This window comes from Lithobates pipiens, unplaced genomic scaffold (assembly GCF_037356315.1).
Source record: "Lithobates pipiens isolate NorthernLeopardFrog02 unplaced genomic scaffold, aLitPip1_a1.2 Scaffold_64, whole genome shotgun sequence".
In the NCBI taxonomy this organism is placed as follows: domain Eukaryota; kingdom Metazoa; phylum Chordata; class Amphibia; order Anura; family Ranidae; genus Lithobates; species Lithobates pipiens.
Window position 1 is genome coordinate 949194 of NW_027507886.1, and position 254090 is coordinate 1203283.

The 254090-nt window shown below is 44.3% G+C and overlaps 1 protein-coding gene across 1 annotated transcript; it reads right to left on the bottom strand.

The window, feature by feature from the left end:
- Positions 1-87821: 87821 nt before the first annotated feature.
- LOC143958910 (scavenger receptor cysteine-rich domain-containing group B protein-like) lies at positions 87822-194865 on the bottom strand. Its single transcript, XM_077467893.1, has 10 exons — positions 194699-194865; positions 159930-159962; positions 151862-152167; positions 131389-131460; positions 121952-122266; positions 120438-120518; positions 120273-120347; positions 115246-115557; positions 101406-101483; positions 87822-92719 (listed from the first exon to the last, which is right to left on the bottom strand). The coding sequence occupies exons 1-10, from the start codon at positions 194847-194849 to the stop codon at positions 92403-92405; spliced, it is 1740 nt and encodes a 579-aa protein (XP_077324019.1). The 5' UTR covers positions 194850-194865; the 3' UTR covers positions 87822-92402.
- Between the last annotated feature and the right edge of the window lie 59225 nt (positions 194866-254090).

The following is a 254090-nucleotide window of genomic DNA, read 5'->3' on the forward strand; positions in this document are numbered from 1 at the left end:
CTAAACCAGACTGTTATCCAAACTCCCCCATCATCTGTATCACATTATTTAAGGTGGAGTTTATGTCCCCGATAAAAAACAGGACATCATCCGTGAACAAGGCAATTTTATCTTCCCCCGACCTGTGCCGGAATCCCTGGATATCTGAACGCGATCTCATCAGGATCGCCAGGGGTTCCATTGCCAAGACAAACAAGAGGGGAGACAGGGGACAACCCTGTCTCGTCCCTCTCTCTAGCTGGAATGTCTCGGAAAATACAGTACCCATTTTGATTTTTGCCCTGGGCTCGTTGTAGAGTAATTTTACCCATCTAATAAACAAAGGGCCAAAGCCGAATCGCTCCAGCACTCCCCATAGATAATCCCATTCCAAACAATCAAAGGCTGTAATGGCATCCAAGGCTAATATGGCGCTGGGGCCATCATTGTCCATTGGAATTTGGATATTTAGGAAGACTCTTCTAATGTTAGTGCTGGTTGTTCTGCCTGGGATACAGCCAGACTGGTCTGGGTGTATTAGTTTATGTATGTATTTATTTAAGTGGGTTGCCAGGACTTAAGCCAAGATTTTAACATCAGAGCATAACAAGGAGATTGGACGATATGAGGAAACCTCCTGTTGGTGTTTAAGGATTAGGGTGATGTTAGCTTCCAACATCGAGGTGGGAAGTTTGCCCACGTCCAATGCCCACTTCAATGTTTGTAGGAGCTTTGGCAAAAGCACTTCGCCATAGAGCTTATAGATTTCTATTGGCAGCCCATCCGGGCCTGGGGATTTTTGGTTGTTCATTCCGGCTACTGCACTTTTTAACTCTTCTAATGTCAATGGTGCCTCAAGATCTATTTTGTCTTGTTCTGACAGAGTTGGAATTATCGTTTGATGTAGGAAATCAGTCGTTATTCTTTCGCGGCCCCTTGTGGTCCATTTATATAAGGTTTCATAATAGTTACGGAGTACCTTCATAGTCTCTGGCGGGCTAGAGACAAGGTCCCCATTCGGCGCTTTGATCACCTGGATCACTGCAGGGGAATTATTAGTTTGGATCAAAAGGGAGAGGGCGCGACCCACCCTCTCCCCTTCGCCAAAGTAACGTTGGCGTTGGAATATTGGCCTATTCTCAGCCCTCTTCATAAGTGTCATTTTGTATACTTGTTGGCTATTTAACCATTCCTTCTGTTTATCAGGAGTCAGATCTTCTATATACGCTCTCTCGGCTTGAGCAACTCCATTTCTTATTTCCCTTTCCTTTGCCCTCGACTTTCTCCTAATTAATACCACTTGTTGTATTAATATACCTCTAAGGTAGGCTTTTAGGGAGTCCCAACGCACTCCAGGTGCTGCTGAACCCCCATTAATTTGGAGAAATTCCCTTATCCTATCAATCAAAACACTTGGGCTGGCAATCAATTCCAACCAGCTAGGTCTAATCCTCCACTCCCCAGGATCGGTTCTGTCCCCTGCACAGTGCACTTACAGTAATGGTCAGGGGGAATGATCTGAAACCCCTCTTAAACCATATTCTATGTCCTGCACCAACAGCGATGCCTCCCCATTCCCCAAAACCATATCTATCCTCGAGAGAGTGTGGTAGGTACTTGAGAAACAAGAGTACTGCCTCTCCTGTGGGTGTCGCATTTGCCATAAATCTCTTAATCCTATTTCCGACAGGAATCACTGCAATCGACTCTCCCCCACAGCACTAATCCCGTCAGGCATAGGGAATCTGTCCAGGCTCCTATCTAGTATTTCATTAAAATCACCTAATACTAATATTGGGACTCCTGGTTTGTCCAGGCTAAATGCAAACAATTTATACATGACCTCCAATTTGAAGGGGGGAGATATATATATATATTTGCCAAGATATAAGATTGTTTACCAATCAAGCAATACAAAAATACATACCTCCCCTCCTCATCAATAGAGGACTCCCTACAAGAGAAGTCCGTTCCCCTCTTTACCAAGACACTCACTCCCCTTGAGTACGAGGAGTGAAAAGTAGTAGGCCTGAAACTTCTGAATGGTTAACTGTGGGGCTGTATTTTAAGTTAGATGTGTCTCCTGTAAAAGCAAAAGGCCAGGTCCCCTCCCCTCTAGTTCTGACAGAACCACTGCTCTTTTGTTCGAATCGCCCAAGCCCCTAACATTCCAGGAAGTGATGCTTACTCTACTTGCATAAATAATGTTTAAATCAAGGCAAATACCCTGTTGCGTCCCAAACTCTCTGTTTTTGAAGAGTACGCTTGATGGGACCGAACTCTGCCCTCAGCTTCTGTAAGTCTAGTGAAAAATCTGGGTAGAACGACACTCTTGCCCCCCTATAGAAAATGTCCCCCAGTTCTCTCGCCTTTCGTAATAGAATCATCCGATCGTTGTAGTTCACAAATTTCAATAGAAATGGTCTAGTGCGTTCCTCAGGTGACCGAAACCTAAAGGGGACTCTATGAGTCCTTTCTATAGCAAATAATGGCGTAAAATTGGTGTCCCCTAATAGCTCTTTGAGTCATGTTTCCAGAAAGGCTATGGGTTCAGAGCCCTCGCTCCCTTCTGGCAAGCCTAACAGACGCACGTTATTTCTGCGACTTCTGTTGTCCATCTCGTTGATTTTTGAAGCCTGCATAGCGAGTTGTTTCTGTAGTCCTGTTATTATTTGTTGTAGTGGGAAAAGCTTGTCCTTAACCGTGCTTAATCTTCCCTCAAGCACTGTGGTTCTTTCCACAGTATTGCTCAGCACTTGGCTCATTGAGTATAATTCATTTTTAATACTGTTCAGCTGACTGTCCTATACTAGGTCACATACCTCAACATATGGAGGATAATGTCCCAGGGTGCAGGGGGTCCACGCCAAATATCACCTTGTCTCCATGTTTATGAGAACAAGGGCCTCTTCCCTACAACCCTGGCCTGGTGGTTATGGGGGGTCATCCATCATGTCATCCAACAATGCAAATTTCCATCAATCACAATGAATTATGAAAAGAAAAGACACAACAACCAGGTCTGCACCTGTCCCTATTCCTTACTGAATGACAGATTCCAGTGCTGACAACTAGGTGGCTCATATCATTAACCAAATAAGGCCATGACCATTTTTGTTTAGTGTCAATAGCAAAATATGGTCATGGCCATATTTGGTTAATGTTGTCTGCCAGTGCCACCATGCCTGTTTTTTTGTTTGCATTCAGCTGTCAGCTGGGAATCGCTAGCTGATAGGTGAATGGGCTGGGCAGGAATATTTCCATTGGTTGCTAAGAAGCTGGTAGTCTCTGGGTTTCTGGCAGCCAACCTGAGTGGGAAGCTGTTATGTTTAGCAGTGGTAGCAATACTATCAGAGGTTTGGCTCGGTGGGTGGACAAACACTTCATTCGTTTGCCCATTTGCCGATTGTAGAACAGGAAAAGTTCTGAATGAATTCTACTTTGGCCTGGACCCGAAGCTCATCCCTGGTCCCACAATCCAGCAGTTCTTCCAGGGGTAGCGCTATATAAAGAATGTGGTAAATATCAGAAAAGTGTAAATTCCAGTAAGGGCTCCTTCACATGTGTGTCAATACCCTGTGTTTATACACCATTCTGCATTTTAAAGGATCATAGCCGCTCGTCAAAACCTGCCATGAATATTACAATGGTGCCACACAATGCTGTTCACACAAGAGTGGTAGCGTTATTTTGTGTCATGTCGTATTAAAGATTATGGAAAAAAAGAAAAAGAATGGTGCATTCACCACATGTAATAATGGTGCAGTCACAACATGTAATAACTGGTAAACTGTAAAATATTACATTTTTACTGCCGCCCACTTCAGCTGCACATACTCACCTTAATTCCAATCTCCTGCCACTCCATTAAAGCCCAAATCAGCCTTTAGTTTAAATAAGTTAAATACAGTACTGTATGTTCTAAGTGCAACATGACAATGTACTCAGGGGCGTCTTTAATATTGATTGGACCCTGGGCAAAAAATTTCTTGGCCCCCCCACCCCCCTCCACCTGCTCTGAGACATACAATAAATAGCAGATAGACTTAAAATCAGTTTACTGTATCAGATCAGACAGCAATTGCGATTGGTTGTCAGCTGTTACAGCATATCATTACTGCTTACTGACTGGTTGCTAGAGGTTACAGCACACATTACGGCTCACTGACTAGTTGCTAGAGGTTACAGCAAATGATTTCTGCTTGCAATTGGTTGATAGAGATTACTGTACAGTACTGATTGGTTGCTAGAGGTTATAGCACATTATCACTTCACTGCAGGGGGGCATGATATACATATGAATGCCGCTTTTATTTACATATCAATGCCACTGGCCACAGCTGTTTACTTACGAATTCCACCACTATTTACATATGAATGATGGTTATTTACATGTAAACACAGGGCCTGCAAGTGAGTCATCTGTACACAACAATAGGGCAGAGCTGGGCAGCATTAGTACCAGCACTTCACATGTTCACGTGGATAGTTGGCAAGTATGAGACAGCTGCTTTGGGCCTCACAACAATGACAGGGCCCAGGGCAGCTGCCCCTTTTGCCCTGCCTTAAAGACAGCCCTGAACGTACTGCAGTTTAAAAAATAGTCACAGCCTGCCTGCAGCTGCAGGGCTGGGCCCTTGCTCTCTGTGTGGAAGTAATGATCTCTCTGCAAAGGTCTGACACGCTCCTTGCTGAGTCTGACCTATAGCAATGCAAAAAATAAAGCTTGTGCTCCCTGCTGATTGGAGAGCTCTAGCTCTGACCTTTCAGGGAGCAAGTTGGACCTCTGCAGAGAAACTGCTGCTTGTCCATAGAAAGCAATTGACCTTCCCTGCATGCATTTCTGCTCAGGCCATGGCTGATTTTAAAAGATAACAACATGTCTGGATTTACCCTTTGTTTTTATGCATCTGGTTTGTATTGAGCTGATTACAAATAAAAATTCAGTTGGCCTTTAAAGCATAAGTTCACCTTTTGGGAAGATGTTACATGTTCCACCCGCTTTTAGGTTGGAACATGTAACAGGTTCCCAATGCTGCAGCCACTGTCCAAACTCCCCCCCCCCCCCCCCTCTTTGTGACAGCAGTACAGGGAGAAGATCCCTATACTGTCAGTTTTTTAAATCAGCATGACTGTCCAGGGCTCTGCCCACACGGCCACGTCATTCATACACAGAGCTCTGTGGATGTCGGCTTGTAGTTTTCAATGAACTACCACGGAGCTGCGGAGCACCGTGGTAGTTAATTTATTCTTCCTGTCAGTGTATCTGCTTGCCTGAATGGGATGTACTGGCTCACAGATACACTGACAGGTCTACAGGAGACCTACATGACACCAGCGATTTGCTGAACGCTGGTGCAGTGCTTTATAAGCTCCAAAAAATAAAACATAAATTCAAATTTGTTTTACCTTCAAAAAAAAATTGCCTTTATGTATTTAATTGTAAGTGAACTACATTACCCGTATCCTCTTTGTTTTATAATAACTAAAGTACTGTGTGTGTGTTTATTTTATTTTATTAGAAAGCTAATGTCAGAACCCCTAATAGTTATATTTTCATCATTTCAATGTTGGAAATGTGCATCTTTAGGACAAAATGAGCCCCCCAGAGATAAAGGGTCAACTTAAAGGAGATATAATGGCAGAAGATTTTTTTTTATCTTAATGCATTCTATAAAAAACCTTTTGTGAGTGGTCTGTGAGTACACGTAGTTCTGCGAGTGCTCGTAGTTCTGTGAGTGGTCTGTGAGTGCACATAGTTCTGCGAGTGCACTTAGTTTTGCTAGTGCACATAGTTCTGGAACGTGGAAGCGTGGAACATATTCCACAGGGTAGAATTGGGGGTGTTAGTGGTAGGTTGAAAAAGCACATAAACCCAAGGTAAGTATAGTAGCAAGTCCTGGTTGCATTCTTGTAAAACACCCAATAAGAGGATAACATGCGACTGGTCTCAACTACGTGGCATGTTCACCAATGCCAGGAGCCTGGCGGACAAGATGGGTGAACTAGAGATACTATTGTAGAAGGAGGATTTGGATTCTGTGGGAATTTCAGAGACCTGGTTCAAAAGCTCTCATGATTGGCTGGCAAACATTCAAGGGTATACCCTTTATTGCAAGGATAAAAAGGGTAAAAAAGGGGGAGGGGTATGCCTATGTATCAAGAATAATGTACAAGTGAATGTGAGAGATGACATCACTAAGGGAGCTAGGGAGGAGGTGCAATCCTTATGGGTAGAGCTCCAAAGGGATGAAGCTAAGGGCAAAATAATACTGGGAGTATGCTATAGGCCCCCTAACCTGAGGGAGGAAGGGGAGACAGATCTCCTATCTAGGGATGGCGGAACGGTTCGCCCGGCGTGTCGTTTCGCTGCGAATTTCGGCTGTTCGCCGTCCGCCCGATCGGCAGACTATTGCGCCGTTCGCCCGGCGAACTTCCGTGTTTACTGTGTAAAAGGACTTTGACCTATGATGACATCCATCATGGGTACAGGACAGCCAATTGAGACATTACAGCACATGGACACTTGGACATTCCCCCTAACTTATAAATAGACCCGATCCGGCGGCCATTTTACATTCTTTCTTCTGTCACTATAGGGAGAGGTTGCTGTGTGGAGCAGGGTGAGACTTCTGTGACCCAAATCGCTATTTATTAGGTCCACAAAAGTTCTTTTAAGGACTGGTATCATGGTATAGGTGTTAGGTGTAGTTCAGGATATAGGTTTGAGGCAGTGCTGTGCTAGTGATTGTTGCAGCAGCCTGAGTGTCTTTTGTCAGTGTAGAGAAAGGGACAGGACGCTGTGTTCTGCAGGGACAGTCAGTGTAACCATTAGCTGTTACTATTAGGTCCACAAAAGTGAAATACAATTTATTGTTCCAGCAGCCTCTGTTTTGTCAGTTTATATAGGGACAGGCAGGAAGCTGTGTGTGAGGCAGTGAGGGACAGTCAGTTTAATCAGTAGCTGTTACTATTAGGTCCACAAAGGTTCTTTTCAGGACTGGTATGGTAATAGGCTTGTACACGTATAATATTCTTTCTTCCAAATATAGAAAGAATATTATACTTGACTGCTGCCCTTCTGCTGCAGTCTGCTAATCATTCACAACCTACTTGTTCCACAAAGGTCCTTATAAGGACTGGTAAGGTCTAGGGTGCTACAGTACATAGGGTTGAGTGAGGTACAGTCTGATATTCCATAAGGACTGGTATAGGTCCACAATACATAGGGTCGAGGTGCACTACTGCTGACCGCTGCCCTATACTGCAGCAGTCCTTCATCAGTATAGGGACTGACGTACAGTCTGCTAATCATTCACAACCTACTTGTTCCACAAAGGTACTTATAAGGACTGGTAAGGTCTAGGGTGCTACAGTACATAGGGTTGAGTGAGGTACAGTCTACTATTCCATAAGGACTGGTATAGGCCCACAATACATAGGGTTGAGGTGCACTACTGGTGACCGCTGCCCTATACTGCAGCAGTCCTTCATCAGTATAGGGACTGAGAGTTTTGTCACAGCGTCATTTAAAAAATGACAGGCAGAGGAAGAGGCAGGCCCTTTCCGCAGGGGTGGTAGGTGTAGGGCAGGAGCAACAGGCTTGAGCCAAAGTGGGAAGTTGCAGAAGGTGCGTTCAATTCATTTAAAGGACGCACCAGACTAGGTTGAGTGGCCCACTCAGCCTTACTCTTCTGCACCCTCCTCATCCTCTCGATCTGCACCCTCTTCTTCACTCTCTGCTATGTGCACCCCCAAAGACACTACCACCTACAACACCACCACCACCACATACCTTCCGCTTGAGTCACAGGAATAATTTTCTGATCCATATCAAGACATTTCTGATGCGCAGCCACTCTTGGTATTGGATCAGGAAGAGGAGGTAGCAACAACCGCTACTCAGCAGTCTGACGACAGTACCCATATCAGCCCAAGGAGGAGGTTGGTCCCCGGTGTTGCTGCCTACTCTGAGATCTCTACTTATATCGGTGGGGAAGGTGACGTTGATGATGACGTGTCTAGTGATGTCACATGGGTGCCCACAAGAGAGGAAGAGGAGGGGAGTTCAGAGGGAGATATGGACCAGCAGATAGGGAGGAGAAGCAGGAATAACTTACATTGCACAGGAGGGATAAAGCAGACTGCAAATGTATCAGGAGCGAGTCATCGACCATGTACGGTCACATCTGGCGCTCTCAGGACACCGGCACATGGATCCGCAGTGTGGGCTTTTTTTAACGTGTCCGCTGCTGACAATAGCGTTGCCATCTGCAATCTTTGCAGCCAACGCATTAGTCGCGGTAAGCCCAACACTCACCTAGGGACGACCGCCTTAAAAGGCACATGAGCAGCCATCACCGAGCCCATTGGGAGCAACGGAACACACAAAGCCACACTCCAGGCTCTCACTGTCCAACCTCGTCTTCTACTTCTCCTTCTCCTCTCTCCTCACAATTGTCCTCCACTCCACCTTCCATCACGCCAAGCTCACGTTTTTCTGCAAAAAGGCAGGCTTCCGTGGGCCTAATGTTCGAGCGTAAAAAAACAATTTGACAGTTGGTAAAGTGGTGTGTGACAACGGTGCCAATCTGCTTAGCGCATTGAAACAGGGCAAAATCACGCACGTGCCATGCATGTCACACGTCTTAAACTTGGTCGTGCAGCGATTCGTTGTCAAATACCCTGGGGTCAAGGACATCTTGCGGCAGGCAAGGAAAATCTCGGCCCATTTCAGAAGATCTTACACGGCCATGGCTCGCCTTGCTGACATTCAGCGGCGACACAATCTGCCGGTCAGACGTCTTATTTGCGATTGCCTGACGCGATGGAACTCAACCTTCTATATGCTTGATAGGCTGCTCCAGCAGAAACGTGCAGTTAATGTCTACCTGTATGAACTCTGCGGCAGAACAGGTTCTGGGGAGCTGGGGTTTTTTTCACTGCACCAGTGGCTGCTCATGCGCGATGCATGCAGACTTCTGCGGCCATTTGAAGAGATCACCAAACTGGTCAGTCGCAGCCATGGCGCCATCAGTGACATTGTACCTTATGCCTTCTTTATGGAGCGTGCATTGCGTCCTGTCATTGATCAAGCTGTGGAGGAGCAGGAGCGGGAAGATGAGGAAGTCGCAATGCTGGATGAATTCCCAGGGGGGGGGGCTACTCTATCTGAGACAAGTCAACAACAGGAGTCTGAAGAGGAGTCAGAGGAGGATGGTGCCGGGGCGGATGAGGAGGAGCAAGAAGAGCATGCTTTAAACCTTTCTGGGATCCCTGTTGTTGTGCGTGGATGGGGAGAGGAGAATGAAGAGGACGACATTATCCTGGATGATGAGCAGGAGCCAGGCCACCACACCGCTTCCAGTTTAGTGCAAATGGGGGCCTTCATGCTCCAGTGTTTTAATAGGGACCCCCGTATAAAAAGCATAAGGGTCAAGGACCAGTACTAGGTGGCAACGTACTTAGACTCCCGGTACAAACACAAAATGGCGGAAATGTTACCGCCGTCACAGAGGGCTGTCAGAATGGAGCACTTCCAGGCCTTGCTTCGAGAAATGCTGCATTCTGCTTTTGCGTGCGCTGGCAGAGGAGCAATTCCCACTCCCAGAGAAGGAGTTGCGGGTACCAATCCAACAGCGCCTGCAAGAAGAGGCTGGTTTGAAGATGTGTTGGTGACTTCGGATATGAGGTCATTCTTTCAGCCGACCCATCGACAGGTGTCATCCGGATCCAGCATCAGGGAACGCCTAGACCGTCAGGTGTCCGACTACATTGGGTTAACTGCCGATGTGGACGCTCTGAGGAGTGATGAACCCCTGGACTACTGGGTGGGCAGGCTTGACCTCTGGCCAGAGCTTGCCCAATTTGCAATCGAACTGTTGGCTTGCCCCTAGTCCAGTGTCCTGTCCGAAAGGACGTTCAGCGCAGCAGGGGGGATCGTGACCGATAAGCGTACTCGCCTAGCTCACGACAGTGTTAACTACCTCACATTTCTAAAAATGAATGAGGCATGGATCTCGGAGGAATTCAACACATGTGACCAGTAGACCATGTATATGTCTATAAACAATTTTTTTTAATCGAGCACACAGACCTTCTTTCTTCATTTGGCTCACTTCCTTGTCCAAAAAAAGCACACCGTACTATATGCCCGTACCCTCCTCTTTGAAGAGGTTGAGCGGTGTCATATTTCTACTGGGGCTGCTTATTATGAGGGGCTACCACCATCCCTGTGCTGTGCTGACTTCCTCCTGGGGCTGTACCTCTGCTATGCATATTATGAGGGGCTCCCACCATCCCTGTGCTATGCTTATTATGAGGGGCTCCCACCCTCCCTGTGCTTTGCTCATTATGAGGGGCTCCCACCATCCCTGTGCTATGCTGACTTCCTCCTGGGGCTTCTTACGGTGCAGGTGTCAGTGCTGTATATCACGGTGCTGGTGTCAGTGCTGTATATCACGGTGCTGGTGTGAGTGCTTTATGTCACGCTGCTGATGTCAGTGCTCTCTATCACGGTGCTGCTGTCAGTGCTGTATGCCACGGTGCTGGTGTTAGTGCTTTATGTCACGCTGCTGATGTCAGTGCTCTCTATCACGGTGCTGTTGTCAGATCACTCTATCATGGTGCAGGTGTCATTGCTGTATGTCACGCTGCTGATGTCAGTGCTCTCTATCACGGTGCTGCTGTCAGTGCTGTATATCACGGTGCTGGTGTTAGTGCTTTATGTCACGCTGCTGATGTCAGTGCTCTCTATCACGGTGCTGTTGTCAGATCACTCTATCATGGTGCAGGTGTCATTGCTGTATGTCACGCTGCTGATGTCAGTGCTCTCTATCACGGTGCTGCTGTCAGTGCTGTATATCACGGTGCTGGTGTTAGTGCTTTATGTCACGCTGCTGATGTCAGTGTTCTCTATCACGGTGCTGGTGTCAGATGACTCTATCACGGTGCAGGTGTCATTGCTGTATGTCACGCTGCTGGTGATCATCTCCTGCACCCTCTTCTTTGCCTACCCTGACCTTCCCTCTCTTCCATTGCCTTCATGCGCTCCACAGTCCTGAATTGTCACAACAATTTCACATATAAAAAAAGAATGCTTGTAGTTGTTGATCCCAGATTCACCTCATACATGTGTTATGTCATTGGCCATGTGGTGGGACTTTGTATGCACAGCTATTAATTATTTTGTGGCTGCAAATTTGACCTGTAGGTTTGCAAAGTTCGCCTCCCATTGAAGTCAATGGGGCCCGCCGCGAACTTTACGGTTTGCGAACTATCGGCTGCGTTCGCGGTCCTCGTTCGCGAAATGCCCCGTCGGAAGTTCGTCCATCACTACTCCTATCACAATTTGGATTAGCAGTAAGGATGGGAAGTGTTATCATAATGGGGGATTTTAATTATCCAAACATAGACTAGGCGGAAGGGAATCGTGCATTCATCTAAGGCTTGCCAGTTCCTAAATGTCTTGCAGTACAATTTTATGGGTCAGATGGTAGACGCACCAACTAGAAATAAAGCGTTACTGGATTTACTGATTACCAACAATACAGACCTGATCACAGATGTGGAAATACGAGGCAATTTAGGGAACAGCGATCAAAGGTCAATTGGCTTCTGTATAAATCACACAAATAGGAAACATAAGGGGAATACAAAGACACTGAATTTCAAAAGAGCCAACTTCCCTAAACTACGAACCTTACTAGAAGGCATAAATTGGGATAAAATCTTAGGAACAAACTACGCGGAGGATAGATGGGTTTGCTTTAAGAGCATATTAAATAAGGGCATTAGCCAATGCATCCCATTGGGTAATACATTTAAAAGAGGGAACAAAAGTCCTGGATGGCTTAACTCCAATGTAAAAATGCATATAAAAACAAATAAGAAGGCCTTCAAAAAAATACAAGGTTGAGGGATCAGCTCTCAGACTTTATAAAGAATGCAACAAGAAATGCAAGCGTGCAATAAGGACGGCTAAGATAGAACATGAAAGACACATAGCGGAGGAGAGCAAAAAAAGTCCCAAGAAATTCTTTAAGTATGTAAACAGTAAAAAAGGGAGGACAGACCATATTGGCCCCATAAAGAATGAGAAAGGACATCTGGTTACAAAGGATGGGGAGATGGTGAAGGTATTGAATTTATTATTTGCCTCAGTCTTCACGAGGGAATCAGGGGGCTTCAGTAACCAAAACTGCAGTGTTTATCCTCATGACACATCACAGGAAGCACCTCCATGGTTAACAGAAGACAGGGTTAAAATTAGAATTGGGAAACTTAACATTAATAAATCACCGGGACCAGATGGCTTGCACCCGAGGCTACTTAGGTAACTCAGTCAAGTAATTGCCAGACCATTGTTCCTAATTTTTACTGACAGTCTACTGACTGGAATGGTACCAGCTGATTGGAGAAAAGCCAATGTAGCACCAATATTTAAAAAGAGGCCAAAATACATCCCTGGGAATTACAGACCAGCCTAACATAAATAGTATGTAAACTCTTGGAGGGGATGATAAGGGACTATATACAAGATTTTAGTAATAAGAACGGTATCATTAGCAATAATAAGCATGGATTCATGAAGTATTGTTCTTGCCAAACCAATCTACTAATATTCTATGAGGAGGAGAGTTGCCAGCTAGATAAAGGAAGGCCCATAGACGTGGTGTATCTGGATTTTGCAAATGCATTTGACACAGTTCCCCATAAACGTTTACTGTACAAAATAAGGTCCGTTGTCATGGACCATAGGGTGAGTACATGGATTGAAAACTGGCTACAAAGGCAAGTTCAGAGGGTGGTGATAAATGAGGGTGGGGAGTACTCAGAATGGTCAGGGGTGGTTAGTGGGGTCCCCCAGGGTTCTGTGCTGGGACCAATCCTATTTAATTTGGAGGATGGGGTAAACGGTTCAATCTCTGTATTTGTGGACGATACTAAGTTAAGCAGGGAAATAACTTCCCTGCAGGATGTGGAAACTTTGCAAAAAGATCTGAACAAATTAATGGTGTGGGCAACTACATAGCACATGAAGTTCAATGTAGAAAAATCTAAAATAATGCATTTGGTTGGCAAAAATATGAATGCAATCTATACACTGGGGGGGAGAACCTCTGGGGGAATCTAGGATGAAAAAAGGACCTGGGGGTCCTAGTAGATGATAGGCTCAGCAATGGCATGCAATGCCAAGTTGTGGCTAACAAAGCAAACAGAATATTGGCATGCATTAAAAAGGGGATCAACTCCAGAGGTAAAACGATAATTCTCCCGGTCTACAAGACTCTGGTCCGGCCACACCTGGAGTATGCTGTCCAGTTCTGGGCACCAGTCCTCAGGAAGGATGTACTAGAAATGCAGCGAGTACAAAGAAGGGCAACAAAACGAATAAAGGGTCTGGAAGATATTAGTTATGAGGAAAGGTTGCGAGCACTGAACTTATTCTCTCTGGAGAAGAGACGCTTGAGTGGGGATATGATTGGGGAGTGGGGATATACACCATTATATCCACCTATATAGCTAGCTATCTTGCTCTTTTTAAATAGAGCTTGCAGTCAGTTGTAGGAGATTGTGTGCATGCTGTCTGCGTGCCCTGACCGCAGTATACACCGTTATATCCACCTACATAGCTCTTCTCTAATTGAGCCATCTGCCATCTGCAGGAGTTAGTGGGTGTTGTGTGTGCCTCCAGCACAATATACACTTCCCAATTGCTGGTTTTCACATCTCCCTTCAGGCCATTACCATGTCTGGAAGGCCAACAAGGAGAGGCAGACAGGCACGTGCCGATAAAAGAGGGCAAGCAGGCTCTCTGTCTAGAGACAACAGTGCTGGTCGTGGACACGGTGCATCGTCGTCATCAGCGCGTGGCCATGGAACACGCTTGTCCTTATTTTTGGCAGCTGGACATGTTGAGCCGCAACATGCCAAAGACTTGGTAGAGTGGATGACCAAGCCCTCTTCATCCTCCTCATCCTCTCTCACCCAGGCTCAGGGTACTAGCAAAGCAGCTACCAACACATCGTCTTCCCTCCTCTCAATGTCATCAGTGACTCCTTCCCTAGACCCACCACGTCCTCCTGAGGAGTCTCCTGAACTCTTTGAGCACAGTGTTGGGTACATGCTCCAGGAGGATGCCCAGTGTTTTGTAGGCTCTGATGATGATACTCAGCTAGAGGAAGGCAGTAGCGTGAGCGCAGAGAGAGGGGATGCTCAAGGAGGACAGCAATCTGGCAGTCATGTTCCACAAGCTGCAGCATACTGCCAGGTTTGCTCCAGCGATGAAGAGGGAGGGGATGATGAGGGCACTGACTCCACGTGGGTGCCTGGTAGGAGAGAGGAGGAGGAGGCACATGTCCAACAAGGCAGGATACCCTCCGGGGGCCAGCTTAGGGGCAGGACACCGACTGAATCACACTGCAGAGCTCCGCCTGTGCAGGGCGCTGCCTCTGCGTATTATTCTACAAGTTTTTTGGTGTGGGCCTTTTTTGGTGTGGCCTTTTTTGAGACGAGTGCATCAGATTGCACCGCTGTTATTTGCAACATATGTCTCAAGCGTAAAACATCAGCCGCTTGGGCACCACATGCTTGACCAGACATATGTTGACCTGCCATGCAGCTCGTTGGCAAGCGTACCTCAAAGACCCACACCAAAGAACAAAGCGGACCTCTCCTTGCTCCTCATCAGCTGGGATCTCCAACCCCACTAGACTTTCAGTCCTCTCTGAAACCTGCTCTGAGAGGAATGAAGGTGTAGAATTAGGTGTGTCACAGCCAAGTGCTTCCGGGCACTCTGCTAGCAGTACACCCACGTCCGATTATAGCAGGCAAATGTCCCTGCCCCAGCTGCTGGACCGTCGAAAGAAGTTCACTCCCAGCCATCCACATGCCCAGCGGTTGAATGCCAGCTTGGCTAAATTGCTAGCACTTCAACTGCTGCCTTTTCAGTTGGTAGACTCTGCCCCCTTCCGTGAGTTTGTACAATGTGCGGTTCCTCAGTGGCAGGTCCCCAAACGCCACTTTTTCTCACGGAAGGCGATTCCGGCTCTCTACCGGCATGTGGAAGGCAATGTCCTTGCCTCGCTGGACAGGGTGGTCAGCGGTAAGGTGCATATTACCGCTGACTCATGGTCCAGCAGGCATGGACAGGGACGTTACCTGTCTTTCACGGCCCATTGGGTCACTCTTCTGGCAGCTGGGAAGGATGCAGGACAAGGTGCAGTAGTGTTGGAGGTTGTTCTGCCACCACGCCTCCAAAATGCTACTATTGGTTGTGACACACCTCTCTCCTCCACCCCCTCCTCTTCTTCTTCCTCCATGGCCTCTTCCAGTGCTCTGTCCTCAGAACCAGCGGTGCTCCGTAGGCGTTCCAGGGGCTAAGCAAGTACGCAGGCAAAATTATGCCATGCCGTGCTTGCGCTGGTTTGTTTGGGGGACAGGAGCCACACTGGGGCAGATGTTTTGTCAGTTCTGCAGGGGCAGGCCGAGAGGTGGTTGACGCCACACCAGCTTAAGCCAGGAATGGTGGTTTGCGACAATGGCACCAACCTCCTCTCCGCCCTCCGACAGGGACAACTGACCCATGTGCCCTGTGTGGCTCACGTCCTTAACCTGGTGGTGCAGCGGTTCTTGGGCAGGTACCCGGGCTTACAGGATGTCCTGAAGTAGGCCAGGAAAGTCTGTGTGCATTTCCGCCGATCATTTAATGCCTGTGCTCGGCTGGCTGAGCACCAAAAGGATTTGAACCTGCCCAAGAACCGCCTTATATGTGACATGCCCACCAGGTGGAACTCAACATTGGCCATGCTGCAGCGGCTGCACACGCAGCAGAGGGCCATCAATGAGTACCTGTGTGACTACGGCACCAGGACAGATTTAGGGGAGCTCGGTTTTTTCTCAATACGCCAGTGGGGCATGATCGGGGATGCATGCACTGTCCTGTCACCGTTTGAGGAGGCCACAAGGATGGTGAGCAGTGACAGTGCATGCATCAGTGACACTGTACCTCTTGTCCACCTGTTGGAGCATACACTGCGTGGAATAATGGACAGGGCACTTGAGGCAGAACAGAGGCAGGAAGAGGAGGACTTCCTTGCCTCTCAAGGCCCCCTTTATCCAGACAGTGTTCCTGCTGTGCCACCCATCACACAGGAAGAGGATGAGGAGGAGGATGATTGTGTCAGCATGGAGGTGGAGGCTGGCATTCAGCATTAGCAGCAGCAGCAGCAGCAGTCTTGTAGGGATGATTTACAGTCCCAAGAAACCCGTGGACTTGTACGTGGCTGGGAGGAGGTAGCTGCGGATCATGTTGTCCTTAGTGACCCAGAGGACTCCGGATCGAATGCCTCAGCTAACCTACGCTGCATGGCCTCCCTGATCCTGCAAAGCCCACAGAAGGATCCTCGTATTCTTCGGATCAAGGAAAGGGACCATTACTGGCTGGCCACTCTCCTTGATCCACGGTACAAGGGTAAGGTTGCCAACCTTATCTTGCCGTCACAGAGGGAGCAGAGGATGAGACATCTCCAGGAGGCCTTGTAGAAAGGTCTGTGCAACGCGTTCCCAGAGACTGGGAGGTTACAAACTCCTGGTCCTGGACAACGTTTTTTTGGTGAGGCATCGGTCAGAAGGAGCGGTGGAGAAGGTGGCCGTCTGACTGATGCGTTCAGACAATTTTTTAGTCCGCAGCCCCAGGGTATGATCGGTTCCAGCAACCATCGCCAGCGTCTGATTTACATGGTGCAGGAATACCTAGGGGCAAGGTCAGACTTGGACACCTTTCCCACCGAAAATCCTCTGGCTTACTGGGTCTTGAGGATGGATCACTGGCCAGAGCTTGCACAGTATGCAATTGAGCTACTGGCCTGTCCTGCATCCAGCGTTCTTTCGGAACGCACCTTCAGTGCTGCGGGTGGCTTTGTTACCGATCACAGGGTGCGCCTGTCCACCGACTCAGTTGATCGGCTGACCCTTATGAAGATGAATCAGTCTTGGATCACCCACAGCTACCAAGCACCTGAAGCTGATGTAACCAAATAATTTTTTTTGAAATATCAGATCCCTTCAAGACTGCCTATGCTGATGCTGAGTGACTGTCCTGTTTTGTTGATTGTCTATCCTCTTCCTCCTCCGCTGATATGTTGGAAGAACATTTTTGGTTCTGGGTGATGCCACCAGCCCAATTTTTCTGCCCCTGTTTAACAGGGGCGTTAAATTACAATTTTTGATGCAATGCTTTGCAGCAGGGCTCATTCGTGCACCACAACTAGAGTATATGGGAGAGGTTGCAGTGCCGTGGCACCAGCACCAGTGCCTAAGGCCCAATTTTTCTGCCTCTGTTTAACAGGGGAGTTTAATTACAATTTTTGATGCAATGCTTTGCAGCAGGGCTCATTCCTGCACTACAACTAGAGTATATGGGAGAGGTTGCAGTGTCGTGGCACCAGCACCAGTGCCTAAGGCCCAATTTTTCAGCCCCTGTTTAACAGGGGCATGTAATTACAATTCTTGATATAATAGTTCACAGGAGGGCCCGTTCCTGTGCCCACCCAGAGTAACTGTGAGGACTTATAGTGTTGTGGCACCAGCACCACAACCACCAAAGGTACATTTTTCTACCACTGTTCAACAATGGCATGTAAATACAATTCTTGATATAATCGTTCACAGCAGGGCGCTCCAGCGCCCACCAAGAGTCACTTTGAGGGCTTACAATGTTGTGCCAACACCAACACCTTGTTCCGCCATTTCTGCAGAGCATATAGGGCAGGCCCCTACTTTCAAACATCCAACTTACAAATGTCTCCTACTTGCAAACGGAAGGAGACAACAGGAAGTGAGATGAAAAAAGACGGACGGCAAAACAAATTATACAGGGGTGATAACCCTTCCCTGTTTTCCAAAAAGCTTAAAAATAGATTGTTTGACTGGAGATACACTTTAAAAATGTACCAGTTGAAAATTACAAACAGATTCTACTTAACACAACAAACCTACACAGTCCCTGTCTTGTTTGCACCGCCTGTATACTGCTGTTCTGAGTATATAGGGCCTGGGGGCCACACGTATTTCCTTTTTTTAATATGGGTACGGGGCTCCCCTTAATATCCGTACAAGACCCAAAGGGGCTGGTAATGGGCAGGGGGGCTACCCATGCCATTTTTCTCAATGATTTTCATCCATATTGCTGGAACCAGATATAACATTAAAACCGCAAACAGTTTTAAATGACTTTTTTTCCGTTAAATGCCATTTTGTGCAGGGACTGTTCTAAACACGGGAAACACGTTGCACTTCACAGGCATACTATAGACACCCCCCGGCACGATATTTAAAGGAATATTTCACTTCTTTTTTTTTTCACTTTAATCGTCATTAAAATCCGTGCTCCTGCCAAAACGGTCATTTTTAAAAACATTTTAGGCATTGACCCATGTCCCCTGGGGCAGGAGCCAGGTCCCCAAACCTTTTTAGGACAGTATCTTGTATATTAGCCATTAAAATTAGCACTTTTTATTTCAAACGCTCGAGTCCCATAGACTTCAATGGGGTTCTAACGTTCGTACGAATTTGCGGTCCGTTTGAAAGTTCTGATGCGAACCGAACCGGGGGGGTGTTCGGCTCATCCCTAGAGGCTAGATCTTGAAGTTGGGAAATCCCACTTTTTTTGAGATAGTGTTGCATAAGCAGAGAGAGTTTGGGGGATGGGGGATTGTGGGGGATATTCGGCCTATTATAGAGATCTTTAGAACTATAGGATTTTTAATTTGGTGGGGTGTAGTTGCATGGGTGCTGTTCTAAAGCTTCCTGGCCAGGAGGGGGTGCACCTTGTTGCCCTTATCATAGTAAACTTGTTTTAGCTTAATTAAAGCTTTCTCCACTCGTCCTATAGCCACGAGTCACTGAGGGTAGCACAAAGGGAGATTTTCTTAAGGAGGGTCAGGGATGGGGAGCTCTGCAGGCGATGTTCTAGGGCCTTAAGTTCCTTTTCTGTTTTTCGTTTTAGGGCTTGTGCATTTCTCTTCTTGGCGGAAGACAGAGCCATGCATTTATCCCTCATTACCACCTTGTCAGCCTCCCATAAGGTGGAAGCAGTCATATCAGAGGTGTCGTTTTCTGCAAAGTAAATTTTTTAAGTAGTGTCTAATTCCATTTTGGAGGGAAGGTGTTGGAGAAGGAACATATTTAGATGCCAGTTATAGGGTCTGCGATAAGGGGTGCCTAAGTCCAGTGGTAGCAGTATAGGGGTGGGGTCTGACCATGATATTGGTAGTATTTGCGCTGTGAGGTTCCGCCTTAGGACTGGGTGGTTGACAAAAAAGTAGTCTATATGGGTATGTGTGCGCTGTACTGTCGGTCACACGGATGGAGGACCTGGCAGGCATCAAAGTGGGCATAACGTCTAGTTAGCTGTCGGAACAGCCTTGAATCTCTGATAGTCCACCACATGGCGAACCGAGGTTTCTGAGTGGGTCAGGTTCCCCCCATTATCACCATGCTATGGTCCTGTTTAAAGAGATAGGCACACACCTTGGTCAAGAACCTGTTCTGTTGGGCGTTTGGAGTGTAAATCGCACAGAAGGAGACTTCCTGTGACTGCCAACTACCCCTAAGGATAATAAAATGGCCCTGAGGATCACTGTAATGGCCAGAGCAAGTAAGGGGGGGACCCCTGCTTTATAAGTATAGCAACCCCTGTATTCTTATGAGACCCCGAGGAGATGTAGATCTTGGAGCAATATTTGTAAGCAAATGCAAAGGAGCCCCCTTTGTCAAAATGAGTTTCCTGGACCATAATAACATATGAGGAGTAGCTGGATCTAGGTTGGCAGATAGAGGTGGTTAGCTGGACATCGGGTGGGCTCGCCCCCTGGAGGGCTGCGGGGCTCTAGGTCCTCCGTTGGCGTGTCTAGCCGGTTTTACAGATCCGCACGGTGCTTGAGACCTCTTGGCTGGTGGGACCCTCTGCCAAACTCTTCCAGAATGTTGCAGAAAGTGGTCAAGTCCTCCAGGTATCATAGAACGGCCATTTTGCCTTGATGTTTAGCTGTGAGGCTAAACGGGAAGCCCCAGCAGTATTGAATATTCTCTTCTTGCAGTGTGCGCAGTAGTAGTTGAAGAAGCCTAGTTTTCTACAGTGTGATCCAGGAAAGATCAGGATAGAGTTGCACGTGTGCATCGTCCAAAGTCACTTTGCGTGCCAGGCAGGCTTGTTTCATGATTTCCTCCTTCAGGGGATATGAACTTAGGGATGCATGTGCTCTGTCTCTGTCAGGGCTGGCTTAGCCCTTCCTTCTCTGGGCTGGCTGCTCAGCTGTCGGCTAATTGCCAGCTCTCATCTCTCTCCACAGTCACCTAGTTGTTCCTGATCTTGCTCGTCCGACCTGCCTACTTAAAGCTGTCCAGCTCACTTCATCTCTGCCTTCGCCTTGGTCACATTACAAGAAAGCATCTCCTGCGGTTTTGTTTAAAGACTGGCTTGCTGACATCTCTTCTGGCTACTTATCCTGCTTGCTGTTGCTCCACTTGGACCCCTGACTTCTGGCCTGGCTGATTACCCGATCTGGTTATTGAACTCTGGACTGGCTGACTACTCGATCCGGTTACTGGACTCTGGCTATGCTTTGACTACGCTTACTCTATTTACCTTTTATTTTTGTTAATAAACAAATGTGATTTAATTGTACTTCTGTCTCGGTCTGGTTCATGGGTTCTGACAGTAGGCGAAGGCCATGAATTCAGAAGATACAGTCAATCCACTTGTTGGTAACATTTTTTCCAGATTTGCCATGGTGTTACAAATGCTCCTGAGTCACACGGCTCCCCTGGAATCCCCCACTGTGGCTGCTCTGGTGCAACCTGAGTCGTAGGCTGTCCCTGCTGCTGCGCCAGTCTCTGTGCAGGCACCCGCCTCAAGTATTACCTCTATAAGGGGTATGTCTGGTTCTGCTCAGCTTCCCCAGCGATTTGGGGGCAATCCAGTTCAATGCAGAGGGTTTCTCAACCAGGTTGAGATTTACTTTGAAATGCTGCCCCAGGCGTTTCCCACAGACAGAAGCAAAGTAGGTTTCATGATATCTTTGCTTTCTGAAAGAGCCTTGGCCTTGGCAAACCCTCTATGGGTTGATGCAAAAACCTGTTGTCTTGAGTTACCCTGACTTTGTGGCCTCCTTTAAAAGGGTATTTGACATTCCTGCACGCTCCGCTTCTGCTGCCAAGTGCCTCATGTCCATCAAACAGAGTGCGCGAACTGTTGCTGACTACGCCATTGAATTCCGTACTCTGGCAGCAGAGGTTGCTTAGAACAATGAGGCCCTCATGACTGCTTTTTCTCATGGTCTCTCAGATTCCATCAAGGATGAGATAGTAGCCTGAGATATACCCACTGAGCTGGAGAGCTGGATCTCGTTTGCCTTACTCATTGACTCCAGACTCAGAGAAAGATCTTCTTTGAAAGGGTGCTTGTGGAGGCCTCCTGAACGTTTGCCTCCGAGCTTTGCAGTCCCACCCATGCCTCCCTCACCTCCCATGCCTCCTGGTACCGAGTCACTTTTTGAAGTCTTGTCCTACCCGTCTAGGGAACGCCCGAACCTTGAGGTCCTGTCATGGACAGACCTTAGGTGGCGTTGTTTCGTCCCCAGTTATTCAGAAGGATAAGCCCCTGTTTTCGGTCACCCTTTCTTGGGCTGAGTTGTCCATCGAGATACAGGCTCTATTCGACTCTGGGGCTGTAGGCCTGTTCATTGATGCTGCATTTGTTTCACAGCACTCGATTCCACTGCAGCTGTGTGACACTCCACTTGCCATTGAGGCTCTTGACGGGAGACCTTTACAGCCTGCCCATGTGACTCATGAGACGGTTCCATTGTCCATGGCCGTAGGGGCTCTTCACCATGAGATAATCCAATTCCAAGTTATTTCCTCACCCAGGTTTCTGCTGGTTATTGGTTATCCTTGGTTACAGAGGCACAACTCCTCTTTTTTGATTGGCTCCGTGCTGAGGTTCTCTCCTGGTCACCACAATGCAGTGAGACATGCTTCCTGAAGGTATCCAAGGTCCTGTGCACCTCTTTACTCTCCTCCCTGCCGGAGGAGTACCGCGATTTCAGCGATGTCTTTGACATAGGTCAAGCCAGTAGTTTGCTTCCACACCAGTCTTATGATTGTGCAATTGACCTTCAGCCTGGTGCCATACCTCCTCTTGGCCGGGTTTACCCTTTGTCGGTCTTGGAGGATAAGGCCATGGAGGAGTATGTTGCAGATGCACTTTCTCGAGGTTTCATTCGCAAATCCTCATCTCCTGCTGGTGCTGGTTTCTTCTTTGTGAAGAAGAAGAGCGGTGAACTGAGACCTTGTATAGATTATAGGGATCTCAATCGTGTCACCTATCCGATTCCGTTGATTACAGAGTTATTTGACCGCCTCAAGGGAGCAACGGTTTTCACAAAGCTTGACTTGAGAGGGGCATACAATCTCATGCGCATTAAGGAGGGCGACGAGTGAAAAACTGCTTTTAATACCAGAAAAGGTCATTATGAGTACCTGGTAATGCCTTTTGGCCTTTGTAATGCCCCGGCAGTTTTCCAGGAATTTAATAACGATGTCCTCCGAAATTAGTTGCAGTTAAGTGTGGGGGTTTATCTTGATGATATCCTCATATTTTCCTAGTCCCTGGAGAGCCACCACACAGATGTCTGTTGTGTGCTTCGGAAACTAAGAGAGAACAATCTCTATTGTAAACTGGAGAAGTGCGAGTTCCATCGTGAAGAGGTTACATTCCTGGGCTATGTCATTTCCACTGCTGGTTTTTCGACAGACCCAGAGAAACTTTCGTCAGTCCTACAGTGGCCTCGACCCATAGGTTTACGTCCTCTGCAGCGTTTCCATGGCTTTGCCAACTACTATAGGAAGTTTATTCGTAACTTCTCGTCTCTGGTCAAGCCCCTGACTGATATGACCAGAAAGGACGGTAACCCACAGAGTTGGTCTCCGGAGTCCATTAAGGCCTTTGAGACTCTCAAGGCTGCCTTTGTTTCTGCTCCTGTGTTGGCACATCCTGATCCTACTTTGCCTTTTATCCTAGAAGTTGATGCTTCTGAGACTGGAGTTGGCGCCCTTCTGTCTCAACGTCCTAACTCTGAGAGAGCTATGCATCCATGTGGCTACTTTTCCAAGAAACTGTCACCTGCTGAGTGCAATTATGAGATTGGTGACAGAGAGCTGTTGGCAATCATTTTAGCTCTGAAAAAATGGAGACGTCTCTTTGAAGGTACCACTGAGCTGGTTCTTATTCTTACTGACCATAAGAATCTTACATTCTTGTCTGAGGCTAAGCGCCTCTCTCCCAGAAAGGCGCGATGGGCTCTTTTCTTGTCGAGTTTTAATTACATTGTCTCATTCTTACCCGGTACTAAGAATGTAAGGGCTGATGCCTTGTCACGATAATTTTCCTCCACTTCCAAGTCGGAGTCTGTACCGGTTTCTGTGATTCCTCCTGATCGTATCTTGGCTACGGTTCGCACCAGTCTTACTTCTCCTTTGGGTGACAAAATTCTTGCTGCTCAGGTCCATGCTCCTCCTGAGAAACCTTGTGACCGCTGCTTTGTCCCAGAGAGTCTCCATACTGCCGTGCTCCAGACTTACCATTCTCCCAAGGCAGCTGGTCATCCTGGGACTCATTTGGGCCATTTCCCAACAGTTCTGGTGGCCTAGTCTACGAGCTGATGTTACTGCCTTCGTAGTTGCCTGTCCTGTGTGTGCTCAGAGTAACACATTCCAGTGGGCCTCCTACAACCCATACCCAATGGAGAGAGGCCCTGGACCCACCTGTCAATGGATTTTATTGTGGAGTTGCCCAACTCCCAAGGCAACACAGTTATCCTTATGGTGGTTGACCGGTTTTCAAAGATGTGTCATTGTATTCCACTTAAGAAGTTGCCTACTTCTAAGTAACTGGCTTGCATTTTTGCTTGGGAGATCTTTCACTTATATGGGTTGCCCAAGGTGATTGTCTCGGACGGGGGAAGTCAGTTTATCTCCCGGTTCTGGCGAGCCTTTTGTGCACAGTTGGGAATCCAGCTAGCTTTCTCTTCTGCGTATCACCCACAGTGTAATGGGGCCACAGAGCGAGCCAATCAGTCCTTGGAGCAATTCCTATGTTGCTATATTTCTGACCACCATAACAACTGGTCAGACCTATTACCATGGGCAGAGTTTGCTCACAACAGTGCCTTGAATTCTGCCTCCCGATTGTCTCCTTTTTATGGTTTCCAACCTTCCGTGTTGCCTGACTCATTTGTTCCGCAGAGTATTCCTGTGTTAGAGGAGCATAGTACAAGTCCAGGAGGCTTTGCGTCATGCTAATGATAGGTACAGACTCCATGTTGACCGCAGATGCCTGCCTGTGCCTTCCTACCAGGTTGGGGACAGGGTCTGGCTGTCATCTTGCAACCTCCGACTTCGTGTTCCCTCACTGATGTTTGCACCTCGGTTTATTGAGCCTTTCCGTATCCTTCGCAGGATTAACCCAGTGGCTTACGCGTTGGACCTTCCTCCTGGTATGCGCATCTCTAATGTGTTTCATGTCTCCTTATTGAAACCATTGTTCTGCAACCGATTAACAACCTTGGTGCCACATCCTCACCCTATTCAGGTTGGGAACCATGAGGAGTATGAGGTACAATCCATTGTTGACTCCCGTAGGTTCCGTGGGCGCATACAGTACCTGGTGCATTGGAAGGGGTACGGTCCGGAGGAACGCTCCTGGGTTTCATCCTCTGACATACATGCCCCTGTCCTCCTCCGCAAGTTCCATTGATGTTTTCCCCTCCAGCCCGGTGGCCCCCTGAGGGAGAAGGGTCATCGAGGAGGGGGTACTGTCAGGGCTGGCTTAGCCCTTCCTTCTCTGGTCTGGCTGCTCAGCTGTCGGCTAATTGCCAGCTCTCATCTCTCTCCACAGTCACCCAGCTGTTCCTGATCTTGCTTGTCAGACCTGCCTACTTAAATCTGTCCAGCTCCCGTCATCTCTGCCTTCGCCTTGGTCATATCACAAGAAACCATCTCCTGCGGTTCTGTTTAAAGACTGGCTTGCTGACATCCCTTTTGGCTCCTTATACTGCTTGCTGTTGCTCCACTTGGATCCCTGACTTCTGGCCTGGCTGATTACACAATCTGGTTATTGAACTCTGGACTGGCTGACTACTCGATCTGGTTACTGGACTCTGGCTATGCTTTAACTACGCTTACTCTATTTACTTTTTATTTTTTATTAACCACTTCAGCCCCGGACCCTTTTGCTGCCCAAAGACCAGACCACTTTTTGCAAATTCGGCACTGCGCCGCTTTAACTGACAATTGTGCGGTCATGCGACATGGCTCCCAAACAAAATTGATGTACTTTTTTCCCCACAAATAGAGCTTTCTTTTGGTGGTATTTGATCATCCCTGCGGTTTTTATTTTTTGCGCTATAAACAAAAATAGAGCAACAATTTTGAAAAAAACGCATTATTTTTTACTTTTTGTTATAATAAATATCCCCCAACAATATATAAAAAAAAACATTTTTTTTCCTCAGTTTAGGCCAATACGTATTCTTCTACACATTTTTGGTAAAAAAAATCTCAATAAGTGATTATTGATTGGTTTGCGCAAAAGTTATAGCGTTTACAAAATAGGGGATAGTTTTATGGCATTTTTATTCATATTTATTTTTTTACTAGTAATGGCAGCGATCAGCGTTTTTTATTGTGACTGCGACATTATGGCAGACACATCGGACATTTTTGACAAATTTATACAGCATTCACTGCTATACAAATGCAGTGACTCCTGTGTAAATGACACTGGCAGTGAAGGGGTTAACCAGTGGGTGGCAGTGTAGGGGTTAAGTGTCCCTAGGGGTGTGTTACTAACTGTTGGGGGCTGGGCTTTCATTTAGTGAACACTGATCTCTGCTCCAATCACATGGGATCAGCGTCACTTGTTGCTAGGTAGAATGGGGAGATGCTGTTTACAACAGCATCTCTCCGTTCAGCCACCCCGTGAGACGGACGCGGGTATGCCCACGGTGATCGAGTCCACGGGACCCGCGACCGGACTCACTGGGGTCCCGACCGCCACGCGAGCGCGCCGCCGGCGGGGCACGCGAGCGATGGCAGGGCGGCATTAAAGATTGGACGTACCTGTAAACCAGTATGCCTGCCCATGCCGTTCTGCCGATGTACATCGGTGTGCGCTGGTCGGGAACTGTTTAATAAACAAGTGTTATTTAATTGTACTTCTGTCTCGGTCTGGTTCATGGTTTCTGACAGTTTCTTTAGGACGCATTTGCTCTGTCCATATCAATAGGCTTAGCAGGGGGTTCGCCGATCAGGTTGTTAAACAGGGTCTGTAATGTGGAATGCACATCCTCTGGGCCTTCCTTTCCGGGACTCCCTGTGCCCTGATATTGTTCCTGCGTCCCCTGTTGTCCAAGTCCTCGAGATAACGCTGCATGTCCCTGAGTAAGGAGCGATGGTCTGCACCTTTAAGTTGGGTCCTGTGAACAGGCCAGTTTGGTTTCCAGTATCTCCTCCTCCGCCATCTCTGCTCTGTCTGCTAGGTGTTTAGGTCCCGATTGAAGGGTTTGAATCTCTGAGCGGCATGGTGGATTTCACATCTACTATAAGCTGTCTGAAATCATCTTTGGTGGGTATTACTTGCAGGTAGGAGTGTCATTGGGGAGGCAAAGGTTGGAAATGTGCTGCCCCTGACTGTTGTTGTGGGTGCGGGGAGAGAGGAGATGACCTCGAGTATGGCTGTTGAGGGGTGCGCAGGCCTGATTGGTGGGGTGGCTGGTCCCATGGGTCAGACCAGACAGGGTCTCGAGCAAGTGGGGGGGCCCTCTTTAAATGCTGCACGGGTGGTGGTGGAGCTGGGGTGCCGGTCATTTGAGCATAGGTGGCTGGAGAGTCAGCCTGGTAGTTGAGGTGATGGAGGTCTCTGGATCGAGACAGGCGCTGCACTTTGGGAGATGGTGGTGCTGCTGGGGAGACCCCCAGTGCGGCCTGGGGTTCCATCCGCCCATATGCACAGTGCGGGAGTAATGGTGTGGGTGGTCGGGCTCTGTGAGAGCTGGGAGGTCCTCAGAATTGCCCGAGGGTGTAGGAGAGCCCAGATCCACCACCTGGAGTCCAGGATCAGAAGCCGCCCAGAGCAGCCGTTTGAATGCTGGCGGCCATTGGACCTAGCAGTGAGGCCTCGGGTGGGGGAGTTTGCGGATTTGGTGGACTCACCACTCCCGGTGGAATGTAGGCTTCCCCCTCTGTGTTCGCCGGTGACTGCTGGCTTGCGGTGGTCCGGGTCTGTGATTGTGCGGAGGGGATGTGCTGCTCCTCGGCTCTCGTGCTGAGACCGGCGCTGTCTGGCGCCATCTTGGCTGTGGAGCCGGTAGCATGTCGGGCAGGGTAAAGTAGGTGCAGAGGTCTGTAGAAGCTCCTGGTGGGGGTTGGGATGGACCCCCTGGCTGCGGTGGAGTGGGTCGTACGGTTTTTGCCAATTTTAAGGTATGGGAAGGTCCCATAAATCACCTGGATCTTGCGGGCTGAGAGAGAGCCCAGGCTTCAAGCTGCCATGTAAGACGAGCTCCGGACACGCCCCCCTGTCCATAATTTTTAAGGGGCGCCTTGACTGAAAAAAGGTTCAGAAACACTGGTTTAGAGCATGTAACATTCTAATCTGTAGGCTTGTTCTGAACCAGTGACTGAAAGTTTTAAAACCAAAGATGTCCAAGCAACTAGTATTCCCAGAAGAAATTCTTGAATAACTGGGCACATCCCAAGATACCAGCACCAACATAAAAAAAATACTTTGACTTTAGCCATAGCAATAAAGACTCACCAGCTTTTATGCTAGGCATGGCCATACATGGGCTGAGTATAGGTCATAATATGCTGTTTTAACCTCCTCCTACCCAGCCACTGCATATAAATGGCAGGGTGGGCTTTTTATGCTTCTGAGTGGACGTTCCTGAATGTCCCTCAAAAGGAGCGGGATCATGTGGCCACATACCCATGCAGCCGCATGATCCCGATGCGCTCATGTCCCCTGGACACAATGCATCTCAGATCATCAAGAGGGCTCTGTGATTGGCCTTCCTGATCACAGCCATCATGTAATGTAAACAGAGAGCCATTGCCAGGCAATCGGCTCTCCTCCTCACATGGAGCCTGTGAGTGAGGAGAAGGAGAGAAGATCTGTGCTGCAAGCCGGGGATCAGTGTGTACAAGCGTGTGTGTTTTTTACAGCTTTTTACACACTGATCACCCAGCTAGTGTCCCCACTAGGGATGAGCTTCGTGTTCGAGTCGAACGCATGTTCGACTCGAACATCGGTCGTTCGTGCGTTCGCCGAATTCCGAACGTTTGGGCCGTTCGCGGCAAAATTCGTGTGGCCCACAATGCACTGCGATGGCGCAATGCATTGCTGTCTCACGATTGGCCAAGCATGCACTGTGACCCCGCATGCTTGGCCAATCGCAGCGCCAGCAGCGAGGAGAGCCATGGTTGGCCACAGGCATCCTGCCTGTGGCCAATCATAGCTCAGGCTGTGTAGTGCACGCCCCACACTATATAAGGCCGCCATTAAGGCAGCCTCGTGCAGTGTGTTGGCGTCTGAAGCAGTGGGTGTTCTGTGTACCTTCAACACAGTTACACACCAATCGTTTTTGGCTGATTTACTATCTTGCTCTTGTGTAGTGGTTACTGTCTGTGCCCTGACCGCAGTATACACCACTATATTCACCTCACCTATATAGCTAGTGATCTAGCTTTAATAATAGAGCTTGCAGTCAGTAGTGTTAGTGCGTGCTGTCTGCGTGCTCTGTACCCAGTACATACCACTATATACACCTACATAGCTGTTCTCTATTTGAGCCCGATTGTCATCTGCAGGAGTTATTGGAAGTTGTGTGTGCTTCCAGCACAGCACAGTATACATCTGTATATACCCCTTTAACTCTGCTGTTTTCTGGTTATTGTCTGCGTGCCCTGACCGCAGTATACACCGTGATATTCACCTCACCTATATAGCTAGTGGTCCATCTTTAACAATAGAGCTTGCAGTCAGTAGTGTCACTCAGGAGATAGTGCGTGCTGTGTGCGTGCTCTGTACCCAGTACATACCGCTATAATCCACCTACATAGCTGTTCTCTATTTGGGCCCGATTGTCATCTGCAGGAGTTATTGGAAGTTGTGTGTGCTTCCAGCACAGCACAGTATACATCTGTATATACCCCTTTAACTCTGCTGTTCTATAAAAAAGGCATCTGCAGGAGTTAGTGGGTGTTGTGTGCCTCCAGCACAATATAAACTACCCAACTCCCTTCAGGCCATTACCATGTCTGGAAGGCCAGCAAGGAGAGGCAGACAGGCGCGAGCCGATAAAAGAGGGCAAGCAGGCTCTGTGTCTAGAGACAACAGTGCTGGTCGTGGACGCGGTGCATTGTCATCAGCACGTGGCCATGGGACATGCTTGTCCTTCTTTTCTGCAGCTGGACATGTTGAACCGCAACATGCCAACGACTTGGTAGAGTGGATGACCAAGCCCTCTTCATCCTCCTCATCCTCTCTCACCCAGTCTCAGGGTAGTAGAAAAGCAGCTGCCAACACATCGTCGTCCCTCCTCTCAATGTCATCATCAGTGACTCCTTCCCTAGACCCACCACGTCCTCCTGAGGAGTCTCCTGAACTCTTTGAGCACAGTGTTGGGTACATGCTCCAGGAGGATGCCCAGTGTTTGGTGGGCTCTGATGATGACACTCAGCTAGAGGAAGGCAGTAGCGTGAGCGCAGAGAGAGAGGATGCTCAAGAAGCACAGCAATCTGGCAGTCATGTTCCACAAGCTGCAGCATACTGCCAGGTTTGCTACAGCGATGAAGAGGGAGGGGATGATGAGGGCACTGACTCCACGTGGGTGCCTGGAAGGAGGGAGGAGGAGGAGCAGGAGGAGGCACATGTCCAACGAGGCAGGATGCCCTCCGGGGGCCAGCTTAGGGGCAGCACACCGACTGAATCACACCGCAGAGCTCCGCCTGCGGAGAGAGCTTCCTCTGCGCGTTATTCTAAAAGTTCTTTGGTGTGGGCCTTTTTTGAGACGAGTGCATCAGATCGCACCGCTGCTATTTGCAACATATGTCTCAAGCGTATCTCACGTGGCCAAAACATCAGCCGCTTGGGCACCACATGCTTGACCAGACATATGTTGACCTGCCATGCAGCTCGTTGGCAAGCATACCTCAAAGACCCACACCAAAGAACAAAGCGGACCTCTCCTTGCTCCTCATCAGCTGGCATCTCCAACCCCACTAGACCTTCAGTCCTCTCTGAAACCTGCTCTGAGAGGAATGAAGGTGTAGAATTAGGTGTGTCACAGCCAAGTGCTTCCGGGAACTCTGCTAGTGGTACATCCACGTCCGATTATAGCAGGCAAATGTCCCTGCCCCAGCTGCTGGACCGGCGGAAGAAATTTACTCCCAGCCATCCACATGCCCAGCGGTTGAATGCTAGCTTGGCTAAATTGCTAGCACTTCAACTGCTGCCTTTTCAGTTGGTAGACTCGGCCCCCTTCCGTGAGTTTGTACAATGTGCGGTTCCTCAGTGGCAGGTCCCCAAACGCCACTTTTTCTCACGGAAGGCGATTCCGGCTCTCTACCGGCATGTGGAAGGCAATGTCCTTGCCTCGCTGGACAGGGCGGTCAGCGGTAAGGTGCATATTACCGCTGACTCATGGTCCAGCAGGCATGGACAGGGACGTTACCTGTCTTTCACGGCCCATTGGGTCACTCTTCTGGCTGCTGGGAAGGATGCAGGACAAGGTGCAGTAGTGTTGGAGGTTGTTCCGCCACCACGCCTCCAAAATGCTACTATTGGTTGTGACACACCTCTCTCCTCCACCCCCTCCTCTTCTTCTTCCTCCATGGCCTCTTCCAGTGCTCTGTCCTCAGAACCAGCGGTGCTCCGTAGGCGTTGCAGGGGCTACGCAAGTACGCAGGCAAAACGATGCCATGCCGTGCTTGCGCTGGTTTGTTTGGGGGACAGGAGCCACACTGGGGCGGATGTTTTGTCAGCTCTGCAGGGGCAGGCCGAGAGGTGGTTGACGCCACGCCAGCTTAAGCCAGGAATGGTGGTTTGCGACAATGGCACCAACCTCCTCTCCGCCCTCCGACAGGGACAACTGACCCATGTGCCCTGTGTAGCTCACGTCCTTAACCTGGTGGTGCAGCGGTTCTTGGGCAGGTACCCCGGCTTACAGGATGTCCTGAAACAGGCCAGGAGAGTCTGTGTGCATTTCCGCTGATCATTTAATGCCTGTGCTCGGCTGGCTGAGCTCCAAAAGGAGTTGAACCTGCCCAAGAACCGCCTTATATGTGACATGCCCACCAGATGGAACTCAACATTGGCCATGCTGCAGCGGCTGCACACGCAGCAGAGGGCCATCAATGAGTACCTGTGCGACTACGGCACCAGGACAGGGTCAGGGGAGCTTGGTTTTTTCTCACCACGCCAGTGGGGCATGATCAGGGATGCATGCACTGTCCTGTCACCGTTTGAGGAGGCCACAAGGATGGTGAGCAGTGACAGTGCATGCATCAGTGACACTGTACCTCTTGTCCACCTCTTGGAGCATACGCTGCGTGGAATAATGGACAGGGCACTTGAGGCAGAACAGAGGCAGGAAGAGGAGGACTTCCTTGCCTCTCAAGGCCCCCTTTATCCAGACAGTGTTCCTGCTGTGCCACCCATCACACAGGAAGAGGGTGAGGAGGAGGAAGAGGAGGAGGAGGATGATTGTGTCAGCATGGAGGTGGAGGCTGGCACTCAGCATCAGCAGCAGCAGCAGCAGTCTTATAGGGATGATTTACAGTCCCAAGAAACACGTGGACTTGTACGTGGCTGGGAGGAGGTAGCTGCGGATCATGTTGTCCTTAGTGACCCAGAGGACTCCGGACCGAATGCCTCAGCTAACCTACGCTGCATGGCCTCCCTGATCCTGCAAAGCCTGCGGAAGGATCCTCGTATTCTTCGGATCAAGGAGAGGGGCCATTACTGGCTGGCCACTCTCCTTGATCCACGGTACAAGGGTAAGGTTGCCGACCTTATCTTGCCATCGCAGAGGGAGCAGAGGATGAGACATCTCCGGGAGGCCTTGCAGAAAGCTCTGTGCAACGCGTTCCCAGAGACTGGGAGGTCACAAACTCCTGGTCCTGGACAACGTGTTGCTGAGGCATCAGTCAGAAGGAGCAGTGGAGAAGGTGGCCGTCTGACTGATGCTTTCAGACAATTTTTTAGTCTGCAGCCCCAAGGTATGATTGGTTCCAGCACCCATCGCCAGCGTCTAATTTACATGGTGCAGGAATACCTAGGGGCAAGGTCAGACTTGGACACCTTTCCCACTGAAAATCCTCTGGCTTACTGGGTCTTGAGGATGGATCACTGGCCAGAGCTTGCACAGTATGCAATTGAGCTACTGGCCTGTCCTGCATCCAGCGTTCTTTCGGAACGCACCTTCAGTGCTGCTGGTGGCTTCGTTACCGATCACAGGGTGCGCCTGTCCACCGAATCAGTTGATTGACTGACCTTCATCAAGCTGAATCAGTCTTGGATCACCCACAGCTACAAAGCACCTGAAGCTGATGTAACCGAATAATTTTTTTTGAAATACCACATCCCTTCAAGACTGCCTATGCTGATGCTGAGTGACTGTCCTGTTATGTTGATTGTCTATCCTCTTCCTCCTCCGCTGATATGTTGGAAGAACATTTTTGGTTCTGGGTGATGCCAGCAGCCCAATTTTTCTGCCCCTGTTTAACAGGGGCGTTTAAGTACAATTTTTGATGCAATGCTTTGCAGCAGGGCTAATTCCTGCAATAAAACTAGAGTATATGGCAGAGGTTGCAGTGTGATGGCACCAGTGCCTAAGGCCCAATTTTTCTGCCCCTGTTTAACAGGGACATGTAATTACAATTCTTGATATAATATTTCACAGGAGGGCCCCTTCCTGTGCCCACCCAGAGTAACGGTGAGGACTTATAGTGTTGTGGCACCAGCACCACAACCACCAAAGGTCAATTTTTCTACCACTGTTCAACAATGGCATGTAATTACAATTCTTGATATAATCGTTCACAGCAGGGCGCTCCAGCGCCCACCAAGAGTCACTTTGAGGGCTTACAATGTTGTGGCAAAACCAACACCTTGTTCCGCCATTTCTGCAGAGCATATAGGGCAGGCCCCTACTTTCAAACATCCAATTTACAAACATCTCCTACTTGCAAACGGAAGGAGACAACAGCAAGTGAGATGAAAAAAGATGGACGACAAAACAAATTATACAGGGGTGATAACCCTTCCCTATGTTTTCCAAAAAGCTTAAAAATAGTTTTTTTGACTGGAGCTACACTTTAAAAATGTACCAGTTGAAAATTACAAACAGATTCAACTTAACACAACAAACCTACACAGTCCCTGTCTTGTTTGCACCACCTGTATACTGCTGTTCTGAGTATATAGGGCCTGGGGGCCACACACATTTCCTTTTTTTAATATGGGTACGGGGTTACCCTTAATATGCGTACAAGACCCAAATAGGCTGGTAATGGGCAGGGAGGGCTACCCATGCCATTTTTCTGAATGATTTTCAACCATATTGCAGGAACCAGATATAACATTAAAACCGCAAGCAGTTTTAAATGGTGTTATTTCCGTTTAATGTCATTTTGTGCAGGGACTGTTCTAAACACGGGAAACACGTGGCACTTCACAGGCATACTACAGACACCCCCCAGGCACCATATTTAAAGGAATATTTCATTTTTTTTTTCACTTTAATCGTCATTAAAATCAGTGTTCCCGCCAAAACGGCCGCTTTTAAAACTTTTTATTGCATTGACCCATGTCCCCTGAGGCAGGAGTCAGGTCCCCAAACCCTTTTTAGGACAGTATCTTGCATATCAGCCGTTAAAATTGGCACTTTCCATTTCGAACGTTCGAGTCCCATAGACTTCAATGGGGTTCTAACGTTCGTTACGAACGCGGGGTCCGTTCGAAAGTTCTGGTGCGAACCGAACCGGGGGGTGTTCGGCTCATCCCTAGTCCCCACACAGTAGAAAACACTTGTCACACATCTGTCCATCTGTCCCAATAAAATCATCTATCCCAGTGATCATCTGCCACATGTATCCGTGATCATCTGCCACATCTGTCCATGATCATCTGTGCACATCTGGTACACATCTGTCCATGATTATCTGTCACATCTGTCCGTGATCATCTTCACACATCTGTCTATGATTATCTGCGCACATCTGCCACATCTGTCCGTGATCATCTGCCTTATCTGTCTCAGTGAACATCTGCCACATCTGTCCCCAGTAAACATCTGTGCGCATCTGTCCTTGATCATCTGCCACATCTGTCTGTGATAATCTGTCACAACTGTCCCAGTGCACATCTGTTCATTATCATCTACCACGTCTGTTCCAGTGCACATCGGCACACATCTGTCTATTGACATCTGCCACATTTTTCCCATTGCACATCTGCACACATCTGTCTATGATCATCTGCGACATCTGTCCAATTGATCAACATCTGTCACACATCTGATACATTTGCTCACATCTGTCCCAGTAAACATCTGCACATCTGTCCGTGATCATCTGCCACATCTGTATGTGATCATCTTCCACATCTGTCCCAGTGCACATCTGTCCATAATCATCTGCCACATCTGTCCCAGTGCTCATCAGCACACATCTTTTCATGATCATCTGCCACATCTGTCCCAGTGCACATCAACATCTGTCACACATCTGTCCCATATGTCCCAGTAATCTGTTAACATGGCTAAAAAATTATTCAGCAGAGAGGGGGCTTTCCATATACTCCAGAGTATGTCAGATGAGAGGAGTGGGGAACTCTCTCTGTCAGATGATTATGAGCCAGTAGAAAGCAATGGCTTTGAAATGGAAACTGAGGAGGACAGAATCCTAATAAAGAGGCTCAAGGAGCCTTCAAATATTTGATAGGTAGTCAGGAAATGAAATTTTTAATTTATGCCTTTAGAAGGCCTTGTAGTCCTACTTGAATGTTGGGCCTCTATATTGGCCAGGCTGTGGAAAAGTCTCACACATGTGGTATTGCCATACTCACAAGGATTAGCAGAATGTATTTTGTGCCATAATTTTTGCTATGCACATGCTATGTGTCAGAAATATCTTAAAAGTTGATAAAAAGACTCATCATGCATTATAGAATATACATTGGGGTGTTTGCTTTCCAAAATGGGGTCATTTTGTGGGTAATTCCACTGTCCTGGTGCTCCGGGGCCTTCAAAAATGTGATATGTAGTCAGGAAACGAAATATGTAATTTTTGCTTATAGAACCCCTGATGGTGCTCCCTGCACGTTGGGCCTCTGTATGTGGCCAGGAATAAGGCTTACCTATAGGTACTGTAAATATGTGCTGATGGGCACTGATAGGCGGCACTGATGGGCACTGATAGGCACTGATATGGCAGCACTAATGGGCACTGATAGGTGGCACTGATGAGCACTAATGAGGCAGCACTAATAGGTGGTACTGATGGTTGCCACCAGTGGCTCTGGTGCTTAAAATTTTTTGGGAGGCACAAAAAAACTGAAAAAAACATCAATTGCAGCCTCACTGTGCTCAAACGCAGTCACTCTGCCCATCAAACGCAGCCACTGTGCCTATCAATTGCAGCCCCTGTGCCCATCAAACACAGCAAATGTGCCATCAAACGCAGCCACTGTGTTCATTAAACACAGCCACCATGCCCATTAATGGCAGTCACTGTGCCCATCAAACGCAGTTACTGTGCCCATCAATGGCAGCCACTGTGCCATCAAACGCAGCCACTGTACCCATCAATGGCAGCCACTGTGCCATCCAACGCAGCAACTGTGCCATCCAACGGAGCCACTGTGCCCATCCAACGCAGTCACTGTGCCCATCAAATGATGCCATTGTGCTCCATCAAATGCTGCCACTGTGCCAATAAAATGCCGCCACTGTGCCCATAAAATGCCGCCAATGTGCCCATCAAATGCTGCCACTGTGCCCATCAAATAGTGCCACTGTGCCCATCAAATACTGCCACTGTGCCCATCAATTAGTGCCATTGTACCCTATCAAATGCTTCCACTGTGAAGCCCGCCCACTCGCTGTCTGGCCGGCACTTACCCTGTCTTGGTGGCGGGTCAGGCATGCGGGTGACAGCCCCGAGCGGTGAGACCTTACAGCAGGTCAGACAGCAGGACCTGTGTCCTCCATGCATCTCCAACCCTCTTCCTGATAGGCTTCCAATCCTGTCCTTTCAGCGAATCAGGTAACGGATAACATACCCACGCACCTGATTGACGGAAAGGCAGTTCAATGCTAGGAAAGCGAATATTAATTTGCTTTTCTAACACACCTGGGTGGGCTCGTAACGCAATGCTTTGCGCGATGAGTCCACCTTTTTTGAATCAGGCGATTCAAAGACACCCCCCGCCACTGTATATTAGGTGTCCGGCATCCAAGGAGCCAGACGCCTGAATAGGAGGTGGCAGTGGCGGCCATGGATAGATTCATGCAATGCCTGAATCTATCCATTAGTCATAGAGAGGGGTGGCTGGAGAGAGGGGTAGCACCTGTGCTCCCTTAATGGATGCACCGCCACTGGTTGGCACTGATGAGCACTGATGGTTGGCACTGGGTGGCACTGATAGGTGGCACTAATAAGCGGCACTGATAGGTGGCACTGATGATCACTGATGGGGACTGGTAGGCACTGGTAGGTAGCACTGATAATCAGCATTGTTCTGTGGCACTGATTATAAGACTCGGATGGGTATTGATTAACAGCACTAGTGGGCATTGTTGAGTGGCACTGTGGGCACTGGTAGGTGGCACTGTGGACACTGGTGGGTGCTGATAGGTGGCGCTGGCAGGTGGCACAGTGGGCACTGGCAGCTGATACTGGTGGGCACAGAAAATGCAGCGGCTTTCTGTGTGAGGGATCGATGTCCCTCTGACAGAATCCGGTGATCGGCAGCTGACAGCATGAGAGAAGAAAATACAGATTACTGATTTTTGTTTACATCACGTGATCAGCCATCATTGCCTGACAGCTGATCACATGGTAATGGGCCGGGATCGACCCCTTACGCTGATCTGTGATCAGCCTGATGAAAGAGCATGCATGCCCTGAAGCGCCGCTTTGTCCAGCCTGTCTCCTGAGGACACCGACTCCTTGAACATCGGACCAAGGTCACCACAGCTACCAGCACTACCCCGATTACTCTGACCATTCCAAGGAAATACATGGAATAGACCAAAACACCAACCATCGGTCAAAAAGTCAGATGCTGGAAACCCTGCCTTACAGCCCTGCGAGTCGTCCCCATGGACATATGGATGAAACATTACATCTCTGATGTGCCTTTACACCACTAATTTAATGTGAGTGCTTTTTAACCATTTTTAATAAATTTGAGTAACTTCACTGCTGCACTTAGAGGGCGCCGTCTCTTTCTCTATTCCATTGTTTCCTAGAGCTACTTCTTGCTTTAAGACTGGCAGCCCTTTAAGGTACAGCCTGTACTGCTGATCCCCCTCACGGACCACTTTGACGATCTACATAGACCCTGAACTTCTCATCGTGGATACTGGTGTGTGGATATACCCAAAACCCACACAAAAATCGATATACTTTGGCTATATAAATACGATCAATTTTTTATACTAACATTCTGTGATCATACTACAATATTTTTGGGATCCCCAGCGAGCGCCATATTACCCTCCTCTGCTGTGCTACATATATATAAGTCTGTACCAAGGCAACTGACCTCCGGATGCAGAGGAGAAAATATTTTTTTTGAGGAGGAATTACATTATGTTGCCTCATGATGCCGGCTCGAAAAATTACAAAGCCTTTGAGGTTTGCCACCCCAAATGACTATGGCACTGGTAGATGCTGAGAGCAACTTGATCAGGCTTGTTCACCTGGGAGGTCTTCAGAAATGTTGCCTGGAACTTTGGATCTGGACAGCCAACACTAACAAAAGCACCCCAAGACAATTGGTCTTGCCTTTCTAAAGGATAGGCAGCACCAGAAGTCCCATGAATACAGTGCTATTTTACTTCCGTCAGAACTTTTGCCTAGCAACTGCAAACACTGTTCATCACAGTAAGAAGAGATAAAACTAAGGAAATAAATATCTCTTTATATTCCCAGTATGACTAGCTATCATTATTAAAGGAAACATATAATGGGTTTCTGTGTATGCAGTAGTTGCAGAAATGCTCTGCATATAATATCCTCTGTGGTTTAAATGGTTGATCTGGCAACCCTGCAGTAAAAATTGATTTTTACTAAAGTGAACAGCTATATTAGAACTACCAGTGACTACTGAATTTTTACTAAATGAATACCAAAAATAAAAGGCGACATCTAGACTGATTATGTAAACCAGTTGCAGCTAGAGGCGAGAACACGGAAGGCCAGAGAAAACACAAGATTCTTATTCTCTGAAAAAACGAGATGTGGCTGTAAAGCAATTCCTTTAATAATTAAGCAGGCTAGCCAAGGCCAGATGTCAGATCTTATATAAAAAGCCTGCGCAAAGACTGCATATGCAGCACTTAAAACAAAAATGCTCTCATATCAAAACATTGGATTTCTAAAATCATAAAATCTTTATCATAGTTATGAAAAAGCACATTTTAAAACAATAAAGAATTAGACCCATCTTCATACAGTAATAAAACAAAGATTTCTGTGCCACGTGTCAGTTATTGTGTTTATTTTACCCTGTTATAAGTCACTAAGGTCAAGGAGTCACATACCAGAGTCACCCTGTGACACAGGGCAACATTTACTGAATTTAAATTAGTTATTTTCATTTTTCCCCTGCCCTTTCCTGTAAATATAGACAAGGGCAGAGTGAGGACAGAATGGATAGTGTACTAAGGTGAGTAGGGTGTCCACATACTGTGCTCAAAAATTTGGACCGCAGCAAGTACTGGACAAAAGGCACTGCTGCCATCTAAAAATTTGTGTACATGTCTTCGGCTGGATGTAGTACCCAGTGTACCGTTCTGACTCCTCCAACAATTAATTATCTATGGCTGCTCCAGCACCTTGATATATTGTATGCACAGGATATAACTGATAATTTAAATTTGAGCTCATTTGACAGCTTTAAACTACCCCATTTTGTTTGTCTGTTTGCTTATGTTGTAGGTTCAATTGGCATTAGGAGTAGCAATGCTCACGCCCATGCAAAATTTATTGATGGGAAAATTGAGAAAAGGCAGTGAACATTTCATGCCATAGCTTCTGTTATTTTCTTGAATAAAAATGATGTACAGTTGACAGGACTGCTGTGGTGATTATAAAGAAGGAGGAGGATTAAAGAAGTATAGCCATACTACTTGACTGCGTGAGGTTGAAGTCGGACCCCAGCGCAACTTCAACAGGACTTGCATGCAAATTCTTTAACAGAAGTCAGAGTCGGACCAAAAGTAGTGCAGGAACCTTTTTTCTAAGTCAGAGTGACTCAAGTCTCACTGATTAGAATAGTTCCATCACACAAAAATGGGGTCCGACAAGTTCTCAAGGCTGATTAAGGTGGTAATTAAACTCACTGCCTTATCTCATTAAATTAGCCTCAGAGCCTGTTTAATTCATATGTGTTCAGATTTAAAGGGATGAGGTGCCAACCCTAGGTGGAATGGTTCTACCAGTAAGCAGAGTGGGAAGGCCCATCTGATCAAACCAATCTCTGAGAAGAGTGTGCAGAGGTATTGCCTTAGAAGGTTGTAAATCTTCACCTCTCTAAGCTGTTTACTTCCCTGGGCCTTGCCCCAGACATTGGTTTGTGTCAGAGGCTCAGGGATTTTTATCTACCCTTTATCTACCCTGCTGGAGGGTGTCTTCCTGGGGAGCTAAACAGGGAGATGGCTGCCTGAATGGAGCTTTTTTTTAAAGAATCTTCAGTACTGAGGAGTGTCTCAGGAGGACTGTGTGGAAGCTGCTACTGGACACTGCAAGCAGGATTCTCTTCCAGTTGAGGTACTTGTGGCTGCAATTAAGCGGTCACATTGATTAGTACTGCTACGTATGCAATTTATTTATTTTTTTAATAAGGATTTTATCTTTTTTTTTATTGTTGGCCACAGATAACATTCCTCCACTATTTTATTGCAAACTTACTTTTATTACTAGTCACATTCAGGAAGTTTATAATTCCAGTTTTTTCACACAGGACACAGTGCGTCTTAAAGCAATAATAAACCCTCCGAAAAAAGTGCAACATAGTCCGCCGAATGTTAATATTATTGTTAAAAAAAATTGATGAAAAAAAAAAATCTATTTCAAACCTTTATTCTCATTACCTTGAACTGGCAGATCTTAGCACATCACACATTTTATGACCATCCGAGCCCAGGGGGTGGGGAACTGAGCTTTTCAATATTTTCATTCACGTCCTGCCTCTCTGGGCTACCTGTACATGTCGGTGCACAGTGTGGCATGATACAACATTGTGGTCCTGGGTGGTAGGGTGAGGAAATACACTGAGGTTGCTCAGTAAGTCATACTGTAGATACCTGGCTAGTAACAGGAGCCACTGCAAATATGGAAGTCAACTGTAAAGAAAACAACAGCATCTTGACTTGAGGAAATAGAGTGGGCACATAATGGATATGGACACAGTGGACTCTCTATTGACAATTGAACTGCATTTCACAGAGGGAGATTGCCAGGAGGAGGGAAAGAACTTAATTTTCGCAGGCTGTAAAGGACACGGCTTCCTCTTGCCATGAGGAAGCACAGAGAGTGCACATAGTGGTCCAGCGTGCACCACAACTGCTGCATATTAGCAGCCTGAGCAGGATCCAAAGTACTGAGTTCAGATGTGCTGACAGCCAGAGTCACCTGGGTGCAGAGCAGAGGTTGGCTAATCGCTGTGTGTTGTTGGTGAGCTACAATATCGCTGGTACTGGTTAGCTGCTGCTGTGAGGATTTACTATCTGCTGCTAGAGAGACTGAGCACTTTAGGAACTGAGCATACAGCCATCTAGTAGCGCTATTGCTGCCTGCAGGCTTTATTGGGACTATTCTCATGTGCCTCAACACTAGCCGGCTGAAGAGTTAGAATGTACCTTTACAGCTGCTACACAAAGATCTTCACTTATTGCTTATGCAAAGAGTTACCTCTCAGGGGACATTTCACCAGATCCTAGCTTTTCTCCTAGAGGGCACTCTAGATTATGTATAGTATTTTTATTCACATTGCATTCATGAGGTAATCCCAGTCTAATGGTATAGAACTCTATTCTAAGTTACCTTGGCATATTGATTATACTGTCTAGCAAGCTGTATCTGAATCTACTTTCTGTGTGTTCATTTATGCTCAAACCAACATTTATTCTAACCCGTACCAGTATACTGAGTTAATTTACCCCTAAAAGGTCTTGTGTATATTTCCTAGTGCTAATTCACACCTGGGTTAAAGGTATCTATACTCATGTTCTTATATGTGCTTGCAGTAACATTCATTCAACCAGGTGTTCAGAGGGGCTGAGGGTTTTCTTGGAGTTGAGGCGCCAAACAGAGAATCCAAATTGCCAAGTGGATCCTGCAGGGGCAGCACTACATTACCAACTTTTTTTAAATTGGGTTCAATAACACTTGAAGCTTCTATCTGAAACATATTTTCTAACATACCACATGAGAATAGACAAGATGGTGTTGAAAATGAGGATTGAACAATGCAAACTGCTGCACTTCATCTGGCAATGAAGTAGGCCATAGTTGCCAGCCTCCATGCTGTATCGCTAAAGACTACAAGGAGGTTTGGTGGTGCCCACCTTAAACACTATTTTACTGCGGTGTAGATTGCCCCCCCTTATCTCATGCCAACTCCAAAATGCCAATCTGGGTTCCTGTTGGAATCTCTGACTGCTCCCCTTTCCAAGTCTACAACCTATTATGGAACCCTCCCTGTCACAGACCCAAGATTATTGATCTCTCATTGTCACATGCTTTGCGCATATGAGATTCCGTGAAATATTCCGGTACACTAATTACTTCCCACTTGCCACTCTCTGGCATCCTAAATACTTCCCAGTTTGCACCTACATACAACAATCTATTGGCGTATGGTTGGTTGCACAGAAGAGGAGTTAGGTACTTTTATTAGTAGACCTGTGCAGAACGGAAAAATGTGTTTAGTTTAGTTTTGTTACGTTATGAATTTCATTTTGTTGATTAATTTTGGAATTCATTTAGTTAAGTTTAGTTTAGTTTTGATTGTTAATTTTCTAACGAATTCTAAATTTTCAGAATGATTCGAATATGGATCAGTCGAAAAACGAGAGACCGGTAGGAATTCTGTGTGAAGAAAAGCTGGTTGTTAAGGAACGTGCTGCCTTCTTAACAACCACTGACTCATCAGCTGTTAGCGGGCTTCCCTGCTGACAGCTGAATGTAAACATTAAAGCAAAAAAAATTATTCACAGCGCAGTATTTTTTACAGATTTATTAGCTGAATGTAAACAGAATGGCTGGAATTTTTTTTTTTAGAAAAAAACAGCTTGAGGTCCCCTCCAATCCATATCAGGCCCTTATACGAGCATACAGCACGACATGCCAGGAAAGGGGGGGACAAGTGAGCACCACCCACTCCTGAACCATACCAAGCTACATGCCCTTAACATGGGGGGCACTTTGGGGCAGGGGAGCTCTTCCCCCCAAAGTACCTTGTCCCTATGTTGATGGGGGACAAGGGCCTCTTCCCCACAACCCTGGACCGGTGGTTGTGGGTGTGACTTATCTGAATCTGGAAGCCCCCTTTAACAAGGGAGCCTCCAGATCCTGGCCCTTCATGTGAATACATAGTAGCCCTACTCATTCACCAAAAAAAAGTCAAAGTTATTAAAAACATAAAAAAGTTGGCCCGAACAAGACACAGGGATGCAGCCAAATGACAGGTAAACATAGGGGTGGGGATTACCTGGTGACATAACCAGATGACCCCACCCCTATGCTTACCTCTCATTGGGCAAGTGTCGGGATCACTGGGTAACCCCGCCCCCATGTTTATCTGTCTTTCAGGAAAAACCCTTGCCCAATGAGAGGCAGATGTGGGGGCAGGGTCACCCAGTTACATCACTGGGTAACCACAACCCTATATTCACCTGTCATTTGGCTGTGTCCCTGGATCAGGGCAGTGGTGTTTGGAGGGGGGCATTTTTTTTTCCGTTCGTATTGGCGTTTGTATATTTTTTTAAATAGAGGACTTGGCAAAAACTGGTGGTGTGTTTTTATTAACCTTTTGAGCAATTTTTGGTTAATATAAATAGAGGTGCTCATTCACATGGGAGGGGGGCAGGATCTGGGGGGCCCCTTGTTAAAGGTGCTTTCAGATTTTGATAAGCCCTCCGCCCACAGACCCCCACAACCACCGGGCCAGGGTTGTAGGGTTAAGACCCTTATTCCCATCAATATGGGAACAAGGTGCTTTGGGGGAGGGAAGCACCTATGCCCCAAAACATTCTCCCATGTTTAGGGCATGTGGTTCAGTATGGTTGGGGGGGTGTATGCTTGGACAAGGGACTGATATAGATTTTGGGGGACCCCATGACATTTTTTTTAATCCATACCAGAGCCGAAGAGCCTGGTATGTATAGGGGAAAGACCCCTATGCTGTTTTATTTTTCTGAATTTTTATTTGCCAGCAAATCTGTTTACATTCAGCTCTTCGCGGGGAAGCCCTGTGACAGCTAAGTCACTGATTGTTAAGGACATGGCAGCCAGCTTCCCTGCCCTTTCCTTACCAACCAGCTATTCTTCACACAGAATTCTAATCAGTCGGTCATTTTTTGACCGATACAAATTAGAATTGTTCTAAATATTTGGAATTTGTTAGAAAACAAATAAACAAAATGAAACAAAATGAATTTCCATGAAATTCATTACTATTGTCATTCAAAGATTCGGATGCATCCGAATCTCTGAATAACCAAAAATATGTCCAAATTTAAATTTGGACCAAATTGAATTGCACATGTCTATTTATGAGCTTCTCTCTTTTGACAGGGTAAAGTCCTTCCATTTTTTTCAAGAACACTGCCATTTTCTGGCTTCCAAATTCTTTCAATACATCCAAGTTCATTATTATGTCTGTAGCTTACTTCGATGCCATGAGGGGCCACCCAAACGTTTAACCTAATTTGAGAACTGCTGCCGCCATTTGAAGGGCTTGGTTTCAGACCTGTGCGCTTCCTTAACTGATTTGATAGGCTCTGGTCTTCTCGACTATACTGCAAATGGGGCAGCTGATTTAAAGGGGTTGTAAACCCTCATGGTTTTACACCTTAATGCATCCAATGCATTAAGGTAAAAAACCTTTGGTGATGCTGCAGCCCCCCCGAGTCCCCGTTTTACTTACCTGACCCCGATCCTTCTCTGGCCGGGAATAAGCACACCAGCTCTACTTGGTGTCTCGTGTCCTGATTGGATAGATTGATAGCAGCACAGCCATTGGCTCCCACTGCTGTCAAATAAATGCAATGACACGGTGCTGGGGGGGGGCCGAGTCCTGCATTCTGTGTGAATGGACACAGATGCGGGACTCGGGAGCGCACCCACATGGGTGTCCACCAAGGACAGCGCTTCTCCAAGGTGGACACTTGATGCAGGGAGGAGCCACCAGCACCGCTGAGAGACCCCAGAGGAGGATGATTGGGGCCACTCTGTGCAAAACTAACTGCAGAGTGGAGGTAAGTATGACATGTTTGTTTTTTTCAAAAACAAGAATTTACATCCCCTTTAAGTAGAACCCCAGGCCACACCACCTGGGCCAAGATTTGGTTGGCTTCTTCAAAATGTCCCCTCAATATCCTTGCCCAAGAAAACGCCCTATAAACTTCTCTAAGGGTGGTATATGGCCCCTGACCGTGTATCTAAGTTCAATCCCTCTGTATCCCCCATGTGTTTCTGCATTTGCAGGGAATACGATACCATATTCCATGTATGGTGGACCTGCCCTAAGGCTGCCTGGTTCTGGACATGGGTTTTTGCCATGCTCGGGTCTATTCTTAATGTTCCTTTACCACATAACTCCTGGGAAGCCCTTCAACACGAACCAATACTAATTCTCAATAAGAACCAAAGAAAGCTAGCGGGGTTAGTGTTTCTGGCTGCATGGCATACTTTGGCTAGAGCATGGAGGCAACCAGTTATTAATTTCATGGTAGTAAAACATCAGCTAATGAGCATGATGGTGCACGAGAAGCTCGCTTCCATTTTGAACGATACCCACGCTATGTTTTTTAAGGGTTTGGGATCCCTTGATCACAACACCTAGAAGAATATCGATCTAACCCTACTCTTCATATAATGCTATCATGTAGCCTATGTACACCACAGCCGGACCGCACCACCAGGGAAACCTCCGCCCTTTTTCCCTCTCCTCTTCCCTTGCTCTCAGGCAAGTCTTCCATCCTTCTCCTCTCCTTCTGCTCTCCTTACACTCCCCTGTTCCTCTTTTTCTCCACTCCCATCTCTTTCCTTTCTTTTCTTGCTTCAACGCCCCTTGCAAAGGCCATTGGATTCTTCTTCCTCCTTTTTTGCCTTGTTTTTTCTTATTAACCAGTGCACTATGCTAGAATTTTTTGTTATGAGTAGTTTGGTTACCATTGGATGGTACTGGAATGTCTGTCTCTACTGATGCACCAATCAGTGAGTTTTCCAACCCTGTATGTTCCAGCTCATTGTACTAAACACACTCTTTTATCATGCCTCATTTTTCGTATACTGCTATTTGATATACTTTGTTAAAAATCCAATAAAACTTTTTGTAAAACTAAAAGGATACCAGAAGGATTATGGAAAACAAGATTAAAAGTGGCATTATCTACTAATTCTGAGCACGCTATAGAAATTTTGCTGTGACCAATCTTTAGTTAACTATTCAACAAAAGGCAGTGTGCACCTTTAGGAATCGCCAGGTGTCAGCATTAAAACCTCTTTTGACAATCGTGGGGTTATATTAAAGTGGATGTAAACCCACTCTCATCCTTTCTAAACTACTGCCATAGTTGTTTTCTGTAAGGATATACATGCCTCTTGCATGCATCCTTACCTGTGAAATGTCTCCCCTCTGTCTATTATGAGACCCGAAAACCTGCAGATTCTGTGGGTGGGTCTGTTGTCCGGAGCTCGTGGGTGGAGTCGTGATGTCAGTAGACTCTTCGCTCACCTCTACACTCGCCTTCTCAACATGAATTTTGTCCTATGTATTTCTTACAATGAACTTCTGCTATGCTCACTAACATCCAGTAAAAACCCTAAAAAGTCACCACATGACTTCAGCATGCCCAATCATGCTGAGATGTGGAGCAGCCAATCATGGGAGAGCTGGCAAAGAAAGGAGGAGGGGATCTGAAGTACACAGAATGTCTCTCTCAGGCTCCTTCATGAGATATGTAAATCACCTGTCACTCACAGCGAGGAGGAATAACTGACTCCTATTTCTCTGTGTGTCAGTTTTTATCTCACTGAAAAAAGATAAGATGACTTCTAAGAGCTGGATTAACGCTTTGTGGGAAGACTGGGCACAGATGACATGAAATCCTATACTGCACAAGGTGCAAGCCTTAATTAAAAATATTTTTATTTTTTTGGGTTTACATCTACCTTAAAGGGGTTGTAAAGGTTCATGTTTTTTTCACCTTAATGCATCATATGCATTAAGGTGAAAAAACACCTGTCAGTGACCGGCCCCCAACTCCCCCCGTTTTACTTACCTGATCCCTCGAACCACCACCTGCATGTTTTCTCCTTTCTGAGTTCCTCTTTCTCAACTACTGATGTTGGGAGGTATGTTTGGAGGGTCTGTTTAGCAAAAACATGTACCGTATCTAAGCAACATCACTTTAGGTAAACTAGGAACTTTATTATTTCTTTTTATAATTTCATATAAAAGAAAAAGGCAATCTGTGGAATAAAGTAAAACCTTTCTTATGCCCAGGAGCTAGGTTGTATACAAGGCTCATCAAGCCTATGTATTATTCATCATAGCATGAGTTAGCGCTTCTGCAGTGTGCTGCACACATCTTTTTCCAGTTAATAAGTAGATGTAAATCATTCATAATTACAGATATTGGTTGTATTATGTGCTTTAAAGTGGGTCACGGATTCTTACAGCGCTCAGTTTTCTGATCAGGTAGATGTTTTTTGTGCCTTTGTTGTGTAGTTATCTTGTTCAGTGGAATAACAAGATGTGAACCTGGCTGTGTACAATGGAGGAGACTGCTTGGAAAACAACCTCACATGCCGAGGTGTACGTTTCCTCCAGTACATTACAATTCCCTGCAGGTTTCTCCGGCACTGAATAGGTTAAGGTAATTGCTGCAGGCATGGTTAGTTCAATAAACGGAAAGCATCTCTAGGGGAGGCTGTCATAACCCAGTGAAGCACAGCATACAAATTGTTCAAGGCAGCCAATCACAAGCACATTGGATAAGGCTGGAGTCTATCCCAGCACTCTGCCAACCATAAAGCAGACATGACATCAACCAGCGCTGGTTGTTTTGGCTGGTTGGTAAACACTTGCTAAGGATACATACTGCCATGCACCTGTTTCACTAATATCCTGTTTCTCCAAAACTTACGGTTCATAGTAAACCTTTTGAAGTAAATGTATAGCTGGCAATACATGACCTGCAAAAATGCAGTATGACAGATCCAGATATCAATTGTAGTGATCAGCCTTTATTGAGGTTAGCTAGAGCAAGATAGTTGGAGATAATTCTCCATGACTGATAGCTGATAAGCGAGAAAAGGGAGTGAACCTTTAACTGGATGTGTGCTGAACTGGGAGAAAAGATTGCAGTGAATGCCTTGTTTCAACTACAGATGGCATCTATAACCAACCTCAAAAGAAGATGTAATCTCAATGACATTTAATTTGCAAAAACAGAGTGGATTGTAAACAACTGCTATTTTATTCAGAATAAATACTTGCTTTCACCTTTGTCATCCTTCGTTAGAGCTTAATGCTGCTGATTTCCTGCAGCCTGTTTGAAGCCACTTCTTGTCAATATGTATGCACTTCAGCGATGGCTGCATGTCATTTCTCAGGGCAGGTTTCCTCATGATGATAACAATGTACAAGCCCTGTGAAATGTGTGTTAAAATCGTCTTTGCAGAATGACAACACAGTAGCACAACTGGGAGACAAGTAGAGCATATTGTCACCCTATAATAGGAAGTTTTTGAACATGTGTGTCAATTTCACAGTACATGTAGCTACAGAGGTCAGTGAGGGCTTGTTTTAAAGAATATGTAAACCCAACATTTCATATTCCTGATATGTCTGGTGTACCATGTACTTGTAATAAAAAGTATCCTGTTTTCTTTGTATTACTTTGTATTACTTCCTTTGTGTGAAATCCCTGGTGTTCCTGCCAGTACCTCTGCCTTCCTATTAAAAACTTGCCACACTAAGCACACCATGGTCAGTTCTCTGTTTATGCTGGGAACTCCTCCAATTATAAGATTTTTCCTGATGACCCCCAACCTGCACAGCCATTCAGCCACACACAGGGCTGTATTTAATACTGATTAGACCCTGGGCAGACATTTTCTTGTGATTTTTTTGACAGAGGTTACAGCTTATCATTACAGCTCACTGATTAGTTGCTAGAGGTTACAGCACATAATTTCTGCTTGCTGGTTGGTTACCATCAGAGCCACTCAGAACTGCAGCTCTGTGTGCTCTCTCTAGGCTGCTTTACAGGGCATCACAGATACTTTATGCAAGAGCCGCAGTGCTAAGTGATCTGACACTATTACGAATGAAGAATCCCTACTGCCTGTTCTTCCATATTAGTAAGAGATCACTCAGAGCTGTGGCTTTGTGTGATCTATTTGGAGCTGCATTTACACATACAGGACACCACAGATCCTTTACACACAGCCGCCAGCTCTGAGTGATTTTCTTACTAATATGAGTAAACAGCACTGATCATTCATAATACTGGCTGATCACTCAGCTCAGGGAGGGGATGGGGGCTCTGTAGGGTTGCCACCTTTTCTTCAAGCCTAACCCAATCACTTTACTGGCACACAGCATTTTTTTTAGTATACACATCGCATTTTCATTATTATTCGTTTTTGTGGTCATTGCACAGTGTACATTAGTTTATATACGTAAGTATTTCAATGTTTTCAGTGCTGCACATAATTTCACTTTTTAGTATACACTACCGAGACAATAGGATAGTAAAAGACCTTGGAGCGGGAGTGGACGGGGGGATAGTGAGATGTACACCAACAGACTTTGAGGGATGGGAAGGATGGGAAGGCCTGTTTGCTTTTGTCAGTGAGCTACGTTTTTCAATTTTTTTTTACAAAAATTCTTGATGGTATTTCACTATTGTGAATTCCGGTTCTCCTTGAAGTGCTTACCGTATTTTTCTCTCCATAAGACGTACCTGACCATAAGATGCACCTAGGTTTTAGAGGAGGAAAACAAGGAAAAAATATTCTGAACCAAATGGTGTACTACGGTATTTTACAGTGCCCATGAAATGCAGCCTGACCAGTGCCAAAAAAATGCAGCCTGACCGGTGCTAAAGAAATGCAGCCTGACCGGTGCCAAAGAAATGCAGCCTGATCAGTGCCATAAATGCAGACTGACCATTGCCAATAATGCAGAGTGACCATTGTCAATAATGCAGAGTGACCATTAATGCAGACTGACCAATTGTCCATTGGCACAAACACAGCCTTACCTGATGCTATCCCATCCTGTCTCAGGAGCAGTGTCAGGCCGGCCCAGCCAGGAGATTGCTTGGCACCCACAGGGGGTTTGGATGTCTGCCCCCTGCTCTCCTGTCTCTTCCGAGGAGATAGTATTCGAGGGGGATTTTTTGTTGATGAATTCCAGTGTTCAGATCTGGTTTAAGAGGGATTCTGTGATGTAGGAGTGGTTTTTCTTTGCTTGGGACCCAAGTTTAATGAAAAGACCTTGTAGGCAAGCCTTATGAGCATTCCATAATATGGAGTGATCAGTTACAGAGTTTACATTTTGTTGAAAATAAGTCTCACTTGAGACTGAGACTGTATTTGGGTCTCAAAATCGGGAGCGTTGAGGAGAGTGGTGTTTAATCTCCAGATCGTATGTCTAGGAGTTTGGGATAAGGGGGTTAGCTTGATTGTGACTGGAGCGTGGTCAGACCAGGATATTGTACCTATGTGGGAGGCCGTAATAGATTGGAGTAGATGTTTGTGATGAATTGATCGATCCGAGAGTAAGACTGATGTGGTCGGGAGAAAAAGGTGTAGCCTCTCTCCGAATCATGCATACACCTCCATGAGTCATATAGGTCTTTGCATTTAAGGAGGGAGGATAGTGCTGAGGGCCTACTTCTTGAAGCATTAGAGGTGTCTAGTGTGTGGTCAATCACTTCGTTAAAGTCTCTGCAAATTATCAGAGGTGAGGATCTATAAGGAGTCAGCTTGGAGAAGAGGGTGGCATAGAATTTTTTTTGGCCTGTGTTAGGGGCATAGATATTGACTAAGGTGAGGGGATGTTGTCAAATGTGGCTGACAGGATTAGAAATCTGCCATCCTCATCATATTCACAATGGTGCAGTATGAAGATTATAGTTGTGTTTATGGCAATCATTACACCTCTCTTCTTTTTTGGGGCATTTGCGAAGAAGCAGTGAGGGTATTTTTTGTGACTGCATTGGGGTTGTTTAATTTTAGAGAAGTGAGTCTCCTGTACACGGAGAATATCTGCATGCTGATTTAATGCTTCCTTCCAAAGGAGGTTGTGTTAGAAAGGCAAATTCAGGCATTTGACATTGAGGGAGGTGATCGTAAGGGTCATGGCGGAGAGGTGGGTATGGAGGCGCGAGCAGAGGGAGAGAGACCACACCTACTATTGATACTTGAAAAAAAAATATATGAAACAAAACGATTACCGTATATCAAAGTTGAGTTTACAGCAGGTAATGGTAAGAAAACTTTACAGCTATTACTACTCAAAACACTACAATTATGAAAAAGCAATAAAACGGTGTTTAAACAATTTGTATTGATGACAAGTGTCACAGAAACCTGTGCCTAGTAGGGATGGCGGAACGATTCGCCCGGCGGTCGTTTCGCGGCAAATTTCGGCGGTTCGCCCGGCGGACTTCCGTGTTTACTGTGTAAAAGAACTTTGACCTATGATGACACATCCATCATGGGGTACAGGACAGCCAATTGAAACATTACAGCACATGGACAATTGGACATTCCCCCTAACTTATAAATAGACCCGATCCGGTGGCCATTTTACATTCTTTCGTATGTCACTATAGGGAGAGGTTGCGGTGTGGAGCAGGGAGAGACTGCAGTGACCCAAATCGCTAGCTATTAGGTCTACAAAAGTTCTTTTAAGGACTGGTATCATGGTATACGTGTTAGGTGTAGTTCAGGATATAGGTTTGAGGCACTGCTGTGCTAGTGATTGTTGCAGCAGCCTGTCTTTTGTCAGTGTAGAGAGAGGGACAGGACGCTGTGTGCAGCAGGGACAGTCAGTTCAATCATTAGCTGTTACTATTAGGTCCACAAAAGTCCTTTTCAGGACTGGTATGGTAAAGTAGTACAGGATATAGTTTTGAGTGCTATTCAAGTTATTGTTCCAGCAACCTGTGTTTTGTCAGTTTAAATAGGGACAGGCAGGAAGCTGTGTGTGGCAGTGAGGGACAGTCAGTTTAATCAGTAGCTGTTACTATTAGGTCCACAAAGGTTCTTTTCAGGACTGGTATGGTAATAGGCTTGTACACGTATAATATTCTTTCTTCCAAATATAGAAAGAATATTATACTTGACTGCTGCCCTTCTGCTGCAGTAGTCCTTTATGAGTATAGGGACTGAGGTACAGTCTGCTAATCACAACCTACTAGTTGCACAAAGGTCCTTCTAAGGACTGGTAAGGTCTAGGGTACTACAGTACATAGGGTTGAGTGAGGTACAGTCTGCTATTCCTTAAGGACTGGTATAGGTCCACAATATATAGGGTTGAGGTGCATTACTGCTGACTGCTGCCCTATACTGCAGCAGTCCTTTATGAGTATAGGGACTGAGGTACAGTCTGCTAATCATTCACAAACTACTAGTTCCACAAAGGTCCTTATAAGGACTGGTAAGGTATAGGGTACTACAGTACATAGGTTTGAGTCAGGTACAGTCTGCTATTCCTTAAGGACTGGTATAGGTCCACAATATATAGGGTTGAGGTGCATTACTGCTGACTGCTGCCCTATACTGCAGCAGTCCTTTATGAGTATAGGGACTGAGGTACAGTCTGCTAATCATTCACAACCTACTAGTTCCACAAAGGTCCTTATAAGGACTGGTAAGGTATAGGGTACTACAGTACATAGGGTTGAGTGAGGTACAGTCTGCTATTCCTTAAGGACTGGTATAGGTCCACAATATATAGGGTTGAAGTGCACTACTGCTGACTGCTGCCCTATACTGCAGCAGTCCTTTATCAGTATAGGGACTGAGAGATTTGTCACAGGGTCATTTAAAAAATGACAGCAGAGGAAGAGGCAGGCCCTTCCGCAGGGGTGGTAGGGGTAGGGCAGGAGCAACAGGCTTGAGCCAAAGTGGGAAGTTGCAGAAGGTGCGTTCAATTACTTTAAAGGACGCACCAGACTTGGTTGAGTGGCTCACTCAGCCTTACTCTTCTGCACCCTCCTCATCCTCTCCATCTGCACCCTCTTATTCACTCTCTGCTATGTGCACCCCCAAAGACACTACCACCAACAACACCACCACCACCACTACCACATACCTTCCGCTTGAGTCACAGGAATTATTTTCCGGTCCATATCAAGACATTTCTGATGCGCAGCCACTCTTGGCATTGGATCAGGAAGAGGAGGTAGCAAGAACCGCCACTCAGCAGTCTGACGACAGTACCCAGATCAGCCCAAGGAGGAGGTTGGTCTCCGGTGTTGCTGCCTACTCCGAGATCTCTACTTATAGCGATGGGGAAGGTGACGTTGATTATGACGTGTCTAGTGATGTCACGTGGGTGCCCACAAGAGAGGAAGAGGAGGGGTGTTCAGAGGGAGATATGGACCAGCAGATAGGGAGGAGAAGCAGGAATAACTTACATTGCACAAGAGGGACAAAGCAGACTGCTAATGTATCAGGAGCGAGTCATCGACCATGTACAGTCACATCTGGCGCTCCCAGGACGCCGGCACATGGCTCCGCAGTGTGGGCTTTTTTTTTTAACGTGTCCGCTGCTGACAATAGCATTGCCATCTGCAATCTTTGCAGTCAATGCATTAGTCGCGGTAAGCCCAACACTCACCTAGGGACAACCGCCTTAAGAAGGCACATGAGTAGCCATCACCGAGCCCAGTGGGAGAAACGGAACACACAAAGCCACACTCCAGGCTCTCAGCGTCCAGCCTCGTCTTCTACTTCTCCTTCTCCTCTCTCCTCACAATTGTCCTCCACTCCACCTTCCATCACGCCAAGCTCACGTTTTTCTGCAAAAAGGCAGGCTTCCGTGGGCCTAATGTTCGAGTTTGACGGCTGGCTTGTCAGAACTGATAGCCGCCAACTACTGCCATATAAACTGGTGGACTCGGGGGCCTTTTGAAAATTTGTGGCCATTGGAACACCACCATGGAAGGTCCCAGGAAGGAATTATTTCTCAGAGAAGGGCATCCCAGAGCTATATGGCCATGTTCAACGGCAAGTGAATGCATCTCTGGCACACAGTGTCGGTGCAAAGATACATCTGACCACAGACACGTGGTCTAGCAAACACGGGCAGGGAAGGTATATCACTTTTACTGCCCACTGGGTGAACCTTCTGACGGCCGTCAAGCATGTAACCCGTGGCACCCATGTAGATTTGGTTTTACCGCCACGGATTGCATGCAGGCCTGACTCTTCTTCTCCTCCTCCTCCTACTCCATCCTCCTCCCTCTCCTCCTCGGCTGACTCCTCCTTTTCCGCTGCTAGCGTCTCTTCCGCTGCGCCGCCCAAGCTCCCCTGAACCTATTCGACATGCCAGGTGAGACGTTGCCATGCCGTGCTGCGTCTGTTGTGCCTGGAAGCCAAGAGCCACACTGGCCCGGCACTTCTTTCAGCTTTGCGTTCACAGGCAGATCAGTGGCTAACACCGCTCAATTTGACAGTTGGTAAAGTGGTGTGTGACAACGGTGCCAATCTTCTTAGCGCATTGAAACAGGGCAAAATCACGCACGTGCCATGCATGGCACACGTCTTAAACTTAGTCGTGCAGCAATTCGTTGTCAAATACCCTGGGGTCCAGGACATCCTGCGTCAGGCAAGGAAAATCTCGGCCCATTTCAGAAGATCTTACACGGCCATGGCTCGCCTTGCTGACATTCAGCGGCGACACAATCTGCCGGTCAGACGTCTTATTTGCGATTGCACGACGCGATGGAACTCAATCTTCTATATGCTTGATAGGCTGCTCCAGCAGAAACGTGCAGTTAACGTCTACCTGTATGAACTCTGCGGCAGAACAGGTTCTGGGGAGCTGGGGTTTTTTTCACCGCACCAGTGGCTGCTCATGCGAGACACATGCAGACTTCTGCGGCCATTTGAGGAGATCACCAAACTGGTCAGTCGCAGCCATGGCGCCATCAGTGACATGGTACCTTATGCCTTCTTTATGGAGCGTGCATTGGGTTGTGTCATTGATCAAGCTGTGGAGGAGCAGGAGCGGGAAGATGAGGAAGTCGCAATGCTGGATGAATTCCCAGGGGGGCTACTCTATCTGAGACAAGTGAACAACAGGAGTCTGAAGAGGAGTCAGAGGAGGATGGTGCCGGGCGGATGAGGAGGAGCAAGAAGAGCATGTTTTAAACCTTTCTGGGATCCCTGTTGTTGTGCGTGGATGGGGAGAGGAGAATGAAGAGGACGACATTATCCTGGATGATGAGCAGGAGCCAGGCCACCACACCGCTTCCACTTTAGTGCAAATGGGGGCCTTCATGCTCCAGTGTTTTAATAGGGACCCCCGTATAAAAAGCATAAGGGTCAAGGACCAGTACTGGGTGGCAACGTACTTAGACCCCCGGGAACAAACACAAAGTGGCGGAAATGTTACCGCCGTCACAGAGGGCTGTCAGAATGGAGCACTTCCAGGCCTTGCTTGCGTTCTGCTTTTGCGTGCGCTGGCAGAGGAGCAATTCCCACTCCCAGAGAAGGAGTTGCGGGTACCAATCCAACAGCGCCTGCAAGAAGAGGCCGGTTTGAAGATGTGTCGGTGACTTTGGATATGAGGTCATTCTTTCAGCCGACCCATCGACAGGTGTCATCCGGATCCAGCATCAGGGAACGCCTAGACCGTCAGGTGTCCGACTACATCGGGTTAACGGCCAATGTGGATGCTCTGAGGAGTGATGAACCCCTGGACTACTGGGTGGGCAGGCTTGACCTCTGGCCAGAGCTTGCCCAATTTCCAATCGAACTGTTGGCTTGCCCCTCATCCAGTGTCCTGTCCGAAAGGACGTTCAGCGCAGCAGGGGGGATCGTGACCGATAAGCGTACTCGCCTAGCTCACGACAGTGTTAACTACCTCACATTTCTAAAAATGAATGAGGCATGGATCTCGGAGGAATTCAACACATGTGACCAGTAGACCATGTATATGTCTATAAACAATTTTTTTATTCGAGCACACAGACCTTCTTTCTTCATTTGGCTCACTTCCTTGTCCAAAAAAAGCACACCGTACTATATGCCCGTACCCTCCTCTTTGAAGAGGTTGAGCGGTGTCATATTTCTACTGGGGGCTGCTTATTATGAGGGGCTCCCACCATCCCTGTGCTGTGCTGACTTCCTCCTGGGGCTGCTTATTATGAGGGGCTCCCACCATCCCTGTGCTGTGCTGACTTCTTCCTGGGGATGTACCTCTGCTGTGCATATTATGAGGGGCTCCCACCATCCCTGTGCTATGCTCATTATGAGGGGCTCCCACCATCCCTGTGCTATGCTCATTATGAGGGGCTCCCACTATCCCTGTGCTATGCTGACTTCCTCCTGGGGCTGCTTACGGTGCTGGTGTCAGTGCTGTATATCACGGTGCTGGTGTCAGTGCTGTATATCACGGTGCTGGTGTGAGTGCTTTATTTCACGCTGCTGATGTCAGTGCTCTCTATCACGGTGCTGGTGTCAGATCACTCTATCAGGGTGCAGGTGTCATTGCTGTATGTCACGCTGCTGATTTCAGTGCTCTCTATCACGGTGCTGCTGTCAGTGCTGTATATCACGGTGCTGGTGTCAGTGCTGTATATCATGGTGCTGGTGTCAGTGCTTTATGTCACGCTGCTGATGTCAGTGCTCTCTATCACGGAGCTGGTGTCAGATCACTCTATCACGGTGCAGGTGTCATTGCTGTATGTCACACTGCTGATGTCAGTGCTGTATATCACGGTGCTGGTGTCAGTGCTGTATATCACGGTGCTGGTGTGAGTGCTTTATGTCATGCTGCTGATGTCAGTGCTCTCTATCACGGTGCTGGTGTCAGATCACTCTATCACGGTGCTGGTGTCATTGCTGTATGGCACACTGCTGATGTCAGTGCTGTATATCATGGTGCTGGTGTCAGTGGCATTAGGTGTTGATGGGGGAATCTCTCCCACAGTTCTATTGTGCTCTTCCAGCCGGGAGTACAGGGAGCCTTCCCTACCAGCAGAACACAATGATTAGTGTTGCTGACTAGAGCTGACTGCACTAATCATTCGGAAATAAGCCAACAGGCTGTATGTACAGAAGTCGATTGATAGAATGAATTCTGTAGAACCAAAGTGCCCATAGTAGCTGAATTTTGTTAAATGTAGGGCTGGCTTAATACTAGCAGGAGGAACAAAACAATATAATTCATATTGGAAGTCTGAAATGGTTGCAGAGTATGGGTGTGGACACCTTTTGTAAATACAAATAATATTATCATCTGTGATTGCATGCATTATCATTGTTTTTCTAGTAATAATAACACAGCTCATATGTGTAAAATATGATGAAGAGACCATGAATTATTACACCATTCTTTCTGTTCATAATAATCCGTGGGTATTCTTTGAAATTGTTTGTTTCACACTAATTATGCATTAGGATTAAGGAACTGCAGGGGCATTGCAAAAAAAAAATGGATTTTGTGCATTAGCCAGGCTTGAGCTTGCTAAAAATTCTAGAAACACTTCAATGTATCCCTTAGGAGTGTTCTGCAGAGACTGCAGAGAAGAAGCAAGCCATGTGATGTGCTAGTGCAACTGTAATGAGCAGCAAGCCTCTAAACTCACATCACACCACATTTTATTCTAGCAGATCTGAGCTGGTTACTTCACATCTGACAGAACAATGCCCTACTAAATGACTGCAGTAAAATGTGCAGTATAGACAGCAGGGTCCATTGTACATTGTGAGCTATATGGACGGCCCCTGATGATATAGCAGCACACAATCATTTGTCATTCTTGTGATTTGGCTGCTGATGAGATTGCAGTGTAATGTAGATATTGCTGTCTTGGATAACGTTTAATATTTGCAATTTGGAAGTGACATTAAAGACTGCCTTTTTGTTCTTAAAGCTGAACTTCAGGCAGACAGTATATACATTTTGAAAAAAAACATGCCTAAACTGTTTTATCTGCCAAAGGATTTGTAATTCTGTCCAGAATTATTTGTAATTCTGTTACTGTTTTGATTTTTACACCTCGGTCAGACATTACAGCCTTGAGGGTGACATAGGGTTGTCACCTGTCCAGGATTCACCCGGACAGTTCAGGTTTTGAATCATGTGTCTGGGTTTCAGACCACCTGAAACCCGGACACATTATTCAGACCAGACTCTGGCTTCCCAGGAGGGTTGCTGTCTGTAGTTGTCTAAGCCAAGCATGTAATGTGTTCTCAGTGTTCCCCCTTAAAGAGGAAGTAAACCCTGATGAGTTTACTTCCTCTTTCATTCCCTGCAAAGGTAAAGTATAATGGACTACTATGCATCGCATAGTAGTCCATTATGTGTCGCTTACCTGACACAGGAACCAGCGATGTCACCGCTGTCCCCTGTAGTCCGGCGCATCTTCTCGGTGGGTCTCGCTGCTCCGCCGCTGTCATTTGGCGAAGCCGCGATGACGTCACTCCCGCGCATGCGCACGGGAGCCGCCATGCGCAGCATATTCGTCGTTGACTGTGCCGCGCTCAGTGCGCCTGTGTGCCGCTGTCTACGGTGCATGCGCCGTAGACAGCGGTGCCTGTCTTTCGGCAAATATCTCCTAAACCGTGTAGGTTTAGGAGATATATTTTCTTGGACCTACAGGTAAACCTTAATCTAGGCTTACCTGTAGGTCAAAGTGTGTTGTAAGGGTTTACAAACACTTTAAATCAGAGTTCCCAGAGCATCCATTAGGTCGGAGTCCCCAGAGTTCTCCCTTACTTCAGTCTGCAGAGTTCCCCCTTACAGTGTAAGGAAACTCTGCAGGTTCAGATGTTAAAGAGGAACGTTGTGGATTCAGGCTTAAAAGGGGAACTCTGTGTAAGATGTAAGATGGCACTCTTGTGATTAACTTCATATGAATATAAATGTTATTTAATCACAAAATATATATACTGCATAGTATATGCTGTAAAAAAAAAAAATAATAATAATAAATTGCTGTGCGCAGCTAAAGTGTCCGGGTTTGACTTGAAGAAAAGGTGGCAACCCTAGGGTGATACCAATTACTGTATTCGAGTTTATGCATACAGAGGTGTCACCTCTCCATCTGCAGCCTACTGATGGGACAATGAAAGGACAGCAACACACTGAAAATTCATCATTTCCGTGTACTCTATTTTCATCTCCTGTCAGCATGTTGCCTGTCAGTACACATGTAAATGAGCCCTATTGGTTACTAGTGCGGCCCATCCCTTTCACACCGTGATTGTTGCTGTGCAAGGGACGGTAGGATGCTGAAATTAGGAGTGATGTAGGTGTTTTTGCTAGTTTGATGTAAAAATACATGAACATTTCATTATTTTTGAAGGAATGCATAAGTGAGTTAAATCATGCATAGGATAAAGCAGCCTTAATCGCTTCCGGGCTGCCACACACCGATATACGTCCTTAGTTTGAAGAGGAATATCGTTGTTATGGCAGCAGCTAGCTGCCATAACCCCAGTATTCTGTTGTTTAGCTGGCGGTCCGGTTTCCGATAAGGGTGGCCTCTGTGGTGGATTCGCTGTGCGATTGCTTTTATTGGAGGCGGGAGAGGGCCCCCCCACAACGCTCTGGTGCCCTCCGCCGATCACTGGAGCTGTCGACAGCGGCGAAGGCAATCGGATCTTCAACCTTGCTGGGCATGGAGACAAGTGAGGGGAAGATGTCCTCCACCCATCTCCATATCATTGCAGGACATTACTTCCGCCCATACATCTTAAAGGGCCATTTAAAAAAAAATGTATATTGCAATTTTTCTTTTTTATTGCATTTTAATGTAAACATGAAATCTGAGGTCTTTTTGACCCCAGAACCCATATAGGTCCTATCATGCTTTTTTTTGCCTTTTTTTACAAGGGATGTTTACATTTCTTGTAATAAGAATAAAAGTGACACATTTTTTTTTTTTAAAACAGTGTAAAAATAAAAGGTAAAATAAATAAGAGAACTTTTTTTTTTTAAACGCGTCCTGTCCCGCCGAGCATGCATGCAGAAGCAAACACATACGTGAGTAGCACACACATATATAAACGGTGTTCAAACCACACATTTGATGCATCACCGCGATCGTTAGAGCCAGAGCAATAATTCTAGCCCTAGATCTCCTCTGTAACTTAAAACATGTGACCAGTAGACTTTTTTAAACATCGTGTATGGAGATTTTTAAGGGTAAAAGTTTGTCGCCATTCCATGAGCGGGCACAATGTATTTTTTTAAATTAGTCATTCAGAGTTGGGAATTTAACTGGAATTGCACTGGAATTTCCATAGGGGATGCAGTGTGGTTGGAGATATGTGATATTTTGCCTACATTTTTGTATTGATACTGACCAGGTAGAATAGTTGCCTATCCAAAGAATATGGTAAATTAAACCATTTGAGAGTTTCTCTAGCTGACAAATGGCACTGCTGTATACAATGCTAAATATGCGTAGACCTCTTTTGGAGAGATTATAACCAGTGACCCTCCCCAGAATCAGGACCTTTGCTAGGTGGAAGAGTGGGTTTCGTAATAAAGTTGACATTGCCTTTATTAAAGGTTTGTTTCCTAGGAAATAAACAAGTAATCGAATCAAAATAATTAACCACTTCTCGCCCGTCATATAGCAAAATGTAGGCCCGGAAAGTGGTTCTGTTATCCTGACTGGGTGTCATGTGGCATCCAGCAGGATAAGCCGCGATTGCGTGCCCACGGTGGAGCGCAGCATGGTGATAGTGATGTGGTGTGTCAGTCTGACACACTGCATCTCTGATTGAGGTAAAGAGCCTATGACGTAGGCTCTTTACCATGTAATCAGCTGTGCCCAATCACAGTTGATCACAGTGTAAACAGGAAAAGCCATGTATAGGGTTTTCCTCTACTCGTACTGACAGGTGCGGGTAGAGGAAAGCCGATTGGCTGCTCTCCTGACAGGGGGGGTTCTGCGCTGATTAATTATTAGTTCAGCCCCCCTCCAGGATGCCCACCCGTGCCCACCAGGGATGCCCATCCATGGCCACCAGGGATGCCCACTCATGACCACCAGGTAAGCAGACTAGAGTGCACCAGGGATGCCAATAAGTGCCCATTAGGGATGGCACGCTGTGCCCATCAGTGATGCCTGCCAGTGCGTCCTGATCAGTGCCGCTCATCAGTGCCCTCCAGTGCCTTCTATAAGTGCCCTCCAGTGCCACCTATCGGTGCCACATATGAGTGTCCATCAGTGTCACCTATCTATGCCCATCAGTGCCACCTATGAGTGCCCATCAGTGCAACCTATGAGTGCCCATCATTGCTGTATATCAGTGCCGCCTATTAGTGCCTATCAATGCTGCATATAAGCGCCTCATCATCACTGCCAATCAGTACTGCCCATCGGTGCCCATCAGTAAAGGAGAAAAATTACTTATTTACAAAGTTTTGCAACAGAAACGAAGAAAACCTTTTTTTTTTCAAAATGTTTAGTTTTTTATTTGTAACGCAAAAAATAAAAACCCCAGTGGTGATCAAATACCACTAAAAGAAAGCTCAGTTTGTGTGGAAAAAAATGATAAAAATGTTGTTTAGGTACAGTGTCGCATTAGCGCGCAATTGACATTTAAAATGTGAGCCCTGAAAGCTGAAAAAAAATGTATAAGTGACATGTATTGAAGTGGTTAAGAGAAGAGGAACTACAGCAGCCAGTATATAACATTAACATTAGTATATGGATGCACACCAGTATAGAAGCAATACACATTTTATATAGAAAACTATTATCAATAGTGCATACATTCAGGCCCCTTTCACACTGGTGCTTCTGCAGCAATTTACCATTGTTTTTGCTGGGGTTTTCGGCCACTAGCGGGGCTCTTTTCATCATTTTCATTTCAATGGGCAGGAGCAGTGAAGGAGCAGTGTATACACAACACCTTCACCGCTCCAAAGATGCTGCTTGCCAGCGCATCACCTCAGTGTGAAAGCCCTCCGGCTTTCACATCGAGACTACAGGGGAGCTTCTTTATATTTACATTTTTTGCCCAAAAGCGCCTGAAAAACCCCTGAGTGTGAAAGGTGTCTTAATGTAAAAACAGGCATTATAAGCAAAGGGTCCACCAAGAATCCTGGTGAAATAATGCACATATACCTGGGTATATACAGTGTAGTTTTTAAGAGACACCTCTAGATGAATGTTGCCCCAAAGTCAAGTTGCAGGGGCCCATTTGGATGATTGTGATGCAGGATTGGTCTTGGTGTCAGAGACATGAAGACAAGATCTAATGTAATGGGGAGACCCTCTTGGAATGCAGTTTCTTGCATGACAGAAACATTGTTGCAGCACTGGAACTTAGAGTCAGACTACCTACTCTGCTCTAAAGTCCCTAGTAATTTCTAATCTGCCATGCAATCATACCTCTAACTACTAAACGTGGCCATTGGATGCCAAACGCTGTTCTAGCCTAAGTTTTTTTTTTTAGGCCTAAGTTAAAACTTGCTATAGTAACCCAGACCAGGGGAGGGGGCAGGGCTAACTAAAATAAGAGGAACTGCATATAAACTCTATTGTAAAAAACAGATCCACCTATACTAAAATACTTGAAGGTGACCACTACACAAATACGATAGCAGACCTAGCTATCTGGCATTGTGTATGTCAGATAATAATAAAAGCACAGTGATAAATCTGTCACAATGATTGGTATACACATTCAAAAAGCTATGGGCAGCTGAAAGTAAACTATTAGAATATATGAACATATGTTATATAAACGTTAGAACATAGAACTTCCCTAATAGTCTCTGCTTCTGGTGTGATTCAAAATACAGCAGTAGTAGCATCCCCTGTGTGTATAAAGTCATGCGGCTAACTTCTCTGTCTATCTCTCTCTCTCTACTTCCTCCTTCTGGGGTTTGTGACCCAGGCACACAGAGACAGGAGGTGATGCACATAAATAATTTGTGAGAACATTAAGCAGCAGAGCCACTTACAAACAATAGAAGGCAATAGATTCCTACATATGTTTTATTATAGAGATATCAAAATGAAAAATGATGCATAGGGAAAAGAATATCTGTACTGAGAAAGTATTATATTTCCTAGTCTTTAAATAGTGAGATGTAGATACCATGATTTAAATAAAACATGTTTAAATCAAAATAAAGACACCCTATAAGAAAATTAATTTATTCAGGAAATACAACGTATATACAAAGGATATATGATAGCAAATTTTGTCTCTTGAACTCATTGCTGAAAAATATTGTCCTGAACAAGGTCATATCTTGACTGACTAGAGTCAGTACAGTCTCTGACACATTGCCCCTGATTCAGAGTCGATGTATTTCAGCTGAATAATCCTGTTAAATAATGAAATAAGCTTTTAGAGACTCACGGAATCTAAAATTCATGATCAGAATATGTATTTATGCCCCTTTGTTAGCATCAATGTTGTGGTAAAGGCAATCAATTAAAGAAAGCATGTCTCATGCTGGAAAATTAAAGTGGTGTTCCCACTATAAAAAAATAAAATAAAAGTCAGCAGCTACAAATACTGCAGCTGCTGACTTTTAATTATTGGACACTTACCTGTCCCAGGGCCCAGCGATGCGGGGGATCGAAAGCCCCCCGCTCGTCTAACTCTCCGTTCGGTGGCGGCAGCATTTTAACTGTGAGCGCCTGACCCACTGCGCATGCGCGAGCCGCACCACGTGCCGTGACTTGCCGCGCAATCATCTGGGACCTGTCACGTGTCCCAGATGATTGACAGAGGGAGGAGAAAAAGGTGATCTCCCTTCCTGCGCCGAGAGGAAGTGACGTCAGGAGCCCAGGTACTGGAGGAGGCAGATTTTGAGGGACCACATAGCAAAAGGGAAAAAAGGTAAGTAAAAAAAATGTTTTTACAAATGTTTTTTTTTCAAGTACATTAATTACATTTTTTTTTTGGAGGGTGTAACACCACTTTAAAGTGTTTCTAAAGGCTCAAATTTTTTTTTTTTTTTTTACCTTAATAAATACTATGCATTAAAGTAAAAAAAACTTTTCTGCTGCAGGATCCCCCCAGCCTCCCCCTTTTTCTTACCTGAGTCCAATTTGATCCAGTGACATGCATAAGAGCTGCGGCTCTCGCCATGGTCTCCCTTTTCATTGGGCAGATTGATAGCATTGGGTGCCTTTGGCTCTCACTGGGAAGCGGCTTCCTGTGGGGGCACTGAAGAGATAGGAGGAGCCAGGAGCGCCGGCAGGGTAGAGGTGTGTACTAGGCAATGACTCCCACTGCTGTCAATCAAATCCAGTGACACAAGAGCAGGGGGCGGGGTGAATGGACCCAGCAGCGAGACTAGGGAGCGTGCCCGCATGGGTCCCCAATGGAAAGCTACTCTCCAGGGGGGGGCATCCGATTAAGGGTATGAGCCAGGAGCACCAGTGGGTCATGTTTATTCAAACACATTAACCCCTTGCCTACACTTTCACACCCTTTCTGCCCAGGTAAATTTTCAGTTTTCATCACTGTCACACTTTGAATGACAATTGCGCCGTCATGCAACACTGTAACCATATAAAATGTATATCTTTTTTTCACACAAATAGAGCTTTATTTTGGTGTTATTTAGTCACCACTGGGTCTTAAATTTTTTGCTAAACAAATGAAAAAAACCCCAAACATTTTGAAATAAAACAAAACGTTATTTTAGTTTCTGTTATAAAATGTTTGAAATAAGTAATTTTTCTTCTTCATGGTGTACGCTGATGAGGTTGCACCGATGAGGCGGCACTAATGAGGAGGCATTAATGAGGCAGTACTGATATGTGGCAATGATTGGTGGCACTGATGGGGCTGCACCGATAATCAGGGCACTGATGTTCACAGCCCTGATTATCTGTGTACATGTCCCCGTAACACTGGTTGGTTACCGATAGTGATGGACGAACTTCCGACGGGACGTTTCACGAACACGGACCGCGAACGCGCCCGATAGTTCGCGAACCGGAACGTTCGCGGCGGGCCCCATTGACTTCAATGGGAGGCGAACTTTGCAAACCTACAGGTCAAATTTGCAGCCACAAAATAATTAATAGCTGTGCAAACATAGTCCCACCACATTCACCACAATGACATAACACATGTATGAGGTGAATCTGGGATCGACAACTACAAGCATTCTTTTTTTATATGGGAAATTGTTGTGACAATTCAGGACTGTGGAGCACATGAAGGCAATGGAGGAGAGGGAAGGTCAGGGACCAGGGTAGGCAAAGAAGAGGGTGCAGGAGAGGATCACCAGCAGCGTGACATACAGCAATGACATCTGCACCGTGATAGAGTCATCTGACAACAGCACCGTGATATACAGCACTGACAGCAGCACCGTGATAGAGAGCACTGATATCAGCAGCATGACATACAGCAATGACACCTGCACCCGTGATAGAGTCATCTGACAACAGCACCGTGATAGAGAGCACTGACATCAGCAGCGTGACATAAAGCACTAACACCAGCACCGTGAAATGCAGCACTGACAGCAGCACTGTGATAGAGAGCACTGACATCAGCAGCGTGACATACAGCAATGACACCTGCACCGTGATAGAGTCATCTGACAACAGCACCGTGATAGAGAGCGCTGACATCAGCAGCGTGACATAAAGCACTAACACCAGCACCGTGATATACAGCACTGACACCAGCACCGTGATAAAGAGTACTGACATCAGCACCGTGATTTACAGCACTGACACCTGCACCGTAAGCAGCCCCAGGAGGAAGTCAGCATAGCACAGGGATGGTGGGAGCCCCTCATAATGAGCATAGCACAGGGATGGTGGGAGCCCCTCATAATGAGCATAGCACAGGGATGGTGGGAGCCCCTCATAATGAGCATAGCACGGGGATGGTGGGAGCCCCTCATAATAAGCAGCCCCAGGAGGATGTCAGCATAGCACAGGGATGGTGGGAGCCCCTCATAATAAGCAGCCCCAGTAGAAATATGACACCGCTCAACCTCTTCAAAGAGGAGGGTACGGGCATATAGTACGGTGTGCTGTTTTTGGACAAGGAAGTGAGCCAAATGAAGAAAGAAGGTCTCTGTGCTCGATTAAAAAAATTGTTTATAGACATATACATGGTCTACTGGTCACATGTGTTGAATTCCTCCGAGATCCATGCCTCATTCATTTTTAGAAATGTGAGGTAGTTAACACTGTCGTGAGCTAGGCGAGTACGCTTATCGGTCACGATCCCCCCTGCTGCGCTGAACGTCCTTTCGGACAGGACACTGGATGAGGGGCAAGCCAACAGTTCGATTGCAAATTGGGCAAGCTCTGGCCAGAGGTCAAGTCTGCCCACCCAGTAGTCCAGGGGTTCATCACTCCTCAGAGCGTCCACATCGGCCGTTAACCCGATGTAGTCGGACACCTGACGGTCTAGGCGTTCCCTGATGCTGGATCCGGATGACACCTGTCGATGGGTCGGCTGAAAGAATGACCTCATATCCAAAGTCACCGACACATCTTCAAACCGGCCTCTTCTTGCAGGCGCTGTTGGATTGGTACCCGCAACTCCTTCTCTGGGAGTGGGAATTGCTTCTCTGCCAGCGCACGCAAAAGCAGAATGCAAGCAAGGCCTGGAAGTGCTCCATTCTGCCAGCCCTCTGTGACGGCGGTAACATTTCCGCCATTTTGTGTTTGTACTGGGGGTCTAAGTACGTTGCCACCCAGTACTGGTCCTTGACCCTTATGCTTTTTATACGGGGTGTCCCTATTAAAACACTGGAGCATGAAGGCCCCCATTTGCACTAAAGTGGAAGCGGTGTGGTGGCCTGGCTCCTGCTCATCATCCAGGATAATGTCGTCCTCTTCATTCTCCTCTCCCCATCCACGCACAACAGGGATCCCAGAAAGGTTTAAAGCATGCTCTTCTTGCTCCTCCTCATCCGCCCCGGCACCATCTTCCTCTGACTCCTCTTCAGACTCCTGTTGTTGACTTGTCTCAGATAGAGAAGCCCCCCCTGGGAATTCATCCAGCATTGCGACTTCCTCATCTTCCCGCTCCTGCTCCTCCACAGCTTGATCAATGACACAACGCAATGCACGCTCCATAAAGAAGGCATAAGGTACCATGTCACTGATGGCGCCATGGCTGCGACTGACCAGTTTGGTGATCTCCTCAAATGGCCGCAGAAGTCTGCATGTGTCTCGCATGAGCAGCCACTGGCGCGGTGAAAAAAAAAACAGCTCCCCAGAACCGGTTCTGCCACAGAGTTCATACAGGTAGACGTTAACTGCATGTTTCTGCTGGAGCAGCCTATCAAGCATATAGAAGGTTGAGTTCCATCGCGTCGGGCAATCGCAAATAAGACGTCTGACCGGCAGATTGTGTCGCCGCTGAATGTCAGCAAGGCGAGCCATGGCCGTGTAAGATCTTCTGAAATGGGCCGAGATTTTCCTTGCCTGCCGCAAGATGTCCTTGACCCCAGGGTATTTGACAAGGAATCGCTGCACGACCAAGTTTAAGACATGTGCCATGCATGGCACGTGCGTGATTTTGCCCTGTTTCAATGCGCTAAGCAGATTTGTCACACACCACTCTACCAACTGTCAAATTGAGTGGTGTTAGCCACTGATCTGCCTGTGAACGCAAAGCTGAAAGGAGTGCCGGGCCAGTGTGGCTCTTGGCTTCCAGGCACAACAGACGCAGCACGGCATGGCAACGTCTCACCTGGCATGTCGAATAGGTTCTAGGGAGCTTAGGCGGCGCAGCGGAAGAGACACTAGCAGCGGAAAAGGAGGAGTCAGCCGAGGAGGAGAGGGAGGAGGATGGAGTAGGAGGAGGAGGAGAAGAAGAGTCAGGCCTGCATGCAATCCGTGGCGGTAAAACCAAATCTACACGGGTGCCACGGGTTACATGCTTGATGGCCGTCAGAAGGTTCACCCAGTGGGCAGTAAAAGTGATATACCTTCCCTGCCCATGTTTGCTAGACCACGTGTCTGTGGTCAGATGTATCTTGGCACCGACTTTGTGTGCCAGAGATACATTCACTTGCCGCTGAACATGGCCATATAGCTCTGGGATGCCCTTCTCTGAGAAATACTTCCTTCCTGGGACCTTCCATTGTGGTGTTCCAATGGCCACAAATTTGAGAAAGGCCTAGGAGTCCACCAGTTTATATGGCAGTAGTTGGCGGGCTATCAGTTCTGACAAGCCAGCCGTCAACCGTTGGGCAAGAGGGTTATCCGGCGTCATTATTTTTTTTACGCTCGAACATTAGGCCCACGGAAGCCTGCCTTTTTGCAGAAAAACGTGAGCTTGGCGTGATGGAAGGTGGAGTGGAGGACAATTGTGAGGAGAGAGGAGAAGGAGAAGTAGAAGACGAGGCTGGACGGTGAGAGCCTGGAATGTGGCTTTGTGTGTTTCGTTGCTCCCAATGGGCTCGGTGATGGCTGCTCATGTGCCTTCTTAAGGCGGTCGTCCCTAGGTGATTGTTGGGCTTACCGCGACTAATGCGTTGACTGCAAAGATTGCAGATGGCAACGCTATTGTCAGCAGCGGACACGTTAAAAAAAGCCCACACTGCGGAGCCATGTGCCGGTGTCCGGGGAGCGCCAGATGTGACCGTACATGGTCGATGACTCGCTCCTGATACATTTGCAGTCTGCTTTGTCCCTCCTGTGCAATGTAAGTTATTCCTGCTTCTCCTCCCTATCTGCTGGTCCATATCTCCCTCTGAACTCCCCTCCTCTTCCTCTCTTGTGGGCACCCACGTGACATCACTAGACACGTCATCATCAACGTCACCTTCCCCACCGCTATAAGTAGAGATCTCGGAGTAGGCAGCAACACCGGGGACCAACCTCCTCCTTGGGCTGATCTGGGTACTGTCGTCAGACTGCTGAGTAGCGGTTGTTGCTACCTCCTCTTCCTGATCTAATGCCAAGAGTGGCTGCACATCAGAAATGTCCTCTTGATATGGATCGGAAAATAATTCCTGTGACTCAAGCGGAAGGTATGTGGTGGTGGTGGTGGTGTTGTTTGTGGTAGTATCTTTGGGGGTGCACATAGCAGAGAGTGAAGAAGAGGGTGCAGATCTAGAGGATGAGGAGGGTGCAGAAGAGTGAGGCTGAGCGAGCCACTCAACCAAGTCTGGTGCATCCTTTAAAGTAATTGAACGCACCTCCTGCAACTTCCCCCTTTGGGTCAAGCCCGTTGCTCCTGCCCTACCCCTACCACCCCTGCGGAAGGGCATGCCTCTTCCTCTGCCTGTCATTTTTTAAATGACCCTGTGACAAAACTCTCAGTCCCTATACCGATGAAGGACTGCTGCAGTATAGGGCAGCGGTCAGTCAGCAGTAGTGCACCTCAATCTATGTATTGTGGACCTATACCAGTCCTTATAGAATGGCAGACTGTACCTCACTCAACCCTATGTACTGTAGTACCCTATACCTTACCAATCCTTGTAAGAACCTTTGTGGAACAAGTAGGTTGTGTGTGAGTGATTAGCAGACTGTACGTCAGTCCCTATACAGATGAAGGACTGCTGCAGTATAGGGCAGCGGTCAGCAGTAGTGCACCTCAACCAGTGGCGGAACTACCGCCATAGCAACACATGCGGGCGCTATGGGGCCCGCAGTCAAGTGGGGCCCGGTGAGGACAGGCGCCACGGCTCCGCGGGAGATAGCCGGCGGCTCCGCGGGAGGTCCGCGGGTAGTCCGCGGCTCCGCGGGTGGTCCGCGGGCGGCTCCACGGGTAGTCCGCGGCTCCGCGGGTGGTCCGCGGCTCCGCGGGTGGTCCGCGGGTAGTCCGCGGCTCCGCGGGTGGTCCGCGGGTAGTCCGCGGCTCCGCGGGTGGTCCACAGGCGGCTCAGTGAGTGAGAGCGGGCGGTGAGAGGATCCGTGGGAGGCGGATGAGAGTGGCCAGTTCGCTGGTGAGAGAGTGGGCTGGCCAATCAGGGAGCTGACAGGCGGGGAGCATAGAGATGACATCATCTCTGGCCGCCCTGCATCCCTGCAGTGCAGTTCCCCCCTGACTGGGCAGGCAGCCAGGAAGCAGAGAGCTGACATTATCTCTCTGCTGTCTGACTGATAATCTGCTGCCTGACTCAGTGACACAGCAGGAAAGTGGCAGAGCAAGTGACAATCCATAATGTGTGGCAGGCGACGTGGCAAGTGACAATACGTAACGTGTGGCAGGTGACGTGGCAAGTGAAAATCCATGACGTGGCAAGTGACAATCCATAATGTGTGGCAGGCGACGTGGCAAGTGACAACCCGGGACGTGGCAAGTGACAATCCATAACGTGTGGCAGGTGACATGGCAAGTGACAACCTGGATGTGGCAAGTGACAATCCATAACATGTGGCAGGTGACGTGGCAAGTGAAAATCCGTGACGTGACAAGTGTCAATCCGTAATGTGTGGCAGGTGACGTGGCAAGTGACAACCCGGGACGTGCAAGTGACAATCCATAATGTATGGCAAGTGACAATCTAGGATGTGGCAAGTGACAATCTGTAATGACGTGGCAAGTGACAATCCGTAATGTGTGGCAGGTGACGTGGCAAGTGACAACCTGGATGTGGCAAGTGACAATCCGTAACATGTGGCAGGGGACGTAGCAAGTGAAAATCCGTGACGTGGCAAGTGACATTCCGTAATGTGTGGCAGGTGATGTGGCAAGTGACAATCCGTAATGTGTGGCAGGTGACGTGGCAAGTGACAACCCGAGACGTGGCAAGTGACAATCTAGGACGTGGCAAGTGACAATCCGTAATGTGTGGCAGGTAACGTGGCAAGTGACAATCCGGGATGTGGCAAGTGGACAATCCACAACATGTGGCAGGTGACATTCTGCAACGTGTGACAAGTGACAATCTGCATCTGGTGGCAGGCGATGTGGCAAGTGGACAATCCGCAACATGTAGCAGGTGATGTGACAATCCTTAATGTGTGGCAAGTGACAATCCAGGACGTGGCAAGTGACAATCCATAATGTGTGGCAAGTGATGTGGCAAGTGACAATCCAGGACGTGGCAAGTGACAATCCATAATGTGTGGCAAGTGATGTGGCAAGTGACAATCCAGGACGTGGCAAGTGACAATCCATAATGTGTGGCAAGTGACGTGGCAAGTGACAATCCAGGACGTGGCAAGTGACAATCCATAATGTGTGGCAAGTGATGTGGCAAGTGACAATCCAGGACGTGGCAAGTGACAATCCATAATGTTTAGCAAGTGACGTGGCAAGTGACAATCCAGGACGTGGCAAGTGACAATCCATAATGTGTGGCATAATGTGTGACTTATCTATCTTGGCAAGTGACAATCTGGGATGTGGCAAGTGGACAATCTGCAACATGTGGTAGGTGACATTCCGCAACCTGTGACAAGTTACAATCTGCATCTGGTGGCAGGCGATGATGGCAAGTGACACGCTCAGGGATCCCACTGATTTTGCATTATGGTGAGTTGAACTATTTCATTTTATATAACAGAACAGAAATTGGTTAGAAGGCCTGGAGGTCTGCAATGTGTTCCCTTCAGGGGCTGCATACAGTATAGTGCATACTTTGTTGTTCAAAATTAATATAAGCTGTTGCCTGGGTACTGTGCCACATGGGTGTGGTAGTCTGTTGTTCAATGGCATTAGTTCATTTTTTTTTTTTTTTGATTGGGGGGGGGGGGGGGGGGGCCCATACAACATTTTGCTATGGGGCCCTGTGATTTCTAGTTACGCCCCTGACCTCAACCCTATGTATTGTGGACCTATACCAGTCCTTATAGAATAGCAGACTGTACCTCACTCAACCCTAAGTACTGTAGTACCCTATACCTTAACAGTCCTTATAAGGACCTTTGTGGAACAAGTAGGTTGTGTGTGAGTGATTAGCAGACTGTACGTCAGTCCCTATACCGATGAAGGACTGCTGCAGTATAGGGCAGCGGTCAGCAGTGGTGCACCTTAACCCTATGTATTGTGGACCTATACCAGTCCTTATAGAATAGCAGACTGTACCTCACTCAACCCCATGTACTGTAGCACGCTACACCAGGTTACCAGTCCTTATAAGGACCTTTGTGGAACAAGTAGGTTGTGTGTGACTGATTAGCAGACTGTACGTCAGTCCCTATACCGATGAAGGACTGCTGCAGTATAGAGCAGCGGTCAGCAGCAGTGCACCTCAACCCTATGTATTGTGGACCTATACCAGTCCTTATAGAATATCAGACTGTACCTCACTCAACCCTATGTACTATAGCACCCTACACCAGGTTATTACCAGTCCTTATAAAGGACCTTTGTGGAACAAGTAAGTTGTGCATGATTAGCAGACTGCAGCAGAAGGGCAGCAGTCAAGTATATTATTCTTTCTATATTTGGAAGAAATAATATTATACGTGTACAAGCCTATTACCATACCACTGCTACCAGTCCTGAAAATAACCTTTGTGGACCTAATATAGTAACAGCTACTGATTAAACTGACCCTCACTGCCTCACACACTTCTTCCTGCCTGTCCCTATATAAACTGACAAAACATAGGCTGCTGGAACAATAACTGGTTACTGGAATAGCACTTTTGTGGACCTGATAGTAACAGCTAATGATTAAACTGACTCTCCCTGCAGCACGCACCGTCCTGTCCCTTTCTCTAAAATGACAAAAGACACTCAGGCCGCTGCAACAATCAGTAGCACAGCAAACCTATATACACCTAACACCTATACCAGTCCTGAAAATAACTTTTGTGTACCAAATATCTAGCGATTTGGGTCACTGCAATCTCTCCCTGTTCCACACAGCAACCTCTCCCTATAGTGACAGAAGAAAGAATGTAAAATGGCCGCCGGATCGGGTGTATTTATAAATTAGGGGGAATGTCCAAGTGTCCATGTGCTGTAATGTCTCAATTGGCTGTCCTGTACCCCATGATGGATGTGTCATCATAGGTCAAAGTTCTTTTTCACAGAAAACACAGAAGTCCGCCGGGCAAACGGCGGCAATAGTCCGCCGATTGGGCGAATCGCGAACAGCCGAAATTCGCCGCGAAACGACCGCCGGGCGAACCGTTCTGCCATCACTAGTTACCGACTCTGCTTTCCTCATGCTGTGACAGCGTGTGAGGAAAGTACTGCTGATAACTGGCAAGTCAGTTTCCATTGTGATCAGCTGTGATTGGACACAGCTGATCACATGGTAAAAGGCGGCTTTATCCTGATCTGTAGTCCTCTGTTTCAGAAGGACACAGCGATCACAGAGCACGTTGGATGTGTGCCACTAGGGGTGCTGTGGGGGGGGGGACGTGGTTCTGGAAGGACCCCCTTCATGAACAACAGAGCCCCACTGTAGCCGCCTTTCAGCTATAGCAGCCATGAAGTGGTTAAACAGACAGTTTATAGTGACACTTATGCCGCGGAGAATCCACCCGTCTGTGTGCTAGTCCGCCGGACTTTTGAAATTAACGGGCTTGCCCACACACAGAGTAAAGTCTGTTCATTTTGAATGTGACTCCAGGTAGATGGGACTAGCGAAGGAAGTCAATGTCGCTGCCTCCATTGGCGAGATTAACACCTCGTGAGCTCCGTCGCCTGGTATGGATTTAAAGGGGAACCCCTATGCCGAAAAAACGGCGTGGGGTCCCCCCAAAGTCCATACCAGACCCTTATCCGAGCACGCAGCCCAGCCGGTCAGGAAAGGGGGTGGGGATGAGCGAGCGCCCCCCCAAACCATACTAGGCCACGTGCCCTCAACATGCGCCCCCCCCCAAAGCACCTTGTCCCCATGTTGATGAAGACAAGGGCCTCTTCCCAACAACCCTGTGGTCCTCTGTTTCAGAAGGACACAGCGATCACAGAGCATGCTGGATGTGTGCCCCTAGGGGTTCTGTGGGGGGGGACGTGGTTCTGGGAGGACCCCCTTCATGAACAACAGAGCCCCACTGTAGCCGCCTTTCAGCTATAGCACAGTCATGAAGTGGTTAAACAGACAGTTTATAGTTACACTTATGCAATCCGCCCGTTTGTGTGCTAATCTGCCGGACTTTTGAAATGAATGGACTTGCCCACACAACGTGACTCCAGGTAGACGGGACTAGTGAAGGAAGTCAATGTCACCGCCTTCATCGGCGAGATTGACACCTTGTGAGCCCTGTCGCCTGGTATGGATTTAAAGGGGAACCCCTACGCCGAAAAAACGGCATGGGGGTCCCCCCAAAGTCCATACCAGACCCTTATCTGAGCACGCATCCCAGCCGGTCATGTGGTGGCGTGCGTGGGCAAGTCCGCTCGTTCGGAAAGTCTGGCGGTGCTCCACTGCAAAGGCCGGCGGATTGTCCGCCGGATAGTGTGATCGTGTGTACGCGGCATTAGAGCTACTAATTTAGGCAGATAGTGCCTTGACCAGATTTTAAAGCAGAATCTTAGGACTAGAACGGAGTAAAACTACATGACGTATAAGGTAGTGGAAGAAACAAAAGCACGCAGAAGGGGTAGAAGCTATTTGACCTCAGGCAGAAAATCTACAGTGGCTGAGGAGAAGCAAAGTGCTGGAGAAAACATGGGTGGCCTGAAAGATGATGACAGGGTCACTGTAACATTCATGTGAGACCTTAAAAAAGAACTCCAGTTTTTTCTCCCCAAAACAGCAGATGCATTGTTAATGTAAATGAATCACAAACCCTGTGGTCAGTTTGTGTGTAACTTACCTCCTTTAGCTGTATACAGCAGGTTTCTGTGTTTGTGATGTCTACCCCTGACTGAATTTCAAATTTCCTTGACTTCCTGTTTCCTTCCTTTTCCAGTCCTGATACTACATGTCCAATGATCTTTTGAGCCTCTGTAGTTTCAGGGAGGGCTGTGGGAATCACTTGTACCAGGTCTGGGAGTTGATGTGGGTGGGTTTTAGGATTACTGTAGGCTTTTCTGGGCCTTCATGTGGGTGGTGAAAGGTGTAAATGTGTCATATCTCCTGTGTTATTCTTGTCTGCAGCATGCCAAAGAATGGCTTACTGCAAGACTACAGAGGAAGGGCTATGGGAGGGTATTGTAAAGGTGTTTCCTTCATACTATATGTAAATAAATCACTTCACAGAGAGCAGGGCTATGGGAGGGCCGGATCTGAGGGGTGGTACTCTCCCTGTTCACACTGGTTGGTATCTTTAGCTGGTATCTTTAGCTGGGCAGGATTAAATTCTAATTGTGATCCATTCAATCCTGCCCAGCAGCAGCACAGCTGGCTTTCAGAACAGGCTGTGTATGAAGGGATTTTCTTCTTGAAAAAAGCTGTAATTTGTGAGGTGGGACTTGGGAGGTTTTGACTCTTCCTGTAGGTGTGACTGGGCAGGACTGAATGCTAATTAGGTTGCATTTAATCCCACCCACCATCAAATCTGTGAAGGAATTTACATCGTTTGCAGACTACAGACTGCAGTTTGAGTTCAGCTTAAATGAGGAGGGTGCAGATGTGCTGGATGTAAAGATGGCCAAAAAGTTAGAGGGGTTTTTAAACTAGGCAACAGGGGAAGGGTCCAGAGGTAGGGATAGTCAGCGCAGAACATAGTCCAGAGGGTAGTATTGGGGGAATTTCAGAGACTTGGTTCAACAGCTCTCTTGATTGGCTGGCAACCATTCAAGGGTATACCCTTTATCACAGAGATAGAGAGGGTAAAAAAGGGGAGGGGTATACCTGGATATCAAGAATAATGTACAAGTGAATGTGAGAGATGACATCACTAAGGGAGCTAGGGAGGAGGTGGAATCCTTATGGGTAGAGCTTCAAAAGGATGAAGCTAAGGATAAAATAATACTGGGAGTATGCTATAGGCCCCCTAACCTGAGGGAGGAAGGGGAGACAGATCTCCTATCACAATTTGGATTAGCAGCAAGGATGGGAAGTGTTATCATAATGGGGGATTTTAATTATCCAGACATAGACTGGGCGGACAGAACCGTGCATTCATCTAAGGTTCGCCAGTTCCTAAATGTCTTGCAGAACAATTTCATGGGTCAGATGGTAGACGTCCAAATAGAAATAAAGCGTTACTAGACCTACTGATTACCAACAATACAGACCTGATTACGAATGTGGAAATACGGAGCAATTTAGGAAACGGCAATCCCAGGTCAATTGGCTTCAGTATAAATCACACAAATAGGAAACATAAGGGAAATACAAAGACACTGAATTTCAAAACAGCCAACTTTCCTAAACTACGAACCTTGCTAGAAGATATAAATTGGAATAAAATCTTAGGAACACAGAAAACGGAGGAGAGATGGGTTCAATTTAAGAGCATATTAGCTAGTCCATCTTATTGGGTAATACATTTAAAAGAGCAAACAAAAGTCATGGATGGCTTAATGACAACGCCAATGTAAAAATGCATATAAAAGTAAAAGAGAAGGCCTTCAAAAAATACAAGGTTGGGGGATCAACATCAGCATTCAAAATTCATAAAGAATGCAACAAGAAAAGTAAGGGTGCAATTAGGGCGGCTACGATAGAACATGAAAGATACATAGCGGAGGAGAGCAAAAAAAATCCCAAGAAATTCTTTAAGTATGTAAACAGTAAAAAAGGGAGGACAGACCATATTGGCCCCATAAAGAATGAGGAAAGACATCTGGTTATAAAGGATGGGGAGATGGTGAAGGTAATGAATTTATTCTTCTCCTCAGTCTTCACAAGGGATTCGGGGGGCTTCAGTAACAAAAACTGCAGTGTTTATCTTCGTGACACATCACAGGAAGCACCCTCATGGCTAACAGGGGACAGAGTTAGACTTGGGAAACTTAACATTAATAAATCACGGGACCGGATGGCTTGCACCCGAGGGTACTTAGGGAACTCAGTCAGGTAATTGCCAGACCAATTGTCCTAATTTTTAATGACAGTCTACTGACTGGAATGGTACTAGTGGTTGGAGAAAAGTCAATGTAGCACCAATATTTAAAAAGGGCCCAAAATACATCATTGGGAATTACAGACCAGTTAGCCTAACATCACTAGTATGCAAGCTCTTGGAGGGGATGATAAGGGACTATATACAAGATTTTAGTAATGAAAATGGTATCCTTAGCAGTAATCAGCATGGATTCATGAAGAATCATTCTTGCCAAACCAATCTATTAACCTTCTATGAGGAGGTAAGTTGCCATCTAGATAAAGGAAGGCCCGTAGACATGGTATATCTGGATTTTGCAAAAGCATTTGGCACGGTTCCCATAAATGTTTACTGTACAAAATAAGGTCCGTTAACATGGACCATAGGGTGAATACATTTGGCTTAAAAACTGACTACAAGGGCAAGTTCAGAGGGTGGTGATAAATGGGGAATACTTCGGAATGGTCAGGGGTGGGTACTGGGGTCCCACAAGGTTCTGTGCTGGGACCAATCCTATTTAATTTGTTCATAAACGACCTGGAGGATGGGTAAACAGTTAAATCTCTGTATTTGCGGACGATACTAAGCTAAGCAGGGCAATAACTTCTCCGCAGGATGTGGAAAACTTGCAAGAAGATCTGAACAAATGAATGGGGTGGGCAACTACATGGCAAAGAAAAATGTAAAATAATACATTTGGGTGGCAAAAATATGAATGCAAGCTATTCACTAGGGTGAGAATCTCTGCAATGCCAATCTGCTGCTACCAAAGCAAACAGAATATTGGCATGCATTAAAAAGGGATTAACTCCAGGGATAAAGCAATAATTCTCCCGCTCCTCAAGACTTTGGTCCGGCCACATCTGGAGTATTCTGTCCAGTTCTGGGCACCAGTCCTCAGGAAGTATGTAGTGGAAATGGAGCGAGTACAAAGATGGGCAACAGAGCTAATAAGGGTCTGGAAGACATTAGTTATGAAGAAAGGTTGCAAGCACTGAACTTATTCTCTCTGGAGAAGAGACGCTTGAGAGGGGATATGATTTAAATTTATAAATACCATACTGGTGACCCCACAATAGGTATAAACCTTTTTCACGGAAGGGAGTTTAACAAGACAGGTGGCCACGCATTAAAATTAGAAGAAAAGAAGTTTACCTTTAAACTACATAGAGCTTTCTTTACTGTAAGAGCGGCAAGGATGTGGAATTCCCTTCCACAGGCGGTGGTCTCATGGACGAGCATTGATAGTTTCAAAACACTATTAGATAAGCACCTGAACGACCACAACATACAGGAATATACAATGTAATACTGACATCTAATCACACACATAGATTGGACTTGATGGACTTGTGCCTTTTTTCAATCTCACCTACTATGTAACTATGTAAATAGCTTTAGACGCCAAATAATGCAGGTATAAATCCATTAGAATCGTTAAATGTATTTCCATTAGAAGTTGAAATTAATACATTGATTTGAATAGATTTGTCAGCCTATTGTAGGCCCACCTATAATAAACTTGTAGGGGTCAAAAATAGAAGCCAATCAGGTGTGCTGAAGTGCTATTGTGCTGTAGCGAAATATGCTGGCAGTAGAAATGAAGAAATGAAAAGAGGGATGAGCTCATCACTTTGCTACTTTTCCTTCATTGTCCAAGTAGAGAGATGGCTTAGCTTTATGACCTAGCTGCAGTAGAGGAAAGGCTATGCAAATGTTAGAAATACATGGAGAGAAATACAAATATTTGTATATTTTATAGTGTTCTTGGCTGATGTTCTGGAGTTCTGTGACACTTGAATACTTTTTTTGCTTTGCTTTTAATTTTTTTTTATAAACCTTACATGGTTCATGGAATTCAACATTTCCATTCCATTTACATCCACTTCTGTCTGGTGGTTCCCCTCCACCACTGTGTCATGCCCCTGCTGATACTGCATGCACTGGATACAAGAAAGGGGGAACTGTATAACCAATACATTGGGACTTTAAATGAGGTGCATAAGGAAAGATGCACTCCCATCCCTAATCTGGATAGAAAATAAATGGTTTGGGACTTTAAATGAGGCAGTTAATAACACAATTGTAAAAGTAATTGACACATTTATTAACACGAGCAATGAAGACCCATAACAACAAGTGTGTACATGCAGAATGTAAATTAGCAAGATGAAATATAAATACATATAAAGCAGGTCCATATAAGACAGTATATACCATGTCAAAAACCACACATGCAATATAGGCAGGTATGGTAGGGTAACCATAGTAGATGGAAATAAAATATGGTAGTGAAATGTATAAGGTGGAGACTGCATGCTGTAAAACTTGGCGTGTTTCGTCGATAAATCCAACTCATCAGGAGTGGATGCTGCATAGTCTATTAAGAATATATATATATATATATAAGATGAAAGTAAAAAAGGTATCTGTAATGGTCTAGGTCAGGGGTGGCCAACCAGACAAAGACCAAGAGCCAGATTTTTTACCAAGTTACCGCAAAGATCCACATCATACGCATGGGCACACATGAACATCACCCCATCCCTTCCTCATACACAAATACTTTTGCTCAGCTGGATTTATTGTAAATGTCACACACTGTTTTAACACTACAAAGACCACAGGCCAGTCATTTTCAACAATGAACACTGTGTGCACTCTCACACAGACAAACTCTGTTTAACCAAATCCATAAACAATAATAGAACAATTTACAATACATACATGAAAAACTGCCCACATGCGCATTTGACAAAAATACTGTAGCGACCCTGCAGTAATGTTGAGTGTTACAATGTTTATGTTAGAGTTGTGTGCTTTCCCATGGTCTGTGACTGCGTCTGCCTGGATGTGAGAGCGAGGGGGCGGGGGAGCAGGTGAGAGAGAGCGCGCCTGGGTGAGAGAGTGTGAGAGGAGCACGGTGAATGAGTGAGTTGATGTATAGACCGAGTTTGCCCTGTTTTTGTTTTGGCGTGGTTACGGCCGACAGTAACCAACTTCTGCAAGACGTTCGGCAATAAAAGGAAGTTTATTGAAGAACGCCTCATTATTCATAACATGTCCGGTCGGATGCTACAATACCGTATTGAACTCAAGCGAAGCGAAACTTGGATATTATAGCGACCCTACAGTATGTGCTGAATGTTACTGAATGTTACGCTGTTTAGAGACTTAAATTAGAGTGTTATGATTTTCCATTGTCTGCGAATGCATCAGGATAGATGAGAGAGCAAGGGGGCGGGGGATTGAGAGTGAGGGGTGAGCGGAGGTGTGTGTGAGAGCGGATGGCGAACGACTGGAAAAGAGTAAGGAAGAGAAACGAAGATTGTTTTTTGTTTGTGTTGTTTTGGCGTGGTTACGGCCAACAGTAATGGAGTTCTGCTGTTGTCAATAAATGACAGTTCATTCGACTACTTCTCGTCATTCTTGCACGTCTGGCAGAACGCTACAATATGAACGTAAGAGCCGCATGGAACCGGGCAAAGAGCCGCATGCGGTTCGGGAGCCGCGGGTTGGCCACCCCTGGTCTAGGTGGAAAAACATGTTGTAAAAAATATAGAAAAAATAATAGTCTACTTCAAAAGACTTGCATCACATTAAAGATTCAACCTGATCGGTACTGGTGTGGGAGGGTCAACATATGTGCATCTTCTGGGAGCTGAGGTTTTTGGATCTGCAGGAACAGCGGGCCACACATGAGCATCCCCAGTAAACAGTAAAGGTCATTGTGATATAATAAAAATTGTGTCAATAATTGGCTACAACAGGGTCTGTGAAGTAAGTAGAAACATTATTATTATGTGTGGGCAATCAGTTGACACTGCTAATAGAGTTGTATGCAAACCAATATCCAATGGGGGTACATGGAAGCCCAGAGAGTAAGTGTCAGGGCTGGGCTCAGCCCTTCCTTCTCTGAGCTGGCTGCTCAGCTGTCGGCTAATTGCTAGCTCCCATCTCTCTCCACAGTTACTCAGCTGTTGATGATCCAATCAGTCCAGAGGAGCTGTGCCTTCGTCTTGGTCGCATCACAAGAAACTATCTCCTGCATTCCTGTTTAAAGACTGGCTTTGGTGACATCCCTTCTGGCTCCAGATTCTGTTTGCTGTTGCACTACTTTTATCCCTGATTTCTGGCTTGGCTGACTATCCGTTCCGGTTACTGAACTTTGGCTATGTTTTGACTATGTTTGTTCTTTTTATGTTTATTATTAAACAAGTGTGATTTAACTGTACTTCTGTCTCGGCCTGATTTCATGGTTTATGTCAGTAGGCGCATTACTGGGTAAGAATGAGACAATGTAATTGAAACTTGACAAGAAAAAAGGCTATCGCGCCCTTCTGGGAGAGAGGCATTTAGCCTCAGACAAGAATGTAAGGGCTGACGCCTTGTCACAACAATTTTCCTCCACTTCCAAGTTGGAGTGGAACATGTGCATTGAAGACATGCAAGGTGATGACAGTGAGAACCTAAACATTTGGAATGGAAGGGTAGGGTGCAATGTGACCAAGTTGTGTGACCTGATGGCCTAGATGTTTTAAATGGGAATGCCTGGATGGGCCCGCTAATATACCAACAGATCCCCACCAACACACGCTGATGTCATGGGGAGTGGGAGGCACCTGCTGACCAAGGTTGGCGCCAAAACGTCCCCGCCACAATCATTAGACAAGATGTAAAGGCCGCAACCCAATGAGGACATCACATGTGAGGTAAGGGCATGGCGTTGATGCATAGGAGGCTATCCTCCCATCCAATCCCCCATGCCCACAGATTGGATGCCTGGAGGCATGGGGGGGTGGTGCCTGGTGCGCATCGAAGCTCCCGGAGGATGAACAAAGGGGGATGCACTGAAGCTGATGGTGGGGGCCATATACAGATAGTTTGCTGGAATAAAAGGTATTTGTCTCAGCTGCCACTTTATGCACTCACATACCGCCATAGATTCTGCTCTGTCCAGATAGTATAGCCACTTGCTGAATCGGCAGAATCCACAGATAGCTTGACTCTCCAATAAGACACAAGTTAAATCTAAATTTTACTTCACAAAGTAAATTATAGAGAATATCTTTCCAGTCCTTTGAAGTGAATAAAGACACTGACCTTCCTAAGCCCTGTGTCTGTGAGTTACAGTAGCTATACACCACTATATGAACAACACAATAAAAAACCTTGGTTTAACACATAGTTATGTGGGGAACAAAAAATGTCCTGTCATCATGCTGCCCTCATACCTCCTGACAGACTCTGTCTAGAGCTGTTTGGGCTACATTAGAAAAAAAAAAAAAACATTTTTTGCAGCAAACTATCTGCAGCAGCAGAAGACAATGGAAAACTTTGACAGGAGCTGCAACCACTACCACATATGAGACAACTCGTGTCTAATGCCACGTACACGCGATCAGAAATTCGGCCCACAAAAGACCGATGAGAGTTTTTCGTCGGAAAATGCAATGTGTGTATGCTCCATCGGTCTTTTGCTGGCGGAATTCCAGCCAGCAAAAGATTGAGAGCATGCTCGTCTGTGGCAATTCCGACATGCAAAATTCCTACGCATGCTCGGAAACAATTTGACGCATGCTCGGAAGCACTGACCTTAATCTTCTCGGCTCGTCGTAGTGTTGTACGTCACTGCGTTCTTGATGGTCGTAATTTCAGCAAACTTTTGCGTGACCGTGTGTATGCAAGGCAAACTTGAGCGGAATCCTGTTGGAAAAGACGTCATATCTTTTTCCGACAAGAAATGCGATCGTGTGTACATGGCATAACTGAAGCTGTGTGCTCTTACTTGTACTCCAGTTCTGCATTGGTCTGAAAGCTTCTACATACATTTGTGAATATTGTTACTAACTTCTTTCAACATGAATGCTTGTGTTTCCAGTTAATCACACTTCTAGCAAAAATAGTTTTGAAAAATGTCTTTTATTTTGCATTGAGAATGTCAGAATCTGTGTGTAATATGTTTCTAAGATGCAGAGAATACTATTGTTATTGTGTTTGATATGTACTGTTTGTCATTTTCACAGTGAAGTATTCAAGGAAAATAATGTCAGTGTTCATATGACATTTAGCTTTCTGTCCCATTAAGCACTTGTATTAGATGTAAATGGTACATTTGTTCTGAAAAGGTATATTATGAATTTGAGGAGGTGTCACAAAAGTAACATGAATAGAGACATAAATGAGTGGCTGTAGGAGGTTAAGTATACTGCTACAAAGTCACATTACATGGCGCCTTTTACATCAATTTGCTTCAAATTGTGTATTTTTCTCTCTCTTTAAAAAATCAAATAATTAAATGTGCACAGTTATTCAGATGTTGAAATGTCTTTAGTTGGTAATGTTACCAACCAATCATATTTATCCTGGTCATCTCTTAACAAAATTGCATTTTACGTTAAGGTGTATGTAAACCCTAACAATATATTTTTCTTCTTTTGCTGTATTTTGGTCTGTTAAATATATTATTAAAAGTGTTTTGTTATATTGAAATGGTGCAAAAAAATATTTGTTAATCATGTCAAAAATTCTGCCCTATCCTGTGCAGATTTACTTTTTTGGGGGGAACATGCCCAGGTAGTACCCTGAAAAATGTACTTTTGGTCTGGAACTCCTCTGAGAAATAGTAGTGCACTTCCTGGTGTGTGATGGTGCCTAGGCACTACTATGACTACAGCATCATAGTTGTACATCTGTAGTGTAAGATCCAAAGGACTGCTGTCATTGACTGCTAGTCTCACACACAGGCATATCACCCACAAGAAGACCTGGACACGTGCCTAGGGCATGGTGGGTGGCTAAGGGCTCAGGTTTTAGACCTCAGTGACTAGCTAAATGTTTACGTCACTATGAGTATGCATTTCTGGGACAGGGAACAATAGTTGTTGGAGGAGGAATAAGGAAGTCAGGTTCAACTCTTTCTCCAATGATCACATATACAGTGCGAAGTTTGCTGGTACACAGCCAGAGAAGGGAAAGGAGTGGAAGTTGGGCAGCTTAGTAAAAATGCAGATGTGGAGCTCAGAAAAAAGTGGGACAGGAACAATGCTGGGTTGAGCTGAGTTAAGAGCCTGACCAGGTTCAGGTTCAAGGTGTGAAAATAGCTATAATTAATAGCTCCTGTTTGGCATTTAGTAAAGGTGTCTTCTCCAAACAACGGAATGCAAGGTCTTCGTTTTCCCAGAAATCTGTGTTCCGTCAATGTAAATGAACATTTTCAATTTACAATAGATACATTCCATGGAATAATCTAAACTTCTTGTGCCATTAAAGTCAGAAGTGGCATGCCCCACATTAACTAAGCAGAAAGACCTGTTTCAGGTCTATCTGTGCCAACCACACTGGTTTCTATTTTAAAGCGAAAAAGAAACTAGCAGATGATACAAAATAAACACCTTATGCACATGAGTGTGGTATGGTAATAAAGCTCCAGAACCTGTGACACTTTTTATTCTTGACTTAGGGTATGAATGCACCATGCCTTGCTGCACATTACCCCATTGATAGTTATTAAAAGAGGAAGTAAATGGATCTACTCACAAACAAAAACTGTCAAAGAGGCATTAAAATGTAGCAATGTTGCAGTCCACTCCACATGCTCTAATGCCACCTAAACACGAGCGGACTTTCCAGCAGACTAGGTCCGATGGACTTCCCGATGGACTTCTGGCGGAGTTCCGAACGAACGGACTTGCCCACACATGACCAGACTAAAGTCCGTTCATTTTGAACATGATGAGTTACGACGGGACTAGAGAAGAAAGTCAATCTCGCTGTTTTTATGGGTGAGATTGACACCTTGCAAGCCCCGGCACCTGGTATGGATTTTAAGGGGAACCCCCTACGCCGAAAAAATTAAGTGGGGGTCCCCCCAAGGTCCCTACCAGACCCTTATCCGAGCATGCAGCCCAGCGGTCAGGAAAGGGAGTGGGGATGATGCTTTGAGGAAGGAGGGCCCCCCCACTCCAAAGCACCTTGTCTCCATGTTGATGAGGAAAAGGGCCTCTTTCCGTCAACCCTGGCTGTTGGTTGTCGGGGTCTGCGGGCGGGGGGCTTATCGGAATCCGGGAGTCCCCTTTAATCTGGTAGTCCCCTTATCGGAATCCGGGAGTACCCCTACCCATTCACCTGGGGGAAAATGTGTCAATAAAAAAAACACACTAGACAAATTTTTAAAGTAGTTTATTAGGCAGCTCTGAGAGTCTCTTCCGTCTTCGGGGGACTCTCTCCCGGCCTCTTCTCCAGCTCTCCGATTCTTCTCCCAGGCTGCTCCGCTATCTTCTGCTCTTTTGCCGGTCTTTTGCTAGCAGTGGCCCAGTGTTTTCCGTTGTCTGCTTCCCTCCGGTCTTCTTCCGATGTTGATACAACACTCTCTCCCGCTGCAGTGCTGTGTGCCCGGTGCTCTATGACTTATATAGGCATAGGGCAGGGACACTGGGTGACATCATTGGAATCGGAGAGTGGGAGAAGTATCAGAGAGCAGGAGAAGAGGCCAGAGAGTGGGAGAAGAACCGGAGACTGGGAGAGAAGGCCGGAGAGCGGGAGAAGAGGCACGGAGGAGTTGGAACAGACCCCTGAAGACGGAAGAGACCCCCGGAGCTGCCTAATAAATGACTTTAAAAACCTGTCTAGTGTGTTTTTTTATTGACACTTTTTTCCCCCAGGTGAATGTAGGGGTTTGATGTATCCCATACTTATTCACTTAGGGTGAGGGGCCGGGATCTGGGGGCCCCCCTTATTAAAGGGGGCTCCCAGATTCCGATAAGCCCCCCACCCGCAGACCCTGATAACCAACGGCCAGGGTTGTCAGGAAGAGGCCCTTGTCCTCATCAACTTGGGGGCAAGGTGCTTTGCCCTCAACACCCCCTATGTTGAGGGCATGCGGCCTGGTACAGTTCAGGAGGGGGGGTGCTCGCTCATCCCCACCCCCTTTCCTGACCGGCTGGGCTGCATGCTCAGATAAGGGTCTGGTATGGACCTTGGGGGGACCCCCACACTGTTTTTCGGGGCATAGGGGTTCCCCTTAAAATCCATACCAGACCTAAGGGACATTTTCGTCTCTTTCTCGCGCTCGCTTCAATAGGAAAATGTGTTTTTCCTATTGCAGCGAGCGCGAGATGTACAGTACCCTGCAGCCAAGAACCAGCGTGATTGGATCGCACTGGAAACATTCTCATGGGCAGGTGCTGTAGCTGCCCTTGCGTCATATTTGGTCCATCAGACCAGCATACAGACAAACTGGTTTTCCGCTAGGGTCCGGCGGAGTTCCGGCAGGAAGATTTAAAACATGTTGTTCTATTTCTAAAGTCCATCGGATTTTTGGACAAAAAAGGTCCGATGAAGCCCACACACAATCGAACTGTCCAACGGATTTGTTCCGTCGGACCTTTGCTGTCAAAAAGTCCAGTCGTGTGTGCATTAGCCTCTTGGAGAACCATGCCTGGATCCAACTGGCTGATGCATTTTGAGGGTAAACCATGCTTTTCAGAGACAAACATTTGGCACTGAAGAAGAGGGTTTACCCTTGAAACACATCAGCCAGTTGCATCCAGGTGTTGTCCTCCAAGGGACTTAGAGCATGTGGAAGGGACTGCAAAATTGCTACATTTTAATGTGTCTGACAGTTTTTGTTTATGATTAGATACATTTACTTCCTCTTTTAATAACTGTCAATGGGGTAATGTGCTAGGCTGGTGCGCCCTCTCTTTCTTGTGTTTTGTAGAAAGTAGCACAGGTCTGCCCCTATTTAATAGAGGGTAATCAACAGTTTTCCATATAGAAAACTGCCACAGCCAGAATAGCAGAAATGGAGCGACTTATCTCCATAGCGAATGACACTCCCATAAAATTCTCTGCAAAATGGGCCTGCTGGACTCACTTCCTAACAACAACAGAATATCACAACTTAACCACCCCTAGTATAAGGCAAGCAAGCCCCCCGGAAGACTGCAAACCCTAAATTGGAGGACCCAATTCTACACCGAACAACCCCTTTAACACATGCCCAAAGTGTAGAATCTTCAAACCACGGTAGAGGCGCAGAACTGGTTTCGCCACCCTTACATCTACCCCTACGGAGGGATAGAGAGATGATACCCATTTCACACCCCCGTTCTGCTCCCCTTACCCCTCTATGCCTCTCTATCCCTTCCCACACCCACTTCACCCCTCCTTTACTAACCCCTCCTTGTGATCTTCCTGAAGACCACTAAACCCACCTAGAAGCTGAACACCCTATCCAGACTCATATAGGCTAGGTAAAGATTTTACCCCTTACGACGATTGAGGCGAGAATGACAATAAACCTCTCACCACGGGAACACCCACAAAAGGCCTACAAAAGAATGAGTCAAGGAACCTACCCGAAACGAGGCGTAGCTTGTGTAGTACCAACCCGTTCCCAAAGGCTTAATCCTGTAAGCTAACCATCTTGAAATATATCCCCACTGACCTCTTGCCTCAAACCACAGCACGATCAAATGGATGAATTGATGTTTTGTTCTGGATAAATGTTATGCTCACTTTTTTTTTTTTGTGTAATAACAACCGCTTCTATAACACTGTCAAGTAATCTGTATTCTCATTACTTTCAATAAAAATTTTCATGGAAGAAAAAAAAAAAAAAGAAGAAGAAAACTGTCACAGATTCCCGCCAGGTGTGATCTTGTCCTACAGGATGAGAACTGTCAGCAGACAGCTCCCATCTCCCTGTCTTCCCATGCAGTGATCACAGTACATGTGCAGAGCTTTCAGGGTTAACAACCTTTCTTCTCCCTTCCACTCTGAGTATAGTGGGTGGGCTGAGTTGGCAGAGAGCTCTTATGTCTCAGTTCTGTCAGTCACAGACACAGGAGAACAGAAAACCAAACGCACCTTTTGTTAATTATAACCTAGGAGCAGCATGTGATCCAATTTTTTTATGATTAGAAGAGTTGTGCAAGCGTATGCTTGCACAACTCTTTCTCAATTCCCCAATTTATTTGACATGTTTTTATGCTTTTTTAAGGCGTAGCAAGAGACTAGCTTTAATCTTTTTCTACTTCCAATGAAAAAGTCCTGTGATTGTGAAAAACTGTTGTTCTGTTTCATGCATTGACATACCTCCATTGATCTCAATCTGTCCAGATAGTATGGTCACTTGTTGATTCAGCACAATCCACATACAGCTTAACTCTCCAGTAAAACACAGAATTTAAATCCAATGTCATTTTATTCTCTCAGAGCACAGTACAAATAGGTTTTTCCAGACACTGATCTTCCCAGCGTACTTTCACTATAAGGAATTCACAATAACTGAAGGAACATGAAAATAGGGTTTTCCTAAGAACAGTGAACAGGAAGGGAAAACAAAAGGGAGATACAAAGTGAACATAAAGTGCCGTAGCACCACACTGCTACTAGATGACAGTAGACCACACAACGTAATGACATTCAGTGCAATTCAGAAAATAACATTGTAGGTGGGACACAACAGTTGTCCCTGTATATATAATACCTGTCCAGTTCCTTATACTTTTTTTTTTATATATATATTTATGAAGGTTGTAACAACTTGCCAAAGTACTACCAACCAGGGTAAATTTAGTGCTTGCGGATTTCATCTCATTTCGGCAGGCAACAACATATGAAGGAGCCCCCTAATGCTCCCTTCCTTGGACTTCAAAAAGGCATTCAATTCCCCCAACTTAAATTACCTGCAGTTTGTACTATTGTTGGCCTGGATCAGGGTTCTGCATGGCTCCTGGCAGGCCCACATTAGATATTTTGGTTTTCGACCACACAAGTTGTCTGTTAACAGATCAGTTGACTGCTATCCCCATTTCTGCTTGTTTTTGCAATAGAACCCCTGACACAGACTATCCATCAACACAAGGACATGCATGGGATTGAAGTGGCAAGGCCCCCTCAATAAAATGTGCTTATTTGCCAATGATGCCCCTCTTAATTTAGCCAACCCCCTGATCTTTCTCCCAAATAATAATATGCTACATACTCTTCAGCAATTATTTTGCCTCCTCCTGGACCCCTTCCTCCTTGCCCTATCTAGGTATTAATCTCTCTTGGTCATATCTTTGTCACACTCTCCATCAAGCCAACTATCTTAAACTGTTCACCTATATAAATTCTTGACTTCCTGAGAAATACACAACATATCCTGGTTAGTTAGGATGACAACAGTGAAGATAACATTGTTACCCAAATTTCTCTATCATGCCCAAATATTGCCTATGCCTATTTAGCTCTACCAACTTTAAGTATTGCAGAAGCAAATCCTAAAATTTGTGTGGAAGGGTATCTTCCCTCAAATGGCTAAATCAATCCACAAAGACCCAAACTCCAAGGAGGTCTAGACTTCCCCCTTCTTCATAGGTACTACCAAACAGCCCATATCACCCAAGTAGCACAGTGACAGTCTGACAAGAGCACCTCCTTGTGGGTCTCCTTGAAAGCGTGCTTTTGAACCCCAGTCTCAATAGGCAGCCTGTTTTGGTTTGCCCTTAAAGGCCTGGGTGGTGATAACATGCCCCATTGCCAAACATTCCCTAAGGCTTTGGGACAGCTTAAACTTAGACATAAATTAATTTCACCACACATCCCTTTACTAGCGATATTAGGTAACCCAATGGTCCCCTCAAGCTATAGAAACTCACAAGAATTTATTATCTGGCTTTGTCAAAACTTGTAAGCACAGACTTCCTGAGGACTCAGGGATTATCCCATTTGAGAATCTCAAGGGAAAACATAAAATTAACTCTAACATAAAATGAACTTCTTGAGAAAACTGTCCTATCTTCCCATATACCCTTTGAAGTATCCTAATTAAACAAGACAGAAGGCCAGTGCCTCATTACCCTGGTATATTCCAGTCTCCTTACATTTTCAAATGGGAGAGAGACTGAAATGGAAATACAGTGGAATTGGATTAGAACCAGATGTTCCTGGAAGTTTTGTCCAGGTAATGGGGGGGGAGACCAGTTAGAAGCTACTTCTCCACTGAAACCTAGTATCTTTGAGAATCTTCCATGCAATTCCGACTCATTCCCCCTTATATTTCAGAGGTTGCCAGAGGGCTCATTTGGTGGGAATGCCAGAAAATGAAAAGGTGAGTATGTGGCTTGTGTATGGCTAGCTCAAGAAATCCACAACCCTTCCCACTCTGTACCAGACACCCTCTGAGGCTCCATGCACACTGAAGCTCATAAATGGCCATTTTGGGAGTTTGGGTGTTTTTTTTTTTTTTAACAGCCCATAAACTCCCCTCTATGTTAACCTATGTGTCCATGCACACATGGATGTTTTTTGGACGTTTATCAGCAGTGGAGTTTATGGGCTTTTGTCTGAATACCCTAAAATCGCGTTCAGGAGTTGTTTTTCTGACCACAAAAAATGATTAAAAATGTTAAACGTGCATAAACATTGATAAATGCTCAAAACATGGCTCACCGACATTTAACGTTTTTGATCCAATGAAAAAAAAATATATAAAAATATTTTCTTAAAAAAAGAAAACCCATTAAAAGCACTAACGCGGAAAAACGCTGAGAAACACCATTGCAAAAATGTTAAAAAACTTTGAAAAACTCATTGCAAGGCTTCTGTAGCTTTTATAACATTATTTTAACATCCAGTGTGCATGAGTCCTGATACCTATACTTTTTTATCATCATTTCCACAAAGTCACTGGAAATAATTAATTATACTTATTATTATTAGTATTGGTGCCAATGTCACACTCAAAAGCAAGCCGTGTGCCTATGCATTGCTTAGGTATGTATAAGCACCAGCAGATGGCAAGTATGGGTGAAGGATGACTTGAGTTTTTTTTTCTTATTTACAGGTTTGCTTTAGGAATTTTTGTTTAGATTTTAGTATCTTTATTACTGCATAAGCTATAAGATGTCTATATTTGCATTCTCATGAAAACAAAAAGGCTTTGTCATAGCAGATTTGTTTATGTATGAAATTGTTTGAATCTGATAATGATCTAACACAAAAAAAATAATTACAAATGTACAGTATACATTATTCACAGCACAAGCTAATAAATCACAGAGATTCCAAAAAGGTATATTTTCAATATATTTCATTTACAATAATCATATAAAAATATTTTCAGTGTAAACTGAAAACTACTATCGTATTATTCAAAGTTTTACATAAGCCTTTTTTTGTTGTCACACCAACATAATCAATATAATGATACCTAGCCTGGAAAGGTGACTTGTAAAGTAAGATATAGTATGAAATGCATACAACTCCTTTTCACCAAAACAGTCATGAAATCTTACCTAAAAGACATTTTAACAAGAGAGGCTTATTTTAAAGATGTACAGTTTTTTTTTAATGACAACAGCTCAGGATATCACTATGTAATCTTTGTCAAAGTATGAAGGTTAGCAATTCCAGAGTGCTAAATGCTCGACTCTACAGATAAGAAACCTTTAAGTTTGTTATGTTTTTGTATAGCACATACTGTATAGAGTAAATACCTTGAAAGACATTTATCAAGAAACCCTACAACATTAGAAAATGTGATTCCGATCAACTTCAAAGTATGAGAGTTAGCAATTTCATAATGCTAAATGCTTCACAGTACAGAAAAAACACAAATAAAGCTTGTTATATGTTACGCATGTTGTATTTGTGGTGAATACCTTGAGGGGCATTTAACAACAACATTAAACAATTAGATTCAGATCTTTTGCAAATCAGGCTACCTTCTTATTTGGCAGAGTTTTTGCAACTTCCCCGTATTAAAGCTGAATTGCAGTCAGCTTAGAAAAGAATCGCTTTGTTGCCCCCCATTTTGTAAAGGGTAATATGATTGTTTGGTCTTGGGTGACATAACAAAGAGGAACACTTAGTTTATCCCTTGCTTCTGTGGGGTTCCTCCCCACCTTTTTTGTATTTGTAACTGGTTTCACAAAACCACTCCTCTTCTCCAATCGTGGGGTCGCCCCTTGCTGGATGTTATCATGTAGGACCAATTAAATGGAAAAGAACATTGGTTGCTGGAGCAGGAATAAGGCAAGCCACTATTATATCCCCCTATCATACTGTATTATTTTTCACCCAATACAGTCTTGCAAACCAAAGTCTGAAGTCTCCAGATTGCCATTAATGAATACCAGAGATACATTTGTCTATAGCTATCTAAAGCCTAAAGTAAACATGTGGATTAATTACACTACCTGAGTTGACCCCAGGTGAAGAGCTGGTACCTACTTCCATTTTTTGATTACCTTCATAGTTTCTGAGTATCCTAAAAAAACAAGAACTATATAATACAAATATTCACCACATTCAATAGAGTACATGGGGGAGGGGAGTCAAGCCAGATATCAACCATTGAAATTGAGCCCAATATTGGCATAAAAGAGAGCCCGGGTTCTGGGAATAGGCTATACAGCAGAAAGAACTTTGGGGCATGCAAGCAGGCACCTGGATGTGCAAATCCTGGACCTTCGGCCATTGAATAATGTAAGGTAACCCACAGGCTTAGTTTAGGATGTCATTAGCAGTGGGACAATGGCTAGTAGATCTCTCAGCTACAAGGTAAGCCAACTAACCACAATAGGCACAAACGGCAGTCTGCTTAAACTGCTTCAACATTTTTTAAACCTTTATTGTATAAGGCTACTGTTTAACACATTGTATGTTTATGTCTTCTTGATTTAAATGGGGTAATAAAGTGCAAACTTACAAAGGTACAACAATATTTACAAAATTTATACATTTACATTTTTTTGCATTCAAATAATAATGCATTGTTCAGTCAAGTCCACATTTTACCCCAGCATCCTCTGAATGATCACAGTTATGGACATTCCATCGGATGTAAGAGCATTGAAGTAAGGAACTTTCGTTGCCATGACATTTAACATTGTCAAGGAGGATGATACCAGTTCCCTGTCCATACCATGCTTCTCCCCAGGCTTTAAAAGGTGCTCCACAGCCCAAGGATCGACACACCACCTTTGCAGCCTTCATGTCCCATGCATCGTCACAAACCGTTCCCCACTGCAATAGGAAAAATATTTCCACACGACCTTCACACCGGTGGCTTCCATTCACTAAACGGATAGACCCTGGCAAAATAAAACTTTTTATTCATAATTTTAATCTGGAAAGTCCATTTTTTTATTATATCAGGTTATTACTACTAAATAACCACATATTTTTTTTCATAAACCATTACAGAAGTCATTGATGTCAAATTGCATGACAAATCAGACCAATGCGAACCTAGGCTTAATGTGGCATTTAGCAAACATACTGCAGGTGAAACACATGCACCAGGAATATTTACAGCTGTTTAAATTTACCCCAATGACTCATTTACATACCTAATTTTTACCTCATTTTTAAACGTTTTTTAAGGACATTTGTAACTTTATTTGGTGCACCATTTTAATAAAAAATGCTGTGACTTTTTTAAATACAAGCTGCATTATACGGTTTAGGAGATATTTACCTGAAGATAGCCACCACTGTCTACGGCGCATGCGCGCAGGCGCACTGGGTAAGCCACAGATCGCGGCGATATGCCACGAGTGTCGGCTCCCGTGCGCTGTGATTCGCCGGAGCAGCGAAACCCACGGAGACCCACCAAGAAGATGGACGCTCGGAATTACAGGGGACAGCGGTGACTTTGCTGGCTCCTGTGTCAGGTAAGTGACACATAATGGACTACTATGCAATGCATAGTAGTCCATTATGCTTTACCTTTGCAGGGAATCAAAGAGTTCAGGGTTTACTTCCTCTTTAAGATGGCAGTGTTCTTCTGCAAGATGAAGATTTTATATTTTCAGTGAAGCTTCCAGGTTTAGCAGCGCTTTACCGTAGTTTTAGCTGCTTTTTTTGACCGCTAGCGGGGAGCTTTTAACCGCCGCTAGAGGCAGAAGAAAGGGGTAAAACCGCCTTGTTACTCTACAGGCGCTTTGGAAGCGCTGCCCATTAATTCCAAGGAGCAGGGGCGGTGTAGGAGCGGCCAGATTTTTGCAGAAAGTAGGAAAAGAGAAGAACTCCTTTGCCATGCTACCCAAAACTAAAACAAATTTATTTTGGCTGTAGTTTAATACATTTTCTTATTTATACGAGATGATAGGTTCTTACCCTCACCATGATCTAGATGTGCTAGGGATCTAACATTTTGCAGGTGGATATCTTAGTAATATACAGTATCTCACAAAAGTGAGTACACCCCTCACATTTTTGTAAATATTTTATTATATCTTTTCATGTGACAACACTGAAGAAATTACACTTTGCTACAATGTAAAGTAGTGAGTGTACAGCTTGTATAGCAGTGTATATTTGCTGTCCCCTCAAAATGACTCAACACACAGCCATTAATGCCTAAACCACTGGCAACAAAAGTGAGTACACCTCTAAGTGAAAATGTCCACATTGGGCACAATTAGCTATTTTCCCTTTCCGGTGTCATGTAACTCGTTAGTGTTACAAGGTCTCAGATGTGAATGGGGAGCAGGTGTGTTAAATTTGGTGTTATCACTCTCACTCTCTCATACTGGTCACTGGAAGTTCAACATGGCGCCTCATGGCATGGAACTCTCTGAGGATCCGAAAAAAAGAAATGTTGTTCTTCATAAAGATGGCCTAGGCTATAAGAAGATTGCCAAGACCCTAAAACTGAGCTGCAGCATGGTGGCCACGAACATAAAGCGGTTTAACAGGACAGGTTCCACTTAGGACAGGCTCACCATGGTCGGCCACAGAAGTTGAGCGCACATGCTCAGCGTCATATCCAGGGGTTGTCTGTGGGAAATAGACATATGAGTGCTACCAGCATTGCTGCAGAGGTTGAAGGGGTTGGGGGTCAGCCTGTCAGTGCTCAGACCATACGCCAGAGGAAGGAAGCCTCTTCTAAAGATGATGCACAAGAAAGCCCGCAAACAGTTTGCTGAAGGCAAACAGACTAAGGACATGGATTACTGGAACCATGTCCTGTGGTCTGATGAGACCAAGATACATTTATTTGGTTTAGATGGTGTCAAGCATGTGTGGTGGCAACCAGGTAAGGAGTCTTGCCTACAATCAAGCATGGTGGTGGGAGTGTTATGGTCTGGGGCCACATGAGTGCTGCAGGCAATGGGGAGCTACAGTTCATTGAGGGAACCATGAATGCCAACATGTGCTGTGATGAACTGGAGCAAAGCATGATCCCTTCCCTTTGGGAAACTGGGCCACAGGGTAGTATTCCAACATGATAACAACCCCAAACACACCTCCAAGGCAACCACTGCCTTGCTAAAGAAGCTGAGGGTAAAGGTGATGGACTGGCCAAGCATGTCACCAGATCCAAACCCTATTGAGCATCTGTGGGGTATCCTCAAATGGAAGCTGGAGGAGTGCAATGCCTCTAACAACCACCAGCACTGTGATGTCGTCATGGAGAAGTTGAAAAGGACTCTAGTGGCAACCTGTGAAGCTCTGGTGAACTCCATGCCCAAGAGGGTTAAGGCAGTGCTGGAAAATAATGGTGGCCACACTAAATATTGACATTTTGGGCCCAATTTGGACATTTTCACTTAGGAGATGTACTCACTTTTGTTGCTAGTGGTTTAGACATTAATGGCTGTATGTTGATTTATTTTGAGGGGACAGCACATTTACATTGTTATACAAGCTGTACACTCAATACTTTACAATGTAGCAAAGTGTCATTTATTCAGTGTTGTCACATGAAAAGATATAATAAAATATTTACAAAAATGTGAGGGGTGTACTCACTTTTGTGAGATACTGCACATGCCAATTTTTGTTTTTGTAGGTTGTGATGAATTATAGTTAGTGCCAAGAGAAATGGAGTAGGTGTCATGCTGGAAAAAGTTGAATGCCGAGCCGTGATTAGGTTCCTCCATCTTCAAGAGAAATCTGCCCAAATAATCCATGAAGAGATATCAGCTGTGTATGGAGATGCATTGTCCATCATGTGAGACTGTCTAACGATGGAAGAGAGAATTCAAGTGTGGTCGCACAAATATACAGGATGACCCAAGTGAAGGTCATCCGTCAACTGCCACAGAACCAAGTGTGGTGGCGAAAGTTGAACAGCTAGTGCTTTAATATAGACCTGTGACTATTAATGTATTAGCTAGGGAGGTGAACATTAGTAGGGGGTCAGTTTACAACCTATTACATAACATCTTGCATATAAGCAAAGAGGCTGCACATTGGGTTTTCAAGTTACTGACACCTTTCCAAAAACAGCAACAAGTAGAATTTGCACAAAGCATTTTGGACCTGTACCAACTGTCACTTTTTAGTTCACGATTGTGGCTCTAAATCTCTGCCCCATCCACCTTACTCACCTGACCTGGCACCTTCGGACTTTCCAAATTTGAAGAGACATTTATGGGGAAGACATTTCCACAATGATGAGGCAGTCATTACTGAAGTCGATAGCTGGTTTTCCTCCAAATCTGCATACTTCTATGCAGATGGTATTAAAGGTCTGTTCCCTCGATGTGATAAATGTGTAACCATAGGAGGTTGGATAGGTAGAGAAGGAAGTATCAGTGGACTAAATTTAAGATCCCTAGCACATCTGGATCTTAGTGAGGGTAAGAACTTATTGGCCTCCCCTCGTATGATATAAATGTGTCTTAGAAATATATAAATAATATAAATATAAATAATCTTTTATTAATTCAGGTTTATAAGCATACCCTGACATACAGTATGTCTGCAATATGACAGAATTGCTGTAACCAATTCTCATAATTTGATGCACCTCATGAACTTTAACAATTTTACATTTCCACTTTGAGCTGTTTATTTGAGAATTGCTTTGTTATTACTTAAGATAACAAAATAATACATACATTGTTTTAAGGGACAAACTTTAGTTTCCTAATGTTGACCGGTGTTAGCTTTAAAGTAAGTAGTGTTACTGTAAATAAAAGTATATATTTTATACTATAAATTATACCATTTAAAATTACACAAATTCATGTTTGTGGTACAAAACATGGCAAAGTTATTTACAAATGAAAAATGTGCTTTTTCCATTTTGCATAGTTTTGTTATGTGACACAAAAAAAAAAATAATGGAAAATTAAAAAGTTTAAACAATAAGAATAAAGAAAAAAACAGTGGAAAAAAGTTAGCAAAGAGAAGAAAGGGAGGAGGTAATCAGCTGATTAAGGTTAACAAGGGGAATTTTGTTTTACCTATAAAGTTTCTTTAACCATTTTTTCAGGCAGATCAAAAGGTCGCACATTTGATCTACATATATAAACAAAATAGTAAATACAATGTAACAATGCAATTGTTACACTGAAATGCCACGTACACACGACCGGACTTTCCGGCAGACTAGGTCTGACGGAATCAGTCCGTCGGACAATTCGATCGTGTGTGGGCTAATCCGATCTTTTTCATTTAAAAAAATCAGACGGACCTAGAAATAGAACACGTTTAAAATCTGTCCGATGGACTCAATTCATATCGGGAAAACCGTTCGTCTGTATGCTGGTACGACGGACTAAATACGACGCAAGGGAAAGTATTGGCTACTGGCTATTGAACTTACTTTTTAAGACCCGTCTTACATCTTCACGTTCAAAACGTGTGTGGCCAAGTCCGTTAGTTCAGAAAGTCCATTGGAACTCCGTCGAAAGTCAGTCGGGAAGACTATGGGACCTTGTCTGCCGGAAAGTCCGGTCGTGTGTGCGCAGCATAATACTCAATGACACTTGCAGACTATCTGCAAGTGTCATTTTACACATGCAGTTGAGTTTTGACAGACGCTACTGCTATGTAATGTATAAAAATTGTCAGCTGTCATTTTGACAGCTGGTAAGCACACTAATAGAAGCGAGGGAACAGTGGGAGAGTAGAACAGCGTAGGAGATACTTTATTAAAGTTTTTTGGACATATCTCCTATGCCTAAGGTCCCCATGTGGTGAAAGACTGGTGTAGCTTTACTTACTGACCTACCATTAGCTACTATAATTCTTTACATCTTGTCTTCTTGTGGGCAGGACCAAATTTAAATGTATAAACTATCATTTACTTAAGTGGGGTACACACTATGAGAAAATCGGAAGAAAAATTATGTACGAGGATCGATCTTTCGATTTACGTTTAGTGTGTACACAACTTTCAACATCCGATTCAGACTTTACATGTACGTGAACAGAACTAACGATTTTCATTCAATGTGTACTGTTTTCGTACAGATTTTGTACGATAAAAAAACAGATACAAAAGACTGCACATGATCAGAAAAACAGTAAACAATTAAAAACAACAAATCAAACAAACAAAAAAAAACCTTTGTCATTTGAGAATTTCCATACAATTAGTACCATCCTCAGTTTTGACCTGCTGTGAAACATCTAGGAAAACTGGAAGATTGTTTGTACAATTTTCTTGTAGTGTTTACTGGGCTCTAGTCTAAAATTCAGCAGCACTGCCAGAAGAGCTGCACTGTATGATTTCAGGTCTAATAAGTTAAGATTGTTGGTATGTTACTTGAGCCCTGACATGTACACTTTTTGTGTTGCAGTAATGTGCACTAAAAAAGGGTTTTAACACACTAAATACTGTGGTTGTTTTGAATGCAATGCACACATGTGAACCATCTTTTTATTGGGGCACCCTGGAAAAATAGCTTGCACCTTATGATGGGGAGTATTGGCAATCTGTTCAAAAAGAATAGGCATTTTTGTTTCACATTTATTCTAACTTTGTTTGTTTGAGTGGCAGCTGCTGATTCTATTAGAGTAGCGCAGTGTTTTCCCCCCTTGTTACAAAAAGAATAGGCTGCCTTACCACAATGAACATTAACATGTGACAAAAACAAAATTCCCCTTGGAAATGGGCTTTAAAGGCACTTAAACTCATGTAGTGAACGTAAATTCAAATAGAAAAATAATTAATTTTACACATAATTAAAAATGGTAACATGGAATATACATAGCAATGAGCAACTGAAAATACACCAACTATGACATAATTGATGGTACAGAAGAGATATCCTTCACCCAATGCGTTTCAGAGTCCGTTTTATCTCCTTCCTCAGGGGTAGGAAGGATATCAACGCTAGTCACTTCAGTTGTGCATTTGCACACATTCCATGTGGTTTAAAAGCAAAACACGCTGCCCCAGAGAACTGCTGCCTCCTTTATCTCCATCGAGCATCAGGTGTGTTGCATTGTAGTTTAGAGTAAAACCAGAAAAACACTTTGCGGATAAATCAAGGGAATATCAAAAAAACTTCCCTAAATATGGGAAGAGCCAGACCCACGAGGCCTATAGACAGGATCCTTAATATGGAGGCTAGATGGAAAATGTATCTGCTCCTGATAAGTGGTGTTACCGGAGTGCACCCAATCCAAAGATGGTTTAGCAGTAGGTCCTGGCCTCATGTAGGTCCTGGCATCATGTAGGCATGCTGCATTTCCTTGTCAGTGATCCGTATGTCTCTCTATATATATGTATGAGTACATGCATACATATATATAGAGATGTACTGATCACTGACAAGGAAATGCTAAACCATCTTTGGATTAGGTGTACCCCGGTAACACCACTTATCAGGAGCAGGTCCATTTTCCATCTAGCCTTTATATTAAGGATCCTGTCTATAGGGCTTCAGTGGGTCTGGTTCTTCCCATATTTAGGGATTTTTTTTTATATTCCCTTGATTTATCTGCAAAGTGTTTTTTTGATTTTACTCTAAACTACAATGCAACACACCTGCCGCTCGATGGAGATGAAGGAGGCAGCAGTTGCCTGGGGCAGCGTGTTTTGCTTTTAATCCACATGGAATGTGTGCTTTTGCACAACTGAAGTGACTAGCATTGATATCCTCCCTACTCATGAGGAAGGAGATAAAACAGATCCTGAAATGCGTTGGATGAAGGATATCTCTTCTGTACCATCAATTATGTCATAGTTTGTGTATTTTAAGTCACTCGTTGCTATGTACATTCCATGTTACCATTTTTAATTATGTGTGCAATAAATTATTTTTCTATTTGAATTTATCAATTCATCGCAAGATCCATGTACAGCTTACTTACCTTGTCCCCAGGATCCTGCGGGGTCTCCCCGCTGTGTGTGCAAACTGTGTCTCTGCCCGATCTGTCACAGTACCGAGCTCTGTTCCCTGCAAGCGTCGCAATGCATGTAGACGGAGCCCGGCGCCAAATTCAAAAAGTGAAAAACACAAAACACATACAGTACACTGTAATCTTACAGATTACATTACTGTATCAAATCATTTCACCTCACTTTTGTCCCTAATGCTTTGTCCAGTGCACTGCATGCACTTTTATATTATATATATTGTTCTTTCTGCCTGGAAACTGGAGAATGACCATGGCAACCAAAAAGTGTCCCTTTACGTCAAAAGTACTTTTAGACCAGCTAGAAAACCATGATAATAAATTAGAATCACTTGCAGAATTGAGCGATAGTGATTTGTGGGGATTAGTCTTCAAACACTGAACGTGACGACAGCGACAATTCAGCAACTGAGCAAATTTCTGTGTTTTTGATTTGATTACATTATTGATTACATTTTTCTTATTATTATTTGTTATAATTATTTATAGTTTATTACATTATAATTTATGATTTTGTTTTTCAAACTTTATCATACCCGGGATGTCTACTAGACTCTTGTTTGGACAGATTTAAGTGTGTTATTCCTAAGAATTACAGGCCTACAATATAAAATGCCAAATTTCCATTGCGAAACAATGTACCACTTTCAGCATCAAAAATTTGTCATAATCATACCGCCAGGGAGGTTAAAGTCCATTTCCATGGGGAATTTTGCTTTTTGTTTCTAGTCTAGGATGTGGCAGAACACACATTAATGCGGCGGATCTCACATGTCTAAATCTAGCCTGGAGGTTTTTAGGGCCATACATTGCTAACAGTACATTCAGGATCGCAAAATCCTTTTTGGTTTTTGGTTTTGAGGTACTAGAAGAGCCCATGTTTTCACTTTGAAAGTAAAACAAACTGGAATTTTACACCAAAAAATGATACTCTATTTGTTTTAGAGGTGGAGCCTGAAGGGCAGAATAACCCCTGCCCTGATATGGGTCATACCGCAACAGCGAGATCTTCCTAAATTCCAGCAGTCAGGACCACTCAAAGTTAGGCCCAGCAATCACCTCCAAACCCAGGGTTTACCCACACTCTTCACTCGCATGGGTTTTCATCAAGAATGTAACCTTCTCAATGATTATACCCATCGGTTGGAGGATTTTGGTGGGGTCAATGTTCTGTTTTGGTACAATAAAGTTGCATTGAGATGCTGGTGTATGTATTTTAAGTGAAAACGAAACAGAGATTGCCCTACCATAATGTCAGACTCTGTTCCTGTCAGCCTGGAAATCTAGAGCTTTCTGGTCAACCTTTGTATGTGCCAGCTTTTCCTAGTGCATTTTCCATAATTAAAAATGAATAACATACATATACAGACTCAAATAGAAGAGCCACAAAGGCTGTGCAGGCCCAGAAAATCAAGCACAAAGAACTCTTCAATACAGTCTCAAAGAGATATAAGAAATTGTCATGTGATTTAACTCTACTGTATCTACCAGCAATGGAATCAGCAGATTTTATAAATACTTTAATAGTAGATCCCAGCACATTATATAATAATACAGTTTTATACTAAGCACTGGTGTAAGTGTTCCTTTTTTTTTTTTTTTTTTTTTAGAGACTTGGATCAATAACAACAGTATGACTATGCAGTACTGAATGCAAGATCTGGAAACACATACCATCTTTAGGGGGTGTTACAGATTCAGTTGTCACTTCAAAGCTGCTCCCTTTTGAAAACAGTTCAGATTCCTTTAAACCTATGAAATAAATACATATTTATATAAGTAATATTATTGAGAATATGCAAAAACAGTGTAATTCCTTTTCAAATTAATCATGATGTCCATTTGGAATAGCTTTTTTTTGTTTTCTGTCCATTTTTTAAATATTTGAAAAATACTTTAAATAGTAGCAAATAAAACAAACAACAAAAGTATATTATTTTATTTTCTGTATTCAAAAGGGGAAATTAAGGCATATCAGTTTTGCTTTTAATAAAATCTTGCAACCAGGAATGCCAAAGTGAAAACAAATTGCCAGTTTTTATGAACAGTGCCTTGTTTGCATAGGTGTGCCCGCCCTTGTATAAGTTTTTACACCCTTTACAAACAAGGCTGTGGCTCTGTTCAGATTTAAAAAGAAACCAGAATCTTTAGTTACATACATGTTAAATGCATCAGTTAATGTAAGAAAAAAAGTAAAAATGTTAATGTTTGTATGGATAGGTTGTTTGTGTATCCTGTATATAATATACAGTATATATGAGAAAATATGGTACAACAAACTAAATATAAAAGTGAATGTTTTTGCCTGATGTGTGGGTATCAAAACACACGTGAATAGTGATGGCCGAACGGTTCGCCCGGCGGTCGTTTCACGGCGCATTTCGGCTGTTCGCGGTCCGCCCGTTCGGCGGACTATTGGCGCCGTTCGCCCGGCGGTCTTCCGTGTTTATTGTGTAAAAGAACTTTGACCTATGATGACACATCCATCATGGGGTACAGGACAGCCAATTGAGACATTACAGCACATGGACTCTTGGACATTCCCCCTAACTTATAAATACACCCGATCCGGCGGCCATTTTACATTCTTTCTTCTGTCACTATAGGGAGAGGTTGCTGTGTGGAGCAGGGAGAGATTACAGTGACCCAAATCGCTAGCTATTTGGTACACAAAAGTTATTTTCAGGACTGGTATAGGTGTTAGGTGTAGTTCAGGATAGGCAGTGCTGTGCTAGTGATTGTTGCAGCAGCCTGAGTGTCTTTTGTCAGTTTAGAGAAAGGGACAGGACGGTGTGTGCTGCAGGGACAGCCAGTTTAGTCATTAGCTGTTACTATCAGGTCCACAAAAGTGCTATTTCAATTATTGTTCCAGTAGCCTCTGTTTTGTCAGTTTATATAGGGACAGGCAGGAAGCAGTGTGTGAGGCAGTGAGGGTAAGTTTAATCAGTAGCTGTTACTATTAGTTCCACAAAGGTTCTTTTCAGGACTGGTATCGGTGGTATGGTAATAGGTTTGTACACGTATTATATTCTTTCTTCCAAATATAGAAAGAATATTATACTTGACTGCTGCCCTTCTGCTGCAGTCTGCTAATCATTCACAATCCACTTGTTCCACAAAGCTCCTTATAAGGACTGGTAACTTGGTCTGTCTAGGGTGCTACAGCACATAGGGTTGAGTGAGGTACAGTCTGCCATTCTATAAGGACTGGTATAGGTCCACAGTACATAGGGTTGAGGTGCACTACTGCTGACCGCTGCCCTATACTGCAGCAGTCCTTCATCGGTATAGGGACTGACGTACAGTCTGCTAATCACTCACACACAACCTACTTGGTCCACAAAGGTCCTTATAAGGACTGGTAAGGTATAGGGTACTACAGTACATAGGGTTGAGTGAGGTACAGTCTGCCATTCTATAAGGACTGGTATCGGTCCACAATACATAGGGTTGAGGTGCACTACTGCTGACCGCTGCCCTATACTGCAGCAGTCCTTCATCGGTATAGGGACTGACATACAGTCTGCTAATCACTCACACACAACCTACTTGGTCCACAAAAGTCCTTATAAGGACTGGTAACTTGGTCTTTCTAGGGTGCTACAGTACATAGGGTTGAGTGAGGTACAGTCTGCCGTTCTATAAGGACTGGTATAGGTCCACAATACATAGGGTTGAGGTGCACTACTGCTGACCGCTGCCCTATACTGCAGCAGTCCTTCATCGTTATAGGGACTGAGAGTTTTGTCACAGGGTCATTTAAAAAATGACAGGCAGAGGAAGAGGCAGGCCCTTCCACAGGGGTGGTAGGGGTAGGGCAGGAGCAACAGGCTTGAGCCAAAGTGGGAAGTTGCAGAAGGTGCGTTCAATTACTTTAACCACTTTCAGACCGGACCAATTTACTGGTCAAAGACCAGACCACTTTTTGCGATTCGGCACTGCGTCGCTTTAACTGACAATTGCGCGGTCGTGCGACGTGGCTCCCAAACAAAATTGACGTCCTTTTTTCCCCACAAATAGAGCTTTCTTTTGGTGGTATTTGATCACCCCTGCGGTTTTTATTTTTTGCGCTATAAACAAAAATAGAGCAACAATTTTGAAAAAAACGCATTATTTTTTACTTTTTGTTATAATAAATATCCCCCAAAAATATATAAAAAAACATTTTTTTCCCTCAGTTTAGGCCGATACGTATTCTTCTACATATTTTTGGTAAAAAAAAATCGCAATTAGCGATTATTGATTGGTTTGCGCAAAAGTTATAGCGTTTACAAAATAGGGATAGTTTTATAGCATTTTTATTAATAAATTTTTATTATTTTTTTTTTACTAGTAATGGCGGCGATCAGCAATTTTTATTGTGACTGCAACATTGTGGGGGACCCATCGGACATTTTTGACACATTTTTGGGACCATTGTCATTTATACAGTAATCAATGCTATATAAATGCAGTGATTCCTGTGTAAATGACACTGGCAGTGAAGGGGTTAACCAGTGGGTGGCAGTGTAGGGGTTAAGTGTTCCTAAGGGTGTGTTACTAACGGTGGGGGGGTTGGGCTTTCATTTAGTGAACACTGATCTCCGCTCCAATCACATGGAGCAGAGATCAGCGTCACTAGTTGCTAGGCCGAATGAAGAAATGTTGTTTACAACGGCACTTCTCCATTCGGCCGCTCCGTGAGACGATCGCGGGGATGCCCGCGGCGATCGAGTCCGCGGGTCCCGCGACCGGACTCACGGGGGTCCCGACCAGGGCGGGAGCACGCCGCCTGCGGCGCGCTCCCGATGGCAGGGCGGCAAATTTAAAGGGACGTACATGTACGCCCATTTGCCTGCCTGTGCCATTCTGTCGACGTACATCGTCGTGCGCTGGTCGGCAACTGGTTAAAGGACGCACCAGACTTGGTTGAGTGGCTCGCACAGCCTTACTCTTCTGCACCCTCCTCATCCTCTCGATCTGCACCCTCTTCTTCACTCTCTGCTATGTGCACCCCCAAAGACACTACCACCAACAACACCACCACCACCACCACCACATACCTTCCGCTTGAGTCACAGGAATTATTTTCCGATCCATATCAAGACATTTCTGATGCACAGCCACTTTTGGTATTGGATCAGGAAGAGGAGGCAGCAACAACCGCTACTCAGCAGTCTGACGACAGTACCCAGATCAGCCCAAGGAGGAGGTTGGTTCCCGGTGTTGCTGCCTACTCCGAGGTCTCTACTTATAGCGGTGGGGAAGGTGACGTTGATGATGATGTGTCTAGTGATGTCACGTGGGTGCCCACAAGAGAGGAAGAGGAGGGGAATTCAGAGGGAGCTATGGACCAGCAGATAGGGAGGAGAAGCAGGAATAACTTACATTGCACAGGAGGGACATCGACCATGTACGGTCACATCTGGCGCTCCCAGGACACCGGCACATGGCTCCGCAGTGTGGGCTTTTTTAACGTGTCTGCTGCTGACAATAGCGTTGCCATCTGCAATCTTTGCAGTCAACGCATTAGTCGCGGTAAGCCCAACATTCACCTAGGGACGACCGCCTTAAGAAGGCACATGAGCAGCCATCACCGAGCCGAGTGGGAGCAACGGAACACACAAAGCCACACTGCAGGCTCTCACCGTCCAGCCTCTTCTTCTACTTCTCCTTCTCCTCTCTTCTCACAATTGTCCTCCACTCCACCTTCCATCACGCTAAGCTCACGTTTTTCTGCAAAAAGGCAGGCGTCCGTGGGCCTAATGTTCGAGCGTAAAAAAATGATGACGCTGGATAACCCTCTTGCCCAACGGTTGACGGCTGGCTTGTCAGAATTCATAGCCCGCCAACTACTGCCATATAAACTGGTGGACTCGGAGGCCTTTCGCAAATTTGTGGCCATTGGAACACCACAATGGAAGGTCCCAGGAAGGAAGTATTTCTCACAGAAGGGCATCCCAGAGCTATATGGCCATGTTCAGCGGCAAGTGAATGTATCTCTGGCACACAGTGTCGGTGCCAAAATACATCTGACCACAGACACGTGGTCTAGCAAACACGGGCAGGGAAGGTATATCACTTTTACTGCCCACTGGGTGAACCTTCTGACGGCCGTCAAGCATGTAACCCGTGGCACCCGTGTAGATTTGGTTTTACCGCTACGGATTGCATGCAGGGCTGACTATTCTTCTCCTCCTCCTCCTACTCCATCCTCCTCCCTCTCCTCCTCAGCTGACTCCTCCTTTTCCGCTGCTAGCGTCTCTTCCGCTGCGCCGCCCAAGTTCCCCAGAACCTATTCGACATGCCAGGTGAGACTTTGCCATGCCGTGCTGCGTCTGTTGTGCCTGGAAGCCAAGAGCCACACTGGCCCAGCACTCCTTTCAGCTTTGCGTTCACAGGCAGATCAGTGGCTAACACCACTCAATTTGACAGTTGGTAAAGTGGTGTGTGACAACGGTGCCAATCTGCTTAGCGCATTGAAACAGGGCAAAATCACGCATGTGCCATGCATGGCACACGTCTTAAACTTGGTCGTGCAGCGATTCCTTGTCAAATACCCTGGGGTCCAGGACATCTTGCAGCAGGCAAGGAAAATCTCGGCCCATTTCAGAAGATCTTACACGGCCATGGCTCGCCTTGCTGACATTCAGCGGCGACACAATCTGCCGGTCAGACGTCTTATTTGTGATTGCCCGACACGATGGAACTCAACCTTCTATATGCTTGATAGGCTGCTCCAGAAGAAACATGCAGTTAACGTCTACCTGTATGAACTCTGCGGCAGAACCGGTTCTGGGGAGCTGGGTTTTTTTTCACCGCGCCAGTGGCTGCTCATGCGTGACGCATGCAGACTTCTTCACCCATTTGAGGAGATCACCAAACTCAGTCAGTCGCAGCCATGGCGCCATCAGTGACATGGTACCTTATGCCTTCTTTATGGAGCGTGCATTGCGTTGTGTCATTGATCAAGCTGTGGAGGAGCAGGAGCGGGAAGATGAGGAAGTCGCAATGCTGGATGAATTCCCAGGGGGGGCTACTCTATCTGAGACAAGTGAACAACAGGAGTCTGAAGAGGAGTCAGAGGAGGATGGTGCCGGGGCGGATGAGGAGGAGCAAGAAGAGCATGCTTTAAACCTTTCTGGGATCCCTGTTGTTGTGCGTGAATGGGGAGAGGAGAATTAAGAGGACGACATTATCCTGGATGATAAGCAGGAGCCAGGCCACCACACCGCTTCCACTTTAGTGCAAATGGGGGCCTTCATGCTCCAGTGTTTTAATAGGGACCCCCGTATAAAAAGCATAAGGGTCAAGGACCAGTACTGGGTGGCAACCTACTTAGACCCCCGGTACAAACACAAAATGGCGGAAATGTTACCGCCGTCACAGAGGGCTGTCAGAATGCAGCACTTCCAGGCCTTGCTTCGAGAAATGCTGCATTCTGCTTTTGCGTGCGCTGGCAGAGGAGCAATTCCCACTCCCAAAGAAGGAGTTGCGGGTACCAATCCAACAGCGCCTGCAAGAAGAGGCCGGTTTGAAGATGTGTTGGTGACTTTGGATATGAGGTCATTCTTTCAGCCGACCCATCGACAGGTGTCATCCGGATCCAGCATCAGGGAACGCCTAGACCGTCAAGTGTCCGACTACATCGGGTTAACGGCCGATGTGGACGCTCTGAGGAGTGATGAACACCTGGACTACTGGGTGGGCAGGCTTGACCTCTGGCCAGAGCTTGCCCAATTTGCAATCGAACTGTTGGCTTGCCCCTCATCCAGTGTCCTGTCCGAATGGACGTTCAGCGCAGCAGGGGGGATCGTGACCGATAAGCGTACTTGCCTAGCTCACGACAATGTTAACTACCTCACATTTCTAAAAATGAATGAGGCATGGATCTCGGAGGAATTCAACACATGTGACCAGTAGACCATGTATATGTCTATAAACAATTTTTTTAATCGAGCACAGAGACCTTCTTTCTTCATTTGGCTCACTTCCTTGTCCAAAAAAAGCACACCGTACTATATGCCCGTACCCTCCTCTTTGAAGAGGTTGAGCAGTGTCATATTTCTACTGGGGCTGCTTATTATGAGGGGCTCCCACCATCCCTGTGCTGTGCTGACTTCCTCCTGGGGCTGTACCTCTGCTGTGCATATTTTGAGGTGCTCCCACCATCCCTGTGCTATGCTCATTATGAGGGGCTCCCACCATCCCTGTGCTGTGCTGACTTACTCCTGGGGATGCTTATTATGAGGGGCTCCCACCATCCCCGTGCTATGCTGACATCCTCCTGGGGCTGCTTATTATGAGGGGCTCCCACCATCCCTGTGCTATGCTGACATCCTCCTGGGGCTACTTATTATGAGGGGCTCCCACCATCCCTGTGCTATGCTCATTATGAGGGGCTCCCACCATCCCTGTGCTATGCTGACTTCCTCCTGGCGCTGCTAACGGTGCAGGTGTCAGTGCTGTATATCACGGTGCTGATGTCAGTGCTCTCTGTCATGGTGCTGCTGTCAGTGCTGTATATCACGGTGCTGGTGTGAGTGCTTTATGTCACGCTGCTGATGTCAGTGCTCTCTATCATGGTGCTGCTGTCAGTGCTGTATATCACGGTCCTGGTGTGAGTGCTTTATGTCACGCTGCTGATGTCTGTGCTCTCTATCACGGTGCTGCTGTCAGTGCTGTATATCACGGTGCTGGTGTGAGTGCTTTATGTCACCCTGTTGATGTCAGTGCTCTCTATCACGGTGCTGTTGTCAGATCACTCTATCACGGTGCAGGTGTCATTGCTGTATGTCACGCTGCTGATGTCAGTGCTCTCTATCACGGTGCTGCTGTCAGATGACTCTATCACGGTGCAGGTGTCATTGCTGTATGTCACGCTGCTGGTGATCATCTCCTGCACCCTCTTCTTTGCCTACCCTGGTCCCTGACCTTCCCTCTCCTCCATTGCCTTCATGCTCTCCACAGTCCTGAATTGTCACAACAATTTCCCATATAGAAAAAGAATGCTTGTAGTTGTCGATCCCAGATTCACCTCATACATGTGTTATGTCATTGGCCATGTGGTGGGACTATGTTTGCACAGCTATTAATTATTTTGTGGCTGCAAATTTGACCTGTAGGTTTGCGAAGTTCGCCTCCCATTGAAGTCAATGAGGCCCGCTGCAAACGTTCCGGTTCGCGAATAATGCAAATAATGCAACCAGAAAGTGTCCTTTTTTCAGTGTTTTAGGATTTGATTACATTATTGAATAATTTTTATTATCATTTATTATATTATAAACGTTATCATACCCAGGATATACTGATGATAGGGGCGCTAGAGCAAATATAAATATCAAAAAAAATGTGAAAATTTGATAATCAAATGGTATCTAAAATAATACACACCATATTACAAAACTGCAATAAACAAAAAATTACAACCAAAATATAGTGAAAAACAATAATAAATAAAGTCCCAGTTGGGTGATGACACCAAAAGGAAACAAAAAGACTTAAATAAATATAACTCCAAAGTCCAAAAACAGTGATTTTTTCAGTGAAAAACTCCTTCTGAATCCATAAATCAAAAGACTGCTGGAATCTTCTATAACGTAATGAAACGTCCCTTCACCAAAAACTTATGGACATAGAAACAACACCCCACTTGTGAAGATAAAGATGTCTTCTTACCAGATGCTGTTGACTACTTTAATTAAAAAGATAGTCAAATAGGCTTATGCAGGTTGATTCCCTGCTCACATGGAATAAGGTGGACCTCGTATGGACAGAAGCTTCTCCTCATAGACTCAGATAGGTCATAAAAAAAGCCAAACAAAAATCCATAGCGTAACACCGTTTAATAATAAAAATAAATTTAAAAAACATAAGGCCAAATGGCTGCTTACATATGTCGGTGCCCAACCTGGCACTGGGGCTGCTTGCTTAAAACAAACGTTTCGTAATAGATACGTAGTTCCTCGTGGTGTAGGCGTGCGTTCCACCAAAGGACAGCCGATAACCAAGGACGACCGGAACTAAACGTAAACGAACGTGACTGGATACCGCCTCGACGTACGTTTCGCTTGACACGTCATCAGGAAGCGTGTCAAACGAAACGTACGTCGAGGCAGTATCCAGTCACGTTCGTTTACGTTTAGTTCCGGTCGTCCTTGGTTATCGGCTGTCCTTTGGTGGAACGCACGCCTACACCACGAGGAACTACGTATCTATTACAAAATGTTTGTTTTAAGCAAGCAGTCCCAGTGCCAGGTTGGGCACCGACATATGTAAGCAGCCATTTGGCCTTATGTTTTTTTAATTTATTTTTATTATTAAACGGTGTTACGCTATGGATTTTTGTTTGGCTTTTTTTATGACCTATCTGAGTCTATGAGGAGAAGCTTCTGTCCATACGAGGTCCACCTTATTCCATGTGAGCAGGGAATCAACCTGCATAAGCCTATTTGACTATCTTTTTAATTAAAGTAGTCAACAGCATCTGGTAAGAAGACATCTTTATCTTCACAAGTGGGGTGTTGTTTCTATGTCCATAAGTTTTTGGTGAAAGGACGTTTCATTACGTTATAGAAGATTCCAGCAGTCTTTTGATTTATGGATTCAGAAGGAGTTTTTCACTGAAAAAATCACTGTTTTTGGACTTTGGAGTTATATTTATTTAACCTCCCTGGCGGTACGATTATTTCGGATTTTAGGTGCTAAAAGCAGTACCATTATTTTGCATGAAAATTTGGCGTTTTATATTGTAGTCCTGCAATTCTTAGGAATAACTCTCTTAAATCTGTCCAAACCAGAGTCTAGCAGACATCCCGGGTATGATAAAGTTTGAAAAATGAAATCATAAATTATAATATAAGAAATAATTATAAATAATTGTACCAAATAATAATATAACAATAATAAAAATTATTCAATAATGTAATCACATCAAAAACACTGAAATTTGCTCAGTTGCAGAATTGTCACTGTCATTACTTTTCAGTATTTGATGACGAATCTCCCCACAAATCACTATCGCTCAATTCTGCGAGTGATTCTAATTTATTATCGCTGTTTTCTAGCTGCTCTAAAATCATTTTTGATGTACAGTGACAGTTTTGGTTGCTATGGACAATCTCCAGTTTCCAGGCATAAAGAACAGTTTTTATTATATAAAACTGCATGCAGGACACTGGGCAGACCACTAGGGACAACGGGGATGTGAAATGTTTACATACAGCAATGTAATCTGTAAGATTACATTATACTGTATGTTTACTGTTTATTTCACTTTTTGAATTTGGCGCCGATCTCCGTGCCCGTGCGTCGCAACGCTCGCAGGGCACGGAGATCGCCGATGTGATAGATCGAGCGAGACACGGCTCGCTCGTACAGCGGGGAGACGACGCTGGATCCGAGGGAGAAGGTGAGTATTCCTCCTCCTGGATCCAGCGATGCAGTCCCGAGTCTGACTCGGGGATACCGCTCTTGGTATAAAAAATCCACCCCGAGTCAGACTCGGGAAAACCGTCAGGGGGGTTAAGTCTTTTTGTTTCCTTTTGGTGTCATCACCCAACTGGGACTTTATTTATTATTGTTTTTCACTATATTTTGGTTGTAATTTTTTGTTTATTGCAGTTTTGTAATATGGTGTGTATTATTTTAGATACCATTTGATTATCAAATTTTCACATTTTTTTTTATATTTATATTTGCTCTAGCGCCCCTATCATCAGTATATCTTCAGCATGACATGTTTTTTTCTTGTTCTTTTAGGGAGCAGCTATTAGTTGTTTGATTCAACATATTTGATTCACTGACTATTGGTCAATTTGATATCTTTTTTATTATTTTTTGTGGCGCGGAGTTTATTAGTTGCTGTGTATCAGCTACTTTTTTTCACATACCCAGGATGTCTGCTAGACTCTGGTTTGAACAGATTTAAGAGAGTTATTCCTAAGAATTACAGGACTACAATATAAAACGCCAAATTTCCATGCAAAATAATTGTACTGCTTTCAGCACCTAAAACCAGAACTAATCATACCGCCAGGGAGGTTAATGCATCCTATGTATTAAGGTGAAAAAACACCTGTATTCCCCCCCCCCAGCTCCCCCGTTTTACTTACCTGAACCCTCAAACTTGTCCCATGTGCTCTCTCTCTGCAGGGGGTTCTCGGCTCTTGATTGGATAGATTGATAGCAGCGCAGCCATTGGCTCCCGCTGCTGTCAATCAAATCCAATGATGCGGCATTCGGGGGCCAGGCCGAGTTCTGCATTCTGCGTCTATGGACGCTGAATGCTGGACTCAGGAGCACACCTGCAAAGTAACCCCCTGGGACAGCGCTTCTCCCAGGGGGTTATCTGATGCAGGGAGAAGCCGAGAGAGCCACCAAGGGACCCCAGAAGAGCAGGTTTGGGGCCACTCTGTGAAAAATTAACTGTACAGTGGCGGTAAGTATGATATGTATGATAAAGAACCTTTAGTGTCCCTTTAAGGACTTGTCAAAAAACTCTAGGGGGGATCTACTAAAACTGGAGCACTCAGAATCTGGTGCAGCTGTGCATAGTAACCAGTCAGCTTCTAACTTCAGCTTGTTCAATTAAGCTTTGACAATGCAACCTGGAAGATATTACTATGCAGAGCTGCACCAGATTCTGTGTGCTCCAGTTTTAGTAAATCGTCCTCTGGATAGGGGGACAATATCTGTGGTCCACCTGATTATTAAAGGGGGTTTCCAAAGTGAGATAAGCTCCCAGACTCCTACAACCACCAGGCAAGGTTGTGATCAGGCTTGGGGGGAGGAAGCTCTGGACCCCATTAAAATAGGGATGTGGAGCTTTGCTCATCCCCACCTTTCCTAGTCTGCCAAGCTACATGCTCAGATAAGGATCTTGTATGGTATTTTTTCAGGGGATACCTCACTTTTTTATTGATTTTTGTATGAGTTTCCCCCTTGGGTCTGGTATAAAATTTTGGAGAACCTCATGTTCTTTCTTTTTTTGCACATGGTCCCCCTTAAAATTCACACTAGACCCAAAGGCTTGGTATGAATTATGGAGGAACACCCACGTTGTAAAGTGAATGGGGCCAGTGAGATCAGTGGTTGTTGAGGACTTGGCAGTGCCAGCTTTCATTAATATAATACCTAGTAATCCTTTGGAGGCACTTTCTGATATAGGGTGACAACTCACATACAGGGTTATTTACGAAAGGCAAATCCACTTTCCCACTGAAAGTGCACTTGGAAGTGCAGTCGCTGTAAATCTAAGGGGTAGATCTGCTGATTTTATCATCCAATCATGTGCAAGCTAAAATGCTGTTTTTTATTTTCCTTGCATGTCCCCTATGGATCTACAGTGACTTTACTTCCAAGTGCGCTTGCAGTGCAAAGTGGCTTTTCCTTTAGTAAATAACCCCCTCTGTATCTATTTCCTAATTGCTTTTCTATGTTGTTACCCTGTCACATGTGAAACAGGGGGAGACTATAAGTGTCTGTGCAGATGCAAATTGTGTGGCCATGTTCTGCAATTGCCACCATCAGTAAGCCACCCATGAATACTGATTTGTTGTCACTGCTGGAGAATATGCATATACGTACACAGGTAGGGGCTGCCTTCAGAGACAAGCATCACAGAGAAGCAAGAAGGAACAGTTGGAAAATTAAACATAATGCTTTCAGTAAACTAAATGTCATCCCTTTTGGGTTTATACTTTAAAAGGTAGTTTGTACCAGTATGACCTGAGCAACCAGGGGGTTAGCACTGCAGATGTCACTCTGCCAACTTAAGACTTAATTTACACTTGGACATCTTTTACTGTGGCTGCGGGAATGATTTTGCCATGATTTTGCTGCATTTTGTGCTTTCCCGCTTATTCCGCGTTCAGGAAAGGTAGGTTGAAGCTCCCCTAACCCAAACAGCTCCTTAACTCTACTAAAAGTCTATGGGAGTTATTTACTAAAGGCAAACCCACTTTGCACTACAAGTGCACTTGAAAGTGCACTGAAAGTGCACTTGTAAGTAAAGTCACTGTAGATCCGAGGGGGGCATGCAAGGAAATTAAAAAACAGCATTTCAGCTTGCATGTGATTGGATGATAAAATCAGCAGAGCTTCCACTCATTTCAGATCCACCCCTTAGATTTAGAGCGACTGCACTTTCAAGTGCACTTGCAGTGCAAAGTGGATTTGCCTTTCTTAAATAACCCCCATAGGCTGTTACGGAGTTGAGTTTAGGAGCTTTGGCAAAAAAACGGCAAAGCTCTTAAATTCAAGTTTAGGAGCTGCTGGTGTACATGAATCCTAAATCAGTATTAGATCCAAAAGCAAACATTTATTATATTGCAGCTTACCAACTCTTAGATGAGATGATTGCATTCGTTTTAATTTTTAGGCTTTCTTCCTTTTATTTTGACCTGGTGATCCTGCCAGTAAAGCCCCATACACACTATCAGATTTTCTGCAGATTTTTGTCTTCAGATTTACCAAAACCATGTAGTGTAGGGCCTGCCTGATTGCATACACATTGAAACTCCTAAGGTTTGACCTCATATTATATGGTTTTGGTAAATCTGAAGAAAAAAAATCAGCAGAAAACCTGATAGTGTGTATGGGGCTTAAGTCTGTTTTTTTCCAACCAAACAACCTTTCCTGAAAATGTATCAGGATGTGTTGAGACACACCATTTACCTCTGATGGGGTGCTTACAATGATCAGCTTTTATTTATCCATGTAAAAACTTTAGCTCAAAAAGGAAAAAAAACTTACTGTAACTGCTTGTATAACTGCAGTGTGAGCTGGAGATTGATTTCACTTTCTGAAATCTGGTGCTTCCTCAAGATTGTGATTGAAAGAACAATTCATTTTCGCACTTTCACTCCGGTGCAATTTGTCGCACCCCATCGGTGCAATAGGCTTCCCCCCCTGACTTAATTATATTTTGACAGTGCTCCTCTGCTGCTCCTTCCTCAGGTGGTGACAATACCAAGTGCTTTCAGGTATGGAGGATTTCTAGGCCTCCTCCTCTGTGTTAGTGCTTAGATCTAGTAGGCCAGTGGTCATCAACCCTGTCCTCAGGGCCCACTAACAGGCCAAGTTTTATGTATTACCTTGGGGAGATGCAGACTAGAAGACTGCAATCATTGAGCAGCAAATTATATCACCTGTGATGTATTTTAGTTATCTTGCAAACCTGGCCTGTTAGTGGGCCCTGGGGACAGGGTTGATGACCACTGTAGTAGGCAATCACTGTGCCCAGGCATTGCCACATGACCAAGGGAGTAATATCACTGCTTTTCCTAGTGTCTGAACTAAATTGACGCTAGATTATTTAGTAAAGTAGGTTTGGGGGGGGGGGGGGGGGGGCGGCTGTTCAAAGACCTTGCATCGGCAAGGTAATAGTGGGGTTGATTTACTAATACTGGAGGGTGCAAAATTGGGTGCATAAAAAAAGCGGAAGTTACACTTTTGGGTGGAACTCTACTTTAGGTCCATATGTCATTTGTGTTTAAAATTAAATCCCGTTTTCCTCTTTACCAAATATATTTACCTTGACATATAACTCCAGCATCTTCATGATGTCCACAATTATGCTGGCCCCAGCCTAAGTGAAAGCAGTCCACAATATCTTTCTCTGTTCCAACACAGTCTACGTTGTCTAGGAGTATAGATCCACTGCCGTAGCCAAAATAACTAAGGGTTGTGGCTACAATGGCTGGACCACAGCCCATCTGCTTGCAAACCACCTGTGCATTATTGTAATCCCAGTCATCATCACACACAGTGCCCCAAGTGTTCCGGTACAGAACTTCCACTCTTCCTTGGCAACTGCTGTTTCCATTTACCAGTCTTATACTGCCACCTGGTGGGAAAATATTAACATTACTTATGCAGGTGAATTACATACTGTGCATTGGCAGGTCAATACTTGTATTTTTTATTTTTATTTTTAGGGAAAAAAAATACTTCTACTATGTAATATTAAATATATTACCCTCTCCCTTTTAGCCACATACTATTGATCTCTACTTTTCTGAAATGCCACTGTATTTTAATAATTATTTTATCTCATTATTTAGAATTGTTCTTTTTATTACAACAGTTTCTGTACAGGCATACCCTACTTTTAAGTAGACAATGGGATTTACTAAACCTGGAAAGTGCAAAATCAGGCTCACTTCTGCATAGAAACCAATGCAGGCCCCTAAAAGGGAGAGGGTAATATATTTAATATTACATAGTAGAAGTTTTTTTTTTTTCTTTCCAGGTTTAGTAAATAATCCCCATTGTGTACTTAAAAGTGGGGTATGCATGTATTAGCTATTCAACATTTTCATATCATTATAGAAGCAGCATACAGAAGTATACGTTTCCAAATGAAGACAGCTTACTTTTGTATCATACATGTATCATACATGCTAAGACAAAAAGGTTGGTTACTTTGTTAAAAGAGATCAATAAGTCAAAGAACACAAGTTTTCATGCAGTGGTCATAGCTATTTGGCAAAAAAACTTGACATGAAAGAAGCATGTATGCTACCATTTCTGAAAATGCTATTTATCTTGCTGTCTCTGCTTCGGAGCCTGCTGAAGTCCCAGCGCCATGCAGCAGCATGTGAAGTCAAAATTCCTGATGTGCATACTTGGATCAGTAACTCAGAAAGTCAGAATTTTAGAATGATAGCCAAGGAACTAGCATTTTCAAAAATGAGATCAGTGGCAGCCCCAGTATTCTTTTTATCTTAAAATCTTACAAATACTATGTTATCTTTGCATTGTGCCATTCACCAACTGGACTTCCTATGTAACCTTTTGAGAAAGAACTACTTGTCCTCTAAGGCCAAAGGATTTCAATTTCAGGATGACTGGTTTTGTGGCTTAAACACCTAGGTTGCACTGCACAGCCAGGCAGTTGACACAATTATCTTCTGGTTCATCAGCATAGCTTACTAAGTTCCCTTGCTGTTTCTGGCTTGTCTGGAATGAGCAGTGAGCATATTCAGTAAGCAGTGATGTTAAACAAGGGATAACAGAACAAAATGTACAAATTGCAAATCATTTGACGCTTTGTAGAGGGTATTCTTCATATATTTGTATGGGGAATACACAAAATTTGCAAAGATAATATAATGTTGGTGTACCTACTCCATTAGTAGGTTTTCCATCAGAATATATAAAGAACATACTGCATAGAAATCTAGGGAATAACATATCCTTAAAAGGTTAAAGTGGTTGTAAACCCTTACAAACCACTTTGACCTACAGGTAAGCCTAGATTAAGGCTTACCTGTAGGTCCAAGAAATATCTCCTAAACCTACACGGTTTAGGAGATATTTACTAAAACACAGTCACAGCTGTCTACGGCGCATGTGCCATAGACAGCGGCACGCAGGCGCACTATCGGAGTTAGCAGCATGCCGCTGCTAACAGCGATATGCCGTTAGTGGAGGCTCCCGTGCGCATGCGCGGGAGTGACGTCATCGCTGCTCCGGCACTGTGAGTGGCCGGAGCAGCGATATCCGGAAGAAGATGGACGCTCCGGACTACAGGGGACAGCGGTGACATCGCTGGCTCCTGTGTCGGGTAAGTGACACATAATGGACTACTATGCGATGCATAGTAGTCCATTATGCTTTACCTTTGCAGGGAGACAAAGAGGAAGCAAACCCATCAGGGTTTACTTCCTCTTTAACAGACAGCAGATAAATCTCATAGGGGGGTCAAACTTTGCCTCACTCAACTCAAACAACAAAAAAAAAAGCTTTACCAATACCTGATATACAATGCTTAACGCATTATGGGGAAATCTTAGATGTTTGCTTCATACAGTCATGGCTGAAATTGTTGGCACCCCAGAAATTTTTCCATAAAAATAAAGTATTTGTGAATAAACAAGATTGTTTCAAGCATGTAATGATCCTTTAAACTCACCTGGGGCAAGTAACAGGTGTGGGCAATATAAAAGTAACAGGTGTGGGCAATATAAAGATCACACCTGAAAGCAGATAAAAAAGGAGAGAAGTTCACTTATGCCACGTACACACGATCAGACTATCCGGGGGACTTAGTCTGGTGGACAAACCGCCGGAAAGTCCATCGGACTTTCTGAACGAGCGGACCAGCCCACACACAAGGACTATGGCGGGAGTTTGCCGTACTTTTGAAATGAATGGACTTGCCCACACACGGAGGAAAGTCCGTTCATTTTGAATGAGGCACCAGGTAGACGGGACTAGCCGTCCTCTTCTTCCGACTTCGGGGGTCTTGTCCCCCTCTTCGGTTCTTCTTGCCGGGTCGACGCTCTCTCTGCCCGCAATGACAGGGACGCAGTGTTAGGCAACTTATATTGGGACAATGGGCGGGGTCACCGGGTGATGTCCCCGCCCCTTATGATGTCATAGTCCCAGCATCCTCCACTTTCTAAGTCCGCCGGACTTTTGGGGAAAAAAAAGTCCACCGGGAGCCCACGCACAGGCGGATTGTCTGGCGGACTCTGGTCCGCCGGACCAAGTCTGCCGGATAATCTGATCGTGTGTACGCGGCATTAGTCTTTGCATTGTGTGTCTGTGTGAGCCACACTAAGCATGGACAACAGAAAGAGGAGAAGAGAACTGTCTGAGGACTTGAGAACCAAAATTGAGGGAAAATATCAACAATCTCAAGGTTAAGTCCATCTCCAGAGATTTAGATTTGCCTTTGTCCACAGTGCGCAACATTATCAAGAAGTTTGCAACCCATGGCACTGTAGCTAATCTCTCTGGACGTGGACAAAAGAGAAAAATTGCCGAAAGGTTGCAATGCAGGATAGTCCGGATGGTGGATAAGCAGCCCCAAACAGGCTCAGGGAGCATGAGTGTCAGCGCGAACTGTCCATCGACATTTAAATTAAATGAAACGCTATGGCAAGAGACCCAGGAAGACCCCACTGCTGACACAGAGAGATAAAAAAGCAAGACTACAGTTTGCCAAAATGTACTTGAGTAAGCCAAAATTCTTCTGAGAAAATGTCTTGTGGACAGATGAGATTTTTGGTAAAGCACATCATGCAAGTTTACTGTTTACTGAAAACGAAATGAGGCCTACAAAGAAACCACAGTACCTACAGTGAAATTTTGTGGCGGTTCAATTATGTTTTGGTGTTGTTTTGCTGCCTCTGGCACTGGGTGCCTTTAATGTGTACAAGGCATCATGAAATCTGAGGATTACCAAAGGATTTTGGGTCACACTGTAGAGCCCAGTGTCAGAAAGCTGGGTTTGCGTCCGAGATCTTGGGTCTTCCAGCAGGACAATGACCCCAAACATACCATATTTATCAGCGTATAACACGCACTTTTTCCCCCCTAAACTCAGGGGGAAATCGGGGGTGCGTGTTATACGCCAAACCCTCACTGTTTGTAACCCTTTCTGCCGCTCTCTGCGGCTTTGGGGTATTTTCGGCCGCACTCGGCCGTTCTCGGCTATCTTCGGCCTAGCTCGGCTATCTTCAGCCACACTCGGCCGTTCGGCCGAGTGTGGCTGAAAATAGCCGAGAGCAGCCGAAAATAGCCGAGAACGGCCGAGTGCGGCCGAAAATAGCCGACAGCTGCCGAGAACTACCAAGCGCCATCGAGATACACAGGACATCCACTCTGTAAGGCTGCAAGTGACTGACAAGGCTAAATGCAAGGCTGCAAGTGACTGACAAGGCTAAATGCAAGGCTGCAAGTGACTGACAAGGCTAAATGCAAGGCTGCAAGTGACTGACAAGGCTAAATGCAAGGCTGCAAGTGACTGACAAGGCTGCAATGGAAGGCTGCAAATGACTGACAAGGCTGCAATGGAAGGCTGCAAATTACACTGATAAGGCTGCATTGATGGGCATTTAAATGTAAGTTTTTTCCTTAAACTTCCCTCCTAAAAGTTTTTTCTTTTAAATTCCCCCCTAAACTTGGGGTGCGTGTTATACGCCGATACATACGGTACATAAAAAAAAACACACCCAGAAATGGGTGCCAACAAAGCGCTGGAGAGTTCTAAAGTGGCCAGCAATGAGTCCAGATCTAAATCCCATTGAACACCTGTGGAGAGATCTTAAAATTGTTGGGAAAAGGCGCTCTTCCAATAAGAGAGACCTGGAGCAGTTTGCAAAGGAAGAGTGGTCCAAAATTCCGGGTGAGAGGTGTAAGAACCTTATTGATGGTTATAGGAAGCGATGATTTCAGTTATTTTTTCCAAAGGGTGTGCAACCAAATATTAAGTTAAGGGTGGCAAGAATTTTGACCAGACCATTTTTAGAGTTGTGTGACAATATGTCCAATTTGCTTTTTTTCCTCCCTTTTTTGTTTTGTTCCAATACACACAAAGAGAATATACATGTGTATAGCAAAACGTGTACAATACTTTTCTGTGAGAAATGCTTGATTTTCTGAAAAGATTTCTGGGGTGCCAACAATTTTGACTGTAAATGTTGGTCTAATAATGTCATAAGATCAGTGGTAGAGCAAGACCACAATGATTACAGTCTTGGTATTTGTAATCGGGTCGATATTTATTAAGAGAAACAGATGGTAGATTTTACTTTACTTAAAGCAACTTACTCTTTCTTCCAGGATGGAAAAATGCAGTTGTAAATAAATCTGTCTCAGGAGAAGGTTGACCTTCACCCCATGTAGCTATAAATGAAAAAGAAAAACGCAAATGATAAACTGAGCACTGTTCATTGAAGAAATAGGATAACAAGTAGAAAATGGCTTGTGTTTTACCTGTCGCTGAGTCGGTAATTGACTCTGCAGTATCTTGAGCTACAGGAGTGAAGTTTGGGGGTGTTGTTGAAACTCCATGCCCTGTATAAAAATAGAAATAGTACATGAGGTGCTGATGTAGGTTGCAGTCTAGTAGCTAAAGGACTTCTCCATTTTAGTGAAAATGAACATGGTACAGCAGCTATGATTTAAACCCATCAAATGGCAGCTTTTCCCCACTCGCAATCTCTAACGGCTAGTTTACACTTGCTTCAAAACAAGAATTCGGACACCCTTTAAAGCTCTCTGAACACCAGTCAAAGTCCCCGTCACTAAATAACATGGTTAGCTTACAGTCCTATTTACACCTTGCTTTTGCTTTGCTTTGGCTTCACTTCACAAGTTATACCCCATTTAGTTTTAGAGGGGCTTCAAAGCATCTTCAAAGCCTCCACAGAACTCTATGGCAAAACTCACTTGAAGCTCGCTTGAAGCACCTGCAGCTTTTAAGGCTTTAATTCATCTTTAGCTTCCCTTTGTTTTGGAGAAATTGCAGGCATGAGATAACGACACACACACATACAGGGCATCTGCCAAACTTCAAAAGAGCATCCCAGAAGAATCACTAAAGCTTCACTAAAGCATAATCAAAGTTTCATCAAAGCACCACTGAAGCATCACAAATGCATCATAAAAGCCTGTTGAAGCGGTAGACGCTTTAATGTGTGTTGAAGCTGAAGCAAGTGTAAATGAACCCAAAATCAAATGTAGATTGTCTATTGGCTATTGCATTATAGGATGCTGAAGGTGGAGTGTGCCAGACCACCAAATCCTACATTTGATCTGATGCCAGTGTGCACAGTGTGCTTGCATTTGGCAACTCCATAAGATAATTAAAATGTTTGATTTACCAAAAAATATATCTGCAGTAACCTCAAGCTTATTTGCGCTTTTTCGATTCATGCAATGTAAATTGTAATGGCAATTCCACAAAAAAAAAAAAAAAAACAACAAAAAAACTCCTTTCATTTAAGGCACACTGACATGGATTGAGGCAACACAGCTCTAGATAACAAAGGTTTTGTGGTAAACATCTAAGCGCCTTTTAATGACACTCACAATTCAGTGTTGTTACTCATTGAAATAACTAAGCATAATATTATAAAATATTAAAATGTGAATGTTTTGTACAAAGACCTTCTATAAAAATTATGAGGATGGGGATATCTACTTCCGATAAAGGCTAATTATCTCAGTGCACTTGTGTATTACATCAGGCAAATAACGTCAACTTTTGAGAGACTGCACAATCTTAATCACTTCACTGTTAGAAGAAATGCCCTCTGGTGACGTGTGATGTGCCCATCTCTATCTTACTCTTCAATGTGATTCTTCAGTACCAGTTAGATCATTGTATACATGATGGAGAGAGAATGAAATGAAGTTGACATTGTGTACTAATTGCAGCACATCATGGTTGCTTCCAGAAATAGCATATCAGAAATCACTAGCATGTGAGCAGTACTGTAGTTTACCAGCACAGATGATTCCAGCATCTTCATGATGGCCACAGTTGTGGATTCCCCAGCCGAGACTGTAGCAAGCTGATAGATAGGTCTCTGAGCCATCGCAGTTCACATTATCCAGTAATATTAAACCAGTTCCATATCCAAAATAAGCATTGCTTTTATAGTCCAGGGCTTGACCACAGTTAATCTGTCTGCAGACAACTATTGCATCCTTCATTCCCCAGTCATCATCGCACACTGTTCCCCAATTTCCCTTATAAAAGACTTCTACTCTTCCTTGACAGGAGTCATCTCCACTGACCAATCTGATACTGCCATCCCCTAAAATTAATACAAAAAGAGTTATAGTTAATAAAAGAATACATGGTTACAAAAACTGACACAGCTCTAAAACACTTTCCAACTTCTCAGTAGGGGTCACAGTTCAACTTAAAACTTAACTCCACTTTTTAAAAAAAAGGTTTTAAAAAATAGGTTCACCAGTAATGTATAAAATAAAAAAATAAGCTTTTGCTGCAATACTCACCTCCTCTCTGGTCCTGGTCTGTGACTGAACATCAGTGTTCTTTTGAAATGAATGATCCCCAGCTTCGTCTAACCCACGTCCTGTGAACCAAGGCTTTGAAGGACACACTCCATGGAGGCACTTCCTTACACTGGCCTGGGTTTACAGTACTCCTGGACAAAACCATGCTCATACAATATTACATGGGTGATATGCTGCCCAGGAGTAAGTATTATTATTATACAGGATTTATATAGCACCAGCAGTTTGTGCAACATTTTACAATAAGAAGGGGGACAGTACAGTTACAACACAGTTCAATACAGAAAGAATGGGAGGGCCTTGCTTGTGGAGCTTACAATCTAAAGGGAGGGGGAGGTGGCATAAAAGTTGACAGCTGCAGGGGATGATCTGATGGTGGTGACTCAAGTACAGTTTTTTAGCTGGAGGTAGGGTAGGCTTCCCTGAATAAATTTGTTTTCAAGGATCGCCTAAAGGCGCACAGGGTATGAACTGGCTTGACAAACTGGGGTATGGAATTCCAGAGGAAGGGAGAGGTTCTGGAAAAGTCCTGGAGGTGAGCATGGGGGGTGGGGGAGCAAGATGTCTTGCTAGAGAACAAGATATCTTGGGAGGAGCAGAGAGGATGATTTAGGTGATATATGCAGATAAGGTTGGTGATGTAGCTGAGAGGAGTGTTGTGGATGACTTTGTACGTTGTGGTTAGTATTTTAAATTTCATACCTTGGGCGAGAGTAAGCCAGTGAAGGGGTTGTCAGAGAGGAGCAGCAGTCATGGATCGGTTAGTAAGGTGTAGAAGTCTAGCAGCAGCATTCATAATAGACTGAAGGGGTGATAGCCTGTGTAAGAGTAGGCCAGTGAGGACAGAGTTTCAGTAGTGAAGGTGGGATATAACCAAGGACAGAATAAGTTGTTTTGTGATGTCGTTAGTCAGGAAGGGGCAAATTTTGGAAATGTTGCGTAGGTTAAGGCAGCAAGAATTAGCCCATTACAACCACTGGATGAGAAGGGGTAAGACCTATGATGTCTAGGAAAATGACAATTCAAAACAATAATCCAAATCATTGGTCAAGGTAATATACATCCGACATATAATGTGTAATATACATGAAACACATGACTCACACCTCTTTGTTTTTACATTGTAAGAGCCAATATAACCTCACAAGTATCCAAAGTATAAGAGGGAAAAGGGAGAGAAACATTCAGGTAAGAGCCAGTATTGTAGAGAAGACTTGCATGGTTAAGAATTTAAGGGACACCTTCATCTAAAATCAGTTTGTCTAAAAAAGTTACCCTAAAGTTTAATGCTGCTGTTGCCTTAAAGTGTTTTTATAGCCAACACTTTAATTAGGGAAGAATTAGAACCTCTGTCGGGTGGTTTTTACTGCTGTCTCTGTGCCAGCGAAGGGGATTTACCTCTCTGTTTGTCCTGGTGATGATTGTTGCCAAAAAGGAAAGTGATGAGAAATCCAACATTTTACAGATTTCACCAAAACTGGAAGAGTATAAATATACCAATAGGGAGACAGGAAGAAAAAAGAAATTGGGAAAGTGGAAACTTGACTTAAACAGAATTTTTTTTATAATAATGATTTTAAACCTTCCATACCCTATCCAAAAGTAGAAAAAAACTGTTTTTGGCTATGGATACACTTTAAGATCATCTCCTGATTGTGTGTGTGTTTTTATGTGTACATAGGACCACAAGATTACGCAAAAGCATTTTCAAAATTAACAAATGAGTATGCATTCAGCTGTTTGTGAGCAACTAAATTATGTCAACAGGATTTGCCATAAGCCAACTTTAATGCCGCGTACAGACGATCGGAATTTCTGACAACAAATGTTCGATGTGAGCTTGTTGTCAGAAATTCTTTTTTTTTTTTAACTTTATTTCTTTATTAAGATATTTATTTTGTTTACAAAATACATCAAAATTGAACATCCCCTCAGTCCCCCCTCCCTCCCATCACCTTATCAGATAAAAATATAAAAAAGGATGGTTCATATCTTGGGTGGCCTAAGAGGGGATTGGTATCATGAGGGCCATCCTAGTTGATGTTCCATGTAATCTAGATTCCCACTCTATCACACTTCCCTCTCATCCCCATTCTCGCACACTTCCACCCTCTTCATTTTCCCTCTTACTTTAATTCTTATTGGGTCACTTTTCTTTGTTAAAATATTTCTTTTTCACACTATTATTATTCACATATCAATCCCTCTGGCTTCCCACCAAGGTTTCCACATCTTGTCATATTTCTTTAAAGTCCCTTGTTTTATATATACCGCTTTCTCTTTAAGAATTACCACATTCATGCTATTTATCCATTCTCTACCGGACGGAGGCGACACTGACAACCATCTTAGGGCAATCAGTTTCGTTGCCTGAAATAGGCATCTCAGGACCGCCGTCTGGCTGCTTGCCAGGTTTCCAACTCCCTCAACTAATCCCAGGAGAAAAATACTTCGCCTCCATCCTGGTGGATGTTCCAAACACCAGATCAATGGTTCCTGTCACCTCCGTCCAGTAGCGGCTCAACTTTGGGCATCTCCAAAACATGTGAATCATGTCTCCCTCCATGTCCCCGCACCGGGGCCAGCTTGCATCCGGCCGTCTGCCAAATTGAAAAAGTTTACGAGGAGTATAGTAAGTTCTATATAATAAGAACAGATGTGACATCCTCTGAGAGGGAGAGAGGGATACCAACGGAGCCAGTTCAAGAATTCGATTCCATTGTATTTCGGAGATATCTCCCCCATCTTTTTCCCCACTTCCTCTTGTACATAGGGGTCTCTATCCCTCCCATTCTCCCCTTGTTAATATGTGGATATATTTTCGAAATTAAACCTTTTCCTGTTTCTGCATTAATTATTTTTTGAAGAACTGGGATTGCGCTCCATTCTAAGGTCCTCCCTCTAAACTGCTCCCCCAGTGCGTGCCTGACCTGCAAATACTTATAGAAGGATTTATTTGGTAGAGCAAAATAATCTCTCAGTTCCTGAAAGGTTTTCAGGGCACCATCTTGGTATATTTGAGTGATACATTTTATTCCACATCTCTCCCATTCTCTTACTGTCCCCAGAAATTCTGACCTGTAGGAGGAATGGCTGGTACTGTGAACCAGAGCTAAAATTTTAGTTGCCAAATCAGCTCATAATAAAAGTGCAATTCTATAATATTCCCAGCTTAGAAGTACAGTAACTGCTGTACAATTAAATACCCAGAGCACATAATACATATAATTTGGCAGTATAGTTTAGGTCTGCTTTAAACAGTGCAATCTAGAGAGCAGAAAGTACATTATTGTATAATGTCAAGTGAAAGATGCTAATTACCCACCAAAATATGCACTAAGTCCTTAGAAAGTGCAGACCAAAAGGTGCCTACAGACATTCCAGGTCTGGCCTTTGGATTATGCCGGATTCAGGCACGTTAGGGACATCCAAAATGGTCTTTTTGTGGTGAAAAACTATAGAAATTGGCCAGAAAAAAAATCCATCCTAGCTGTTTGAATGTCAGCCCAGAAGTGCATAGGCAGGGGATGTCTGATGAAGTTAGGGATTGGCCTACAGACATATGAATGTTCCTTAAATTGGCTGCACATAGCAAGCATTCTCTGCTATCTGTACAGTGCATCCAGAAAGTATTCACAGGGTTTCACTTTTTCCACATTTTGTTATGTTACAGCCTTATTCCAAAATGGATTAAACTCATTATTTTCCTCAAAATTCTACAAAAAATACCCCATAATGACAAAGTGAAAGAAGTTTGTTTTTAAGTTTAAATAAATTTGCAAAGATTTCAAACAAAAAAATCCCATGTACATTGCCATGACACTCAAAATTGAGCTCAGATGCATCCTGTTTCCACTGATCATTCTTGAGATGTTTCCACAACTTGATTGAAGTCCACCTGTGGTAAATTTAGTTGATTGGAAATTATATGGAAAGGCACACACTTGTCTATATAAAGGTTCCACAGTTAACAGTGCATGTCAGAGCACAAACCAAGCCATGAAGTCCAAAAAATTGTCTGTAGACCTCCGAGACAGGATTGTATCGAGGCCAAGATTTGGGGAAGGGTACAGAAAAATGTCTGCAGCGTTGAAGGTCCCAATTAGAACAGTGGCCTCCATCATTCGTCAATGGAAGAAGTTTGGAACCACCAGGATTCTTCCTAGAGTGGGCTGCCCGGCCAAACTGATTGATTGGGGAAGAAGGGCCTTAGTCAGGGAGGTAACCAAGAACCTGATGGTCACTCTGACAGAGCTCCAGCGTTTCTCTGTGGAGAGAGGAGAACCTTTCAGAAGAACAACCATCCCTGCAGCACTCCACCAATCAGGCCTGTATGGTAGAGTGGCCAGACGGAAGCCATTCCTCAGTAAAAAGCACATGACAGCCCACCTGGAGTTTGACAAAAGGCACCTGAAGGACTCTTTCAGACCATGAGAAACAAAATTCTCTGGTCTGATGAAACAAAGATTGAACTCTTTGGCCTGAATGGCAAGCGTCATGCACAAAGGAAACCAGGCACTGCTCATCACCTGGCCAATACCATCCTAACAGTGAAGTATAGTGTTGGCAGCATCATGCTGTGGGGATATTTTTCAGTGGCAGGAACAAGGGAAAGATGAATGCAGCAATGTACAGAGACATCCTTGATGAAAACCTGCTCCAGAGAGCTCTGGACCTCAGACTGGGGCAAAGGTTCATTGTTCTGTTGGAAGACGAACCTAAGCACACAGATAAGATAACAAAGGAGTGGCTACAGGACAACTCTGTGAATGTCCTTTAGTGGCACAGCCAGAGCCCAGACTTGAACCCGATTGGAGATCTGAAAATGGCTCTGCACCAACGCTCCCCATCCAACCTGATGGAGCTTGAGAGGTCCCGCAAAGAAGAATGGGAGAAACTGCCCAAAAATTGGTGTGCCAAGCTTATGGCATTATACTCAAAAATACTTGAGTCTGTAATTGGTGCCAGAGGAGCTTCAACAAAGTATTGAGCAAAGACTGTGAATACTTATGTACGTGTGATTTAAAAAAAAAAAATTTATTACATTTGCAAAGATTTCAAACAAACTTCTTTCACTTTGTCATTATGGGGTATTGTTTGTAGAATTTTGAGGAAAATAATGAATTTAATCCATTTTCGAGTAAGGCTGTAAAATAACAAAATGTGGAAAAAGTGAGGTGCTGTGAATACTTTACGGATGCACTGTAAGCACATTTTTAGATGTTTACATTGCAGTAATATGTGTTAAAACATTACTGCAACATGGGCAAAGCATATAGCGTGGTGTATTGCAGTGCTCTTCATATGGAATGGCACCCAAATATACTGCAAAAATAGGAATAGATAGCCTAGCCACCACACACCTCACCTGGTGGTAAGCAGGTAAAAGCAGCTTGAGCTTGATTCATCCAGGGGCGAAACATGTTAGAGTTGTGGTCTGAATGAATTTGAGCTGAGGCTGCTTGTACCTGCTAGCGTTTCGGGTCGACTGAGGCGTGTGGTGGCCGGGCTATTTTTGCTATATACTTTGAGTCTGGATGGACCTTTCCTCAGCCTGCACCCTCACTAGCCAGCGACATCCATCTCATCGGACCTTGACAGTCTTAAGCATTTATCATGGGTCATCCTAATATACTGTTACATTAGTAGGTAATGCACCCACTCTGCAGTGTGTCACAACACACATGTCGCGTGTTGTGTTGCTTTTAAAAAAAAACGAAAAACTGGGTCAGGCACTTTAGTTAGAGTTGTGAGGAAAATCAGTAAAAAATATAAATGTCTGCAAAAGTATTCTTCTTTTCATGCATTTCAGCATCATCCAGGAACAACGTTTTATAACAGTAAATCATGGATGACCATGCTGAGCAGGAATTCAGAGATGCAGCTTAGTGTTGATGATCGATTCAAATGATATAAATTAAAGTGAAGGGCAGTTTAGGAATTTTCAGCAAAAAGTTTACAAAAAAAAAAGCAGGGATCTTTTAAGTGCAGTCACAGGATATCAAACAATGATTGGAAATAAGAACACATTTTGTTAGTAATTTCTCAAAAAATCTCTTTGCTGTCTGATTCTTTCATCCGCCTTTTATATAATAGTAGCATCATTCTCCTAATATAATAGTAATACCCAATATATTTACAAAGCGCAACATGCATTTGATATGCATGTCCAGCCAAAACATTATTTTTAGGTCTGGATGCGAAGAAAGATTAGAACCCTATCCATTTTATACTGCTATCCAGGGATTGATTAGAGAGGTTTACCCTCCCTTACTGTCTTTCAGGATGACAATGTTTCACTAGCTAGGAGGTGAGGAAAAATCTGTAACAGGTCCACAGCCAGCAATTAAAAGGTGAAAAGCTGACAGTAGACTTCAACTACTTTAATAAAAAAATAAATATTACATTTTATTTCGATCAGAGTTATGCCCTGTACACATCGCCGGACTTACAGACGGAACATGTGCGATCGGACTGTGTGGGCTCCATCTGACTTTTTCCTTCGGAATTTCTGACACACAAAGTTTCAGATCTGGATCTAAAATTTTCCGACAACAAAATCAGTTAGGCCGCGTACACACGGGCGGACTGTTCGCCCAACTTTGTCCGTCCAACAGTTTCGGCAAACAGTCCGCTCAAAATTAGCATGGACGGACATGGCCACACACGACGAACGAACAGTTTGCTGAAACCGTGCGCGATGACGTGAACGGCACGTACGACGGGACGAAAAATACGACGTCCTATACACTGCATTATAGCTTTCGGCGTGAAAATCCTTTCTGAGCATGCGCGCAACTTTGTTTGACGAACAAGCCTACACATGAGCGGACTGTTCGCTGAAACAAGGTTTCAGCGGACAGTTTTTCGGAAATTCCGAAAAACCTTGTCCGTCCAACTGTCCGCTGAAACTGTCCGCTGAAAGCCCACACACGAGCGGACTGTCCGCCCAAACACTGTTCAGCGGACAAAGTTGGGCGAACAGTCCGCCCGTGTGTACGCGGCCTTAGTTTAAATTTCCGATCGTGTGTATACAATTCCGACGCACAAAGTGCCACGCATGCTCAGAATAAACTACGAGACGAAATCTATTGGCCTCTTTATAGTCCCATTGTACGTGGTTTACATCACCTCGTTCTGAACGATCAGATTTTCTGACAACTTTGTGCGACTATGCGTATGCAAGACAAGTTTGGGCTAAAATCCGTCAGAAAAAATCAGATGGATTTTGTCATTGGAATGTCTGACCGTGTGTAGAGGGCATTACTCTTGGAGATTTTCCCTCATGTACTGTCTAGGGAAACCTGTTAACTGGGCAGTTAGAAAGAAAAATCACCATAACACAGCTATAAAAAAAGAAAAAAAGTTTTGTATGCACATATACTCTACTCCTTCCTAATCCCCACTGTTAATTAGCATACTTCCAGCAAGTTCCCTGTGTCTGGAGGGTATTATTAAAGTCCTGCTATTTGCAGCACCCTCCAGGGAACAGTAGTAAGCTGCAACTGCTATGGAGGGGCTGAAACATTTGATCAATAAAAAAAGTTTGGCAAAGAGATTTGACAAAAAAGGTGGGAGCTTTGAAAAGCATTATCTGATTGGACAGATATACCCCCCTGGTCCCTCCCCTTCCTCTGACATGGGCCGCTGAAATGGCCGCATCATCTCCCTTGGCCTGCTGCAATACTATCTCAGTCCTGCGAGAAGCCATCTTCCTGGTGGGCTCCGGCTTTAATACATACCACTCTGAAGTGACACCAACAGCTGGTCCCAGCGATTCTCCTGGCTGGTATGTGACCCTTGAGCCTGTTTCCAACACACAAGTGCTGGGCCCTCCATTTAGTGTTTAAGGCTGGAGGAGACTTGGGCTTTTACCTTTTAAGTTAGATTATGTCATTCACACATGACTGTGTTTTTTATCTGGACTGTGTGCTTTATATATGGCCACATAAAGGTTACTTCATGGTTTTCATCATCCTCCAATTTATCTAATTGTTTCTCTCACCTGACTTTACCAGTGTGCAGCATATATTGCAGCCTTTGATCAATAACCGCTGTGATCAGGGCCTTGCTGCATGGCTTAAAATGGACAGCCAGATGTGTGAGTTTAATGAGTTTACCACATTAGTACCAACTCATGGCCACATTTGAGTGGTGTATTTAGGTTTTGTGCTGCCTTAGGTCTGACTAAACTCATGCCCCCCCCCCAATTTAAATATGACCCACCCCTTCCTGTTTAAGACCAGTCCTGACATCTGTAAACCACATCCCTTCCTCTTTAGGCCCCACCTTTTCCTCTTAGAGCTCCACCTCTTTCTCTCTGTATCTTACAAGAGGAGTAATCTTACTAATCCAGTGACATATTGTGATAGCACATATGATATAGGTGAGCAGGTCCAAAATATTATTGCATCACATACAATTAAAAGTCTTATTTGTATATGATGCATTTCAATATGCTCACTCAAGGATGTTTAAAGAAATGAAAGATATATAATGAAATGATGCGTGCCACGGAGAAGGGTAGGGGGAACATTAAGCTGCTAAAACTTGCCAGTGCCACACCTACAAGTATTGGTGGCAGCTAGTTGTATTAAGTACGGATGCTGGTCTGTCTGTACACACTCACTAGCCGGCAAACAGCAGTGCGGCTGCTATATGGGGGTGCCAGACCAATTTGCCTCCTGGATCCTGCCCCCCTGGCCCAGTCCACCCCATAAGACTGGCGCTACTCTAAAAGTGTAGCACAATCTGGCAGGTGCTCTTTTCGTGTGGGTAGGCACCTTTTTTGCCACCCCTCTGCAAAGTGCTGCCCTAGGCCCGGGCCTTGTTGGCCTAGGCCAATATACAGCGTTGCCATACTATATAATACAAATGAGTGAGTAATACAACTTACTTAGACCATTCTGCAAAGATGTCGATGACGTTTTTGTGGACTGTCCCTTGTTACTTGGCGTGGGCAATATTTCTATAAAAAAAAATAAAAAATGAAACAGTGCCATAATATCAGTTGCTAAACTATGTATGTCAAAATCAAGCAAAGCAATATTTTATGTGTCTTAAAGAGGAACTGCAGTCTGCTCACATAACTTGTAATAAAAACATCTTTGCCATTCTGAAGCTTCCCTCCAACTATTTTGCATATTATTTTATATATACTGTGATTCTGTACTTGCCAAATATGCTACAGAAATCTCCCTCTACAGAGTCTGGCTGGAATCATTTTAACTGTGGGCAGCTGAAGTTGCTGCCTGTTCACTTCCTGGATTTACACAGAGACACACAGACACACCTCCAGCTTTTCAGCTCTCATTGCATCACCCCCCTCCCTTCCTGGCAAACTCTCACCAGAGTGAGAGCTCTACATGATGTCATAAGCCTAGGCTTTTTACTAGACAAGAAACAGGAAGTGGGCTGTATAAGGTGTTTACTGGCAGAAAAAAAAAATCTGCTTTTATGTAGAATCCCCAGCAGATTTGAAAATCAGTTTTCTCTGACTATTTTCTAAAGTGCCTCACACACACACACACACACACACACACACACACACACACACACACACACACACACACACACACACACACACACACACACACACACACACACACACACACACACACACACACACACACACACACACACACACACACACACACACACACACACACACACACACACACACACACACACACACTATAGGGTTAATTCAGCTGTGCGTTGTAGCCAATCAGCTTCTAACTTCAGCTTGATAAATTAAGCTTTGCCAAAAAAAAACCTGGAAGCTGACTGGTTTTTATGCAGAGCTGCACCAGATTTTGTTCTCTCCAACAAGGCTGGACTGGCCTACCGAGATAGGGGGAAATTTCCCAGTATGCCGCCTGACTTGCCGATTTGAGCTGTGGCTGTGACCAGGGCTGATCCGTGGCCCGAGTGTGGGGCTGCTCCATGATCCGGGTGGGAGCGCTACCGATCACACAGAGTGGGGATCTCACACTGTGACACAGCATGGATTTAAATTAATTACCTGGTGGCCGTTGTAATACAAAGTCTTGCCTCCTGGATCGGCTCCTATGACAGACAGCACACTGGTCCAATGCCAGAATGGGTGACTTCTATCAAAGGAGCTGGTTCAGGAGGCGGGACTTTGTATGAGAGCAGCTGGCAGGTAATTAATTCAAATCCACACTGTGTCACAGCAGGAGATCCAGTAGCTCTCCTCTCTCTAATGCCATGCACTGATCAGGCTGCATTGATGGACACTGACGAGGCTGCATTGATGGGCACTGATAAGGCTGCATTGATGGGCACTGTTGAGGCTGAGCTAATGGACACTGGCAGGGCCGTCTTTAATATAGATTGGACCCTGGGCAAAAAAAATGTTGCCCATCAATGCAATTTCACTCTCCACCTGCTCTGAGAAATACAATAAATAGCAGCTAGACTTAAAATCAGTTTACTGTATCAGATCAGGCAGCAATTGTGATTGGTTGCCAGCAGTTACAGCATATCATTACTGCTTACTGACTGGTTGCTAGAGGTTACAGCACACATTACGACTCACTGATTAGTTGCTAGAGGTTACAGCACATCATCTCCTCACAGCAGGGGAGCCTGATATACATATGAATTCCGCCTTTATTTACATATCAATGGCATCGGCCACAGCTATTTACTTAGTATTGTCGCCACTATTTACATATGAATGCCGGTAATTTACATGTAAACACAGGGTCAGCAGGTGAGTCATCTGCACACAACAATAAGGCAGAGCTGGGCAACATTAGTACCAGCACTTTACACTGAGATATTGGGAGACAGCACAGGACTAAAACTTCAAGGGACAAGGGAATTTAAACCTGGATAGTTGGCAAGTATGAGGCAGCTGTTTTGGGCCCCACAACAATGACAGGGCCCAGGGCAGCTGCCCCTTTTGCCCTGCCTTAAAAACGGCCCTGGACACTGGTGAGGCTACATTGATGGACACTGGTGAGGCTGCATTTTTTTAAATGTAAGGCACTCGTCTCAGTGGTGGTGCGCACCTCTCCACATCACGGCCTGGGTAAGACCAGACCCCTCATGTTACTCTCATGTACCATGTCTGCACAGCCTATGACCACCTCCTGTTACTCTCCTGTACCATGTCTGCACAGCCTATGACCACCTCCTGTTACTCTCCTGTACCATGTCTGCACAGCCTATGACCACCGCCTGTTACTCTCCTGTACCATGTCTGCACAGCCTATGACCACCTCCTGTTACTCTCCTGTACCATGTCTGCACAGCCTATGACCACCTCCTGTTACTCTCCTGTACCATATCTGAACAGCCTATGACCACCTCCTATACCATGTCCACATAGCCTATGACCACCTCCTATACCATGTCCACACAGCCTATGACCACCTCCTGTAGCGTGTCTGCACAGCCTATGACCACCTCCTATACCATGTCTGCACAGCCTATAACACATCCTGTACCATGTACGCACAGCCTATGACCACCTCCTGTACCATGTCTGCACAGCCTCTCACATCTCCTGTACCATGTCCGCACAGTCTCTGACATCTCCTGTACCATGTCCGCACAGCCTCTCACATCTCCTGTACCATGTCGGCACAGCCTATGACATCTCCTGTACCATGTCCGCACAGCCTATGACATCTCCTGTACCATGTCCGCACAGCCTCTGTGATGTTATGCTGTTGGGTTTGTATAATAATGCTATGGGGCTGGTATGAAATTATTTCCAGGGCTGGATTTTATTCCCAGTTTGTCCCTGCTTTCCAGTTTTTGTAAATCAGCCCTTTGCCTTTCACTTTCATTTTTACTGGGTTGTGCTGAGGTGCTAAAATCAACTAAATGCATTTCAGGTGCATTCAGGGGCGGAATGACAACTTATGGGGCCCCCGGGCAATAGGAGATTATGGGGCCTCCAGGCAATCAGAGATTATGGAGCCACACAGTATATACACACATAGTATACAATGGCACAGTATACACAGACATGTTTCTATTGGCTTAGAAGGTACTGGAGAGGTGGGGCAGCTATAATCTCAGGTTTTTTAGACCAAAAGGATGTCGGTAAGGGACATTTCAGAGACAGGTGTAAAAAAAACCCACAGATTTTTACATACTGTCCCTGGTTTTACTGAGGCTGGCAACCCTGATGGGGCCCCCTAGTGGCCGGGGGCCCTCAGGCAGTGCTCGTTGCCGATTGGTCAGTCCGCCCTTGGGTGCATTAAAAAAATGTCTAACTGTTCATTTTCCTTTTAAAGCAGTCACAACCTGAGTAGAAAATCCTTATTCTTCTAGGTATAGGTTCTACATGCCCATTAGTACAAATCTCTCAAACCAATAAGGAGCATGAGCTTCGTTGACAGCAGCACATGAGGTCAACCAGAGTAGAGGAAGTGCCAAACTTCTGCAGACAAACCACTGATTCCACACAGAGTGCAAGAATACCATTCTGCAGCTTCTGGCAGGGGTCAGGCCTCCACTCAGGCTGTGGCAGCTTTCTAAGGAATTTGAACTGAAAGAGACTAAATACCTTTTCTTTTGATTGGCCTTGAAAGTATTTAACTGATTTAACCTGAAGGTTTAATTGTCCTTCAAATAAAAAAGTAAATGCAGCTGCAGCCTATGATTCACCTGTGTAAGCAGTCTATATATTGTGGGAGATAAGCTTGTGGGGATCACCTTTTCTGGAAAATAAGGTCAGCGTGCAGGCAATTTCTTTAAAATCTGGTGGGTTGCAGGTTTATTTAGCAGAGGTTTGCACAATAATGGAAATAAACAAAAAATAGTAAAGCAAATTCTTGCCGTCCAGTACTAAACTATACAGCAGACTTCCTCTCTATACGGTGTGAAGCTGATCCCTGACACCCACAAAACATGTGGAAAAGCAAACCTTCTTTTTAAGTCCAAACAGAGCTCTCTCTCTCTCTCTCTCTCTCTCTCTCTCTCTCTCTCTCTCTCTCTCTCTCTCCCTCTCCCTCTCCCTCTCCCTCTCCCTCTCCCTCTCCCTCTCCCTCTCTCTCTCTCTCTCTCTCTCTCTCTCTCTCTCTCAGATTCCCTTCTGAGTCTCAGGCCAGACCTATCCTGTGCTCTCTTCCTGCTCATTTAAAGTCCACCTGAGCGTGGACTTAAGTGGACCACAACATCCGGACCGGAACCAAGCCTTCCACAGAGGCTGGAAAAACCCGTCCAGATTCCAATTCAGTCTCTTACAACACAACGCATGCAAGGTGAAATATACCAATTATCCATTACCTCACCTCGCATACTGTGACATGTCCGTCCCCTCTGCTCAAGCCCCTGCGGCTAAGCAATTGTCCCAAGCATGCAGTGCATGCGGGAGAGGGCATCATTTTGGAACTTGCCCGGCTTATGCTGTACTGTAAATTTAAAAGACTGTAAAGCCAGGAATCATCTTGTCACGAAAAACACACATCCACTTTAGGGGAGCATGGTCAGTGACCAGCTTAAATGACCTCCCCAACAAGTAATAGTTCTGGGGGTCTAAGGCCCATTTAATAGCGAGACACTCCTTTTTGAAAATGGCATAGTTTTTTCATGTTTGTTCAGTTTCCAGCTTAGGTATACAACCAGGTGCTCCTCACCATCTCTGTCCTGGGAAAGTACAGCCCCTAGGCCCACCTCAGAGACATCCGTCTACCATAAACTACTTTGTGAAGTTCTGGGTCACTAGCACAAAGGGCCTGCTTTAATTTATGAAATCCCCCGTAATGCCCAGGAAGGCCCAAATTTGTTTCTTGTTTACTGGTTGGGGCCATTTTTGAATTGCCTCAATCTTATTGGTCTGAGGCTTGACCAGTCCCTGACCATTATGTACGCAAGGCATTTGGCCTCCTCCAGGCCTATAGCAATTTTTTTATGGGTTTGCCATGAGACCTGGTTCCCTAAGGGAATCTACCACTGCTTATACTCGGAGCAGGTGCAATTCCAAATCTGGGCTGTGGATGACCACATTGTCCAAATAAGCAGCTGCGTATGGGCGATGTGGTCTCAAAGTTTTATCCATCATTCACTGGAAAGATGCAGTGGCCCCATGCAGACCAAAAGGCATCCGCTTGTACTGAAACGAGCCCTCAGGAGTGGGAAAGGCAGTCTTCTCCTTGGCTGATTCAGTTAGACGTACTTGCCAATAGCCTTTCGTTAGGTTTAGGGTTTGTAGCGGGCCTGACCCAACCTGTCCACGAGTTCGTCGACCCAAGGCATTGGGTATGCATCGAACTTGGACACACTGTTGAGTTTCCTAAAGTCGTTACAAAACCTGATCATGCCATCAGGTTTTGGGACCAGCACTATGGAGCTCGCCCAATCACTGTGGGACTCTATCACATCCAACTCTAACATATTTTTGATTTCCTTCACGACTGCCTCTTGCACGGCCTCTGGGATTCTATATGGCTTTACATTTACACGAACCCCAGGTTCTGTCACTATATCATGCTGGATCACCTTGGTCAGTGCGGGTAAGGGGGAGAAAAAGTCTATTTTTGTACACAAACGCCCTAACGTCACTTTGTTGTGCCACGGACAGGGAATAAATTATGGGGATGCCAGGTGTCACCAGTACCCGGTCTGTTGGAGGCGGGGATGTGGCCAGTAAAGTCTCTCTCTCCTTCCAGGGCTTTAAGAGATCCACATGATAAATTTGTTGTTGTTTCCTTTTCCCTGACTAGTAGACTTTGTAGTTTACCACCCCAACCCCTTTGAAAACCTCAAAAACCTCAAAGGCACCCTGCCACTTGGCTAGGAACTTACTTTCCACCATGGGAACCAGTACCAACACTCTGTTCCCGGGGCTGAAAGTACGGACCTTGGCACCCTGATCATAGACCCTCCTCTGGGCCTCCTGGGCTCGCTCCATATGTTCTTGTACCAGGGGCAGGACAGCTGCGATTTTATCCTGCATCAAGGAGACATGCTCTATGATGCTCCTATATGGACCATCTGTTTGGGGGTGGTAGACAGAGGTATGGAGATGGGAGATTTTATATAACTTACACAGTTCGTTGGTATCCCTGGACATAAATGGGGTGCCCTGATCAGTTAAGATCTCTTATGGGATTCCCACATTTAAACACCTGGACTAACTCTTCGGTGATAGACTTAGCAGAGGTGTTACGCAAGGGTATTGCCTCAGCATAGCGCGTTGCATAGTAAAGGATTACCAAAATATGCTGGTGACAGACTTCACTACCGGCCCCACCAGTTCCATGCCAATCCTCTCAAAAAAGGACCTCGATTATTGGTAGAGAGACAAGGGGACTGCATAAATGAGGCGACGGTGCAGCCATTTGGCACTCGGGGCACGATTTACAGTGCCCCCTGATATCTGCATATAACCCAAGCCATAAAAATCTATGGGTGATTCTCTCCCTGATCTTTTCGATACTGAGATGCCCCCCCATTACATGACCATGAACCAGGTCTAGCACCACCCTACAGAAAGCATTTTGGAACTAGTAGCTGTTCTACTTAGTCCTCTCTGCGTTTTATCACCTGATACAGTAAATTGTTTTTAAGGGTCTGTAGGGGAAAGACACCCCCCAGTTAGCATCCACTGGTTCCCCATTCACCATCTTAACATTTTCTCTGGCTCTCTGTCAGGGCTGGCTTAGCCCTTCCTCCTCTGGGCTTGCCGCTCAGCTGTCGGCTAATTGCCAGCTCTCTTCTCTCTCCACTGTTACCAGCTGTTTCCAATGATGCTCGTCTGGCCTGCCTATTTAAAGTCTTCTAGCTCATTTCTCCATTGCCTTCCCGTTTGGTCACATCACTAGGAACCATCTCCTGCTGTTTCAAGACTGGCTTGCTACATCCCTCCTGGCTTCCATCCTGCTTGCAGTTGCTCATCTTGGATCCCTGACGTCTGGACTGGCTGATTACCCAATCTGGTTTATGAACTTTGGACTGGCTGACTACCCGATCTGGCTACTGGACTCTGGCTTGCTTGACTACGCTTTTTCCTATTTACCTTTTTATTTTTATTAATAAACAAGTGTGATTTGATTGTACTTCTGTCTCTGTCTGTTTCATGGTTCCTGACACTCTCATGAGGGTGACATCTCACAGTTGCTCAGTACAGAAATCCTCTTGCCTGACCTCTAAGTTGGGTACCACATTCTGGCTACTCTCCTTGTCAGGGTCAGAGATGTTCTCCTGTTCATTACCCTTGGGCTGGGAGCTAGCTTACAAGTCCTCCAGCTCCCCAGCCATGATAGGGAAAGGAAGAGGATCTATGGCTTCCTCGATCCCCCCCAACAGCGTCCCCTTCCCTTTGGCAAAAAGGGTCTGGTGAGAGTTCCTGTGTTTTCTTAGCAGGGGGAGCTCTATCAACCAGCCTCCCCTTGCTCTCCCATAAACTCCAAAAATGGGGAAAATCTCTCCACACTAAAGCTTTATGAAGCAGTGAAGGTACCACCCCCACTAAATGTGTTACACTGCCCCACGGAGTATCAACCTCGACCACCACTGTTTGGTAGTCTCGAGATGCAAATGACCCTGATAATACTGGGGTGTAGTTTTGTGGGGTTTACACAATAATTTCTGACTAGGGTCACCACAATACCAGAGTCTAGTAGGGCTGTGAGTGGCTTTCCATCCACTGAAATAACACACATTTGTTTTTCAGTGCAATTCTGACATGATGCAGTACATGCGACCTGTGCAAACAGAGATATGCGTCTTTTAATTTAATAATAATCGCATTGCATAGGTTGATCACTTATAGGACAGTTTGCAGCAATATTCCCTAATGCATGGCAACAAAAACATTGTATGTGCTGTACCCCCAGTCCTCTTAACGATCCCAAAGACCTTCCTGGCTTCTTTGGCCAGTCTCCAGGTCTAGGACCCACAGTCTCATTAGCTGTAACAACAGTCTTATCCAACTTCCCCATGCTCTTGAACCCCGGAACAGTCTTACTGGAACCGATGGGCGATCTTGCACCCCTAGACACACCGAAGTAGGGCATAGATGGGTTCGCCAAGTCCTCAGTAGCAATGTACCTCTCCCCTAGGTCCACCAATTGGGTTGCAGTTTGGGGTCCCCCTGTCCAACCGACTTCCTCAGAGCAGCAGGGAGTACAAGCAGGTAGCAGTCAATTACCACAAGCTCCACGATCTGAGGGCCTGTCAAGGTCTCTGGCTGCAACCACTTCCTGGTAAGGTGGACCAGGTCGAACATTTAAGAATGAGGTGGCTTGCTGCTGGAGTAGGTCCACTGATGCACGCGCTGGGCCTGTACTGCCATGGTGACACCCAAGCGTGCAAGTATCTCTGCCTTCAGAGTCTCATATTCCTGTGCCTTATCCGGTTCCAGATCAAAATAGGCCTTTTGAGGTTCTCCTGTCAGAAATGGGGCCAACAGATCCAACCACTGTTCTTTTGGCTATCCTTCACAGACTGCAACTCTCTCAAAAGTCACAAGGTATGCCTCAACATCATCAGCAGGTGTCATATTCTGTAGGTGGTACGAGGCACATACCAATTTTGCTTCATTTCCTGCTAGGCCGCCTGTCGTCCTGCAGTGGCCTCTGCGACTTGGTAGTTCATCTCCTGCTGGACCACCTGTTGTGCTGCAGCGCCCTCTGTGACTTGGTGGTTGGTTTCCCGCTGAGCTGCATTGGCCTGTAGCAGGGCCTTTAACATTTCCTCCATCTTTAGAAATCGCCCGCTGAGTCCACCACGTGTGGGAGATTAGCTCATGGGGATCACCTTTTTCTGCAAAATAAGGTCAGCGTGTAGGAAATTTCTTTAAAATCTGGTGGGTTGCCCAGCTTTATTTAGCAGAGGTTTCCACAATAATTAAAACAAACAAAAAATAGTAAAGCAAATCCTTGCTATCCGGGGCTAAACTATACAGCAGACTTCGTCTCTATACAGTGTGGAGCTGGTCCCCTACACCCACAAAAATGTGTTAAAGCAAGCCTATTTTTTAAGTCCAAACAGAGCTCTCTCTCAGATTCCCTTCTGAGTCTCAGGCCAGAGCTATCCTGTGTTCTCTTCCTGCTCATTTAAAGTCCAACTGAGTGTGGATTCAAGTGGACCACAATATCCGGACCGGAACCAAGCCTGCCACAGAGGCTGGAAAAACCCAGGCCGGATTCCGGTTCAGTCTTTTACAACAGACCGAATGCGAGGTGAAATATACCGATTATCCATTACCTCACCACGCATACTGTCACAATATACATAGGCAATTTGGTCAATAGTCTAAGTCTAAGAAGCTGATGCAGAATGTCAGCTGCAGTTTTTGTGTCCATGCCCTATATCCCTGCTGACTGGCTGTAGCAGACAGCATTAGGTGTCTTTCCTGAATTTGAGAAAATGCTAGAGCTGATAGAAAAGGACCTACAAATCACATATGGTAGCACATGATGTAAATAGCATTAAAATAGATCACTCATTTTCCTCAAGCAGCTTCCTCAAGAGAGATAGCCTACACAACTAGAAACTCTGGCTTGTGTAAATTGGGTGGCTCATCCCTAGTCAGGGTGGCAAATGTTTTTTCATATGTGTAGTTCCCACTGGCTGCATATTTAAGCTCCTTGGCAGGGCATCACCTCCACCTGCAGACTGTTGCCCCCTTCCCTGCAGCCTGGACTAAGCTGTAGGGGGAGAACATCGTGACACAGGGTAGAGTAGGGTGTATCCCAAGAAAAGTTGGGGTAGTGCCCCCTTTTGCTGCTAGAACTGAGTGTGCCAGGAGGCTAGAAACACGCTTTACAGCTGCATAGCTAGACTGTGTAGAGCAGGGTTTCTCAACCAGGGTTCCGTGGAACCCTTGGGTTCCTCTGTTGCTAGGGGTTCCCTGAGCAATGGTCAATTTCTGCCTCTCAGGTAACTTCTCAAGGACACCAGTGATCTTTTTAGTTATCTGTAAGGGGGTAATTCTTTCCAATAACCACAAGTGTAAGAAGCATTCTTCTCATTGACCATCACACTAATGTATGATGAGTTGTAGTTTTTTCATTTTTAGCAGGGGTTCCCCAAGACTGGACAAATATTTCCAGGGTTCCTCTGTGTTGAAAAGGTTGAGAAAGGCTGGTGTAGAGTATCCCGTGCTGCTAGTTAAATGTAATAGACTTTGCTTCTGAGAGCCACATGGCCTCTGTGCTGTGTCTAGGGTGAGTGCGCCAAAGAGCCCCACGGCCATATAATGTATTGTGTTTCTTCAAAAGCATGCTAATAGCTGTTGTGCCCACCATAGACTGCATTGCCGAACATGACTCTAAGCTGTGCTACTGATCCAATGCTGCTGTGTAGAACCATGTGCTGCTGAGACTGAATTACTGTACTTGGAGAAAAGAGCAGACGACGGACAGGACCAACAGATGCAAACTTGAGAGGTAGGCCCAAAGCCTGGTGACATTTTGCCTTTTAATACTCTGGAGCTGTAGGTCCAGATCCGATTACCATCCATCCTGAGTTATGGAGCGGCTGTTGCAGGGACAGACTGCACTGCATCAGGGAGGATGTATCCCAATACAAGGATAATGAGAGGCCTATTTTGAACACCTTACAGAGTTAATTTGTCTGTTATTATTCTTCCACCAAAAAAAGGACATTTGCCAAAAGCAGATTGTGCTGTGCCCATATACCTTGGGATTACAAATTGTCATGGTTATGCAGTAATCTTCCTCTATTTGATTACCTCTCATCATGTGTTCAGACTAAGAGGCCAGCCACTTCCACCTGGTGGTTTTTATAACCTCTCCTCTAAGCATGGCTCCACCTCAGGCCCTATCAGGGAACCCTATATTAACCTGTGCACTGCAAGCCAGCAGTGCTGATCAACCATTGTGTATCATTGTGTGTTTGGCTTCCTGTTTCCTGCTTGCCGTGTGCTCTACGTTGACTCTGTTACCGATCTTGGCGTGTTCTCTACGATTCCTGTCTGCTTGCGACCTTGACCTTTTGCATGTCTCTGACCATCCCTGTCTGCCTGTGACCCTGAACCTTTGGCGTGTACTCTGTTGTTCCTGTCTGCTAGTTGCCCTGACCTCTGCCATATCCCCTTACTATCCTTGTCGTTCCAGCCTGCTGCTTCCTTCTCCTGTAGTCTACTGTGAGCGTGAGCTGTGAGACCCTAGGGGTCGCGACCTGGAGCCAGACTGCAGCGAAGTCCATCCTCACCACTGGAGGCTCTGGCGAACACCCGCTGGCTCTTAGACTCCGCGCCCTTGGCAATCTATGCTCTAGTTCCATTGGGATCTGTGTTAGTGATCCTGTAGACCTGTGTCCTGAATCTCCCTGGGTACAATCCGCAGCAGTCAGTCCTAAGGTCCACTACCTAGCGGTGCACTTCTGACTCCTATGGAGTGCATCTGTCACCTGGTCTCAGGTGACCTGACACAAATACTCCCAGCTGTGAGTGTTCCTACAAGTAATCCAAAGACACCAACGCTGGACTTGTTAGCCCACTGGCCTACAGTAGCTAGGCTGTATTGCTGTAGGTATAGTTCATTTTTCTAACTTGTCCTTGTACTGCTTTACAGTATCGGGGTAGATACTAATGTGAAAACTGTGTTAGAGCTGATCCCTTGCACTATCCTAATGTGGGTTCCAGACTATTTGATGACATGGATTTTGTGGACAACATTGTCTTGTGTTTACTGGTAGGTAAAGTGTGCTATTTTTCTACAGAATGTGAGATGTTTATTATACCGAACAAGTGGTATCAATACATTTTTCTATTATCTGGGAATACTCATAAGTGGTGACCATCACGTAGTCTTCTTTTGTCTTTTATAGAGTATATTTGTGAGGCTACCCGCCCTAACTTAAGAAGGGAGATTCCCATTTAAAATATTAGACTGCTGGTTCCCATTTTTATTGTTGTAATACATTTTTTTTTCTTTTACTCTGTAAGCAGATTGAAAAGCCAGGGTCTGCTTTTTCATGTTATATTTCATATTTGAGACATGTAATGCAGTAGAAAATCTGGATATATTTATCCTCATTCCAAAGGTTTTAGGGGACAAAAGGGACATTTTGAAAAAAAAAATTTTAATTTTTCCCAGCTCAGCTTATATATACTTTTAGTGCAGTACCAGATATTAATTGCAAGGTATAATCAAAATCTTCTGACTGAAAAGATGCTTAATAAGTATGATTTTTTTGCATAATGCAGTGAAATAATATAACTCATCTAGAAAACCAATTTTTTCTTTTCATGTCATATTGTACACTGGGTAATAAATAACTATTTGCATTAATTGTTAGTGCAATAGTAAAATAAGATCCAGTCGTGTTTGTTTAGACAAGAATTAGTAGAAGAGCGTCCATTCCACAGGCTTGCAAACACAAAAATGCTAAATGGCATTTCACATGCTTGTTTGAGTGCTTAAGGCCATAGGCCAGTCAGCCTAACATTAATAGTGGGTAAATTATTGGAGGGGGTAATAAGGGATTATATCCAAAGCTTTACTGAGAAGAATATCATTAGTGGTAATCAGCATGGGTTTATGAGAGGATGTTCCTGCCAGACCAATCTGCTAACATTCTATGAGGAAGTAAGCAGCCATCTAGATAGAGGGAGGCCTGAGGATGTGGTGTATCTGGACTTTGCAAAAGCATTTCATACAATCTCCCATAAACGCTTAATTTATAAGATGAGACTGCAGGCTTGGACCACAGGGTTTGTGCTTGAGTAAAAAAATGGTTACAGAGATGGGTCCAAAGGGTTGTGATAAATAACATGTACTAAGACTGGTCTGGAGTGGTGAGTGAAGTACCCCAAGGTTCTGTCTTGGGACCAATTCTATTCAACATATTAATAAATGATATAGAGTATTGGATAACTAGTTCAATCTCAGTTTTTACGGATGACACAAAGATAAGCAGAGTAATAAACTTGCATAGATGACAAATTGAGCAACAGCATGCAGTGCCAAGCTGCAACTACCAAAGCAGGCAGAATATTAGCATGCATAAAATAGGGGACATACTCCAGGGACAAAACTAATTCTGCTACTTTATAAAGCTCTGGTCAGACCTCATCTTGAGTTTTCAGTCTAGTTTTGGTCACCAGTTCAGATGTGCTGGAACTGGAGAGAGTCCAAAGAAGAACAACAAAACCAATAAGGGGAATGGAGGACCTCAATTATGAGGAACGGCTTCAAACAATATATGTATTCTCGCTGGAGAAAAGACGCTTGAGAGGGGACATGATAGTGATCTACAAATATCTCAATGGGGATCCCAGCATAGGAAATAAACTATTCAGTTATAGGGAGTGTAAAGGGACATGGGGCCACACAATGAGAATGGAGGAGAATAGGTTTAACCTTAAACTGCATGGGGGTTCTTCAATGTTAGGGCAATAAGGATGTGGAACTCTCTACCGCAATTCGTGGTGGATGCGGGGAGTATGGATATCTTTAAAAGACTCTTAGATATACATCCTAAAAGACACAACATACAGGGATATGGGAAATCCTTATAGACACTGATACATGCACCTACACAGGTTGAATTGAATGGATTATTGTCTTTTTTCAGCCTTACCAACTATGTAACTAAGTAACTATGCAATAAGCGCAGATATTATACAGCCAGGGTTTCATGGGAATCTAGGGTTTCGCTAGGTTGTTAGGGTTTTTTTGTGAAATTTCTGACTCTCACATAAATAACCGCTGACACTAATTATCTTTTTAATTATCTGTAAGCGAGGCATTTTTACTATTGACTATTGTGTGCATTAAGTCTAGGTCAGGGGTCTCAAACTGGCGGCCCTCCTGCTGTTGCGAAACTACAAGTCCTATCATGCCTATACCTGTGAGAGTCATGCTTGTAACTGTCATGCTTGCAATGCCTCATGGGACTCGTAGTTTCACAACAGCTGGAGTACCACCAGTTTGAGACCCCTAGTCTAGGTTCACACTAGTGCTGCTGCATAACCAGATGTTTTTCAGTGCATCTTTGTAGTGTGTTTTTGTTTAAATGTTCTTGATGCATTTTCATGCTTCATGTTTTTTTTGTTTTGTTTTTTTATAAAAGGAGACAGGTTGTTATACACAAAACCCTCCCAAAAACATGCCTAAAAATGCATGTACGTTTTATGCACTCACATAGAATTCTGTGGGGCAAAAAATGTACTATGCTGGACCTACAGAGCATTCGCACCTTTTCAAAAAACGTACTGGTACTGCACCATGTTGCATTGATGTGAAAGGACACCATAGATAATAATGTGATTTCCATTGCCATGCCTGATGCAGTGTGGTGGCAAATGCAGGAAAAAAAATTGCACTGTGAACAAGACCTTATTTTTTTGTCCATTATTATTAATTAAAACATTTTATTATTACTAAAAATAATTTTGTTGTATAGAGCATGCCGTATTCCTAATTCTTATATTTATTCTTATATATTGCTGCTTACTGTTCACATTAATGCAACGTAAGCTAAATACTAAATATAAGCAGAGGTTTCCTGAAACCTTAAAGTTATTTCAAGGGTTCCTCCAAGTTACAGAGTACCCATTGTGTTTACTGTGACCTGACAATTAATAGGGAGAGGAAATCTTTTCTAAAAAAAACTATTTTATTTGTTGTATGTATACTTTTAAACCATTTTACTGTTCATGTGTTAGCTGATCAGGCCAAGGGGGCCGGATTCAGCCACCTCCTCTATGCAGCAATAAATCACTTACTATATTATTCAGTAGCTCTAGTTTCAGTAACCACTAGAACATCACTGCAGAGATCTACTGCTTTGGGGGGGGGTCGGGGGGTAGAGGGTATGGCTCAGTTGTGGCCTGTTCTAAGATGGCTGCTGGGGCTCCCAGTAAATCCAGAGAATATTTCACAGGATTTTCAGTGTGAAAAATTGTGTTTGCATGTTGAACACTTTTATGGAGTGGTTTATAACAGGATTAGAAGCCACCATAGTGAGAGAATCGCTAAACCCTAGGTCTCACTAATCACCAGTAGAGTTGGGTGAGCTGTTGGGGCCAAGTAAATGTATGGCCTGGACATCGCCTCTTCACCCCGTTTGGGGCTGCACAGTGCATTCTAAGCCCTGAATGGGCAAAGCTTTGTGAAGAGCTGGTTGTTAAGGAGCGGGCGGGGAAGACGGCTGCGGCGTACTTAACAACAGATGAGTCACCAGCTGTCAAAGGGCTTCCCTGCTGACAGCATTTTTAAAAAAAACATTGAGCGCAATATAAAAATGTTTTTAAAAAAGTGTGGGGTCCCGTCATCCATACCAGGCCCTTTGGGGGCCATTATCCAAGAATGCAGCCTAGCAAGCGTCCCCCCTCCTGAGCCATACCAGGCCACATGCCTTCAACATGGGGCTGCTTTAGGGCAGGTGGCTCCCTATCCCAAAGCATCTTGTCCCCATGCTGATGCCTATTCCCCACAACCCTGGGCTGTGGTTGTGGGGGTCTGCAGGCTGGAGGCTTATCAGAATCTGGAAGCCCCCTTTAATAAAGGGCCCCCAGATCCCACTTCACTCATGTGAATCAGTAGGAGCAATTTGTACCCCTACTCATTCACCAAAAAAGTGTCAACAAGAAATAAAAACACACACAGTTTTTGACAAAGCTAACTGCCAACTACTTGCTCTGCCGTTTAACAGTTCTTATATAGGTAAGGGGCGGGCCACCTGGCGATTTCACCTGGTGGCAGCTCCCCCTTGTGACATCATCGACCCAGCATGAACCGCTCAGTGACATCACATGGAGGCTTTGCCACAAGGTGACATCGCCAGGTGGCTTCACCCCTTACCTATATAAGAACTGTCAAACAGCAGTGCAGGTAGTCATGAGGGCGGAGCATTTTTTTTCTGTGTCAAGCAGTGGCGGCGGGTGTCATGATTGTTGATGGATCTACATTGGGGGAAATAATTTTTTTATTTTTAATATAGGAATTGTGTTTTTATTTATTTTTACACTTTTTTGGTGAATGGGTAGGGGTACTATGTACCGCATACTCATTGACATAGGGGGTTGGATCTTGGGCCTCCCTTGTTAAAGGGGTCTTCAAGATTCTGATAAGCCCCCTGCCCACAGACCCCCACAACCACAGCTCAGGGTTGTCGTGAAGAGGCCCCCTGCCCCAACGCACCCCCTAGGTTGAGGGCATGTGGCCTGGTATGGTTTATGAAAGGGTGCGCTCGCTCATTCTCCCCAATTTCCTGACCTGTCAAGCTGCATGCTCGGAAAAGGGTCTGATATGGATTTAGATTTTTTTTATTTTGTCATGGGGTTCCCCTTAAAAAACTTCCAGACCCAAAGGGCCTGGTATGGATTGGGGGGACCCCCACATTGTTGTTTTTTACATTTGTGTATATCCGACAATGGTATTGTATTTCCGGCAATTTAAATGTAATTTTTTTTTCCTTAAAAAATGTCAGTTTTGCTGCAGCAGGTTCTATACATGGTACAGGTGCGCTACTTTACAGGCAGACTAAGGGGACCCCCAGGCACTATATTTAATGGATTTTTTTATTTATTATGGTTTCACTTTAACCAGTTGCCGACCGCCGCACGACGATGTACGTCGACAGAATGGCACGGGCAGGCATATGGGCGGACCTGTACGTCCCTGCCTTCCCGCGGGTTGGGGGCCCGATCGGGCCCCCCCCCCGGTGCCAGCGGCGGTCGGAATCCGTTCAGGAGCGATCCGGGATGAGGGGGCGGCCATTCGTTCATGGCCACCCCCTCGCGATCGCTTCTGACGAATGGAAGTGCAGCGTGACATCACTTCCTCTCCTGTAATGTAAACACAGGCAGAGGAAGTGATGTAATCTCTCCTCCGTGTCGGTATTTTTCATTCCGGCACCGAGGAGAGAGGATCGGTGAGTTGCACCAACACTACACAATACAGTAGAACATGCCAGGCACACTCTCACCCCCCCCTTCACCCCCCGATCACCCCCCAATCACCCCTGCACCCCCAGTCACAGTGACACCAATTGTATTTTTTTTTTTGAATTGGTCTCATTTGTGACTGTAATAACTGTTAGGGCAGTTAGGGTTAGCCCCCTTTAGTTCTAGGGTACCCCCCTAACCCCCCCAATAAAGGTTTAACCCCGTGATCACCCCCCGTCGCCAGTGTCACTAAGGCTGGGTTCACACTTTGATACAGTCGCTGACAGCCTAGGTGCTTTTTTACCTGTGAGTCTCACTAGTGTACCCCTAAATTTAGGGGTGTCTACTTTCCAAAATGGGGTCATTTGGGGGGGGGGGGTTTGTGCCATCTTAGCATTTTATGGCCTTCAAAACTGCGATAGGTAGTGAGGAGTAAAATTAAAAATTTACACCCTTAGAAATCCTGAAGGCAGTGCTTGGTTTTCGGGGCCCCGTACGCGGCTAGGCTCCCAAAAAATCCCACACATGTGGTATCCCCGTACTCAGGAGAAGTAGCAGAATTTATTTTGGGGTGTCATTTCACATATGCCCATGGCATGTGTGAGCAATATATCATTTAGTGACAACTTTGTGAAAAAAAAAAAAAGTTTGTAATATTCCCGCAACTTGTGGCAAAATATAAATCATTCCATGGACTCAACATGCCTCTCAGCAAATAGCTTGGGGTGTCTACTTTCTAAAATGGGGTCATTTGTGGGGGTTTTGTGCCATCTTGGCATTTTATGGCCTTCAAAACTGTAATAGGTAGTGAGAAGTGAAGTCAAAAATGTACGCCCTTAGAAAGCCTGAAGGCGGTGCTTGGTTTTCGGGGCCCCGTACGCGGCTAGGCTCCCAAAAAGTCCCACATATGTGGTATCCCCGTACTCAGGAGAAGCAGCAGAATTAATTTTGGGGTGTCATTTCACATATGCCCATGGCATGTGTGAGCAATATATCATTTAGTGACAACTTTGTGAAAAAAAAAAAAAGTTTGTAATATTCCCGCAACTTGTGGCAAAATATAAATCATTCCATGGACTCAACATGCCTCTCAGCAAATAGCTTGGGGTGTCTACTTTCTAAAATGGGGTCATTTGTGGGGGTTTTGTGCCATCTTGGCATTTTATGGCCTTCAAAACTGTAATAGGTAGTGAGAAGTGAAGTCAAAAATGTACGCCCTTAGAAAGCCTGAAGGCGGTGCTTGGTTTTCGGGGCCCCGTACGCGGCTAGGCTCCCAAAAAGTCCCACATATGTGGTATCCCCGTACTCAGGAGAAGCAGCAGAATTAATTTTGGGGTGTCATTTCACATATGCCCATAGCATGTGTGAGCAATATATCATTTAGTGACAACTTTGTGAAAAAAATAAATAAATAAATAAAAGTTTGTAATTTTCCCGCAACTTGTGGCAAAATATAAAATATTCCATGGACTTAACATGCCTCTCAGCAAATAGCTTGGGGTGTCTACTTTCTAAAATGGGGTCATTTGTGGGTGTTTTGTGCCATCTTGGCATTTTATGGCCTTCAAAACTGTAATAGGTAGTGAGGAGTGAAGTAAAAAATTTACGCCCTTAGAAAGCCTGAAGGCGGTGCTTGGTTTTCGGGGCCCCGTACGTGGCTAGGCTCCCAAAAAGTCCCACATATGTGGTATCCCCGTACTCAGGAGAAGCAGCAAAATTTATTTTGGGGTGTCATTTCACATATGCCCATAGCATGTGTGAGCAATATATCATTTAGTGACAACTTTGTGAAAAAATAAATAAATAAATAAAAGTTTGTAATTTTCCCGCAACTTGTGGCAAAATATAAAATATTCCATGGACTCAACATGCCTCTCAGCAAATAGCTTGGGGTGTCTACTTTCTAAAATGGGGTCATTTGTGGGTGTTTTGTGCCATCTTGGCATTTTATGGCCTTCAAAACTGTGATAGGTAGTGAGGAGTGAAATTACAAATGTATGCTCTTAGAAATCCTGAAGGCGGTGCTTGGTTTTCGGGGCCCCGTACGTGGCTAGGCATCCAAAAAGTCGACCACATGTGGTATCCCCGTACTCAGGAGAAGCAGCAGAATGTATTTTGGGGTACAATTCCACATATAACCATGGCATGTGTGAGCAATATATCATTTAGTGACAACTTTGTGTAAAAAAATAAAAATATTTTTTTTTGTCATTATTCAATCGCTTGAGGCAAAAAAATAAAATATTCAATGGGCTCAACATGCCTCTTATCAATTTCCTTAGGGTGTCTACTTTCCAAAATGGGGTCATTTGGGGAGGTTTAGTACTGCCCTGCCATTTTAGCACCTCAAGAAATGAGATAGGCAGTCATAAACTAAAAGCTGCGTAAATTCCAGAAAACGTACCTTAGTTTGTAGATGTGACAACTTTTGCGCAAACCAATAAATATACAGTTATTGACTTTTTTTTACCAAAGACATGTGGCTGAATACATTTTGGCCTAAATGTATGACTAAAATTGAGTTTATTGGATTTTTCTAATAACAAAAAGTAGAAAATATCATTTTTTTTCAAAATTTGCGGTCTTTTTACGTTTATATCGCAAAAAATAAAAATCGCAGAGTCAGTCAAATACCTTTAAAAGAAAGCTCTATTTGTGGGAAAAAAAGGACGCAAATTTTGTTTGGGTACAACATTGCATGACCGCGCAATTACCAGTTAAAGCAGCGCAGTGCCAAATTGTAAAAAGACCTCTGGTCATTGACCAGCAAAATGGTCCGGTCTGAAAGTGGTTAAGCATCATTAAAATCACTGCTCCTGTAAAAACAATTAAAAAAAAAAAAACAATATTTGTATAGATACATGTCCCCCAGAGCAGTACCTGGTCCCCCATACCCTTTTTATGGCCAATAATTTGCATATAAGCCTTTAAAATGGGGACTTTTGATATTTCAAGTTTTCATCTCGGCTCCAAACTTTTTACACGTTTGGGAGTTCTGGTGCAGATCGAAGAGGGGGGATGTTCTCTAATCTCCAATCACTCCAATCACCAGCAGTACTAGTGCACAACCCCACTGACAACAGGCAACTTAACTTGGCATTAGGACTTAAATATGTAAATACAGTCCCATTATAAAAGAGTGGCCAGGGCTCAAGTGGTCTATCAATACAATTATATTGTAAACATCATTATTGTATTGTAAAAGTTACAGAGGCATCTGGTATAAAATGTTATTAAATGTATTTTAATTAAACTTGGCTCAAACTGCCTTTTGTATATTAAATATACTGTTCAACAACAGAATGCCATTTTGAACTTTTTTTATTCCTAAACTGGCAATGACAAAATGTAGGTAATCACCTATTACTATGGGGAACAAAATCAGTCCCAATATATGCTGTTCCCCGAACACAACTGGTACACATTGATATTATTCATGTCTTATCATATATAAATATCATAATAAAACATATAACCTTTTATCCAATCATTTCTATGACAGACTGGAACCAAACCTTTTTACCATTACAGGTGACAGCGACATCCTCATAGTGATAACAGTTATGAACTCCCCATCCAAGGCTTCTGCACTGGCTTAGTTCTGTTTCTCTTCCTTTGCAGTCCACATTATCTAGGTAAATTGGTCCTGTGCCTTGACCAAAAAGGAGCCGGTTGGGTTCAGATATAGCATGGCCACAACCCAGCTGTCGACAAACCACATTTGCATCTACAATGTCCCAATCGTCATCACACACTGTTCCCCAGGTTCCATTGTATAGAACTTCAACTCTTCCCTGGCAGCGGCTTGCTCCATTCATTAATCGTATTTCTGCAGGAAAAATAAATCAATGAAAATGCTTGAATTTGCATTACTACATAAATTTGTTTTTTCAGAAGCCTTGCCCAACCTTTTGCATTATGCTATTCCTGTAATACAGTCAAACGTAAAGCACAAAGAAATATTCCACTATGAATCGAATCTGTACTTCTATACTTTTAAAATATCATCAGCTTTAAACTACATAACCTTTACACTGAAATTAAATAACATAAAGATGTCAAATGAGCCTCTGCTCACACTATGGATCTGTTTGCTACTTACGAATGATAATCAGACAAACATCATTCAGGCAACTTTTATTATCTCAAACAGCATACCATGGTCCTATTACATAGAACTGCAAAACTAAAAGATTGACACCCATTCGTGGCTCAATAGGAATGGATCCAGGGTGTCTTGGCCTAGTTCTAATAACGCTGTGTCGGGCCAGTGCTGATATTGCAAATTTACAAACAAATTTTTGTAGTGACAGTATAAGGGATAATGCAAGAGTGCACATGGTAAATTGCACAACTCCAGTCTAAATTATATCTTCTGATAAAATAAAAACCTTTAAATATTTGATCACTTTATTTTTTGGTTAACATTGCAGTCAAATATAATAATAATAATAATGCAGTTAAAGTGTTACTAAACCCAGGACCCTGCATTCACTATATCTGGTCTTCCACAGTACAGTGGGTCTCCGAGTTACGAACCACTGACTTGCGAACAACTCCTACTTATGAATGGCAGGTGGCGCTGGCGGGCACATGGGAAAACAGCGGAAAACAGTGTAAAACATTGGAAAACCCTGTTCTGCGCATGTGCGTCTGAATTACGAACAAATCTGACTTAGAAACAAACAGGCAGTCCCTAACCCGTTCGCAACTCGGTGACCCCCTGTACACAGAACATGGAAGACAGAAAGTCTGCAGGTCACTGCACAGCTCTGATTTTCTGACAAGATCAATAGGTTGTTTTGCACTTATCAAGACATAAAAAAATGATATATAAAAAGACCAAAGGGAGCAAATAGGAGAAGTTCATTGTTAGGGTTTACATACACTTTAAACATGCAAATCTGTCCATGGACATTTGACTGTAAGGGCATTCAAACCATATAAAAAAATGATTTTCCTTTTAATATAGCAGTTTTTAGAAATAACTTTAGAGCTATGTTATACAATCATTTAAAGCACATTTCAATTTTCTTGGTCGATGTAACAGAGCTGTGAAGTTGTGAAATTAGCTAAGGGATGTCTAAATGGTTCTGTTTCATTATTGAAACTAAGGGCAAGAGTAAAGGTAATATGCAGCTTTAGTGTACCAGACCAGATCTGTATTTACTACACAACCTCATAAAAGTCTACAGGTGCAAAGTTGTGTGATAAATAAGGATGTGGGCTTGTATAATGTGGCTATAGCCCTTGGATCTATCCTTGTAAAACCCAAGGAACCATACTGATACTCAGCATTGAACCTTGCAGATTTATTTAAATGTGTATTGCTGAGCAGCAAAAAAGAAGAATATTCTAGTTTTCAAACATTATAGGATGTACTAGCTCTTTGGGCCATTGCAGTGGTACAGATCTCCAGATATAATTGGATAACACCTCAAATTTATTGAGATTTTTAAGGCAATATAGAAAAAAATACTAAAATCTATATGAAAAAATATATAAATCTTTATTACAACTATCAAAAGATATTACAAAACCACAATGATCCATAAAATAACAGTGTTGTGCTAACATATGTGTATGGCATAGAATGTTACTACATGCGTAGACTCTATCCAGCAAAACAGGCAGCTCTTTTCCTACGCGTTTCGAAAAATGTGCATTAACAATTTCTTCTTCAGGGAAGCCACTGTCTGCAAGCACACAACAAGCAATGAATATTACAGAAATTACATATATACAGATGACATGATACATTGAAACCCAATACTTGAATACTCACATGCTATTTCTGTACCAAAAGTAGGCACTATCTCCTCTTTAGGCGACCGTTCCAGAAACGGAAAGACAGGCCAAGAGAGGAGGGGATTGAGCCACAAACGTGGAGATGGTAAGGATAGTATGGATCTGTTTGCAAGGTCACCGCATTCAAAGCCCTGGAGTCCAAATGAACTCAACAAAGGATGGGAATAAAAGATTCCTTTGCACAAATGTCCAATGGCCCATGAAATAGGAAGATGTTATGTTGTATAAACCTCAATCTTGTCTAAAAGAACTACAACAAAAAGAACCAAGAAACATTTTAGTCTACTCCCTAGCCTTACATCTAACATAGGACAGAGATTCCCAAAGTGTAGCTTACCGCCATAACAAGGTTCAATCGTTTCCTAGTTTTATACGAATATCACCGAATCTAGGGCATCCAAAGGACATAGGAGAAATTCCCACCTACTTAGAGCTTCTGGCGTCTGCCTTAAATAGCCCTTATTGAGTGGATTGGCGCCAAAAAACTTCCTCCAATCAACACAGAGGCTCCTCCCATCTCTCTAACCACTTCATTCTGATTGGAGGTTCTCCGAAGAGCTCCTCCTCTTTTCAACAATAACTTTTTTTCATTGGGGATCACCCAGGTGATTGCTCCAGGTATATAGATTCTTATTGGTCAAAATCGCAGCGTTTTTGCCGCCATTTACATCACTTCCGGTATGGCCACTTCCGCCGGAACCGGAAGTGACGTCACTTCCGTCCGGAACCGGAAATGACGTCATTTCCCGGAACCGGAAGTGACACACAAAAAAAAACTTTTGTACTTCCTGGAGAAAACATCTTACTGGGCAATGACTGTAAGCAATGACTGCAAGTTATTATAAGAATACATGGGAGGAAATAAACACTACAAAATGAATCGCTAAATCTATTGCAATCCATTTGAAAGGGGGCTCATCCTAATAGACTCAAATTAATGGGCATGTGGAAATTAATCCACAAAAGTGACCATAACTAATACAGATACACCAATTAGATTTGTCACCTGCAGTGTGTCACTAAGGCAAGAACTAAAACCACCGACACAGGAATAAACTGGATAAACCTCCAGATGCCACACACAGTGGCTATCGGGAACGAAAACCAATGCCCAAATTAGTGGCAAAGAAAAGGGGAGCGAAGAAAGGGGTAAAAATAACCCCAACCACAGCGCCCTCCCAACAAAACCACCCCGATGGGCTTACCTGTGCCGGGAACGCGGTGACCACAGATCCCACCAAACCTATTATAAATCACTTAAAAACATGTTAAAGACATCAAGAATTGTTCACATAAAGAAAATTGTGTATAAAGATACAAATGTATTTTATTTTTATATTGTTGATAAGAAAGAAAAAAAAACAGAGAAACAGAATCACATCTGGGTAAGGAGCCCAATTGTCCACCAACCAGCTAATCATTCAGTTTTACCTGAAACATAGCCCTCCAGGAATGGCCTGAAGCTCTCTGTTTCATTAAGCCCTGGATAAATTGTAACTTCCAAGAATTTGATCCAACGCATTTCACGTTGCAAGAGTGTCTTGTTCCAATCCCCCCCTCTGATAGGTATATGTACCCGGTCTATCACAGTAAAGTTTACAACCGGCATCCTATATGCATGAGCGTCCGCAATATGTCTCCCCAAAGGGAGATAGAGGTTGCAGATCCTCATGGCAGACAAGTGTTTACTAATACGTTGGCCTAATTCTTGTTTGGTCTTTCCAATGTAGAAAGCCCCGCACTCACATTGAAACAGGTAAACAACGCCTTTAGTTTTGCAATTAGCGAAGTGTTTTAGTCGAAAACTCTCACCGTTAGGTAACTTGAAAGTAGTCCGTTGTTTTATGTATTCACAGCAGGAACAAGACCCACATGGGTATGTTCCCCAAGTTTTGCACGGATCTAGGCGTTGGTTACCCTTATATTCGCTTTGTATCAATGAATCCCCAAGAGAGCCGGCCTTACGAAAGGTGATTTGAGGTTTTGGGGTAACAACCGTCGATAATATTGGATCCTCTGTTAATATTGACCAATATTTTGTAAGAACATTTTTTATTTTGTCATGCTCGTTTGAAAACCGTAATATTAATCTAGTTGTATTCTCGTTCTTCTTAGGTTTACTTTTACCAAATAGCAAAGTTTGTCTATCTTGATTTTGAACACGGTTGAAGGCCTTTTTCAGGCAGGTTTTTGTATATCCCCGTAGCAATAATCTTTTGCTCAATTCATCCGCCTCTTTTTGAAAGGCTTCATTGGTTGTACAGTTGCGTTTAATTCGCAACATTTGACTATATGGAATGAATTTTTTAAAAGATTCCGGATGGAAACTGCCGGCATGCAAAAGCGTGTTGCCGGAAGTTTCCTTCCTGAATAATTTTGTAGTGAGTTGCCCCACTGCATCTTTCATGATGGTAATGTCTAAGAAATCAATTTGGGTCCGATTATAGGACATAGTGAAAAAAAGATTCAGATTATTTTGATTCATCACTTCAAGACAAGTTTTTAATATTTCCTCCGGGCCATTCCAAACCATAAATACATCGTCAATATAACGTTGCCACAGTACGATGTACTTAGTGTATGTGGCCCATGCCTCATCAGACAAGAAGGTTTTTTCCCACTCCCCCAGGTACAAGTTGGCATAAGAGGATGCGCAACATGTACCCATGGCCACCCCTTGTACCTGGAGGTAGTGGGATCCTTTAAATAAAAAAACATTATGTCTAAGTATGAAGTCAAGCATTAATAAAATAAACTCATTAAATTTCCATTCGGTAGTTGACCTTTGTTGTAAAACTCGTTGTATTGCCTTTATTCCTAAATCGTGGGGAATGCTATTGTAGAGAGATTCAACGTCTATGGTTACCAATATTGCTGTATCCGGGATTATCAAATCCTCCAGGATTTGCAATAAATGGATAGTATCTTTAGTGTATGATGCTAATTCCAAAACGTGTGGGCTCAGATGATCATCTATGACCTGGCTTGCAGCCTCCGAGATACAGCCATTATCAGAGATAATTGGTCTGCCCGGGGGATTCTGAATATTTTTATGTATTTTTGGTAGTGCATACATGGTAGGTATTCTTGGATATTTAGTACGTATAAAATCCCACATCTCTACAGTAATGGCACCATCTCTGTAGGCTCCATCCACCAGGTCATAGAATTTTTGATTATATTTGTCTACACAGTACGCCGAAATTCTACAGTAGCATTTCCGATCGTTAAGGATTTTAAGGCACATGGCTTCATACATGGAGTTATCCATTAAAACGATGTTACCCCCTTTGTCTTATTGTTTTATTGTAATTTCTACATTGTCCTGGAGTGATTTTAGCGCATGTTTCTGTTCTAAATTAAGATTTTTTGCTTACCCTTATCCTTTTTCATTTTTTTGATTACTTTAGTTGTCAACCTGACGAACAATGCTAGGGCTGGATTGGAACTCAATGGGGGAAATTTATTGGATTTTTTCTTGTATACTTTTTTTATCACAGGTGGGGAACTCTGCTCAAGATCTTCGTCTGAACTATCTTCACTATCAATTTCCTCTTCCCAATCTTCCAGCACTGATTCATTTTCCTGCAGCAGCTGATTAAGGTCACGCAGGGCCCTAAAATCAGCTGCTGTAAGATTAGATGAAATAACCTCTGGTTTTGGTTGTTTGCTATAGAAGCATTTAAAGAGTACCTTACGTGCAAATAAGTTAATGTCTTTGATGACTTCAAAGTCATCTAATGATTTATTAGGGCAAAATGACAGCCCAAGTGAAAGCACCTGGCTTTCAATAGCCGTGAGTGTATGTGACGATAGATTTATGATGTTTAAACCACCTTCACCTATATTAGTACATGTTTCTACTTCTAAGACTGGGTTAGGACTGGAGTTTGGGTTGGAACTATTTTGTCTAAAAAATCATCTAATTGTTTTTGTGTTTTTGGAACCGCCCCTAATTCCTTAGGGCTTTTGGTATTTCTATTTTTCTCAGATGGAATAGTTTTCAGGTTATCTTTCCTATCTCTTAGATTTCTTGACGGCCCCTCATTTTTAGATAGATGTGGGCCTTGTTGAACTTCAGTTGTACGTTTTTTTGTAACCTGTTGGGTTTCATGGTCTATGTCTTGTGTTTTCGCAAAAGGACCCTTTCTTTTTGTCATTGGTCCCTCCATACGAGAGGAAGCCGAAGACGAGGAATCATTGGAGGGTGTGTCTGAATTATAGTCATTCTTGAATTCATGTGTTTTGGTTGCATTTTTGTTACCAATTTTATTTTTATTGGTCTGTTGCCATTTGTATGCCCGATTTTCGCTAAATGCATTTTTATCCCTCCAATATTTCCTCTCTTTTTTTTGAAGGATTGATTTCCCATATTACTTCAGATGGTCTCTTAATTTTGCCTCTAGGCTCGCATAGTCCTCATGTATTTTTAAAGGGACTAAACGAGCACAGAGAGTGTCAATCTCTATATTCAATTCCTCTAGTTGTTGTCTATATTCTCTCTGTAATAACATCATCAGATTTTTCGAACAGTCATTCAGATGAGATTCCCATCTGAATCTCATCTGAATGACTGTTCGAAAAATCTGATGGTACAGAAATAGCATGTGAGTATTCAAGTATTGGGTTTCAAAGTATCATGTCATCTGTATATATGTAATTTCTGTAATATTCATTGCTTGTTGTGTGCTTGCAGACAGTGGCTTCCCTGAAGAAGAAATTGTTAATGCACATTTTTCGAAACGCGTTGGAAAAGAGCTGCCTGTTTTGCTGGATAGAGTCTACGCATGTAGTAACATTCTATGCCATACACATATGTTAGCACAACACTGTTATTTTATGGATCATTGTGGTTTTGTAATATCTTTTGATAGTTGTAATAAAAATTTATATATTTTTTCATATATATTTTAGTATTTTTTTCTATATTGCCTTAAAAATCCCAATAAATTTGAGGTGTTATCCAATTATATGTATCATTTTCGGGATGATGGCAATAACATGCCATAGCTCATGAGTCAAATCATTTTTACAGATCCCCAGATATAGTGTCATTTTTTACTTTAAAAATGTCAAAGACCTCTATTATCACCTAAACGTTTGCCCCTGTTAAAAGACAGAGCATGAGTTAATGGAGAGATAGATCTAATAAAGTTTTACTAAACCCAGGACCCTGCATTCAATATAGTTGGTCTCCCACAGTACACAGAACATGGAAATGCAATGGTTTTAGTAAATATAACCTGCTGAATACCTTTTCTTGTCAGCAGTTAGTGCAGTCTTGTGACTTCTATCAGTGTCTGGTTAAAGCTTGTACAATGAGTTTTCATTCTCCCATGATTGTCCTATGAGGATGCAGGGCCCCTGACCCTCTGTCCAGACAATTCTAACTGGTCCTGTGCTGATCACATGCACCCTCTCAAGAAAAATAAAAACTCTTTAACAATACACACCAAACTGAGCATGTGCAGCTTGTCCCCTAGCCTCTGTACTATCAGGAGATATATTGGGGACAGTGGAAGAAGGGGAGGATCAGAGGAGACAGGATCAACCAGCCTTTTTACACAATGTGGAGGATTAACCCCTTAGGTTCCACAGTGAATATAACAAGCATGCTTTACTGCATATACAGGCTTATTTTACTGTTGAGGGTTTAGTAACACGTTAATGTTTGTAAATTTCAGGTAGTTTTACTACATTTTAGCCTGAGTCCAGTCAGCACTTCTATTCATGTTTAGTAGTAAAATATTATCTAGACAACTTAAGTAGTAATATAATCTCACCCGCCTCTTCTCTTCTCATCACAGATATCGTTTCTACAAAACAAAATAAGGGTGTGTTAGTAATAGTATAACATACAGGTAAAAAAAAGTTTTCTTTCTGAAACCATTTCTAACCCTATATTTTAAACTGCACTCCTTTATTTGTCCTTACAGCATCTATAAAATCATACTACAGATGGAAAAAAACGTCTACAAACTAAATATGTTTAATGCAGTTTTGATTGTGTTGTGTGTTGCTGCACCTCACTCCATGCACACAGAAAGAGTAACTCCATAGCAGCTGACATAGGTGAGTAGATCAATGCACAAAAAGCAGTCCTGTATTTTTAGCCAGCTTTGTTTTTTAGAGTGAGAAGTAGGAAAATGAAATACAGCAGGAGTGTTTTTATTATTTTACAAATCCTTTGTAGACCATCAGGGGCCCCTTGTCCTTAGGCTCCATAGCATTTACATAGGCTCTCACAGTTATAATTATAGCCTGGAACACAAACATCAATTTCAAGGAAAGCTGCAGATGTTCTTGAAATCACGAGACAAATGTCATGGGCTACTTGGCAAAATGCTTTTGTAAAAAAATGTTTTCTCAAAAGTTTTATTGAAGTAAACAATAATATACAATCCAACAGTTTAGGTTCCAGGAAAAGTATTGACAAGCATAATCCAAAATGTTATATTGTGATCTTCCACGCTAGAGAAACAGTCTCTCCAAGGCCAAATCCACTGGGTTAAGGCTGGGAGTATCTATCCATGAGGACCATAAAGTGTTGAACTTTTCTGGGCGACCCCTCTACTGGAAAATGTACTTCCCCAAGCGCAGGGTGTCCCCCATTTGAGTTGTCCATTCTCTTAAAGTAGGAGGCTTTGTTCCTTTTCGGTGTCTAAGGATAAGCTTGCGTGCCTGAAAGAGTGCTCTGGATATGGCTCGTTTAGGGATTTCCTCAATGGAGGTCATCTAGAATTCCCAATATACAGGGTTTAGGATCCATCGGGACATTGACCTGAAATACCTTATTAATGGTAGCGACAACTCCTGACCAATATAGATGTAGCTTGGGGCAGCGCCACAATAGATATATAAGATCACCATGGTCTTTAGAGCACCTAGAACACTCTGAGTTTTCTCTTAGATCCTTCCTACACAGCCTTGCAGGGGTAAAGTGTGCCCACAATACAATGTACAGCCAGGCAGATGTTGTGCCATATTAAAAGGAAACAGTTGAATCACCTGTAGTGCTTCCCCCCACCGATTGTCCTCAAACGTGCCCTCTTCACTCTCACATAGGGGTGCCACTCTGGTTGGGAAGCCCTTCAAGTGCGTGGACATAAGCATGGTGTAACACTGGGGAAATAAATCCCCTAAAGTGAGAAATCTCTGTCATATAATGAAAGATAGGGGGCAGGGATAGGACCCATAGGGACCCATCTAAATGTGCCCGGATGACATGATGTAACTGTAGGTATGGGAAATACATTGATTGAGGGAGGTTGAATTTAGTCTGCAAAGATGTAAAGGAGTGCAGTTTGCTGCTGGAGAAGATATGTACCAGATTTGTAACTCCATACTGCTTCCATCTTGTACCACACGGCAAAAAATGCAGCTCCTTATAGTGCCCATTGTCCCAAATAGGGCTATGACCTGTGAATCCTGTGATATCTTGCAGCTGCCTGGCTTTATTCCACACCTTCTGCATCAACACATAGGTGGGAAAAGCTTGTTGTATTTAGCAAAAGCCAGCGCCTCCAAACCCGTGGCCACACTGTGCACCCCTGTGACATGGTGCAACAGAGCTGTGGTCGGGTTCACTCTCCCCCCTTCATCGGCTGACTCCATGGGCAAAGCCCAAGAGATGTGTTGCAACTGAGCTGCCAAGTAATATAACCAAAGGTTGGGCAAACCCCCACTCTCTTTATGTTTTTGCAGTTGCTTGAGCTTGACCCTCGTAGGTTTGTTAAGCCAAAAAAAGGAGCGGAAAAGTGAATTTATGATACAAAATGTTTTTAGCGGGACAACCATGGGGGTATTATACAGGATGTAAAGGAGCTGTGGCATAAAACATTTTTTTATGAGATCGACTCTTCCCACCAGTGAAATTTTGAGCTTTGACCATATTTTGGTTTTATCCCTTATACGACACAGTAGTGGTGATAAGTTGAGGGTGACGTAATCTAGGGGTTGTGGGGTAACATGCACCCTTAAATATTTAAAAGAGGAGGTCACCCAGGATAGGAATGTGGGATCAAAACCAAACTTATGCATGGTGGCCCACAAGTATTGCCATTCTACGCTGTCGAAGGCCTTATGGGCATCCAATAACAGCAGGGCCTATTCCCTATATTATCTGCTTGGGACTGTATATTGAGGAAAAGCCTACACAAATTAATTGTAGTAGACCTCTCAGGTATAAATCCCAATTGATCTGGATGGATAATTGAAGATATGTCCTTATTTAGTCTCATGGCTAGAACTTTGGCCAGAATCTTTGGCCAGAATCTTAATATCCACCTGTAAGGGATATGGTCCAGTACGAGCTTGAATCTAATGCCGCGTACACACGTAGCCGACTATCCGATGGACTTAGTCTGGTGGACTTCCCGCCAGACTGTCCGTCAGACTTTCCGAACAGCTACTTGCCGACACACGGCACTTTTTCAGCGGACTAATATGGCGTACTAAGTCCGCCGTACTATCCGCCCTACCTTTGAAATGAACGGACTCGCCCACACACGCGGAGGAAAGTCCGCTCATTTTGAGCGCGTCTCCAGGTAGGCGGGGCCCGCGAAGGAGACGTCGCAGGCCCCGCCACCTGGTATGGACTTAAAGGGGAACCCCAACGCCAAAAAAATCGGTGTGGGGGTCCCCCCAGGTCCACGTCAGACCCTTGTCCGAGCACGCTACCCGGCCGGCAAGGAAAGGGGGTGACGAGCGAGCAGCCCCCCCACCCTTAAGCACCTTGTCCTCATGTTGATGAGGACAAGGGCCTCTTCCCGACAACCCTGGCCGTTGGTTGTCGGGGTCTGCAGGCGGGGGGCTTATCGGAATCCGGGAGCCCCCTTTAATAAGGGGGCCCCCAGATACCGGCCCCCCACCCTATGTGAATGAGTATGGGGTACAATGTACCCCTACCCATTCACCTGTGAAAAAAGTACAAAAAAAAACACAACACAGGGTAAAAATAGTTTATTGCACAGCTCCGGGGGTCTTAGATCTTCGAGGGTCTTCTCGCCGGACTCCTCCGCTATCTTCTTGTAGCTCTTTTGCTAGTGGAGAAGCCCGGCTTTCTTCCTTGCCGCCGCCCTCTTCTTCCGACTTTGGGGGTCTTGTCCCCCTCTTCGGTTCTTCTGCCGGGCCACCGCGCCTTCTTATAGCTCTTTTACAGGCGGTGGGCCGGTCTTCTGTCGCCGCTGTCGCCGCTGCCGCCTTCTGTTCTTCTCTTCTTCTTCTTCAGATGTTGCCTCATCGAGTCCTCCGCTCACAATGACGGGGACCGGGCACGCGGCGACTTATATAGGGACATTGCCGGATGATGTCCCCGCCCATTATGGTGTCACAGTCCCAGAGGATGCTGGGACTGTGACATCATAATAGGTGGGGACATCATCCGGTGATGTCCCTATATAAGTCGCCGCATGCCCGGTCCCCGTCATTGTGAGCGGAGGACTCGACGAGGCAACATCTGAAGAAGAAGAGAAGAACAGAAGAACATAAGGCGGCAGTGGTGGCGACAGAAGACCGGGCCACCGCCTGTAAAAGAGCTATAAGAAGGAGCGGTGGCCCGGCAGAAGAACCGAAGAGGGGGACAAGACCCCCGAAGTCAGGAGAAGAGGGCGACGGCGAGGAAGAAAGCCAGGCTCCTCCGCTAGCAAAAGAGCTACAAGAAGATAGCGGAGGAGTCCGGCGAGAAGACCCTCGAAGATGGAAGACCCCCGGAGCTGTGCAATAAACTATTTTTACCCTGTGTTGTGTTTTTTTTGTACTTTTTTCACAGGTGAATGGGTAGGGGTACATTGTACCCCATACTCATTCACATAGGGTGGGGGGCCGGTATCCGGGGGCCCCCTTATTAAAGGGGGCTCCCGGATTCTGATAAGCCCCTCGCCCGCAGACCCCGACAACACACGGCCAGGGTTGTCGGGAAGAGGCCCTTGTCCTCATCAACATGGGGACAAGGTGCTTTGGGGTGGGGGGCCGCGCCGCCCCCCTTCCCCAAGGCACCCCCTATGTTGAGGGCACGCGGCCTGGTACGGCTCAGGAAGGGGGGGCGCGCGCTCATCCCCCCCTTTCCTGGCCGGCCGGGTAGCGTGCTCGGACAAGGGTCTGATGTAGGCCTGGGGGAACCCCACGCCGACTTTTTTCGGCATTGGGGTTCCCCTTTAAGTCCAGACCAGGTGAAGGGGCCAGCGACGTCTCCTTCGCGGGCCCTGCCTACCTGGAGACCCGCTCGAAATGAGCGGACTTTTCTCCGGGCGGGATAAGTCCGTTCATTTCAAAAGTACGGCGGACTGGCATACACACGGCCGGATTGTACGCCGAAATGCTGGTCCGGCGGGATGATTGGAGTGTAAAACTACTTTCTAAGTCCACCGTACTTTCAGGTCAAAAAAGTATGCCGGAGGCTACACACGGGGGGATTGTTCGGCGGACTTGAGTTTGCCGGACTTTTCCACCCGATTGTTTGATCGTGTGTACGCGGCATAACAGATCCTTTCCAGGTTTAAAAGCCAGCCTACTGAAGAAGCGCTTCTTATCTAACAAGGATGTCGTCCAGCGGTCTACAGCCGATTGAGCAGCCATCCAGGCTTCTCTAGTAGCATCAGATGAGTTGGCAATAAACTCTGCCTCCAATTGATGCTGCAAAGCCTGCTCCCTCTGTACCTGAGTATTGTGTTTAAGGCCATTGACCTCAGTCATGAATCTCAGAAATTTCTTAAAGGCATCCCATGTGAATAGGGGATTTGGGTGTTCCCTATTGTTCTCCCAGTATGTGAGAGGGGAAGAGGTTTAGCTAAAAATCGTTAAGCTTCCATGGAGCTCTTGGGAGTGTCGAGGTAGACCCTACTATTAAATAAACCACCAGGGGGAGTGATCGGATATACCTCTTACATAGTATTGTATGTCCTGGACTAACAGTGAGGCAGCCGGGGTACAGAGGGACAAATCAATTCTAGACAGGGACAAATGGGACTTAGAGAAGCACGAGAATTGCTTCTGGTGTGGATTGCGGCACCGCCATCGATCTATCCAACCTGCTTCTTCTATAAATTTCAGTAATGTAGAGCGAGGACGTTTAGCCCCCACCACTAGTGATGGACGAACTTCCGACGGGACGTTTCGCGAACCGATAGTTCGCGAACCGTAACGTTCGCGGCGGGCCCCATTGACTTTAATGGGAGGCAAACTTTGCAAACCTGCAGGTCAAATTTGCAGCCACAAAATAATTAATAGCTGTGAAAACATAGTCCCACCACATGGCCAATGACATAACACATGTATGAGGTGAATCTGGGATCGACAACTACAAGCATTCTTTTTTTATATGTGAAAGTGTTGTGACAATTCAGGACTGTGAAGCGCATGAAGGCAATGGAGGAGAGGGAAGGTCAGGGTAGGCAAAGAAGAGGGTGCCGGAGATGATCACCAGCAGCGTGACATACAGCAATGACACCTGCACTGTGATATACAGCAGCACCATGATAGAGAGCACTGACATCAGCAGCGTGACATACAGCAAGGACACCTGCACCGTGATAGAGTGATCTGACACCAGCACCGTGATAGAGAGCACTGACATCAGCAGCGTGATATAAAGCACTAACACCAGCACCGTGACATACAGCACTGACAGCAGCACCGTGATAGAGAGCACTGACATCAGCAGCGTGACATACAGCAATGACACCTGCACCGTGATAGAGTGATCTGACAACAGCACCGTGATAGAGAGCACTGACATCAGCAGCGTGACATAAAGCACTAACACCAGCACCGTGACATACAGCACTGACAACAGCACCGTGATAGAGAGCACTGACATCAGCAGCGTGACATACAGCAATGACACCTGCATCGTGATAGAGTGATCTGACACCAGCACCATGATAGAGAGCACTGACATCAGCAGCTTGACATAAAGCACTAACACCAGCAACGTGACATACAGTACTGACAGCAGCACCGTGATAGAGAGCACTGACATCAGCAGCATGACATACAGCAATCACACCTGCACCATGATAGAGTGATCTGACAACAGCACCGTGATAGAGAGCACTGACATCAGCAGCGTGACATAAAGCACTAACACCAGCACCGTGACATACAGCACTGACAGCAGCACCGTGATAGAGAGCACTGACATCAGCAGCGTGACATACAGCAATGACACCTGCACCGTGATAGAGTGATCTGACACCAGCACCGTGATAGAGAGCACTGACATCAGCAGCATGACATAAAGCACTAACACCAGCACCGTGATATACAGCACTGACAGCAGCACCGTGATTGAGAGTACTGACATCAGCAGTGTGACATACAGCAATGACACCTGCACCGTGATAGAGTGATCTGACACCAGCACCGTGATAGAGAGCACTGACATCAGCAGCATGACATAAAGCACTAACACCAGCACCGTGATATACAGCACTGACAGCAGCACCGTGATAGAGAGTACTGACATCAGCAGTGTGACATACAGCAATGACACCTGCACCGTGATAGAGTGATCTGACAACAGCACCATGATAGAGAGCACTGACATCAGCAGCGTGACATAAAGCACTAACACCAGCACCGTGATATACAGCACTGACAGCAGCACCGTGATAGAGAGCCCTGACATCAGCAGCGTGACATACAGCAATGACACCTGCACTGCGATAGAGTGATCTCACAACAGCACCGTGATAGAGAGCACTGACATCAGCAGCGTGACATAAAGCACTAACACCAGCACCGTGACATACAGCACTGACAGCAGCACCGTGATAGAGAGTACTGACATCAGCAGTGTGACATACAGCAATCACACCTGCACTGTGATAGAGTGATCTGACACCAGCACCGTGATAGAGAGCACTGACATCAGCAGCGTGACATAAAGCACTAACACCAGCACCGTGACATACAGCACTGACAACAGCACCGTGATAGAGAGCACTGACATCAGCAGCGTGACATACAGCAATGACACCTGCATCGTGATAGAGTGATCTGACACCAGCACCATGATAGAGAGCACTGACATCAGCAGCTTGACATAAAGCACTAACACCAGCAACGTGACATACAGTACTGACAGCAGCACCGTGATAGAGAGCACTGACATCAGCAGCATGACATACAGCAATCACACCTGCACCATGATAGAGTGATCTGACAACAGCACCGTGATAGAGAGCACTGACATCAGCAGCGTGACATAAAGCACTAACACCAGCACCGTGACATACAGCACTGACAGCAGCACCGTGATAGAGAGCACTGACATCAGCAGCGTGACATACAGCAATGACACCTGCACCGTGATAGAGTGATCTGACACCAGCACCGTGATAGAGAGCACTGACATCAGCAGCATGACATAAAGCACTAACACCAGCACCGTGATATACAGCACTGACAGCAGCACCGTGATTGAGAGTACTGACATCAGCAGTGTGACATACAGCAATGACACCTGCACCGTGATAGAGTGATCTGACACCAGCACCGTGATAGAGAGCACTGACATCAGCAGCATGACATAAAGCACTAACACCAGCACCGTGATATACAGCACTGACAGCAGCACCGTGATAGAGAGTACTGACATCAGCAGTGTGACATACAGCAATGACACCTGCACCGTGATAGAGTGATCTGACAACAGCACCATGATAGAGAGCACTGACATCAGCAGCGTGACATAAAGCACTAACACCAGCACCGTGATATACAGCACTGACAGCAGCACCGTGATAGAGAGCCCTGACATCAGCAGCGTGACATACAGCAATGACACCTGCACTGCGATAGAGTGATCTCACAACAGCACCGTGATAGAAAGCACTGACATCAGCAGCGTGACATAAAGCACTAACACCAGCACCGTGACATGCAGCACTGGCACCAGCACCATGATATACAGCACTGACACCTGCACCGTAAGCAGCCCCAGGAGGAAGTCAGCATAGCACAGGGATGGTGGGAGCCCCTCATAATGAGCATAGCACAGGGATGGTGGGAGCCCCTCATAATGAGCATAGCACAGGGATGGTGGGAGCCCCTCATAATATGCCTAGCAGTGGTACAGCCCCAGGAGGAAGTCAGCACAGCACAGGGATGGTGGGAGCCCCTCATAATAAGCAGCCCCAGGAGAATGTCAGCATAGCACAGGGATGGTGGGAGCCCCTCATAATAAGCAGCCCCAGGAGGAAGTCAGCATAGCACAGGGATGGTGGGAGCCGCTCATAATATGCACAGCAGAGGTACAGCCCCAGGAGGAAGTCAGCACAGCACAGGGATGGTGGGAGCCCCTCATAATAAGCAGCCCCAGGAGGAAGTTAGCACAGCACAGGGATGGTGGGAGCCCCTCATAATAAGCAGCCCCAGTAGAAATATGACACCGCTCAACCTCTTCAAAGAGGAGGGTACGGGCATATAGTACGGTGTGCTTTTTTTGGACAAGGAAGTGAGCCAAATTAAGAAAGAAGGTCTGTGTGCTCGATTAAAAAAATTGTTTATAGACATATACATGGTCTACTGGTCACATGTGTTGAATTCCTCCGAGATCCATGCCTCATTCCTTTTTAGAAATGTGAGGTAGTTAACACTGTCGTGAGCTAGGCGAGTACGCTTATCGGTCAAGATCCCCCCTGCTGCGCTGAACGTCCTTTCGGACAGGACACTGGACGAGGGGCAAGCCAACAGTTCGATTGCAAATTGGGCAAGCTCTGGCCAGAGGTCAAGCCTGCCCACCCAGTAGTCCAGGGGTTCATCACTCCTCAGAGCGTCCACATCGGACATTAACCCAATGTAGTCAGACACCTGACGGTCTAGGCGTTCCCTGATGCTGGATCCGGATGACACCTGTCGATGGGTCGGCTGAAAGAATGACTTCATATCCGAAGTCACCAACACATCTTCAAACCGGCCTCTTCTTGCAGGCGCTGTTGGATTGGTACCCGCAACTCCTTACCCGGGAGTGGGAATTGCTCCTCTGCCAGCGTACGCAAAAGCAGAATGCAGCATTTCTCGAAGCAAGGCCTGGAAGTGCTGCATTCTGACAGTCCTCTGTGACGGCGGTAACATTTCCGCCATTTTGTGTTTGTACCGGGGGTCTAAGTACGTTGCCACCCAGTACTGGTCCTTGACCCTTATGCTTTTTATACGGGGGTCCCTATTAAAACACTGGAGCATGAAGGCCCCCATTTGCACTAAACTGGAAGCGGTGCGGTGGCCTGGCTCCTGCTCATCATCCAGGATAATGTTGTCCTCTTCATTCTCCTCTCCCCATCCACGCACAACAATAGGGAACCCAGAAAGGTTTAAAGCATGCTCTTCTTGCTCCTCCTCATCCGCCCCGGCACCATCCTCCTCTGACTCCTCTTCAGACTCCTGTTGTTGACTTGTCTCAGATAGAGTAGCCCGCCCTGGGAATTCATCCAGCATTGCGACTTCCTCATCTTCCTGCTCCTGCTTCTCCACAGCTTGATCAATGACACGACACAATGCACGCTCCATAAAGAAGGCATAAGGTACCATGTCACTGATGGCGCCATGGCTGCGACTGACCAGTTTGGTGATCTCCTCAAATGGCCGCAAAAAGTCTGCATGCGTCGCGCATTAGCAGCCACTGGCGCGGTGAAAAAAAAAACAGCTCCCCAGAACCTGTTCTGCCGCAGAGTTCATACAGGTAGACGTTAACTGCACGTTTCTGCTGGAGCAGCCTATCAAGCATATAGAAGGTTGAGTTACATCGTGTCGGGCAATCGCAAATAAGACGTCTGACCGGCAGATTGTGTCGCCGCTGAATGTCAGCAAGGCGAGCCATGGCCGTGTAAGATCTTCTGAAATGGGCCGAGATTTTCCTTGCCTGCCGCAAGATGTCCTGGACCCCAGGGTATTTGACAACGAATCGCCTCACGACCAAGTTTAAGACGTGTGCCATGCATGGCACGTGCGTAATTTTGCCCTGTTTCAATGCGCTAAGCAGAGTGGCACCGTTGTCACACACCACTTTACCAACTGTCAAATTGAGCGGTGCTAAGCCGCGTACACACGGGCGGACTGTCTGGCCAACTAAGTCCGTCAGACAATCCGACAGACAGTCCCTGCAGCACACAGCGTCCTGTCCCTTTCTCTACACTGACAAAAGACACTCAGGCTGCTGCAACAATCACTAGCACAGCACTGCCTCAAACCTATATCCTGAACTACACCTAACACCTATACCATGATACCAGTCCTTAAAAGAACTTTTGTGGACCTAATAAATAGCGATTTGGGTCACTGAAGTCTCTCCCTGCTCCACACAGCAACCTCTCCCTATAGTGACAGAAGAAAGAATGTAAAATGGCCGCCGGATCGGGTCTATTTATAAGTTAGGGGCAATGTCCAAGTGTCCATGTGCTGTAATGTCTCAATTGGCTGTCCTGTACCCCATGATGGATGTGTCATCATAGGTCAAAGTTCTTTTACAGAGTAAACACGGAAGTCCGCCGGGCGAACGGCGGCAATAGTCCGCCGATCAGGCGGACCGCGAACAGCCGAAATTCGCCGCGAAACGACCGCCGGGCGAACCGTTCGGCCATCCCTACCCACCACTGGAGGGGGATGTTTGTCAAGCACAGGATCTAGATAGCCATTAAAATCACCAACTAGTATTAGGCGGATGTCAGGGCTGCCCAGCTTGTACATCAAGAGAGTTCTTAGCACCAAGGAGTTGAAAGGAAGCAATATATATACTGCTGCAAAAATACATTTAACTTGAAATATTTTACATAACAGAATCACATATCTCCCCTCAGGGTCAGGATCAGTTTTTCAAATAGCTTAAAATCCAAGGATCGGTGTATCAGAACGCTCACCCACCTGGAGCAGGAGGTATGAGTAGTGTGATATGCTGAGCCCACCCAAGAGAATTGCAGGCATGACAGATTCTTTGGTACAAAATGAGTCTCCTGCAGTGCACATGCAGGCAGGTGCTTGGGGAGAGCAGTGGATACCATGGTACACTTCACGGGGTCTCGGATGCCCCTAAGTTTCCAAGATACTACAGGGATAGCCATTATTACAAAATAATAGAGCAGTAGTTGGAGGCTGGTTATGAGTCAAAAACATCTCAGTCATCTTATGCTCAGCCGAGCGACTGTAGGACAAAGGCCTAGGTAGGCCTCAAGGGTAAGGGAACATAGTATCTCTATATGGGGTTAACACAGTGGTGCGACTTTGGACAAATAATGTTGGAACCATAATTGCACTTAAACTGAACTTGAACACACAATAACAAAAAGAACTTTGTTTTATCCCCACAAGAAGATAGTCTTGCTCCCAGGGTTTGGAAGCCCTCCGATAGGATCCTGCAAGTGAGTGGAGCACCATCTCTGTAAGAAGCAACAGGCTTCACTTGAGGTAATAGCTTGGGGTCAGGTAAAATTCCCCAGCCAATCAATCATAAGAACATCAAACCAAGAACCAGCAATCTTGCTCCTATTTTGTAATCTAAAGACAAACAGGATAACAAAGTCTCCCAGCTGGATTTTCAGAATTCTTGAGGGCTTTGTAACAGGACAGTCATTGGCCCCTTGGGCGATGGTAAACAGGCATCAGAGCCCAAAAGTGTGCATCAGTCTACCTCTGCTGCATCTCTTCTAGCTTGATGAAGCATATGTTCATTGGCATCCAGCCAGTCGGAGGTCTCCATGGCTGAATCAAAAAAGTGGGCTTGCCCCCTGGCCAAGATATGGACCCTAACAGGAAACAATATGGCATAAGTGGCCTGGAGTCATTGGAGCCTTTTCTTGACCTCTGTAAAATTTGCCCTGCGGCGTTGCACATCTGCCGAGAAGTCAGGGTGGAAGGAGACCCAGGTGCTGTTAAACCGCATGTTGCGGCATTCTCTGGCCAGATGGAGCACAATCTCCTTATCTTTTTAATAAGGAAGTCTGGCCAATAAAGTGCGGGGTGTGTGACCAGGCGGGAGAGGCCTAGGTGGAATCCTGCGAGCACGATCCACCGAATGCAATGGAGTGAACTCGTTCTTTTCAAATGTATCCAACAGCCATTGTTCCACAAATTCCGTGGGGTCCCTTCCCTCCACTTTCTCAGGGAGCCCCACACTATCCAGACATTATTCCACCTCAGGTGGTTTTCAATATCATCAGTTTTAAGTTCAGTGGCTTTAACAATGAATGCGTGCTGCGGATTGCAGCTCCCTCGTTAATGGTGGTAACTTATACTTATTGTCACTTATGCGGCCTTCCGCTGCTGTAGTGCGTATTTTAGTTTTTGCAGATAATAGCGAATCAGCCCCACTACCTATTTTAAGCCTCCAAAGTGATCCTTGAGCATATCAACTGACGCTGTGCACTTGTGAACGGCTTTGAGTATTTTAGCCAGTGTGAGCAAATCTGCATCATCTTCCCCCTCTCCCTTCTCTGTATCTAACATGCTGGTCAGTGGAACCAGGGGGCCCTCCATGAACTGTGCATCTTTCTGGGCAGCATGGAAGATAGCTGGGGTGGTTTCTAAGTCCACCTCCATGGGTTGCTTGGCTACCTGTGTTAGCTTCTAGGCGTAATACAGCATGTCCCTTAGAGGATCTTTTCTTAGGGCTTTAGGGCTTTTCCAGCTCCTTTTTGTGCATCTCCACGTAAACACTGGGAGGAAACCATAGCAGCTGCATGTTGGGGATCAGGCTGCAGGCCATCTCCCTTCTGTTTGTGGGTCACTCTAGCACTGGATCGAATGCCCACGGCTTCCAGGGATGTCCACTGTAGCTGTGCCAGGTGTGTGGACAAAAATCGGGTGGTTATATCAGCCGGGAGCAGGACTAATGAAGGATCTTACTCGGGAGCACTGTGAAACATGTCTGTTCACATGCAGCTCTTGGCCACGCCCCCTTCTAAATTTAATAGTGAAATGCAGTACAAGAGTACATGATAGAAGTTCCACTGTTGAATATATTGAATACAGTTATGAAAAAAGGGCCTTAAAGAATACAAGCTGCCAAAAAATGGAAAGACGACTCCATTATTAGTACTAGTATAATACAACCAGTCTATCGTTGCCAAATTGGTGGGCATGTATTACTTACAGTTATCCATTACCATTGGTCCTCAATGAATAATTACATTTCAAAGGTATTAAAATAATACATACAATAGATAAAAAAAATCATTTGGAAAGGAAAACTTGTCCTAGAACAAGCAAATAAATGCATTTATAAGCTATACATTAAAGAGGATTTCTACTTTTCCTATACATTTATCCAATCCCCTATTTAAAAACTTCAATATTAAAAGACAAAATTGTCAGTCCTTGTGAATCAGTTATTTTTTTTAATGTTATCGTTAAGCCTAAATGAGCCCTTTATCCCCATCCAAAAATGCATACATCAGAATATATAATGTGTAATAGGTTCTGTTCCCCAACAGTGCAGAGGCAGCCAGGCCCACAGCAACAGTACATTCCTTCAAGTTCATTAAACAGTCTAGGCGTTTGTCTTTTTCTTTTCTTTTTCCAAATATAAGTTTATTAAATTTTCTAAAAAAATAAAAAACAAAATAGGGCAGGGCCCACAGGTTACAGTAAGAGCCATTAACAGCGGAGGGCACAGCCTCCTTTATATCATGGTGCAGTAGATAACAAAGTATAACAGTACAGTCGGTGTTCATAGTGGAGGCCGCATAGATATCATAGAATGTCTTGTCCTTGGCTCTAGTGCTGTATTGTTAGGTATATAAGCATGTGTATCAAAAGCTTCACGGGCAGCCCATAACCTAATTTCTAAGCAATAAGCTAAAGCAATTATAGATAAGTTATAGTATATAGAAAGAAAGATAGAAAAGAGGGAAGAGGAGGGAAAGTGCGGGGGGGGGGGGTGCATGATGGCAGGGGTGGCGTTTGACTTTCATAGCCAAAGTGCTACTGTCGGTGAGTTCTGTTGTTTCCATAATAAGGGGATGCATGATTTTGCTGCATTTAGCAGATGATGTAGTATGGATTTCTTATAGACTTTGGGAGAGATGGTTGATACGTGTAGTAGGAAAAATGCCGGGTCATTTGAGATCTGAAAATCTGTACATTTCTTGGCGATGTTGCAAACCATCTAGGGCATGTCCAGAATATGTGCAGCATTGTTCCCCTGTCTTCATTGCAACGCCAACACTGTTCTGAAGTATCAGGAAAGATTGTATGCAGGCGACTAGGTGTTAAGTACCGCCTTGTCAGGATTTTATAATTGGTTTCCTGTGCTTTGGTGCTAAAAGGACTTGAGAGAGAAACCGATCATATTCTGATTTTGAGATGTGGAGAAAGTGCGGTTTAGGTCTGATTTCCATTTCGCAATACATGTCAGGTGTGGTTGTTGTGGGGGGGTGGTATTTAAAAGGGAATACATTTTGGAAAGGACATATGGTAAAGGGTCTGTTTCTGAGCAATACTCCTCGAATATGGTCAAAGGTGTGGTGTATGCTTGGGGGTTTGGGATAGTCTGAAGGAAGTGGTGTAACTGTGCCGCATTCCAGAATCTAAGCTGGAAAGGGCCTGTGGTGTCCATCAGCTCCGAGATTGTCGGCCATTTGTCACCCTTCACAAACTTGGAGGCGGTGACATACTCTGAGTTTCTCAGTGATATGAAATGTGTTGATGAGAGACCAGAAGGGAATCTGGGGTTGTCGATAATCGGAGTGAGTGGTGACGACTTAGTTATTGGTAAGGTCTGTATGGTAGCTTGTGTGCATTGTCGCAGTGTGTTCCATATCAAGGGGTGTGATTTCACATCTGAAGAGTTGCCACACCATATTGCGTTCTTTAGAGGTATTTCGGTTTGGTGTTGCTCAATTTCTACCTCTAATTTAAATGTACCATGGCGTCTCCAGTCAATAATCCTACCTACATGTGTGGCGTGGTAGTATCTCCTGATGTCTGGCAATGCCAGGCCTCTGAAATGTTTTGGCAAAGATAGTGGAGTGCAAGGAGTGCGTGGTTTTTTATGTGCCCAAACAAAGTGGATGAAGAGAGCTTGGACTTGTTTAAAATATGTAAGGGGTATCTTGATCTGGAGGGCCTGGAAAAAGTTAGGAAATTTTGGCAGTATACACATTTTTAGTAGATTACATCTCCCAAACCATGAGTGTAGCCCTTTATGCCATGTATCTAGCAACAACCTAGTCTTTGCTAATAAAAGGGGGAAATTACTCTCGCATATGCGGGAAAAGTCAGGCGGAATCTTGGTGCCTAAATAAGTCAAGTTAGAGGTCGTCCACTTAAACCGAAAGTTCGCCTGTATCCTTGGGAGGATATTTGGTGACAGCGCTATCCCCATCGTTCCGTCTTAGAGAAGTTTATCTTTAAATTGGATAATTTCCCGTAGATTTCAAATGCCTTGAGGAGGTTCGGTAAGGACATCACTGGGTTAGTCAGTGAAAAGAGTAGGTCATCTGCATAGGCCGCTATTTTGTGTTGTGTCTGTCCCACTGTTATTGCGTTGGATATCATAGATGTCATAGGATGTCATAGAAACGTTGGATTGAGAAGGAGGCTTGGTTAACAGTACAGGAAGTGCTCAATGTAAGGGTGGAAATACACTCCACTGTGGACTCAGAAAACAATACTTAAGATGGCGCTGCCTAACCCCTGGAAACAAGTTTTTTAAAGTTTCTTTAAATAGTAAGTAATATGCGATTTGCGCTGGATTACAGTGGCTATAGTTTGATAATTACTTATTACAATGGACTAAATGAAAAGAAGCATCAGAGAGGGAGAGTTTACTTCCTCTTTAATTAGGCAGTTGTTGGAAAATCCGATTGTTCAGAACGTGATGACATTATTTCCTTACGACGGGACTACGTTCTGGCTAGTAGCCAATAGCTTTGGTCTAGGAATTTGATCTGAGCATGCATGGCACTTTTTTCAATCGGAATTCTCTACACATGATCGGACAAAGTCCAATCAGATAATGTTATCGGAAAGTTTTATAGCCAAGGTCTCAAACTTGGTCCGTCGGATATTCTGACGGAAACAGTCCGATGGACCCCACACACTGTCGGATTATCCGACAATGCAGTCCGATCGGACATTTTGCATCGGAATATCCGACCGTGTGTACAAGGGCTTACACTTTTGAAAGTCCTGGAGCACCAGGACAATCGAAACCCCAAACAATGCCCCATTTTGGAAAGTAAACACCAAAGTGTATATTCTAGGAGGCATAATGAGTCTTTTGAACACGTTTTTGGAAAATGTGGAAAGAAAATGAAACCGTATTTTACACAAATTTGTCCATTTATATGATATTTCTAACACATAGCATGTACATACCAAAAATTACACTCCAAAATACATTCTGCTATTCCTCCCGAGTATAGTGATACCATATGTGTGTGACTTTTCAGCAGCTTGGCCACATATAGAGGCCCAACATACAGGGAGCACTGTCAGGTGTCCTAAGGGCATACATTTCAAATTCAATTTGACTACCTATTAGTCTTTTGTGAGGCACTGTAGTGGCACTGATGGGCACTGTAGTGGCACAGATGTGGCACAGGTGAGCACTGATGTGGCATGGATGTGGCACAGATGAGAACTTATATGGCATGGATGCGACACAGATGAGCACTGATGTGGCATGGATATGGCATGGATGAGCACTGATGTGGCAGGAATGTGGCATGAATGATCACTGATGTGACATGGATGTGGCATGGATGAGCACTGATGTGGCACAGATGATCACTGATGTGGCATGGATGAGCACTAATGTGGCATGGATGTGACATGGATGGGACATGGATGAGCACTGATGTGGCATGGATGTGGCACAAATGAGCACTGATGTTGCATGGATGTGGCACGGATGAGCACTGATGTGGCATGCATGTGGCATGAATGAGCACTTATGTGGGATAGATGTGGCACGGATGAGCACTAATGTGGAATGGATGTGGCACGGATGAGCACTGATGTGGCATGGATGTTACATGGATGATCACTGATGTGGCACGGATAAACAGTAATGTGGCACCGATGATCACTGATGTGGCACAGATGAGCACTGATGTGGCACGTATGAACACTGATGTGGCATGGATGAGCACTGATTTGGCATGGATGTGGCACGGATGATCACTGATGTGGCACGTATGAGTCATAGATGAGCATGAACGAGACATGGATGGGGATGGATGAGACATGGATGGGAATGGATGATCCATGGTTGGGGATGGATGAGCATGAATTGCAATAGATGAATCATGGATGAAAACTGATGTGGTATGGATGTGGCATGAATGAGCACTGATGTGGCATGGATGTGGCACAAATGAGTACTGATGTGGCATGGATGTGGCACAGATGAGTACTGATGTGGCATGGATGTTACACAGATGAGCACTGATGTGGCATGGATATGGCACGGGGATGAGCACTGATGTGGCACAGATGGGCATGGATGATCACTGATGTGGCACAGTTGAACACTGATGTGTCATGGATGTGGCATGGATGAGCACTGATGTGGCACAGATGGGCACAGATGATCACTGATGTGGCACAGATGAGCACTGATGTGGCATGGATGTGTCAGGGCTGGCTTAGCCCTTCCTTCTCTGGGCTGGCTGCTCAGCTGTCGGCTAATTGCCAGCTCTCATCTCTCTCCACAGTTACCCAGCTGTTCCTAATCCTGCTCGTCTGATATGCCTACTTAAAGCTGTCCAGCTCACTTCATCTCTGCCTTCACCTTGGTCACATCACTAGAAACCATCTCCTGCGGTTCTGTTTAAAGACTGGATTGCTGACATCCCTTCTGGCTCCTTATCCTGCTTGCTGTTGCTCTACTTGGATCCATGGTTGGGGATGGATGAGCATGAATTGCAATAGATGAATCATGGATGAAAACTGATGTGGTATGGATGTGGCATGAATGAGCACTGATGTGGCATGGATGTGGCACAAATGAGTACTGATGTGGCATGGATGTGGCACAGATGAGTACTGATGTGGCATGGATGTTACACAGATGAGCACTGATGTGGCATGGATATGGCACGGGGATGAGCACTGATGTGGCACAGATGGGCATGGATGATCACTGATGTGGCACAGTTGAACACTGATGTGTCATGGATGTGGCATGGATGAGCACTGATGTGGCACAGATGGGCACAGATGATCACTGATGTGGCACAGATGAGCACTGATGTGGCATGGATGTGTCAGGGCTGGCTTAGCCCTTCCTTCTCTGGGCTGGCTGCTCAGCTGTCGGCTAATTGCCAGCTCTCATCTCTCTCCACAGTTACCCAGCTGTTCCTAATCCTGCTCGTCTGATCTGCCTACTTAAAGCTGTCCAGCTCACTTCATCTCTGCCTTCACCTTGGTCACATCACTAGAAACCATCTCCTGCGGTTCTGTTTAAAGACTGGATTGCTGACATCCCTTCTGGCTCCTTATCCTGCTTGCTGTTGCTCTACTTGGATCCCTGACTTCTGGCCTGGCAGATTACCCGGTCTGGTTATTGAACTCTGGACTGGCTGACTACTCAAACCGGTTACTGGACTCTGGCTATGCTTTGACTACGCTTACTCTATTTACCTTTTTATTTTTATTTAATAAACAAGTGTGATTTAATTGTACTTCTGTCTCGGTCTGAATCGTGGTTTTCTGACAGGATGTGACATGGATGAGCAATGATGTGGCATGAATGTGGCACAAATGAGCACGGATGTTGCATGGATGTGGCATGGATGAAAAAATAAAGATTCAGTCCTTGAAAAGTAAGTAATTTATATGTTATTACAGCTTCATTTAATTAAAAAAATATATACTGTACTGTGTATATATGGTATAACAATATGGATATTTTTCTACTTACATAAGAGCAAAATGATATAAGTTAGAATTCCCATTTACAGAGAATAAGTTGGAGTTAGACAGAGGTATACTGTAAGCTTCCAAATAAAGTAAGCCTATGACATACATGAGACTGATGGGAGGAATACATTCACAGGTAACTGTTGCACAATAGGCACATTGCTAAAAATACAGCCGAGAAGCAGGGACATAAGAAAGTGTCTAGTAATTTTCCCGGTGAATAAAACTAAATGAAAAAAATGGAAAATGCTTTATTTTCTGTCAGTGGGAAGAAAAGAATTCAAGAGGAGATTGTATTCAACGATTGATGTTTGACATTTCGTTAACCTTCTTCTCCAATGACAAATCATCTACCTCTCTGATCTTATCGTAAATTGAAATCAGTTATCGCGTTGCTCCCAAGGGTGAGAAAGAAAATGAAATTTTTTATCCACTTTCTTATCTCCTTATACTTGTTTAAAACTAGTCACATTTGGATAGGTGCACAAGAGGTTTAGTTTCAAATATCAACATTGTTAATCGGAATATATTCCATGTCTTTTTTTTGTCTATATCAAATGAAAAAGAAATATTTGTTTTACACCTTACTTATTTTTCCTACAGTTTTAAAGGAAAGCTGTCATGAGGGAAACAGGGTCTGCTGATCTTCTTTTGAAAATGCTATATGCTTCAATGTCATGTGGGCCCATTACTTTTATGGTGATAATAATTCCATGTAAAGGGTTAAAGAGTCATGTGCCAGTCTCATATGAATTTAGCCTGAACACTTAAGCCTAGCACACACTAGTCTTTTTTTTTTGTTCAAACCAGCACGGATGAACGAAAAAAACCTGAAGCCACGTACTATCTAATGTTAGTACAGTGATCTCCCCTGATGTTGTATTCTGATAGGGGGTTTCTATTGAACTGGCCAATCCCACCCAGCATTTGACCCGTGTGTACTAGGCTTTAAAGTCATGAAAACGTTTATACGTTTTTTTGCACGTTGCTTTACCTTTGTCCCACTCATGCATCACTGATAAATGGGCTACCACCAAGAACACTGGAGATTGCCCATTTATCCCTATGGCAGATGCTAGTGCATGCATAGGCCAAAGAGGAAGAGAAACACCATAAACGATGAACACAATAACAACCCATTGAGCAGGTAATAGACATCAGCCAAGGGAATATGTGCATTTGAAATCAACAAGCTGAAGTAAATTTGTCATAAGGAGAGGGAGCTTAGTCTACTTTTTGGGAAAATAAACCTATTTTTTAAGGAAAATATGCCCTTTAACTTTCTATTTTACAATGCAAGGAAGTCCACAACTGTTACTATATCTTTTGTATCGACTTTGAGCATACAATGTACAATGTAAAGTACCTTGCATACCAACTGTTCCATCAGAACCACACTCCAGCCAAGTTCATATGGAAGCTGGGCTATAAGAACTTTCTTCATTGCTTATGTATGCATCATATGGACTAGGACTAGGTCCTACACCTATTGTGTTATATCAGCACAGTTAGAGTTTTCTTCTTTGTTTATTTCACATTTTTGTGCTTTGTTTGCTTTATCACCACCATATGATTATTTTTCACCATTCACAGTGAATCATATATAAGTCATTTTATGTCATGTTCCCATTCATATGGTTACATGTTTGAGCGCTGCAAATATTTTTCACACGCTATTTTGAACTTTGTTTGTTTGAGTGTCAGCTGCTGTACACATATTTATTAGTTTGCACCAAGGTTTAGCGCAGTATTTTCTCCCATTTTCCACCAGCTGGGCATAGTAACCAATCAGCTTCTAACTTTAGCTTGTTCAATTAAACTTTGACAATAAAACCTAGAAGCTGATTGGTTACTATGCACAGCTTCGCCAGATTCTGTGTGCAACAGCTTTAGTAAATCTCCCCCAGTGTTTGCAGACATTAACCACTTGCCGACCGCCTCACGCCGATGTACGTCGGCAGAATGGCACGGGCAGGCATAAGCACGTACATGTACGTGCTTTGCCTCCCGCGGGTCGGGGGCCCGATCGGGCCCCCGCCCGGTGCCTGCGGCGGTCGGTTTTCGTTCGGGAGCGATCCCGGACGAGGGGACGGCCATTCATTCATGGCCACCCCCTCGCGATCGCTCCCGACGAATGGAAATCCCCGGTGACATCACTTCCTCTCCTGTAATGTAAACACAGGAGAGGAAGTGATGTATTCTCTCCTCCGTGTCGGTATTTTTCGTTCCGACACGGAGGAGAGCGGATCAGTGAGTTGCACCAACACATCCCACACACAGTAGAACATGCCAGGCACACTCACACCCCCCCTTTACCCCCCGATCACCCCCCCAATTACCCCTGCCCCCCAGTCACAGTGACACCAATGTCATTTTTTTTTTTTTTTTTTTTTTTTTTGCATTGGTGTCATTTGTGACTGTAATAACTGTTAGGGCAGTTAGGGTTAGCCCCCTTTAGTTCTAATGTACCCCCCTAACCCCCCCAATAAAGGTTTAACCCCGTGATCACCCCCCGTCGCCAGTGTCACTAAGGCTGGGTTCACATTGCAGCGGTTTATGAGAACGAATGTGATTCGCACCGCACTGCAGTGCAAATCACATCCGATCTCTGTGCGATTCGAGTTCAGCCATTCGCCGCACCCGCCGCACCCGCCACACCCGCCGCACCCGCCGCAAATTCGCACGGGACCCTTTTTTTGGCCCGCAGCAGAATCGGATCGCATGGGTGTTCACACCATGCGATCCGAGTTTGCAGATCGCACTGCGATATGCGAACTGATCTGGGGGTGTCAGTAACATTTCACTGACACTCCCAGCAGTTCGCATAGGGCAGTGTGAACTGCCGCCGGGAGGCATGCGATGCGGGAACCCGCCGCGGATTCGCGGCGTTTCCGCATCGCTCCAGTGTGAACCCAGCCTAATAAGCGATCATTTTTCTGATCGCCGTATTAGTGTCACAGGTGACGCTAGTTAGGCAGGTAGGTATTTAGGTTCGCCGCAGCTTTTTATAGCGCTAGGGACCCCCATATACTACCGCATAAAGCCCCCTGATTGCCCCCTAGTTAACCCTTTCACCAGTGATCACCATATAACTGTTACAGGTGACGCTGGTTGGTTAGTTATTTTTTTATAGTTTCAGGGCACCCGCCATTTATTACCTAATAAAGGTTTAACCCCCTGATCACCCGGCAGGTGTCATTTGTGACTAATAACTGTTAGGGCAGTTAGGGTTAGCCCCCTTTAGTTCTAAGGTACCCCCCTAACCCCCCCAATAAAGGTTTAACCCCGTGATCACCCCCCGTCGCCAGTGTCACTAAGGCTGGGTTCACATTGCAGCGGTTTATGAGAACGGATGTGATTCGCACCGCACTGCAGTGCAAATCACATCCGATCTCTGTGCGATTCGAGTTCAGCTATACAGATAGTATGGCTGAATTCGTGTCGCACCCGCCGCACCCGCCGCAAACTCGCACGGGACCCTTTTTTTGGTCCGCAGCAGAATCGGATCGCATGGGTGTTCACACCATGCGATCCAAGTTTGCAGATCGCACTGCGATATGCGAACTGATCTGGGGGTGTCATTAACATTTCACTGACACTCCCAGCAGTTCGCATAGGGCAGTGTGAACTGCCGCCGGGAGGCATGCGATGCGGGAACCCGCCGCGCATTCGTGGCGTTCCCGCATCGCTCCAGTGTGAACCCAGCCTAATAAGCGATCGTTTTTCTGATCGCTGTATTAGTGTCACAGGTGACGCTAGTTGGGCAGGTAGGTATTTAGGTTCGCCGCAGCTTTTTATAGCGCCAGGGACCCCCATATACTACCGCATAAAGCCCCCTGATTGCCCCCTAGTTAACCCTTTCACCAGTGATCACCATATAACTGTTACAGGTGACGCTGGTTGGTTAGTTATTTTTTTATAGTTTCAGGGCACCCGCCATTTATTACCTAGTCTCACTAGTGTACCCCTAAATTTAGGGGTGTCTACTTTCTAAAATGGGGTCATTTGGGGGGGGGGGTTTGTGCCATCTTGGCATTTTATGGCCTTCAAAACTGTAACGCCCTTAGAAAGCCTGAAGGCGGTGCTTGGTTTTTGGGGCCCCGTACGCGGCTAGGCTCCCAAAAAGTCCCACATATGTGGTATCCCCGTACTCAGGAGAAGCAGCAGAATTTATTTTGGGGTGTCATTTCACATATGCCCATGGCATGCGTGAGCAATATATCATTTAGTGACAACTTTGTGAAAAAAAAAAAAAGTTTGTAATTTTCCCGCAACTTGTGGCAAAATATAAAATATTCCATGGACTCAACATGCCTCTCAGCAAATAGCTTGGGGTGTCTACTTTCTAAAATGGGGTCATTTGTGGGGGTTTTGTGCCATCTTGGCATTTTATGGCCTTCAAAACTGTAATAGGTAGTGAGAAGTGAACTCAAAAAATTACGCCCTTAGAAAGCCTGAAGGCGGTGCTTGGTTTTCGGGGCCCCGTACGCGGCTAGGCTCCCAAAAAGTCCCACATATGTGGTATCCCCGTACTCAGGAGAAGCAGCAGAATTTATTTTGGGGTGTCATTTCACATATGCCCATGGCATGCATGAGCAATATATCATTTAGTGACAACTTTGTGAAAAAAAAAAAAAAAAAAAAAAAGTTTGTAATTTTCCCGCAACTTGTGGCAAAATATAAAATATTCCATGGACTCAACATGCCTCTCAGCAAATAGCTTGGGGTGTCTACTTTCTAAAATGGGGTCATTTGTGGGGGTTTTGTGCCATCTTGGCATTTTATGGCCTTCAAAACTGTAATAGGTAGTGAGGCGTGAAATCAAAAATTTACGCCCTTAGAAAGCCTGAAGGCGGTGCTTGGTTTTCGGGGCCCTGTACGCGGCTAGGCTCCCAAAAAGTCCCACATATGTGGTATCCCCGTACTCAGGAGAAGCAGCAGAATTTATTTTGGGGTGTCATTTCACATACGCCCATAGCATGTGTGAGCAATATATCATTTAGTGACAACTTTGTGTAAAAAAAAAAAAAAAATTTTTTTTTTGTCATTATTCAATCGCTTGAGGCAAAAAAATAAAATATTCAATGGGCTCAACATGCCTCTTATCAATTTCCTTAGGGGGTCTACTTTCCAAAATGGGGTCATTTGGGGGGGTTTTGTACTGCCCTGTCATTTTAGCACCTCAAGAAATGAGATAGACAGTCGTAAACTAAAAGCTGCGTAAATTCCAGAAAACGTACCTTAGTTTGTAGATGTGACAACTTTTGCGCAAACCAATAAATATACAATTATTGACTTTTTTTTTACCAAAGACATGTGGCTGAATACATTTTGGCCTAAATGTATGACTAAAATTGAGTTTATTGGATTTTTCTAATAACAAAAAGTAGAAAATATCATTTTTTTTCAAAATTTGCGGTCTTTTTACGTTTATATCGCAAAAAATAAAAATCGCAGAGGCAATCAAATACCATCAAAAGAAAGCTCTATTTGTGGGAAGAAAAGGACGCAAATTTTGTTTGGGTACAACATTGCATGACCGCGCAATTACCAGTTAAAGCAGCGCAGTGCCAAAGTGTAAAAAGACCTCTGGTCATTTACCAGCAAAATGGTCCGGTCTGAAAGTGGTTAATAGCTACCTAGTTACAATATTAGTTTTTTTAATTAATTTAAACCATTCTTTTATGTACTGATGAAACCTGTGTCTTTGGATATGCACATAATGATAGTTAAAAGAAAAACTAACAAAAAAATGTGTTCCTATTTACTCCTTTTACCCTTTAGTTAACCCCTATAAACTCTAAATAACTTTCAACTTCCACTCTTCCAATAAGTATTATTTAAGCAGATTTTTTGTTTATTTTTTTTTTAAATAATTTAACCAAATTTTACATATCTGTTTTTGTTTGTTTGTTTAGGTAGTGTTGTATATATTTAAAAAAATCACCTTTTTTTTTTAAATGGAAGTAAACTCATCTATAAAACAGTTTAATTTACGGCAAGTGCCGTAAATGTAACACTCCCATTGGTTGTTCCCTCAACCAAACTGTCAAACCATCCAATGGCTGGTGTCTTAACTGATCACATGTGCAGCATCATGGCAGTTGTAGACTAAACAGGCCAAGGTGGGAACTTCCTTGGCTGAAAATGATAGGGGGTTTACTTACACTTTAATTTAAAAATAACTCCATTGGATTGTATTAGAAGTGTAATTTTGTGTAATTATAAATTAGAATTATATTTATAAAATGTGCAATTTTATGCTTAATAACACTAGTCATTTTAAACCTAACATTGGTGAAACTAGATAAAATATTTTATTTTATTTTGTTACATCTTTTTGCTTGTATATCGCAGGAAATATATATATATATATATATATATATATATATATATATATATATATATATATAATGCCAAGGAAAGGCTTGTTGGCCTAAACATAAACTATATACAGTGCCTTGAACATATATTCATACCGCTTAAAATTTTACACATTTTCTCATGTTACAACTTACAACCAAAAATGTAAATGTATTTTATTTTATGTGATAGACCAACACAAAGTGGCAAATAATTATGAAGTTGAAGGAAAATGAGGTGCAAAGCTGGTAGAGACATCCCCAAAAAGACTTGCAGCTGTAATTGCAGTGAAAGGTGGTTCTACAGTATTGACTATTGGGGGGCTGAACACAAATGCACGCCACACTTTTCACATATTTATTTGTAAAAAAATTTGAACACCATTTCTCATTTTCCTTTGATTTCACAATTATGTGCCACTTTGTGTTGGTCTATCACATAAAATCTCAAATAATTTAAATTTTTGGTTGTTAACATGACAAAATGTGAAAAATTTCAAGGAGTATGAACACTTTTTTTAAGGCACTGTATGTATTGTGTTTGTGGCATACATATTGTCAGGGAAATAGCCGCAGTTTTGTGAGACACGTTCGTGTTAACGCGCGTCGGCGCCTACACAAACGCAAAGTAGTTTTTAGACGTACGACCGACGCGACGTCTAACCGGGCGGGCTTACGCGGTGATGCCACGAATACGCAACGTACCAGACGTAGGCGTACGATCGCTCCGACGCGCCCGCGGCGTGACCCGGCCAGTTCACCTATTTAAACGTTCGCCTGACACTCCTGCATTGCTGGATTATCGTCAGCTCTCCTGAGAACCTGTACCTGTGCTTCCTGTTACCTGATCTTCTGTGCACCGACCCGGCTTGTCTGACCCGTTCCTGTTGTCTTCCTGGCTCCGACTCTCGGCTTGTACCTGACGTTCCAGATCTGCTTCCTGAACCCGACCTCGGCCTGTCTTGACCACTCTCTGGACTTCCGCTGCCTATTCTCGGATCTCCTAAGCACGGTTGCCCATCCAGGCTTGTCCATCTGCTACCTGGTCTCTACTATTGCTACCCGGCAACCCGTGCCACTGTGGGCACTACATCCCTGTGCCAACTTCAGGGTTGTGCTGCGCTCGGCCGCAAGGGGAGCCCTCTCAGCATTTCGGCCTCATCCTAGACTCTGACAGTATAATCCAGCCATGACAGAGGTCGACAGAGGTGACTCCCCATTGGAGGCCGTCCTACGAGAACTCACGGCCCTTGCTCCAGCTATTCAGGAGCTCCGAGAGAAACATCACCGGCTGGAGGAGCGCCTGCAACATCCGCCTGAACCACCCACCTGCTCTGGTCAAGTTCCGGTGTCTACAATTTCAGCGGTCCTAGAACCACGAGTCCCAGTTCCAGAACACTTCTTCGGGGACCGGAGAAAATTCAGATCTTTCAGAAACTCATGTTTCCTCTACTTTTCCCTGCAACCTCAGACCTTTGCTTCAGAGACAACCAAGGTGGGATTCACCATCTCATTACTGAGGGACGATCCCCAGATGTGGGCCCATGGCCTGCTGGAACAATGCAGCCCTTGTGTGAATACCCTGGACCTGTTCTTTGAAGCCATGGCCCGCTTGTACGATGACCCTTTCCGGACAGCCACAGCCGAGGCAGCCTTGCATACTCTTCGCCAGGATGGGCGACCTGCAGAGGACTATTCAGTGGAGTTCCGTACCTGGAGCTCTGACTCTGGCTGGAATGAGGCGGCCCTCAAATTTCAATATCGTATGGGGTTGTCCGAAGCTCTTAAGGATGAGTTGGCCAGACTAAAGATCCCCACTACGCTCGAAGAACTCATCCAACTCGCCATCCAGCTTGACAGGCGTTTACGGGAACGTCAGCTAGAACGCTCTCAGACTGCGTGCTCCATCCAGGCCCCACCTCCAGCCTGCCCAGCAGTATCCCCCGTTCTGAGGGGCATTCCTCGTCCCGCTTTAACCTTTGAAAAGAGACTCCTCCGTCGTCAGGCACATCTCTGTTTTTACTGTGGGGGATCAGGACATTTCATTAGCAACTGCCCTACAAGGCCGAGTAAGCCAGCTCCAAACACTCCTTCCCATCTTCAGGTAGCAATGACAGTTTCTGCCCACATCGCTCTTCCAGTTACGTTGATGGTGGCGGGCAGCAGGATCCCCCTACAAGCAATCATTGACTCCGGAGCCTGTAGTTGCTTCCTGGACCTAACCTTGGCCAGGAGTCTGGCTCTCCCACTGAATCGCAAGGAACAGAGACTGACCGTCCGTTTGGCCGATGGCTCTTTACCTAGTTCAGGTCTTGTCACCCAGGAAACTAGTCCCATCCTGACAATCACCGGTTCGGGTCACCAAGAATTCCTTAAATTCGACATTCTGAGCTCCCCGATGTTCCCTGTTATCCTAGGGATCCCTTGGCTACAAGCTCACAACCCCCAGATCAATTGGCTCACAAGGGCGGTTTCCTTCACATCGGCCTATTGCCAGCAGCACTGTCTGGACTCCACCCCTCACGAATTGCCCGGCTGTTTGACCGTGCAACCCGCTCCCGGTCCGGCTTCTCGCATACCAACAGTCTACCAGGAATTCAGAGACGTTTTTGATAAAAGGAGAGCCGATACCCTACCTCCGCACCGCCCCTATGACTGCCCCATTGAATTACTACCTGGGGCCCCCATTCCTTTTGGTCGGATATTCCCCCTTTCGGAGACGGAACTGGAGGCTCTACGACTGTACATTGACGAAAACCTGGCCAAGGGATTCATTCGTCCCTCTTCATCCCCTGCCGGAGCAGGTATCTTCTTTGTGGAGAAGAAGGATAAGACCCTAAGACCATGTGTGGACTATCGGGACTTAAATAATATTACCCTCAAAAACCGGTATCCTCTTCCGCTTATCCCTGAACTCCTTCAAAGATTCCGTACCTCTCGTGTCTTTACAAAACTTGACCTACGTGGGGCTTATAATCTTGTCCGTATCCGGGAAGGGGACGAATGGAAGACTGCGTTCAGAACAAGATTCGGTCACTTCGAATATCTGGTCATGCCCTTTGGGTTATGTAACGCCCCGGCAACCTTTCAACATTTTATCAATGATATTTTTCGGGAGTACCTTGACCACTTTGTTGTCGCCTACCTTGACGACATCCTGATTTTCTCACCCTCACTAGAGCTTCATAGAGTACATGTCAAGAAAGTACTACATATTCTTAGAACTCATGGGTTATATGCCAAAGCCGAAAAGTGTGACTTTGAAAAGGAATCTATCCATTTCTTGGGACTTATTATTTCCACAGGGGGAATCGCCATGGACCCGCAGAAGGTGAAATCCATTCTGGACTGGCCCGCTCCTGCTGACAAGAAGGGTGTACAGAGGTTTATTGGCTTCGCAAACTTTTATCGAAGGTTCATACGGGGCTTCTCCACCATCGTAGCTCCCATCACTATGACTACTCGCCAGCACACCAAGTTTCACTGGTCCCCAGAAGCTCAGTCCGCTTTCGATCAACTCAAGACCCTATTTACCTCCGCGCCCATCCTGCGACACCCAGATCCCGCCTTACCCTTCGTACTAGAAGTTGATGCCTCGGAGGTGGCCACCGGGGCGATCTTATCCCAACGCCAAGGTCCCAAAGCCTTACTGCACCCTGTAGCCTTCTTCTCTCGGAAGATGAGTCCCCCAGAGAAGAACTATGATGTAGGGGACCGGGAACTTCTAGCGATCAAGACCGCCCTTGAAGAATGGAGGTACCTCCTAGAGGGCGCCGCTCACCCCATTTTAATTTTCACAGATCATAAGAACCTGGAGTATCTCCGTACGGCCAGACGCCTAAGACCCCGACAGGCCCGGTGGGCCTTGTTCTTTTCAAGATTTCATTTCCATATTACCTACCGCCCAGGATCTAAAAACAGCAAAGCGGATGCCTTATCTAGAATGTTCCCCGACACTCCTGAGGGGGCCCCACCTAGTACAATTTTATCCTCCCAGAATTTCCTGTTAATACAACCAGACCTGAAATCTTCTATTGAACTGGCTACTAGACAGTGCACGGAGACCGAAGCTTCTACCCTGAGGAGTCAAGGAGGGCTTCTATGGCACCAGGACAAGGTTTTTGTTCCCCAGCAGGTCAGGCTACTAGTACTGAAGACCCTCCACGATCACCCACTTGCAGGCCATTTTGGAGTGCGGAAGACGACAGACCTTGTACGGCGGTCCCTATGGTGGCCTACCTTAAAGGCGGACTGTAAGGCATACGTAGATTCCTGCACCATCTGCCAGCGCAACAAAGGACCTAACACCAGATCCTGGGGTCTATTAAGACCGCTGCCAGTCCCGGAGAAACCATGGAAAGAAATTTCCATGGATTTTATTGTGGAACTACCGCCCTCTGAAGGATTTACGGCCATCTTGGTGGTCGTAGATCGCCTGTCCAAGATGGCACATTTCTTGCCGCTTAAAGGGACTCCCTCTGCCCTGGATACAGCAAAAACTTTTGTTAAAGAGGTTGTCCGGTTACACGGGGTACCTGATAGTATAGTATCTGACAGAGGGGTTCAATTCACCTCTAAATTTTGGAAGGAACTGTGCAAATTGCTTTCAATTAAGATTTGTCTATCATCTGCCTACCACCCACAGAGTAACGGACAAACCGAAAGAACTAATCAAACACTAGAGCAGTACCTGCGATGCTTCTGCTCCTTCTCCCAGGACGATTGGGCCTCCTTGCTACCTTGTGCGGAATTCGCCTATAATAACTCCGTGCACGCCTCCACCAACCAGTCACCCTTCTGGGCAAACTACGGATTCCACCCTTCATTCCTGCCTAACACCATCCCTGAGTCATCCGTCCCGGCAGTTCAAGACCGAGTAAAATTTATTCACTCGAACTATCTAATACTCCAAAACACCATGAGAAGGGCCCAGGAGGAATATAAGAAGCAGTATGACAGAAGGAAGCGAGCCAACCCCATCTTTAAGACAGGGGATAAGGTGTGGCTTTCAGCAGCAAATCTCAGACTGCCTTGTCCTTCCCGGAAACTGGGACCTAAATTTCTAGGTCCTTTTGAAATCAAACGAGAGATTAATCCCGTAGCCTTTGAACTTGTTTTACCTGACTCGTTTAAGATCCATCCTATATTTCATGTCTCCCTCCTTAAACCTGTTACCTTTAGTCCATTTTCAGGAAGAGAAGAAATGCCTCCGCCTCCGGTTCAGGTTGGTGAAGAAACCGAATACGAAGTTGAGTCCATCCTCGACTGTCGTCGAAGAGGTAGGACCATTCAGTTTTTAATTAAATGGAAAGGGTATCCTGCTGAAGAGAACTCGTGGGAGCCTGCCGATCACGTACATGCTCCTGAACTTTTACGAAGGTTCCGCACCCGACATCCTGAAAAGTGGGCTCGGTTGGGCATCCGGAGGCTGCCCCTTGGGGGGGGGCACTGTCAGGGAAATAGCCGCAGTTTTGTGAGACACGTTCGTGTTAACGCGCGTCGGCGCCTACACAAACGCAAAGTAGTTTTTAGACGTACGACCGACGCGACGTCTAACCGGGCGGGCTTACGCGGTGATGCCACGAATACGCAACGTACCAGACGTAGGCGTACGATCGCTCCGACGCGCCCGCGGCGTGACCCGGCCAGTTCACCTATTTAAACGTTCGCCTGACACTCCTGCATTGCTGGATTATCGTCAGCTCTCCTGAGAACCTGTACCTGTGCTTCCTGTTACCTGATCTTCTGTGCACCGACCCGGCTTGTCTGACCCGTTCCTGTTGTCTTCCTGGCTCCGACTCTCGGCTTGTACCTGACGTTCCAGATCTGCTTCCTGAACCCGACCTCGGCCTGTCTTGACCACTCTCTGGACTTCCGCTGCCTATTCTCGGATCTCCTAAGCACGGTTGCCCATCCAGGCTTGTCCATCTGCTACCTGGTCTCTACTATTGCTACCCGGCAACCCGTGCCACTGTGGGCACTACATCCCTGTGCCAACTTCAGGGTTGTGCTGCGCTCGGCCGCAAGGGGAGCCCTCTCAGCATTTCGGCCTCATCCTAGACTCTGACACATATTGTCAAAATTATTGAGTAATCAACACATCCATAGCTGAGATGTAACAATAGACCTGGCCCATAATGGGTTTACAAGTTCAGGAACTGAAGCAATTTTTTTTTTTTATATCAAGGAAAAGATTCCTACTTTCGTACTACTTGTAGATATAGGAACTAAATGAAAGAGATATGGAACTAGAAATCGGAATACTAAAAAAAAATAAAAAAAATAAAAAACTTTTTTCAGCATAACAACACCTGAAATCAAAATGGAGAAGTCAACTTGATGTGTTTGATGACATGCGAATAACATTATCATCCACTGTACTTCAATTTCCTACTTATTCTGGTGATGATTTTGATGGGAATTTTGTGTGCCGGTGGGAATATGGGGTCATATTGGAAAATCCACTGGGGTTCTGTAATTGTAAAAACGGTTAAGAACCCCTGTACTAAAGATTACTTTAGCAGCAAATCCAGAAAATGATGAGACTATTGTTTATAAAAAATTTGCTTACAAAATAAATCTATGACAGGTCTTTTAGTGATTGCATTAGGCAGCTCTTGTTCCTGTGCTTTTTCTAAACCATTTATGACTTTAGCATTTGTCTTTTCATCTTCTCCTTGTCATCATTTTCCATTTTTGGCAGAGTGTTCAGATCCTCTGTTATACTGCTGTAACTTACGCTGCTAATGGCTTGTTATTTGGCAGTATAGAAATGTTGGGCTATTTTATTAGCATATTTATACCTAACTATTATAATTATGCAGTTTCACTCAGATTTTTTGGCTTGCACTTAAAATGGGTAATGCACCAGCTTTTGTAGGTTTACCCAAAATGTACACATACTTCTAAGTAAACGATTCCCTATCCTCGCACTCTTTGTTAAATCTAAATTTTTCATTTAGAAAACTCTGTCAAAACTTCAACTATGCTTAAATAACTTCTAGAATGTCATGCTTATAGTTCTTGAAATATTCCTAAGAACGCCTGTGAGGAAATGTACGCTTGGGTGGTACACGGTATCAGAAAGTATAGAAAGAAAATGGATCTTTGCCAGTGCCTGTGAATGCCAAACAATTATGTTTGCTGTGTCATCGCATGGAAATTACACATCCATCTCTCTTCCTGAATTGATCCTAGACGGCAAGATATAATGTTGTGCTGCTTGCCAGTAACAAATAATTTTAAACCTGTTTTGAACCTGATTTACTTGAATGTTAAATGTTTACTGAGCTTAGTAAATTATATAAAGCTGTGTATACATATGCAACATATGCTCTTTAATTACCTGGAATGCTGTTTTCAATGATTCTGTACTTTTAAAGCAGTTTTTCTTTTCTTTTTTTTTATAGTGGGGGGCTGCTATGTGTTGGTGCTTGGGAGATTCCTACTTATTTTATGTTCAAATGACATGAAAAGAATGGTAAGCCTTGTGATATTTGTGGACTATGGGTTCTCAATGAGAGATTTCCTACTTTCTGCTCTGCTGAATATTGTATAAGAAAGTGGGAACACAGATAGGTATACCTAAAACTACTAAAAAATGACTTGATCCACTTTTATAATTAATATCTATGAACTTTTACAAAAGGTTTTACATTAATTCATGAGTGTTTCTAAAAGTATTTTTTAAAAATGTGAATATATACTATATTAACCAAAGTATTGAGACATTTGTCTTTACACACATGAACTTTAATGGCATCCCAGTCTCTGCCCGTAGGGTTCAATCTTGAGTTGGCCCACCCTTTGCAGCTATAACAGCTTCAACTCTTCTGGGAGGGCTGTCCACAAGGTTTAGGAGGGTGTCTATGGGAATGTTTGACCATTCTTCCAGAAGCACATTTGTGAGGTCAGGCACTGATATGAACAAGAAGGCCTGGCTCACAGTCTCTGCTCTAATTCTTGCCAAAGGTGTTCTGTTGGGTTTAGGTCAGGACTGCAGGCCAGTCAAGTTCCTCTACCCCAAACTAGCTCATCCATGTCTTTATGGACCTTGCTTTGTGCACTGGTCCAAATCATAGGCTGGAGGGGTAATTATGGTGTGGGATTGTTCTACAGGGTTTGGGCCTGGCCCCTTAGTTCCAGTGAAGGGAACTCTTAAGGTATCAGCATACCAAGACATTTTGGACAATTTGGTGATCCAAACTTTGTGGGAAGAGTTTGGGGATGACCCCTTCTGTTCTGCATGAAATTGTCCAAAATGTCTTGGTATGCTGACACCTTAAGAGTTCCCTTCACTGGAACTAAGACATTTAGTACAGAGAGGCATCCCCTCTCTGTATTTTGGATTTCACAATGAGGCTTGGTTTCAGCAGAGGAAGATAAAAATATGGCCAACCAAGGCTCAGATTGAGGCCTGGTTATCTGAGTGTTATATGTAATGTAGTAATACAGATCTGGCCATCTGTGCGATGTATAAAGTGTGGTGACTCTGCCGCCCGTGACCCTGGAAGACATCAACCTATGACGAAGCATGTAGGATGAAGTGACGTGCTCATGTCACCAATCCCACGTGGGTCCTACAAGGATGGGTTCTGTTTGTTTGTGTGCTGGCCAACACACTAAACATAAGGCGCATGTAATCAACTGATGTTGTAAGTGCAATATTTTATATTCTAATACATTTTAAAAGAATTTTACACTATGTGGAGCATTTTGTTTTTTTTGGGAGAAATCCTTACATGTAACACGGTGCCAAGGGGTGATCCTGTGTAGGAGAGTAACTGGATCTGGAGAAAGGCCTTGGCTGGGCTAAAGCCATAAGTACAAACAGCTCCTTGTTATGAGGGGTCCACAGGAGCTAGTAAGCGAGTTTCCCAGCTGTTGGTGGGGGCATTGATGTTTAAGATCACTATAAGGTGGTGGAGATAGACAACATTTGTGGACTGTTCATTATTTTTAATCAGAATTTATTACATTTTGTTTGATTACAAAGGTTTGCTGCTAACACTTTTTTACTCATAGGAGGTTTGCTTTTTATACTTTTTTACTTATGAGGTTATTAATTAGCACAGTTTTTTTCCAATTTTTTTATTCCCATAGACACACTCCTAAACCTTGTGGACAGCCTTCCTAGAAGAGTTGAAGCTGTTATAACTGCAAAGAGTGGGCCAACTGAATATTGAACCCTACAGACTATGACTGGGATGCCAGTTCATGTGGTGTAAAGGTAGGTGTCCCAATACTTTTGGTAATATGGTGTATCTGCTACTTTTGATCTCAGTACAATTTCAGAATAATCACAGACAGATAAATGACATAAAGAAAACTCTCACCTGATGGGTTGGCTAATAGTAGTACGGATGCAGATGGAACAAGATAGACTGTGAGCATCCAAAGTACTGGCCTCAGTAGTCGATTTTCCCACAAGTAAAAAGGACTCCCTTTCATTTCTGCTGTCAGACTATAACACCAGGTATCATACATCTCCCTCACTCTGGGAGATAACCCCAGACCTGAAGAGAACAGAAAATACAATTTCCTAAAAAAAGTTTATATTTAAGAATTAAAAGAAAAATGCACTTAAGTTATGATTTATATTTGGGTAGAAAATAGATATACTTACCCATAATATAACTATTCCCCTCTGCTTATATTGCTTCTGACTAACACTGCATCAGACGTCAGAAGCCACCATAAGCACAAATGATGAGGAGTCATTTGCAGTACAGCAGACCTTTAGATTAGACTGTAGAAAAAGATATATAATTGTATACGCATCTTAGAAATCAGTAATGGCCATTTTCTAGGCTAATTGGCAAGAAATAGTCAAACAAGTGGTATGGGGGCTGGACACTACCCTGGGGGAATGTAACAAAGCAAAAAAAAAAATCCATTGGTTGGGGTGCAGTGATTTAAAAACTGTGAAATGTGAAAATCTTTTTTTTTTTCTGTAAAATACTTTTTTGAAACGTGACTCAGTACAACACAGAGCCACACATATGGCCAACAATTACAATAACATACAGACTGACTAACAGAAGTACTATCTAGACATTTACGACTCTTTTACCCCCTCCCTCCCCCACCCCCAACAACTTAAGACTCGGTTCTCCACACTCCTCTCAGAGTCCTTGCATCTGGACATTAGTGCACCTGGTATTCAATAAATATCTCCAGGAGTATTTTTGCAGTGTCCAATTACCTCCAGTGTTTAAACACAAACATCAATTATGGCTGAACTCCCCAACCGTATAAGCAAACTAGAGTACAATGAGCCTCAGATACCTTCCACCCCCGACTAGGTCATGAAGAGGATGTACACTTAATAGTGTTTTAGGTCACTAGGACTCTTACTCCACCGTGACATCTGAGTTATAATACGCCTGCCACACCTTATCAAACTTCTTCCCACATCCCCTTGACAGATATGTCACTTTATAATATGGCATCATTGAGTTTACCAACCCCTTCCAAAAGGGCAAGGATGAGGCCTCCGGTTTCTTCCAGTGTAGTAATATGGCCTTCCTACCATAAAACAGTAGGATATTGATTAGATTTCTATGAGCCCGAGATGGGACCACCTCTTCCACCAATCCCAGGAGACACACTCTAATTGTCTGAGGGACAGGGACCATCAGGACCTCTGCTATGCAGGAGGTAACCTCGGTGCAAAACTGTTGGATCCATGAGCACCCCCAGAAAATATGGTCAGCAGCCACTGGCAAAAAGGTTCACTGCCAGCATTCCACCGCAACATTCGGGTATATGGCAGCTAGTCTAGCTGGTGTATAATAAATTTTATGTAAAAATTTAAATTGGATCAGCCTGTCTCTCACCGCTATCAAGTGCTGAAAGGGATGATACCACATGTCATCCCACTCCTCACCCTGGATGTTAGAGACCTCTGCTTTCCACCTTTCCCTACATTTAACCACTGCCAATGGACATTTTTTAAATAACTCCTTGTATGTAACTGATAGTGTTTCGGGAAGTTCGTAAGATGTGAGCAGGTTTTCTAATTCTGAGGGAAAGGACTCAATGGCACATCTTTAAACTGGGCCTGGAAGGCGTGACGTAGCTGGAGCAATCTGAAGTAGTGCGAATTGGGAATCATGTGTACTTTTGAGCTGGTCAAAGGTCAGTAATTCCCCCTCTCTAGTGATGTCTTTAAGAAGTTTAATCCCCCTAGATACCCATGCCATGGGGTCTTGGCAAGAATAGAAGCGAGGCAATTTGTATTCATCTACAAGGGGGTTGTGGGAGAAAATCCCAAATGATTAGGGCAGGCCAGTCCAACCGCCTCTTTCCATGCCTTGATGGTGGCTTTCATAGACAACGTAAGGGGAAGATCTGACTTAGAACCTCTATGAATGGCCAGTCTTAAAGACTCACATGATCCCAGGTGTGCTCAGCATCAGAAATCAGCCAGAGGTGAACAAACACCATCTGGCTCACTATGTAGTATTTCCTCCAATCTGGCAAGGCTAAACCTCCCTGACCCCAGGGTTCCTGAAGTACCTCCCGCCCTATAATAGGTGACTTAGGGGACCACAAAAACAAACTGGTGATGCTATTCAACATTTTTAAAGAATGATTTAGGTATCCATATGGGTTCGTGTCTTAGAAAATATAATATAACTGGCAGAATTATCATCTTAAGCATGTAAATCATCCCTATTAATGATAATGGATAATGGCTTGGTCCTTCTGTTTAAAGGGTGTCAGATTGAGGGGCACATAGTCGGCAGCATTTGCTGTGACTTGGACTCCTAAATATGTAATAGTGGACACCCATTTCAATGGCAGATTGGGGTCTGCCGCCTCCTTTGCACCTGAATCCAGTGGCAGGATAGATGATTTGTTCCAGTCAACCCTCAAACCCGAGAAAGTAGTGAAGTTAATCATAATATGCAAAGCCGCTGTCAGCGACTCTCTTGGGTCTCGTAGGAACAGCAACAAATCATCGGTATAGAGCACTCATCAATGGTGCCTACTCTGATCGCCCCAACCTTTGGTGAGGATCTTAGGGCAATCGCCAATGGCTCCATCATGAGAGCAAATTGGAAGGGTGACAGAAGACAACCCTGCCTGGTGCATCTACCCACCGAAAAGAAAGAGGACTTATTGAGGCCCAACCATATCGCCACTTTGGGATTGCTTTAGAGAAGTGAAATCCATGTTCTGAAGACTGGCCTGAAGCCCATTTTCTCCAGAACTGTGAGCATGTATTGCCAGTCTATAGAATCAAAGGCCTTTTCAATATTGATAGAAATAGAAACTATGATTCTAGTAGGGGAGTTAAGGTTAGGTAACTGCATGTGCATAAAGAGTCTTTGCAAGTCTGTGTCAGTAGACTTACCAGACATAAAGCCCATCTGATATCTATCAGAGAGGAAATAGCCCCAGTAAGTCTATTAGCCAAATCAAATTTTCAGGTCCATATTTAGTAAGGCTATAGGCCTGTAGGAAGAGCATTCAAGGGGGTCCTTACCCAGTTTCAATAAGAGAATCATGTATGCCGACAAACTTGGGAGTACAAGACCATCCAACAGTGCAGTCAGGGCATTCTGATCATATTTCGAAATGGGTGCATATAGATTGGAAAAAATTCCCTAAATGTATCCATAATACCAAAAGGATCATTAGCCAGGTCTCCATTCCTACATCTGATGACAGGAATATTTGCAATCTGGCTATAGTCAGCCACCAACATAACTCACAGTTTACCATTTTTATCACCCTCCGCAAAAAGAGAATTATCTCTGTGAACAGCCTCTGTATGTGCCAAGTTATTGAAATGTAGGGAGAGCAGATGCCTGGCCTCTAGTAGGGCAGAGTAGGAGGAGTCCGATGTGTTATTAGCATTGCTCTCCGCACATTCCCTTTCCTTTTCCTGCAGTAAAAGAATCTCAGCATTCTGCTCCACCCGCACCATCTTTATAACAGATATACATTCCTCTCTGGCTACTGCCTTAAATGCGTCCCATACTATGAGAGGGTCTGCCGACTCATTGTTAGCTTCCCAATATGTTGTGATCGAGTCCAACGCATGAGAGGACACACCATCATTCTGTAACCAACCAGGAGAGAGAGTTTCCATCTCCGTGACCTCCTCCCAGCTGGAAATGCTAAGGAGAGGGAAAGTGGATTATGGTCTTATATGCCCCTGCTAAATATGCAACCTCCTGCAGATATGGCAACAAGACTGTGTTTCCAAACGCCAGGTCTATACTGGCCGACGAGCGATGGGACTGTAACAGATGTGAGTAGCATCTATCGTGGGATTTTTATAATGCCATAGTTCTGTCAGCCCAGTCCCTGAGGCCTAGGACAGAAGCTTCACAGACCCCATTCTACCTGAATTGGACAAGTCCAATGCATCCAAAGTGGCATTGAATTCCTCCAAGAGCAGCAATGGGAGATTGGCATGAGGAGCCAGCTTAACTAGCAAGTCATATAACAGTTGCACAGTAAATGGGGGAGGTAAGTAAATATTCACCAACAGCAGCTCACAGCAGAAAATATCTAAGACCACTGCCACATAGCGCCCACCCCCCTCCCCGATCAGAGAACACCTGGTGGATAGTGCACGGAACAGCCTTACTGACGAGAATGAAATGCCCTTTGTATCCAGGGCCTTCGTAAAGCAAGGACCCTGTTCCCATCCAGGTGTGTCTCCTGCAGGAGGACAACATGTGGCCTAGATTTCTTAAAATACTGAAACACTGTGGCCCATTTGAATTTGTTATTTAGTCCCCGTACATGCCAAGATACTATTTTAATTTGGTTAGGCATGACAATAGAGCCCAAAAACTGTATTGCAGGAACCCGGGAGCCCAAGCAAAAACAGTGTCACAATGTGACCCGTGAGAGCTGGGAACTGAGCTTGAACTGAAACAAACCCCCCGATTATACCAGAACCAAAAAAGATAAGGAAAAAATAGAAAAAGAAATAAAAGAAAAACAAAGTCTGGTATGTAGCTTCAGTCCCAAACATAACTATCAAAAATTTCTTGGAAGTTCAACCGATGTTTAAATGTTCAATAGATCAAGTTGTTTTACCTATGTGTACCAGAAGGCTCCACTTACAACAGGACTAGTATCAAGAAACAACTGCATGTTGTAACATAAAGAAAAAAGAAGAAAGGGCAGTAGTAAGAGTCCTAATCATCTCGCGCCATCTATTGACATTTAGCAGGTACAACATGTAGAGTCATACAGTGGATATGTAATTCAAAACGTATCTCCAACAGGACTCTCTTGAAGACCTAGATAAAGGCAATACTTATCAGAGCCCAGGGAAGCTTCCTGGGTTCCTGTCCAGCCATTCACAGGCAGCTAGTGTGTTGTCAAAAAATGTCACCGCTCCATTGTGCTGTACTCGCAGTCTGCTGGGATATAGCATGCTGTATTATATATCCTTAGCTCTCAATCTTTTCTCCATATCATTGAATGAGTGTTTCCTTTTCTATGTTTCTGCAGAGAAGTCAGGGAACAACATCACATTTTCAAAGCGCAGCTCCTGGATTCTACTAAAATTATGTCTCGGTCCCTGTAGTTCAGGAATCTGACCAAGAAAGGCCTGGAGAATTCTCCCAGGGGACGTCTGCCTGTGGGGACCCTGTGAGCCTGTTCAATCACATAAGTAGGGGCGTTCCCCCAGTACTAGGAGCTGTTTGAAGAATTGTTCTGCAAATGTGGCCGGTTTAGCCCCTTCTGCCCCTTCAGACAACCCCCACCACTCTCACATTGTTCCTTCACTGCCTGTCTTCTGCGTCATCAGCCCTGTTTTGCAGCAATCTCCCCATTTCTTGCAACTCATATAGTTGATTGCCTTGGGAATGAGAGGCATCTTCTAGCGCAGGAAAATCTTGTCCTCAACTACTGTGAGCCTGCCCCAGATTTTGTCCAAGTCATGTCTAGCAGTGTGCACTTAGTGGCCAGATGGTCTATGCTTACCATCACAGCAGCCTTACTTGCATTAATCGCCTCCAGAATGGGTCGACTAATGGAATCCTGTGGGTTTTCCTGCTCCTGAGAGGCAGACAGGGAGACTCCAGGGTCCGGATTCTGCATAGCTACTGCCTGTGCCATTCTCTTGGCCTGCTTCTTGGCGTTCTTTCCTGTGTGTGGAGATGGCAAGATGGTGGGGGGGGGGGTCTACCTCAGGGCTACCTGTGGAGCGAGTCTGGCGCTGACACTTCTGCGCCTGGTGTTCTGGCTTGGAAGCCCCTTTTCTCGTGTCCCGGAGCGGCAGAACCCGGTACCTCTAGGTACTGGATAGCGGGCAGGAAATTTGCAGGAGAAGTGTTGAGCTCCAGTGAAACACGTCCTGCCTGGTTCACATCCCGTCACACCCCCTCCAAATGTGAAAATCCTTTAACTGCTTCAATACTAGGCACTTTTACCTTCTTCCTGCCCAGGGCAATTTTCAGCTTTCAGCATGGTCACACTTTGAATGACAATTGCATAGTCATGCAACACTGTACCGTTATTTTTATCATTTGTTTGGTGTTATTTAATCACCACTGGGTTTTTAATTTTTTGCTAAATAAAGGGAAAAAAGATGAAAAGTTTGAAGAAATATGCGTTTTCTTTGTTTCTATTATAAAAATTTGCAAATAAATAATCTTTCTTCTTTAATTTAGGTCGAAATGTATTCTTCTACATTTCCTAGGTGAAAATCCAAATCAGTGTTTATTATTTAGTCTGTAGGAGAGTTATAGAGTCCAACAACTATAGTATATACAGTATATTTCATGTCTTGAGGCACAAAAACGACAGAACAGTACAAATACCCTTAAATTACCCTTTTTTTTGTAAGTAAACAGTCCAAGGTATTTACTAAGAGGCATAGCGTGTTTTTGAAGTTGTATTTTTTGTCACAATTTGTGGGAAAATTAAGAAATGAAAAAAAAAATGTACTGTTACCAGTGCAGTACAGCGTTATGATATAACTGGTGTGGTGGTGATCAAAGACACTGACTGGTGACAGTATGTAGAAAAACCCCCCTCCAAATTTTTTATCTTTTTTATTACTTTTTATTTTCAATTTTATTTTAAACACACAGGGACCAGAGCAATACAGTGTTACCATAGTAACACTGTACTACTCTGGGGACGTGATCAGGACATTATGATTGCTTATACCAGTGAATTTTATTGGTATAAGCAACCATTTATACTAAATTGAACTGATTCATTCAGTGTCTTTTGGAGTGATTAGGTGTGATTTGCCAAAGCTAATCATATGGTACAGGTGGGCTTTGATTGGTCCTGTCTGTAACATGTGATCACTGTGACCAATCACAGCTAGCAACATAACTGTATACAATGGATAGCATGAAGGGAAGCCAACCATTGTTTACAATTGTCATGTGATCTGCTGTGGTTGGTCACAGCAAACACATGGTACTGGCAGTGGGTCGGTATAGGGATCAGGCATCATCCACCGGATCGATGACAGATGGCAGATCGTGCCGATGCGCAGCCCCGCGAGAGGCACGTTCTGGGAGGATGTCATATGACGTCCACTCAGAATGTCAAAAAACCTGCCTGGCTTATGGTAAAACGATAAGCAGGCAGGTTTTTTGACATTCTGAGTGGACGTTATATGGCATCCTCCCAGAACGTGCCTCTCGCGGGGCTGTGGTTAAATAACATGACTGCAGGATGCCCTTAACCAGCCTTTTAACCTCCCTGGCATTATGATTATTTCAGATTTTTGGTGCTGAAAGCAGTACAATTATTTTGCATGGAAATTTGGCGTTTTATATTGTAGGCCTGTAATTCTTAGGAATAACTTAAATCTGTCCAAACCAGAGTCTAGTAGACATCCCAGGTATGATAAAGTTTGAAAAATGAATCATAACTTATAATATAATAAATAACTATAAATAATTATAACAAATAATATAATAATAATAAAAATTATTCAATAATGTAATCAAATCAAAAACAGTGAAATTTGCTCAGCTGCAGAATTGTCGCTGTCATTAGATTTAGTGTTTGATGACAAATTTCCCCACAAATCATTGTCGCTCAATTCTACAAGGGATTCTAATTTATTATCACTGTTTTCTAGCTGGTCTAAACCACTTTTGACATAAAGGAACACTTTTTGGTTGCTATGGACAATCTCCAAATTCCAGGCAGAAAAAAACAGTATTTTTCTTATACGGTACTGTAATCTGTAAGATTACAGTGTACTGTATATGTACTGTGTTTTTACTGTTCTCGGTCCCCGTGCGTTGCAACGCTCGCAGGGAACGGAGTCCGGCGGAACTCTGAACTGTGTGAATCGAGCGAGGAGACAGCTCACACACACAGCAGGGAGACATTGTAGGATCCAGGGGACAAGGTAAGTAACTTTCTCTGTATCCTGCAATGCGATCCCAAGTCTGGCTCGGGGTTACCGCTAATGGTACTGGAATTCCACCCGGAGCCAGACTCCGGAATACCGCCAGGGAGGTTAAGTGGTGCATACGATGTATACAACATTCTACAGCAAAACTGCATTTACAAAGAAAAAAAATGCTGTCTAAATGTCTGGTAAATGACAGGTCCCAGCTGCTACCTTTTGTTTGTAAACAAACAGCCAAGGTTTTATTCTAGACTCTTATAGAGTGTCTAGTATGGATATTAATGTTCCTCCTAAAAATACTTACCCTTATCCTTGATGAGAGATCCCTCATGATATCACTAACCAAATACACTGTTAGCTGCCACTGCACTACTGCTGTGCTTTAGTGCCGGTTCACACCAGAGCGACTTCAGAGTTGTGCGGCTTTCAAGCTGACATCCCTTCGTAGGACAAACTTGCCAGAAGTCAATGCAAGTCGTGTTTAAATCGCCCCAAAGTAGTGAAGGAACCCTTTTCACTTGAGTCGCACTAATTAGAACGGTTCAATTGCCATTAATGGGGTGCAACTTGTCATGTGACTTTGTCACATGTAAAGTCGCTGCTGTGTGAACCGGGGCTAAATCATAAAATCTCCAAAGTTAAACTTGAAGTGTCATTAAATCCATATTACCAAACAGGCATGGATCATCATTAAATACAACAATATAATAAAGCATATATAGCACACATTAAAATAAGTGCCCCAAATATTGTTTTCTCTCTTTTATATACTTCGGTCACATAACATCTGCAACTTGCTCTCCACCACACAGTACAGTCTGGGGAAGGAGCAAGCAAGAACCCTCTGACAAAGCTGTCCAATCTGATTGGTTAGCAGGGAAGAGAAAGCCCCATTAGTCATTCCTGCTAGAGCCACCTGTATGCTGACACACAGACCACGTGCAGTGGAAAGGAGGGGGAGAGGGAGGACATTCTGTTGAATGTGCTGGAGCAACCACTCAAGCGACAAAAAGCCTCACATGAAAATAACAGCAAGATATTGTCTCTATGGCATCGGACCCTGGTAGATCTCCATCAGATGTATCATTCCTCTCCCAGAAAGTGTTGGAGGTGTGGGGAATAGCTTGGTTCCCTGTTACAGATCTGGTGGGTGTTAGAGTTTCTCTGAATAAAAAAATTATATTTTAGGATTTCTCTAATTTTAAATTATGGAAGATTGTCAGATAGGCCAAAAAGCCTATTTCCCAGTGAGTGGTAAAAACACCTTGAGGAGTTGTTTGCCAAAACAATGGAGGGAGTTTAATCAGTAAAAGACCCTGAAAAACACTCCTGGTAAACAGGTGACTTCTCGAGCAATGACAATGGACCATGTTTATCTGTAACCACCTTCTCAAATTGAGGACATCACGCTCGCCATTTACACTTGCCATTGAAGCTACTTTCTATGTTTGCCAGACCTCGTACACAGCAAACATGGACCAATGGTATATATATTTCTTTCTATTGTCCAAATTGGTAGGACAAACTAGCCTTGTATACTCTGCCACTTGCCATTGTCTAAACGCTGGGAAGATTATCAAGCGACAAACACAACCGACAAGAATGAATTTTTCTATAGATGAAATATGGATACTCTATATTCCAATGCTATGAGGACAAAATAATTCAAAACATTATGGAATTTAGTACAACTGGTAACTTTAAAAGATGCAACATTTTCAATGTACATCATATAGAGCCATACAACATCCATTTTTTTTTATCAATAACAGTTTTGTTTAGTATTAGTCCAGATACATTTCAAATGCAGTGGTCATACATTTACACATTAAGTACTTGCTTTCTTGGTGTACACAGCTGCTATATATCCTAAATGCTGAATTACTCTCTATCTGGAAAACAAGATCCAAAATGCTAATATCCGGTTATTCATTCTCCATTTCAAGTGGTTAATAACCAAACCATTTAACTTGTAACATTTGTAGGAGTACAAGGACTCCCATTAGTGTGCAAAAAAGAAAAAAAGTAGAATGGGAGGGGGGGGGGGGGGTAGGGTGTGTCCATGTCAGCTTGTGCCACTGTCCGGGTCTCTTTGTTCCTCCCGGCGTCACCACAACTCCGAGATCACATTATGAGCATCCAGACGGTCTTGAATCCTCATCGTAATTTTCTCCATTAATTCTATATCCCTTATTCTAGTGTATAGGACTCCTTCAGACGGGGGGGGGGAGCTGCACTTCCAATTCAGCGCCACCAGACAGCATGCCGCTGTGAGGATGTGTCTAACTAGTTTCCTCTGAGGGGCCGATGTTAGCTGCTGGACTATAGCCCAAAAAGGGACTATCTGTGCGCATTCCCAGTAAATATGGAACAGTGTTCCCTTGGCTCCTAAGCATCGCCAGCAGCGGTCTGAGCTAGCTGGATAAATAGCATGAAGCACATCTGGGGTCATGTACCAGAACTATAGGATTTTGTAGGTGTTTTCTTTATATAACGTGCAGATCGAGCTCTTGGCTGCCTGAGTCCATATAATCCTCCATTGATCCATGGGTATCTCCTCACCCAGAGCCTTTTCCCAATTAAGCATGTAAGCATGCTTGCCCATCAGTGTAGCAGATCTTTCGTTAAGAATTTTATAAATGTCAGAGATCAGGCCTCTTTGGGCGGATCCGGCTAGAACAAGATTTTCAAATGGAGTAGGTGGGGAGAATTGCAGCTGCGGTGCAAATGTCAAGGCGTAGTGGCGGATTTGGAGATAGAATGCTTGCTTTGGCAAATCAAATTTGGCCTGCAGTTCTAGGAAGGATTTCAGTTTACGCGTGCAGGGATCCACCAAACTTTCATAGTGGAATAGTCCTCTGGTGGTGCAGGGAGAACCATCTGGTGGGTCAGGCTATCTGGTATCTCAGGGTTGCAAGCAAAGGAAGTCGTGAGCGAACTAATGGAGGAAAGATTATGCTGCTGCGCCAATTTGCGCCATAGTTTCCTGAGCTGCGCCATGGGGCCAAGCAGCCGTGAGGAGTCTACCTCCGCACCCGCACTCCATAGTAAACTATTTGGGTGTATGGGGGCCAGCCATAGTTTCTCTATTTCGGTCCATTTATTATAGGAGCGAAGCGTGAACCAGGAGGTGATCGCCTTCAGTTGCGCCGCCTGATGGTATTTAATAAGGTTGGGGAATGCTAGTCCTCCATCAGTCCGAGCTGCCTGCAGTACCGAGCGAGGGATTCTATGACGTTTAAAATTCCAGGTAAACTGTAAGAGCTCTGCCTGTAAAAGCTTTAGTTGGCCATAGGGGACAGGTAGGGTTTGGAAAAGATATAGTCATTTCGGGACGATTGTCATCTTCATCGATGCTATCCGCCCTAGTAATGAGATGTGGTGTTTTTTCCACTGTTGTAGGAGACCTCTAATAGTGTGAAAAAGGGGAGGGTAGTTTTTTCTGAAAGAGGGTAGAGTATTGCGGGGTAAGTTTGACCCCCAGATATTTTAAAGCTGTGGTTTTCTAGCTGTAGGAGAAGTTAGCTTTCAAGTGTTCTACCTCTACCTTTGGTGTGTTTATAGGGAGGGCTTCTGATTTAGATGAGTTTATTTTATACCCTGATAAGGCTTTGTAGCATTCCAATTCCGCATGGAAAACCGGCAAAGAGGTCCTAGGTTGGGTCAGCGTGAGAATTATATCGTCCGCAAACAGGGAGATTTTAAATTCCCTATCTCGGACCATCATGCCCTTAATGTCCGGGTTCCGTCGGATAGTGGCTGCTAGGGGTTCAATACACAGGGCAAAAAGTAGGGGCGAGAGAGGGCACCCCTGTCTGGTGCCATTCATCACTGGTATCGAGGCAGATACTGCGAAAGGGGTTTTCACTTGAGATGAAGGATCTAAATACAGGTGCTGGATGGCCTTATAAAAGGTCCCCTGAATTCTATATGGCCCAGCGTGGCAAACAGGAAGGGCCAGCCCAAGTGATCAAGCGCCTTTTCCATGTCCAAACTAAGTAACAGCGCTTGCTTGCCCTCCCTGTTCGCCACCTCAACTAAGTCAATTATCTTTCTGGTGTTATCTCCCGCCTGTCGTAGGGGAACAAAACCTACCTGATCCTTATGGATCAGGGAGGGCAAGATCATGTTCAGGCAGATTGAGAGCAGCTTGGTAAAAAATTTCAGGTCTGAATTGAGAAGGGCTATAGGCCTATAATTAGCGCACAGGGAAGGATCCTTTTCAGGTTTGGGAATTACCGTAAGAAAGGAACTCTGCGTGTCTCTAGGTATCGGAGTGTCATGCAGAAAGGCATTAAATAATTTACACATATGAGGTAGCAAATGAGGGAGAAATTCTTTGTAGTATTCATAAGGGAATCCATCAGGGCCTGGGGCTTTATGGTTGGGGAGGGATTTAATGGTCAGCTCTATTTCTTCCGGTGTAATTAGCGCATTTAGGGAGTCCAGGTCTGCGGATTGAAGCTGGGGTAACCCACTGTCCTGTAAGTATTGCCGTATACGATCAGTTAGTTCCGGCGTGGGGGGGTTGCTGGTGATATCTGGATTATTGTACAGAGTTCTATAGAAGTCTGCGAAGGTGTGTAATATGTCCTTCGGGTGTGAAACCAGGGTGCCCACCCCATTTTTAATCTGGTGTGGGGTTGACGTCTGAATATTATCCCTCAGTTTCCTGGCTAGCAAAGTGTGGGCTTTGTTACCTTTGTCGTAAAAGATCTGTTTCAGCTTTATTATCGCCTTTTCAACCTGGCCCAGGGCCAAGTCTCCTAGCGTAGCCCTGAGGGACGTGATTTTTTTTAAGAGATTTAGAGTAGGTTTGTGTTGCAGTTGTCCTTTGTGGACTCTAAGCTCCCTTTCTGTGTGCGCTTTTAGTTTGTGTGCATCTTTTTTCAAGGCCAAGGAGAGGGCCAGACATTTGCCCCTCATCACCACCTTGTGGGCTTCCCACAGAGCAGGAACGTGTTCAGACGCCAATTATAGGGCCTGCGGGTATGGGTGCCTAAGTCTAGAGTTATCATCAACGGGGGAAGATGATTCAACCATGAAATCTGCAAAATTTGCGCAGTTCGGGTCAAATTCATGGCGATGTTATCAACAAAGATACAGTCTATACGGGAGTGCGTTCGATGCGGGGCTTAGAAAAAGGTTTATTGTCGGTCGCCAGGGTTTAGTGCTCTCCACGCATCAAAGAGGGTGTATCTCCTGGTTAACTGGTGAAACATCTTTGAGTCTCTCAGTGCTCGGGTTGTGGGTGTCCTAGAGGCCACTCCCTGGCGATCCGAGGTCACCGAGTGAACCAGGTTAAAGTCCCCGCTCAGCACCAGCATCCCATGTGGCCTTCTGTACAAACGTGTAAGGACTTTATTCAGGAACCCTATCTGCCTAACGTGGGACATAAACCGTGCAAAGCGTGACCTCCTTATTCTGCCATAGACCTCGGAGGATTAAGAAATGGCCCTGAGGATCGCTATAGTGAGAGGAGTAAGTAAAAGGGGATCCCTGTTTAATTATGATGGCCACCCTTTTGGGGCCTTGATGAGGTAAGCTTGGGGGTAGTACCTGGAGGCAAATGAGAAGGTACCCTCCGTATCCAGGTGGGTCTCTTGGACCATTACAATGTCCACTCTTGACTGCCTAAACTCCCTCAATGCCAGATGCCTTTTACGGTTGGAGTTCAGGCCATGAACATTTAACGAAAAAACCTTAGCCATGGGAACTAGGATAGGGGGTGTAGATACTCATCTGGTGGAGGTGAAGGCCTTCCGGGCTGCCCCTGCCAATGATGATGGGCACCACGCGGGAGGAGACCCGGGCATGTGGTGGACCGTCATGGTTAAACCAGCCGACGAGACCTGGAGGGGAGGGATTGAGGAAAGCTAGGAAAAAGAAAAGATTGCTTAGCATTGTTAAATTATGTATAGACATGAACATCATTACTATCAGAACAATACAGGCCTTGCGGCCTAGGTCAGAAAGGCTTTCCGCGAGTCTCTCCGAACCAACCTTTCCCAGGATGAGTCGGAGGAATCCAGGGGAACCCCAAAACAGAGAGAAAAGAAAAAAAAAGGAAAAAATGGGAAAATGTGCAGTCCACTTATTCTGTAAACTTTTTCTATATGCTAGACTAGGGGAGGGGGGGGGGGTAAGGGAAGTGGCCTGAAAGATCTCTCTCTAAAGTCTTGACGGAGACTAGCCCTGTGTGTAGATCAGTCCTGTAATCAGGACGACACAAGTTATGTAGTAAGTGACCCACTGCTAGGGGCACTTCTTTGGAGGTAACAATGGAGTATTGCCTATAGCCAAAAAGGAGGTAGAAAAAAAAGGCTAATAAAAAGGTAGGAGGCAAAAACGTCCCAAAAGAAGGTTTGTACTTTTTAAAAGGCATGTCAGTGTCCTCAGCGGTAATGTGAACGCCCTCCTCTTGGGGATTTATCCTGTCCCTGGGAGCGCTTTGGTGGGGGATCTTCTGCCATACTGAGGGGGGGGGGAGGCGGGGTGGCAATCAGGTCCCACTCCTGAAGTTGGGAGACCCTAAGTTCCAGGGTGTTGCAAAAAGGCGTTAAGCCCTCCAGTATCTCAGGATTGCTGTCTTGCCTTGGTGTTTGGCAGTGAGGCTAAAAGGAAACCCCCAGCAGTAGGAAATATTTTCTTCCTGCAGAGTATGCAGAAGGGGTTGGAGGAGCCTACGCTTTTGTAAAGTGATCCAGGACAAGTCCGGGTACAGCTGGATTTGGTGATCCCCGAGCTTTACTGTGCGGGCAAGTCGGGCTTGTCTCATAATGTCCTCCTTCAGGGGAAATGACGTGAGCCTGCAGATAATATCCCGGGACTTGGCGTTGGCTCCCTTGGGTTTCATTGCCCGATGAGCTCTGTCCATCACAATGGTATTGGTGGGGGGTTCCCCCAGCAAGTCATTAAAAAGGGATTGTAATGTGGATTGGACATCTTCAGGACCTTCCGCTTCTGGGACCCCCCGGACACGGATGTTGTTTCTGCGTCCCCTGTTGTCCAGGTCCTCAACGTGGAGCTGCATATCTCTGAGGAGGGAGCGGTGTTACGAATCCTGGAGTCGCGTTCTGTGTACCTCAAGTTTGGTTTCTTGGATTTCCTTCTCCGCCATTTCCACTCTATCCACTAGATGTTTGAGGCCCGACTGAAGGGTCTGGATCTCTGATCTACAAGTGGACTTCACATCCTCTACCAGTTGCCTGAAGTCCTCCTTGGTCAGTATGGCTTGAAGATAGGCGTGCCATTGCGGGGGTATGGAAGGGTAGTGGTCCCTTCCCTGTGCGCGGACTGCTGTCGGGTGGCATCCTAGGTTGTCGGCTGTACTCCCCAGGGGGGTTCTGGGGCCAATGGTGGGTGGGCGGATCATCCAACGTCTCGGCCCAGTCCGGGCTATGTGATGGCTGGTGGAGGGCCTTTCCCGGGAGATGCAGAGGGCGTGTAGGGCCCGTTGTTCTGGCTGCTTGGGCGTACGTATGGGCCTGTGCAGTCTGCGGATCCTGTGGATAAGGGCCCTGTGTCCCTATAGGTCCCTGGGGCTTTGGTGTCGAGGGGGGTTCACTGGGGGCGTAAGTCCCCCCATGCTCAGTGAGTAAGGGCGGGTGGGCCGGCCCCAGCAGGGATGGATAGTCCTCAATACTCCCTGTGGAGTTTGGGGAGCTGCTGGCTGATATGGTTGTGCTCAGGGGTGGTGCAGTACGCAGCAGCCTCTGTGAGAGTCCCAAGATGGCCGCCGAGGAGCCTGCTGGGAAGGCCTCTGGTGCTTGTGCTGGTCCATAAAGTGGGTTCACCGTTCCCGGGTCCTGGGATAGCCCCCCTCTGTTTGATGCTGCAAATGTGGGCTCTGGGGGTCCAGATGGCAGTCTGGGGACCGGTTAGAGGGCGGACAGCAGTCTACTACACCCTGGGTGTACAGAGGTGGCCTCTGTGGGAGTCCCAAGATGGCCACTGGGAGTGCTGGTAGCAAGGCCTCAGGCTAATTAGGGGCTCACTGAGTGCACTCACCGATCCAGGATCCTGGGATGGCTCCCCTCCCGCATGGTGACATGCCTGTGGGCTTTGGAGGTCTCGCCTGTGTCACCGGCCGGTGCAATCTTGGCCGCTCTGCTCGGCGGATTGTCCGGGTGATTAAAGTAATCCCGCAGGTCTGAGGATGTTCCTGGAGGGTGTTGTGCGGTGCCCCTATGCCTCGACAAGCGGGTCGTCCTGGAGCCACCCATTAAAACGCTGGGGATAGGTCGCAAATTGTCTGTGGAGCTGAGGGCTGAGAGAGAGCTCCGGTCTATGCCTCCATGCAGATCGGGTTCCGGCCACACCCCCCCCCCCCACACACACACAAACACACACACACAACATCCATTTTAACTGTGGGCAGCTGAAGCTGCTGCCTGTTCACTTCCTGAATTTACACAGACACACAGAGACACACTTCCAGCTCTGAAGCTCTCATTGGCCCTCTTATGACTCACCCCCCTCCTTCCTGGCAATTTCTCATGAGAGTGAGTGACAGAGCTGTGCATGATGTCATAAGCCTAGGCTTTTTACCAGACAAGAAGCAGGAAGTGGGCTGTATAAGGTATTTACTGACAGAAAAAAAATGTTAAAACAAAAAGGGCAGAGGATTTAATAGATGGAAAGATGAAAAAATAACTGAAATTATGCTTTAAGTATACAAATTATTTGTATACCAAGCTTAATTGAACAAGCTGGGGTTAGAAGCTCATTGGTTTCTATGCAGAAGTGAGACTGATTTTGCACTTTCAGCTTTAGTAAATAAATCCCATTGTATACTTAAAAGTGGAGTATGCCTGTATAACACTACAAAATCCAAAAATCATTATAAAAGGTAACTATTAACTATTTTTTAATGAGTAAGTGGTGTAGATATAAACAATGCAAGTTTAATGGTAACCTTTGACTCATCTGAACAATTCAAAATTGAGAATATGATAAAAAAAATGCATTAGATTTACTTTAATTAAAAAACACATGTTCACTGATTTTATTTCAGTCAATCTTACCCCTCCCTCCCAGCCCCACAAGCGTCTTAATAACGTCAGTTATCATTTTGACTGATATCTGGGCAGGTTTCTGAGTTGTATTGCTTTCAATGAATAAATAACAAACTCAGGTTGATAAGGGGGAAGCACACCTCATTGAAGATCAGACACATCACATATACATCATACACCATTAGACATCTTGGTACATATATCTTCCATCTTAGTTAGACACTATTTTGGGAAGACAGACTCCACACTAAACTCAGCTTATCTCCAACTATCGGTTGACAGACATCTTTTAGGGTTTGGATAGCAAGGATTCTAAAACCTACCTGTTCTACTTAGGCCGCGTACACACGGGCGGACTATCCGTCCAACTAAGTCCGTCAGACAATCCGACAGACAGTCCGTCCTACTTTTGAATGAACGGACTTGACCACACACGACGAACAGACAGTCCGCTGAAAGCTTGCGCGATGATGTGTACGGCACGTACGACGGGACTAGAAATTCGACGTCCAATACACTGCAATGCAACCTTCGGCCGTGTAAATCCTTTCTGAGCATGCGCCATACTTAGTCCGTCGAACTAGCCTACTCACGAGCGGACTGTCCGCTGAAACCAAGTTTGGACGGACAATATTACGGAAATTCCGAAAGACTTAGTCCGCCAGACTGTCCGCTGAAAAAGTCAGCTGAAGCCCACACACGAGCGGATTGTCCGCTGAAACATGTTTCAGCGGACTAAGTTGGACGGACAATCCTCTCGTGTGTACGCGGCCTTAGTGATTCACTACATTCGCTTTTGGAGGGTAACTATAGTTTCCATTTTCCTGATGTTTTTATTTGTTATCTGTTTACAATAGTTAGGTTTTGGTCAATTTGCTATCCCCTTCCAATCTCCTAACATCTTGTAATAAGATTATTGTATTTAGTTGGGCACAATTTACAGATGGACTATGCCCTTTGATCTGGCTGCAATGGACCAAAGGATATAGTTTGCCAAACCCAGATTATTGTTTGGCAAATTTTATGACAAAAATGTAAAAACTAGTTAGAATATCTAGGGGGGAAACAATTGTATAATTTAGAAACCTGTTGTACCAGGGTAATTTTTAGGAATTTGTTGTGATTTGAATATTGGTGTCTGTGTCATAGAACAATTTCACTATTATTTATGGTGTTTGTAAGGTGACTGCTGTAAAATAAATTTTAGTTATTTGTATCGTTCGCAGTCTGAACTATAGGTATTATTTTATTGTGTTTGAACAAAGAATATCTGCGTTGGGCAAAGTATCTCGGGAATAGGGATGAGCCGAACACCCCCCTGTTCGGTTCGCACCAGAACCTGCGAACAGACCTAAACTTCGTGTGAACTTTAGAACCCTATTAAAGTCTATGGGACTCGAACGTTCACAATCTAAAGTGCTCATTTTAAAGGGTAATATGCAGGTTACTGTCCTAAAAAGTGTTTGGGGACCTGGGTCCTGCCCCAGGGTACATGGATCAATGCAAAAAAAAGTTTTAAAAACGGCCGTTTTTTCAGGAGCAGTGATTTTAATAATGATTAAAGTGAAACAATAAAAGTGTAATATTCCTTTAAATTTCGTAGCTGGGGGGTATCTATAGTATGCCTGTGAATGGGCGCATGTTTCTGGTGCTTAGAACTGTCCCTGCACAAAGTGTCATTTGTGCAGGAAAAAAAGTCTTTTAAAATCACTTGCGGCTATTGTCGGGTCCCGTAATACAGAGAACACTCAATGAGTGTTCTCTGCATTAGCCGACAATTCATTCATTCATTGATAAAAATAAAAAAAAAAAAAGCGTGGGGGTTCCCCTAAATTCAATTACCAGGCCCTTCAGGTCTGACATGGATATTAAGGGGAACCCCGTGTCAAATTTAAAAAAAAATTGACGTGGGGGTCCCCCTAAATATCCATAACCAGACCCTTCAGGTCTGATATGGATATTAAGGGGAAACCCGCATCAAATTTTAAAAAAAATTGACGTGGGGGTCCCCCTAAGAATCCATATCAGACCCTTTATCCGAGCACACAACCTGGCAGGCTGCAGGAAAAGAGGGGGGACGAGAGAGCGGCCCCCCCCTCCCTCCTGAACCGTACCAGGCCACATACCCTCAACATTGGGAGGATGCTTTGGGGGTCTGTGACCCCTCAAAGCACCTTGTCCCCATGTTGATGAGGACAAGGGCCTCATCCTCACAACCCTGGCCGTTGGTTGTGAGGGTCTGCGGGCGGGGGGCTTATCAGAATCTGGAAGCCCCCTTTAACAAGGGGACCCCCAGATCCCGGCCCACCCCTGTTTGAAATGGTAAGGGGGTACAAAAGTACCCCTACCATTTCACAAAGAAAGTGTCAAAATGGTTAAAAAAGACAAACACACTTTTGAAAAATTCCTTTATTAAAAATAAAAAAAATAAAAAAAAGATTCCAGCGGTGCTAATCCACTCTTGCTATCCAGCGACGGGTCTCCGGGGTCCAGCGATGGATGATCATATCCAGCGACGGGGGATCTCTCAGTCCAGCGCTGTCCATACATCCTTCTTCTGTCTCCACTCCGGAGACACTGCAGAGATCCCAGCGCTGATGTTTCTTATATTAGGAGGGCGGGGCCACCCGTCACCTGACCCCGCCCCTCTGACACTGGAGAGGGAAGCCAGGGGTTCCCCAGTGACGTGTGGGTGACCCCGCCCCCTCTGATGTAACGCAGGTTTCCGTTACATCAGAGGGGGCGGGGTCACCCACACGTCACTGGGGAACCCCTGGCTTCCCTCTCCAGCGTCAGAGGGGCAGGGTCAGGTGACGGGTGGCCCCGCCCTCCTAAAATAGAAACGTCAGCGCTAGGATCTCTGCAGTGTCTCCGGAGTGGAGACAGAAGAAGGATGTATGGACAGCGCTCGACTGAGAGATCCCCCGTCGCTGGATATGATCATCCATCGCTGGACCCCGGAGACCCGTCGCTGGATAGCAAGAGTGGATTAGCACCGCTGGAATCTTTTTTTTATTTTTTTTATTTTTAATAAAGGAATTTTTCAAAAGTGTGTTTGTCTTTTTTAACCATTTTGACACTTTCTTTGTGAAATGGTAGGGGTACTTTTGTACCCCCTTACCATTTCAAACAGGGGGGGGGCCGGGATCTGGGGGTCCCCTTGTTAAAGGGGGCTTCCAGATTCTGATAAGCCCCCCGCCCGCAGACCCTCACAACCAACGGCCAGGGTTGTGAGGATGAGTCCCTTGTCCTCATCAACATGGGGACAAGGTGCTTTGAGGGGTCACAGACCCCCAAAGCATCCTCCCAATGTTGAGGGTATGTGGCCTGGTACGGTTCAGGAGGGAGGGGGGCCGCTCTCGTCCCCCCCTCTTTTCCTGCGGCCTGTCAGGTTGCGTGCTCGGATAAAGGGTCTGATATGGATTTTTAGGGGGACCCCACGTCAATTTTTTTTTAAATTTGATGCAGGGTTCCCCTTAATATCCATATCAGACCTGAAGGGTCTGGTTATGGATATTTAGGGGGACCCCCACGTCAATTTTTTTTTTAATTTGACACGGGGTTCCCCTTAATATCCATGTCAGACCTGAAGGGCCTGGTAATTGAATTTAGGGGAACCCCCGCGCTTTTTTTTATTTTTTTTTTTATCAATGAATGAATGAATTGTCGGCTAATGCAGAGAACACTCATTGAGTGTTCTCTGTATTACGGGACCCGACAATAGCCGCAAGTGATTTTAAAAGACTTTTTTTCCTGCACAAATGACACTTTGTGCAGGGACAGTTCTAAGCACCAGAAACATGCGCCCATTCACAGGCATACTATAGATACCCCCCAGCTACGAAATTTAAATATTACACTTTTATTGTTTCACTTTAATCATTATTAAAATCACTGCTCCTGAAAAAACGGCCGTTTTTAAAACTTTTTTTTGCATTGATCCATGTCCCCTGGGGCAGGACCCGGGTCCCCAAACACTTTTTAGGACAGTAACCTGCATATTACCCTTTAAAATTAGCACTTTAGATTTCTCCCATAGACTTGTATAGGGTGTTCCGGCTTTTCGAATTTGCTGCGAACAGCCCAAATTGTTCACTGTTCGCTGAACAGGCGAACAGGCAATGTTCGAGTAGAACATGAGTTCGACTCGAACTCGAAGCTCATCCCTACTCGGGAATAATTCATTAGGCCGCTTAATTATTTTTAATAAATTATTTCTGTATTGGAGGCACTTTTGTTCATCGATTGATTAAACAGTCGATATAGCTGTCTCAATTAATCATTCAAACATATCTGACATGTCACTTAACCTCTGTCTTCTAGCAAAAAATCTTCACCTCTTATGATTCAATAGGGGTTATTTACGAAAGACAAATCCACTTTGCACTGCAAGTGCACTTGGAAGTGCAGTTGCTCTAAATCTAAGGGGTAGATCTGAAATGAGTGGAAGCTCTGCTGATTTTATCATCCAATCATGTGCAAGATAAAATGCTGTTTTTTTATTTTCCATGCATGCCCCCCTCGGATCTACAGCGACTTTACTTCCAAGTGCTCTGCTGATGATGATGCCTGGTTCTATCTCAAAGGCAGCTCAAACTACTATCTCCCAACACTGGAAACCTACCTCTCCTCCGAATTTATTGGAATGGGCCCAGATACTTAATGAGATAATGGCCATGGAGACATTGACAGCCCTGAACCCGAAAAAGTCCACACCGCCTGGATGTAATGGAGGACCTGCAGCAATTTAAAACCTTTTCCTGCTGGCGTAAGCATATATATGGCATGCTGGCGGGTGTGCTTTAATGCCAAGAGGCCACATGTAAACATCTTACAAGACCAATGCTTCCGCCTAAATGCCTGCTTCCGGCATTTAGAACCTCTTAAAGGCCAGGTTTCAGTGATGGGAAGGATTAATATCCCAGTGATTGGCACTGGTCTGCCCAAACCATTGGTCAATTGCCTGGGAAAACGTACTCTTTCCTGAGTGCAAGGAATCTGGGTAGTGAAGTCCAAGCTCCATCCACTGTACCGTGCAGCACTCCAGCAAGCGATCTATTGCAGCTGTATTCCTCTAAAGTTCTGCCTACCTGTCACTGATTGGATCAGGCCATTGCTGCCAAAAGGGAGGGGGAGCAGGAGTGAGTAGAGAAGCACACTGTCACTCTGATACAGGCTGAAACATGGATCCCGCTCTGTACGGTAGCCCAGTGGTGGCAGGGGAGAAGAAAATAGATTACAGGAGCACACAGCCCTCTCCTTTAGCTGGCAAAACATTGGCTGCAAGAAATTTAATTCAATTTACCTAAATCTATTTTTTTTTTTAATTATGCAAAACTTTAAAGAGGACATGAAAAGGTCACAGGGAGTATACTCCCAAAGAATGTGTTGTATAATTTTTCTCTCTCTTTCCTTCCTGTATCTCCAGTCACATTCACTCTTCAGACAGGTCTAAATCTACTTAGTAGCAATCTCTGCGATCTAGCCAAGGCTGTATTTAGATGTCAAGATGTCCTAGGTACACTTCACAGATGCCCCTTTGTACAGGCACCACCCTTGTGTCATGTGAATATGTTAGCAAATGCTACTGCTATAATTCTCCATTGGAAGCAGCATATCTCCAATATATACAAGACTGCCACCAAACAAAAGAAAGGACGATGACTTCACCTTTCCCAAACTAAGAAGATCCTTACTCCTCTCAACATAGACTGTATCCCATGACCCCACAGTTCTCTTTCTGAATTTAGCCATGAATATCACCATTTGTAAATATTAATACTTGTTGCCTTCTAAACGGCCTTCTGTCAAAGGGTTTTGGCTTGGTGCTGATGGCACCAAATTTGACATCACTTTGAGATGATTCTGCAATCATTCAGAATTAATTGACAGGTGAATTTGAGCTGCAGTGGACCTCCTTCTGACCTGTTGTGCATTTCTGTAGACTTTATTGAGAATACAAAATCTGTTTGAGGTGAACTAAAAAAGCCACTGACAAAGGTCTTACCCCTGTTTCTCTAGGCAATACTCCAAGTCCCATTGTAAATACAACTCTGTGTCTACGAGGAATAGTGATGACCCAAACTGTCCTGGGTTCGGTTTGAATGGGGTTTGGTGAAAATCAAACCTAAGCTCCACTGAAGTCAATGGAAGTTGATTCAGTAAATTAAAAATGCCAATTTTTTGGGCTAATAGACAAGAGGGTGTCAAAAAATTGGACAAGGAGGTGGGCACTGCCCTGGGGAACATGTACCAATGTAAAACTTTTTAAATTGTATGTGGCAAGAAGCAGTCATTTTTTTCAAGCGCTGACACTTAATTGATGGCAAATATCACCTCCCACCTGGCTTCTTTTAAAAAAAGAAAAGTGGCACACAGAACCCAAAGGTCCCCCCAAAGGGTCTGTTATGTATTGAAGGAACCTTTGAAGTGGTTTGTGTGCATTTTTTTTCAGAAGCAGGCAATTAAGTTTTATATGCCAGCAATTAAGAATGGTATTTATTTTTCTATGTGAATGTCACTTTTGATATAGCACATCCTACAGCAAAAAAAAATGCAGAGTACCTCCTAAAATGCATACCAGACCCTTTTTATTTTAAGGGGGTACCACTTCCAAAACAAAAATCTGTAAGGTCTCCCAAGAAATTCATACCAGACCCTTAATCTGTGCATGCAGCCAGGCTGGCCAGGAAATAGGGAGGGCGACCATGCTCCCCCACCCTCTCCTGAACCATACTTGGCCACATATCCTCAACATGGGACATGCCTTGCCAAAGGGGACTCCCCCTGGCAAAGTACCTTTTTCCCATATTAATGAGGACAAGTCTCTCTTACCCACAACTTTGTCTGGTGGTTTTAAGGTTCCGGGGTTGAGGAGCTAATCAGAAACAGCAAGCCCCCTTTACTAATAAGGAAGCCCCCAGATACTGCTCTTCCCATACATGAATACATAGTAATACATAGTACCCCTACTCATTCACAAAAAAAAAACACCTAGAAAAAAAGACATCCAAGCACCCACTGCTTCCTAAACAATCATTGACAGCTGAAAGCTGTCAGGTTCGTCCAAGCTGAATGCCCTAGAAACCCTAAAACATGGAAACAACTTTACATTTCTTTCTGAATTGTAAAAACCACCCAAAAATGCTAAAAAATAAGCAATAACAGTTATGATTTTCTGTTCCAGAACTCCAAATAACTATAACACTACAAAATCCAAGAATCATTAAAAAAGGTAACTATGTTTTTTTTTTTTTATGAGTAAGTGGTGTAGATATAAACAATGCAAGTTTAATGGTAACCTTTGACTCCTCTGAACAATTCAAAATTGAGCGTATGATAAAAAAAGCGCATAAGAAAGATTTACCTTAATTAATAAACACATGTACTGAATCAATAGATCTAGAGATATAGATAGCGAAAATTATATGGAAATGTTCACTGTTTTTATTTCAGTCAATCCCTACCAGTCACCACAAGCATCTTAATAATGTCAGTTATCATTTTGACTATCTCCCCTTTCATCTATCTGCAGTGACTATTTTCCTACCTGGAATACAGGCATACCCCACTTATAAGTACACAATGGCGTTTATTTACTAAAGCTGGAAAGTGCAAAATCAGGCTCGCATCTGCATAGAAACCAATGAGCTTCTAATCCTAGCTTGTGCAATTAAGCTTTGGTAATAAAACCTGGAAGCTCATTGGTTTCTATGCAGAAGAGAGCCTGATTTCACACTTTCCAGCTTTAGTAAACAAATCACTTGTGTACCTAAAAGTGGGGGGTATACCTGTACTAAAATGACATTTATGTCTATAGAATATTCTTTGAATATGCAAAGACTCTTATTGAATCTTCCCAAATTGATTTTATCTATTCCAAACTTAAGTAAAACTACTAAAAGAGTAAAAGCAAAATCTGGTACAGCTCTGCATAGAAACCAGTCAGCTTCCAGATTTATTTTTGTCAAAGCTTAATTGAACACACTGAAGTTAGAAGCTGATTGGTTACCATACACAGCTGTACCAGATTTTGCATTCTCCAGTTTTAGTAAATCATCCCCTATGTGTTACTAAACTGAAAGTCAAGGCAAAAAAAATAAATACTTGTTTTTTAATCCTTTGCAGAATGTACATTTTTGACACAGTGCTAGTGTGTTGGGAAGTAACATCATCCCATATCAGACAAATATCGGCACCCGGACGAAGCCAGGGTGAAGATGTCAGTGCCAGCGAAAGACCTTGTGGCCATGAGACTGTTGAAGCATAAGTACCATATTTATCGGCGTATAACACGCACTTTTTTCCCCTTAAAAGCAGGGGAAAATTGTGGGTGCGCGTTATACGCCGATCCCCTGCTGATTGTGAGGCTGTGGGCGGCTTTCAGCCACCTTCAGCTGTTCTCGGGGGGCTTTTGGCTGTTATCGGCCGCTCTCGGCCGTTTCCAGCGGCTGAAAGCCACTGAGAACGGGCGAGAGCGGCGAAAGCTGCCGAGAGCGGCCGAAAGCTGCCGAGAGCAGCCAAAAGCTGACGAGAACAGCTGAAAGCCACGAGAGCTACCAAGCACTGCCGAGATAAACAGGACATTCCGGCTCTGTATCTTGGCGGCACCATTTTTAAACGGCAAAGCTGAACATCAAACTGACAAGGCTGCAAATGACACTGACAAGGGTGCAATGATGGGCAAGGCTGCATGACGAAGCTGCATATGACACTGACATGGCTGAAAATGATGGACAAGGCTGCAAATGATGGACAAGGCTGCATGACAAGGCTGCAAATGATGGACAAGGCTGCATGACAAGGCTGCAAATGATGGACAAGGCTGCATGACAAGGCTGCAAATGACACTGACAAGGGTGCGATGATGGACAAGGCTGCATGACAAGGCTGCAAATGACACTGACAAGGGTGCGATGATGGACAAGGCTGCATGACAAAGCTGCATATGACACTCACAAAGCTGCATATGACACTGACAAGGCTGCAAATGATGGACAAGGCTGCAAATGACACTGACAAGGGTGCAATGATGGACAAGGCTGCAGATGGACACTGATAAGGCTGAATTGATGGGCATTTAAATGTAAGGTTTTTTTCCTTAAACTTCCCTCCTCAAAGTTTTTTTCCTTAAAATTCCCTGCTAAACTTTGGGTGCATGTTATACGCCGGCGCGTGTTATACGCCGATAAATATGGTAAGTATCTATGTCTTTAGTTCCGCTTCAGTCTTTAAGTAAATAGAAAACCCCCTTCAACTGATGTTGAAGTTAAATGTATTTTAGTAGACTTGCAGGAAAATAAGAAGTAATAGGTTGATGTCATTACTGATCCTAATAAGACTTCTTCCAAGCTTCAACAGTGACTCGCCCTGTGACCTCATCTGCAGATAGTAGCAGAGTGAAATTGATTGGCTGGCTGTGGATGAATATTACTCCTGAATATTACTCCTTTGATCATGTGACCAAATGCAAGTGCAGTTGCTCCAGAGCTAAGTAAATTAGCAGAAGCTCTGCTGACTTTGTTCACCCAATCATGTGCAAGCAAAAATGCTGTTCCTTTCATGTGATAGGGTATTCTTGCAAAATGAACCCTTACCTCATTTACTAAGCTCTGCAGCAAAGTGCACCGTCTATTTGCCTTTAGTAAATCAACCCCTCTGTGTCACCATCATTTTGTGAAAAATGGACATTTGTGGGCTAGAAAAGGAGCTAGGACTGGGTCAAGGTTTAAAGACAACCTCCAGCTACATTATTTATTGTTTTGGTTAGAGTGGGAGGGGACTTATCCTTACTTCCTTTCCTGGTCACTTCATGTCACTTCCTGACACACTAACATTGGTAAATAAAGTGATCTTCCAAGTGATGTCACTGCCAGCAAACTTTGCAAACTTCTCTGCATACTTAACTGCAACACAACACTGCTGCTTATGGCATTAACATCTTCCTTTTACTGACTGAAGTATATAGATGTGTCTCTCAATTTCCTGTTCAACCTTCATGCATAAGACTTTATACTTTAACATGAAGTTGATGATTGACATCTCTTATCCAATGATTAATGGATAGATAACCAATTATCTTTGCCTATTTTTCAAATAATACATTTTATGTTTTTATTTAGGCCATTATTATTGTCATGCATTTCACATGTATGTTTTAGGTTACCTTACTTCAAAACGTGTTCTGTTCTTTCCAGTACATTGATTTTGCCTCTTTTCCACAACAGGCTCATCTATGATAGTATCAAACCGATAGTATTAAACTTGCACCAAAAAAATCCTGCAAAATGAGGAAAGGTTTGAATGTTTGAGGAATATGGTAGCATAAAGCCATAATATATTATACACACATATACACATACACACACATACTATAAATACAAAAACTCAGACTCGGGTAAGTCCAAGAACACACATGTCTGTTTCTCACTGCAGAGCCAAAATCCAGTCATAATTCATAAATCCTGGTATGATTAAGCTATAATAATAACAACAATATATCCAAATGTATCGGAAAATCATGGTCACATGGGTACTAGATACCCCGATATTACGAAAGGCAGAAATCGAATGGGGCATGCTAACCAAGGAAGTTACGCATAAGCAATACGTCATAATTAGTGTCTATAAACTCATTCAGAAATATTGATACATTTATAAAAGCAACATTAAAGGAGTGGTTGATGAAGTATAATCAAACATTCCCTACTTTTCATCATTCATTTAAACCCTTACAAACCACTTTGACCTACAGGTAAGCCTAGATTAAGGCTTACCTGTAGGTCCAAGCAATATCTCCTAAACCTATATGGTTTAGGAGATATTTGCCCCGAAAACGGGCACCGCTGTCTACGGCGCATGCGCCGTAGACAGCGGCGCGCAGGCGCACTGAGCCCGGCATTTCCAAGAATGAAGCTGCCGCGCGTGTCGACTCCCGTGCGCATGCGCGGGAGTGACGTCATCGCGGCTTTGCCGAATGACAGCGGCGGAGCTGCGAGACCCCACCAACAAGATGGATGCGGCGGACTACAGGGGACAGCGGCAACTTCGCTGGCTCCTGTGTCAGGTAGGTGACACATAATGGGCTACTATGCGATGCATAGTAGTCCATTATGCTTTGCCTTTGCAGGGAATGAAAGAGGATGTAAACTCATCAGGGTTTACTTCCTCTTTAAGAGTCATTCTGAAGGCAAATAATTATGTATGAAGTTTTTCTGTAAATATATTTAGCTTAAGACATTTTTTTCCTTTTCTTTCATCAAACAATATTTTAAAATTGTTACGTTTTATCTCTAAAACACTAAACCAAAAAAAAAGAACTTAAAGAACTGTCTTTTTAATAGAGCGTTACTATATTTTAACCCCTGTTATATTCCTGTCTGATGTGACAGTGTGTAGTACAGACATTTCTTAAAAGTAAGAATTGTTACAGCACAGATACTCTACTCTAAATGGCCTGTTTCTTTTTACCTGTTCCTGCCCACTCTATAGCTGAAATATGGCTACAGCATGGGCTTTCTTTGCTGGGAGGACATCCATAGGCATCCTCCCATGATGGCGCTGCCTCTGAACCTCCTGTGGCACACAGGTAGTGCGCTCTGTGATCTTTGCGTCCTTAGGATGCAGCTGATCACAGATCGGGGTAAAGGGGTAAATCACAACAGTCCTTTACCGTGTGATCAGCTGTGTCCAATGACAGCTGATCACAATGTAAACACAAGCTGGATATTGGCGTTCCTTTCCTTACGCTGACAAGGTGAGGAGAGCTAATAACCAGCTTGTGTTAAAGGGGTATCAGTGTCCTAATTATCAGTGCAGTCCCAACCGTGCCCACCAGTGCTGCCTATCAGTGTTCACTAGTGCTGCCAAACAGTGCTCATCAGTGCTGCCAATCAATACCCATCAGTGCTCATCAGTATCACTTATTAATGCTACCCATCAGTGCTGCCTATTAGTGCCCATCAGTGCCACCTATTAGTGCCCATCAGTGCAGCCCATCAGTGTCTATCAGTGCTGCCACATCAGTGCACATCAGTGAAGAAGTAAAATACCTGTTTGCAAAAGTTTATAACAAACTATGAAAAACAATTTGTTGTCTTTTCAATTTTTTTTGTATTTTTTCAAATACCACCAAAAGAAAGCTCTATTTGTGTGGAAAAAATTGTATATTTCATATGGGTATAATGTGGCATGACTGCGCAATTATCATTTAAAGTGTGACTGAAAGCACTGAAAGCTGAAAATTGGCCTAGACATGAAAGAGGTGAAAGTGCCCAGTAGGCTAGTGGTTTAAGCATGTGGTGGCAGTGTGTGTGTTACCTGTTGAGTTAATCAACCCTGATGTCAATCCCATTGAAAGAGGAAAAAGGTAGAATGGCAGATGATATTGGACCTAGTGGGAGGATGAATAGACAAAATAGCGACCCATTGTGGTTGTATAGACAGACAGAGTGGAAGCTGATCCTGGTAGGGGATAGAGTAAGGGGAATGATGACAATGGAGAAGGGAGGTAAAGAAAGAACTGTTCAAGTACCAGAAAAAGTGAAGGCAAAATATAGATTCATGGATGAGGGAAAGAGAAAGGAAGCAAGCTATGAGTTGATAAGAGACCCGGGGGAATTGAAAGTGTGGAGTCACAGAAGAGATAATCATGGGATTGCAGGAAGAGAAATAACAGTTGGATTTAATTCTGGATAGGAGGAAGGGGAGCCTAACCTAATCATACGCCATTAGATGAATAGGTAAAGTGGGTGGGAGTGCCAAAGGGAAGATCATTGTGGCTGGAGGAAGATAAGCAGAGTTAAAGATGATTGTGGACAAGGAAAAGAAGATTTTTTTCTTGCTATGGGGTGGAGAAAGGAGCAATAGCTGATCAAGTGCCACTGGTTATAACCTGGAGTGTAAGGAAAGAGGAGGTAGAGAGAAGGAAATTATCAAGAAATAGGGGAAGGTGTCATGAACTGTCATTTTTTCTGCGGGTAGTTAATACACTTTCTCTGATCGATGAAGTCATTGTGCAGCTGTTTGAGCAAGCCATGAAATAACTCTAACAAGGGGTAGGACTTAGTCAAAGGGTGAGTGTTACTTGAATAGAGCAGGACTTAGCACATGCAAAAGTCTTGCATATTTTTGAAATCTCCGTTGGTATTTAATAGTCACTTTGAACTTTGACTTCACTGTGATTACCAGAAGAGAGTGAGGAAAATGAATGAATACAACTTACTACAAGGATAGCATTGTGGAGAACTGGGAGCACAGAATGCCAGAGACTATGGAACACAAAACCACTGCAAATCAGGGCATGGTGCAGACAGCAAAGGGAGACCTGTAGGAGAATTGACTCTGTTGTTGAGGGGAGAGTGGCCAGAGAACATGAAGTACATGGAGGATAGAACTGGCAGAGAATGTACTGTACACATTGGGGGTAGGGCTGGATTAACCATAAGGTAACATAAGCATGCGCTTAGGGTACCAAGGCAAGAATGCACCTCAGAGTTCCTCCCCAGCTATCATACCATAAAAGATAACTGCTCTTTAAAACTAAGTGCACTCATCATTTTGCCCCTTTTCCCTGAGCTAGCTGATGCCACAGATGTATACATATCAAAATCTGACTGGCGTGGCCTCCATTGTTTATTTACACCCATCATAAAAAGTACCATGACTCCTGGAACGTGGTACAATTATAGCCCCATAGATCTCTATGGGGCTTGTCTACCTTCATCTCCCAGCCAAAAGACAAAGGTAGTAAGCCCCATGGATTTTTATGGAGCTGTAATGTGGATTTGCAGACAGGATGTAAATAAACAACAAAGGCTGTGGCAGTTGGATCTCAGTAAGTATGTATCTAGGAGTGAGGGGGTTCAAGGGGATCACCATTGTTGGGCTGTACTTTGGACACCAGTTGCGCTTAATCTGGCCATACATAATTTGAACTGCACAGAGAGATTGATGAGACTGTAAGAAATTAAAATTTAAACTGCACGGAGGGGAGAGGGGAAGTTGACTTAAAATGTGCAGCAGACACTGGCTATCGGGGAGAGTGTCAGAGAACATAATGTGGGAGTACCAGAAAGCACACCATGGGTCCATACAGTATATAATATTTATTAAAGCTATCACAACATATCAAGTGCAAGTGCATGATGTGGTAGTAGAGCAATGTCAGAAAATGTAATGCAGAGATGGGCATTGCCTGGGTTAGGCCACTCTGATTGATCAAATGTGTGCTGGGGACCTGACGGCATTGGTGGGAAAGGAGTCAGAGCTAAAAGGAAGAAATAGGTGTTCCTTTTACTACATTAATAGCTGGTTTTAGAATCCTTTGGCAGTGAAAGCAAAGGTCACATTCCATATGCCACACAAGAGGAAAGATTGAACAGCTGCTCAGGGCTGAGCAATAGGATTTGTGCTCTACTCTATGACCTGAACACTCATAAGAAATGGGGTCAGAATCTACATGAAAAGAAAAGAAAACAAAAAAAAAACACCCCCAGGAAGTTTAATTCTCTTCAATCCATTCAGTCCATTTTAATATGTAAATGGAAATATATGGTATATAGGAAAGTAAGTGTAGCGGTGTAGTTGCCACTAGTAACAAACATCCACCATATGACCCCGCTGCCAGATTCCCATATATCACTTGAAGAGACAATGAACAGTCATTTGCTGTTTTTTGTTATTGTTATTGGGGGGTACAACTTGGGCAAAGACATATGTGGGATGCCCATAGAATAGATCACTTTTCCATCATATTGCCATCATATTTAGAGATTTTATAGATTAGCACATAATTTGAACCTGAAGGAATGATGCACATGTGTTCCAGCTAGCCCTGCTTGCAAATCCTGTGCCCTCAGGCCACATCGATTTGACACTACTCCCCACAGTCTCTCCTCTGATCCAGGACTCCTTAACAATGACCGTGTAATGATAAGGACTACGCCAATGACTGTGTAAAGGCAAAGTTCCCTCACAGACTCACTGGCATGTCTCCACAGCCAACCCTCCAATGTGGTACACTCACGACCTTTCTCTGCCCTGAGTCCATGATGGAGAACTTAACCGGACCGTACACTGCGACAGCTTCACATGCCCCTCTGGTCCAGGATTTCCTCATCAATGACCATGTAATGATGCAGACTTCACCAATGACCGTGTAAAGGTGAAGTTCCCTCACAGCTCTTCTGGGCCCCCTCCTGTGATTGGCACCCCCCCCCCCAGAAGGGGATGGTCTCCTGCTGCTGTCTAGTACTCCATTCTCCACTCCTCCCAGTCGACAACTCCTCCTAGTGGCCTGTTACCTCAGCTTATATAGGAGGCCCGCCCCCTGCCAATACCAGTTGGGGATTGGTCAGGGCTCCCATATGAGCTGCCTGCCACTCTAGTTCTAGGCCCTGCCCCTCTTCCAGAACATTCTCCCTGGAAGCAGGGGAGGCGCCCCAGGACTAGAGTGCGGGTGGTCACACCTACTGCTACACTGACCACTCCCTGCCCCCAGATGAAAACAGACAGGCCTAGCTCAAAGCATAGGCCTGCCCAAATTTACCTGTGCTGACAGTTTCCCTAGCAAAAATCCTATGCTAGCACCTACCTATGGTAGAGGGTGCTACATAAGTAAATCTAAGATATATACAGCCACTTCTAACAATAATACTCAGATATCTTCCTAATAAAGAAAATATGTTAAAGGATAAAACATCAACAACAATATTGTAAGAAGGTTCTCCACTCCAGTGTAATACTCTGAGAACTATTATACAAATACATATTCTAAGGCCAATTTGGGAGAAGTCAGTTAACCTAGTAATACGTTTTTAAAGATTGGAACAAACTGCAACAAATTCCAAGGAAGAAGCTGCAAGAGCAGCCAAAAGAACAACCATCCATATGTAAATTATATCAGTAAAGAAGCACCGCAATCTCCATGCACATACTGGTACCGTTCAGCAAATCTGAATTAGAAATGGAAATGAATCCAATTTAGACATAGTTGTTTTCAATGCTTCATTCATTTGCCATGTACAGTGATTCATGTGGAATGATGTTGTCTTTTGTTTGGAAGGGATCTTCCCTCCCCCCTTATTTGTGAAACACTGAAATACGGCTGAATAATGGCAGTTGAAATTGTGTAAGGTAACAATCTGAAGACAAACTGGAGTGAAAACCATGAGTATTTATTCAATGAATAGAATGAAAATGTGCTCCATCTGCAAAATCAAACATTGTGTTTTTCTCCATACTCATGTTGCGGACAGTTTCCTTTTGAGAGCTTTGTACTGTATATTTCAGAAGTTAGTTTATCTTTTGTAGACTATATCAAATGACAGGCATTTTTTGACATTCGTAGGAACTTAATAGAATTCCTTTCATACCTGAAGGTAAAATGATTTTACAGCCTCATGGAGAGAAAGCTAGATATTAAATACATGGGGCTTGCTGATTAATAAGCTTAGGACTTGCTTAGCTCTGCTTGCAAAACAATGTGCCCTTCCACAAATTTGGTGCATGCCTCTTTTTGCCTCACATTCTCGTGGCCAGCCACCTTCAACTACAGTGAGCTAACTCTTGAATGTTGCATATGTAGGCAGCCAGTTGTTCCAAACCATTGACGTGGTTTCATAGTTTTAAGCTAGGAAAGTCATGTGATTTCAGAATTCTTTTTTTGATATTTAGTTTACCCTACTAATATGTTTTAATCCAAAAAAAAAATTTACATTATTAGAAAAATGTCCAGTATAAATACTTTTCAAACGCAATATATTAAAAATGCCAGTTTTAAAATCCAGATTTTTGTGACTTATTAGGCAAGAGGTTGCAAGCTTAGAACTGGAAATATCTCCCCGTGAATCAAGGTGCCAGACATTAGCTCATTCATTTATGTGCTGGCAAGTTTTTGTTTTTTATTTCTTTCTTAATCTCATGAAGGGCATTTTTGCATGTTCGAAAGGCGGATGAATAAAATTTAAACTTTAGAAAATTAGTTCTTCGGACACTGTAGTAATACCATACCATGACTCCATCATGGTAAAGGAGTAGCAGTTGTGTTTTGCCGAGAAACTACAAGCTGTAATTACTGCAGCTCCATTCTGTATTTATCCAATATGCAAATGAGATAGCATTTGTGTTTTGCAGATAGACAAAGCAGTGATGGATTACAATAAGGAAAAATTGGATGGCAGCCCATGCTTACATATTTATTGGAGCATAACTTTCTCACTAAGACTTAATAAGAAAAAAATATTTAATAGTGCATCTCTTGTATATACAACTTTAATATTATAGAATAATATAATAATGTACCATATACTGTCTTAGTGGCTTGAAAAATAAAACTAGAAAATACTTTCCTGCTATTTAAACTATAATTATTGGCAGCCTTTTAATTCTTTTCTGTGTCATTATACATACAGAGTAGGGGAAGAAAGGTAGAATGCCAGCAATGCCCCAGATGCAACTGGAAGGCAGTGAACTACCTATGCTTCTTGTGATCAGTAAGTTCTGGGGATTTATGCTGTGGACTTGAGCTAACAAACTTAAATTAATGATAAGCACCATTTGTTCTAAAAATAAATGTTAGGTTCCAAAGAAGGCACTTGTCTGATTTTTTTCCCTTAATTTTATTGACTGTAAGAATACACATTATACAGGGAACTGGCAAGTCATACATCAGCGTTATGTATCACAGCACAAAATTTACATAAAGCCTTTCTTCCTGCACTTAGCATCTTCAAAATCTTTAAAGAGTAAGTTCACATTTTCAGAAAAATCTGTAAGGTGAACACATGACCCCCTCCTTACCCCCCCCCCCCCAATCCTGCTGACCTGGAGCCAGCAATATCCCGCTATAAGCCCTGGTATAGCCACATCACCGGTCCAGGGCTTAACCGCTTCCGGACCAGCCACCACAATTATACTGCGGACGGTTGGCTCCCCTGCGTGAGCCATAGCAGCTGTACATCGGAGCTGGTGCAAGTGCCTGGCAGGCGCGATGACCGACAGGCACCCGCGATTGCTTGTGACAGAGTGAGAACCAGGATATGTGTGTGTAAACATACATATTCTGGTTCTTTCAGGGGAGAGGAGACAGATTGTGTGTTCCTACTAAGTAGGAACAACAATCTCTCTTCTCCTCTAGTCAGCCACATTCCCCCTCACAGTTAGATACACATAGGGAACACATTTAATACCTTGATTGCCCCCCTAGTGTTAACCCATTCACTGCCATTGACATTTATACAGTAATCAGTGCATTTATATAGCACTGATCACTGTATAAATGTCACTGGTGCCAAAAGTGTCCCATGTGTCCGTCGCAATGTTGCAGTCCCGCTAAAAATTGCAGATCGCAGCCATTACTGTTAAAAAAAAAAGAATAATAACAATAGAAAAGGCCATAAATCTATCCCCTATTTTGTAGATGCTATAACTTTTGCGCAAACCAATCAATATACGCTTATTGCGTTTTTTTTTTACCAAAAATATGTAGAATATATATACATACATATATATATAAATATAAATATATATATCTATATATATATATAGATATATCAGCTTAAACTGAGAAAGAAATGTATTTATTTATTTTAAATTGTGATATTTATTATAGCAAAAATTATAAAATATTGTATTTTTTTTTTAAATTTTCGTTTTTTTTTGTTAATAGCGCAAAAATAAAAACCGCAATGGTGATCAAATACCACCAAAAGAAAAGCTCTAGTTGTGAGAAAAAAAGACATGAATTTTGCTTGGGTACAGCGTGCTTCCGGTGCTGAAGTGGTTAAGCTCCAAAACATATCCTGTCAGGAAATGGAGGGGGGTGAGGAGGGGGTCCTGTGTAAGTTCACCTTACAGATTTTTCTGTAAAGGTGAACTTATACTTTAACTAACTCATCAAACTATATCATCTTAAAATTATATCAAAGTCTTGTTATGTTTGTTTAAAAATAACAAACATGTTATACTTACCTGCTCTGTGCAGTGGTTTTGCACAGAGCAGTCCAGATCCTTCTCTTCTTGGGTCCCTTGCCAGTGCTCCTGGCTCCTCCCTCCTGCCGAGTGCCCTCACAGCAATAAGCTTCCTATGGGGGCACCCAAGCCAAGCAGCTGCTCTGTGTGTCCATTAAGACATGACATGGAGCTATGGCTCAGCCCCGCCCCCTCTCTCTCCTTATTGGACCACTGACTTTGATAGCAGTGGGAGCCAATGTCCCAATCAGGAGGGAGAGTCCAGGAAAGCAGAGGCTCTCGTTCAACATCGCTGGATTGAGATGGGGCTCAGGTAGGTATTAGGGCGGCTGAGGGGGGCTGCTGCACACTGAAAGTTTTTATTTAAATGCATAAAATGCATTAGGATAAAAAAACCTTCTGCCTTTAGAACCATTTTAAGGACATGGCTCTGGGCAGCCAGGTGGCACAGAGCACTTAGTCTTTCATGGGTGATCATGGTTCTCAGATAATTCTTTATCAGTGCCAAGTTGCGTAACAAGCTTTTTCCTGAACAACTAGTAATCATCATGCTAAAATATATTCTAAGAACTACATTAACACCTGTAAAGGTATTCGTCATGTAATAAAACTACCTGTTGAGATGCAGTGAGACATGACTGGAGCTTGGGCTGCAAACTTTCTTTCCTCAAAGAACACACTACTGTCTCACACATTTCACTTTTTTTTTTTTTTGTTAAATTTTTTTATTTAAAGATGTGACACTGACACAAATATAGAAACAACTTTGCATTGCATAGAAATGATAACGAGTGCAATAAGCACAACCATACAAAACAATTGCACACGAGTGAAGGGAACAATTCAAGCAGGTTCACACCACCAACTGAAGTCTAATACAGGTTAAATATATGCTTCTGTGCCCATCACTTTTTGTTTCTTGGTTTAGAAGGAGAAATGGAGAAGAGAGAAAAGATGAGAGAGAAAGCGGAGAGATGGGAGTATCACCCCCTGGGAGCCAGGATCAATAGCCCTGAACAAGCAATAAAGATCCCAAACTGTGGATCCTAACATGTGTATTGGAGGAATTCATCATACTTATCTCGCAAAGCAGAGGTCAGAGCTTCCATTTGCTCAATGTCATTCACTCTTGCGAGCCAGTGGGCCACCGTTGCTTCCATAGAGATGGAATGTAGGCAGCATTAAGGAGATGTTTGAGAAGGGATTTATGATAATGTTTCCTTGATAAAGGGGTGAGGTTAAGTAGGACTGCTGCTGGGTTATCTTGTAAGAAGATATCTGTGAATTTATGTATGAGCTTAAGCACTGGTTGCCAAAAAGTTTGGAGCACAGGGCAATCCCAGAAAATATGTAGGAGGGTGTCTGAATGTAGGCCGCAACAATCAGTTTGTTGAGGAGATAACTTAGCCAGAACGGAAGGGGTTCTATACCAACGCTTCATTATTTTATAGGTGGTCTCTTGGTATTTGCTATATAGAGAAGATTTCTGTGCGAAAAAAAGTATGCATTCTTTTTGGGGTTCGTGAAGGTGACTTGCAAGTCCCTCTCCCATTTTCTCAAGAATGGGGAGGTCCTCCGTGGCATGAAGATCTAGCAGAAATTTGTAAGATGTTGATAAGGATCTCCGGGTCAGTCCCTCTCCCAAGCAAAGTTCCTCAAAGAAGTGGAGCTTTCGGGTAAAAAGGGCTGGTTTGGGCAGTGAGCCCAAAAAAATGCGACAGTCTATTAATTCTCCAGTGATCTGATATGAGAGGAGCCCGTCCAGAGAGCAAGTTTACTGTAGTTGTCCAACCAGAGGACCCTAGGAACAAAGAGGCCCTTATGAGTCCCTGTAGGGTTTGCCAAAGAAAAGACGGGTCAGTGAGATGACCAACGAGTGGCGCCATTGGGGATGGAAAACTTTTCAGTGAAGATAAACGGAAAAATCGAATTGGTTCCATAAGAGTAGGGCCAATCAGCAGAAGAGTTTTCCCTGCAAAAGGTAGACCAGTGAGTGGGTCCCAGATAGCATCTTGTTCCAGCAATACCCAGAGTTTCAAGTTGCTGTGTCGGCACCAGTCTACAACCCTGATCATATGTGCCAGGGTGTAATATAGGGCTGGGTCCAGAAACTCGAGACTGTCCTTAATCTTTAGTTGTAGTAATAGTGCTCTGCTGAGACATGGGTGTTTACCATGCCAGATGAATCTGATGGATATTGAAAGTACGGTGTGAAAAAATTGGGTATTTTGACAGGCCGTGCCTGCAATAAGTACAAAAGTCTGGGCATTGCATTCATTGTGAGTATATTACAATGGCTGAACCAGGAAAGGGCCAGAGAGTCCCACTTTTTAAGATCAGCGGTGAGCGTAGATAGGAGAGGCTGGTAGTTGAGGGGAATAATGTCATGCAGGTTTGCAGAAATGTTTGTTCCCAGGTAATAAATGGAACGGCATCCCACTTGAACATGAAAAAGAGGCGCAGGTTTGAAATGGTACATTTCATTTTTTTTATAAAGGAAGTCTTGGGTCCCCTCTGGTCTCCTTATAAATCCAACGCTGGTAATCCTAAATAATTCTTACATGCAGGGGTGTTAAAAGTTGTGTTTTTTCAGTAGGTGAAAAGCTTCAATAGGGTATTTGGAATGATAAATACAACTTACCATTGACTTTAAGTAATTACTGTGGTCCTATTCTATATTTCATTGATATGCAAATATAAAGCAGTTGCAATTTAGGACTCATTATACAAGCCGGATTTTTTTACAGCTGCATTCTGTATTTAACCCTAAGCTTGTGAACACAATGCACTTACCCTCCTACGGGAGGTGATTTCTGTGTTAGTATTTAGAGCATGGGCAATACATTTCAATGTTTTAAATGCTACAGTATTTACTACTTTGTTTTCCTATGCATGCTTTATATTTATTTTAAATGTACAGTTACCTGTGCTAAATTAAACAGTGGATATTAAACCATTTCCCAAAAAAGCATGAGATAAACTCATAGTTGATATGGAGCTAAAAAGTATATCTGGGCTTACAGTAGCTGTTAACACCGACTAATAATAATCCAGATACAGTTGTGTGATTGTGTTGTGAAATATCAAATAATGACATTACATTTTCTATCTTTGATTTCTCCAAATAACTAATATTGTCTTTTTTTTTTGTATGCTACACAAAGAAACACAAATTACCATTATAAACATTATCATTGTGTAACAAACTGGAAAAGTCAGTAAAACTCTTAATGAAGGACTGAGCATGCACATTTTCCATAGCTTCATAAACCATGCCATAACAGATAACATGATTTTAAGCTATGTATCTAATTCATATGTCATTCTACAACATACCAGATTACACAATAACAATGGGTAGTGCTTTGATTATAATACTTAAAAAACATGGTGGGCTGGTGGTCCAGAGTGAAGGGACTTCACTAGACATTGATTGGAACTGAACCCACAGTCATTGACTCGTGGTAGGCATTATAAAGCTCTATTCAGACCTGTGATCATAGCTTCTGGTAGGAGAAGGTCTTTAAGCATTGACTTCTATTATGACTCTAAGATACCATGTTACTAAATCCCAAGAGTGGCAAAAGGGAGTAAAAGCTGCAAAATGTGAGAGTGTGTAGCGCTCACTCGTGAAAGGGAAGGCTGAATGGCTCCAAGGTTAGTATCTACAACAAGGCACTCATTCTCATTCACTCTTCTGGCTCAGTAAATAGTCTAGGTGTATCCTTTCATATTGATGCTTTATGAAAACTTGGATGTAGGGTAACTGTATGATACGTTCCTCTTTCTCAAAGCTTTCTTGCTCAGTCCTTGCAGCAGCAAATAATGGACTGAGCAACCCAAGGACACCATAAGAAATGTCCACCTTTAGCTGATTTCACTGATGCAAGAGGGATGGTAACAGCACGCAGTCACTGGAATCACACACGCCGGTCTGTATTCACAAATGTCCCTGGGTATTTGGATGCCTCCTTCCAATACCAGCCAGACTTGTGTCCTGTGGACTCTTTAGACCATATCCTCAGATAAAGCCCTTGATCAGCTCCAGTTCAGTAAATTAGGCCGCCCTAGCTAACACAGCTGGAATCTTAATGATCAGATGAAAAAAAGGCACAGACGGACTGCCCAGAAGGACCCTTCAGGTTGGGAACTTCTACTCCTGGACAAGAACCCCTCTGCTCTAGGCCTCAAACTATTTATGCACTCTCCCAGGCACTTACAGGGATTGGCTAGGACCACATAAATATTCAGACTGTAAAATTTTACTCCCCCAGCCCACTACATTCCAGAACCCTCCAGAAGGCAGGGGGAAGCAGTTAAACCCCACAAACAGTAAAAATCAGAGCAGCCCAAAGCAATCACAAGCTGCTACACTGATTATAGAGGAGCTAAAGAACTAAATTTAAATTAACCTAACAAGCATTTATCTAGGATGGTGCTACAGGTATGTGACAATAAATACAATAAACCATATCCATGATGAACATCCACGTTTTGCTATGATCTGACAATAGCTATGGTTCAGTGGCACACTTTGCTTGGTACTTTTTCTGTAGCCCACAAAAATCAATATCTGTCTCTACCATCTAAGGACCACATCATTGTTTTTTGTTCTTAGGCCAAAAGTTCCAAGTCCTCTCCTGACTCAAGAAAAATAATAGGCATACCCTTTAGTCCAATTATTAGTTAATGTCAATATATTACATTTATTTTTACATACAACTAGTATAAATCCAGCATTCTTTGAGCTTCCTGTAACACTAAAAAATATGCAGTCATCAGCCTTTTGGAGCTCTATGGTTCACATAGGGCTATCAGTCTTACACCGTGAACATGCTTACAGAATGAGAAAGCATATAACATTATCAGTGTGTTTCTTCTATATTAATGTTCACTCAGAATGCTTGGGGCACCTCTCTCTAACATTGTGCGCATACTAGGCTGTTGTAAGCTCTTTATTGCTACCTTTCTAATGACAGATCTCTAAATAGCAGCTGGGAAAACTCTGTGTAAACATTGACTTCTCCTTCAGAAGTCAAATATAGTGCATGCCTGAGTAGTTATTCTGTCTTGATACAATGATATCATCTTTCCTTTCTCAGTTGTTTGAATTTATTTATTTTCTATTGGTTGACAGTTTACTATCCTAGAACAGCACAACATTACATCATTGTAGCAGGCATACTTCTGAAGGTAAAGACAATTTTTACACAGAGTTTACTATCTAGGTGTTGCAAGAGAACAGTGACACGAATGAGGAATCAGTAATAATGAGCTAATGGAAAAAATATACCGCGCTAAGAAAAAAACATAAATACAAATAAACTATATGTGAAACAGGCTGCAGCAATGGATGTGATATAACACCCAACAGATATGCAAAAATAGAAAACTGCGCCAACCCTATACTAATAAAAATAATAATAATGAAAAAACTAATAAATAAAAATAATAATAATAAAAATAAAAATAAAAAAATGAAATATATTATCGAAATGTGTAGGTGATTATCACAAATGATTATAACAATAAAAACACCTTAAGTGCAAAATAAAACACAGCAATGCATAAAGAAATAGTGTCATAAACAAAAGTCCAATCATGAAAAGTTCGTATGTGAATCCGGATAAGCGTTTGTGACACCACAGTGATTCAACACGATCCAAAAGCGCATAAAGTGCCCGTCACCGTATATTAAATGCGCTTACCAGAAAATAGGCAAGTTAGGGCGTTTTGTATATATTCAATAGGTCCCATCAGAAGATATCCTCCTTTTTAGTGGGTCAACTCTTCATCTCATAATAGTGCCCTCCAGATAATAATATACTTCGTGATCCCAAATGGGGTGCTCAGTAATGCCCAAAAAAGAAAGGAGCTAACATGGCATAATATCGTTTGGATAGTTTATTAAAAGAAAAAAAGGTAGCACACTTACATGTGTATGGATAATTTACAGCTTGTATAAACGGTACATGAAAAGCCGGCCGGCAGAAACAGGAGCCCGTCCTCCTCTCAAACAGCGTGGTAGCGTCACTGCGTGCCCTCCCAGACGCGTTTCGTCACATCTGACGTTGTCAATGGGGTTCCCCATTGACAACGTCAGATGTGACGAAACGCGTCTGGGAGGGCACGCAGTGACGCTACCACGCTGTTTGAGAGGAGGACGGGCTCCTGTTTCTGCCGGCCGGCTTTTCATGTACCGTTTATACAAGCTGTAAATTATCCATACACATGTAAGTGTGCTACCTTTTTTTCTTTTAATAAACTATCCAAACGATATTATGCCATGTTAGCTCCTTTCTTTTTTGGGCATTACTGAGCACCCCATTTGGGATCACGAAGTATATTATTATCTGGAGGGCACTATTATGAGATGAAGAGTTGACCCACTAAAAAGGAGGATATCTTCTGATGGGACCTATTGAATATATACAAAACGCCCTAACTTGCCTATTTTCTGGTAAGCGCATTTAATATACGGTGACGGGCACTTTATGCGCTTTTGGATCGTGTTGAATCACTGTGGTGTCACAAACGCTTATCCGGATTCACATACGAACTTTTCATGATTGGACTTTTGTTTATGACACTATTTCTTTATGCATTGCTGTGTTTTATTTTGCACTTAAGGTGTTTTTATTGTTATAATCATTTGTGATAATCACCTACACATTTCGATAATATATTTCATTTTTTTATTTTTATTTTTATTATTATTATTTTTATTTATTAGTTTTTTCATTATTATTATTTTTATTAGTATAGGGTTGGCGCAGTTTTCTATTTTTGCAGTAATAATGAGCTACAGCAGTCTCTTTGCATAGGGACCGTTAGACAAGATAGCAAAACATAGCAAGGATCATTTTAAAGCTGCAAATGAACATCAACACTATATCTGCCTGGAGTTATGTTTCTCCTGTAAGTCTATCTAAATACTACCCTCTTGCCCAAAATCTTACAGAGCAGACAAACCCACTGCAAGCTTTTTTTCAACTTTATCTGTTACACGGTAAATTCAGCTGGATATTAAAGCAGATTTCACACTATTATCTTATGCAAACTAAATTATCATTTTATAATATGTTTTACCTATTTCAATTTTTTATTTAGTTTTTATTTAAGGGAAAAGTCTAGCCTGAACTGATCAGTCAAGGAAGCGTGCCATCCCGACATAGGAAGTCTGGATCCGCCAGCTGCCTGGACTGATGGCAGTCTCAGTCTCTCAGTGAGCCAATGAGACGGCCGCTCCCCGCCCCTCCACAGCTCAGCGCTCCAATAAGTGTGGAGGAGCAGAGCAGGGGAGCTGCTGACTGACAGGCCGCAGCTCTCTGCTCAGGGAGGTGAAAGAACCAAGCCATCGGTGGTGTTCGGTGGCTTTGTTCTCAGTGAAGAGGCGGCGGAGGACAGATGCTGCATCCAGCTAGGTAAGTATGAGTAGGCAAAAAAAACAACATACTTCTCTTTTAATATAAAGTGCATAAATAGTTCACACAGGACAAAATAATGAGGACATCAATGTTATGATTCATGAGCAGCACTGGTATAATGAGCAGGGCTCTAATATCAGTGCATTACAAAGTAATAAATTGGCCTAATGGTCAAAATTATGAAGCCCTTACTTTATTAACATTTCTGCACAGTATTCACGATAATCCATATGTTCTATGGCAATAGCATGCTGATCGATTGGGATGAATTCAAGCGGAGACTGCGAGCCAGGACTTCTTGTCCACATCAGTGCCTGACATCATAAATGAGCTTTTGGAAGAATGGTCAAACATTCCCATAGACATACTGCTAAACCTTGTGGAAAGCCTTCCCAGAAGAGTTAAAGCTGTTATAGCTGAAAAGGGTGGGCCAATTCAATATTGAACCCTGCGGACTAAGACTGGGATGCATATAGTGTGTGTGTATGTGTGTGTATGTGTGTGTATGTGTGTGTGTGTGTGTGTATGTGTGTGTGTGTGTGTGTGTGTGTGTATGTGTGTGTATGTGTGTATGTATGTGTGTATATATATATATAATAGCATAGCAGGACCTTTCAGTACTTGGCTCTAGGCTTCAGTAACCGTCAGCAGCCCTGTCTACCTATATATTTGTGTGTTTTCCTGTTTGAGTATTTTTTTTAGGCACTCTTACAACCCAACAATCTAGTTCTGAGTTAATACATTATATGCTGTAACCACTAATATGCTGCTCTTGTACTATCAGCCATGGTTGACCAAAGTAATCAGATGTTGCTTACATCAGCTATTCTGTTTAAGTTTGTGAGGTGCTGCTATTAGCTGACGCAAGGGATGTCACAAGCCATAATGTCTTGTGGCAGCAGTGTCAGTCAGCAAAACCAAGATTGTTGGGGAAGAGGCAAGTCACTGCGAGTTTCATGGGGCTTCAATAGGAAGGGCCTAGGTTGGACATCAAGTGGGAAGCTTCCAGTAGTGGATGTGTGTGAACATGATGTGTGTTTTTTTAAACAACTTCGATAGAAGCAGTCAAACCTTCTCTTTTAAAAATAAACTGTAGCTTAGGAATATTTTCTCTTTGAAGGATAACCACAAAAGAAAAAAACTTTAGGACCCCTTTTTTCCAAAAAGGACTGCTAATAAATAAAAATTTTCCAGGCTTCATCTTTTTTAAGTCAGCAGCTAGTACCATGCAGTAAGTGGTGACTTGGCTCAAATCAAAAGTTATGGAACCTTCTTTTGAAGAACTTGCAAAATTACATGTATTAATGTTATTCATTATCCTTTACATTTTCAATGGCAGCCATTCCTTATAGGCCTAACATATTTTCTCATGAAATCAATACACAATGTAAGTTGAAATAAACAAAGGAGGCTTTCCTCTGGTTTAGTTTTAAGTTAATGGAGCTAACACATCCCCTTGAACTATGCAATTGTGTTTTCATTCAGCTTTTGTCTCAAATTATATAAGGATTTTTAACAGGACAAGTATTTTAAGTCATTATGATTAAACTATAGTTATGTATGTGTGACGAATAGTATTGAAGGTAGAAATTAATGCAAAATGTTAATTTACTGGATTAAATAATTGCAATATTTTATATTTGTCAGAGTTATAACAAAGTTATAATATAAATACCTCATTCTCTCCAGTGTTTGTCCAAACAGCAATTCAGCATCACTTTCCAAAACCAGCTTCGTTGCTCTTGGTAAAATCATGGAAGTGGTATAAACAACCCAGTTAATCATTCGTCAAAGAGACAGTAGGACTTCGTCATGGAGGATTGGCATTAATTATTCTTCACCTTACAGGATTAAGGTTCTTTTACCAAAGTCTTGCTGGTGGTGGAAAAATATAAAGAAAAATACAGGAGACGGAGTCTTGGAAAAAGAGTTTGAGGTGGGCTGAGGGAAAGTGTGGCTCAGGTTTCAGGAAGGCAGCAGCAGATAGTGCCTAAAATTACGGATCTCTGGTTGATGATAGAAAGTGGAGACTGATGGGGCATTCAGGAGGAGTCTCAGAAATATACAGATGATAAATTAGTGCACAAAACATTACTGTAGATACGGAGAAACACTATACCAAATGTGAACTTATTACACCATGATCCTTTATAAAAAACAATCAAAGAAAAGGAAAAAATATAAGTCTATACCAAAAGTTGCTTAGGAGTAACAGTGCATTGTATTTATATATTTAAATACGTTTGACCCTTCCTTTTGAAACTAATGTCACTGTTTGACCTACACTATATGTATACATATAATGTTTCTGGTCATAAATCAATCTCAGCGCTAGAGGATTGATTCATTTATTTAAAATGTATTTTTAATGTGCATATTGTACTGTTTATGACAGCCATTACAATATTTTTACAGGTACTCAATCGCAACATGTCTCAAAGGATGAATGTAATATGGTCCTGCCTCTACACAATCTGCCTCTCCTATGGGTCTGCCTCTATACAATCTACCTCACCAATCTACCTAATAGGTAAGTCATTTGTTTCAGTTGCCTGCTCATCGGTTATCACGTCTGGGGCAAAGCATGGGCCAAGATTGAGAAAGCAAACAAATGGCCACTGTCCCCACCTATAACTGGCCTTTATAGTAAGGAGCACATGTCAAACAACACAAAATACATTTTCAAGCTCAACTTACCGACCAGCCTGCGATCATCCGAATATGCATTAAAAACAGGGGTTAAGTCTGCACGCATTTGAAAATACATGCATAAGCTACAGGCGCCATCATTGCACACCATTTTCTGTAGTCCTAGCTCTAAATTTTGAGAGTCTCCACAATGGAAGCACATGCATTATAATGTATAGGCAGAGGGCAGGTGAGCCTGGAGGGAACCCCTCCTTAAAGGCACAGGGAGACCCAGCACAAAGCACTATGGCAGAAAAGGTGTCCCGTGTGTTGCCTCACCAATATATTAACAATACAAACAAATGGCCACTGCCCCCACCTATAACTGGCCTCTACAGTAAGGAGCACTGGAAGGGCAATGCATATCAAACAACACAAAATACATTTCCAAGCTGAACTTACCAGCCTGTGACCAACCAAATGGTCCTGCCTAAAAATATTTGTTAAAAACAGTGGTTTAGTCTGCACACTTTTGCAAATAAATGCGTAAGCTACAGGTCCCATCAAGGCACCCCATTTTCTGTAGTCCTAACTCTAAATTTTGAGAGTGTCCACAATGGAAACACATGCATTATAATGGATGTGCAGAGGGAAGGTGAGCCTAGAGGGAGCCCACCCCTCCTTAAAGGCACAGGGGCACACTGGACACCCAGCACATAGCACTATGGCAGCAAAGGTGTCAGTGCATTGCCTCACCAGTATATTAACAAAACAAACAAATGGTCACTGCCCCCCACGTATAACTGGCCTTTACAGTAAGGAGCACTGCAAGGGCGATGCATGTCAAACAATACAAAATACATTTCCAAGCTGAACCTACTAACCAGTCTGCGATCAACTGAATTGTCCTGTCTAACAATATGTGTTAAAAACAGGGGTTTAGTCTGCACAGTCTACACACATTTGAAAATACATGCGTAAGCTACAGGCCCATCACCTGTCCTCTGCCTATTTATTATAATGCATGTGCTTGTATTGTGGAGAATTCTTTTGTGTTGTTTGACAAAATTGAGGAAGTACTGCTTTCCAAACCTAAACTTCTTTTCGAAGTCCCTGATAAAGACAAGGAAAGTACTGAATTCCATACCATGAAGGAAGGCAAATTTTCAACTCTTAGTGCATCAATGACAAATGCTCCAAAAAATACAGAGAATTACAGTACAATGCAAATAACTATGGCCAGTTTGCATTTGAAACCATTTATAAAGCAAAATGATAACAATGGATAATATTAGACTGGGATCTTGGTTATTGTCTACTAAATGAATTAGCTATGTAAGCTAAAGAGATGTTTCTAAAGGGATCAATGACAGGAGTGCTTCCATTATATTTACTGGCATCTAGAAATCTGTTGCATAGTGACTTAAGTGCACAAAAAAAAAATGAAATAATAAAATTAGTAATGCAACAAATTAAAACTGTGGACCACTGCTGTTTGGAATGAACATGGAAATAAATAATAAGGATAAATATAATGTTACAAAAAAAAGGATAAGGATAAGTATTTCAAAATATTCTAACTATGTCTAGAATTAAACAAAAGGGCTCTTTTTGCATACAGTACAACAGCCCGCTCAATGAGAACTGCAGTCTGAAGTGTCTTAAGTGAAGTTTTCCTTTTTCTGAACAACACACCCATTGTGTGTGTCTGCTAATCTGGTCAAGTCAGGAATGTGCTGTTGATGCTGCCCTGGTCAGCTAAAGGGAATAAGGTGAGAAAGAGCATTTCAAGGACACTTTGATGAAAAGGATGGCCTAATGGAACTTTTGAGGTGCCAAGTGATCTCTGCAAGAGTCTCAAAATTCTGTTAACCATCCCAACTGCACAGCAGCAGTGCATACCTGGGTAAGAATGAGAAAGGAGAGATATGGCAACAATTCAAGGAACTGGATTAGGAGACATCTGGCTGTACATCAGAAAAGTACATTTGGTAATACTGATACACCAGTGATGTTAGGCAGAAATGGCATGTAATAGATGTTACCCCAAAGGAACAACAGTGGTACTATTATTTTTGTAGCCCTCTTTAAAAATGAAAAACTCCCAAATAGGATATTGTTTTCAACCTCTAGGTAAATAAGAGGACCAGTATATGACTAAGTGGAAAAGGGGGTTTAATAATACAGTTGCCAATGCCTCCACCCTCTGAACAGAGGGGATTCCCTTTCTGCGAAATAAATCAGTAGCCTAATCAAAGTTATTGAGAGAGAAGAGACTACTGTAACCAGCATATAACATTAATCACAAGTATATAGATGCACACCAGTATGCAAATAATGCAAGCTTTATATAAGAAAAGATTTATAAAACTACATACTGTACATCCAATGTATAAACAGAAATTTTCATCAAATAGCCCAACAAGAATCCTGGTTGAATTGTGCACACAAACCTAGGAATATACTGTATAGTTATTAACCGCTTCCCGACCGCCTCACGCAGATATACTGTGGCAGAAGGGCACGTACAGGCAGATTAACGTACCTGTAGGCTGCCCTTTAAAAGGGCGGCTCACGTGCACGCGCCTGCCGGAAGCTCTGTGACCGCAACTGTGGGACTGGGATACCCACGATCATCTCACGGTGAGGAAGAACGGGGAGATTCTAATGTAAACAAGCATCTCCCCGTTCTGCCTAGTGACACTGTCTCCCTGACTCTCCCTGTAATCGGGAGCACTGATGAGTGACGTGTCACACAGCCTCCCCCCACAGTTAGAATCACTCCCTAGGACAAACTTAACCCCTACGGCGCCACCTAGTGGTTAACCCCTTCACTGCCAGTGAAATTTTTACAGTAATTAATGCAATTTTGTATTAATGCCAATGGTCCCAAAAATGTCTCAAAATTGTCTGATGTGTCTGCCATAATGTCGCAGTCATGATAAAAAAATCGCTGATCACCGCCATTACTAGTAAAAAAAAAAATTATCAATAAAAATGCCATAAAACTATCCCCTATTTTGTAGATGCTATAACTTTTGTGCAAACCAATCAATATACGCTTACTGTGATTTTTTTTACCAAACATATGTAGAGGAATACATATTGGCCTAAACTGAGGAAAAAAATTTTTTTTATATATTTTTTGGGGATATTTATTATAGCAAAAATTAAAAAATTATGTTTTTTTTTTAAATTTTTTGCTATTTTATTGTTTATAGCGCAAAAAATAAAAACCGCAGAGGTGATCAAATACCACCAGAAGAAATTTGTGGGAAAAAAAGGACGTCAATTCTTTTGGGAACCATGTCGCATGACCGCGCAATTGTCAGTTAAAGCAACGCAATGCCGAATCGAAAAAAGTGCTCTGGTCAGGAAGGGGCTAAATTCCTCCGGAGCTGAAGAGCTGAAGTGGTTAATAGAGACACTCCAGGTGAATGTTGCAGTATAGTCCAGTTGCAGGGGTCCCTGAGGATGGTCGCAATGTGGCATCCGTCTTTGTGTCAGAGACCTGAAGATAAGAGCAGCAGTAATGGGGAGATTGATAAACTGTTGCTTAATCATCCTGGAACATAGCCTTTAACACGCAGAAACTGTGGAGCGCACAGGTTGCCCACAAATGCGGGTTTATGTTATAATAAGTTAGTTAGCCTGCCCAGGCAGGGAAGGGGTTAACTAAGTTCGGACTCCTTTCCTGTGCTTTTTTGTCTGTGCCTTTCCACCCTGTGATATAAAAGAGGGGTGAGGGGGAGGCCGGGTCTCCCGTTCCTGTTCCTGGCCACAATTTACATAAAGGCTGCTGCACCATGTGGTCCTAAGGAACACCGAAATTCCAGAGACACTGCCAAGTATTGCACTTATTACACTTATTACACTTAGTTATTTACTTTACCATAAAACGTTCTTAGCAAAGCTTTAAAATGTCCTAAGCCTGGTCTGTAGTTATTTAAGGTGTGCATGGTAGATTATGGCATATCAGAAGAACAGGGTCTATAAAGCACAATAGGGTATGAAGCAAGGCCACTAATAAAGGTTAACTTGGCAAAACAAGTCAGATGAGGAATGCAGTTGCCACGTGTAACCTAGAACTGGTGGGAAGTGTATAGCAACCAATCATGGAGTGTGGTATCTGGGAAGGTGATATTTTGTTTCTGTTCCTAGACGCTGAAACTCAACAAAAATGCTAATAGCCTAATGTAATGTGCATGGAGACATAGCATAACACTATTTAGCTTCTAGGAGCAGAAAATGCCAAGTCAAAGGGGGGAATTGTTTGGGACTTTAAATGAGGTATATGGCCAAACGAACATATACCTCCATCCCTATTAATTGTTAGGAGAAATGGGAATTTGGGACTTTGAGTAAGATGTATATTTGGACAAAAATGGATATAAATAAATTAATTGCACAATAAAGAGGAAGTTTATTCATATATATGGGACATGGTACATAGCAGTTGTGACAAGCTGATGGGCATATAATAGACATGAAACAAAAATTCCATTATTGCACATAATACATAAAATCAAAAATCAGGGCATGATGTGAATGCAGGATTGAATAAAGAAACTGCATTTAAAAGCTTGATGCATTTCGAGGATGAAGTTCCACTTTTTCAGAAGCAAGTGCAGAGTGCGTATCTAAAAAAAATATTCCAAATTACTTCAATGAAAATTAAATCAAATAGTGCTGTAGGGTGAGGAGAAAACCAAACACCCGAGAGTTACTTATATATCAGCTCTAAAGTTTGTCATAAAATGTTAAAACCTGATGGTTGAGAAAAGCTGGGAAATATGCCCGCTGAGAGGGCATATAACTGCAGGCAGCCAAGGCAGAAACACACCAGAAACGAGGGGAGAGATGGGAGGTATCCATGGTGAGTTGCATAAAGATGCCTGCAAAGGTTCCAATCTATATGAATGTAAAATTAAATAATGAATGAAGTGTATGGTTAAACTTGCAAGGGGCATAAAGCCTAAGTGGGGTCAATGTGAGAATGAAGGGACAGAAGGAATTGTAGTGAAGACCACCCATAGACCCTCACACAATAGCAAGCAAAAAGTGATGGAGATCACAACAGACCAATCCTGTCCAGAAATTCAGGAACTAACGGAGATGACAGAAACAAACACAAGAAACACTAAGGGGAAGGGAAGGAAGTACCTGGTGATCCCAGTGCTAGTGGCATGGCTTCCATGTGTGATCCATGAAGTGTCCAGCATGATATGAGGGACCATGCCTCCCACAAGACTGAAGTAAATACGCGCCACGGCCGCTACGCATGACACTGGGGGCGTCATATCACTTGAGCTTGTTCCAGCTTTCAGAGCTGTTTGAATGACAATTGTGCAGTCATGCAGCACTGTACCCATAAGAACTTTTTTTTAACACAAATAGAGCTTTCTTTTGGTGGTATTTAATCACTACAGGGTTTTTTACTTTTTTTGCTAAAGAAAAAAAGACTGAAAATTTAAGTTACTGTAAAATAATGAAATTTTGCTAATAAATAACCATTCCTTGTAAATTTAGGTCAATATGTATTCTGCTACATATGCTTGGTAAAAATAACAAAAATCCTTGTATATTAGTTAGTCTGTGGGAAAATTAGAGAGTCCACAAACTATGGTGTATACTGTATATCTGAAAATGGATCAATCCTGATGTACTGACAGATCTCATTTCTTGTGGTGTAAAAATACCAGAACAGTACACATATCTCCCAAATGATCCCTTTTTTTGGAAAGTAGACAGTCCAAGCATGGGCGTCCGCAGAACTTTTTTCGGGGGGGGAGCATAATTTTAGGGTAATACAATCCCTAAGATAAGTAATGGATAATGGCCAACAAGCCTTCTTACCAGACCCAGTGAAACTACAGCAGTGGTCCCTCTGGCTGGACGAGCGCTCACTCTGGGTTCCCCCGGGGGCGACTCTAGTCAGTAGTGTAGCATGTCTTTACCCTGGCAGTGGCTCAGTCTTTCTCTGTCTGGCGGTGCTGGGCATCATGGCTCTCTCTGGTGGCGCTGGACAGCATGGCTTTCTCTGGTGGTGAGGGGCAGTGTAGCTCTCTCTCTGGTGGCGCTGGGCAGTGTGGCTCTCTCTGGTGGCGCTGAACAGCATGGCTCTCTCTGGTGGCGTGGGGCAGTGTAGCTCTCTCTCTGGTGGCGCTGGGCAGTGTGTCTCTCTCTCTGGCTTCTGCCCTTGTTCTTTTTCCTGTAGCACTCTCTCCCTCAGCTTTTTTCCAGGCTGCAGTCTCTCAATCTCTCTCTTGATCGAGCTGTAGCCTCCTCCCTGTGGAAAATGGGGCCGCCAATCTTTGGGACTACATGTCCCATGATGCTCTCCTCTCCTAGTCTCCTTTGATTGGCCCTCAGTTATGGCCAATAGGGAAGGAACGGAGCAGGCAGGAAGCTGGGCGAGGAACCTGGTGAGAGCTATCGTCTCTTCTCCCTGACAGGAGAAAGGGGGGATGACCAGGGGACACTTTTTGGGGACCAGTGACATTATTACATTGATCAGTGCTAAAAAAAATGCACTGATCAATGTAAAAATTACACTGACATGGAAGAGGTTAACACTAGGGGGCGATCAATGGGGTTAACTGTGTTCCCTCAGTGTGTTTTAACTGTAAGGGGGCAACAAAGGGGGGGAGAAACTTTGAATGAGGTGTGTGTGGTGAGACCAAACAAATCATGTAGGTAAAAACATCCATATGTTTATTACTTAACCATTGAATGGCATGGCATATTACAGCATAACATGCATAGTAACGTTATCAAATTACATTGGGAAAATTGTTAGTAACGTAGCACATTACAGTAAGAAATATGCATATTGGACACTGGCAAAATACAGTCAGGTAAAAACATAAATTGGTAAAACCAAACCAGGTGTCGATGTACAGTGGATGTACAGTGGATGCATCAAGATAGGCTTGACACATTTTGTGGACTTCATCCACTCATCAGGAGCAAAGCATCCATGTTCTAAAAGGGGAAAAATGACCATTATAGACTGATGAATCCACCAACATAGGGAGCTTGAAATAGATGAAAGGTAGCTGGCCATACCTAAAAATACTCAGCTATGAACTGAAACGTGCGATAATGCATGCCAGAGGCCGGCCAATAATGTCCGGCCTGGAAGCTGAGGAAGGGATCCAATAGGAAAAACTGGGAGCCACAATCCCCCATGGAATGTGAAATCTTCATGTCAAGGTTAATGGGACTTCTAGATTATGTGAAATAGAATGAAAGATATATAACCATATCAATGTGCGTAGATATGTACAAATAGAGTAGAGCCCATAACCATAATAGGAGAATGAGAATATGGCCAGGGTGCAGTCAGTAAGTGTCCAATCCAGAATAAGAAGATGAAGTGAAAGAAAGCATCGGAAGGATATAGAAATAGATGCAGAGATGTGCATATACTACTACCAAAGAAATACTGAAGTGAAAATAGTGCACGAGGTGCTTGCTAGTAGATTACCATAATGGATCGTGGTGAAGCAGGGAGAAAAGCTCCGGGAACACTGGTGTAAAATTGCACATAGAACATGAATGTGAACCACTGGTGACCGCAAACCCAAGCCCAGCATGACCACCAGGTCCCCTCCAGCATCACTGTGGCATGACACATTGGGAGAGACAGCCCGGTAAACCACCGGAGTGACTCCCCTCCTGTCAGCCAATAACAGAAACGTGCATGACAGGATGCCCAGAGGGACGTCACATGCATGGCGCAGAGTGCATGCCACCGATGCATGGTAGGAACGTCCGCCCAATCCCCAGCATCAAAAAATATGAAGGGGAGGGGAGAAGGAGGTTGCCCAGCACGAATCTCAGCTCCCGGGAATCCAAACACACACCAGCCCACTGGCCGCAAGCCACACGATACCAAATCAGTTCAGATGAATGGGAGGGCCAACAACAGTGCATGTCTGTACATACTAAGTACTGTAAATGTAATTTTGGAATTGTGGTCTGATCAGGTTAGGTCAGCCATAAAGATTGATGGTTTCAGACCACATAACACACCTCCATCCCTATTAATATGTAAAAGAAGGGGGGACCATTTGGGACTTTGAGTGAGACACAAGGGAAAGTTTGCGCCTCCATTCCTGTGCTGTATGTAACAAAGGAGGGGGGAAAGTTTGGGACTTTAAATAAGGTGTGTGTGATGAGAGGTAAAAACATCCATATGTTTATGCTAAGATGTTGATGTACAGTGGATGCATCAAGATAGACTTGACGTGTTTCGTTGACTTTATCCACTCATCAGGAGCAATGCATCCATGTTCTAAAAGGGGATAAATTACCATTATAGTGTAACTGTAGGGGGGGTGGACTTACTGGTCACGACAGAGATCATTGTTCCCAATCACTGGGAACAGTAGATCTCTGACATGTCACTAGGCAGAGCCCATTCTGCCTGTGTACAAGACGACTGCGGGTCGCCGGAGGAGATCGAGTCCACCCGACCCACAGGCATGCTCCTAAAGCCGGCAGCGCGCGCCCGACTGCAACAGCGTCTGCGTGAGACGCCGTTCAGCTACGACGATTCGCACAGAAGTGCCATACTGTCACCGTATAACGACAGTGGGCGGTTGAGAAGTGGTTAATAGTTAGTAATAGTTAAGTTAAATAAAATTACAATCGTTGAGCTATCAAAGATATATATGATAAGTTGATCGTTCCTAACAGCTGATCTGTTCAACGTTCCGTCCTGTCCCCTTCATCAACATGTGTCGATACTAGGGATTTCCATATCTCCCTCAGGAGACATTGCCCCCTGAGGAAGATACAGAAATCCCTAGTATCGACACATGTTGGGGAAGGGGACAGGACGGAACATTGAACAGATCAGCTGTTAGGAACGATCAACTTATCATCCTGTTATCGGCCGGTTTTGCATACTCATTTTATGCTTGATGTAGAATGGCGCACTGAAGCACTGAATACCCTGTGTGGGTCTTTTTTCAGTTTCAATAAAATTGTATAAAACTACTATAGTATGAAATACTCTTTTCTCCATTGATTCACTGAGGCATATTGGAGACTGATCCAGGAATCCGGATACATTTCTGAACTCTGTAGTGGTTCTAAAGTGTGTATTGACCAAGCTTAACAGCAAGGTCACACACGGGGGGGGGGGGGGCACTTGAGTGAGAGACACAGTATCTGGTTATTGGATCTTTTTGACAGCATACTGAATCGCATGACTTGTGGAGCACCTGTGGATTGAATTAATTTGAACTTTCACAATGCACAGCAGCACCTTTTTAATTCCAGTATTTGGGATTTATTGATATTTTTGTTTCCCACAGACTTAATTTAAACTTTTTACTACTATATGAATGCACATTGTCACTTTATATTTATGGTTATTAATCACTTGTCATTGTTTTCTTTATATGTAAATTTTTTACATCACCAAGTATAGGATATTTTACCATTTCACGGGAATCTTACAATTAGCATTTATGCTTATATCTTTGATAGCACAGTGTTTTTAATTTGATTTGAGTATTTTTGCATGGTTTATGAGACATGTTCATCGCTTGCAACTGATTCAAAGAGGGTTTATTGGCTTTTATTTTTAGTGGAGGCTCACAGGACGTTTTACACATATTTTAGTAATAGTTAAGTTACTTAATTAATTAGAGTTCCACGCTTCTGCGTGTGCTAGGCTGCTTCCTTCCCATAAAAACCCCACAAAAGTGAAGTTAGAATATCAAATAAACCAAAATTGCCGCTGTCTTCCAATGAAAATAAAGCAATGCCTATCAGATCGCTGAATTAGTGACAAATAATAGCAGCATATATAATGGTGAATTTGGGGTTAAAAACCACAATAAGTGACATGAACATATATAACCCTATATGAGGAGGTCACAAAACCTCCTTAAAGTGAATCAAATGCTGTCCTTAATGAAAAGTGCACAAAATTAGATGCAATAAAATTATCAAACCAAGCGCATATAAAAACATCAGATATAACCAAACTGAATACAATGTAAAATGATGTGACAGTATTGAAGTGATTCGCATATAAAGTAATACTTTATCGCAGCTCCATGCCAGATAATAAAGTGACTTTTTCGTCCTCCCCTCTTGTTTATACACTCACCAGATCTCTGTTCCTCTACAGGGGTGAAAGGCGTGTAATCAGATTATGCTCTGCTTCTGATCTCCAGGTGATCCATATACCAGCATCCTCCATGGCGTTGTTTAAGCAAGAAGGTATCCACATATAATGGGGTTTAAGAAATTGACACTCATAGCGTGAATCCGATTAATCAAAATGTATTTAAAATAAGTATATTCTCTTTAAAAAAACAGGGCTACACTTGCCCAAGCCTGCATGTAATAAAAAACAGATCCTGAGGCCTGGATGGCGTTTCGTTCCAGGAACCTCAGCACAAAAAAAGGGAAATTACCTGATGCATACTAAGCTACGCTGGAACGCCCGCCATCCAGACCTCAGGATCAGTTTTTTCACCCCAAATTCACCATGATATATGCTGTTATTATTTGTCACCAATTCCGCAATTTGATAGGGATTGATTTATTTTCATTGGAAATAAGAGAAAATTAAGATTGCGCTATGGACAAATTTTACCTGTTCACTAGACAGGTTAAGAAAAAACTCCAGATGACGTCGCTCTGACGAAACGCGTAGGGCGTGGCCTAGGACGTGCACCTTACACTGTTATACAAGCAGCAACGCCGGCGCAACCAATTTTAAAGCGATTTGTCTTTTTGGACATTGTGAGTAACCTGATTTTAAATAAACTAAAACGTTCATACAACAGTATTGCACTATGGCTGTACTTCTGTTTCCTTTTATGTATAAACGCTAAACGGACTATTTACGGAAGGAAGAGGGTAAAACATCCCCACAGCACAGCAGAGGCAGAGCCCAAAGAAAGCCGCACAGTGGCTCATACTGTGACTGTTCGGTTAACCCATTGAGGGTTTGGTGTCTGGTGAGCGCATATATATATCTCTTTTCTAAACACAGAGTGGCGCACCGGAGAGGAATGCATTCAACCCTTCTGCACTAGTCACCTTGCTTCACCTTCCTCATCTGACAAAAGTTCCATGCGTTTTTCCAGCAACTAGATGATGCGACTTTGAAAAACATTTTTAGTTGGACATTATATGATTTTTTGTTGGTTTTTCTTGGTACTTTCACAAATGCTTTTTTGATTGTCACTTTTGAGGATTTTGAATATAGAGCATAATTATCGGTTCGCATATGATTTTTTACTAAGCACATAAACATTTGTAATTGTGATCGATTGACCATATTTTTCACTACACATGTGCATGTTTGAGTTGCAAGACAATAGACACACATTTCATTACTTTATTCATATATTTTTTTCACATAATTCGATAAATATCACGTATATAGTGGAGTTTGGGAGATTTCCACATTAGGTCACGTTTAACTCTTCAGAGTATCAGCATTTATATATGATTTTGATATTCATAGTACACAAAAAGGTTTTAGCGCCAAAGCTCAATTCACTTTTTATTTTCATTGGAAGGCTGCGCCAATTTTCCCCTCTTTTGGTTTATTTAATTTATTAATAGTTAAGGTATTATTAGTTAGTTATTATTTCAGATTTTCAAATTTCGAGTTTACAAATTTTCGAATTCCACTGTTGGCTGATGATCACTGGAGAGATTCCGACTTTAATGTGAGGATTCACCAAGATGTCTGGACCGGCAGCTAGCTCAGCCTCTCAGCAAGCTGCTGAGAGCCTCAGCAAACCGCTCCCACCCACTCCTCAGACTAGCGCTCCAGTGAGCGCTGGAGTGACAGAGCAGAGAGCCAGTGATTTCCTGCTCACTGAAGATTGCTCAGTTCTTGGGCATAGAGGCTGCAGGGATTAGATTCAGCATTGGATCGATGCTGCATCCACCTAGGTAAGTATAATTGTTTTTTTTTTATATATATACCCACACTTCTCTTTTAAATATAGTTTGTTTTTGACAGTAGTCCTTTATATCAGTGTTCTGAGTAGCACACCACTGATCAACAGCAGAGTGAAAAATGTAGACAAATGTTTATTGGTGAAATTTATGTTAATGTTTTATTGAAAGTTTATGTAGCACTGACTCCCGAAGGAGCGGCTGGTTTTATGGCTTACCCTTACCTTCTTCCACCTCGATTTACATCTAAGAGTTTCCCTTGGTAGATGGCCCAGAACTATAGAGACTGACGACAGATCTGCTTAAAGGGATTTTTATTTGCAAAACGTAGTTAACAAACAGTCTCTCAGCATAAGCTGAGGGTTTAGGTGAATAGTCCAGGTACTCTTAATGTCAACGACAGTATAGGAGAACTCTCTTACTTTGAATAAATCCAGAGAATATCCATTCACAGCTGGATCTTCACCCTAATTGGATAGTCCTTCTCTCACCAGGCTTAGCAGCCAACACAGTGCTCGAGTCAGGAACAAGTCTCTGCCACAGACTTTGTCATAGAACATGTAGGAATAAATCTCTGCCACAGACTTTGTTATGGAACAGGAACAATGAAACTTAAATACTTGTAGAACACTTGTGTGGTACCAGTATCTTGCAGCCGGTCCGGTGATACTGCATGAGATTGGATTCGCTTAGGTCCCTCAGCTTTACCAGGCTATTGTTGAGAAGCCAACCCTTGCGTGGTCTTCTCCCAAAGAGTCCTCCCCTGGATAACTTCGAAGTTGCTGGGCCTCTCCACAACCTGAGATGGCACAGGACCACCTCTGAATCCTTCCTCGCCTTGGGCTAGCCAGCCCTGAGACGTAAAGTCAGGTGGATCCGCACCCCAGGCCATAGGCGTCCTGGGCTGGTCAGGAGGACCAGGACCATGCAGTCAGAACATACTTCTGGACCGGAACCCCAAAACACGTGACGTCTGCATCTTAAGTACCCTCTCCAAGAAGGCACAGCAAGAGTGACACTCCCACTGGGCTGACTCCGAGAGAAAGTAACCTTAAAGCACCCAACCGGACTGTCTTACCATGCCTGCCAGAAGTGACAGTGCCCTCCATGGCCAAGCAGAACACCTTGCAGTCTAGTCAGACTGATGCTGAGGTCAAAATTTGGAGTAATCAAATCCAAACCAAACTGCGGTTCAGATTAAATATTAAATTTCAAAAACACATAGCGCGTGCTCTTCAGGAGCCAACCTGATCTTTTATCTAGTTATTTTGAAAAGAGCCTTATTTTTGCAAAAAACATTTTACACCAGGAGTTATTGGCTGGTATATGTAGTATAAGGTGGGCTGTCTAAGAAAGCACCGTACACCAAACTTTTCCC

What these genes read in the sequence shown, in the direction of transcription:
- LOC143958910 (XM_077467893.1), bottom strand. Translation starts at nt 194,849, where the DNA reads ATGTATGATACCTGGTGTTATAGTCTGACAGCAGAAATGAAAGGGAGT. An exon ending in TGTCGCTGTCACCTGTAATG is followed by an intron (nt 131,461 to 151,861) that starts GTAAAAAGGTTT and finishes TTTTTTTTATAG; the next exon opens with AAATATTGCCCACGCCAAGT. An exon ending in TGCTGGAGTTATATGTCAAG is followed by an intron (nt 101,484 to 115,245) that starts GTAAATATATTT and finishes TTTATTTCATAG; the next exon opens with GTTTAAAGGAATCTGAACTG.